The 288,358-nt window shown below is 42.0% G+C and overlaps 12 protein-coding genes across 22 annotated transcripts in view; 4 read left to right on the top strand and 8 right to left on the bottom strand.

The window, feature by feature from the left end:
* The window catches only part of pou2f2b (POU class 2 homeobox 2b), a 76,550-nt gene extending 35,169 nt beyond the window's left edge, over window positions 1-41,381 (bottom strand). The window contains exons 1-3 of one of the 2 annotated variants that reach the window (XM_085423340.1): window positions 41,279-41,381; window positions 35,353-35,480; window positions 35,090-35,139 (exon numbers count right to left, since the gene is read on the bottom strand). In XM_085423340.1, coding sequence (XP_085279466.1) covers window positions 35,090-35,139; window positions 35,353-35,480; window positions 41,279-41,338 — 238 coding nt within the window. In that variant the 5' untranslated portion in view covers window positions 41,339-41,381. Of the gene's footprint in view, window positions 1-14,321; window positions 15,887-35,089; window positions 35,140-35,352; window positions 35,481-41,278 lie in introns of those variants that run through there. The other variant, XM_085423341.1, reaches the window with a different exon arrangement.
* Window positions 41,382-43,845: 2,464 nt separating this feature from the next.
* Window positions 43,846-59,918, bottom strand: dedd2 (death effector domain containing 2). 4 transcript variants are annotated; one of them, XM_085423338.1, is made up of 6 exons: window positions 59,708-59,918; window positions 59,240-59,340; window positions 57,645-58,165; window positions 57,440-57,559; window positions 56,795-56,935; window positions 43,846-45,797 (listed from the first exon to the last, which is right to left on the bottom strand). In XM_085423338.1, exons 3-6 carry the CDS (start codon window positions 58,114-58,116, stop codon window positions 45,391-45,393), a joined length of 1,140 nt encoding a protein of 379 aa, XP_085279464.1. In that variant the 5' UTR covers window positions 58,117-58,165; window positions 59,240-59,340; window positions 59,708-59,918; the 3' UTR covers window positions 43,846-45,390. The 4 variants fall into 4 exon arrangements, with proteins under 4 accessions (XP_085279464.1, XP_085279463.1, XP_085279461.1 ...); XM_085423337.1 differs by having other exon boundaries at window positions 57,440-57,568; window positions 59,234-59,340; window positions 59,708-59,867; XM_085423335.1 differs by having other exon boundaries at window positions 57,440-57,568; window positions 59,708-59,866.
* Window positions 59,919-60,106: 188 nt separating this feature from the next.
* On the top strand, window positions 60,107-64,142 carry rabac1 (Rab acceptor 1 (prenylated)). Its single transcript, XM_085423339.1, has 6 exons — window positions 60,107-60,262; window positions 61,629-61,773; window positions 61,964-62,176; window positions 62,338-62,435; window positions 62,852-62,953; window positions 63,194-64,142. Exons 2-6 carry the CDS (start codon window positions 61,652-61,654, stop codon window positions 63,280-63,282), a joined length of 624 nt encoding a protein of 207 aa, XP_085279465.1. The 5' UTR covers window positions 60,107-60,262; window positions 61,629-61,651; the 3' UTR covers window positions 63,283-64,142.
* A 1,702-nt stretch (window positions 64,143-65,844) lies between these two features.
* atp1a3b (ATPase Na+/K+ transporting subunit alpha 3b) lies at window positions 65,845-88,970 on the bottom strand. 2 transcript variants are annotated; one of them, XM_085423332.1, is made up of 23 exons: window positions 88,833-88,970; window positions 88,598-88,690; window positions 76,577-76,693; window positions 75,739-75,798; window positions 75,411-75,614; window positions 75,084-75,197; window positions 74,568-74,702; window positions 74,336-74,453; window positions 73,441-73,709; window positions 73,013-73,211; window positions 72,642-72,886; window positions 72,351-72,543; window positions 70,513-70,688; window positions 70,287-70,423; window positions 70,041-70,191; window positions 69,330-69,498; window positions 68,900-69,054; window positions 68,685-68,808; window positions 68,270-68,415; window positions 68,056-68,186; window positions 67,803-67,904; window positions 67,626-67,717; window positions 65,845-67,368 (listed from the first exon to the last, which is right to left on the bottom strand). In XM_085423332.1, exons 2-23 carry the CDS (start codon window positions 88,601-88,603, stop codon window positions 67,340-67,342), a joined length of 3,072 nt encoding a protein of 1,023 aa, XP_085279458.1. In that variant the 5' UTR covers window positions 88,604-88,690; window positions 88,833-88,970; the 3' UTR covers window positions 65,845-67,339. The 2 variants fall into 2 exon arrangements, with proteins under 2 accessions (XP_085279458.1, XP_085279460.1); XM_085423334.1 differs by having other exon boundaries at window positions 76,577-76,654.
* A 24,284-nt stretch (window positions 88,971-113,254) lies between these two features.
* On the bottom strand, window positions 113,255-208,890 carry LOC146659336 (nectin-2). 3 transcript variants are annotated; one of them, XM_085423330.1, is made up of 10 exons: window positions 208,394-208,880; window positions 177,746-177,855; window positions 176,631-176,883; window positions 169,775-170,068; window positions 169,518-169,635; window positions 168,761-168,909; window positions 116,429-116,561; window positions 116,173-116,239; window positions 115,965-116,036; window positions 113,255-114,779 (listed from the first exon to the last, which is right to left on the bottom strand). In XM_085423330.1, the coding sequence occupies exons 1-10, from the start codon at window positions 208,479-208,481 to the stop codon at window positions 114,561-114,563; spliced, it is 1,503 nt and encodes a 500-aa protein (XP_085279456.1). In that variant the 5' UTR covers window positions 208,482-208,880; the 3' UTR covers window positions 113,255-114,560. The 3 variants fall into 3 exon arrangements, 2 of the variants coding, with proteins under 2 accessions (XP_085279456.1, XP_085279455.1); XM_085423329.1 differs by lacking the exons at window positions 113,255-114,779; window positions 115,965-116,036; window positions 116,173-116,239; window positions 116,429-116,561 and adding an exon at window positions 156,099-161,214 and having other exon boundaries at window positions 208,394-208,890; XR_014913793.1 differs by lacking the exons at window positions 113,255-114,779; window positions 115,965-116,036; window positions 116,173-116,239; ... (4 more) ...; window positions 177,746-177,855; window positions 208,394-208,880 and adding an exon at window positions 131,643-136,689.
* Window positions 208,891-211,402: 2,512 nt separating this feature from the next.
* Window positions 211,403-223,733, top strand: g6fl (g6f-like). The gene is made up of 11 exons (XM_085423331.1): window positions 211,403-211,668; window positions 212,542-212,874; window positions 214,274-214,540; window positions 214,848-214,883; window positions 215,184-215,516; window positions 217,847-218,122; window positions 221,918-222,040; window positions 222,248-222,321; window positions 222,561-222,587; window positions 222,975-223,021; window positions 223,313-223,733. Exons 1-11 carry the CDS (start codon window positions 211,596-211,598, stop codon window positions 223,332-223,334), a joined length of 1,611 nt encoding a protein of 536 aa, XP_085279457.1. The 5' UTR covers window positions 211,403-211,595; the 3' UTR covers window positions 223,335-223,733.
* A 94-nt stretch (window positions 223,734-223,827) lies between these two features.
* Window positions 223,828-238,204, top strand: abhd16a (abhydrolase domain containing 16A, phospholipase). The gene is made up of 20 exons (XM_085423328.1): window positions 223,828-223,951; window positions 226,395-226,451; window positions 226,556-226,622; window positions 228,371-228,457; window positions 228,730-228,815; window positions 228,915-228,988; window positions 229,163-229,270; window positions 229,736-229,850; window positions 229,933-230,034; window positions 230,144-230,207; window positions 230,321-230,370; window positions 230,699-230,822; window positions 231,293-231,397; window positions 231,484-231,547; window positions 231,719-231,775; window positions 234,550-234,612; window positions 234,714-234,790; window positions 236,669-236,767; window positions 236,863-236,909; window positions 237,543-238,204. The coding sequence occupies exons 1-20, from the start codon at window positions 223,850-223,852 to the stop codon at window positions 237,624-237,626; spliced, it is 1,632 nt and encodes a 543-aa protein (XP_085279454.1). The 5' UTR covers window positions 223,828-223,849; the 3' UTR covers window positions 237,627-238,204.
* A 104-nt stretch (window positions 238,205-238,308) lies between these two features.
* On the bottom strand, window positions 238,309-253,412 carry vars1 (valyl-tRNA synthetase 1). The gene is made up of 29 exons (XM_085423327.1): window positions 253,280-253,412; window positions 252,401-252,759; window positions 252,174-252,317; window positions 251,881-252,082; window positions 251,679-251,794; window positions 251,008-251,083; window positions 249,465-249,565; window positions 249,244-249,371; window positions 248,990-249,154; window positions 248,821-248,902; window positions 248,611-248,730; window positions 245,970-246,078; window positions 245,697-245,876; window positions 245,398-245,522; window positions 245,162-245,265; window positions 244,909-245,067; window positions 244,323-244,413; window positions 244,088-244,193; window positions 243,859-243,929; window positions 243,522-243,647; window positions 243,331-243,435; window positions 242,748-242,895; window positions 242,239-242,366; window positions 241,812-241,967; window positions 241,496-241,720; window positions 241,253-241,364; window positions 239,060-239,235; window positions 238,569-238,718; window positions 238,309-238,485 (listed from the first exon to the last, which is right to left on the bottom strand). The coding sequence occupies exons 1-29, from the start codon at window positions 253,410-253,412 to the stop codon at window positions 238,417-238,419; spliced, it is 3,966 nt and encodes a 1,321-aa protein (XP_085279453.1). The 3' UTR covers window positions 238,309-238,416.
* A 910-nt stretch (window positions 253,413-254,322) lies between these two features.
* LOC146659332 (uncharacterized) lies at window positions 254,323-259,819 on the bottom strand. The gene is made up of 3 exons (XM_085423323.1): window positions 258,252-259,819; window positions 256,098-256,892; window positions 254,323-255,265 (listed from the first exon to the last, which is right to left on the bottom strand). The coding sequence occupies exons 1-3, from the start codon at window positions 258,564-258,566 to the stop codon at window positions 254,744-254,746; spliced, it is 1,632 nt and encodes a 543-aa protein (XP_085279449.1). The 5' UTR covers window positions 258,567-259,819; the 3' UTR covers window positions 254,323-254,743.
* Window positions 259,820-259,950: 131 nt separating this feature from the next.
* On the bottom strand, window positions 259,951-265,457 carry ino80e (INO80 complex subunit E). Of its 3 annotated transcripts, none has more exons than XM_085423325.1 (8): window positions 265,403-265,457; window positions 265,016-265,098; window positions 264,847-264,917; window positions 264,708-264,760; window positions 264,533-264,614; window positions 262,726-262,843; window positions 262,325-262,423; window positions 259,951-260,810 (listed from the first exon to the last, which is right to left on the bottom strand). In XM_085423325.1, exons 2-8 carry the CDS (start codon window positions 265,094-265,096, stop codon window positions 260,604-260,606), a joined length of 711 nt encoding a protein of 236 aa, XP_085279451.1. In that variant the 5' UTR covers window positions 265,097-265,098; window positions 265,403-265,457; the 3' UTR covers window positions 259,951-260,603. The 3 variants fall into 3 exon arrangements, with proteins under 3 accessions (XP_085279451.1, XP_085279450.1, XP_085279452.1); XM_085423324.1 differs by having other exon boundaries at window positions 265,230-265,420; XM_085423326.1 differs by lacking the exon at window positions 262,325-262,423 and having other exon boundaries at window positions 265,230-265,420.
* Window positions 265,458-268,205: 2,748 nt separating this feature from the next.
* Window positions 268,206-271,335, top strand: LOC146659330 (zinc-binding protein A33). Of its 2 annotated transcripts, none has more exons than XM_085421855.1 (7): window positions 268,206-268,351; window positions 268,570-268,644; window positions 268,831-268,926; window positions 269,099-269,332; window positions 269,819-269,841; window positions 269,997-270,112; window positions 270,201-271,335. In XM_085421855.1, the coding sequence occupies exons 2-7, from the start codon at window positions 268,579-268,581 to the stop codon at window positions 270,752-270,754; spliced, it is 1,089 nt and encodes a 362-aa protein (XP_085277981.1). In that variant the 5' UTR covers window positions 268,206-268,351; window positions 268,570-268,578; the 3' UTR covers window positions 270,755-271,335. The 2 variants fall into 2 exon arrangements, with proteins under 2 accessions (XP_085277981.1, XP_085277980.1); XM_085421854.1 differs by having other exon boundaries at window positions 268,536-268,644.
* A 58-nt stretch (window positions 271,336-271,393) lies between these two features.
* Window positions 271,394-287,365, bottom strand: LOC146659329 (uncharacterized). Its single transcript, XM_085423322.1, has 11 exons — window positions 287,215-287,365; window positions 282,481-282,546; window positions 282,284-282,304; window positions 281,903-282,178; window positions 279,968-280,088; window positions 279,666-279,841; window positions 279,292-279,434; window positions 278,264-278,411; window positions 277,276-277,457; window positions 277,083-277,175; window positions 271,394-276,369 (listed from the first exon to the last, which is right to left on the bottom strand). Exons 1-11 carry the CDS (start codon window positions 287,243-287,245, stop codon window positions 275,686-275,688), a joined length of 1,941 nt encoding a protein of 646 aa, XP_085279448.1. The 5' UTR covers window positions 287,246-287,365; the 3' UTR covers window positions 271,394-275,685.
* Window positions 287,366-288,358: the final 993 nt, after the last annotated feature.

The raw sequence follows: 288,358 nt of genomic DNA, 5'->3' as shown, positions 1-288,358 counted from the left end.
GTTAAACTGTATAGTTTCATTTTAATTTACAGATTACAGTAGGAACTAGAGCAGGGCGATATGACCAAAAATATTTATCATGATATATATATATTTGAAAATTTGCGAAAACGATATAACTGACGATATAACTGACACTAGACAAAATACTTTACAACTCCACAACTTTATTAGTGCAAAAAAACAAAACATCAATGTATTTTCACTTAAACAAGCAGCTTTTTTAAGTGCATTAAAGTTATCTAAAACTTTAACAGTGCAAATGCAAATTCCTTGCTGACAGTTTAACCAAAAGGCATTTCCAGTGAAAATTGGCCAACATATCCTCAACATAACCATGTAGAATATCCACAAAATTTAAAAAGAGGTTATACACACACAGTACGGTAATATTATGTTGAAGCACAGTACATATCACTCCGCGAGGCGCCTGCCTAATATAGCCGTAATGTTTTACCCATATTCTATCGCGATATTTCATTTTCTTATTGTTGCCCAACATTATACTGGTATTACCGTGAACGGTATGATATGGCCCAGCCCTAATTCCACAGTGGTTCACAGTATCAGGTAGCAAATATCCTTTAAATAGAAAACAGTAAGAGGTTTTTAATTATTCGGGCTTTAAAACCTTTAAGAGTAGTGTGTACCAAAGTCCAAATCTCACTTGTCTGGTCTTGAAATGCATGCAAGCGATCAGAAAACCTGCACAAACCAATAACTAGACTTCCTAAAATCATTTTTGAGGATGACAAGTGGCTTTTGAGAATAAGCCGTCATCAGGGCAATCTGGAAAAAAAAAAGAGTAACAATTGTTAAAGTGAGAGAGCAAACCCCGACACAAACATCTGCGATATTTTATTGGAATTCCACCCTTCCACCCAGTTCAGTGCTGGTAAAAATATGCGGTCCATACTTTACTGTTTAACATAGAAATGTCCTAAAGTGTATATGAAAGTACACTTGTGTAGGGACAAAGAGCAGCTGAGGAGATGTAGAAAGGAAAGAAATAAGTGACAATGACAGAGAGGAAGGGAGAGCTGGACATCAATTACAGGTATACAGTTATGCATGGATGACATCACTGGACCCCTCCTCCAGCCCTTGGGAATGGGCGCCTTGGAAACAGTCGCTAAGGGAACAGAGTACTGAGAGGGCTGGGGGGACCAGGGAGAGAATGGGGGGTGGACAAGATAGTTGGGGGAAAAAAGAAATTCAAGGAGGTAGAAGACAGCCAAAATAACACTGAATCAAACCTGGGTCTACTGGAAAGCGAGGAGTTTGAGGACAAAGTCATGTGATCTGGAAAAAAGAAAAAAAAAAAGAAAGAGAAGGGGGGAAAAAAGCATTTCCAAAACAAATCAGCTGTTACCTTCTTCACGTCCCATTCAGCAAATGGGCCACCTCATCTCATAAAGGGTGAAAAAGGAAGCTCTAGCACAGCTAAAGCCCGCATTGTCCTCTTCCCCCGTATACCGAGACCAACCTCTCATTCACTCCAGTCATTTAGAGAGGAGAGATTTAGTGCGGCACTGATGCAGTGTGATGGTAAAAAAAAAAAACGACATGTGATAGAAAAGCAGAGATGGCCTCGGGCCAGTTTAATGCATACAGATATAATATTAATGGGGAAAAAAGGCATGTTGATAGACAAAGAGCAGCTGCTGTAGTGAAATGCTGTCTGTTAATGTATAAGGGTGACTCGAAGTAATTTTTAACCACAAAGCTGGAGGCTCTGTAAGTGGATGGAGGAATTGAAGTTTGCGGCGTTGCATTAAAACACGCCCACTGGAAATCACCACCGTGCCACTCTGACCTCGGTAAACTCCTCTCATCCCTGCAGACAGTGCAGTGTCCACACACACGGGTATGCACTCTGACTGCTACGTAAACACCTCGATCAGGGCCTCATCTACATTACTGCATCCAATTATCACATCAAAAACAACAAACATACAGTTTGCATCACTGAGGTGTCCCCAAGTTTATGTGCATAACAAACATCTACATTTTTATGCAGCATATTTGCAAAGCAGCATCATAAACAAACCAAAGGTGCAGGTTTAGTATGCAATATACATTTGGCATGTATGCATAAAATGTGATCAATATCTGTTGCTGAATAAAACATGCTGCTGGTTTTTGACAGGCCGATTTGAAATGGAGATGCTATGCTAATACAAAAGGCCTCGGTAAGACTGGCCCTGAACCCTCCACATACCAGCAGTTCACATTTAGACGCTCTCACCTTCACTCTCCATAATGCATGAGCTGCCTGAATATATATCACCCCCTGCACAGCTCACTCTCTCACACTCACAGTTCCATATGCACAGGAGCACTACTGTGTGCAGAATGACAGGGAGGCAGATACGCATAAGATAGCTGCGCCAGCACATAAGCGCACACTCACAAATCAAGCGATCCAGCACGGAAAACAACACAAAACAGCCTAAAGACCCAAGACTCCGTGGTGAGAGTTTGATATACCATGCATGTAAAACAGAAAAAAAAAACCATAAAGAAACAAAAAACAAAAAAATGCCTTTTTGTGTGCGAGGGAAAAAAAACTTTGCAGTAATTTGGAAGTAAAACTTGACAATCCTAAATGATCCGTTTTCTTTCGCGACTGAATTTTGCCAGCAGAACTTTTTTTTTTTAAAGCTTTGATTGCCATGAAAAATGTGGAGGATACAAGCAGTTATAACAGCTAAAAAACACACAGTTGTTCTTCTTTGATCAAGTGGTGTGAGACACACTGGCAGTGCTTAATCAAAACACTGGTAAGCCATCCTGAACTTCTAGGCTTTCAACAGCAGGAAACAGGGTCAGGGCTGCTGAACAACTCAGTGTGAACTGCTTTGCAGCTCGTATGTGTGTTGATGTGTAAGTTGGGGGGGGAGAGACCATGTCAGTGGTGTTTGTGGGCTGCCAATTAACACACACACAGTTCTTTGAAAGGTAGAGTGAGCTGAAGCGAGGAATGAGGAATGGAAAGGTGGACAAGTAAAGCCAGCCAAACATCTAATGTTGGTGCGGGGACTGTAAGGGTTTGCATTACATTACATTATTATGAAGGAGAACAATAAATATGCATTTTACAAGGCAGTATGTCTGTTTTAGAAGACAACTGAATTTACTTTGTGCTTCTCTCTTTTTCTGTCTCGCTGCCCCTGCTGGTCTTTAACCTTGGCCTCCGGTGCTTCTGCCTATCGCAATAAAGTCTCCCCTTCCACGTCTTTACCTCTCCCACCCTTACTCTGTTCTTCCTCCTCCTCCTCCTCTCTGTCTCTCTGTCCCCCCGGCACCACTGTTGTCCACTGTTCCACTCATTCATAGTAAACACTATTGATTTTCAGCAGGGAAAATAAAAAAAAAGGGACCATGAATTTTAATGCCCCTATCTGTCCCCTTCTCCATCTCTTCCTATTTCCCCTGCCTCTCCCTTTCCTTCACTCCCCCCCCTCCTTCCTCCAACACCACCACTACCTCCACTCCATCTTTCCTGAGGGGAGGATAAAGAGATGGGGATCGTGTGTGTCTGTATGTGTGTGCCATATGTGTGAGTGTAAGGTGGTGGTACGGAGAGGGAGAAGGAGGGTGGGAGGAGCATTTCTCATTTCCCAGCTGTGCCTCTCTCACACAACTGCCCCTCCACCCAAACCCCCACCCTCTACACTCCCTATACCTCTCCTTCTCCCCATCCATCCTTCTCTCCTCCTCAGTCCTCTGTTGTTCCCCTCTTCTCTTGACATCGGCTTTGACTCTGGGGAGTGGAAGCAAATGAAGCTCTCTCTGTCCAACACACACACACAGAGCTAGTCGCACACAGATAGGGGTTGCCCCATTCGGCAAGCGTACTCACACACACACTTAAAACACTTGCACACACACACCACAAGTGATATAATCAGGCGCTTGGTCAAGGCCTTGCACAGGCAAGACAAACATAAATACAAATGCCGTGTTTAAAACTCGGACAGTGAGCAATGGAAGAGTCGAGCATTTAATTTTTCTTCCATGTTTCTCTTCCTTTTTTCTTTCCACTGACTTCCTGCTTCATCCTGAGTCTCACTCTCGGTGCATTTATCTACCTTCAACCCCGCCACCCGCCACCTCGCAATCCCTCTCCTCTTTCCCCCATCATCTCTACCTCCCTCGCCCAGCCTCTCTCTTCTACTCTGTGTATTGATTTTGCTATAAGCAGTGTCCCGGTTGCGACAGGTTAGAGCAGACAGACAAAGGCAGACTTCATCAACCAGTGTTAAACACAGGAGCCACGTCCTCAATAATCACTCCATCACACAAAAGACGACGAGAGACAGAGAGAGAGGAGAAGAGGAGAGGAGAGGAGCGAGTATTGATGAATGGCGAGGAGTCGAAGAGAAAGGGGGAAAAACTGTGTTGGAGTATTTTCAAGGAAGCATTTTGTCCTTTCATTTGTAAGAAACACGGGGGAAATAGTTCACTGCCTGGATGCAATCGCACACACACACACACACACACACACACACACACACACACACACACACACACACACACACACACACACACACACACACTCCTGTGTCTTAAAATCTGTGATACCTTTTATCTCTTCTCTGTGGCATGTGTCCTTTCATCTGAAAAAGCAGTCACACACAAGGTTATTTTGTTAAAACCAAATTTCTCTCACTAAAATATCGGCACAAGCATTAGCAGATTTTGAAAAATTTGGGGTCTTTTTAAGAGGGGGGAGGGTTAGTGCCTGAGTAGGAATCTCCTATAACAAGCTCATTATTATAGCAGTGAGTACATATATATATATATATATATATATATATATACATATACATATATATATATATATACATATATATATATATATATATATATACATATATATATATATATACATATATATATATATATATACATATATATATATATATATATATATATATATATATACGTATACATATATATATATATATATACATATATATATATATATATATATACATATATATATATATATACATATATATATATATATATATATACATATATATATATACATATATATATATATACATACATACATACATATATATATATATATATATATACATATATACATATATATATATATATACATATATACATATATATATATATATACATATATATATATATATATATATATATATATATATATATATATATATATATATATATATATATATATATATATATATATATATATATATATGGGCTTTTCTGGTCTTTAAAAAAAACAGTCTGAATAGTGTGTGTCTGTATACGCCAACAGTTTTCATCTCCACTTAATCTCCTGGTCTTAATTCAGAGTGTACATTGAGCCGCCTAATAGGATGTGACTGGAGCGCCTGCTGCAGCACTAGCTAGCTAGCCGCTAATGAGATGGCCGCCACAGCCAGGGAATCAAAGCGCTTCATCAGCACTCCTAATTACTGTAAACCTTGTTAGCTGGCTGGAAAGCTAACATCTGCTCTCAGTAACAAATTATGTCCAAATATAACACGGACCTGGCCTGATGTGTCCAAGCGAAAATCAAAGAGCGTGCCGTTACCACACCCGGTGATTTTATTGCCCTATTCTGTATTGCGACTGTAATTAAAGCAATGGAGATACAAGAAAGATTCAAGTTCAAGCTCAACAGCATTTTCGTTGTTTGGTTAAGGAACTGCTTGTCTTGTGATTTTTTTCCCCTTTTTTAATAATCCATCGAGGTCTGAGGCTGCTAATGTTGCCCATCTATGAAGCAGCAGGTGTGTGGACAGCAGGTTTCCATGTAGCTCTGTCTGTTTGCCCACTCACCCCCTCTCTATCTCTGATCAAAGCGCGCCCTTTCAATCCCCTCCACCGCCACCTTCTGCTGTTCCTGTCTTCCTCCTACACCCCCCCATCATAATTTGACTGATGATTACACTTGTCACTCATGGCAGCATGTGGCCAATTAGGAAGTGGGGTGTTGAGGAGGGGAGGGACGTGCAGTTTGTGGTAAAAGGTGTGGGAAGGAGGGGGGCCAGTAAATTTGGGTTACCACTACAACTTGTCATCGCTTGTTCCACTCAGGTAGTCTTTTTGGTTCTTAGCTAAGAGAGAAACAAATATTCATTTCTGTTCAATTCTCTTTAAGAGAGTCAAGAAACACCCTCAAGCTGTGCTTTCTCTACCCCTTTCAGACGCTCCGTCCTTGTCTCGCACTCTCTTGGCCACTTCAGTATCTCTCCATGTTCCAGGGTAATCACAGACTCATTTAAAGTCACTTTTGTACACTACCTCTGACTGGTGGTTAAGAGTGTGACCGCAGACTAGGCTTTTATGGGCCTTAATGTGTCCTACAGACACTTTGGCAACCAGGCTGCTGTTGCTGAAGATGTGAGAACAGAGAGGGAGAGAGACAGAGAGGAGGGGAAGGGAGACAGACAGAGGGGGGTATAAAAAAGGAGAGAATAGGACATATGAAGCCAACAGCCATGGCGACTTAACCAGGCTGAAAAAAGGGGGAACGAAAGAGGATGAAAGAGGAGGGAGGGAGAGGGACGTGCACGACAAAATGGACAGAACATGGAAGCGTCAAAAGAAAGGGGAGCGAGAGGTCACTTAGTCACTCCTGTGCCCCCTGCTCTGCACCTCCTCCCTTGTCCCCTTTACAAGCAGACAAAGGGACAGAGGGGTGCAGCCCTTGTACAGATGAGGGAGGGGTTGCGCCCTCCCTCTGTCACTCCTACCTTCCTTTTTGCTTTCTAACATTTAACGACAGCCAGTTGATATTGTCGGTGGATGCAGGTAGAAATTAGTGACACACACTGGAGGTCGTTCAAAATGAAATTTCCTCATTTAGACAGGAAAATAATTCTCTTAAAGAACCTAAATCACAGAAATATTATTCATAAAGCGAGTTAAACTAGGGCTTCAAGGTGTGATTATTTTTTTAAATACACCTGTCCCTCCATTTGAATCAAAAACAGTTTGTAGATGTTAAAAGGTAGGTTTTTGATCAATTTTAATAGGCAGGCAGATAATAAAAAATGTGCTAAATGTGTTAATTGAATGGAGAATATTAATGTGTAGCGCAGTGCTATAAGTTATTAGCAAACATTTAAAGCATATTAATATAAATTCAACAGTTTTAAATATTCTCAGATCGAATTATATCAAATAAACTAGCTTAAACTAGCCTAATATTAAACTCAAACCACACTAGTTAGCGCAACCTAAACTCCACCTGATCTTAACTTTAACTGTTTGAAAATAAATACAACCAGAATTTACATGCTAAAGAATTAATACACACATTTTTTAATGATGATATTAGTTTGCAGTAACTATGGTCTTATTTACATCGCTCTAGTAATATAACCCAAACCATGCTAGCGTTCATGCTAGTTAGCTTTACTAAAATTTGAATTAGTTAACACTACAGTTGGCCAGCTTAACTAAAGTGTGCCTTTCCTTTTGATAAATAGCAATTAGTTGTTGGTCAAGCCCAATATTAATCAAAATTAGGTCTCTGTGTGGGTTTACGGCACATTTTTCTCCATACCTGTTGATTTCCCCTCCAAGCCTGCTAAAGCTCACAGAGAGAACAGGATGATGTGCAAGGTTATACCTTTGGTGTTTGACAGCCAATCACATGCTGAAGTATTTATTTTTGGTATAAGCTGGTCTATCAATCAGAGTGCGGTTGGTGTTTTGATGACGTTTTCTTCTGTGGTTCAGAATCACCTGCTAACCGGTTGTAGCGAAGATAGGTTTACATGATAAGGTCCTAACTGGAGAGCAGGAGAGATAGGGGAGAACGATATACTGTTTTTTTCTTTTCTCTTTGGCATATTTTAAATATATATATGTGCAGTGTATACATGTATTATAGGTAGCCATATTAATGGTGCATGTCAACAGGATACAAATTCATCTTTAAGCTTATATTTACTCATATTTTAGTTACCTACTTGTGTTTAGATGACCCCTTCCCTAACTGTGCAAGTGGTAGGTTCTCTGCAGGTTGAAACTGGCAATGAAGAAAAGAGAATGAGTAGTAGAAGAGAGAAGCAACCACTTCCTGTGAGGGTGCATTTAATGTGGTTTTATTTTATTTTACTTTCGTTCAGTTGGGTGTTCCAGAGAAACATCCCCCTTAAAACTTGTGTAGGGTTTCACCCTGACGAACTGCTATCAGTATGTGTAAGAAAGTATTTTCGTTTGTTGCTTTCCACAGAAAATAAAGTAACTGTCACAGATGACCAACACCCAGACGATGTTTAAGATCCCCCCCCCCCCCCCGTATATCTAATGTAAAATTTAAAATCATTAGTTACAATTGTTTGTAATTCTGGAGTATTTTCAGCAAACAATAAAAAAACATGACTGTGCAGTTCTAAAAGAGAGATGTTGCACAGGGGGCTAAAAGGGACAAGAGGTGTTGGGAGTACAACAGATTAATTTCAGAACAGAATCTCCTGCAGGGAAAAGGATGGAGAGCAGAATGGTGGGGAGGATAAAGAAAAGCAAAAATGCTCAGAAGTAATAAAGACAGAAAAGAGATTAAACATGCATTCAGCTCTCTTAAAGGGCTGAGGTGCTCTTGAAGAGTATGTGTATGCATGAGTGTGCGTGTGTGTGTGTGTGTGTGCATGCACACTCCAGAGGATGCTTTTGCAATGATGTGACATTGCTTATAGCAGATATGTTCGCAGCCTTATCCTGATCGGTAAGCACTCTCCATCCACCCTCAGTCTGAAGGACAGCAGTGGAACCCCAGAGGTTAATAGGAACCCTTCATTACCATAAATCTTATCAGCTAAATGAAATGGAGAGAAGGACCCCTGATTTAGTCGTCAGCTCTGCTGGGCTAAGGGGAGACACCCAATCAAACCTCTGGGTTTTATTGGTCTTTTTATTATCTAAATGTACTGGCACATGAGCAGGGTGGCAGAGGTGACAGCCGGCGGCAATGAACAACAAAAAAGACAGCGGCCAGTAAAAAACGCATTGTTGGTTTAGAAATGAGACCGATGTCATCTCAGCAAATAAAGTATCCAGACGGAACCCGCGCATCGCCACAAAGAAACAGCATACTCGTGTCCCAGCAAGCAGGGGAATGTAGAGAGATTTTACTCTGATGTCTGAATAAATCACTTTGAAAAATCTTGCCAGATCAGGTAATCAAGTGTATAGACAGCAGACGTTCAGAGGCGCGTTTTGACTGCCTAGTTTGATTGGCGGCTTGTGGCGATGACCACTCCGACGCTGATCACAGCCAGGCCACCACTGACTGAGCATCCACACATACTCAGAGGAGGATGTCCCCCATGTAGAGGTCAAGTATGGCTGAGTCCTCAGTATGTACATTGCCTGTGTGCTATTGGAGGAGTGATAAGGAGAGGCAACTAGAAAACAAAGAAGGAAGTGTAAATCAATATCTAGGATGCAATCAGCTGGTTTGTATTTATTCCCGCTGATGTGTTGATTAGCTGCTTTCTCTCTCACGCGCACACACACACACACACACACACACACACACACACACACACACACACACACACACACACACACACACACACACACACACACACACACACACACACTCCATCTATCCTTCTCTGTGTGTGTTCTCTCTGTTATTAAGGCCTCCAGGTCTGATTAAGTGGCGTGCTCACCCAGCCCCTGGTTAGGACTAATGCTAGGCTGTATTTCAGCGGACACGGTGACCAATTGCACAAAATCATTTGACTGAGTGTGAGTCCGTGTCTCTGTGAACACATTGGAGAATAATGGATGGCCTCTAAGTGCTGTTCAGATGAATATGTTTGCATGATTTTTGTGGTGTGTCCTCCTGTGTGCTGGAGTATGCATATTTAAAAGCAATGTCTTTAAAGGTCATTGTTTGGTGAATGTGGGTGTGTGTGTATATATATGTGTGCATGATAATGGTTATCAATACACTAATGGTTGTTAAGAATTTACAGCGGATGTGTGTATGTCCCGGTCGCTCCTGTTCCCTGGGAGAAACTCAATACCACTCCCTGCTGCTAATGAGCTGAGGGACCTCATCAGCATTAATACTACATTAGTCTCAAGTAATATAAACACATCAGTGCGCGCGCACACACACACACACACACACACACACACGCTTTGTATAAATACAACCTACTGGCGCATATGCACACCTGAGCAAATCCAATAAAAAGGTAAACAGTTAATAGGATTAAAAGGAATTATTAAACCCCACTGTAACATGAATAACACAGCAGCACCCTGCTAATAATCTTTATAGACTGGATTTGCTTGGATTAATCCAAAACCATGAAAAAGCCTTAATTCCCAGTGCTATATATTTTAAAGGTCACCCATAGCACACAGTTACAGAGTGTATGATTTTAAAAGTGTCCTACAATAACTCGTATGTTTGTCTCGTTACGTAAATGCATCAGTTAAACAGAAGACGTCACTGCTGCTCCTCCTTTGGGCCTCGTCACATTGTCAGATTTTGTTGTGGTCGTCTATGTGAGCTTAATATACGTAAATAGATGAGCCCAACAGCCCATTAGCTCCTGGAGCATTTTGCCATCAGCCTGCAGCATTCAGAACCCTGTGGCTGGCTCATATACTGCAATCTAATTCTACTACCAGGGGGAGAGGAGAGCAGAGGAGAGAGAATTGTATTGTGACAGAGAGCAGAGAGTGGGAGGTAAAGGGAAAAGAAGAGGAGAGAGAGGGCTACAGAGAAGGAGAGAGGTAGCTTAATGCAATAAAACATGTAGTATTGACATCTTTCTCGTGTCTATTGATTCCCCATTATGTTGCTAACAAACCCAGGTTGACATTTTGTCATTTGCAATCATGTTAACACTGCGACTTGCACGCTCCCCTCCACAAACCGATCTATATCTACACACACTAGTTTGCACGTGTGCTCATGCTCTTGCACACACACACTCGCTCTGTCACACACAGAGCAAATGGGTAAGCACATGCACGGTCTTACATCATGCAGTCGAGGACGTGCCAGCGCGACGTTGTACACATGTAGAAATGTCTTAAAAGTTGGCAGCGAGCGCAGACACAGAGCTGTGGACATGTTGATTAATGGATTAAGACTGAACATTTTATTGGAATACACTGAAGGAAATAATAACATCAGACCGGCCCTACAGTACACGGGCAGGAAATGTTATGAGGAAAACAAATATCAATAAGTGTATAGTTAAATGTTACTCAGTCTGAAATGCAGAGGCAGAACTAAAACAGCTCACGAGCTGCTAAAACCGGAGGAGCGTGTGTGATCGTACTGTAAGTGCACATGTGTGTGTTTGTGTGTGTGTGAAAGAGAGAGTTAGAGAGTATATGGTAGAAGATGGTGGCTAATGGTGTGTGACAGAAGGTGCATAGCTGAGATGAACTGAATCCAGGTGTGTGTGTGTGTGTGAGAGAGAGAGAAAGGCAGTCTCCAGTCTTCTTGATGTCCCATCATATCATATTATATCATATCATACCAAGCCCTGCACTGTGTGGGAAACCTGCGGTTTCTCCTCTATGTCCCATTAAACTTTCATATACCAGTTAATGCTGATGGCTTCACAAACCACTTTACTACACATACACACGTATACACACAAAGAGTTCACACAGCAGTGGCCATGACCTGTACCTCGACAGACACAATGCCATTAAAAATAGAACAAAACCTGGATCAGTTACAGCAGCTTGCTGTCCAGGTGCAAACAGCCTAACGTGCTTGTTTTATGGTAGTGTATATGATGGTCTGTCTGTTTCATGACAGTGAGTGTGTGTCTCTGTGTGTCTGTGTGTGCGTGTGTGAGCCCCCACAGGGGTTGTGCATGAGTGCTCGAGGCCTGTTGTAACATGAAAGAGAATCAAAACACAGGGGGCTAAAAAGGGTCAGGTGGGGCTGAGTCAAACACTCCCGCCGTGACCTTTGACCCCACAAAAGGCTCTAACGCAAAGGAGTCAAGGAGCTGCCACCAGTCAAAGAGACAAGTTAACTGAGAGCTTGAGTCAAGAGCCCTACAACTACCCAGAAAGCATTGTGTGCGTCTGTGTGTGTGTGTGTGTAACAGTATTAAAGGCTCTTTGTTGGCTAAGTGAAAGCACACTTCTGTGGGCGTGTCCACTCAATCCTAGCATCTTTAATATCCCAAAAAGTTGATTCTGTACATGTGGATGTGGCGTTTTCAGTGTGAGAGGCATTTCGTCACTCTCATCACTTGGATGAGTAAACAGAATCAACTTTTTGGGATTTCCTTACCTGGATGATTGAGCATGCATCAAGACATCTTTAATACTTTCAGATTAAATCATTCCTGTTGTTTGCTGATATACGGTGAAGAAGCAACTCCTGCTTTAGACCTCAGATGCTGAAGTGACCCAGCGCTCCCCTGGCAACAAACCCTCTGAGTTCAGAAAGGACAGCACCTCGCGCTATGTTATCAACCTGGAATAAAATCAGCAGAGGACTGTGAATCACGTTATCCTGCCATCTAAGGAATTCAGCAGCCTGTGTACACATCCCATCAGATTGCCTGCTTATTCAGATGCCGGCCCTGGCCTGGGACACTGCAACATAATGGCTCATCCTCGGTTTACTCTCACCTCTCGAGCTCAAACTGGGTTTTCCTCTCCCTCCTCGTTTTTCACTTTGTCATCTGTTCGTACTTTCACCCACTTCTCTCTCGCTCTCTTTCCACATTTTTTTTTTATCTCGTTGTGACATTCGCCATTTTTCAACGTGCGGAGACCGAAAAAACTCCTCCTCCCCAGTCCCTCTCTCCTTTACCACTTCCACCATCCAACCGCTCTCCCCTCTCTTCTCTATGTATCTCTCTAGAGATATGGCAGGTAACAGGTCCCTTTCATCCCTCTACGCTCTTTTTCTCTCCCCCTCTATCACCTATCCCTTCACTGTCACACACTGTGCACCGTTGACTGAGTATGTGGAGTAAAGGGTGAAGCCTGGCAAATCAAATGGGCTTGAACTGATCTGGAAATGAGGGGAGCGCAGGGGACTGGGCCTGTAAGAGCTCACCCACTGGCCAAGGTGCACATGAGACACATTTAACCCAGCTTTTCACACAAGTTTGTCTATGTGTATGCAATAGTTAATGACTAATGTTTCACCTAATTTTCCTCCTTTTGCATCACTTCCCAAAACAATACAATCCTCGCAGGACTGCAGGGCAAGCAAAGATGTTAAGCCAGTAAAGAGCTAAGTAGCTGTTGCATGTCTTAGAAACAGTGGATGCTAGACTGAGCAAGAGGTTTCTCACAGCAACACACTGAAGCCGGACTGGCTGCTCCCACCATGCATCCTTTTCTTCCACTTCAGCGCAGATGAAACGCAGACGGCGTCCCCCCCACCCCCACCCCCTTTCCCTGACTCCACACTCCCTCTGCTAGTCTGCTCTCAACCGTGGAGCAGCCCAAGCAATGGGACAGAGAGATGCAATCACTCCAAGTCCATTTCTAGTGGTGTTTACAAAGATGCGATCATTGCCAGCTAAGCTGGATGGAAGTCTGAGCAAAATCTGAGTCAGGAGAATCAGTAAGGTTCTTCGAGCTCAAAGTCGACCCACTAACAAGTTATTTAGTCTATATGAATAAACCACAAACACTAAACAGTTGGCTTTGGAATAAAAACGAGTGGAAAACAGCGTTTCCATTGCCTCCTCTCGTATGTTGTTACTCCTCCGTGCACCTACTCTCTCCTTCTATCTCCCCCTCTCTCTGCTTCCACCGGCCCAGGAATCGATCTCCGCAGGATCGATAAGTTGGCATGAATATTCCCTGCCTGCCGAGAGTCTAGTTGGGGAGAGTCGGAGGCTGAGGCTCAGGCGCAGGCAGTGGAGAAGAGGGGAAGGACGGTGACGGAGACGGGGAGAGAAAAAATAGCCTACTCGGAAATAGGAACACACGGGCGTCGTGGAAATTAAGCAACACACGGGTGGAGCAGTGGCGCATCGTTTCACAGAACGGAAAGCGAAAAGAAACTGGACATTTTACGCAATTCATTTTCAATCAGTCTGGACAAAGCAAAGCGCCCGGGACAGCTTCTCTGATTTTTAACAGCCGCCCCGCAAGTAAGGAGGACTGTGTTCAAGCCTTCAGAAGGAGCTCGAGGTGTGTGTGTGTGTGTGCGTGTGCAAGTGGGTGTGTGCGCCGCCAGCTCTGCCCGCTGCAAGTGCATCGGCACCGAGCGAGGCAGGCGGGGCGGGTCTCCGCGGCTTGGCCGACATGGAGGAGGTGTAGCAGGGAGAAGAGAAAAAATGTCTTACCGGAGTTGGAGCGGAGAGCCAGAGGGGATTTGAGACGCCAGGCGTTGAGGTCAGGGGTAGCTCTCTGAAACACGAACGGCACCGGCAAAGGAACAAACATGATCTTCCTCCGGCTTCTTGTTTTGATGCAAATAATCTGTCAGATGTACTGTAACAAGCTCTGTCGTCCTCTGAAGCTCCTGCACTTTCGTCCGTTTCTCTGGCAGACAGCTTTTGGACAATATTTGGTATGGAGAGCTCAGAACATTCGCCGTTAGGTGTGTACACATGTAGCCCCAGCTGCGCACTTTATTTACATCTGTAGACTGGTGCTCGGCTTTTGTTTTGGTGTAAATGTGCATAGAACATAGTATTTATATTTAGATATTTATATATATTTATGTAGGATGGTCCCTTGAGTGAAGCAGTTATCTTACAGTCCAGACCAACACACAGACGGACAGAACGGAGATCAGAGCTCACTTCTACAGGCTACAGGAAAAGTTGTGTTACAATTGCAGGCCTATTGTAAGTAAGCTTTGATAATAATAATAAAAACACACAAGTCTGCGTGTCACCTGTCTGTCGTCGATGCACCTGCGTCTCTCTGTTACCTTTGCTCCGCTATATCGTTTTCCTTGAGTAAACATAGAGGCCCGGGAGCTTATTTTATCCCCTCACACTCCTCTCTCGCTCCTCACCAGTTAACGTTTCCTGTAGGTGTGAGGAGGCATGAGAACAGTCGCTAGCCTATTCCTGTAGCATCACCGGCCGGGCTTGGCTTTGGTATTCGCTTTGCAGTTTAAAACAGCACAACAAGGACGCATAACAACGCGCTCGACAGTGAAAAAACAAGGCCAGCAGAGTTAGAAAGTCTTATTTGGATTTCTGCACTATTTGGTTTGGTCTATACTGTATTTGGTCTCTAGCTGCACGCGCTCCTTCTCTTCTTCCCTTTGCATGAAGGCTACATGTAAGACATTCATCCGCGTGGGCAAAAAGCGGCGGCTCGCGCGTTTTTTTCCTTCTTCTTTAAATTAAAACAGCTTCATTAAAGGCTTCCAAATAAACAAGTGGGACAAAAAAAGGCTGAACGGACACAAACACACACGCGCACACACACATATACACACAAACACAACGCGCGCGCGCGCTTGGCCCTGACGCTCCTCCTCCCTCGCTCTCTGTCACAAGGCAGTAATTAAAACGCAATCAATCGATAGATAAACAAATAAATAAATACAGCGGGTAAATAAATAACAAAAAAAATCAGACTAAAAACCGAAAAAAAACCCAAACGGAAATAAGAAAGCGTATCTACTGAAATCCGAATTATGGTGTCGCGTTTTATCGGAACACTTGCCTATCTCCGTCCATCCGTCTGTGTGTCTGTTTTTGTCTGTCTGTTTGTCCCCGATATTATTTGGGAACCCCAACAGCTCATTCGACCCGGCTCCCTCCAGGATTGTAGCGATCTGCCACTAGGCTGGCCGCAACATTGAGGCGAGAGAGGACCCGCTACTACTCACACATCACCACCACCCCACCCCCGCACCTCCCTCCATCCCTCAATCCCTCCCTCCTGCCTCCCACCCACCCACCCACCACCGCCACCCCCACCAACCACCCCATCTCCCTCGTTTTCACTACCGCTGCAAAAGGTATCCTGTATTGATTTCTGGATTTTTTCCCCCCTCTTAATAATACCGGCTATAATGATGCCAATGGTGATCAGTGCATTACTGCTGGCCTCCTTGGGTAGGGATGAAGAGAATCCATGGATGCCTATAGGTGCTTAGTGCTAATACCTGCCAGGATACCCAGCATGCACGCAATTAAGTCATCTCATCACTGCTGCGTTTAATAAGCCCTCCCGAGCGGAGTAGGGTCTATCATTATTCAGATAGACAGAAAGACAAGAGCGACCACTGCTGTTCCAGGCATGAGAAAATATCAAGCAGACTGAAAACACAGTGCAGGCTATAAACTCAGTGAGATAGGAGCAGCATGTGCATGCATAAGTGCTTGCATTTGAGTTTGCAGGCAGGATACAAATGACAACAACAAGAGCAACAATAAAAATAAAGAACAAGAGAGCCCAGGTGTCAGGGGACGAGCTCCTCCATTACAAAGGTGATCACCAGAAGCCCTTCTTCCACGCATGCCGGCCTCCCTTCTGCCCTCTCCCACTCCCGGGCTCCCGACATGTTACATGCTGTCAATTACAGGCCAACATCAGTCAACGCCGCACGCTTACACGCCAGATTATTGTCGATATGGATTTTTAAATAGAAAAATCTATACGTTAAACATTGCAGTCAATACGGGCAAATCGATAGGAATGAGCGAGCTCTTGCTCCTGTTGGGCCTGAGAGCCTCATCCCGCAGGACTGTTTATGCCTGCTCACTTAATGCTGTGGGCGATTAGGCCCGTTTTAATGGAAACTGCACGTGCAATAAATTACTTTCCCATCATCACCAGACTTGTCATTTACTCAGTCATCAGCAGACAGCCATATTGCCAAGAAATGTGAGCCGCACACTAAAACTGGCATATTCCTAATTATGAAAAATGTGTCATCCTCTGTAGTAGACAACCTGGTTTTATTGTCCTTCTCCCTCTGCTTCACATATGACAGATGACATCCGCAGATCCACTGAGGGAGAGGAGGAGAGGGAAGAGAGAGAAGAACGGGAGACACGGGGAGTAAGGAAAGGAGGAAGGGGAGAAGTAGAAAAGTGGAAAACTGAGAAAGAGGAGTAAGGTGGCAGGGTAATAAGAGGGAAGGAGGAGATGGGAGGTGAGGCAGCAAGAAGAGAGAGGAGGAAAGAAGGAGGGAAGGGCGAAGTGACTAGTTGTCCTTCAAAGACCCCCTTCTCTCCACAAAGGGAGCCATGCGCGCCCCCTTTCCCTCCTCCCCGCACTCCTTCCAGACAAAAGCAATTATTTCTTGTAGAATGTAGTGTGGTTGTGCGCGTCTGTGGAAGAGAGGGATGGAGGGAGGGTGTGTGAGATTGAAGGAGGGGAAAATAAGATGGTGTTGGAGGGGTGAGGTGGATGAGGGGGTGAGGAGGGAGGAGGAGGGGTGCTAACACATACAGCATCCATCCATTTGTCCTCCATGCGCTCTTCTTACCAAACTCTTCTTTTTCTTCCTCCTGACGCGGCCACAAAGACACAGAAAACTATCATTGAGGCAGTCACACATAAAAACACACCACCGTCAAAACACCTGCGTGGATTTCAGGTATTCAGATGAGCCGATCTCCTTATTCTGCAGCAGACGCTGAAACTTTAAAGGAAAGAAACAAACTCTCATGTCCTCTCACTGACCGTCTTTCACACAAATTCAGGCATGTGCAGAATTTCGATTTTTCCCTCTATTAAAGTTATTTTCCCTCATCATGTCTGCACAGGTGCAAACTGTTTGACAGGTAAAATAAGCACAGAATACAGAGGCTTCGCTACCTGGCCATGTGTCTGGGACTGACCACCTGAATTCTGCAAACCGCCCCCTCCGTGTGTTTCTTGCTTGGTGCCTATAGGGCCCCCGCAGCGAGGTGGGCTCTACAGTTTCAGTCCCCAAGGGATGTGGTGAGACCCACAACCCCAAAGAGAGAGAAACAGATAGGGAGAGCGAGCTCCCCTGAGGGGCTGCTCCAGCCAATAACCCCTGCTGGACCGCTTTCATTGAAGGCCCATGGTCCTGATTGTCCACCTCCCTCCCTATCAAGCCTCCCAATCCATACAGAGATATATAGCTGGTTCCATTGTTTTCTGGGCTGTATCTTTGCCCTGCTGTATTGAAAAATGCTCTTCCAAAATTGTCTCTCTCGCTCTCTCTTGCTTTGCTTCTATTTTTTTCAGGGACAAATAACAAATACTGTAATGGATGTAATACTGGAAAGCAGGAACTAAAAATAAAGTTTAGAGATTGAGATTTAACTGCCGAATGATTCTTTTTAATAACCAAAAAAAGTATAAATGTGTATCTTTTGTAATTTGTGTGCTTCACATCTTCCAGAAAGTTTTTCTTCCCTTTAAATTACAAAATAAATGAGACTTCTGCTTGCAGTGTCCTGCACTGGATTTGCAGGTTTTTCTGCATTACATAATGTCTGCGCTGTACTTTTAGAATTTATTACATTTGCTAAAAATCATATACATATATGAACTCGTTATGATGCCACAATATTGATATATGTCGTCAAATAAATTTATAAGCTACTGCTAATGGAGAAAACACACTGTTAATAGGTAAACACAATTCTCCGTTCATCACAGCTACTCCCCACAATTATTTAATGAGTGAAATATTTAAAAACAACTCCTGAATCACTCTTTTCAAAACTTATTACATATTATTGGATTCAGTTAGACAACATCTCCAATAAAAAGACAAAATATCAAACTAAGAGATCAAATGAAGAAAATAAAAAATATACTATTTGAAGTTCTTTTTGCTTTCAGCGTTTTTTCTTTAACACAAATCAGTTTGTTTGCAGCTGATACTCTGGCTTATGTAGTTTTCCCCACCTACAGTAGTCACAAGCAGATTTATTCATAGAAAGCAATTTGTTCAATTTCTCTCCACAAAATGTTTTCTGTGTCATGTGCTGTAGGTCAGGATGTGGCATGAAAAATGTGTCCAATCAGAAAAAGCCAAAGTATCCTTAGGCTACACATTAGTCACAACACGGACCATTCATTAGTCATATTGTTTATTGCACTCTTGGTAATTGCCTGTTCTTCATTTTGAATGATTGATTTGACTGGCTAGAAACAGAGTTTGAATATTGAACATGATTTTTTTTAGTTTTTATTATAAATGATGAAGCAGAAGAAAAGTTCTAACCACAAAAAAACCTCCAAACCCTTTTCCTCGGTGAAACGGTTCATACTGATCAGGCGGGATGTGTGTGTGTTTGTCCTCACGCGCCGCTCCGCGTGTGTGACCCCGGCTCATCTGAGGGTGTTTGCGGCCATGTCACGGTCGTAGTTAAATGGTGATGTCATGTTGACAAACGAGCTGGTCGAATTAAATTCTCACTCATCAATAACTGCGTCGGTTGGGAATCAATAGGAGGCCAACGGTGGCGTTACTGGCTCTGTCAGCGGCCTAACAAGGCCCTATTAGAATGGACAACGCTCTCTCTCTCTCTCACTGTCGCCTTGTCCCGGCTCATCCGGGCAGCGCGAGGCGTCAACACACTCCTCTCATATCCTCTCCGTGCACACACACATCAATAACAGATGGCAAAATGTAATATTCACATAATGCCATGCTCTGACATGATGTATAGATTTGTCAAGATAATATGGATATGATGCATGGGCTTTTATGAGGTTTGTTTTCTTGGTGTCTTTGTCAGTGCGTGTGTTGGCGAGTGGGTGGGCAGGTACTGTTTGTGGATCTTGGTAAGTGCCAGTGTGTGGGAAGGCAAGATGTGGTGCAGGCTTTGGATCCTAACTGTAGAGTTCACATCCAACCAAGATTCAATCAATCCAAGAAGATACACACATACAGGTGTGGAAGAAGAAGAAGTAGTGAGCTGTGTGTGTGCACAAGTCAAAGTCACACACACGAAAAAAATTCCCAAATGAGAATGGTAAAACTTCACACGCACGCTCACGTACACAGATACACGTATGTTGAAGCAGAAAATACATACAGCCTCACACAAACGATGACTGTACACCACAATCTCCAGCCCTCCGCCTTCCGTTCTCGCTTTCCTCGAGCGAACAAGCAGCTGATCCAGCTAAAGCCTGTGTTCTTTCTGTATTCCTTGTCTTTTTTATTAGTTTTTATTAACTTTGCCTCCCTCTCTCTGTCAGCACTCTCAATAATCAATGCTGATATATTGCCAATATCCAGCTCGGTCCCTCATGCCATCTTTCACAGAGGCTCAGTTATTGGTGGAGATTGGCCCAATAATAATGATATTTATAATAGATATTTATTATCTGGGTTTGTGGCAGGGCTGTGGAAGCCCCCTGCTGAAAACTTACATGCACACAGGCACATAAACGTATACACACACACACGCGTGCGCGCACACACACACACAGCCTCGCTGGGGCTCTTTAATTTACACTGGTAATATCAGCCGATTATGCCCCACACAGATAGTGTAGGGTTATCGGCAGAGTTAACACACAGTGGCTGCAATGTATTCACTCCACATTATAGAGTCCACTGCACCTGCATGTGTGTATGAGCGTGTGTGGAGAGCTGAAGGTCCATCTTTGGCAGCCTACCGGCACTGAGCGGTGTTTAGAAGCCAAGGGAGGGTTGATGGGATGGGTCAAGATTCAAGCAGTGCTTGGTCAGGGGAGGGGATACAGGAGAGAGGGGACTGGACAATCTGGCCTCTCGCCCGCTCCACCCCTCCTTCTTCTCCACACACAGACACACACACACACAATCCAACCCCCCAGGCCTCATCTACACCCCCTCCATCTCCCTGCATCCCTCCAGTAGCCAGGGCCCCAGACGGTAATCCACCCCAGTGCTCCTCATCCTTTCATGTATTGATTTCCTCTCCTGCGCCACGGTTACATGTCGCACCCACGTCATTGGGTCTCGGCTGCTTCTGCTCCCACCCCCTCCCCTATCTGCCTCACCCATTACCCCACCCTTACACTTACCCTCTCCACCCCCCACCATCTTCAACAACAACTAAAGGGCTGGGTTGCGGGATGGGGAGGTTAGAGAAGGGAGGAAAAAAGAAAAAAAAAAAGGAGGGAGAGTGGACTAAAGGGAGGAAAAAGAGGGCAGATAAAGCACTGCAGTATTTCAGTAAAGCAACCAGCATTTTACAGGGATAGAAACAAACAGGAGAGGATGGAGAGAGAAATAACAGGAAAAAAAATCTGCCCCTGGGGGCTGCAGAGGATATTGTGGAAATTATCAGAGTGCGACACACGCTCGAAGTCCACAGTGAGAGATTTATTTCGAATTTGTCTTTGACAGTGAAATTCATCACTGAGTAGGCCTGTATCTGCTCTAATTTTATAGACGCATTTGGATGAACACGAGGAGCCAGAGTCCCAATTTGTGAGAGATAAATCTGAAATTCATTAGCGGAGCTGCGACGACCGCTTGATCAATCAGTTAGTCAGTGGGCAGAAAATTAATTGGCACCAATTTAGATAATCGATTAATAATTTTATCAGTCTCCGAGAAAAAAAATGAAACAATCCCATCCTCAGTTTTATTTCCTTATGAGCTGAGTAGCTTTGAGTTTGAGACTTTCTGCCACGTTTCACTGTTTACCAAGAAGAAATATTTAAAGTCCTATCAATTCAAAAACTCCATCAGGTATAAAGTTGGAGCTGTTGTCTTTTCCCACAAACCTCTGGTATGAGTTTGCATTTTTCAGGCCCCGTGTGATTAGTGTGTGCAGAAAAGTCGTGTGTGTATGTGCGTGTGTGTCATCCCCCAGTGAACGGATGAAGTATGTATGAGACTGCAGGCTGGGAGTACGACGGGTCAAGGTTATGTTTTGAGTGTGTGTTGGACGAAGTGGTGTCGGTCCGTCTGGCTGATTGTGTGAGAGGTGTGTGTGCAAGGACAGCGTCAGCGCTTGTGTGTGCGTGTGTGAGTGCAACACCTTATGCGAGAATCTGCCCTGATCATATATGTGTATGTGTGCTGAGAGGGACACATTGTGTGTGTTTGATGTGGTTTTGTGTGCTGAGTCTGCAGGTTCCTACTTCTCATCTAAAAGAGAAGTCAGTAGCGGTGACCATCAGGCGCTTTGAGTCTTATTGTCCACGGGCGCCTCCGCGTGTGTTTATACATGCGTAATCTAAAACAAGGAAAGCCACATATTAATGTATCCGAATATTTTTAAAATAGCCTCTGTGTGTGTGTGTGTGTGTGTGTGTGTGTGTGTGTGTGTGTGTGTGTGTGTGTGTGTGTGTGAGAGAGAGAGAGAGAGAGAGAGAGAGAGAGAGAGAGAGAGAGAGAGAGAGAGAGAGAGAGAGGGAGAGACCATGTGTGCTGTCAGGCCATCCCTATCCCTATCATCAGGGCAAACATAGGCCCCATAATTACAAAGCAAACAGCGGTTCAGCCCAGGGTATGCATTTTAAACACTTTATCTCCCATTGTTTAGCCAGCACTCACTCCTCTCAACCCTGAAATCTGTTATTTTACATTTTCTGCAGATGCAAACTGCAGACAGAAAATGTAAACACAGAATGGTTAATCAAAACTGTCACTGCCGCCTTTACCATCATAACAACGCAGCTATTAAAGCGCACTCTTTAAAACATCCTGCGTTTAATGCCACTGCGGAGCGGCATTACATCATCTTGACAACAGTCGTGATATTGAAGTTTTTCTCCCACTGTTGCTGACAATAGTTTGCTTGCCTTTTGAAAGCACTTATCTTAAGTGGATCAACGCAGAGTAAATTGTAATTGCAACGCAGTAATGCTACATATGGTCCATATATTGTGTGCTGTGCAAGGCACTCAACTGCACGCTGAGACAGAAAAGCAGCAAATGACTTTAGAAAAGGTTAGCACAATTTGGTCAAGTACAGAGGCTATAAAAAGAAAATGCTATCAACTGAATGTCTGAATTTGAGCTTCAACACTTAAGCCAAGAAAAGGTCAAACACACACACGCGCGCGCAGACACACACAAATATACAAACACATACATGTTATCGAGCATGCGCCGGAAGAATTCATCGTTTACTTCACATCGAGCCCTCGCACACGCACACACATTCAAGCGTGCGTGTGAGCGCAGATACACGCACGCACACAGAGACTCGGATACAGCCAATTAGGTCCACCACCTTCAGAGAAACACCAGTGGGCATGTAAGATTCGGAGTCCAGCGGGCCTCTAAAACCTAACACAGTCATAAGCCAGAAATAACACACACACGTCTCCAGTAGGCTCTGCAGACCGTGTGAAATAGCAAGGCAAAGACAAAACACTCCATTCCATCTCTGACATTTCCAATATCTGTCTATCCCTCATAAACCTTTGTTCACCCATAAAGTGACTCATTCTTCACAGATGAACAAGTTCCATCCAGGCGGCTACCAGGCTGGCAGTCGTTACTGCCAGTCGTTCCTGACGCTTGTTATAATTACAGAATTATTGATTCCCTTTACATTTCATAGATTTTTGGCAGGAGGTGCTAAAGATAAATTGATTTAAAATCCCCATTACGCTGTGTAGAAATGCTTTAATGCTTTAAAAATAGTTTGATTGCAGAGCTATCCGTGTTTTCTTGCGCCTTTTGTTTCTACACTGCATGTATACACCCGTATTGTGTGTGTACGTGTGTGTTTTATTTAACTCGATTTCCCCTTAAAGCTCATAACTCTGGTTTCGCCTCCTCACCTCCTGCTCTTTGTCTCTCACTCTGTTAATTCACTACACTGTCACCGGTCAGTGTATTTACCTAACACCAGTCTCTCCCCCTTTCCCTCTTCCCTCTCTCCTCTACCTTCCTTCTTGTCTCAATCCTTTCCTCCATCTCTGCCCCTGCGAACGGTGAGACTGTGTGAGTAAGCGTGCAGGAGATTTAGAGCGGGGATCAATAAGAAATTTAAAAATCAATGCACTTAGCGCCAGGAAATCAATGGGCCTAATCGGGATGCCAATCGGCCCAGTCAAAACAATTAAGAGGGAAGAAAAATGTTTAACAACCTCCTCTTGCTTACATAGACACAGGGGGGGAGCAAGGGAGAGAGTGACAGAGGCCTAAAGAGGAATATCAGGGAGACACAGAGGGATGAGATGAAGTGATATATGGGAAGGAAAGGCTCAGGAGAGAGCGCTCAAAGCTTAGACTCAAGGAAAGAGGGATTGGAGGGAGAGGCGGAGAAAGACGGGGAGTGAGCGACACAAATGGTGATAAAGAACCAGTTGGGAGTCATGAAGGACAACAGAGGAGAAAAGGGAAAGTTGACGGATGTGGATGGCGGGGCAGAATTGGATTTTTTTTCTTTTAATCCACTCTTTTTTTGTTTAAATATTCCATAGAAAAGAGAGCTGAGGTTTACAAATAAGGTCACAGTTTGTGATCAGAAACACAAAAAGTAATACCCTCCCTCTGGAAGTGGTACTATTTGCTTCATCAAAGGCTCCAAAACCGAGCCGCTCCCTGTGATCAGACACAGAACAGCGCAGCACTCATCCTCACCAAGACAGCCAATCAAGCAACAGCTGGAGTCACGAACAGCCAACACTTCCAAATCAAGTGACATCAAAAGAGAGGACATTGCGCTCCCGGTCGAAGCGTCCAATCGCACTGAATGTTTGTCAGCGCGGGCGCCCAATGAGGGAGCTGCTGCTGAGTGCGGGAAACAGCAGAACAGCTTGGCGGTTTGTGGTAGGGGGGCTAATTTGGGGTCAATCAATAGATCTCCCCTCTCTCTATCTTCTGCCTACTCACCACGCTAAAATCAATGGGAAAGCCAACAGTTCCCCGCCCCAGTGTGGATTAGTGAACACACACAACTAATCAGCGAGTCACTGAAACTGACATCTCAGCTATTAACCTATTGATACAGGAGACACATGTTGAACGCGTACACACACACATACCACCACATATTCCAGCAGAAACATCTGTGCTGCTGTAATGATGAAGGATATGCCTCATGATGCTCACACCCAAAGAGCTTTTGAAAGTTTCTACAGAGGCGAAAATGTTTTATATGATATAAAACACAAATTAAAACATCAATATTCATAAAACTTCATGGCTTTTCTTTGCGTTTTTCAACATACGCCTGCCCCAGAGGCTCAGCAGCAGCAGCAGCAAGCAGAGGCGCTAACTATCGCTGAGCACCAACATCCTCAGATCCAGCCGCAACCAAGAGACATTTAAATGTTTTCAGGGCTCTCAGTCCACTAGTCCAACATCCCCTCGCATCAAATCACGCGCCTCTGTGGGATCCCTGGCTTTGAGGGTCAAAGTGGGAGCTCGAGAAGACTCTGTGCGGATGCCAGCTTCACTCTAATTCAGGTGTCAGCCAGCACCGGCCTCTATTAAGGACAGAGGAGCAGTGCGTGTTAGCGAGGGGAAGTGTGCATTTTTTGCCTGTAATGTGGGGGCACTCTGCCAGTTTGGACTGGTGCATACATTTGACGTATAAAAAAACTTTTTTTTAAATAATTGGTTGTCAAAATGCAAGCGCATCTGAAAATTGAGAATTTGATAGGTGATTAGAGAAACATTTCACGCCAAAGCCGATAAGCAATTTAAAACACACCTGTCGGGCATCCCATTAAAGACAATAAATTGTGCAACTTTAAAGAAAGCATCACTGAGGTTTTTTTTTTATTTGTGTGTGTGTGCGTGTGTGTTGAAACACCTCGCTGAGTCTCCTCAGGAAGATAAAATAATATGTACCTGGCTCTTAAGAGGAGCACTACACAAGGATCATTTTTCAAAAATAACAGCCTGACTAGCTTTCATCCCTTACTTTTGAAAGCCCTCTTGTTTTCTGAGATTGCCTCTCCTTCCTCTGTTACTCCTCCCCTCCCTCACCATCCCCTCCCCTCTCTGTCATGTTTTAGTTTTCATATGTTGGTTTTGTTCTTCCTCATTTTCCCCTTGTGTAAAAAATGAAAGGCTGAAAATAGGATGAGCGAGGACTGGGAAGGCGGGAGGGGGGGGGGGCAAGAGAGAATGAAAGGCAGGAGGCAAAAGCAACGACTGCACATCGGTGAAATCGCTGTCTGCAGTGCCGAGGCTGTTCTCTTCTCTGCACTGACAGTTACAATACAGTCCCAAGCCCCATCCATATACATCATACTCTGAAAACCAAATGTTCTCCATAGACAATGCAAAATGGTCCCTTCGCCCAGTGTTGAAAGGCTGTATACCAATGTGATGGACCCACAGCATGACAAGAGGAACAGCATTGATCAGCCACAGGCAGCTGCATAAAAACAGCCTTTAAATCGCATTCAGACGTACCAGTGATTTGAAAAGATAAATCCAGCTCATGCATGTTTTTTTGAATTAGTTATCAACCATGCACATTGTAGTGTGACCGGCGCGGGGAAAGCAAGGATAACTGTCTTTCTCCTCCTATCTATTTCTTCTTGCTTCTTGACATCCTTTCAGCAATCCGTTTTCACACGTTAAACGCACAAAGAGAATGGAAGTGAGAGGCGTATGAAGTGGACTGGATTTCCTTCTTGTTGTTGTTGTTTTTTTTTCCTCTCTTTCCCTCTTTCTTCTCTTCACAGACTTTATTTCCATGGTGGACCCATAGTGATCAGCAGGCAGTCATGGCTTAGCCGACATGATTGTGTGTTTAGGCCTAATCCAAACCTCTTCCTCCACGCCGGGGTGGTTGTGATGGAGATGGAGGGCGAGTAACTTATTGAGAGAGAGAGAGAGAGAGAGAGAGACATAGAGAGACGGAGAGGGAGAGAAGAAAAAAAGTGTGAAGTTGTATTGTCAAGATGTCCAGGCCAGTCCGGATGCATTGGTTCCGTATAACATTCCTATTCCAGCTCAACAGACGGATGCTGCCATTCTGCGAGAACGCAATCCTGATTTCTCGCTTGAGACCCAATATCTGCACCATACAAATAGGGTGAGGATATTGGGGGGTGGGGGGGGGGGGGGGGGGGGGGGTGGAAAGTGATACACACCAGGAATATGGCTCTTTCTTCTTATCCTGCTCAGCCATATTGATGTTTGTGAGCCTTTCATTGCTCAGCCAAAATGAAGTCTTTCAGGGGCCGGAGCCATTGACAGATTAAGAAAACACATCCTGTTTTGTAGAACATGACAGAAGCTTTCTTGTTATCTGAATAATATGAGCAGTGCTGAGGTGGCACGGAAAGACTGTTTGTGAAACATTGTGTGGTTAAACCCGGGTTTGAAATTACAGCCCGCTCTCACTACAAGAAAAAAAAGACTTTAACTGTGAAACTGAAAGTAGCTTCTCAGCTGAAGAAAGAAACACTCATTATGTTGTCATTTCATTATGTAATTGTTAATGGAAACATCTGTCCATGATAATTCTCCAACATGCACAAGTGAAAACTTCATATTCGTCATTTGGCCCTGAGAGAAAGGCTGGAAATGTCGAGCTATACATGGCAACACAGCCGAACCCTCACACAACAGAGATGAGCTGAAAATGACCAAATCACAGAAAATTGATCACATCCAACAAAATGACAGGGTGACTAAAATTGGTGTGAGCTTTCTTGGGGTTGAAAAAAAAAAATTTGGCAAATGCTTTCTGACAACCACATTGTAGTTCTCCCAACAAAGAAAAAACAGTTTAGAAATGAGCCCTAATTAATTTATTCTGACATTAACTGTGATGGAAACATCTGAGTCAGGCAGACCAGTGGATGGAGCAGCAACTCATTCAAAGACGAGGCCAGGAACGACGAAGAGGTGGTGATGTGGCGCAAAAGAGGATGCGTAGATGATGGCAAAGACAACAAACAGAGCAACAAAAACAAAGCAAAAAAATGCTGGAAAACAGATGGAGAAAAAAAATAAGGTGTGCTGCAGTCATCTGGAGTGTGTAAAAGGGTTATGCTGAGAGGTGGCATGTTCAGATGTGATAGACAGAAAGAAGAGGGAGGAGGTGAGTAACAGAGAGGTACAGGGAGAACAATTGATAAAGGGCTGGTAGAGAAGAAGAGCTTTAAGATTAAGGAATGAGTGTGGGGTAAAAGGAGGGGGATTAGGGGTTTGGGTGAGAGCAGGACAAAGTGAGAAAGGCAGGGAAGGAGGGAGGAGCTGAAACCAGGAGAATGAGAGGCGCGCAGAAAGAGGAAACTGTACAGGGCTTTTGACGGAGAGAGCAGGGATAAAAAGATGTATTTTTCCTGCTTCCTCTGTTGTCCTGCCTTTCCTCTGGGCAACTTCCCGCTGCTCTCCCCCTCTCTGCTGCCTTCCTCCTCTGTCTGACACAGTGGGAAGATAGGTAGGAAACCTAATCGAGCCAGACACGCCGCCTGCTCTCTGCTGACACTCACAGGCGGAGGGGGGGCACTACAAATCCTGCTGACCAGCCGAGCCGAGACCCCCACTCCCAACCTCCTCTCTCACCTACCGGCCAGAGCGGCCATCATCATTCAGCACAATAGGGTGGAGGAGATGGGGGTGAGAGGGGAAAGAGATGCCCAATGGGTAACATGACCCAGTAACACTGCCAAGACTTAGAAGTTTGATTCTTGCTGAGAGGAGAGAGTCTGAATGAAACTATCAAGGCACAGAAGCCACAGAAATCTTTTAATATTGGTAAAAAAAAAAAAAAAAGAAAAGAAAGAAAGAAAGAAAGAAAAAAGCATAAACTAATTTACAGTGTTAGGTCTCTCCTAAATTATGCCAATACTTTAATGCTGAAACACTCTGGATTTATTGATTAGATGATTTAAAAAAAACAGTTCTGGTAATGACAATATCTCTAATTAGGGAGGCAAGAGGACACGAGGTGCTGACTAATAACTGCAGCACACCAAGTTCAATTTATTTTCCTTCTCTTTCTCCTCATTTCTCTCCTGTCAGATCCCCCAAATTATAAAATTATACATTTAAATATTTTCAGTAATCTATCAAGAAAAACTATGAAATGTGTGCTGCTTTGAAAAAAAAAGGATTTTAGTATCGCTTCATTTCAGTTCCCCTCTCTTTTAAAAACAAACAACAAACAACAAATAACAAACCGAACCAAAGCATCATATTAGAGCCTCATCATTTTTTTAATCATATCGATAAGATTTTAGACTGGATTAGATTATTTTAATTTAAAAAAAAAATCTGAATTTAACCCTGAAATAAGCAAAATACAGAAAAAAAGCTCTACATTAAAATAGAGAAATATATGCCAGGGGCTGATGCAACAGAGCAGATTCTAAGATAAAACGATGGCGCTGTGGTAATGACTTTGCTGTTTAATTTAAAGTGAAGTGACTTTGCACACCCGTGTTGCTCTCTTGCTTTTCCTTTTGTCCTGTCACAGACCTCTTTAGAAGGTTTCATACAAAAAAACACATTCAGCACAGGCTGCTTACACTATACATGAATGTGTGGATCCACTGAAAATCACAAAGATTCGGTTTTTGTTTTGTCAGTGAATATTTTTCAGATTAAACTCGAAAGATATTTTTTTTCTGATAGACGAACTCAAATCCTTTGTCAAACTGTATGAACAAAAGCCGCTGATCATTGACGGGTGTGGTAGGATGCCAGGGTGGGAGCACGTCCTGTAGTGTGTGTGTGTGTGTGGGGAGGCTCTGCTGTGCAGGTAAAAATGAATGAGGGTCAGTGTGTGTGTGTGTCTCAGTGGGGGAGTCTGCCTCCCTGGTCATTGTGTGGGGAGAGACAGCCATTACGGACTGACCGTTATGGTGACAAGCAGTGACACACTGAGGCTCCTCTCGGGGGAATTAGCTGTGGACAGACGATGGGATGTGCAAAGGTTGTGTGACTTTGTACACTTGCTGCATTGTCCTTTTTTTTAAACTCTCTATACATTAAGTACGTACGTGTGTACATGTGTGATTGTGTTTTTGTGTTGCTGTATAAATACGTGCGTGTGAGTGTGTGTGTCCAAACCAGATAGCACATATTTGCTAATCTGGAGGGGGTAGCTGGAGGAAGGGGGTAGGGTCAGAAGCCGGGGTCAGGTGTTAATTCACTGCTTCAAAAGCAGAGCCAAACACAAAAACCAGGGGAGACCGCAACTGAACAGATCGACCAAAACCACAAGGATATATTCAAGGTCCACTGCGGTAACCATGTACCTCTGCTTCTCCCTCCCGCCGACATCCTCTTTAGATTCACCTTCGCTCTCGCTTTTCCTCCCTTCTGTCCTAAATTTCACCTCATTTTTTCCCCATCTCTACCCCTTTCCCCCCCATCCCCTCTCTCTCTAGCTGGTCCAGTATGTGCAGCCTCCTCCCCCAAAAAAGGTCAGTCAGTCTGCAGGGTCATCAGTCTGGGATGAAGCTGAACTTTAACCCTGAGCCCTTGATGTATTCCAACCACAAACCCCGCAGACACACTCATGTAATGGACATGTGCGGCCTCACAAGAGGCTTGTTTCATTGCGGCCATTTTTGATCAATTTATCACTTTTCTGTTGTCACTTATTGAAGTCCTGTCTGTGCTGGCGAAGCCTAGGTCTGCGTGGCACGGCAGGGTAAGAAAGACAATGACATCGACAAAGTGATCTATCTCGGATGATTAATCCCACCAACATTTATCAGCTAATCGATGCAGCGATGATCGGGAAGTGCCCACTGATTACATTCAACAACCACAACTGATACATGACTATGTTGAGGAGGGAGTGGGAGTAAACACTCTCAATCCCCCCCCCCCCCCCCCCACCCCCCCCCACACACACACACACACACACACATAGAGCAAAAATCAGCCGTACAGTTTTTGATTTTCCTCTATAGGAACTATAATGCACCACAGTGACAATGTGTTCTATAGCTTCTCACAGGTCTTCATGTTTTCTGTACCAAAGTGTAAAAGTATCCATTCAATTACATTCAAGTAAAACTAAGCTGTGCTGTAGGCACACCAAGTATCAACCACATCCTAAAAACAAAGAAATATTAAATATTTAAAATGCAGTTTTGTTCCCAAAACGATGTGAGGAAAAAACAAACTGAATTCTAACAGAAACTATTAAAACACGTGTTTTGCACTTTGGTGAACATTCAGAGGTGCGAAATTTACCTACTAGAAATCCTAATATTCTGTATACCGGCCTCTGGTCCCTTCGCTTCACAACAGCGATGCATCGTGCAACTGCAATCTTAACGCCTTAATTGAGGAACTGGCCAAACGACCTTTGACCCAGAGGTCATTAGCGCATTGTGAGCAGGGCCACGGAGAGCCGCCGCACCATTTGGGAGGAGAGTCGTGCGCAGAAAACGGATTATTTTGTATCGCCTCTGGTGCCTGATAGCGACTGAAGTGGCCCAGTGACCAAAAAAAAAAAAAAAAAGAAAAAACCGTACAGAAAAATGTACATCAAAGCCCACCGGCACGATCGCGCTGTTTACCATCAAACCTGAGCCAATAAACCGTTTATGAAATGAGCTTTGAAGCAGGCTGCATGCACGTTAACATAAACCATAAAATTGAACGTATCGGTTTTGTGGTCTGTTTGAAGTTGATAAGGTGCAGGACAGGGTGTCAGGGTGCCAGCTCAGTCCCATTAAATAATATATAAAGTATAAATAAAATCTCCCAGGAACACGCTCCTTTACAAATGCTAAATGAACAAAAATCTATATATTTAAAAGAGAGCGCAGGTTTTATTTTTAAATTTCTATGTGTGTGTAAGATTCCTTATATGTGATTCCTGGTTTTTATAAAAACTTCAGAAAAATGCTAAAACAAAAGCGTTTCCTTTTTTTTTTTAAAGAAGCACCTACATTTAAACATTTCTTTTTTGCCTCTTACCTATGTAATAAAAAAGAAATAAAACCATTTGGCTGCTCAGGTCTCATCCTAAATTACAAATCTCGTCAGAACTATATTCCCATAATTCGAGTGTCGACTGTGTGCCCTGCGCTGGGCTGATCTTACTGATAACACTTCCGTAATTAACAGTTTTTGAAGTGCGACACATCGAAATCAGCACATGAATTGATAACACATTCAAATGTATATTAAATACGAGGCCTCGTGTTTGAATAAGACAGCTACGGTTTCTAAATTTTACTGAACTTTGCAGCAAGTTAACTTTGAAATTTAAGTCGAAATAAATAAATGGCTGCCTCTAAACTGCAGGCGTCACATCAGCCTCTCAGTGACTCCCTCTCTACTGGTTTAAAATCAGCTGTGGATTCTAATTTGAATATCGTTCATACGACTTTAACAAGCTGAAGCAACAACTGTGAAAATGACGGTGAAATAAACTCGAATATTTAAATATTCACAGTTTATGCAAAAAAGCACAATAATATCTAAATATTCCCAGAAAGAAATATCAAAATAAAATGTGAAAATTAACTCATCCAGGAGGAAAAAGCGAGATGAAATCTGAAATATTCAACTGAACAAATATTGTCAGTGCTGCTGAAACGGTTCGGAGGCAGTTTATCTATTTAGCCTAAAACTTTATGCAAAGTTTTCATCAAATTAAAATTGATACTTTTTAAAAGTTTGGGTTTTTAATTCAACCATAGCTTCCCCAAATAATAAATTTAAGATATTCACTTTGAATGAAAAATGCAGATAATTGTAATAAGGAAAATCACACATTCTGATAGATGAACACTACGTGTTTGATTTTTAAGGGCTATTCTATTCTATTCTATTCTATTCTATTCTATTCTATTCTATTCTATTCTATTATGAGAAACGATAATGAGGAGGCTCCAATTCAAAGTATAATTCACTGAATATTAAATAATTTATTATTATGAGGCGCATAAGAGAATATCAAATAAAATATTTAAATAAATCTGGACGAATAATTATGAAAATAAGGCGTCTGCATAAATTTTATATGATAACCAAAAAACAGAGAAGGCAATGAAAATAAATAATAACAATAATAATAATAAACCTATATTAAGTTCAGGTGTGAATTAAGTTCTCTTGTCTTGAAAAAAAAAACAGCCCAACTTGTTCCTCGATGCCACGGCTGTGAATATGCAATAAGTCGGAGAGTTTTAATGAGACACAAGTTTCTAAATATGAGAATCAGAAAATGCAAACTGGGTGAAATAATAGAGTGAAACACGTGATTGGTAAATACGAAAAGAAAGTCGCCCCGTTTCTTTGTTTTCTCTTTCAGTGCAACGGTCTGTGAGGAGAACTGTCGGTTGACCATAACGTGTGTCTTAGTCTCATGGGGTTTAAAGTCATCTGTGCGCTGTGGTTAACACTTCTTCATACATGCTGGGCCTTTTTTAATATTACGACTTCAGACACAAACACTTCAAACACTACACACACACACACACACACACACACACACACACACACACACACACACACACACACACACACACACACACACACACACCGAATGTCACAAGTTGCAAATGACTCCAAAGAACTTGAACTCGGCCCTGTCCTAAAGCGCTGGTGCTGAGTCTGCAGCAGTAATTACGCAGCTCATTTCTATCCCCTAAAATAAATAAAGAGGCATCAATGGAATTGATCGAGGCTTGGGACAAAGTTTTCAGAAGAAACCTTTAGTCAAGATGCGACATGCAGGCCCTAAACAGGATCTGATCACGTTCATATTTTAAGAAGAGCAAAGGTCAAAAAGGAAAGAGGTGTGTGTGTGGAAAACACAGCTGAACGAACCCGCAGAAGACGCTGGGGTGTGGATCAGAGCAGGACTGTGCGTAAACAAAATCAACAGCTGGCCAAAGAATCGGGGGTATCTGATGATTTTGGGGGGATCGCCAAGAGTCATGCCGGTGGTGTGCTCTATGTGATACCACGCAGAGGCGTTTCCACACGGTGTAAGTCAAGGCTGCAGCACAGCGGTTTGCCAAATGATCGGCGGGGGCATCGCGCAGCGACCATGCACAGAGGTAAGCACCGGCTGCTCCCCTCCTCTCCTCTGCCGACTCGAGCCTCCTGCTCGGCCTTATAAAGCCCACAGATCCCCTCCTTTTAATTGATTTTCTCATAATTAACTCAGTCTGTCCATCGATTTCCCTTCGGCGGCGAATCAGACCCTCGCCACCCAGAGGTGTTTCTTTGCTATGTGCGGACATTGGGATACCGACGAGCAAATATCGACCACACTGATTAAAAAACCCACAGCGGGAGAGAATCTGCCTGTAAACTGCTGCCTTACATTATGCACGAATTAAGACACAGGTTGCCCATTAACCGCAGCTGGCCTGCAGTCGCGCTCACACCCGCGTGTGCGGAAAGAGCGCACAAACGAGCCGTGGCCTTTCTTTTTTTGTCACAATTATGAGCCAAACAACAAAGAGAATACACAGCGAAGACGAATCAGCGGAACAATGGAGACTGAGTAGAGAAAATTACTGGAGATGTCTCGATTTCAGCACTAATTCTCCTTCAAGCCCAGACCCAGACGGCGGCGTGACGTGCATGAATTCAAATGTGAGGGCTACATGTAAAAAAATAAAAAAAATAAAAAAAATAAAAATGCGATCAGCAACAATGGAAACAAACCACACACACCCCCATCTTTCTGTGTTTATGAGATTAACAACGTGCGTAATATTCGCACACCGTGAAAGCACTGCAGGTATGCAGCTGCAGCGTGGTTTCCGTATGGGCTATGCATAACACCGAGCACATTCTGAATCAAATATTCCCGCGATCATACAACATGCAGAGCAGGCAAGAAGACACAACGCTATTCGTCCACGGAGCAAAGGAGCAAGGGAGGGAGAGAGAGAGGGAGCGAGGGAGAGAGAGAGAGTCGGAACACGAGGGCTGCTCCTGTGAATTAATTTCGTTCTAATCAATAAAAAAAAGAAAGAAAAAGCCCAGCCCCGCACAAAAAATCATTAGGACCGATATTTCTCTACCCCTCTCTCTTCCCTGCACTGCCTTTCCCCAGGACCCTGCCATGAGGAAAAGTCGGGCTCCCCCGCAAGTGGACAGAAAAAACCCTCTTGAATTCACACAGAAAAGAAAGATTGTGATGTGAGAAGGTGAGAAGGAGGAAGTGTACAGCACAGCTGAAGACAGTAAAGGGTGAAAAGACACATGGAGGAAAATAGTTAAGTCCCTGCACTTCCGCCCCTTAGAATAATTTTCTTTTTTCTTTTTGTTTTTGTGGGTGTGAAAATTTACCAGTGCTTCCATCGGTGAACGTCTCCATCCCCGCCATGCGAGCAGCCTGTCTGGACAAGAGAGGGATGGAGAGCAAAATGATGGGGGAGAGGAGGATACGGGGGAGGCAGAGGTACGTGTAAGGGGGGCCACTGTGTGTTTGTGTGGAGGGGCAGTTGTTCTGGGTTAGGGGCTCAGCATTAAAGTGAGGGGCTGTGGGTGTGGGTTTGGGGGGGTTAGAGGTGAGGAGAGGGTGGGGTGTTGTCATATGGTAACACACTAACCTTTTCATGTCTCCCCCCTCTCTCTCTCTTTCTCTCTGTCCCTCGTTGTCCCTTTTTCTCTCTCCATCCCTCACCCTCGACGTATGTCTCTCAGCGGTTTCCATGGCGACCCGGTGGCTGTGGTGCTGCTGAGGAGAAAGAAGCGCGTGCGTGAGAGAGGGCGAGGAAGCGGTGAGCGAGGCGAGGCGAGACGGTCGTCTAATAGTGCAGGCAGGGGGGTCACGCCCCCCATCAGAGGTAAATGAGCAATCAGCAGCATTTCGGAGGCGTAATTACAAACAAACAAACGTCACGCTGTGACTGCTGTTTTGCCACTTTAATTTTACGGCAGCAGGTTTGTTTTGCGGCTGAGAGACGTTTAAAAGGCCCGGCGTGACCCTAGATCTGAGACGCCCTGCATAATAATCCGGTTAAAACGCGCATAAAAGAAGTTCCCGCAGTTAAACATCAGATTGAATCAACGCTGAAGGAGATTCCACTCCAACTTCTGTAACTTCTTGACGCGTGCGGTTCTGACATGATGCCGCTGAGCTGATTTTCACCAGCTCTGCTGTTTTGAATATGAGGCCTTCGCAAATTGGTCATGCATCTTTATGCTGCCACCTGCAGGTAGCAGAAGAAAGCGACACACACAGACAGACGGAGATCACTGCCTTCTGCTCAGCATGAGGTCTCAAACAGGGTGACTGAAATGAGGTTTTATGTCGTATTTCATTTACCAATTCAGTGTTGTGGCAAAAAATATTTCCGGTGTTTTTTTGTGTTTTTTTTAATGCGCAATCTCTTTGCTTATATTGGTAAAAGACTGCAGTTAACGTGATGTATTGAGGGATTATATATAAAATAATCCCTCAATACAAGAAATGACCTATTTTGCAAGTACCTATAGGGTTTGGTGTTACTGTATACACACTGTAACCAATCCAGTCTTTTTTGCCCACCTAAAACATCTCTGTAGAGTTGTTAAGTTATTTTTATTGCAATTTTTGCTGCTGTCTTGACCAGATCCCTCTTTTTAAAAGACATTTTTAATGCCAATGAGGCTTTTTAGCAGGGTAAATAAAGGGAATATAAAAGTCACTTTTCCAATAACTGATTGCAGCTTCTACCCTGTCACATGAATGTTGTCTATGGCTCAAAATAACTTAATATCTTTCATGAGAGAGATGTTTGATATATGTTTTGCAGATTACAGGCCAACAATTCATTTGCAGCAATTTAAATACAAAATTTTTTTTTGAAAGTACCGGAAATCACTTTTTGTAACAACACTTCCAACCTCAACCTCACATCCAGGCATCTTAAAAAAGAAAAAAAAAGTGCTCATATGTTGTATTTTAAAAGGCTTGCGTGGACTCTGCTGCGACTGACTACCAACCACGGAGAGGTAAACCAAGGAAGATGGCTTCGGAGAAGAATCACCTAATCTAATTTTTTCCCCCTCAATAAAAGCCACAGCATTTCCCCCATCAGAGGAATGTACGATGTGCTGCAGGGTATACGTACAATAACAGCATCCCCAGCGGGCCGACTGAAGGCTATAGTGTCTATCAGCTTTAGATGACACGTTTCGATAGGAGACTGATTTAGGCCTGAGCTACCATGAGATGACTTGAGTCTCCATCCAATCAAGGAGGTGAGAAGAACACCTGCGGACAGTGGAATTAAGTCTTCAGCGGGATGATGACCAGTCCCCTGCCACACAACCCAGTATTACATTAGCTTTTGCACCCCAATACAATTTGCACCATCGAACACAAAACCACCTCTGATGTCTCGATGAAGTGGTTTAGGCAATCAGCTGAACATTCACTTCACCAAATGTGCACGGAGCTGTGGTGTACAAAAAATGCCAGATTTATTTAGTTTTCTCCAAGTTATGTTGTAGGTAACAGAAAATGAAAACAGATGTTGAAAGTGGTCGATTGATAAAATAAAAAATTGACTCCATCACTGGTTCCCTTCTGCCTCAGCTTCTACTGGTCGGATAGTTTCCCTACCCTACCACGTGCTTTAAAATATCTACAAAAGCTTCTCTTGGATGTAGATTTGAGAGACATGAAGGGAGTTTTTTTGACCGAAAGCTCTGCTGAAGCCGCAAAGGAGGGGTGATTGTGGCGGCGGTGATGGGGCGTGGGCTCTCTGGGTCAGCAGTAGCCTAGGCTGGGAACATGGCAGACTTTGGGAGTTTGGTATGGCTGGCAATCAGATTCAAAGAGACCCTTTACCTGTAGTGCTACCTCGATCACCAGAAGGTGAAAGTGTTCTTCAAAGAAATAGTTTGACTTTTGAGTGATGCACTTATTCGCTTTCCTGCAGAGTTTGATGAATAATGTTCGCGCCTGTGTGTAAGATTAAAAAGCTGGAACCAGCAGCCAGTTAGCTGCTGATAGCCTGCCATAAAGACACTAGAAGGACACTGCGAGATCACAACCTCACACACACACCAGATTCACATCATTTAAAGAGTTCTTCCACTGTTTGTGCACCACCACCATCATGACCTCTGCCTTCCAATCCTGCAAAATGTTTTTAGCTGTGTGAATTTGCACACAAACATACAAGTGACACAAATGATCTCTTGGCAAGAGATCATGAAGCTGGGAGTAGATAGTTACCCCAAAGCCTCTCTGAAGCATGTCCTGTAAAAAGAGGCGCTTGTAAAACAAAATGCATTGTGTTAATAATTAGTGTGCATTAGAAGGAGCAGTAGGCAAAGCTAGCTGCTTGTTTTTCTTGATTCTTAACCACCAGACAATTAAGCACCATTTTAATCCTGACTGATCAGAAGACTTTCCAAGAAGATTTGATGGTTTCTTGGAAAGTTGGGAGAGATTTATCAGTGCTCGTACCAACTTCAACCTAATTCTCTTGCTCTTCACAGAAAAAACTATCAGAAGGTGATGGAGGAGCCTCATGAAGAGTTTTGCAGCAGATAGCTGCTGGACAGAAATAACGGCGGGACGTGTTGTCTCGTCCTTGGATATTTGTGAGCATTATGTTCCTGAGCGTTCCAGATATGCGTCCCAATTTCTCTGACAAACAAATCTCTCATAGTGGCAGGGGCCATCCAAGAGGGAGTCATTGTTCAGAGGAGGAACATGGCAGCATCCTTTGAGTTAGACCTCAGTAGTTTTGCAGACTTCTTAAGCAGAGTGTCTGGGGATCCCTGTGGGCATCACGTCGCTGGTTTTGCTTTGAGGCTGGGCGTGGTGAGAACCGGGCCTTCAAAAATCTCAGTTTTCCCCAAGGCAAGCCTGGGGCAGTTTAGCTGGCCATCAAACAAGGCACACTCTGAACAGAGTAGAAATGGCCCTATCAGGTTTTTCCCAGAGGGCTGGTGCCGCTTACTGTTCTCCATGATGGCAACTCAATAATAAAACTTCATTTGTACACTCAGCAGCTTTTTAGACGTGGGGTGTTGCCAGAGTGCTCTTAACCGATCCAGTAATGGTGGCGTCTTTAAAGACAGCGTTAAGCGTTGTGACATGGATGCAACAGTGTATTAAATATTTAAGAGTCTTATAGGTTTTATAGCTTTCTTATATAGCACTATTAGAGCAACCTAAATAAACATAACTGCTAAGATACAACATTTTATAAATTAATTATAAGAGTTGTTTGGGTGTTGTCTAACCTTCAGGATAATTAACTGGCTGAAAATGACATGCACTAATTAGAAAAAGTCAAAGCCTGTGAAGGGTCACTAAGTGAAATGAGGTGGCTCTTCAAAAAGTGCCCTTTTGCCGACATTTACATCATTTATTCATGTGACCAAGGAGCGTGTTGGGCTACATCAGAGGACTTCATTACCTCGAAGTAGGCCCAGGGAAAACTCAAAGACCTCACCGACCATCAGGAAATAACTCGCATCTATTCACCACAAATCAACATCTGTTATGTTACAAGAAAATCAGCTTTCTGGTTGTAATGCCCCTTATTTTCTTTTTTTCCCCCTCATCGAACGATTCTGTAGATTCTTTATAAAGTTAAAGATTTTATAAATCAAATTGTTCCCTCATACTTCCTTACATGATATACTGTCTAAAAGTGTGGAAAATATCTGTAAAAAAACACTGAGTTTGGTTTCTTTTGTTTTTTGTTTTACAGATGTTTCAGTGTGTTTCTTCAGGATCATAAATAAAAACACACATCTGTCCAAAAACAAACAGTTATATTTGTAACTTCTGTTCCCCGAAGGAGAGGAATGAGGTACAACACATAAGTATGGGATATCACGCCCAGTGTGTCCTGGCTGAAGTGATGACATGCGCATGGCCACGCCTGCACATGTACCCCCGTCATCACAGTCATCCCTCAGTTTGCTAGCTGTTCCCTTACCGAACCAAGCTGTGCAGCAGGTGGAACCTTGTGTTGTACCTCGTTCCTCTTCTTCAGGGAACAGAAGTTATAGATATAACTGTTCGTTCCCTTTCAGTCGATTCACTCTGTACAACACCTAAGTATGCGACAAATTTACACGCCTCGCTCTGCACGGTGTACTACCAGCACATTAGTGTGTTTGTGTGTGACCCAGCAGAAAGGATAGTATGAGCTACCGAAGGGGCTGTAATGTCCAAACGATAGCACCTGACAAAAGTGTGCAGTGATGGCCAACTAGGTGCAGCTACAGGTACCCGGAATGAGCTCTCACACCTGGGGCTCACCGTTAGTGCTGTACGTCAGTGAGATAGCTTCTATAATCCAGTGGGACAGCCTCTGTTTAGACAAAGCTCTACCTCTGGCTGGATTAACAAAGCAGACAACTCGTCACAAAAAAGAACATTCTCAATGTAGGTACGTAGCACACACACCGGACACAGAGAATGGATCCTCCTCTGCTTCTCAGATCCAAAAGGAGGGGACCAAAAGCTCAGAAGCTCAAATTCAATTGAGCTATAAACTGCAGGAATGAACTTGGGTAAATATGTGGCATTTGGGCGCGATACATCCCCGAGGCCATCAAGAGAGAACTGACCCTTAACTATCAAATTTGACCTTTCAGCAGGTAAGCATGAAGGTGCCAGAGATCCGGGTGTGGATGAATCACTTCCATCACCCTGCAGAGAGGAAGCTTGCCAAGGCCTTGCTGCTAATAGGGTGATTATCTCCACATACCACGACTTTGTTGGCCACCAACAGGCTCCTAGAATCAGAGTGAGGTGTACTCTCTCTAGAACTGGAGATATCGTTTCCACTGGGGGAAATGCATACAGAAGCACATTTGGCCATTGGTGGGCTAGTGCATTAAGTGTCCTGGGGTGCATCTTGTTCGCCTATGAAGAAGAACAAGGGGCAGTGTGTTCACCCTGGAGGCAAAAAGATCTACTTGCATGTCACCGAATAGATTCCATGTCTCTAGTTAGGCTGTAAGGACGGCATCAGATATTTATTACAAACACGTTAACCCTTACATACATATGGTCAAATTTGATCTGTTTTGACATTTGACAGCAGCAACAAAACCTAATTCACATTCTTTTAGTCTGAAATTTGATGACTTGTTCTAAATTGTAAAATATACACTTAAATGAAAATATTTTAAATTGCACAAAGATCTTGACTTGTATCTATAGTGATTGAATTTAGATCCACCAGTGTGAGTGAAATAAAATAAAATGGTGGTTAAACACAAGTTTGAAACTGAAAACTCTACATGGCTTGTCTCTGTGGATTTCTTTATGGGATTGTGGTGACAGAGTTCAAGGAGGACCTTGACACCATCATGAGAAGTCTGTTCCCACAGAGACAGGCACCTGCAGGTCTTTGAAGGATCATGTGGACAGTGTAATAGCAAAACACTGTAGAATCAATCATATAGGGTTCACATAAGGAACAGAAGTCATACAGAGCTCAGCCAATGTCTTGACATGGACACAAGCTCCAAAATAGGGCGGCTCAGCGCTGCAGTGGTTAACAACATCACCTCATAGTCAGGTCTGTTCGTCTGAATCCTGGTTGTGGCCTTTCTGTGTGGAGTGCACATTTGTCCTACTTTGACTTCCTCACACAGTCCACAGATGCTTCTCAGGTAGATGGTGCCTGAAGTGTATAGAATGAAGTGCTGTGTTAATATAAGGTTAAAGTGTGGCTTGTAGTCAAAAGCACTTTGTGGCGACTGGTCACTAAGACTAGAATAGGACCGTATGAATGCAAGAATGCTGTGTGCCTGCTAGTGCCTTACAATGTAAAAATAACCAAACATTAATCAAATAAAGGTGGGGCGATTGTGGCTCAAAAGTTGGGCGGTCGCCTTGTAATCGGAAGGTTGCCGGTTCGAGCCCCGGCTTGGACAGTCTCGGTTGTTGTGTCGGTGGGCAAGACACTTCACCCGTTGCCTACTGGTGGTGGTCAGAGGGCCCGGTGGCGCCAGTGTCCAGCAGCCTCGCCTCTGTCAGTGCGCCCCAGGGTGGCTTGCCATCACCAGTGTGTGAACGGGTGGGTGACTGGATATGTAAAGCGCTTTGGGGTCCTTAGGGACTAGTAAAGCGCTATACAATACAGGCCATTTATCAAATAATAATTATTTATTCTGAGCCGATATTAAAACAGACATAAAAAGAAAGACTGTGAGGGTCATAAGTACAGCTGGGTATCGTCACTGATTTCTAGAATCGATTCAATTCCGATTCACAAGGTCCCGAATCGATTCGATCCACGATTCGATTTAATTCGATTCGATTTGAATCTGGGAAATTTTGACAGTCAGAAATATTATAATTCAGATCAGTACATTTACATATTTTTGTATCTATGAAAAGGAAGCTGACACATGCAAGACTTTATCAAAGGTGTGAGCGTCACAGCAGAGGCCTTTGTGTCAAAGTAGCTGAAGATAAAACACAGAAAAACATGAAGGAGATTTTCCTGTTCTGGGATTTTATAAAAATATTCTGCAGTAGATCAAAAACGAAAGAAAACCATTAATCAACACATGATTGTAATCTGAAGTTACAGCGGTTTTATTAGAGACACGGCTGAGCATTTTGCATTTTGCATAATTTTAAAAAGTTTACATTTGTTCAGTATTGAACGGCAGAAATTAGGTTTTCTTTTCAGATGTAAAACAAACAAAAACAGCGGCTGACAGCCTGTAAACAACGGTAGACTTGTGCGTAACAAGCAAGCAAATAATGCAGAAAACAGACAGACAGAGAGAGACAGAGAGAGGGGGAGAGAGAGAGCTGTGCATCCTGGTGGAAGCAAAACAGCAAAAGTCTGAGTGAGTTCATGACGATGTTTATGTGAAGCGTAGTTTGGATCTTCTTTTGCTGCTGGTTCGGTCAATAATGTTTGGAGAGACATCAAACTAACAGCTTTAGAATCAGCGCAAAAAGGGCGTAAACACACCTGCCGACAGATCAGAATCAGCGAGCTGTCAGCTTTCAGCTGTGACATGTGAGAAAGTCACATGTCACTGATTCTGATCCGCGGTCAGAGCTTTGTGTTTACGTCTTTGTGCAGAAGCCGTGTTCCTGCTCTCATTCACTGGTTGTTGAAGTTTTGAGGTTTCACCTGAGATTCTGGCATTTCGGGCAAAATAAATTTATATAAAAAAATCGATTCAGGATTTTAATGAATCGATTTCACGTTATCCAAGCCAGAATCGATTTTAATCGATAAATCGATTATAAAAACCCACCCCTAGTCATAAGACTATGGAGGGACCTGAGCTGCCATTTCAGCAAGTGTATGTGTGTTCAAAACACACACACACAAGGTTTCTTACCACTGCTTTGAATCCACAGACTAGTTGGGTCAAGTTTTGTATTTATAAATTGTACTTATGACATTTTTATGACATAGAAGTGAGACCAGTGTTTAACTCTTCTGATGTTATTGTACAACCATGTAATGGTTATACGAGGTTATATAATAGATCCTAACAGTTCTACACACCATTTTCACTTTGAATATAATAATATTAAAATATAGACATGACATGAATTATCGCTGTTAGGCTTTCATGTCTTAGTAAAGTGTGAAGCAATAGCTTGTGATAACAAATGTTTGTTTTTTTGTGGAGGGACAGAACATGATCAATATGTGAGGGTTAAATGTTAAAGCTTTAAATAACCTTAAATAAACATGATACCGTTATTATTTACAGTTACACTTTAGGTGCCATCAATAGGAAATTATGTTAGAGATGGGAAAAAAATGGTTTCATGTCCAATTAATTTAGCACATAAATGGAAGAAGAAATTAAAGTGGCCAAACCAGAAACAGCAGTTGAATTACTAACATGTTAGAGGTACACGCTATTCTTGGGTTTCATCATGCCGATATCTTAAAGCAAGAACTAATTAAGGACATGATCCACGATGACCTGCATTCAATGGAGCATTTCAGACCATTTCAGGGCAGGGGGAGGGCACGTAATTTTCAAACAACTGCTCAAAATAACCTCAGAGTTGGGAGACAATTTCAGATTACAAGTGGTGATAGTTTCAGAGACGCAAACAGGTAATAAATGTAAACAGCTTTAGGCCATCAAAACTCTTTATTATTCACAGGAAATTATTTCTTATTTATAAAGATTTCCACAAAAAGAATTGACCTTCATAAAGTAAATTTCTTTAACAAAAATGTTCCCCTGATTGAATTAATCTTTCTTCGCATGAAAGAATACAAACACACATTAATTAATTCCTTTAACAAATACACACAAAAGTAAACATGGAAATCTGTCCATTGTCCTTTTCTGTGCCCGGTCCTGCAGAGACCTGCACTTCAGACAGTGTCTGCCTGCTTACGTCGTGCCTGTATGAAGGGACTTAAGAGTGAAGGGGCTTATTGATCGTCTTCTATGAGTGAAGTCCAGGCATTAGTTCCAGCAGGGTGAGTCGACAGCTGTCCATGAGCCACTCTACTGGGCCTACATAGCAGGGCTGAGTGGAGCTGGGATGTGCACTTTTGATTTTGATCTCCCCAACATCACTTCTATTGACCGATGCACTGTCCTGTGCCTTACTTGCTGAGAGAAGCACTTGCTGAGGCCTTGCTGGAAACCCGGACACAAGCCACTGTTGCATTATCCGGGCTGCCGTTGACAAGCTTGTGATGATGAATCTTCCATGGTCTGTTGAGACCCAGCCCTAATCACTGCTGTCATCTACTGGCAACTGCTGTATCCACTGACCACAGCAATCACAAGTTGGGTTATCATGGTACACAGGGCTGGAAATTCCAGTGTTTGTTATCTAGATATAGATGTGGACTCTATCCAAAGTTGGGTCAATCTGTTGTGAGAGCAGCCCACTTTTCCACATCTAATTTTTTCTTTGAAGACCAGAAACTTTTATTGGCAGGTTACTTTATACTTTTAACAGAATCCAATAAAAATAATTGTCAGTTAAAGCTATTATTATTTTCCAAACCCCCAAAGAAGTATCCAACAGTCAATCTTGACGTTCTGGTTAAATTGATCTTTTTGGATTTGGGAATTTTAAACTCATGCTGGAATCTGAAATGTCCATGGTTACACATTAAAAAAAAAAAAAAATTAGTTAAATAAGGAGGTAGGGACACCCATGTGCTTTATGTGTTTGCGTCAACCAAAACTTAGTATTTTACATCATTTGTGGTAGCCCAGTTGCCTTAACCCTATTTTGTAAGACAGATAAAGCTGTGAGGGGCTTACCACTTGATCTGGTGACACAGGCTTGCTTGTTCCAGTTCTCAGAGACTAAGAAAAAAATCTCGATATATCCTGTGTCATCCTGATGTAGCACCTGTGCATGAATCCAAAGAAAAAAAAAATACAGTGATACATTATTATTTATATTTCATTTACAAATAATACACTTCCAACTAAAATTTGACAGTTCTTAAAAAAAAAAGAAAAGGCAAAAAGAAAGGCTCCTTATGAACACAAAAGAACCAATGGTGAGTTCTGCCATCTAGTGGTCATTAAATGGAATGCAACAAATGGAGGCCTCAAATGCTTCCAAGCTTGCCTGTACCCATTATTAATTACATTCCTCCCTTTTCTCTTCTTTAAGTTTAATATAATACACCCCAGAGAGTCTGATCAGTTTATGAATCCCAGTGAGTCTCTGGGTGCCCATCATTACTGGATGACATCATTTTCTTAGCTCTCAGCAGCCTTCGGCCCTCCTCGTAGTCGTCTTGGTCCACACTGATCAGCAGGCGCACGCCTTCGGAGCCCGCTGCGTTCCTCAGAGAGTCCGTGATGAATACTCCCTTCAGGGCCTCCAGCAGAGCTCCGCTCAGGTAGTCACTCCAGAAAGCCTCGAGGTTGGCCAGCTCCGTGAACTTGATGTCGCAGACGATGGATCCCAGGTCTCTGGCACGCAGCAGCGAACTCGCTTGACTGAACAACTCAAACTGCCGCTCCAGTGGCTGCCGCTTGTCCGAGGCGACGCCGTTGCGTAATGCCGATTCGTGCTCCAGGTATTCCGCCCGGACACGCAGGCGGATATCTGATAATGGCAGAGGGAGGAGGAAGTAATGATGGACAAAAGGGTGAGTGGCAGTGAGGAGAGAGAGTAATGGTAGGAAGAGCAGAGGGGAAGTGAAAAAGGAAGGAGGAAAGTGAAGGTTACCCAGAAAAGGAAAAAAAAAAAAAAAAAAAAAAAAAGAGAGAAAAGAATGGATAGGCCCATGACAGAAAAGGAGGGGTGATGAAGTTGAAACAAAGATGGGGGAGAGAAAGAAACAAACATGAAAACAATGTTAAAAGATGGCTCATTCAACTTTGTGCAAGACATCAAGCAAAAAGAGATTGTAGGAGTACTAACTGGACTTAAATATTTGATTTTACCAAATCATGACAAAGTAAGTGAATACGGTGGTGGAACAGGGCAAATTATTTACGAAGGGCAATGGACTTAGACCAACCCATGTGAACTTTTGTGCTCAATACAGCTACAAGCCCCTCTCGTCTGTTTCAGTGAAAGATATTCAGAGCACTGAGAGAAATCGTCTTTAGCTCATCCGGCTGTGTAGATCCCTTTTCTTTTTTTGGATGGACAATTCCTTTTTAGGTACTTATGGTTTTTAGCAACATGACTGAATCAGAAGACGCTGGTGCATGAGAATTTTCTGTACGACAGCCAGCATGGTCCTCATAAATCACGGCTGTAGCGTTTGTATACTGAATATGATTAAATGAACTTGGCACCCTGAGCAAATATCGCAGCGGGGGTAACAAAAACAACTCAGCAGTGACAAGCCCGGGAGTGGCTTTTGTTCCTGACAGGTGTTTATAAAGGGCAGATTCATTCAGATCAAAATGGGTAAGGCTGAGAATAGATAGCGTCTGGAGTTCCGTAGTAACAGGATTGGTGGTCATGCAACAGCACAGCGAGAAAGATTAGAGGATACATACTGTACTGAGCAAGAGCAACGCTGAGATCATCTCCCATGTCATTAATCCAGAGCTCCAAGTGGGAAATCAGCTTCTGACGACTTTTGCTGCAACAAAAATCCATTTCTCCCATTCAAACCCCTTTAGCAGATGTAAACAGTATTTACCAGCAACATTTCTTCCAGAAACATTCGCATTAAGAGTCTCACTGAATTCATGTGCAGAAGCTGCTTTTTCATATTTGCATCTGAATGCATGATGACATTTTATGAAGCAAATAAGGAAGAAAAAAAAAAAAAAAAAAACTTACAAAGGAGCACTGTGACTAAAAATAAACAAAATGGCTCAAAGGAAAAAAAAAATCAAATCAGCTTTAAATGCTACAACATGAAATACTTAATTTTGAAGGAATAAGCAGCACATGGTCACATCACAAATGTTTGAATGAAATGGACCCAGAGGTACTTCTAATAAACTCACGCTTGCCTCTGACAAAAACCCAGAGTATAAGGTAAGCATGATTACGAGACTGTCTTGAACTCTTCTTCATGTATGTACCAGAGGATTAGTGTACACTTTAACACACGCTTTGACTTGAGAGTCACATCCACCCCTCTTGCAGCCATGTTTTGTTTGGGGCTATAGGGAATGGCGCGAGACTCAAGAGGGATAAAGTTTGGAAAATGCCAACATTAGAAATGCAAATGTTGAATTAAACCATTGATTTTGCATCTCTTAACATTTGTAGAAGAGCAATAAGCAAACAGTGGCTTTGCATTCATGCCCCACAAGTCTGTAATTAGATTACTATAAAAACAGACGACTTGTTAGAAGGGGACACTAAATCAACACATTTTAAGCCATGTTTAAAATGTGTAGTTTTTACATGAAAATCATTTGAATGAAGGAAGAATGTTTTCTTCAAAAGGGATTTATGGTACAAAAATATAAAATGTCAAGATTTTTTTAAAGAAACCTTCGATTATAGTTCAAGTTTTGTTTATTAAATCATGTCTGTGTTACAATGTTTCAATAAATTGTGTTAGACTAAAATAACTTTTGTGGTAAATTCATTGGCAATACAGAAGCCAGACACATAGAAAAACTGTTGCACCAAAGATCATCATCACAGAATGTAAAACATCTGTAAAAACTATTCATTCCCTTTATATGTTCATTTAATATTTAAAAAAAAAAAGTTGGGCTAGTACTATAAATGCATTACAAACACTTGAGTGATTTGTCACTCTAAAGTATTACTTAGAGAAAAGCTAAGTCACATGACTCATCAGTTTAATATCATGAAAAAATTTGCTCATCTCTATAGAGCACACTGTACTTGTGCAACATTTAGTGAAGAAGAGCACCAAGATGTCTACAGGAGGTCTACACAATCCTAAAGCTGACATGGAAACACTACCTATAAAACCAGCGGGCTACTATAGAGGAAGCTGGCATTACAAAAGTGGAGGATCCACGTGGAATTAGGCTTATTTTATGAATTCTGCCCACTGCTTTCACAAGTCAGTAACTCCTCACCACTACAAACACATTATCCCCACAAGTGTGATGGTGGCTGCGTCATGCTGTGTGGAGGCTTCGCTGCAGCAGCTTCTGAAGGTAGAGGGTAAATTGAATGCAGCAAAACTCCTGAGAAATCCTGAAGGAAACCCGCTGCAGTCCGAGTCACATACGTTTTCAACACAATAAGCTACAGTTTTTCACCCCAACAGATTTGTGTTGACTTCGAAACTCACACTTGTTGATCACTAGCAGGAGTCCATTGTGATTTAATGAAGTTATATAAAAAAAGATTACGTATCCATCGTTGTGGCAAGCACATGGATAAATTTGCAGTTTGAGCATTTTTGTGTTTTGAGGTGTGAACTATCATAGAAGATTAAACAGACTACACATAATCTAACTTTATACAATATTCAGTATGGACAGAGGAAAATATGAAGTTCGAGCACCATTAACAATTTGACCTTTTTGGATCATTATAGAGTGTGTGAGGGCTGAGGGTACAATAAACACCTGCCCTTCATGCAATTACTCTATTTATGGATGTCCTCCATTTTGCCTTCCCATTTCATACTGAGGAGGATGGAGGCAGAGATAGTGACAGTGAGGAGGCCATTTAAAAGCACAGGAACACAGTGATAGTCATTTTGTTAGGGTTACAGAGCACTTCACGCTTCATCACACATAGAGACATCCACTTAGACAGGACATTAGGAACCACAGCTTTCATTTTCTCACTTTAAACACCAAGTCCGTTTGGCTCCTCATCTCACCCCACCAAAAGGAGGGAGGGGGGAAAAGAGAAAAAGTTTAAGTACCCATTTACGAGGAGTCACTTGGCACGGAGAGCTTCAACTCTTTATCGATCCGTTTTTCTGTTGAACAACTGACCAAGAGAGTGGAGAGTTAGGGGGGTATTGAGAGACAGGCAAAATATCTGTGTCTGCCTGAAGAACTTTTTCCCTATAGTTTAAAAAAAACAAAAAAAAACATAAATCCTCTGTACCGTTTTGTGTAGTTTGAATATTTACTGTTCATTCTCTCCTTCTCTTTGTGTGTGAGGATATAGTTTTCCTGACACACAGGGTGCTCTGTTTAGAACTGCGAACACAGACAAAGGAGAGAAACAGACAAGCACAAGTGGGTTGCATAGTGGTTAAATGGACTGTTCCTCCCCCAACATCAAGCAGGCATGGCACAGCAGTCACTTCTTAGTTTTAATGAGGCTTCAGTAAGGCCAATAGTTTGCATTGGCAACTTAATCAGCTCAGAAATGCATTTACTGCTCTGAACTATAACAAGGTAAAATCTAAATGGGATACTTGGATTACCCTTACCTTGACCAAATCTCTTAACCTTATCTTCCGGCCCTTTATTTGTGCCGCACCGTTAATCAACAGTGCTCATTAAACCAAGGAAGGGCCTTCACAAGCACCCCATTTAGACACAAAAACACTACTGAGCTGAATGTGCAAACACCTTTAAGACATTTGTAACAGCAGTTGTCATTGTCAGAATGTAATTGAGATACTTCACTGAAAATGACCTAAGAGATGATGAATGGTGACAAGAAAGAGTATTTGAGGTCTGTTCAAATGCTATGGGCCAGCATTGGACTGAACTGCCCTATCTATCTCTGCTCCATCTTGACAAACGCACACCAGGGCTCTCACAGGGCACAGAGATAAGATACAGCATGAGCTTCCTTCAGCAGAGCACTGTTCGGTGATTTTCCCCAGAACGGCTTGAGTAAAGGTTACATGGACATTTTTTTCTTTTTTTTTAAAGAGCTGTCTGTTGGCAGCCATTTTAGATTTGGTGCAATTGAATACATGGCCTTACAGAACAGGACTCTATGCCCAATTAGGATTTTTTTTTTTTGTCTCTTGAGCATCCAGAACTGGCATCGTGATGTTTCAGTTTGCCAAAATAATATGAGTCAGTTCAATTCACAGGAGCCTTGCACGTCTCCAATGGGTTCATATGCAGTGCTGACTCGCATTTTCACAAACATGTCCAACACATTTCTGTTTCCACTTTGAGTTAAACTCTTCAGTGTACTTGTTCTAATTTTATTTTGTAAATCCTAATTTATCTCACCATGACCTCAGTCAAATATAACCTAAATCTCTGTTTGGGTTAGGCATCAGACATTACGTTTTTTTAATAAATGACCAGAACAGCTTTCACTTCTGCATTACTACTGAAACTTTCACCACAGCTAAAAACCTCCATGATTTCATCTGGTGTCATCCTCTTTAATAACATTTAGAAACTGTACTGTGTAATATGAGCAAAGGTCAGGGCTGGTGCACAGTGGCCATTTCAGAATATGAATCATTCAGACTGAACAATAGTAGGCTGGAGCAATTTGCTTTAAGTCTGGTGGCTTCCTTGACAGGCTACTGAATTTTATTAAAGTAGCAAAGTTAAGCAGACATTTTTCTGTACGCTTCCACAATAATCTTTCTGCATGTTGTCCAAGACAAAACTAGACTTGTGCAACTTCTCTCAGCTCTCTTTTTAGGCTTTAGCCCATGACTAGAGACTGACCAATTAGGTCTTTCCAGAGAGAGAACTGGCTGTTGTACAACGAAGGCATTCACCACCCTTCATACGATGAAAAGTTTAATTAACTGTGAAAAGTTCTGCAGGAAAATCTGAAATGGCAGCTCTAAAATGGAGGACAGACTGACTCTGACAGTACACATACTTGCTGTATTTTTCCTCGGCTACTACGCTGCCAACTTAATTTTCCTGTAAGATTGAACTGTGCTGCATTGGTTTCCCAGGTTGTGTACGTAAATTAAGGTTAGACAATGTGATGAGTGGCTATGTTGTCAGTGTGGCTAACAGTTTAGTTTTCTTTACAGCTAAAGGTTTTCAGCTATGCCTAATTCAATGTCCTATTCTTGCCCATATAAAGCATCTGGTCATCTGGTTGGAAGAAGTTAGTTTCATTCTTTTCCCAAGCCTTACTCACATTTACTGGAATTTCTGCTGGACATATTTGTGAAAATATGTTAAGTTCCCGTGATTTCAAATATTGGGGAATTTAAAATACTTTCGTTACACGCTTCCCCTTTCGGTATGCTTTGAGTAAAATCAAACTGACTCAAGGTTTTCCCAAGATCACTGTACAGTCTTTGGGTTTGAGACTTACTGCTGAGGACTCTGGTAGTTCTGTGAAACACTGACACCAATAACTCTTGTCATTAATAGGCAGGAAGCTAAAAATCTCAAATAGAAGCTTTTTTTCTTCCACAGTGCACAAGACTAGAGAACATTACAGGATGATTTTTTCTGTTAAAGCAGATTATGTTTTCTGAAGGAGACAGGGTAAGGAGCAGCTACATTATGATACACAAGCATCGTATACAGAGCAAAGTGGCAGCACCAACCCCTGCTGTAACAAGGGGGAGAGCCTCTTTTACCTTAGGCATCGGCCCAGACTTGTGAGAGAGCGCATGACTGAGTTGATCGCGCACACTGCAGTATGTGCAGACAGAGTGGAGTGACAGACTTTTTTGTTTTGTTCCTCAGTCTCCATGATCCATTGTGTCTTAGGTTACTCGATCTGAGTCACATTCTTGAGTCAACCTGGTGGAATCAAATGTGGAGTCAAGACAGCAACAGTTCATAGTCACAGGCACATCACTCATCCTGAGTAGCTAAGAAAGGCTGTCCTTAATGATTTCTTCTTCTTTTATTTTTTGAATGAAGTGAGAATCATCGGGCTTTTGTTGTAATGAATATTTCTGACCAACAGGCAAAGATGGACATTCAAAAGAAGTTTGGGAAAGTCTACATGAATGACTAAGCAAACTTCACACAAAAGGGAAACTGATGTTAGTGTTATCTGTCTTTTTGTACCAAGACAAACTACCATTGATTTCTTAAAGGCAGGTAGTAGTGGAAATATGGGCAAGGACGTTGACAATGGATTACATAGTGCAGCTTTTCAGTGGGGTTAAGACAGTTTCAAACAACTGCTAAAAAGTGATTTTTGGGGGATATGTAAGGTTTGACAGTTGTCAGAACCACTCTGGTTCAAGCTTAGCAATAAAGCAGAACAATGGCTCTATCTGGTAGTGATTGGACTGGACACTTATATTGAAAGAAAAGGGAATAAAACAAAAAACAAAAAAGGACAAGACACAGCCTACCAGTGAGCATTCTTATCAACAGCAGCAGCTGAACATAGTCCAAAAGGTTAGAGAAAAGAGAGGTGGAATGAAGGGAAAAGAATATAAAGGACTCCCACAGGGAGAAACTGATAAGGCAACAAAACTCTGATGTTGTATGTTTAAAAACGACAGTTAAAGGGTTATCATTAAGTCTCAACAAGATCATAGTGTACCAACAAAAACATAATGTGGAAATGCTTTAAAAAAAAAAAAATCAAAGGGAAGCGCATCACATTGAGTTCTCAGACTTAAAAGTAGCTCTAGGATTTTTAAGCACATTTGGTACTAACATAAAAAGTATGAGCGCTGTGGTCTGTACAGCACAGAGAGCTTTAGGCAATATTGCAGTCTGGATTTTTCACCAAATGTGACACTGGGTTGAAAAACAAAACAGAAGGAAAATAAAAGTTTCCTCAACCCTGGAACATGTTTGGACTCTGTGCAGCTCCAGGAAGAGGTAAAGTACAGTGGCCTTTGCAAGCACACCATCTTCCACATTTTTATAAGTAGGTGTGAATCTAGTGTACCGCTCTGTGCTATTTAGGGATGGGAATCGAGAACTGGTTCTTGTCAAGAACTGGTTCCCAGTAGTCTACTTCCTTCAAATCGTTAGTCTGCCTGCCTATCGACCCTGCTTATCCGTTCTTGCACTCTTGCTACATTCAGCTGATTTAGTTTATGTGTAATAGGAGGAAAACAGTAGTGCAGTTTATGACGTGAATATGGACATTTCTTTTATTTTTTATTGTATAAAAGGATGAGAGCGCAATGGTAAAGTGGAGACTGGGACAGAAACAACTGCCTTATACTGTTAACGCAACTTCAACATTCCGCAAGCACAGCATGCTAACGCTAAGCTAAGCGGTAGGGCTGCACGATTAATCGTTAGAAAATCGCGATCTCGATTCATACTTATGTGCGATCTCATTTCCCATTTCCAAATGACAACGATTTTAAAAAAAAAAAAAAAAAAAAAAAAAAAAAAAGACGACGACTGTACCGCATTTTGATCCGGGACGTACTCTGCATGAAAACAAGCGCTCACTCTTCCTGCTCAACAAATGACAAGGGCGGAGCCTTATACCACGTGATACAGAAGCTGTGCCGTGTGATGCTAAAATTAGCAGGGAAAAAAACAACAGAGAGCACGTCAGGGATGACGAGAAAGTGACAGGAGAAAATCCGTCCCGGTCAACCACCCAAACATCAATAACGGGAACCTTATACAGCGCTTCCCTATACCCGTCGAACTCCCGCAGGCACAAAGAAATTACGGAGGCTATCACTTATCACCTGACCAAAGATATGGCTCCCATCAACACTGTGCAAAACGAGGGATTTAGGAAAATGATCAACACCCTAGACAAACGCTACACAGTGCCGTCCCGCAACTATTTTTCTATTGTTGCACTACCTGCTCTATACACGCAGTGTCGAGCAACGGTGGAGACGGAATTTCAAGCAGTACGACATTTTGCGGCAACAACAAAACGTGAGACATTTGTTGTTTTTATGTTTACTTATTGTTTTTATGTTCAGTCTCAACTGTTACGAAGTTGATGTGCAGTTAATAAGTGCAATAAATATTTATACTGGAAAAGAGAATCGTGATCTCAATTCTAAGCCAAAAAATCGTGATTCTCATTTTATGCAAAATCATGCAGCCCTACTAAGAGGAACTCAGAGTGATGCTAAAGCTGAGTGAATGCTGACTTAAGCCCAGCACCATGATAAAGTGAGCCATTAGTTATAGTGAAGCAGCCACTGCTGAACTTCAACAGGTAACAAACTGATGAGCAGTCATACTGCAGTCTCCGTTTCTACAGTGGAATCACCAAGACGATTGCTTTAAAGTCTCTTGGTGATGGTTTTTTTATCTTCGACTTGCATTGTCGGCTTTGTGTTCATACCTAAATACTAAGAGAAAGATCACGTTTGTCCTTATTAGGATTTGTGATTATGAGACGGTCAGTTTCAGATCATTTTACAGAGTAACACTAAAGTAATGTAACAAGTAGTATAACAAATGTCTTTCTCCTGGAAGTAATTAAATAACGTACTGCATTACTTTTAAGAAAAGTGTTCTGTGAAATATGTGCAACAACTTTTTAAATTTATTTTTTTGAGTAGTGACCCCAACACTGATCACAACAAAGAGGGGAAATGCCTCCAACATGCACAAACATTTCACCACCTAGTTAATTACGTACGCAATTAATTTGCATGAATTTGATATGCTGCTTAGAAGTGCTGGCGACTCTCAAAGTGGAGGCAACAGAGGTGTGGACTCGAGTCACATGACTTGGACTCGAGTCAGACTCGAGTCATTAATTTTATGACTTTAGACTTGACTTGAAAAAATGTTCTAAGACTTGTGACTTGACTTGGACTTTTACACCAATGACTTGGGACTTGAATTGGACTTGAACCGGTTTACTTGAAAAGACTTGATATTTTACCCCAAATACAAAATTTAACATGCATATTATATAGAGATTGAAAATGTGACGTCATTCACGGGTAGAACCGCAAAGGATTCTGGGAACTCGTGGCAAGCGGTACTAGCGCACGCAGGCTTTCAATTAAAATCAGTTATACAGCGATAAAAAGAAACACAAGAAGCTGTTGTATTATTAACTGCAATAGCCGGTCGCATGACAGCCACGGGAAGCCGACGGGTAAAGAGATCGGTTGTTATCGGATTACCTCGTTGAAGAGAAATTGTTCGAGCCATGTTTCCGAAGTAACAAAGAGGCGACGGGTGGCCTGGATTGCAGCCATTCAAAGGTCAAATATAATGTCCCAGAACCCTCCAGCTCACAGGTTAGTCTGCTCCAAGCATTTACACAAAGGTCAGTGTTTTTTAGTAGTTAATACGTCACTTTCATAACATAACTGGTGATATAGGTTACAAGCAAGTCTGGCGCTGAACAGAAATTGTCGCCCTATGCTCCTTTGTTTATTGTGCATAAATAGTGAATTGTCCTGACACAATATTGCGTTTCGCCTCTGTTATTATGGTACATTGACAAAAACATATACTTTTATTCACAGGATAAAACAGGTTTTTTGTATCACTAATTGCCCAGTACGATTACAGCATACAGTATTATTGTCACTGCTACATTTCTGTGATGCTACCAGAAATTATTTCCACTACTAATTAATTACCGTTGAGCTCAAAGGTCCTATTAATAAACGGTTAACGAATGTGTATTTATGACGACGATTTGTGAGACTGGTAAACTTATGATACGTACGATGGTCTTTCGTTCTACACGGTGCATTTCAAGGTCCTGCACCCATCCGGCGGTAAACTGTACCTGGGCTTGTTGCAGTGACCGGAAGTTACTAAACTTCATGAGTGTATGCACTCACTCCAAGAACCGTATGATTATAAATATGCATATAAATATGCTAAGATGAGATAGCTGACTTCATCTAACTAGCAAATGTTGTCCAGGCTACGTTGGTGATACAGTTTTTTTAATGTGTATGATATTTTTGTCATGCGATTTTAAAGCCGGTCCTACAACCGCATCCAAGAATAACATGCAGCTTATCTCAGAACTGTCGGTGAAAATTATTCTTGGCGCTAGGTTTAATTGAGCTGCATTTTAAAGAGGTGCAATTTCACAATTTGTGTATATTTTCTAAGTTCACTATTTTGTCATGTGTTGAGAAAAACACAGATTTTAAAATTACATGGTCTAACATTTACATTTAGCATATAACTGCAACATTATTTTTTCGTTGTTTTTTTTTTTTTAAAGACTCGAAAGGACTTGAAATTCAAAGTTTCAGACTTGTGACTTGACTCGGACTTTTACACCAGTGACTTGAGACTCGACTCTGACTTGCCTGACATTACTTGAGACTTGACTTGAGACTTGAGGATAAAGACTTGAGACTTACTTGAGACTTGCAAAACAATGACTTGGTCCCACCTCTGGGAGGCAATGAGAAATCGATAAGGAACCGAATCAATAAGCAAAATCGATAAAGAAATCGGAATTACTAAATTCTTATCAATTACCATCCCTACTGCTATTTAATTTGTCCATTTCTCCCAAGTCTACAAATAACATGTTAAATTGTATGCTAACTTTTAAACACGAATCTTCTTAAGCATGAACTTGGCGCTTTTATGCATTTTTAAACATTTTGGCATTCAAGATTTAGCATAGATAAACAACATCAGAATTGAAGAAACTAAACAGGAAATATGATGATGCCAGGGAGGTGTTAATAGGCTGAAAATTATATTCTCGTCTGTTTAAAGAAGGAAAAATGAGCAGCAGGGGTAAATAGCAGGATGAAGGTACCACAGAAGACAAGAGAAAAAACAAAAAAATAAATAAAAAGAAAGACACTTTGAAAATGCATGAGTTGCACTTACCACAGGACACTTTTTGTGGCGCTGGTGGTGGAGGCAGAGGATGACTTTGCCTGCTTGTTTTCTTGGACTTACGGCTCCAGCCATTTCCCCTCTTCTTCCTCCGCCTACTTGCACATGGCCCAGCCACAGGAGTGTAAATACCTGACAGAAAACATATTGACTGAGTTCAGGGATGCAAGACAAAAATAACAGCAAAGGACTATTTTTAGCTTTTCATCGAAATTTTACTGCTGATATTTGATCACAACTTTCAACAAGAAAAATGCCTGTTAAGATCATGGTGCGTACACAGCGTTCTTCCCCACACAAGACACAGATCAAAAAAAAAGAAAAAAAAAAAGGTTTTAACCACCAAAAATTATTTTTTAAATATTATTATTTTAATTAGGATAATAATCACTGACATATATAATAGTCAGAAATACACAAAAGGCACCGATTTATGTGGGAAAAAAAGTAGCAGCTTCCATGCCTTAATTTATATTTTGCATATAAGCAGAGTCAATCAGGCTAAAGAAGGCCAATTCTGAACCACAAAAGAATCTGGTACACACACACACACGTTTTCAAATCATCATTAATCAGCTTGAAGACACTTAAGAACGTACTTCAGTTTGGCCAAATACTAAAGAGCAGTAAACTTACCAGTTTCTAATTGATGTGCGAAAGATGTAAGAGGAGTTTCGGTCTCCCTGCAGCTGCTACTTATTCCAGAAGTACACACCGACTCTGTGCTTTCTATCTCATACCTCTGTCCAATTCTCTCTGGAGAAACTGAAAAGCATAAAAAACACATAATGGCAAACTATTTGAGATCAACTACAGCAGGACATAATCTCAAGATCCTCACCTGTCCTCCTTTTCTTGTGGGACACTGAGGGTAGCAGGTCATGACGGGTAAGGACTCTTAGAAGTTGCAGTAGTGGTGCCAGGTTTCCATCACTAAAGTATCCTCTCCTCTCGAGCTGTAGCAACAGCTCAAGGCCACTCTTGGGTTTTGGGTCCAAAAAGGGCTGCTGTGACCCCGTAGGCTTTAATTGCTGCCATGCTTTTAGTAGCTGTGGACTTGGGGCCACACCTGGATCATCTGGATTGTCCTCATGGGGTTCAACTGTCCAGCCTGCGGGATCGAGAGGATGTGTCGCGGAGCAAGTTTCATTCAGAAGGAATGACAGGACTTCAATGTCAGTCTCGGTCAGCTGAGAACCAACTACTTCAAAGACTTCATGGAGAGACAACATCCCATAGTAGTTGAGGCACTCTGTTTCATCCCAGTACAGTGAATCCCTGAGTGGGTACCCTTGATGATGCACTGCAGCCATGGTCAGGATTTGGCTATGGACCTTTCCCACGTTTCAGCCAGTGATAAGACTACAAAAACAAATAGAAGAACAATTACTATTAAAGTTTTTTGATGTCTAACAAGATACATCTGAGTAACCATATAAACCAGATAAGTAGGGTTGGGTACTGAGCTGGTGCTGTTGAGGGAACCAACCAAAATATGTCAGTGCTACTGTTAATCAGCACCAAATTCTGGTGCCAGAAAAAAAAAAAAAAAACTGGGTTAGAGAAAGAAAGAAAACAAGATGTCAATAATGCTACATACTGAAGAGGAACAAATGACAGGGCAAAGGTAGCGGTAGAATGCTGAAAGCATTTTCAGGTGTGGTTACATGTTTTTTAAAAACTCTCTCTAACACTTGTAGTGCAAAGTCCAAAGCAACACATCTAATCTGCATTTACACCTGGTCAAACAAAAATAGAGCTAAAGCTGAAGAGTGTGCCATATTTTCTAGCCTGAAAGCCAAATTCACTAGAGGACCTGCAGCTTTAACTCTAGCGTAACTGTAGCCAAAGTACAACTAATCGAACCAATGGATGATGAAGCTTTTAGTGAGACATTGACATCTTCTTCAGGTAAAAACTAGGTAGCTGGACAATATGTCAGAGAAACGGGGCTGTTTTCACTGCATTTGTTGACATTTTTACTTTTCAGTACACATAATGCATTGTACTCAGCGTTCCTGTAAAGGCTGCAATTCTCATTTAACAGGCTTGACCTCGAGTTCCTTCCATGTTCTATACTCCTACTTTTAATTGCATTACATACACTAAACAATGTCATCTGTGTCGCTGTTTAAGCTATAAAACGCCGCTCCAACAAATCCCGTGTAGCTACATATAAACTGCATTAACCACTAAACTGTATTCATCTATAAAACATAGCAAGCCGTTTGTGCCATGTAACACAGTCAATGATCATGTTGGCGTAATACTGCAGCGTTACGCCCGTTCTCTAGTCTCTACCATTATATGGCTGCATCAGCTAGCTCAGCAGTCCTTGCCATTTTCACCCTCAGCTCGAAACAGTTTTTAAACGCGTAACGGAGAACCCCCTTATAACCACTTTATTTCCATTTACGCTCAGAAACGTACACTAACCAGTTGGAAGCCAAAGATATTAGCCGTTCTTCAGACGCCCAGTAACAACCGGTGGAGCAAAATTTTCCCCTTTGACAAGTTATGTAACCAGTCACGTTTATCTGTGGAAAAAAGCATAACAAACATCAAGAACTGCAATGCAAACAGCGGTTTAGCCAAATAACAAACCTGAAATTAACAGGTGTGCTACATTTCTATATACGCACTGAAACATATAACAGTAACTATAGGGTTAAAATATATGTATATATTTTTCCTCTATATGCATTACCGATAAATACAAAGAACAGAAATGGATATCGCTTGCTAGCTACTAACGTTAGCTTACTTCAGCTTTAAATTGGCTGTAGTATCGACAAGCATTGGGTCACATACATGAAAGCGTGAAAAAAGCACCAGTAGATTAATATTCAAAGCATTTTAACGGGATATTAATCAAGAAACCCAAAGTAACTGGGGGCGACTCACCTCCGGGTGGGTTGAATGATCTAGTAACTTCCACAGCAACGTGCAGTTCTGCACTACGTCAACGCTGAGGAATTGACCAATCACAGCCCCCTGACTTCCACGGCGACACCCAGTCACGTTTTTGCTCTCGCTGATCTTTTGAACTGATCTGAAGACAGTTTTTCATAAACAGTCACTTTATCGTATTGATCAAGTCAGTAAAGACAGCTGATTCAAGGGCGCCCCCCCCCCCCCCGTTTTTTTTTTCGTTTTACTTTTTTTGTCTTAGCTTCCACATGAAAAAAAAAAACAAACCAAAACAAAAACAAATCAGTACTTTAAGCGAGCTTTGCAGCGTAGTGTCCATAAGCATATAAGCACAAGAATATGTACTGCAGCAGGCTACACCCAAACGTAGCAGAGGGAAAACTGCTGGATGCTGTCAGTAGGTGGCGGTGTTTGGAACCAAGGCAGCTAGGAACAACAACAAGGAAGGCAAATAAGAGCCACATCATATCCGTAAACTAAAACAGCAACAAAAGGTCTGAGGCAGTCCCATTAAACTCATCTCCTGCTGTGAGTATATGTAATTAAACCATTATAAATTTGGCAGTTGATATTGTTCATTTTTATTTCGGTTCATTTTATTTAGGTGTGTAAAGTTGGGCTACGATAAAATCATAAATCCGCTTCGACTGGAGTGGTTATTAGCAGAGAAGCTAGCTGCGACAGAATTTGAACAACAAGAGTTATTAAGAACAACTAGGAGTTATGATGGACTACATACCGGGGTTTAAAAATGTCATTCAGTTAGGATTCTTGACAAATTAAAAATAAAATAAGTGAGTATTCCTTGGAAATGTTGTCGTATGTTTAATGATGTGGCATTGACCAAGCCCTTTTGCTGACGAACATTTTCCTCTGCCTACTGTTGCTAAGCTCGGTCTTTTGTGTTGAGTGTTGTTTCTTCAACCTCTGGGAACGACAGGACTGAAAAATGCAGGAATATAAAAACTGGTGTTGGTCACGAACTTCATTCTACACTGGCTGACCTGTTTATAAATACTTTAGTTAACCATTTATATGGATATAAACAAAGAGAGGGAATCAATTAAGTGGTGCCAGAATGGTGCCCTTCTTCTCCTTTTGACTGTTCTCTTTAGGGGTAACCACAGCAGATCAGATTTCCTCTATCTCGCTGATTATATCCTCCACATCCATGACCCTGAGCCTCCACTCCTTCCAGCTTCACTGTTACGTCTGCCTCACTTTCAGTCACATGTATTCTATCTTACTTCTACTGAGTTTCATGCCCAGATTTTGGTGTTATAATATGATGGTTTAAAACAACTTATGTTGCTAAATATAAACGTCTATTGGGAGTCAACATCATAAGTATGTGCAAAATTGCATAGCAGGATTTTTTTGTGTGTGTGTATATAAAAACAAATTGGCACCCCTGAAATAAATTTAATCTGGTTTGCTAATTGAGGTTTATTATAGTCAAGCTTAAAATACTTTTTTTAATGAGCTGCTCAGGAATAACAAAAAATAAAAGGCATTGGCAGCAAAAATATGAGTCAGAGAATCATAACTTTAAACCTATATGAGTCTTACTTCATCCACCAGTGTTGTTGTGTAGGGGAAGAAAGCTTTTTTTTTTTTTTTTCTTTCAACCTTATCTTGAGACCAAGTCAGTTTGATTGTAGTGTTTGTTTGTTTTTTATCTTTTGTCTTTTTGAATCTTGGAAGTTTTTACATTTTGATGAAAATTAAAATTTGATAATGAATCAAAATAACTGCCTAACTTCCTAGAATCAAAATAACTGTGGCATTTCAACATTTCTATCCATTGGTGAGATTTGCTTCTAGAGGGACTTGAGAATTAGTGATGGAAATGTTTTACAACTGGTATTTACATTCTGTGTTTTCTTCCTTGCAGTTGTCTGACAGCAGACTGTGTACATGCCATCTGGAGTGCCAAAGGGGGAGAACTGTCAAGTGGACATGGACAGCAAGGCAGGAGATCTGTTCACAGCTGAGGATGCTCATCCTACAGGCACAGGAGGCACAGGAATCCTGGCAAAGTATGAGTTTAAATGTGTTTGTCTATCTCAGATTTATCACACAATAGAGCTGACATGTGCTTCTGCATCTGTTATACCTGCTACTAATGTTTGTAAGCTTAATGAGCCACCAAGTGATAATATAAATTTTGCACATGTCATAACTCCTCTTAATGTTTCTGGTTCTTAATGTCTTCATCTTATTTCATAGGCTCTGGCTTCCCAAAGGCATCTCAGCTAGCATGGCTAAAGAGTGGTTCGACAAGCGCCGATTATCCATTCGACCTTGGGCCAGTTTTGTAGACCAGCGCAAGTTTTCAAAACCCCGCAACTTTGGAGACTTGTGCAAGAGGGTGGTGAAAAATGTGGAAATTTACAACAGCAACTACACCTTCATCTTCTTGGGGCTTATCCTCTACTGCATGTAAGCCCAAAACACGACTTTGTTCGGAGCTCATAAATCTGGTTAGGCCAATGAGAAACGGGGGAAAAGGGAAGCGGTAGTAAAAAAAGAAAGAAAGGAATGAAATTTTCAGCTGATACACTGTAATAAACGATTGGACTGTTGATGTTTCCTCTCTTCAGCATCAGCTCGCCCATGCTACTGATCGCCTTGGCTGTGTTTGCCGGTGCCTTTTACATCATTCACATCAAATCTTTGGAGTCTAAACTGGTTGTGCTCGGTGAGTAAAAGTGTCTCAAATAACTCGGACAATCACATAAATACCTGCTTGTTGAATCACCGGCAAGTAATATAAATGTTTTTTTGAGCAGCTACTTTAAGATAAAGCTAGCTCGAATAATTAAACATCAAACTTTAAGTTGTATATCTTTATTCATCTATTTGTTTATTTATTTATTTATTTATTTATTACCTCTAAATTGTTGTGTATAGAAATTAAATCAATGGGTTAATGAAGCAACCTATTTCTGCCCGCAAATTATTGTTCTCTACTATTACAGTTCTCAGTAAACCACAAAAGATGTCAGTTTAGTGAAGAATAAGCTAAATTTATGTAAGATTTTAGTTTGAGAAAATAAAACATCTTCATTTTTATGGAGTCTTTAATTGCTGTCATAATTTGTGTTCTCAAACCAGGCAAAGAGTTGACTACGCCTCACCAGATGAGCCTGGCTGGAGCCATTTCTCTGCCTGCGTTCTGGTTAGCCGGAGCTGGCGCTGCCGTGTTTTGGGTTCTTGGTAAACCAAACCACATTATACTTGTTCTGTGTTACTCTTTTGAATCTTTGTTTTAAAAAAAATGTTATTGTGTTTTTCTGATTTTGGAAATATAATTGAACATATTCCACTGCTGTCTGCAATGCTAACATTTCTCTAATAGTGGAACCTAAATCTTGTTCACGCATTTGTAAGAAAAACCTTCTTCTTTGTTACTTTCTCTTCACATCCATTTTATACTGCTATAATTCATCTTCCCAGGAGCAACGCTGTTTGTGATTGGCTCTCATGCTGCGTTTCGTGAGCTGGAGGGATCGGACATGGAAGAGCTCCTCATGGAGCCCGTATAAAGACCAGGCTAAACTATCAGCAGGCGCCGGTTGGCTATCAGTCATCATGTTGACCCTGCAAATATGTTTGCACACAGGAAGAGCTGTTCATATATATGTTTCTTAGCTTGTTAAATTCCCTGTGTTTTAACCCCTTACCATGGTATCAAGAATGTACCTTGTCATGTTACTGACAGCTTTTTGAAGCTCATTTAAGCACATAAATTGCCATAGAACACAAAAATGGATTTCTGAACGTAAGTCTAACCACACATTAATGCAGATTATATGCCTTCTATGTTCATTTTAAACCTTGGATGCCTCTGATTTGTGTAAAATAGTCTTTCATTCCTTGCAATATTTCTCAGCTTATATCTTAATGGGCTATCTGTGCTGTGCTCTCTGCTGTAGATATTTGGGCTAATACATTCTCTCTGATTTGAATAATATGTATCAATGTAATCTTTACACTTCTAAAGAGAATTTGTGATTGTTTCCAAAGGAAAGTGCAATTTAAAGCTTTAAAACTGTATCTAATGCTAATGCACAAACACACATTATCATTATTATTGTTATTATTATTATTATTATTATTATTATTATTATTAGACAAATGCAGGTTTGGTCATTCAGATAGGCTTCTTATATAGATGGCTTGATGATGACACATCTTTAAAGGTCAGTACTTAATCATGGTATTTTACATCGGGTTTATAATTTCCTTGTTAGCATGTATACATGTTTAGCTTGGAACTTGGAGGTGTAACGTCACATAAATGTAAAATACTTTATTGAAATTCATCGTTCGTTTACATTCTGATAAAAGTTGGGTGTTTTGTATCTATATTTTCTCAGTGCAATAAACTCTTAAGGCCAGCTTATCCAATTCTCGCTTTCTTTCTTTTTTATTCAGTATCAAATTAAGTCATATTTATTTCCTCTAAAGTTGCTATTACAGTTGACTTTTGTTTGTGCATGCATAGCAGGAGTTGTAGTGAACTCGGTGTCCCTCGGCAACACTTAGGTCTGTACATGTTCTCATTATTCTGCTCCAGTCTGAATACACAGTGGAATAGGGCACTTCCAGCCCTTGTGGCTCCTCTCCTCTGCCTCCAGTATACCAAGCACCGCAGCGCTCACCAACCCCCTCTTGTCCCCCTTTTCACGTGACCCCTGTGACCCTGTGCTCTGTGACAGCACAGCAAAAGGACCCCATGCTCAGGTTGCCATAGCGATGACCTTGGAGGGCCCCAGTCAGACACACACTCGTCCACAGGAGCACTCGCTTACACACTGCGGCAAAGGCAAGCGATCGATATTCTATTATACGTAGGGTGGCGAGGAGCGGGTTGGGGGGGGGGGGGAGTCGCACTGCAGTGAGCTCACTGCAGAGACACGGGGGAAATTAGAACGAGGGTGAGAGCGTGAGCGTGTTTGTCAGGGAGAGTGACAGAAAGTGGGTGCGCGTGTGTGTTTGTGTGCGTATGCATGCGTGCATTTGTCATTGGGTAGTGAAACGATTCCACAAAGTTTTTGTCTTTCTCCCTCAAAGGGACGTGTCCTAATTTTTTTCTTTTTTTTTTTAGTTTTTTGTGGCAAAGTGACCTCACACAAAACCTAATTCTCACATTATAGAGCATTACATTATGTATAATTTATTTGATTTGTGTACTTGGTAGGCAATAAGCAGTTCATTTAAAATATATGACCCCTGTGGCTCAGCGAGGCAGCACATTTGCAGCCCATTCCCTGAAGGTGACCTGCTTTATTTGCAGAAATGTAGCATATTAATCAAAAAAGTAGCTGTTCCTTCATATAAACACACTGCCTGCACTATTATTTTTCTATCAACTTAAAAGAGATGGCTTTTGGGAAATGGAGCAATAATCCTTTTGTATGTTGGTCCTGCTGGGAGCGAGCCTCATCTCTGAACTCATTTATGTTGGAGTCAGACAATGCTGACACGTATAGAGTGGTTTTGGTGCATTACCTTGGGCTGCCGCCAACTCGTCCCCCTATGGCACTTGAACATTATGCAGTCTTGTAGGTTGAAGTGCATATATTTGCAACACTAGATGGCATCTCATCCTAAAATTCTTATTCTGTCATATTCTGCTGAGCTATACTCTCATATGCATAAAGCTGTACTGCATGGGCAAGGGTTATGGTGTTTTGCATATATTTCATCATGAGGAAATTGCTTTATTACAAATTTGAATATATATTTGCTGAAATCAAATATAGGTGCAATATTCAGGGGTTGTAGTCTACTAAAATTGTTAGTGAATGCCAAATATAGACAGGAGGTAGAAGTAATATGATGTCAACTGGTCAGTATTCATGAATGCAGGCGACAAACTGCCAGTTCAAAGATGCAGTTCGGTGCTTCCGGTGGAATCTATTGAACACAAAGTAATTTTTCTTGCAGGATTTGTTATTGTGTGTGCACCCAACGCTGATGAGCAGCACTCATTTGAGCCAAAAATATAAAATAAGAGAAAATATGAGCAACTAAACAAAAGTAAAGTTTTCTGTGGTACAAAAAGTAAATCAGACAAAGACACGCAGACAGATCTAGGTTGTATTAAATGTCTAGATGTTTTATTGGTGTTGGTTTCATTTATTTGACACACATGTTCTACTAGTTGTGTATTTTTTTTTTTTTAATTCCCAACTTTCAACCCATTCAGCCACCTAAGACGGACCCAGCCCGAGGCCGCTGGCCCTTCACTGGTCTCTAACACATACATGCACACAGACCCGGGCACATGGGCTTATCATCTCCACTCACCACTCCACAGCACACTTCACCACATCATACCGGCACGCCTGCAGTGACAGGAACCACAAAGTCTTGGTTGGCGACTTCTATCTTTTGGTAAAAACACAACTTAATTACCATAAAGCCCTGCTTTGCTGTTACATGTTCGAATAGCCTCCTGAGAAACCAGCAAAAGTAACTGAAACCAAATCAAATACAAAAAGAGAGACAGATACAGTGTCTCTCACTTTTTTTTCCCTACCTCACCAATTTTGTTGATCGTCCTCATGAATGTCTTTCTGGAGCTGATGTTCAACATTTTTTTTCCTTTATTGTTTCATTTAAATTCAGTATAGAATTATATAGATTTCCTAGAACACACAGAAAGATTGAGTTGTATTTACCAACTTGGGGGGGAGGGAGGTGTACTGTAATAGCTATTAACGAGGACAATGGTTCACACAGTGCACACGAACGGAGACAAACGGGGCAGGAGGGAAGGGAGGGGAGGGGTGTGAGATACAGAGAGGGAGGGGCGGTGGACGGGACGCCGTGCGGTGTGCTTCAGTGCGCCTAAATGAGGATAAGTTGTTTTCACACACCTCCCCTCCCAACTTTGAAATAAAAAAAACAAAACAACTAAAATCATCAAAATTGCCCCCCTACCCCACATATTAAAAAACAAACAAACAACATTGGACATTAAGGAACAGAAGAGGAGGAAAATGGACGCGGTGAGAATGCCAGGAAAATGACCACTCCAATGGTCCTCCACAGACAGGAGGCGAAAGGTGGCAGTCGAAGTAGTGCCGGTGATGGGATCTCACTGTGTGACGTGTATATCTGTGTGTGATTGGAGGACAAGCAAAGGGTTGGCGAGGAGGTGAAAGAGGGGACAAAGGTGTACAGAAAGACGATGTTGGTGAAGAGGAGAAGAACAGGGAGGAGAAGGAGCTGGATGGCCCTTTTTTTTGCAGAGCATAGACACTCCCTTTGTATCATTAGCTCATTCAGATCTACATACACAATATGCAGCTGCCGTTTGGTAGATATATTGGTTTATGTACACAGCTGTGAGAGAACACATGCAAAGAGTATCATAGGAGGTGGGGAGAAAGAGGGCAGGTCGATGTAGAAAGTTGTAAAGGTGCTTTTGCTGTTTTTAATCTTTGGGGCAGTTGTGATGAAAATTGCTTCAAAGCGCTTTTTGTCTTTAAGGGGGCGGGACATCTGGAGATGTGTTTTGCCGAGGATGGAATGACCGGGGGAAGAAACAAGTGGAAGATGTGAGGGGCTTGAGCGAAAGTGCTCCAACGATCAATAGTACGTCTCCTTTTCCACCCAACCTGAAGCACAAATAGTAGAGAAAAAACACAGTAAATAAACAGTGCTTTTAGTAACTTGGGAAATTATTTTGATATTTAGACCCTACTGTCGCCAGTTAGCTTAGCGTTACTTAACTGCTGCTCAATAATTAATAAATTTCTGTTTTTGTTTATAATCTACAGAAAAAGTTAAACTACTCTCATCTTAGGCCTGATGAACCAAAGACCTTTAAAGAAACGCCCACTTAAATGAAAAAAAAAACAAAAACTTCGCTCACCTCCAGGGTTCCGGCGAAGGATGAGTTTTCGAGCTTCATCGTAAACAAAGATGAGAAAACTATAAGGAAATGCACAAAACCACCAGGTAGGCCTGTGGAGAGAACGAGAGAACTGCAATCAAGTAACCAGACAACTTGATCTTTCAATGTATTTATCTGTGTGTTGCTGAAACTCACTTTAGAGGATACATCCTGAGTGCCACATCCATGCCTGGGCAGTAGGACAGGAAGGCAGCCAGGGCTGTTTCTTCAAACAGGCCAAAGATCAAGATCTTGTTCCTGCGTTTAGAAAAGCCACATATTAAAGCCAAAAACATATCTACATAGATACATACATACATCTCGATTAGTATAATCTAGATTTTTTTTCTATGCTGATAAGATTGGCAGAAAAGACAACTATAATGCAGTGAATAGCTCTTTGACTTACTTCATGCCTTGCTGGAAGACAGAGTTGCGCCTGGTCTTGCAGATGATGAGATCAGCCCACTGCACTACCACAATACTGACAAAGAAGGCTGTGTGACATGTAAACTCCACGATCTTCCTCTGTTCATATGTCTGTGAAGGCAGGAAAGAACCATAATAGTAAGATGTAGTAGCAAAATGTGAAAACACAAAATTTGCACCTACTACACACTTACCCATTGCTGGCCATAGCTGTCTTCCAGGTCATTTAAACTGCGGTCGTCCCAGTTGAGTCGGATGCCTACTAGCTGAGAGGGCAGGAAACCATTTTCAGCCAAGATGACAAAGTAGGCGAAGAATCCTCCCAGAGCCTGGATCATACCTTAAGAAACATGTACACACATCGAGATTGAGTTACCAATTTTTAAGTTTTCTGATTTCCAAAATCGAGTTTCCCCCCTAAACACCGAGGACAGCTCCAAAGATAATCCAACTATTGTTTTTTGTGAACAAAAAAAAAAAAAAAAAAAAAGAGGGGGATAAAGTGATTTTTACAACAAAATGACTTCTAGGCAACTCAGATCTAACTTCAATCCACATCAAAGACAATTCACAGCCTGGATCAACAGTCACAATCTTCAGTTCACCCACCAATTTGTCCATAGGCAATGCTGATAAGCCTCTCATTCACCAGCTTGTCCCTGGCTGGGTTCCTAGGCTGGCGCTTCATGATGTCGCTCTCAGCTGCTTCATAAGCCAGAGAGATGGCTGGAACCTGAGAGTAGAAGAAGAAGACAGTATGAGCTGTATGTGAGCATAATGCTGCATTCATCATACTAAACAAAGAGTCTTTTTAAGCTCTTTACCATGTCAGTTCCCAGGTCAATACACAGGATTGTGATGGTTCCCAGTGGCAATGGGATGTTGACTATGATAAAAAATAGGAAGGGGGTGATCTCTGGGATGTTGCTGGTCAAGGTGTAGGCAATGGACTTCTTAAGATTATCAAAGATCAAACGACCTAGAGGGTAAAGAAAAGAAAAAAAAAGAAACAGTAGACAGTTCACGTCACATTCTGTCCAACTCTGACATCTCAAATGCAAGTGGATGATCGGGAACTCTGCTTTCATGCAAGACATTTTTTATTGGAAAAAAACAACAACCATTAGCATCTCTTTTCTTTCTAAAGCGTCATTTCTATCTTCCTCCTACGTCCTTTCTCAGATTCTCATTACAAAACTTTTTATTGATTTAAGCGTTCTTAGTCTTTCAGTGCTCTCCTTTGGGTCGTCTCACCTTCTTCCACTCCAGTGACAATAGAAGCAAAGTTGTCATCCAACAAGATCATGTCTGCAGCCTGCTTGGACACATCGGAGCCTGAGATTCCCATGGCAACACCAATGTCAGCCTTTTTCAGTGCAGGTGAGTCATTCACACCATCACCTGTCACAGCTACAATAGCACCCTAGGACAAATGAAAGAGAACGACATTAATTAAAGCGAATAAAAAAGCTGTTTTTGTTACATGTTTTCATTATTATTTAGCAAGGTTTTATTGAATTTAAGATAGTTTATTGAAACATATTAATTTCCAAGATTATTAAATAAATGTAATAAATTAAATATACATTAATACATAAAAATATAATATTGTATGTGCTTATATTTCGATTGTTACCACTTTATTTTACATTTCATTTTAAAGCTTCTTTTTAACATTATTTTTCTAGCTTTTGTACAGAAAAATGTTAAGTTTGGGAACTGTAAAAAAAACAATTAACAGGCTGGTGCATTTTTTGCATTAAAAATGAAAAAACATGGCCATTTTTAATACAATCTATCTCCCTGTGTAAAAGCAAGCTCTTCATCCAGTGGTCAAATAGTGCCATCTGCTGTTCCAAAAGTATATTGACACCTCAAAGTGCAGTCCCTGGAATTAAGCCAGTACATTTCCAAAAAGAAAACCTGTAGCTTCTTTTCAAGCTAGTATATTAAAAATGTTCCAACCAGTCGCTGGCATCCTTCTACAATGATCAGCTTCTGCTGTGGTGAGGTCCTGGCAAACACAATCTCCGTGTGATTCCTCAGGATGTCATCCATTTGATCCTGAGACAGATCCTTGAGGTCTGAGCCATGAATCACACAGGCCTTGGCGTCTCTAAACACAGACATTAAAATGTTAGAACAAATTTGCTTTCACTTTGTGAGACTTGCTGCTTGTTTGGTGTGTGTTTTTCTGTAAACGTTCCTTACCTGGGATTGACCTGGCTGACAGGTATGTTGAGACGAGCTGCGATGTCCTCCACTGTCTCGTTGCCCTCTGAGATGATGCCCACTCCCTTGGCAATGGCCTTGGCTGTGATCGGGTGATCACCAGTAACCATAATGACCTACAAGAACAACAAAAATGACTTCTTATTGGCAACAATAGACTAAACTTAAAGATCAAAGAAGTTTGTGTCGAATCTAAACAGCTTACCTTGATACCAGCGGATCGACATTTGCCAACAGCATCAGGCACGGCGGCACGGGGAGGGTCGATCATGGATATGAGGCCGACGAAGCAGAGATTATCTGTCTGGAAGTTAACATCATCTGTGTCAAAGGCAAAGCCCTTGGGATACTGATCCTCTGGCAGCAGCACGTGGCAGAAACCTGGAGCGAGGGGAAATGTGTGATTTAATGCTGTTTATTTAAGCATATTTTTTGTGGCTTTCTCTACTTTTTAAATAAATTCCACTACACTCCTTCCTACAGTTATAACCTTAAAGTGTTTTGTTTCAACAATTCAACAGATCATAATTTAAAAAAATTATGTTAAAGTCTTATAAATTAGTGAAAACCAAGAGAGCGGTATTATAATTCTAAAAAACAATTCTTGTATGCGATGCTGAATTAGCTATTTCAAGGTTTGTCACAGTTAATTTCCTTATTTCAAATAGGGCTTTTTGAGCTTCTAAAAGTATAAAACCTTCATTACATCACGCGTGATTTACATTTTCCTATTGAAAATGTGTAAGAGACAAAACTATTAGGTTTAACAGTATGTTAGAAATTAACTTACAACATTAATAACATTGTAAGTAGAATGGGTGGGGGTGGTTAGAAGAGGTTTAAAATGAATAAAACCAGAGGTTCTAAATGCAGTGGTTCTATCACAGCTGGATTATTGCAATTATTGTAAAAGAAATAAAAAAAACATTTCAACAAATCAAAAATAAATCTTCACGACGTGCATCATAATGCTCTTACAGAAATCATGTCAGTGATATGAATAGTAATCTAGGATGGGTAATTGCTAATTATATTGAAGACTGTTTTCACATTTAATGAACATACTTGTGAAAAATGATTTGCAACAGAAAATAACTTTACAATGCCAAAAGCTAAAACAAGTAATATACAGAAAACAGTAATTCACAGGCAAAGATTGGGTGGAAGTTCCTACCAGTTTATGTTAAATTAAGCTCCTAAAGAACGAGTCAAATATAAAACGGTGTGTATCAAAATTAGTAAGAATTGTAATTAAAATAGTTTGGATAATGAATACAGCGGATGTGTGCTGTTTAGTTCTAAAGTGTCGTTTCTTATAACCCTATTCTTGGAACTAAAGTAAAAGTATCTTGTAAGGAAGTGTCTACATGAAACTCAATGCTGTCTGCAAGAGGAGAGCCTTGTTTTGTGTTTACGTGTTGGATTGAGTGTGTTAAGGACCCTCAGGAAGAAACTCTCTGCGGCTGATGCTGATTAAACAAATAAACACAGTACAGATGTGTAGTAAAAATATATTAATGTCCAATTTGGATTTGATCAGTCTTTTAAAAACCAGTTTGACAATGAATTCAAAACCTGGAAAGTGGACGTTAACATGACCTTCAGAAGACAGCACAGGATGGATGCGTCCACAGATACAGGACTTGCTCGATTATAGTGAAAACCATAATCACAATTAAGCTGAGTACTAACATTAACATTTTCTTCTTTGAAACCAGTTAAATGGATGTAAAAAATAAATGAATAACAGTGGATGGATGGAACATCTGCAGCCTGGCATGAAGAAAGTTCGGACTTATCGTTTTATCTATGATCATGAATGGAAACCACATTTATAATAAAGTAAACACTCAATCCTTTGCCCAGAAGAACATACACTGCATCCGATAGGCTATTAAGCGATGACTAAAATAATACTTTTAGCTGAGCTACATTTTCAAATAAATTGTTATTAAATAAAATGTGTATTTTGGGATTTTGAACCTGATGGCCACACTGTCAAATCTTTCCCTCAGTATCCACCTTCACCTCTTTCGACCTTACCCAGTACTCTCTCTCCCAGTCCTCCCAGCTCCATGTAAGCATTCTGGAAAGCTTCCTTCATCTCCTCATCCATAGGCTGCTCCTTGCCCTGCAGCATGATGGTGGAACAACGATCCAGGATCCTCTCAGGGGCTCCCTTCATCACCAGCAAGTAGCGGTTGTCATTTGGATCTTCTGTTTCATGAACAGAAAGCTAGGGGAGGAGAACAGAGATAAGCATTAAAATGAGACCATCTGATGCATTACTCAGTGTATAACATATGTGTTCACCCATATTGACCCTTTACTCACTTGGTATTTGTTGGTGGAGTTAAAGGGAATCTCAGCCACCTTCTTGTTCTTATCCCTCATCATCCTGACTGAGCCGCATGACAGCTCGATACACTTCAGCAGAGCTGACTCTGAGGCATCACCAGCCACGTCACGCTTCAGGATGGACACTGAGTCTTGTCCAGCTTTGAACTGTGCGCGGTTACACAGAGCAGCAACACGAGAAAGAGACAGCCATGTCACAGAGCTCTTGTCAAATGCAGCACCTGCAGAAGGAATGTAAGAGTGAGAATTAATAAATGTTGTACTTTTTTAGTAATCATTTTTAATTCTTTTACACTATAAAAATATTTGAGCCATCAGTGTTGCCCGTATGCCATCCCTTCACTTACCCGACTGGTCCTCTGTGGTGTCAGCCTCATGGATCTGGTTGTCAAACCACATGTGGGCCACAGTCATCCTGTTCTGGGTCAGGGTGCCGGTCTTGTCAGAGCAGATGGTGGAGGTGGAGCCCAGAGTTTCAACAGCTTCCAAGTTTTTCACCAGGCAGTTCTTCTTAGCCATACGCTTGGCAGTCAGAGTCAGACATACCTGCACAGAGTTCAAATTGTCAACTGATCCGTTTCCTCGATTCTAAAAGAAGTAATCTAATTATACACTAGCACAATATTAAACACACTAAATGAGAAGGTTTGTGTTTATTTCTATAGAATCTCCAAAAAGACCAGTGAAAAGGCATGAAAAAGAATCAGGCAAAGGAAAGCACTGAAATATGTAACCAAAAAAAATACAAAAATAAAGCAAATGTTTGCCTGCTTACAGTTACAGTAGCCAGCAGCCCTTCAGGCACGTTAGCCACAATGATGCCAATGAGGAAGATGACGGCCTCCAGCCAGGTGTAACCCAAAATGATGGCCAAGATGAAAAAGGTGACGCCCAAGAAGACAGCCACTCCTGTGATAATGTGGATAAAGTGCTCGATCTCGCGGGCAATGGGTGTTTTGCCGGTTTCCAGGCCGGACGTCAGAGTAGCAATGCGGCCCATGACTGTGCGGTCTCCAGTGCAAATAACAATGCCACGCGCTGTGCCTGGTGTGGATCAAAAAACAAAATCAGAAATACAATCTTACAGGTGCAACAACTTTGTTGCATTAGAAGGTGATTTTTTTAAATTTTATTTAAAAACACATTTCTAAAATCACGACCTGACAACTGGGTTTAGAGATAAAAAAAACAACAAAAAGAGCGCAGTGACAATATTGTGTGTAAGGGGGCGCCAGTTTAGCTCAGTAGTTAAGCAGGCAACCATACAGGCATGCCACATGGACAGAGCGCTGGGTTGGAGTCAGACCCGTGGCCCTTTGCTGCATGTCGGATATTTCAAGCAGAAGAAAATTGTTCACAATGTTTATGGGTTTCTGGAGAGGTTTTTTTTAGTTAGTGTGTCATGATTTCTAGAAAAAAATCACTATGGCTGTGTTCTATTTGTTTGTTGCTTCATCTAGTTCTAGTACATTAGTATGTTCTAGTTTATACAGACTTAGTCTCCAAAGTTGATCAACTTGCCAAACGGCCTCAAAGCCCATAAAGTTTCTGGGGTGAACTGTCCCTTTAACTGTGAACTTTATCGCTTTGTTCAAACTGAGGGCTTTAAATTCAACCACAGTCCTGCAAGGTAACAATAGCATGCAGTGTTATTGCCATGGTGACAATACCTTCAACACAGTTTGTGGAGAAGAAAGCAACGTTTCGGGTCTCCAGGGGGTTGTCATGGGTACAGTCAGGTGACCTGCTCTGAGGCTCTGATTCTCCTGTAAGGGAAGAGTTATCTACCTGTTGGGCAAAAGAAAATGTTAAAGTTTTTTTTTTTATTACATATAAAAAGAAACAAAAATATAAATCTATGCATGTGACTGTGTGTGTGTGTGTGTGTGTGTGTGTCTTTACCTTGCAGCCGTGAGCTGAAGTCACCCTGATGTCAGCAGGGATCCTGTCTCCACCCTTCACTTCAATCAGATCTCCGGCCACCACTTCCTCAGCATTGATCTGCACCTTCTCACCCTCACGGATCACCAGTGCTTGCTGCAGGAGAGGAAATAATGTCATTCATGATGCCAGAATTACATTTAGAGAGCTCCATGTAGATATGTTTGACTTACATACTGTAAGTAACTAATTTATAATCAAAACACTGGCAAGCACCAGCTGTGAAACTTCTTTTTGTGTATACAGCTTTTATTCTAAATCAGAGTGGCAAGTAGAGAGGTACGGGAGAAGCAGTGGGGGGATAATTTCACACAGGCCTTGACTGACATGTTAAATGTTACTGTAGAATGGAGGCAGGAGGTTTCTTCAAGTAAAAGCTATATGAGTAGTGGCGACAAGGATGTCTTGTACGCCTTCTGCTGTCCTTACAGCATAGATTACTTCATACTGTGTGTACGGGATCAAGCACCTATTTACCTGAGGTACCATGTTTTTGAAAGACTCCATGATTTTAGAGCTCTTAGCCTCTTGAAAGTATGAGAAGCAACCGGTGATGACTACGACAGCTGTGAGCACAATACCAAGGTACAACTGAAAGGAGAGAAAATTAGAAATATGTTAGTGGGGGTGGTTTGAAGCCACCGAGTGCAGTATGTGTAAAATATTTACTGAGGTGTTATTTATGTTAATACCCAAGAGTCTTAGGTGTGACGGGTATGTTAATGAGGTGCAAATAGGCCACAGATGAATATGTTTGGGCTAAACCTGTGTGACTAATTGTGAATGTGTGTGTGGGTTGCTCACGTTGTCCCCTGCAGGCTCGTCCTCGGTAGCTGCCTGGATAGCGTAGGCCAGAAAGCAGAGGATGGCGCCGGTCCACAGCAGGATGGAGAATCCACCGAACAGCTGGCGACAGAACTTGACCCATTCTGGGGTGGTGGGAGGAGGGGTGAGAGCATTGGGACCATCCCTGAGCAGAAACTCTGCGGCCTTGGCATTGGTCAGTCCCTGCAGTGAACCGAGAGGAAGCGGAATGTGAAGTTCAAAAGCATTTCTTTGTCACAAACTCTAACCATGAAAAGTACATCACTGCCACCTGGTGGCAAACTGGGAAAATGCGTTGTCAGCTTACCTGGACAACGTCAGTCTGGAATTTCCTGCATACTTCCTCTACAGACATTTTGTGTTCCGTCTGTTATTAAACCCCCCCCCCCACCCCCAACAAACAGAAAAATAAAAACAATGTAGATTAGAATTTCTTGTAGTTCACAATTTTATTTGTATTTTTAGTTGCATGCAGAGATATTTTGTGGGGAAAACTCTCCAGCTTAAATTTATTCATGGAGGAAATTTTGATTAAAAAAAAAAATCTATCGTTTTATTTTACAGAAGGAAATTCAGAAATCAACGCCATGCATGCAGTTCACCTGAGGGGTAAGAGTATGTGGTAACGGCAGCCAGGTATGGCGACCATGGTGTCTGTTTCTTGGGCTGAAAAGTGGGACGAAAATGCCGACTTCCTCATAATAAGTCCCCCCATCTTACCAGCAAAAAATACAAAAACGTTTGCGTGTATGGGAAAATAATTTCTTCTCTGTCCGAAAAAATGCTGCCAGTTTCCTTCCATTAATTCCATTCTGAAAGAAGATTTTCTTCAAAAATACATCCTTGCATCATTTCAAGGATGTTAAAAAAATTTTTTCACAATATCATTTAAAAAAAATATTGAAATACTAAGAAAACTGCACACGAGCGATCAATCATCCTTTGACTGACAGGAACAAAAATGAACTGACCCAAAACTTTGCCCATGACCAGACCTTTGTATGGATCCACTCAACAGTGACAATTAAATCCAGCAAGATGGAAACAGAGTGCAGTAAAACTTTGTAACCTCTAACACACATCATAGCAAAACTCAGTTACTACTACACAACTATTCTTAGAAAAAAAAGGAAGCGTTTACTTACAATGGGTACTTCCTTCTTCAGGTCATCCATGTCCTTGGTTGCCCCCTTCTTCTTCTTGGGGGATCGGTCATCTTTGTCCTGTGTGGTGGCAACGCGGTAACTGTCTGACTTCCCATACTACAGACATACACACATGTTTTATACATGCCTGTGGACTACATAATGGAGAGAGCAGCCCTTGTCCTCTTGGTTTGTTATGTTCATTGCAGCCATTAAAAACTACACTGCTCTGTAAAATATTAAAACATTTGTAAACTGATGCGAGAGCAGCCTTCTTAAGAGTATTAATCAGCCACTGACTGCAGCTGAATTAAAGGCAGTGGGCACTGCTGAACTGGCCTTGATGAGATTTGTTTCATTACACAGCTAATAACGTTGTATCCTTGTGAAGTGGCCTTGAGAGGTAGTAGTAGTATAATAATGGAATGTATTTTTAGTTTCTGAGGATGATGTTAGCTAAAAAAAAACCATGACTAGAGCAGGGCGATATGGCCAAAAATATTTATCACGATATATATTTGAAAATTTGCAATAACGATATAACCGACGATATAATTGATGCGAGACAAAATACAACTCCACAACATTACTAGCGCAAAAAGACAACCTTCCATTTATTTTCACTTAAGAAGCTGGTTTTTATGTACATTAAAGCTTTATAAAAATGTAACAGTGCAAATGCAAATTCCTTGCTGAAAGTTTAACCAAAAGGCATTTCCAGTAGAAATGGGCTGACATATCCTGAGCATAACCATATATAATATCCACTGAAGTTAAAAAGAGGTGCTTTGCAACATTAAACTGCAGTGTGCAGTACGTATTTTTCGGACCATAAGGTGCACAGGATTATAAGGCACATTAAGCGAAACAAAGCAGTCAGATAAATCAAACTTTATTAAACTCATTCTTCTTGCTTCCTCCACTTCTGTACCATTGTTTCATTAATGTTGAATTCTCTGGCAGCTGCTCTATTCCCATGTTGTTGCAGTATATTAATGACTAACCTCGTATTGTGGATGGATTATCTCAGTTGTTCTCCTGACTGAAGTTTGGTCCGTTTACAGCATCCTGCCATGCGATTGCATTTGTCTCTAACCATGAAGAACCTTCACGTTAACTTTTATAAGTGGAAAAGTGTTAGTGTTCGTCCTCCAGCTTCACTGTTTATGTTATGCTAACATAGCTGTGTCGCTAGCGATCACGTAGCACATCATTATATACCAGCTAGCCCAACTTCAGTAACCCTACAAACGTCACTGCTGTTTAGTTTCCTGTCTTCATTTATGTTGGAAGTGATAGCAGAGCTGTACGTTTGATTTTTTTCAGAAATCTCTCAGTCAGAACATGCTATATCATGCTTAGGTAACTAGCGAAACTAGCGAGCTAACTTCCGCTAGCTTCCTGCTAACTTCTAACTCCGTTAAATGTAATAACTTTTGTTTTCATGGATGCCTGGAAGTTAAACTTTATAGTTACACCTGGTAAAGCAGCAATGCTGATCGTTTTATTAAAGATGAAAGAATTTAGACAGTTTTTAACTCTAAGTGATGCTGCAGTGTTGTTTGACCTGAAGCATACGGAGTTTAGGACCCAGATTACTCCCAGATTTAAGAGCATCTTAGTCCGACAAATACGACAATAACAACGGCCGCTTGCATGTTCTGCAAAAAATGTGCTTTGTTGTGTATCTGACGGACAAACACCAAACCAGTTCCACATCACTGAAGTTGCACCATTTTTACAAACCAATTCTGGTTCATCTGTTTCACTCAACAATCGGCCATGTGCGTATGAAAACAAAGGCACTGCGCATGCGCGTTTTACTCCCATTCTATCGCGATATTTCATTTTCCTATCGTTGCCTAACATTATACCGGTATTACCGTGAACGGTATAATATGGCCCAGCCCTACCCATGACTATAAAAACCTATTATTATAAGCATTGTTAAAGAATTGAAAACATATTACCCGGGTGGCTCGGTTTTGCTCAACCAAATATAAAACTGGGTTAGGAGTGAATTATCAACACATCAAAGCAAGTGCCTGCAGCCCGATCTACCCATTTGATCTCCATTGATCAAATAATGCTCCCTTCAATGACCACAAGATCCTGATGGACACATCAAAACGTAATCTAGTGCAAATGGTTTAACCTTGAGGTCTTAACAAATCACTTTTGCTCCTTTTCATTTACTTCTCCAGCAGTGAGCATTAACGACATAAGAAAGAGACAGCGAACAGGAAAATTGAGTTTGCAGACTCATCAAAGCGTTTCTTACCAGACTCTTGCATGCACTACAATACAAAACCATCAGAGCCACTTTGATGTCAAGAAAAATTAAACTGCGTGTATACGCAAACATGCAGACACAGACACATCAGCTGTCTTTACTCTCCTCTGCCTGCTTTACATCAAATCTATTATTCCAGTTACTGTAAATCTCCCCTTAGAAGATGGCTCACTTTGTTTAACTACACATAAGTGAGCTATTTATAACCTCATTTCCTCCATCATTGCATTTTCTGATCCTTAGTCTATAGCTGTAATTCTAGCCTGTTGTCTGGAAGGAGAGTAGTCTGACCTTTGATGAGCCTCATCCATACAAATCTGCTTCATCAAAGGTCAGAGGTGACATGGAGTGACAAGAACTCCTCCCAGGAGATGCAAGTGGGTTCGCTCACTGATCCAACCTGGTCATCGGGGGAGTTGAGCTTGGTGAAACATCATTTTAGTGAAATATACAGTATTGATTCCACACAGGGGATTGCAAAATTAAATCCCCACAAGTCAAACAGAAAAGTCAATACCTATCGACTAATAAATCAATAACAGCAGTCATTTTGTGTCAAACGATAAAAAAAAAACGAGGTTAAAGGTTAACCTGTAACTTAAATATGATGAAGTGCTGAATGTGTGCTGTTGTTCACAGGGAAAAATACACCCTCTAGTGGTATAGCCGGGTTGATCACTCCTGCTTGGTCACTTTATTTAAATCTGATATTGTAAATTAGATATGAACTGCTTATCTGACCTCGAACATAATTAGTCTAAAACAAGTTGGCCCTTTATCCAAATCAAACGGACACATTTACAAAAGCACCTGGGAGGGGGTATGAAACGAGATCCCGAGTCCTCCGCACATGTTGACATGGAAACTCCCACACCCAGACCGCACCAAAACATACACCCCTGCAGTTACACCAGTGTGCGTAATAAAGATCAGCCTGCCAGTGAATTTTCCACTTGAGCTGTAATTGTACTGCTCTTGTGCAAAAGTCTTGTGAAATCATGTCTCTGCGTATTTAGTCTGTATGCAATTGTTACTTAAGACCTGCCTTTCTGGTTGTGCTCATAACTGAAAAAAAAAGTATTCATGAAGCAACACATGCAAGACATCTTGGGAAAATTGCCGACCAATTGAGGGAGTGCTGCTCTCAACGACCACTGCTGAATTCAAAGCAAACAATAAAACCACTCGTTCAAGCATGTCAAGCAGAGAGTAGGCTGTCAGAGCGAGGTAGCTGTTTGACTGGACTACAAGCACACACACACACACACACACACACACACACACACACACACACACACACACACACACACACACACACACACACACACACACACACTTCTGCAACAAAAGAACAGGTGAGCAAATCTCTTGTTGCAGCAAGACTGGGCAGGCCTGGTGAGACAGAGGGTAAGGGAGCAGAGACTGATGCAGTGGAAAAGTACTGCTGCTCATCCCCTCTGAGACAGACCCTGGGCATGTGTGTGCTCGTGTGTCACGTCTCTGAAAATGACAAAGAGGAAGTGCTTGCTCATACATGTGTACACACACATGTGAACGTGCCTGTTCAGACTGAATAACAGTTAAATATCTCTGATCAGAGATCAGAGGTGTTGAATAACATGGAAAGTTACAGATTTGCCTTCTATTCAAGTGTAATTTAGCACCATTGTTCCAAAGACAACAGACTGATGGGTGCTTGTGAATCATCTGTCAGACTTTTTATTGCTGTTGTAGATAATTTTTTCCACAGAGAGTGACTGAACACAGCAAATACACATTTAGGGAGCATTGTTAGCTCAGCAGTGCACCTGCTCCCCTGTGAATTTGCATGATTAAACTGATGATATAAATATGGAGACAAAGTTCTTTCTCTTTATGTCGCACACACAGCAGACAGACAATAACAGTGGCTGGCAGGGGAGGGAGAGACGAGCCTCAAACAAAGAGAGAAATGTGGTGAAAAGTAAAGACAGAGACATGGATGACAGACAGGATTGGGCACACGGAAAAGGAGACAGCAGTGGGAGGTGATACAGCGAGGTGGAGAAAGGATCAGCGAGTGAGTGAAAGCACGAGAGGAGCTGCTGTCACCCTTCTCTCATGCTTCTAATTAGATATTGACCAGCAGTCTGTCTGCTGGCTCCATATCAGTGTTTGACCCTCAGTGACCCCACTCTAATAGATTGCGCAACTGCACTTATGCTATGCGTATCTTTTTGAATGTGTCCTCAAATGCTAATAGATTATATTCTCACTTTGGGTGTCTGAGTGTGCCCTTATGTGAACGTTCATTTGCAGGATATGAATGAGTTGTTAGCAGCATGAGTCACATAGGAAGTGATATCTTGGAAGCTTATCCTTTGTTTCGCCTTATTTACAGAATGTTAAGTGTTTTAGCTTTGTGTGCGCTTGGCACTCAATTATGACAAAGGGTTCAGCCTTTAAACACGTTGCAAGATGGCTTCACTGCACCTGATTTGCAATAGTTCTTCTTGAGTTATTTTGCAAAAACAAAACAAAAATTGATTTAAAAGGGACATCACTGTCAGCTGATATATATTTTTAGATCTTTATATCTCTCTTGACATTAGCTGTTAAATCAGGTGCTCGAAGAAGAAGAAAATATGCCATGCAGGAAGAACACGTGCTGCCTGTGTTTTTCTGTCCAGCTGTATCGCACAGCTCTGGGTAATTCAATGAGCCTCCACTGTCCTGAGGAAGGAAACGGAGACCCGTGGCTGGAATTACAGACACTCGCTCTTTCACAATATCACAAGCAAACAGAGTGATGGACAGACATATCTTTGGCATCATCAGGAAATGGAGAAATTCCATTCTCCTCTGTGGATAACGGAATGCAATCACTCAGATCTGGTGATATCCTGATTGATCAAAGTGTGTTTCAAATATCAGTAACTATCTTTTCCCCCTGCATCTGCATGCGCGTTTGAGTCTTGCACCGGCTGACCAAACTACACGATTTGCCCTCATGTGGACAACACTGATGAGCAAGCGTGTTTGGAGGGCAAGTAACCATGGAGACCGGCATGGCCATTGACATGGTGAATCTCAGCGGTGGCCTGGTACTCCTCGGATCCCCCGATGTAATCCAGGATGAGCAATAATTGATGCACCTGTAACTGGACACTGTAGTCACTGCTGTATAACGCTCACAGGCGATCGATTTAAGGAATAAGTATGTGTCTGTGTCTGTGTGAGCAGAGGTGAGTCATTGTATTGGCTACACTCCGTATGTGCAGCATCTACACGCATTGCGGCAGAGAGAGTGAGGGAGATGTAGAGTGAATAAAAGAGAGACCCAGTCACTGTACGGTAATGTGATAATACACAAAAGATAAGAAACTAAAAGTCAGCGAGGCCTGAGAATGAAAGAGAGTGTTGTGTCAGATAACGGCACACTTTCTACCTCGAATGACAGAAATGCAGGAAGTGTCATGTTGTGTTTAGGAGTGGCACCTGAGAGACGATTTATTATTATGCAAAGTCTGTTTAGCACGACAAGTTGAGGCATGAGAACTGATAGCGGGTTTCACTGGAGCTGGGAAGTAATTTTCCTTCCTCTTTCCCTGCCATAAGGCAGAACAGAAACCGGTGCTTATGAATGCACAAACACAAGAGTGTTGTTTCTTTTCACATGAGGAAGTGGTTTGTAGATGGAAGAAATACATCTACGCCCAACATTTTCTTCTTAAAGTTTTCTTTTTTTCCAATGACCACAAAATCTGTCATACATGTCATATGAGGCTAGCCTTCTTCTTTTTCCGCAGACCTGACTCATTCAGTGATAACGTCATGTCCTCTGCACCACATGATGGTGTTACTGAGTGCTTCTAACATGACTACTGAGTGGTAAACAGAAGAAAAGTTTAAAGTAAAGTCACTCGTGTATGACTGGATGCATACGTTTTGTTTAAAGGTTGCATTGAGTGGAGTCAGCAAAGCCTCTCAGCCGACTGTTTCACACACATAGACCAACGAGTAGAATTAAAAGTTGTGAGAGCTTAAAATTTGTCATGCTTACATTTTTAAAGCATGTATTTACTGTGAATGTCCATAAGCTGCTCTTCTAACCTAAAATGATCCAATGAAAGCATTTTAAAGTTAAAAACATTGAATTTTACTAGATAAAATGTAAAAACTAATAAAAGTGTTCACCACATAAAATCTTAACACTGTTTCAGTAAGTGTGTGTGTGTGTGTCCCTGTGACTCGTGTATACACCCTATGGTACTGAATGCATACGTGTGTGCTCGTGTGTGACACCTTGCAAGGTCATTGGGCCATCTGCTGTTTCTTGCAGTAGGATGGAAGGGCTCGGGCCCACAGTAGGGGGCTCAGGGTAGCGACCCATGGCTGTTGGGATTATTTAGTCTGATTACTACACTGGATTAACCCACCGTGTTTCTCCTTCTCTTTGTCTCTCTCACTCTCCTTTCTACACCATTCTCGGGCATAAATGAATTTTTGTCATTGTATCGCTGTAGCAATCGTTTGGTGAACGTCTTTATAACAGCACTGGGTAAGGAAATAATTAAATTGTCACTGTTAACTGACGATTAGTATTTGAAAAGGAGACCACCAAAGAGCTCTTGCCTCTCTGTATCAGCCCTGAGAGTGATATGGAGTTTTCTTGTCTTTCTGTTTAACAAAGTGAAGAGACATCAATAGGGAGAGACTGCAGATACCAGACTTGAAAAAGAAGAAAGGGAAAACCCTTCTGAAGGAAACAGACAGAGGCGGACCGGTCCCTACTGACATTCCTTTAATACTGGAGGAAATGAAATGTATGTATGATAATAATAATAATAATAATAATAATAATAATAATAATAATAATAATAATAATAATAAAAAGACTGTGGCTGAGTACTGAAACAAAATCTTAATCTCAGGAAACACAAACACACAAAGAGAGATTAACTCTGTACAGCTCTTAAATCATCCACTTTGGGGTGGCTCCGAAAACTAAAAATAAACAAAAGCAAGAAACATAATCACTGATAAGTCGAACTGACAATCTCAGCTTTATCTCAGCGTTATAACCCCCCCCCCCCCTCCCCTCCACTCTGCTGCCTTGTGTCCATCTGCCTGTCCCTCATTATCTGCATCCGTTCAACCCATAGAGACCGTTTGTGTGTAACTGTGTAACTATAGTTCTGTACGATGGACTGCATAATGCTGGGCACTGTTAAGGACTTTAATACTACTGTCTGTGTGTCTTGGTCTGAGAGTGAATGTTGCCTGATTTAGACTAGTATTAAAACCAGATTCTTTGATCCCCATAACAGAACAGAGAACACCCGACTCAGAGCGGTCAAAACATTTTATATTTAATTCTTTATTCAATCATCTTCCGGAAGAGAGAGAGAGCCCTGCACAGCCCAATGCCAGTTGCAGGATCTCTAACATTAGAATGACATAAGAATGTCTCACATATAGGTGTTATTTTGGTACTTTACACGTCACACATAGTTTCAACAACTCCTTATATGTTACAAGTTCCTCCTTTCTGGCTTCCTGTATTTATTAATATGCTTGTATAGCTCTACACTAACTTCCTGTTTTTCAGTCTGGCTGAGCACTTAGCTGAGCACCTTCATTACTAAAGTACATCAAACAATATAATCAGAAAATAAGCACTAAGAATACATTAATTACATGACACTAGTATTGTAAATCTTAATTTCTTGGCGCTGGTAGAAAACATGGCATCGTGCCACAGTGTGAGAGAGGGCACCTCAACTATCAGGCAAGAGGTCACACTGAGATATGCAGATGTTAATGATCTCACATCTACACGCACCAGCTGCTGACTGCAAAACTACCAAATACCTATTAACATATCCCATTAAAACATGCAGGGTCCCTCATGTAAAGTCTATCAGATGCAGGAACGAATGGAAAATGCACAATTTAACAGTCAAGATAAATTTACAGAAAAGAAAAAAATTAATTTCCTTGCAGAGTGCTGCAGCTTAAATCGTAACAAACAGAGAGCTAATGACCTCTTTTGGGTCTGTGATAAGCCTTTGTCCACTGTGGCTGCCCAGTGTTACATGTTCTCCTTTAGTGTATTCACAAAGGGACACACACATCTCCACGACAACACCCTGAATTAGTCATGTTGCCGTAGTCAGGCAACCTAACCCTCCTGACTCGGTCTCTTTATGGGAGACCATCAGCACGTTAATGTTGCAGAACTGTTGGCCACATCAATCACTCTGTCCGTCTACTGTAATTTTGTTCTACAAGTAATGTAGAAAGGAGACAGCACTGACCTTTACATTTTATTAGAATTACACGAGCTCGCAGCTCAAGTCTAGTCTTATTAGTTTTAAGCTAGCAGGGAGGCTAACTCTAGGGGTGTTGCTGAGGCACTACAGAAATCTATCCTCAAGCAGCACTCTCACTAAAAAAATTGCTTTGATTACAAAGGACGTCTATTGATCCAAGTGGCTTGACGCGAGCAGTGGAGGTCCATTTCAAAGAATCACCATACTGACCTTAACTGACCTCTGGGCCACAGGTCTATGATAAACTTGTGTTTCATTAGATCTTTTATGCTTTTTTATTGGCTCTTGCAACGTGCAGGACACATCAGCTGTGGTTCAGTGCAGCCTATCTGCATCAGGCAGCAGGTGCAATGGGGAGGGATGTGCAGCACTCTGCACCAAACTGAGGGCTGGGCTTCTGCAGCGGACACACATATCCGACTCCTGAATTACTTTCTGTTACACCTTCCAACTTCTTTTCTATAGCAGCGCACACTTCTCTGGTACCAGTTTGAAAGCCTTTATATCATAAGGTAATGAATGAATCCAGTCTTTGAGGGGACTTATCTTTATCAGGAGCTTCTCCTCAGCCACACTGCACTAACAGCAGCACAGACACACCCATCACCATCAGCCATTATGGCCTTTCTTAAAAATCCTTTCTGCTGCTAAATCACCTTAATTTCTTTTTTCCTTACTGGGGTTTAAAGACAATCCCTACATCCCTACCTCTTCACCTCAACACTAACTGTTCAATCATGAAAACAAAAATTATTAAGACCTATTATGCTTCGACCCAAGTACATCCTTCCTCTCCTCATCCCATTTCTCTCTGCTCTCCCGGTTAACCAATATGACCAGGCACAGAAAGAGGAAACATGAGCTGCGGTATTGTGAGCCTCAGGTGATTATCCTGTAACAGGATATACATCCAACCACCCCTCCCCTCAACATATGCCACCTCCTTCGTTCTAAATCCCTCTCTCTTTCTCTCACTACTCCTGCAAACCAACCACCACTAATCTGTCTTTCCTTTCTCTCTGTACCCGTTGTTCTCTCAGCAGTGGCACATTCCCTTCCTTTGTGTCATGAGTTTGAAGATAAACAGCTGCAGATGTTGCATGTGTGCAACCCTTCCTCGACATCTCACTTTACATTCCTCCCATGGACTCATCCTCAGTAACTGCATCAATGCAGAAAGGACAGTGAGAAAGATGAGAAGGTGACCTATGTGTGCGTTACATCATGCTCTTTCCTTAGAGATTGTCCTCCAAATTTAGAACGTATATCTCTGTGTCTGACAAAACGTGCCGGTTGGTTGCTCTATTCTCTCTTGTTAACCGGGTCCTTTCTGCGTGGCTGCTCGTGCCAGCCTATCACAGCCTTTTACAGGGAATTTCCACACCAGAGGCCCCGCCCCCGGTTTGAAGCAGAAGGAACGTCGCAAGCGGTGCCCCCTGCGGCCTTGGGAAAGGACAGCTGGCAATGCTATAGGACAGTGCGCTAGTGCGAAATCCTCAGACGGAAAGAGGGACAAGTCAGTGCTGTACATCAGCACAAGTGATGACACTTTTCCATACACAGCTCTATTCCATTATCCATCCATCTTTTCCATTTAGGGTAACCTCAGCGCCTTAAGCGCAAACACATTCGGCAGGCTTGCATATACTTTCTTTATGATTTAAGACATCAGAAGGGAAGCTCATATTCCTTATTGATCTGTTCTATAACAGCAGTCTCCGAGGAGACAGGACATCCTCTGAAATGACAGTCCATTTCCACTCAACGTCCCTCTCTCACTGCTTCAGTGAACTTCCACACAGCAGCAGCAGCAGCAGCATCAGCAGCACATGCGTAAGCACTTTTTTTTTTTTGCACTCCCATCCCTTTTGACGCAGTGCCCACTATAGCTTCCACATCTATAAGAAGACACTGACATGGACCGGAGGCTCTCTTCTACCTCCCCGGAATCCAACACACTGAACCTCTCTGTTGGCGCAGAAATGTCAGGCTTTGCAGGGCAACATTAGCTGGTCTCACTGTAATGAAACCGGCTTGCACTGCCTCCGCAGAGCTGGAAATGTCTCAGCTCCGCATGGTCTTCCTACTGCAGCGTCATGCCACCGCATCGCTCAGTCGGTGCACAGGGGTTAAATATTACTACTCTTTCATGGCGAGGCGATGGAGCCGAATTGCGCAATAACTCACACCACCAGCCGCATCTTGACTTTACCTTGTATTTTTCCACCAGACTCCATACTGGTCAATTTACACGAGTGATAAGTTTATCCATATACCCGGAAACAGCTCAAATGCGTTTAATAGCTTAATGGATGCGCGCAGTAGAAGAGAGCCCTCTAAAGTCACACTGACGAACCTTATTGTCATTATTGTCATTCTCCTCGTGTAGCCGGCTGGAGTCGTCGTTTCTTTAATCTGTGATGTGTGTAAATGTAGTCACTGCTGGCGATTATCGAGTCCCTGTTATGTCACAAATTAAAGGGGAAATAGCCTAAGCTGGTGAAGCGCTTATTCGTGGTAACCGCATTATGACGCACGGGTCAGCGAGGGTACCGAGGATGGACTCCTCAGCTGATAGCGTCCAGTGTAAGTACGCGGCGTGCTCATCATCCTCACCGGACAGTTGCTTCGCTTGCGCGCAAACAGATGACCGCAGAAGGGGGGGATGCCAGCGGGGTTTAACGCAGCAGAGGGCAGGAGGAAGGTGGAGGTGGGTGGGGGTGGGCAGCGAGGGCATGAAGGAGGTCATAATGCACTGCGGTCTTTAATCATAAAGAAAGTGCATGCAAGTCTGCCGAAAATGTGGCAAAACTCAGTATTATTTTTAAACTGCAGCTTAATGATGGGGAGGGGAATAACCTTAACACGTGCTCCTCCTCTAACACACAGGAGCATACAGGAAGAATAAACCGATTAGGCCTATCATGGCTGGCAAGGTTATGGTCAAAGTAAGGCCTATACGACTTAAAAGAGCCTACACATCTGACACACCGACAAGCTGGAAACATCACAGACCTACAGTACTTAGATATAAGACTTTGGCATTCGTTTCTAAACATTTCATCACGGGGGCAGCAATTAATGAGAATCCCAGTACAAATTAGCCCACACGAGCCAGAAATAATAACTGATCCAAGTCGAATGAAAGTGAACAGTCCAAAAGAAGCTCGTTTCCACTACTGCACTAGATAAGAGCTCGTGGCTACATCAATTTGTCGCAGTCTAGACCGGCGTAAAACACAGTTCCGCATTAGAGTCAATGTCACTCAGACAAACGGGATTTCCATTAAGAACAAAAATGACATCACGCCTCAGTTTGACAGCTTTTCTTTAGGCTTTAGGCTACCTCTCACTTTTCAGGCCACTTCAGGTGGGCTACAACGCAGTAAAAAAGTTGGAATCGCCGGTTCTTACCCCCATGTTGACGCAGTCACTCTTTTCCTCTCAGGTGATGCACGGCTTGAGAGGTGTCAGCCCCTCACGTTGAACTATATCAAAATGCCTTGCCTTGAAAAGCAAAAGAAGATATGCTCAGTTGTTTTGTGTTGCATAGTGGAAAAAAACACAGGTAAACGACGTCAGACAAGTTATCTATAGCCTAAGTCTGACAGAAGAATTGTCTTTGGTTTAAATAAACTGTCTCTCAAACCTTCGGCGAGGTTAGGCTGCAGTTTCCCCTTGTGGGACGTCTTTCAAATGAAATTCTGCAGTCTCAAGCGGAGCATCACGCGGGGAACCGCTTCCTCCCTTTGCTCTCTGATACTTGTGGCCACAAGTACCACCTCCCTCCCCATTTCTGCCGACATCACTCCGCCGGTGAAAGAAGCGAATCGGTGAATCGAGAACTGACAGAGCTGGCCAATGATAATTCTGAGCGCCTCCGACCAGTGGTATTTATCCTACTCCACAAGCCAGCCAATAGAACTATATAATTCTGCCCCTCCTGCTTTAATGCAGAATTCCGAGGCTTGCAGCCAGCAGCATCGCGAGTCTCTATCCTGAAATTTTGTATAAATGGACGCACAAGGTTAGACTCTAGTTGTCGTGATTGTGTTTGTTCATCGTGTAATGTATTGCTGTCCCATAAAATAGTGGGTTTTTTTGTGCAGTAGGTTATTGCATGTATAAAGCAAGCACCTGGATGTTGTGTTGGTCCTATCATGAGCATGTTGTGCACATCCATTCCTCAGTAGTGGGCCCGGGCACAGCAGCCAGAGAAAAGAGAGCAGGACATCCAAAGTGTGTGAAATTCAGATAGAAAGAATGAGGGTGAAGTCACGAGCCACAGTTCAGTCATTAGTCTGTCACTGCATATCGGGATGCATGGTCAGCTGCAGAAAGCAGCCTGCAACCTGACTGGCTCCATCAGCAGGTGTACAGTTCTGACAATGCAGAGTCAGCATCTCACCCAACGGGGAGACTTATTCTAAGCAAAAAACAAAACAAAATTTAAAAAAAGGAAAGTAAAAAAGGATGAAACTAGATGAATCTTAATGGAAGTAAAAAAGAAATACAACTTGGATTGTTTAAGCACTACAATAATTTTCGGAAGGCTCACTTTACTTGACATTTATGAGATTAGCTGTCAATCCTACACACAGGATTGACCGGTTCTGCAAGGATACACACTCAGATTAATGAGATAGTCTAACAAATTAGACTGCATTCATTAAACACTGGTCAGGCAGAAAGATGGACAGGCTGGGATGAGTTTTGCTTTCTGTAACGGTGCCAGAGAGTTCAAAGACAGAGAGTATGAAAGAGAGACAAACAGAGGACATGCAAAAATGACAGGCAGCTGGCACGTGTGTAGCAGTGAGTTATCATTGATGGTTTTGGTCGTACATTTTTCTTTTCCTCTTCGTGCTTTGGAATGAAGGCGTGATGCTGCAGTGGAAGCACACATGCAGAGTTGCTAAGTTACACACACACATATATACTATGCATGCATGCACAGCGATGCCTGATTTGCAAGGGAAAGCTGGGAGTCACGCGTGCTGTCCCTGCAGCAGATTGCTGTCATGCCTCACTGGGTTTCTTGCTGTGGGTCCAGACGATGACCACTCAGCCCCGTGAAGCCCCAGAGCATCAGAATGAGGTTAGCTCAGAGTTGGAGGTCAGTCAGCCGTGATGCTTTATTAAAACAAGATGTTATGGTGCACATTGCATTTTTATTTTTTATTATTTAATCTGATATGGGAAGTATGAATCAGTAAAGACGCAATGAGATGCAATTAGCAGTGAGTAATCATTTTGTTTGTGGATGCTTGGTGTTTTCATAACCTTCCCGAACAACCAGATGGACGGGGTAAAGCTTCAAATGCACATTCTGGTAAATCCCACTCATACAACACTAACAAGATGTTAAACGTTGACACTTTGTTTTTCCATCACTGCTTGTCTAAGATCTGATTTCAAAGAACATTTTGCCCCGTCTGTATTAATAACAGGCTTCTGTGTAAATCCAGATAAATGTTGGCTGTTGACCTTTTACCACCCACTCTTCTGCCTGTGGGATGCTCACCCTAAAGTCAGTGCCGGCACTATGAAAAGTAACATGAATATGCACACCTAACCTAACCTGCTTTTTCTGTCACTGTGGTGGAAAATTCTAAGATTTTGACCTTCTCTGTGTTCAGCTGGTTTGGTGGAAGAGAAGGCTCCAGAGCATCATGTTTTCTCTTTATCTAATCCTTTATTACAAGATATACTCAACTGTACAAGCTGTCTTTTGTTAGGAATGTTCTGTTTGTATTTTCCCCCCCAAACATTTCTATTGTGGTTTCATGAAGAATCGGGTTTTAATAGTATCCATCTAAAGATATGTCCGTAAAGCTTGAGCAGTTTAGCAATGTGATTTGATAATCTATACGAGATATATAAGAAATGCACAACACTAATGCAGTTTAGTATCCAGCCAGTAATAACATATGCTTATAAACCTCAGGGGTTTCATGGATGGGGAGCAGTCTTGATTAAATCTGACTGTCAGTTTTCACTCTGCAACCACATTGTACATGTAGATATTTTATGCAGAACATCTTTATTATTTTTACCCTTATCTCAACAGCTTCTGTTGCTTTCAGCTTTACAAAATCCTTGCATCAAATAAATAGATATGTAGCCCATATATGCAATGCACAGCTAGGCTTAATAATTTGATCCTGAAGCACTCAGTGCTGCCAGTGAGGGTGACATTGTCAGTGTGGTTGCTGCTAATAAGGTTCTTTTCATTTGAATTAAAATGGCTGCCAGCTGTACCCTTCCATAACCTCTGTCGTGCCTTGATGTTTCTCCCTCCTTTCAGCCTCTCTACCTCCCAACGTTTACCCGCCTTGCAGTACAAGAAAGAGGGGGGAGGGAAGAATCCCCCCAAATCGAGTGCTCCACAGCAACAGCAGTCAGATGACCTTGTATCTGTCTTGTTCTGCTGAGTCAGAAATTGAGGGTTGAGTGAGGGAGGATGGGGGATGCAGGGAGAAAAGAATAAGAGAGAGAAGGAAAGCGAGAGATGGCACAGAGAGAAAGCTGGCTCATATTTTTATTCTTACCGATTCTGTGGATTCTGCTCGCGTTGCTGCGTCTGACTTATTCACATGAAGTAATGAAGTAGAGTTGCATGGCTTCAAGTGCCATGTGCTTGTGTCACGAGTGCATAGTCAGTTATTTTGGACAATATGACGTCAGAGGCTTTGTAGGTGAATGGTGTATATCATGGGGTTTTGCAGTCATAGGTCGTGCGTGTGGAGGCCATGTGGGGAAAAACTGCATGGATCAGACGGAAATAGCATATGTATGTATGGATGCAGTATTTGTTAGTTTCAACATACCTAATGGCAAAATGCTTGCATTAAAACACTATGTCCACACAGAATAGAAAATAATTAAAAGGCATTATTGCTTCTACTGCATTTTTTACTCATCTTTTTCACAAGATTTTGAAACGTGGCTGCAGGAATTTGCTCCTGTTCAGCAACAGAGGGGCTTGTGAGGACAAGTAGTGTATCTGGGCAATAAGACTTGGCTAGCTGTCAGTATTCCAGGTCATCCCAGAGGTGTCGGACAGGGTTAGTGTCATTGCTCTGTGCAAGCACGTTATTGACCCTTCCTTTGTATTGGTAGGCATCCTCATTGGACCTGGAGGGAGATTTAGTTCAGATAACTGCAGAAAAGGACCAGAAGTGCAGCATACGTTGCTAGTAATTATGTAAACAGCTGTGTCCGCATACTTTTGGCATTGCAGTGTATCTATGGATAGCTAAAATTAGGGTTTGAGTGGGGGTGTACGAAGTCATCTGTTTTTGCGTGCGTGTGTGCATGTGTGAAGGTGATCCTAGCTAATCCGGTTTTATAAATGTCTGACATAATCTGTGTTCCACTCACAGTGTCCAGAACAGGGAGAAGGGAGGAAAAGAGGAGACGCAGAGAGAAGTGAGAGGGGGGAGAGAGAGAAAGACGGAGAGGAGCAGGAAGGAGATGGCAGGAGGATAAATGATAGAAAGGCTGATGGGCTTAAGGAGTATGACAGAAAGAAAGCGTGAGAAAGAATGCAGGGAAATAAGACATGGATGAAGGAGAACAGAGCCAGGTGGGTGGTGGAAAATTCCTCTGGGATTTAGCGTGGATGGATTGATACAGGACTGGCAGTGAAGCTGTGGTTATCATACAGCTGCACTGAGGGGAAGGACAGAAGACGTATCATAAATTGGATACAGAACACAAGAAAAGCAGATTAGAAAACAGAAATCTGTGAAAATGATGGAGAGTAGTTTTGTTTGACAGACAATAAACAGAAAGAGAGTGATTTATCTTTATTCACCCTCTCAATCTATGTACGACTGCTGCCTTTACATAAAAGCATTTATTTCAGAGTATAAATCTAACAACTTGCTTTGGCAAGCACAAAGGTTTTCAGGGTTTTATAAACCTAAGAGAATAAACATTTTACAATGATAAGGAAACCCCTGGTGATTATTGGTGGGGTTGTTGCAAAGCAAGCAATCCTACTATATGTTTTTCTCTATTGAAATAAAACCAAAGAAAAGAAACCTTTGCACCTAACTAGTCCTGCACTGCTCAAAAACCAAAATGATCGGCTCGGTGGTGTTCTGTAGTGTTTTGACATATGTTGTACCATTTTTAATTATTTTATGAATGGTTTACAAAAAACATCCATTAAGGGTCCAGGGGAGGTCGTCAGATGTCGTCTTTCATGTAAACACGAATTACGGTTTGACCTTTAAAAGCCATTTTGCGAGAGGAGTGCTGAGCCCATTTCAGAGAAATTTTGACAGGTTTTATTACCATGAAAACTTTAACTGCTTCTTAACTGACTTTTTAGCAGCATGCCACAGACCAGGTTTCGCAATCACAGCAGTCCAAAGTGGTTTTTCCTGAAACTGAATGGTCTAGTTTTCAGAGGTGTGGACTCGAGTCACATGACTTGGACTCGAGTCAGACTCGAGTCATTAATTTTATGACTTTAGACTTGACTTGAAAAAATGTTCTAAGACTTGTGACTTGACTTGGACTTTTACACCAATGACCTGGGACTTGAATTGGACTTGAACCGGTTTACTTGAAAAGACTTGATATTTCACCCCAAATATAAAATTTAACATGCATATTATATAGAGATTGAAAATGTGACGTCATTCAGGGGTAAAACCGCAAAGGATTCTGGGAACTCGTGGCAAGCGGTACTAGCGCGCGCAGGCTTTCAATTGAAATCAGTTATACAGCGATAAAAAGAAACACAAAAATGTCAAGAAGCTGTTGTATTATTGACTGCAATAGCCGGTCGCATGACAGCCACGGGAAGCCGACGGGTAAAGAGATCGGTTGTTATCGGATTACGTCGTTGAAGAGAAATTGTTCAAGCCATGTTTCCGAAGTAACAAAGAGGCGACGGATGGCCTGGATTGCAGCCATTCAAAGACCAAATATAACGTCCCAGAACACTCCAGCTCACAGGTTAATCTGCTCCAAGCATTTACACGAAGGTCAGTCTGCTGTTGTAGTTAACACGTCATTTTCATAACATAATTGGTGATATAGGTTACAAGCAAGTCTGGTGCTGAACAGAAATTGTCGCGCTATGCTCCTTTATTTATTGTGCATAAATAGTGAATTGTCCTGACACAATATTGCGTTTCGCTTCTGTTATTATGGTACATTGACAAAAACATATACTTTTATTCACAGGATAAAACAGTTTTTTTGTATCACTAATTGTCCAGTACGATTACAGCATACAGTCTTATTGTCACTGCTACATTTCTGTGATGCTACCAGAAATTATTTCCACTACTAATTAATTACCGTTGAGCTCAAAGGTTATATTAATAAACGGTTAACGAATGTGTATTTATGAAGACGATTTGTGAGACTGGTAAACTTACCTTTGTTCGTACGATGGTCTTTACTTTCTACACGGTGCATTTCAAGGTCCTGCACCCATCCGTCGGTAAACTGTACCTGGGCTTGTTGCAGTGACCTGAAGTTACTAAACTTCACGAGTGTATGCACTCACTCCAAGAACCGTATGATTATAAATATGCATATAAATATGCTACGATGAGATAGCTGACTTCATCTAACTAGCAAATGTTGGCCAGGCTACGTTGGTGATGCAGTTTTTTTTAATATGTATGATATTTTTGTCATGCGATTTTAAAGCCGGTCCTAAAACCGCATCCAAGAATAACATGCAGCTTATCTCAGAACTGTCGGTGAAAATTATTCTTGGAGCTAGGTTTAATTGAGCTGCATTTTAAAGAGGTACAATTTCACAATTTGTGTATATTTTCTAAGTTCACTATTTTGTCATGTGTTGAGAAAAACACAGATTTAAAAATTACATGGTCTAACATTTACATTTAGCATAACTGCAACATGCTTTTTTCGTGTTTTTTTTTTTAAAAGACTCGAAAGGACTTGAAATTCAAAATTTCAGACTTGTGACTTTACTCGGACTTTTACACCAGTGACTTGAGACTCGACTCTGACTTGCCTGACATTACTTGAGACTTGACTTGAGACTTGAGGATAAAGACTTGAGACTTACTTGAGACTTGCAAAACAATGACTTGGTCCCACCTCTGCTAGTTTTACATGTCACCCTCACTCATGTTAAAGGCCCTCTACCTGCTCACAGCTGTATTATATTTATCAGGGGCAGATCTCGAAACTTTAGAGTCCTGAATCAGTCTGTGTTAGGAATAATTAATACTTATGAATAAGTTTTCACTTTTGTGGTAGTGGGAGCTCAGCCCACTTGTTTTGGGGATGTTCAAAAGTAAGACTCCCACAAAAAGCTGAAAGGAACAAATACAAGCATTTTGTAAAACTTGGATTCCATTATTGTGAATATCATAACCTCTTACAGACACATCTGTTTGTGCAACTCGAGGAAACCCAAGCACCTTAACTCTGCCATTGTTTAGCAAACACTGGGATTTAAAACTGGCAGGCCAGTAATATCAAAATGTCTTGTTTGTTAGATTGCCACGTCAGTGACATCACAGGGTGTAGGTCATTGTTCCTTATTAGAGGCTTTCTTTTGTTAAACCTTCTGGCTCAATGACACCCAGATGACCCAAGCAGAGGACACAACTGCACACATACAGCTAGATTTTAAGTTATGTGGATCATATCATAATGTTTGCAGGGAACGTCAGTAACCTGGTTACTCATACGTGATTCCTACTCAGCAGCATGAGCAAATGAATCACGGGGTTGGAAAAAGCTTAAAAAAGTCAGGTTATGTGAGAGTCAGCCCCCTGCAGTGTGTCCTCCTACAGTCCTCTCAGTCTGCATGTTCTCCTGTCCTCTCAGTATCAGCGGTTTAGTACAGTGTAAGCAGTTTTTGTAACAATGCAGAAGGCACACTGGATATCAGCAGCAGACATATATTATCTATAATGCTTTTACTTAGATTCTGTCATATATATTGTTAGAAAGGTGGATGTTCATATTAAACAAGGTCAAAGTTTGAAATTATGAGCTCAGCATATATACAGGTAATAACTATCAGAGAAAAGCTCAAGCTTCAGACTGTTTAAATGCTCAGTTTTTTCTACAATTAGATTTGTATGATGTCAGCGAGCAGGTTATATGCCTAATCTTAGGTAAAGAGCTCTGGCTGTGAGCACAGAGGCCCCTCCTAGCTGCAAATCTTCCAGAAGCAGCCAATCAGAAGACATTTTACTTGAATGGGGAGAAGGGGGGTATTAAAGGAAAAGGAACTTGGTGGAGGGTCTGTGTCAAAGCCCTGTATAAAAGAAATAACAAATATTTTGAACTGTGAACTATATGATAGTCCAATAGTTGTAGAGTTGGAAATTAGAAATATTGGGAACTCGTTAAGAGTCAGTGAGGAGGATCATGTCTTACCTCTTTCTGCAGCTGGTGGTGCCTCAGGGAGCTATTTAATTGAGCTATGCTAACTGTCCCTGTTATTTACTATAAGTGATTTTACATATTTCACTGAATGATAAAAGACAGAGTCATAATTAAGCACAGTCTGTGCATGTCCACAAAGTGCTACAGGACGTCTAATTAAGGGAAGTAATAAACGCCCTGTTTGGAAGCCAGCCTTTTCTTTCGATACCTATCTCCATCACTATGCAATGCACCACCTTAATGCCCTCTTATACCATTTATGGTAGTGTGTTAAATAGTAAAGTTTGATTCAACTAAATCCACATACAGCTAGCTGGCTCAAACTCTGTCATTATTTCCCGACTGTTTACTCCGTACTCTGAATCTGTTTCAGCTTCGAACATTACACGTCAATTGTCCTGTTATGCTACAACTCACCTGGCTGAGCAGGTGACCCATATGCCAAGAAGTTACTACAGGGGCAGGATCCAGTCGCCCTCAGGGTGTTTCTTGTGTGCCAATCCAGCCCACTATCCTATTTACTCGCTATATTATTCTTTATACAATAAAGGCTAAAATGCCAAAATCCGATCCTGCTATTGGCTGCACAACTGAGCACAAATGCGTAGGAGGAACTTAAAGAGACAGAAGCTAAAAATGGCGTTGCATCAAAGCACAGTGTCCAATATTAAAAGATGCAAACCTTTTGTAATAGACTGAACCTGCAAACCTGCGACTTTGAATAGCAGGAAAAGCAAAGGTGTCAGTGATGACAGTAACTGCTCCAGGCATCTATGCCAGCAAAGCAGCATGTTCAGTGGCCAGACCTCAGACGCCCAGCTATTTATCAGGTTTTTAATTATGTCTGTGCCTATCCTGCTATGTGCTATTAGACTGTCTGCCAGTATCAGAATACAATTTAGAAAACAAAGACAGAGGAAGGATTTTTCAAGAAAGGAAAAAAACTGGTGCTTTCAGTAGACCCATATACTTTTACAGTATATTGAAGTTATTCACCAATTTATTTGATAATCAGCCAAATTTAAACACGACTTCATCTTCCTACTGTTCAAATTATATCAAGTAAATCTTTTTCAGTCACCTCCTCTCTCCTTCTGTCTGTACATCTGGTTCTAAAGCATTTCCTCTCCTCCTCTCCTCCCTCCTTCCTGACTCCTCCGCCTCGTCCGGTAGCTGTCCTTTCAGCACCACAGCCACTACATCAAAGCCTTTCTGCATCCTATTCACCACCATTTTTTTTGCTACTTTTGCCATAACTTAAAATACCTCTCACAAACCAGTCACAGTAATATCTGCAAAAAAGCCATTAATAATGTCATGCTCTTAGTGGTTTCAGTTCATCTGCAACTTAAATTCATTTTTATTAAATTGAACAGATTGTTGAAATCCATTTTTGTGGTTTTGGTTAATGCATTTTCGCACAAAGTTTATCAGCTGCTCATTTCTTTGTACTCAGCTCAGGGGTTTCTCTGTTATATTTTTTTTACAAACACAAATGAGTAAAAGAACTGTGAATGAAAGTAAAATGCACTTAATGTGCTTTCAAAGTCTCAGTGTGCAAGGCCATTAGACATTAAACATCCATCCACTTGTTTTCCGTTTTATGTAACGGCCTACTATTAGGTATTTATTCTCAGTGTGCACTTAAAGCACACTTAAAGTTCCATTAAGACCATAAATGCCCATTACCTCATTTCCCACTGTTAAAGCATTGCAGCAACGCTGCTCTTTCTCACTCAAAAAAGACGTCAAAATAGGCTTTTCACATCAATTAAAGTTGTATTTTCTTAAGCAACGCCTACAATGCACTTGATTACAGAGGTTCTCCCCCATCATTACTTCCAATGGTATATTATTAGGCATTGCACATATTGCATATAGACACTGATCTGGGCAGAGCTAGTCTGAGGTACAACGCGCTTTAAAATTGACTGCAAAACTATATGTGATTGTTTTGCAATGGTGTCTCAATATAGTTCTTTGTTTGGTCCTATTCTGACATGATGGTTGTGCAGTTGGTAGATTATGAATGTCTTGTTTTTAGTTCTGTCAATAGCAGTTTTTACAGTCTTCTGTTATCCAATTTTCATGAACTTGTGTGAATTGTAGCTTCTGTTTCCTGTTCTTAGCTGAGAGGAGCAGCACCCAGTGTAGTCTTCTGCTGCTGCAGGCCATCTGCTATAAGGATCGATACATGTTGTGCATTCAGAAATATCTTCTGCATACTTCGGTTGTACAGAGTGGTTATTTGAGTTACTGGTGCCTCCCTTTTAGCTCCTCCTGCAGCTAGCCATCAACAAGTCATCTTCACTCACTCACTCACTCACTCACATATTTTCTCTTTTTCAGGCCTTTCTCTGTAAACTGCAGAGATGGTTGTACTGAAATATCTCAATAGATCAGCGGTTTCTAAAATACTCAGGCCAGCCTGTCTGGCACTAACCACCATTCCCCATTCAAAGTCATTTAAATCACCTTTCTTCCACATTCAACAGCACATAGATGCTAAGTTTGAACTTCTGCACATCATCTTGATCATGTATATGTGGCTTATTGTACTGAGTTACTGCCATGCGATTGGCTACTTAGATATCTGCATCAACAAGCAGTTGAAAAAGTGCACCTAATAAACAGGCAGTGATTGTATAGTTGCTGTAATTTAACATGTTATGCCACATTTTCTGCCTTTGGGCCTGTACAGTCTCAAAGAGGGGTGATAGTGTCTTTATGTGTCAGGCAGACAACTCAAGGGTCGAGAAATCAGAAGAAAGTTGGCTTGAAGCCTGGGCTGCCTTGTGTTTTTTCTTTTCTTTATTTTGGCTCAAGTTAAAAAAGCTTGTTTCGGACTTTGATGAACTGAGGGAACACACTAAAGCAATGTATTGGAAAAACAAGGATTATTTTGAAGTGTGGGTTAAGCTCCTGCAATACAGACAAAAGAAAAAATATGCGGCTGGAAGTGAGTGCAAGGTTTCTTTAAATGACCTGCCTGGTTAAACAAAGGTTAAATACCAAAGGGAAGCTTTTTGGATTTATAATGACAGGCCACTAAACACTCCAGCTTAACTGAGGACTTAGATTTTTACTCCTTTTCTATAAACCTTATTTGACTTAAAAGACGCATTCATGTGTATGACTGATGGTTCTTTGTGTTATCTTGTTTGATTTCGATTGAATGTGGCGACTGTTTCTGACTTGGTGTCGATCTCCCGCGTCTGTCCAGGTTTAAGACTCCTCCTATTGGTGGAGCTTCACTGGTGGAATATTCCACTCTCGTCATAGAAGGGAAGCTAACAATTTATGGCAGATAACTAGAAAATATCCAGTGTTTTCAGGGATAGGCCTTTCAGTTTTATCTGAAGAGAGAGTGCCTTGGAGTTCTTTCATGTTTTAGCCAAAAGTTAAATAGACGTTACTGGCATTTTGGAAGATAATTTTAGAAATAAATAAAGTCCATGGTGTTTGTTTTCACTGGATATCCTCAACCAAAGAATACACATTCAAAAAATTCTCAAGGTTAGTCAGTAAAGTTTTTTTTTTTTAATGAATTGTTACTTTGTTTCCTTTTAAAACTCATGTCTCACAGTAAAATCCTGATTTTATTTTTTAAAAGCAAGTGATTTTACTATGATTGCCATGATTTTACTAAACTCTTCTGCATACCATAATGAAACTTAAGAATGTGATAAAGCGATCAACAAAATTAATAGCAGACTGAGTAATATGTTGACAGTGTGCAGCCTGCGCACATTCATAATTAATTCAATCCCAAGCAGCAGTAGTTAAGAAACATAATGTGAAACTTGTGCTGATGATGGTATCAATTATGTGACAGCCACCATGCTGGTGCAGTGGTTATCACTGTTGTCTGTTGTCTGTCTCCGGCTGGCAACCTTCACAGGGTTTACCAATGTACATCTCAGCCTGGATAAGATCCAGACGCCCTAAACTGTATGAGTGGTAAAGAGAAAGGCCTGATGGAGTTAAAACATCCTCATAGATGTGTAAAACACATTTGTGGATTTGCAGTTTTGAGAAAAACTATTTACTGTTGAGTTGATTGAAAAGGCTGATACAACGCTGGCTTTCTAAGGTAAATATTAAGTTACAAAAGGGAGCCCCTCACCTTATCTTAATCAGAATTAACTTAAAACATGAAACCTCGAAAGAGGAAACTGGTCCAAAGTAATTGTCCCTCCTGTTAAATCATGGATTAATTGTTATTAACCACATTTTTTTTGAAAAGCTGAGTTCATATCAAGCCTGGGTTTGGCTAATGAAACTAAACTCACTAGCCACACCCAGGCATGTTTACTCCCAGACATGTTGAATCAAGAAATCCCTTAGATAGAAGCTGTCTGACAAAATGAAGTAAGCTAACAGATCTCAAAAAGCAATACATACTGCTTTGATGTAGTGTCACTGATATCTATCTGTCTTGAGAAGGTTACAAAGTCATTTCTAAAGGGAATCTCGTGAACTATAATCCACAAATGGAGAAAACTTGGGACAGTAGTGAACCTTCCCAGGAGTCACTCCAAGAGCGCACTGATGACTCACCCAGGAAGTCACAAAGAACCCAGAACAACATCTAAAGACCTCCAGGCCTCACTTGCCTTAGTTAAGGTGAGAGTTCATGTTTCAACAACAAGAAAGAAACTAGACAAAAACTGTTTGACATTTGCCAGAAAACTTCTCAATAATCTCCAAGACTTTTGGGAAAATATTCTCTTGACTGATGAGACAAAACGCGCACACTGTGAAGTGTTTTCATTGACTATGTGACACAATAGAATGAAATAAAAAACTGGTGTAATTTCAAAGAAGAAGTCCAAACAGGCTAAAAATCTAAATTGGATTTAGGGAGTCATTCCCTATATTCCCAGCATCTGTCACACATAATAATGATCCTGCCCCAAACAAATGTGGGAACTCTGGAGACTGCCAATAGTTTGGCATTGAAATTTACCATCAGTGCTGTTTATCCTCTACTCTCCAGGAGACTGCTTTGACTTGCCAAGCTTTCTATGGTCGGCCAGGTTCTGATATCAATTTTTGTTTTTTGAATGAGATATAACAAAGCACAGGACTTCTGTATTTAATGCCACAAAGTGTCAATTTGGCTCATAAATGAGGTCACCGCTTTTAAAAATGGCTTTTAAAAACTATGATTATTCAGCAGATTAGCAGATGAGTGGTGCAGTCATTTTTTAGGAATCCTTCACAGCTCAACTGTAATAATTTAGATTTTTTATCCTCTTTCTATTCCAGACAGCACATTAGACCGAATTTGTCGTCCATGGAGGCCAAATTGCTGACTGTCTCACCGCTCAAGCTGCTTTAAAGCTGTTCGCTTTGTATTTTTCAGGTCTGCTGAGCTTGTATTGTGTCACACTAGGTTATAGTAAAGGAAAAGGTTTGCTTAGTTCAGACAGTGCTGGCTATCTGTCAGCATGGGTCAAGTACTTTTCTTTCATTGCCTGTGTGCATCGGTGTATTTGCAGGCATGCATCCTTTGTCACTCTGATAAGTGGCCTGTCGTGTGGAGTAGCAAGCAGCCCCCACCTGATTTAAGAATCCGGCTAGCGTATGAATGCGAGCATAATATACTGTCAGCATCTTGTGTTAGCTGTGCCTTTGGATTCACTGATGCGTGTGAGCTGGCACGTGTGTGTATGTGCAAGAAGGAAGTACAGTAAACAGCCTCGGGAGTGATGGGAATGATGACAGCGTTATAGCAGAGCTGTAGTTGAGCCATGTGCTCCACCAGGGGAAGCGGTCCTTTAATACCTATCGGCCTATCAGGCAGGGGATGCTGGGAGCAGGCCGTCCTTGGGAACGACCTTGCAGGGGGCCCAAGAGATGGAGAGGGTAAAGAGGGAAGAGCACATAGAGGAGCCGGATAAAGGAGGGAGGAAAGAGGGGCTGAGTCACGGATGAGGCAGGAAGCGAGCAAAAGAGAGCAAGAAAGAAAATGAAATGTATTCATCTCAACCTCAGAGGTAATTTAGCGCTACATGAAATAGGCAGATGGATACAATAAGTAGAAGAGTGGTTAGTTGCAGACAGACAGAAGACAGATGAATGAGAGATAGATAGTTGAGGACACTAAGAGGATTAAAAGTTCAGCTGCGTAGTTCTGCCTAACTCCACCTCTCTGTCTTTCTCTCCCTCTGAGGCAGACATGCAGACGTCACCCCATCCAGATTAAATTGACAGCACGCCACACTCTTATTGCACAAGAGTTTCTCTGAAAGGGATGAAAGAGGAGAATAAGAATAAGGCTCACATTTAGAGGTAGTAATAATACGGGCACAAAAATGTGATTAAGGTTGAATAAACGGTCTCCCAGAACTGTTTGCCAAGAAAATGGAAATCTGTGCTGTATGCTTACTGACAGTATGAGAACAATAGATGATGAGATCGATACCACTCAGTCTTATAGTAATTATGATGACGAAGCCAGGAGAGTACTGGCTTGGCTAAAGATGAAGACTGGAAACAGAGCAGCTGACACTGACATGTTAAAAAACAAAACAAATAAGTTTAATGCATAAAAAATATAACTATAAGGAGGGCCAGATGGGATATTTTGCACCGTACTTTTTCTTGGCCAGGTGCAGTTCCTATAAGTAGTTCAGAATATAATCCCGATCTGTAGGCGGGCAGATTTTGTTAACTAGGTATAAAGCTGAGTGAGATGTTCCCACCTGCCTACAGTGTACACTAAGCTGACTTCTCATTGGTTTAACTTCATATTTACCATACAAACAAGGAGCGCTTTTAATGGTGTCGTGTAACTTTTGGCATGAAAGCCAATAAGTGTTTTTTGAAACATTCGAGTGTTCCTTAAAAATACAGTTTATGGAAACAAAAATAGCCTGAAGCTGGATAAAGAGGTGAATATGGTTTTAACAACAGTTGACGGCGATCTAACGGCTGTTTGCTTGCAGAGCGCTCAGCAAGGCATCCAGACCTTGCGTGTGTGGTACGTCAGCAGCAGGAACTGCAGTGCTGTGGTCTAACCAGATGTGTTGCTTTGTGTGGCTGTGTGTGTCCTCATTCTGTTCCGGGTGAGAAAAGGAGTGTTTGCACGTGTGCATGTGTGTCTCCGTGCGTGCATGTAGAAGACAGATGGCATAAAAGGCACCAAGAGCAGAGAGTATGAAGTGACGTGTGGGACTGTATATGTCAGCATATTTCTGCATGGATCATGAGCATGTGTGTGTGTGCTGCTGTTCCCAATGAGTCAGTGTGATGGAGTGCTATGCCAGTTAGGCAACCTCAGCAGTGTTTTCATTATTGCTGCTCCCGGTCGCGTCAGACAGTGGCCTACCGGACCAATCGAGTGATGAACACACTCGTACGCACATACACATGTACACACGAATATAATAAAAAGGTAAAGATACTGTAGAAAAAGAAACACATCTCCACTCTGCTTGCTAATTTTGGAAGTTCATTTGTCTTGTGAGTGTGTGTCAGATGTGTGCATATCTATGTGTGTGCTCTTCTGTGTCTTCTGTCCCTTAGGCTTGTCCACTGGATGTGTATCTGTGCCCTTATCCCGAGCATGGTTTTGACAGAAAGAGGCTGCCGTGTACTCATTATGGACTCTCTCAGATATTGTTCTCTCAGTAGGGTTGTGTGTTTGTGTCTGCATCCACACAAGATGTGTAGGCTAAATGGGCATATATAATATATACAAGAAAGAGCTTGTGTGATATAGAAATGTAACAGGCATGCCAGACCTTAAATTAGACTAACCATGATGTCACCAACTGGAAAAGAGGGAATACAAGAGCAACAATATGTTCAAACCTTCTCCTCAAGAACGTTGCCTTTGAGCAAAGCTCTTAACCCTAAATGGTCCAGGAGTGCAGTGTTGTGGCTGACTGTGTGCTCTGACCCCGGCTTCCTGATGTTTTATTTATGGTACTGCGGTTTTGTCTGTTTGTGCATGCATTTGCCCACAGAGAGAGGCTTTTAAGCAGCACAAACATGCTCCCATGTAGTCCTCAAAATCTCAATATGGATGACACCGTGTGCCGGGTGAATGCCGATTTGTTGACTGTGGCTGGAACGGGGAAGAGAGTGACAGCGGCGGAGTTCATCGGCAATGGGAGACGCGTGAAAAACATGTCAAAGATAAAAAAATACAGCATGAATCCCCCCACCACCACACACACACCTCCACCCACAAAAACAGACATGACGTGTGCAGTTCCATGAAGGAACTATTGCCTCCTGCGAAACTACACGGCTCACAGAGGTCACCCTCATGACAGGAAAATGTAAACTTTAATGACATCCCCCTGAGCTGAACAGTAACGTTTCTTTTGTGATTGTGGTTCGATTGTTAAAAAAAATTGTTCTAACTTCACAGTATTTTTGAATTTATTTGATAAGGTTATGATCTCTGAATAGGGATGCTGCTGCTGGGTCTTTTGGCCCTTTTGGCGCTACAAGACAACTTTAATTCCATTATATTCACGACACACCAAAACGATCAGGACAGATAAAGAGCACTACAGCCCAGAAGAAAAACGTCTATATTTAACTTTGGGGTGAGCTGTGCCTTTAAGCTTAGCTGTCTTCCAACCACTGAGACTTTTCGATGCCTATAAATAGCACTCGTTTTGAAACAGGTTTTGGGACAATTTGTTTAGGTTATGTTAATTTACCCTGAATTATTAAATCACACACTTACAGGCAGGAGGAGTGTTCAGTTGGGCAGAAACACAGATGCTAATGCTGCAAAAGAGCTTAAGTTTGCACTTTTCCCCTTAAATGTCACCTGTCTTGTCCTCCACAGACTCCTTCTTTTTTCTTTATCCTCAACTCTGTTTCACGTTGCTCTTTCTTTCTTCCTCCCTTGCTGCTGTGCTCTTGGTGAGTCTAATTTAAGCTGTAACACGTCAGTTACACTCGACTTTAATTGCCCTAGTTATACTGTATGTGTCTTCGGCACGCATTTACACATCAAACACTCTGCGTGGATGTGCGTATGAACCGATGACTAATGTGATGGGGAGAGAGGAGATGAAAAGGGTGGTGTAGGGGGTGGGAGGCAGCGAGTCTCTAGAGTCATTTGACTGGGGTGACCCTAACGGCTGATTGGATAATTCCCCGTCCATCCCATGATGCTTAGAGGAAGGATAGTTCCCAAGGTTATGCATGACAGTGCGCAGGAGAACATGCAGTTGGCAACTTAACTGCACACATGCGCACAAACACACACAAGCATAAACAAGTGAAGCGGAACGTTATCCCGCAGGCAAAGCTGAAGGGATTGTCAGATTTCCATTTAAACTTCCACAGATATTTTACAGTGGCAAATCTGAGGTCATCATCATCCACTGACGACCAAGGTGAGACACAGAGGGCAGTGTGGCCCTTGGAGGCAAACTTGTGGAAGAAAGTATTTTTTGGTTTTATACAGTACTGTGCAAAAGTTCAGACTTTCTTGAAATTTTGTAAAATTTATATTGAGTAATAGATCTCCAGGCTTTTTTGAATCATAAACATAACTCAGCCTGATAGAAATAAAATAATATTTTCACTAAACAGCTCCCAATGTCATGGTACTGGGTCTGCGACCCAGTGTTGTGTGCCGCAGACCCAGTACCTAAAAAATATCTACAGTAGATGAACAGTAAGGAAAATAAAATTAAAAAACACTGCAAAGATGTGACACAGGACTTGAGAAGTGCAGTTTACTGAAGCCTCATCAGAAATGGTCTCAATGGAAAGGTGACCAAATTACAACATACAATACTATCTGGAAATTATCTGATTGGCAACAGCTACATTTTTCAACATAAAAACAACAACATAATGATCCCAAACACACTGCCAATGCACTAAAAGCATAACTGGATAGGAAAACAATTAGTCATAAATTGGCTTCTGCAGAGCCAGGACGCCAACATTATGGAAGCAGTGTGGGATCATCTTGAAAAAGAATGGAACAAAAGGCAGCTGAGATCCAAAGAACAGCTTTGAATGACCTTCAAGAAGGCTTGAGAGCTATTCCTGAAGATAATAAGAAACCCAAATGTTTAAACAAAACACTTATTTTCTATTTTCTTAGCAAGATACAGAGAAATGACGGGGGCAAGGCTCAAGACTTTTTCACAATACTGTCCAAGGAACCAGCGATTTTAAAATTCTAGTACTTTTGTACTTTTGTTTGTGTGGATCTATTAATCTCAATCTCATCTTCTTAATATTATGTGTTAAAGGGGAAAAATGCATCATAAAGTTGGATTTTCATTGTGTCAAACATGCTTTCAGCAGCAGATAATGGCATACAGCCCACATTGAAATTCCAGTAACAATCTCTGCAGCAAGATAAGATCGAGATCAATATATGAATATAATGGGATAGATGTCTTTGTGTTCTTTGGAGCTAACTGTGCTTGAGGATTATATTGATAAATTCAAGCCCTGGTAATCTGTTTCCATGAGGATTATGGAGTACTTCGGGCATGGCTGCGGGCTTGATCAAATTGACACGAACATCTGGACACACCCTGGCAGGCTAATAGGGACACACACATACACACACAAATGCACACCTCATCAACGTAAGTAGCTCTAACCCTCAAATAAATCATGATTCATTAGATTATGTCATGTCAGCTCGCACATGCTAACATGTTGTGCTGCTAAATCAAGGCTTGTTTCCTCTGACTGAATGAGCGGTTTAGCCATTCATGTGTCATTATTCAAGTATTTCCCTGGCAGCCATTTGAATGTATTAGTGTGTCTGTGTGTATGTGTATGGGAAGACAAGGTTGCGCGACTGCCCAGAAATGTGATTTTGGATTGAATGAAATTAGGGATGATAAAGGGGAGGGAGTCTGGATGAGAACCCAAGAGGCACTCAGTTGTTCAAATGTTGTGCCATCACGGGGGAATAAAACATCTGGCACTGCGCTGTGTTGACTTCACTGGCTGGTTTTACTCGTTCACTCTGTCAAACATAGAGTGAAGCAAAGTGTAACCCAGGCTGATTAGGGAGCCAGTGTGTCTCAGTGCAGGAGTAGCTCTATTGTAAATAATACTCATAACTGAAAGGCCAAACTATTGTGGGTTCATTTTATTTAAACAGCCAACTCTTATTTATGTCTAAGTACAAGCTTTGTTTTTGTGTGCTTCAAGGAGCTTTTGTCTTGATGATTTAAAAAGATAATAAATTGAAAGATGTCTTAATAAACTACAGACACATTAAAAATTTAGATGGAGACAATGAGAGCTCATGAATGGTTTAATGAGTATGTTTAATCAAGCCTCAGATAATCTAGACTATGCAAAGAATCACTCAAGTGCTGTGATAGCCCAATTCACTGCAACTTACCATAATGACAAGCTGTTGTTTGTATCCAAGAAGCACAAGGACCTTAAGCTCTGAACATCTGCCAATCATCTGCCCATCATTGCTTACCTGTCTGAGCTATGGGCAGATTCTTGGTTAGTTTAGTGGAGTTTATTAACTCAGCTGAACATGAACAGATCGAGAGGGATATTTTGGCATGCAGACTAAAACACCCAGGGATCGTCCAACCAGCCGCTGAATTGGTAGATGGCATCCTGCTCCTGCGCTAAAGCACTCCACTGGGCAGTTTTGTTAAACCTCATGCTAAATCGAAACATTTTCAGAAACTTTATAAAGCCACCTCTAAAACAAATTCAGCAAACAGAGTTAACCAAAACCTAACCGTACCTTTAAGCCAAGTTGAGGTTACCAGTGACCTGGCGGGTGTCAAGCAGGTGGCTTGAAAGTAAAAAATTGGGGGCTAAAGATGTCAGTAAAAAACTACAATACCATTATGAAGGTTAGGTAGAGCACAGGAAAGGATCAAATTCAACTTTACACTTAAAGTTGTCACTGCAAACAATTTACAAGTGTCATTTTTCTGATAAGAACCCTCCATAAAGTATTTCATGACAGTATATTCATGTATACTGATGATTCACATTTTCTCTGATAACAACAACATTTGAGTCGCGCACTTCAAAACCTTTAATTGCTTTATGACACAAGCGCTAGTTTTTCAAATAAGCTTGAGCTTTGCTGCAGAGCCTTTTTTAGAATTTCTTACTGGAGATTTATTTCTAGCATTTGTTACTGAAGACTTGATGACATTTTAGAAAAATATTACACAGCAGAGGGAGTTATATAACACAGAATAAAGGGCACTTCCCAGAGTCTGCATACATTTATGTGGTAAATGGAAACCCCATAATTAATGTCATTAATAAACATTGTATTAGCAAATAAAACTTTGGAAAATCTAAAGACTGACAAACCTCAACACGTCAGTTACACAAAGGCTGTGACAAACACTGTTCCTGTAGAAGATGCTTTGTTGTAGATATTAATTCTTGATGTAAGGAAAGAACCTCAATCCTTAAAGAGGAGCGCATTATCTAGTAAGCATTATTAAAGCTATTAGTTACTACTTACGAAGCCTTTACAGAGAGCATCTGGATACAAGTGATCCATTGTTTAATTTATGCAGCAACTTATAAAATTTTTTCCACATCTAACTTGTCATTCATGGAGAATCATCTGATTAACCATAAATCATTAAATGTCAGCAGTGTTCGTGGCATCATCACTTGTGATTGACACTTTTAGTTGTAGTTTTAACCTAAAGGCTGAAGGCCTTTCTCATCTCATCCTGCTGAGTGAAGCTTATCGTAACATATTCAGATATGCCAAAGGACTTCCTTCTATATCGAATAAAGCCAATAAAACGTGACTTTTCTCTCTCTCTGCTCTGTCTCTCGCCCTCATCTTATCCAGGTGGAGCACCTGCTTTAGATAAAGAGAACATGCACGTCCGTGCACACCCACCGTCCCGCCTGCAGCTGCAGTGCAGGCCGAACGGCTGCGATTGGAGAGAGGAAACCCGCCCCTGTTTGATTGGACCAGAGCTGGGACTCAACATAATATCACCTGCATAAGAGGAGGACTCTTGTGTTGCTAGGCTTGTTGAAAATGAATATTTCTTCAGTTTACACAAGGAAAAAATAAATAGATACATAGATAAAGGCTCAATAAAAAGACAAAATATGAAAGGAGGGGAAAGACGTGTCATGAGGACAGAGCTACAGATCAGCAGTGAGGCTCATATGAATGTGTAGTGTAACAGCCACTTCTCAATGCATCACTCTCACATACTAAATATTTTAGCAGAGGCTGGATAACATCCTGTCAACAGCTCATTGCTGATAATAACTGAGTAAGTACTTATGACATGATAACATCATTCATGGAAAAGCATAAGAGAAGCAGGGAGACTTGAGCTCACTCGGGGAGATATTTAAAGGGCATGTTGGACATCCCACCTATTTAAATGAAAAAATGTGGTGACAGTTAAAGGGAGACATTCAGTAAGTACAGAGTGAAGGGAACCACTGTTTAACCGTTAGAGATCAGGACTTCCCCAGGAAACACAGTTGCACATATCGCACACAGAGAGTCTATTCACCCAATGTACAATGGGCAATATTGAGGTTACTGCTACTATTTTTCTCTGTACGAGATACACCCCTCCACTCACACATATTCATACAGTGTTTTATTGTTTCTTTCAAGTGTTGCTGACATGTTACTGCCTCGGTGAGCACAGTAAGCTTTTCTAAATACAGATACTTTCATTTGGAAGAACATTGTTTGGTTTTTCTAGGTCTCTAAGCCCGAAGCATGAAATAATTTCCATAATTTTCTATTTTTTTTATTTGTTTTGAAAAATGAAGTGTTTATTGAACCTCCTGGCAGATAAAATAAATAAAAAAGATTAAATATGAATTTGCATATATGGGTTTTAATTTGTATCATATTTACTACATCCAGCATTATTTTTATTATATTATTATACATCCAGCTTTCCTGTTTTCTCCTATCACAATAAAAGCTGAACAGTCCACAAATGAGTTGTGATTCATGTCACTATGTAGACTGGTCCAGGACCAGTGTTACTATATGATATTTATAAATGATGGTAATACACACGTGCATATTGTCTTAATGCACATATCATATATTATTGTAAATATCTGACTAGTTGTTCTTTTTCATGCTTTTTGGACAGCCATGCATGCAGACAGCTCATTTGCCTGTAAAGACAATACAGATGTTGTGATAACATTGTTGCCATTAATTAATTTGTCCACAATAATTGGTTCAAATCTGTGACAATCTTTTGTAGCCTTACAGGAAGATTAAAGCAAAAATAACAGCCTCCAGTTGTTACAATCAGAAGGCTTTTGTTTTTCCTGATACAAAGCATGTGTGGAACAGCAACAACCAGCCAATCAGATAATCTGGTCACTCGACACTGCAGCACCTACAATCTTTGGGGAATTATTTATAGTCTCACTTGACCCTGCATTAAATGTCTTTTAAGGTTAATACATTTTCTTCAAGATCAATCTGTCACTGGTCATTTTTTTTCTTGAACGTTCACAGATTCACATACGTTTTTTTAATAGTAAAGCATGTAACTAAACCATTTCAATAACCCTGTCTGTGGGTTCAAAGGAAGTCCATCTGCGAAACAAAGTTAAAATTTGAACCAATCTGATGTGATCCAGGCCTCCCCCAGCTGCTGTCTGCTGGCCTCGTCTGCCCTCCAAATTCAGCTCCCCCGTTAATCCTCCAAAGCTCCTCTTTCTCTTTCACGGCCTGTGCCCCTTATCTACATCACCCTCTCTATCAGTTTCTCCCTCTTTCCACTCCCCTCTTGACTCACATGCCTTCCCTTTTGCGCAGGCGTCTCGACAGTGTCACTCACCACGGGGCCGGTGTTGAATCCTCCCTCGCCCTCTTGCTCTCTCCTCAGACATCGTGTTCTTCTGGCCTGGTGTTTACAGAATTGAGAAGTGAAGGCGTTTAGAATGGGGAAAAATATAAGAGTGAAAGCTGGAGAGAGAAATGGGAACAGATGAGGAATTTTTTTTGGGGGGGGGGTTGTAGGCTTCTCAAGATAATTCCTGGAAGTTTTCTTTTGAAAAGACAGGACTTTTCAGGTATAATGTACTTGAAAAACTTGCTCACATGGCCTTTAGTTTTTACTGTTGATAACATATGAGCACAGATCCTGTGCACATGGAGATGGGGAGCTCGTTTCATTTCATTCTCCTGTAGCTGCTTTAAGGTTCAGTTCTAAGTAGCAGGACTAAATCAAATCTCTTTCCTCTTTTATGATCTTTTCCTTTCAGTCTGCTGCTTAAATGCTACTGCTAGCTTTAATCTGCACTCCTAAAATAGATACTCAAGATCCTTCAAGATGTTCTGTGAGTAATCCCTGTCAGGCCTGTACTTATAAATGTGTCTTTACTCACCAACCAAGCTATCAGCATGCAACCAAACATGCTCATCATTGTCATGCACATGATGAGCCCAGGCAGTGTTTGTCCATCGGATGAGGCAGCTGGTGGCTTGCAAAGAGCACTCAGGATCACTGTAGCTGCATGAAGTGAGTTTCTTTCTGAGCCTTTAACATCTTGCCACACATTTGCTTTACTTCGCAGCCAAGGTCACCCGGTAATTCCCTGCTTACCTACTTTACTGGGAGTCAAATTAGTAGTCTCCTCCCCCCCCCCCCAATCTTCTCTGTCCACCCCGATTCTTTCAATCCCTCTCTTCTGCCTCTATTTTTAACCAGCTTAGCAGCACTGAAGGCATGGAAGGTTTATTCTCTGCCTTCTTCACTCATTACCTAAATGCCAGTTCACGAAGTCTAGTTATGAGAACCCTGCTAGCACACAATAAAATCCCAGGTACCACTTGAGCTTTCACTGCTTCTGCAGAGTGAGCTGACCTTGACGTTAAGTTTTGAATGGCCCTCCGAAAAAGAATATATTATGTCGGGAGTAATCCCATTACACACAGAGTACTTCCTAGAATCACCATGTACCTGTGTGATCAGAATTTCAGGCAGGGAACAGATTGCAGAGTCATGGTGAGTGCTAGTCAGGCCTCACCTTCATCTGCAGCACCTCAGGCTAATCTGCAGCAGACCCGCTCAGTCAGGACACTGCTGCACACCGTGCCAATTAATACAGATAAGCTGCAAGACACAAGTAGTTTATACATATGAGTCAGTGGTGCACGAAAGTGATGCATGTAATCCTTATAGTCAGTTGGAACACATATTTGGCCCCTTTTGGTGTAGTCACAGTGCTGCAAGTGAACCATGCGGATCCAAAAACGATGCTCTTAGGTAACAGTGCACGTAGAGTTTAAATACAGGATTGGAGGGAATACAGCTGGAGATAGAAAGAGATGAGTCAGACAAGAGGGGGGGGGGGGGAAGCACAGAGTGTGCCTACCACCGTATCAGGTGAGCTAGAGCTTGCTGCAGTCCTTAAATGGAAATCTGCTGGTATTGCAGCTTCAGTTTGCCCCACACTCCACCCATCATTCACTCGTAAATGCTACAAAGTGACAGTATTCAATCAAAGCTGAAGCACTCCCCAGTACAATATCTGTATTATTTGGATTACACATTAGCAGGTGGGAATCAAGACTCCCTCTGCTGTGCTAAACACTCAGGGATTTTCAGTCCACACTGCTCCCATCTGGTGAAATGGAGGAATAACAACTGAGGGCAATAGAATGAATTGTTTGCAATGAAGACCAACACCACAAAGTCAAATTTATGTTTTTTAATAAGATCAGAGTTTACCGTTTACTTTATTAAATGGAAAAACAGTCAGAATGACTGAGATAATACAATGCAAAAAGGAGTAAAACAGATTTAAGCCAACTTTATTTCAGAAAGTACTTCAATTTTAACAAAAGTCGGTTAAATAAAATAAACCCCTGGTTGGCACCAACACAAAGAGACATATTCTGACTAAGCACAATTGACCTTTTTAACCCTTGAGCCTGATAATGGACGGCGATATGAGAATACAAACAGGCTCTTTGCAAACCTCTGTTTCAACTTCATAATTTAATCCTCCATTATAGAGATAAACAATGTAGACTTCATAGACATAATCCAGATTTGCCCTCAACCAAATTCAGCATGCTAGTTTATATTATGATGCTACGACTAATAAAAATAGGTACAAAATGCATTTTTGGTTCTTCATTTTTTAGTAAGAAATATCCCTCATATTGCACTGCCAGTGCTGAGAAAAGCTATGGTTTAAATATTGAGGGATGGATCCACTTTAAAAAAAAAAGAAAGAAAAGAAAGGATCACTCTCAGTTTGATTCCAAAGGAGATGAATGACATTACATTTGCAAAAGAAAGGCAAAATCCAGATGCACAAAAAATAAGAAAGAAAAAAGTCGGTAAAAAGAAAATATTTAAATCAAAACATAAAGTGCTGCAGCAGCAGTAAACCCCCACTGACTGCAGTTTAAAACCTAATGTCGTCACGGTCTGCTGGTGTCTTCTAAGCACCACCTGATTAACTGCTGCTAATTGCTTCTCCGCGGGGCGCCTGTTTTATTGAGACTGAAACCAACAACGTGAGACATAAGACTAAACAGAGGTATCGCGTAAAAACCCACATACTGTGCTTCTTTTAACCATGCCGCCTCAGTAAAATATGTATGACAGCAATGCAAACAGATTCAGTATCAACATCTGCTCCTTTCAACAGTGTTCATGAGCTGAATATGAAAAAACAACAACAGCGTTTGCTTTATGTACAGTTTAAGAATAAAAATCTCATTACATTCCTGCAGCTGTGCTCTACAGCTGTGTGCACTGGCGACAGTTTGTGTCTTGCTGGCTCAAGTTGATGGACGTTTGCAACCAGCAACACAAGGCTGGACGTGATTGCGTCACAATAAAGACTACCTGTAACCTGAAAATTCACAATTAAAGCATCAAATGTTCACATTCCCACGTACCTACAGAAATATGAATTCATTCATTCAATCATTCGCATACGCTCATATTTACACACATTAGCAACTTTCTGTGGCTTTTGACAGCCCTCACACAAACATGGCAGACGACACGAAGCTTTCACCACGGCTGATGTTGGGGACGGGGTGGTAGTCCTGGCGGTCAACGTCTACGTGCAGATAAGGAGGAAGGACCTCATTATTCCCTGGATCATCCCAGCCAGAGGGGGCACCAGACACGTAATGCATTCTGTTGTTTAAACCACCGTTGTCATAATCGTCATCCTCATCTTGATAGGCATCCAGGTCCTGCCAACAATAAGGAAAGATAAGCATATCATACAACTACGAATTACGAGAGTTTACCGAGTATGTATTTGTATTAGTGAAATAGGAGGTGGTTTCTATCATCACCTTCTAAAAAAGATGAAACATTAAGTTAGACTCAGATAGCATCATCAATGAGATTTCTTTCAGTTCTTTCAGATAATAAATACTTTCCAGAAAACCAGACTATCACCAGCAACGATAAAAATAACAGGTTTTTATGGCATTGATCAAAACCAGCATAGCAAGTGTTTCACCTCTAGTCTTCTAGTTAATAATAACTGGGGACCAAAAGCTTATCACAAGTATCAGAGGAATATACAGGATTTTAGGGTGGCACAGGAGGAAGCAAAAACAAAGCAGGGGTAGGAAGGGTGGGGTGGGGAGCCCAGGAAGTCAGAATATTTAAACAGAAATAAAATCAGTGAATTAAACAGGCTGCTCATGTGCAGCCCTGTGAACTATTACAGATTAATTATCGGAGCTGCACAACAATCTAAATCTAATCTTGTGCCAGATAACTGTTTTACAAAGGGGAAAATAACCAAAATATATTGGAAATATTGAAAATAAACATACTAATTTTGTGAAAAAACATTTTTCAGAATCATAAAAATGATCATTTTAAAATATCATTATTGATTTATTAATATTTATATCATTTTTGTTATCTGTTGATGATTTTAACCACTTAGCTATAATAATGCAGTTAATCTGCACAATAACATCACTAAGGGGTTTGTACCTTACACTATTTATTTGAAAGTGCAATAATTGCAATAAGTTTTACAAAGAAAAAATACAATTGCTGTTTGATTGTTGTAAAGTACAATGTGCATGCAATGACTGAGTACACTAAATACATTGAACATATTTTTCTTGGGACATCTCAGGCTGTTTATCATCTGCTTTTCAAATGCAGTGGTTTTACTGCAACCGTGTTAAAAAATGTATGCATTCGTTTTACTGCTCCTGAGATCAAACTGGGATTTATGTAGCCAATTATCTAAAATGGTCCTGAACATTTGTTTTGGTTTGTTTTTTTTACCAAACCAAAAACAGATGCTGAAAAAAGAGAGTACTCTGAGGAGATTCTGTTTTGATAGGATCTCGAAAAATATGCATTTAAGTGTCATTTTCACATATGTACTCAGCATGCATCCTTACCGTGACTGGCTCTTGACTCTGGGTGGAGTGGAAGTCGTTTTGGACCACTGGGGCATTGCTTGAGTTCAGCAGCTGTCGACACACAATTAAACAATCATTATACAGCACGAGAACAAAACTGTTAGTTGTGATATGTGCCGAGTGACCTGACAGATGTCAGGATAGTGATACTTTTGTCCTTCCAAGGACTTTTCAATTAGCGACTCACCATGTTAGCAGAGTTGGTGGAATTAAATGTCTTATTTGGGGGAGGGGGCTTGTACTTTGGTGGACGACTGCACAAAAACACACAATTCACACATTTAATGACTCACAAAAGCATGAGTCACGCTGCATGGCATTTCATCTAATGGAATCATTTGCAAATAACAAAAAAAAAAAAAAAAAAAAAAAAAGAGCAAACACTCATTGAAATCAGCAACAGTGAACTGAAGTGAAACTCAGTCACTCACAGAGATACTTACTCTCCAAGTACTTTGGCTTTGCGTTTGCGGTACAGGGCAATGACAGTTCCAATGATGGCTATGAGTATAATGACCCCTATGATGGCTCCAATGATGATCCCTGTAGTAGGCCCCCTCTCTGGAAGACGGGTCTCTGGAAAAATATTATTAATATGTCAAATACGATTAGACCAGACTACAGATGGCATGAACGCCCTCTTTCTCTCAATAATGCCGCCTTCTAACAGTTGCACCAGAGATTGAGATTGTTCACCCCCAAATCAAATTTGCACATTTTCCCAGTAGACTATATTCCTATTTATCCATCTAGCATCTTTTTGTTTTTGCTAATTGCCCACTTGTGTGTGCAAAAAAACCCCCCAAAAACATTTCTATTCTTAAAGAAATAAAATAAAATAAAATAAAACCACTTTGTTATGGGGTCCACAAATTGCTCCTAGTGAAATTCAGCAGCAGTGTCTCTTTCCAGAAATCAGCAGCATTTACTTAAAGAATCTTTTTGTGGTCTTTTTTATGCACAAACTATTTTCTACCTCTAGTCTACATCCAGTAATCAAAAGAAGTGTGCAGCTAACTAGCATTACAGCCCAGTTGAAGGGGGGCAGACAGCATCAGTGTTTACATCTTGTCACGGTGTGTTGAACACGAACCTCTCCTAATGACTAGATGAGTGCTTTATTCTGCACAGTGATGAGGTTAAGGGGGTTTGATACAATAAAAATAGTTCCTGCGTGAAACTGCAGGTCATGAGTTGTATAGAGAGACACGGCAGCTGAGTTTTTCCAAATTTGAGTACTGCAAGGTGAGTGCTATTTATTTCCATTATATTTAAGAGAAGGCAGACATTTTTATCGCTGATATTTTCCAGACTGTCCAAAATTATATAGATGGGTTTGATATTTGGGCTCACTGCCCCTTTAAATAGCTTGTAAAGAGAACAAAACAGGTAAAGAATTTTACAAGAGAAAAACGAGGAGTAAATCTCTGGCTTTGTGTTAGATTAGCACTCCATGATTTTTGAATGACTATTAAGTCAATGAAAGCAACTTGATAGCTTAACATAGCACAAACACACACACACAAATACACCCCACCACCTCACAAAAAAGTATTGGAATAGTAAAGCCAGTCAAGTTGATCATTCTGGAGCTGAGAAAACCAGTAATTCAAGGAAAAACAACAAGTAATGGCAGAAAAACACTCCACTCAGTCCATAACATTGTTAACGACCTGCAGCGAGCAGGGATGGAAATATCACAATCTGCTGTGTGAAGGAGACTCTGAGAACAGCAGTGCAAAACACTCATCAAGATTAAAGAAAGTGGAAACTGGAATTTGTAAAGAAGGTACAGAGATGAGTTACAATAATTCTGCAACAAAGCTTCTATGGACCGATGAGACGGAGATTAACCTCTACCAAAGCGATGGAAAGGTCAAAGGGATCTGCTCATACATACAAGCTCATCTGAGAAGCATGGTGGAAGTTGAACCATGGCTTGGGCTCGCTTCGATTATGGCCGTTCACCCACCATGTTGAGCTTTACCATTTCTTTATTTGTTTTCCGTTTAGAAGTGGTTAATGTTCCTAGATTATTTTAATCGTACTTTGTGCTGTTCTTACAGTTAATACCGAGTTTATGTTCCTCTATGCTTCCTCACTGCGACCCGTATATTTATATATAGTCCCTATTTACTTATTTCCCCATTTTATTTTGGTAGCCTTGTAGTTGTATTTTCCCCAGTAAATTTCCGCTGTATGTGATGTGATGGTTACTTTACCTCGTGTGTGTTTATAACCTATTCCTCTCTGTAGCCTTTTGTCTCGTCACCTGTTTCTTTTGCCTTTTTTTCTGTGGTCCTTGGTTCCCAATAGTTCCCTGTAGCCTAGCATTATGATTTCTGTAGTTTCCTTAGTTTCCAGTGTTTCCTGTTGATTCAGATTGCCTTCAATAAAGAGTTGGTTTCATAAAATCCCTGCATACCCACGAGTCTCCATCTGGGATCTTTTTCCACCACCATTCCACCACCATTAAAGGCTCAATCATTTGTATTGATGATGGTAGCAGCAGAATAAATGTAAAAGTTTACATTTGTCATTTTGTCTGTCAGTTTACAGAGAAATGCATCCAAATGAATCAGGAGAAACTTTATTTTGCAGCAAGACAGTGATCCAAAACATGCTGCCGCCTCAACTCAAAACTTCATTAGGGTTAACAAATTAAAGGTTTAAGACAAGACCAGTCAATCACCAGATCTTAAAACCAACCGAATACATATTTCACCCCCTGAAGGGAACTACTGCACTACTGAAAGATCCCCTTGAAAGGCATAATCAGTGTCTGTGGGTCGTAGGCTTGATGGACAGATTAATTGGTCTTGCTCTTGTCATACTTTTGGAGGGTGCTATGGCTACACTCTCATAGAAAACAAACAAACAAACAAATCAACCAACCAATCAGCACCTGTGGCTCTCATATTTTATTTTGAGATTGCTATTACTACAACTACAACAACAACAACAACAAAAATTATGACCCACAGTTAATTTTCAATTTTCAAAATGTTGTGAAATATCAAAACAATTGTCTCAGCACAACATGCGTTTATGCTAAAGTAACAAAGCACATGAGCAGCCATAGAAATCATGATAGGAGAAAGATCTAAACCTACCCAAACCTCAGCCACCATAAAACTATTATTTAAGCTTCTAGACTAGAAGCTGCCTACTGCAGGAGCATGCATACAAATATGGAAAAATGGAGGTTAAGGGGTGTTTTAGATTAAAATGAAAGAGAACAAGTTGTTCAAACTGAAAAAAGAAAAAACAACAATTGTCATTATACTTGTGTTGTTCTGTTTCTGGGATGGTAACCTCCTGGTGTTCTCACTTGCTGTCTGGCAGCTGCTCAGAGCCAATAAATAGATGTGAGAAGAAGGCATTGGCTACGAAGCAGCTAAGAGCGGCGGGAATAGTAAAGTCAGTGACCCTGTAATTTATTCAAGGCTGAAAACAAGCATCAAAGACTCAACATTGATTAGATGAAGCGTTTTTAAAACCTCTATAGCAGCTTGATTGTTATAATATGCATGTACACTGATGGGTTAGTCTGGGTGTTGGATATATGTGTGAGTGTTGTATGATGTGTGTTTGTGGGATGGGAGTAGGGCCAGGGGGTTGTTGAGCTGCGTGCGGATGCTTCATCATATCACGCTAATTTGTATCTAGTACCTTGGACATGATTTGTATTTCAGATTTAGCATCGTGTCTACCTGCCTGGAGACTTGGAGACTTGCAGATGGAAATTAGCTGGTAGCTAAATCCGGCACAATGTATCCCTTCTCCTCTGAGATTAATGTTTTTGTTCATGGTCCCTGACAAATAAATAAACTTTTTTTTAAAAAGGCCAGAAATATTTTTGTGCAACAATCTGTGCGCTCCCCCCACTCTAATATTTCTCCTCCTATTTGTTTTCAACGAGTCCCACCTCTCAGTTTGGGAACAACTGACTTAACAACATTACCATTAATTAGAACTCGTGTACTGCAAGGCTGTAAGTAAGATAAATGAAGTTGTTTCACATTGTCAACCCGATCACTAAGAGTGGCTTTATAATTAAAAAAAAAAAAGAAAAAAAGAGACGGAGAGACTAATCAGTGAAGAGGAGTTTAGAGATGCGTGTGTGTCTGTGTCTAGATGTAACACTAAAGTACAGACGGGGTCTTGATTAGAGTGTCGAGTCACATGGCTGATTAAGTCGAACCAGCGGAGTCGTGCAGAGGTTCCTCTAATGAACCATGACCACGCTGAGCATGAACCACGAAGTGCGCACACGCAGCGCGTGTTTACTGAAGGTGCAGCCCAGCTCATTATCCCTCGCATTCCCAGGGGATTATGCTAATGAGGAGGTGGTAAAGGGCAAAGAGGATCTGAAGCTCATTTGATGAGAACAAACTCTAGTCTTAATAATTGGAAGGGTCATGATTGAACGTTGTTAGCCCTCTAATTACGATTCACTTCTAACAATAGTCTACTTTGAATACCTCGTCAAATAATTCCTCATTCTTTCACGCGTACAAATGTGACCTGATAATCATGTCTCGTCCTGTTATTCATTACACATCATCTGAAAAATCACTGACCCCACACGTTCTTTGGGTTTCCTCCCTCTTAATACTCTTTAATTGTGGTGAACATTTAATAGGCTGTCATTTATTAAAAGAAATAAATCAGCGCGCCATCGACACAGTTTGCAGTCCTGCTTTTGGCGCGTCTTTCTCTTTTAAACGGATAGCATACTTTACAGTGTCAAATTAAATATGAGCGCTGGACCTGCAGTATCCAAAGCACAGCAATCAGTAAGTGCAGTAAGCCCTTTAAAGATGAAACAAACGGGTTCTAACGAAATAATAAATACAATCAGTTAATTATGTTGTTTGGATTTATTCTGCTGGGTACAAAGTTTTCTATTGTTTGTAATTACTTCTGGAGCAAAGACTCCTACTCCTCACATCTTGGGAGCAAAACGAACATGTGGTGGCCTCAATGCATCTAAAGTAGTTGTTCTCCTTCTGGAGGGGACAAAATTCCACGGTGCTCACACATGAAGAGGGAAACGTGTTTCATTCCCTACAAGCATTAAGAAGTCTATTCATCCCTGTACCTTAAAATGCACTGAAAAGAAATATTTCAATTTTTGTATTTATTACTCAAATTCACACACACACAAAAAAAGGGTTCTTCTGTAATACAGAGAAAAGAACAATGAGCTACTATGCTGGAGAGACAATTTAGGACAGGCTGCGGGAAATTAAACCTAATTATTCATGCAATACTCGGAATCTTAAAAGTGTCCCAAGCTTGTAAAACATACTTTTGCTTTAGCTCAGCCATATAACAGATTTTATACCAGTAAAATTAACAATGCTAAATAATTACTTCAATTTTTTTTTCATTTTATGAGGGCTGAACAAAGGAGAAAGGGAACATTGTACTGTGACACTTTCAAAGTCAGTGGGAATATTTCTCATTTAATGGGAAAGGAGAAATGATTTGCGCAGAACAATAAAAAGACGAGGGAGCCTTGATGAAATCTCAGACAACACAGATGGGGACTGGATGTGAAATACTGGCAGGCATTCAGGTCTTACCGGGGTTCAGCTGCTGCAGCTGACATCTTTGCAGGAAACATCTCAGCTAATTGCATAAAAATCACCTCGACGCAGTGCATTCAGACTGCCACATGGTGGTGCTGTGTCTCTGTAACACCAAAGCACAGACTCATCTAATCATTTAAAACCTGAAACCTGCCTCGTCTTCCCAGTATTTTGTGTTAGTCCTTCCTCATTCCACTGCCGTGTCTGGTTTTCTTTGTCACACCTCCCTCCACATTTTTGGTTGCTGGGATATTTTTTTCCTCCGCTCCTTCAAACCTCTATAGAACCGCCTCTTTCTGCTTTGCCTTGCATTATCTCACAGGCGTCATTATCCCACCAATGCCATTTTTACTCAGCAGGTTTCAGGTAGGAGCCTGTTCCTTCCTTTCAGATAACCTTAGATGGAGGCGAAAAAGCTGCAGGAAAAGGCCAATTGTAAGGATTGAGGTGCAGTGTTTGTGTGTGAATGAGTTGACTTGAGAGCGTGCCCTCTGTGTTGGCCCTGGACACCATCCATGTCTTGCGCTAATGAAATATTGCAGACAGAGACAGCGAGAACGCCAGAGAGAGTGGCCAGAGAGAGTGTGTGTGTGCACATATACACCGTACTTCTGCTGGCCCTGTTTAAATCTGTGCAGTTCTTCGCCAAGGACATCCAACCAGACAAGCTATTACCCACACAAATAGGGCGCACGCCCATGCACACAAAACTGTACCGACACAAGGCATTGTTTTAAGAAACAGTTGACATCCTGTGTTGCATTCTTGTCACTCAGGATGATGTATTTACACTGAGACGCTGGTCTGCCATTTGCCCTTTGGCCCCCCTCGCTTTTCTTTCCAAACAAACATCACACACGTACACAGAAACACATCAACATACATATTTTAAAATAAAATTAGACACAAAAACCCAGCGCGCACAAAATATGATCAAATTAATTTGAGTGGAGAGGAGCCCCGAGGTAGAGAAGAGCTCATCCAACAAACCATGTGGTGTTTTTTTGTTGTTTGTTTTGTTGAGCGAGATGCAAACTCAGTTAAAGGTCAGCTCCATTCCTGTGAGCGGATCAATTCAGGGACCATCCAGTCGTATAGACATCTATCCCTTTCCTATATGTGAGCCCTCCATTGCTCACAGATGCCTGCCTGGCCAGCCACTCAACCATAGACCACCACTCTCCCACTGGGCACACGGGAGGAGGGGGAGGAGTAGGAGTGACGGAAGAGGAGATGTGGCTGGATGGTTCGCTGGAGCTGCCTGAAATTACTGCAGACCTACTTCAGCAAGTTGAAAATACCACCAGAATCTCTTGAGCTTTAGGATGCATGGATGAGTCCCAGCTGCAGCTCTGCAGCTAGTGGCTAGATTTGATTTTTTTTCCAGCTCCACCTTTGTTCTTTTCTCATTTCCATTTTAAAATGCTTTGGAGTGTGTGCGACAAAAAATTCGGGAGGCAGATGAGCTCTCCTTAAAAACTTTGGAAAGCTGAAATGTGGAGCGAGTCGTCAGCAAAAGAGGATTCAGTGAGAGATGAGTCAAGGAGAGATGGCGGAGTCCAAAAAGTGGAGTATGGGAGAATGACAGTGAGAAGGTGAGGAGAGGGGAATAAAAAGGAAAAGAGAAAGAGGGAGCAGGAAGAGCCAAGTGAGATGAGGGCTGTGATTAAGAGGCTGGCTTCAGATAAGTACAGAGGGATTTCCCGACTGCTGCCTGCAACTGGCTGATCACACACAGAGGGGATAAAGGGGAGAGCAGGAAGACAAAGATCTCACATCCCTCTCTTTTCCACTCAATCCCTTGTTCTCTTCCTGTGTGTTTACGCCTCTCCCTGAAGGGATTAAGGTTAACATGCTGGCCTATCCTCCACTTCCCCACACAGGCTGGGCTTTTGTTGCATTTATCTGTGCCTCCTCTCCTTCCATCCATCCTTCACTCCCATCATCCCCCCTTTCCTGTCATCCTGCTCCATTGGCGGCGCAATTTGGGATTCGCTCGTCTGGCCCTGTATTACGACAGCACAAATCTGCAGCGTCTCCCTCTGCATCTCTTATCTCCTGTGCCTAACGAGTAGAGATAAGCCTGTTTTTATTACCCTCCCTGACCTGTTCAGAGAATCGGTGCAACACAGGCACACCAAACACACACCTACACAAGTTTTACTTCACTGAGTGCCTGCTAACCAACCTTGAAATCCTTCATATCCACTGAAGAAAAGATTTAGATAAAAATACAGTTGGTTTTGGCTTAACAGATTTGTCACTAGAAAAACAATCCTAGTGTAGCTAATGATCAGATTCATTCCTAATGGGTTGGCTTGCCTTTAAAAAGAAAACAAGAAACAAAAAAGAGACAGTTGACCAAAATATCCAAAGCCCGAGGCTGCTTGTTGGCTCAGCTTGACGTAGCCTTGGCCATGTGGCAGTAATGCTGCGGGATTGTCCCGCTTGTGAATTTTCACTGTGCATCATCTTCCCCCCGCTTTTACCCTCTCCAATATTTCAAGTCAAACAGCAGCATGCTTTTTTAGCAAAGTGAAAAATGTCTATTTAATTATATAAATTCTCAGCGTTTGATCACCGCGCCACCATTAATGCCTTTGAAGGAGAAAACATTTGATTTAGAATTCTCTTTTCTGCAAGTTCGCCTTTGTTGTTTTTAAGATGTCAGTGGAAACTTACGTTTCAGAAAAAGCTTGCCCTTAATGCAAAGTTTCAGCGTAATGAGACAAACGGGTATCGGCTGAAATTCGACCCTTTTGAACTCAGATGAGACACAGGGCTATAGTCCCAGCAGGCACAGAAAAACACAAGGCTACCACGGTCAGAGCAGAGAGCCTGGAGATGAGATTAGGATGGAATGAATGGATGGCCTCTGAAAGAGATTAAGATAAAGAACAGTGCATGTAATCTCATTGCTCACTAAGAGAAAAGTGAAATCCTACCCTTTAGATTCTGGGGCAGGGGTGCCCAATCCCGGTCCTCGAGAGCTACTATCCTGCAGCTTTTAGATGCATCCCTACTCCAACACAGCTGAATCAAATGGTTTGATCTCTTCAGCATGCCATCATGTTTGGCAAATGCCTGATAACAAGCCATTCATTTGATTCAGGTGTGTGGGAACAAGGATGCATCTAAAAGCTGCAGGACGGTAGCTCTCGAGGACCGGGATTGGGCACCCCTGTTCTGGGGTAACTTGGTAAAACACACGTCCTATCCATCTATCGGGCGTTCATTCAGCCTGATCTGTGTATACACTTGGTAATACAGTAACCTAACGATCAGGTGCACAGATAACTGCAGAATTGAGGGAGATGAAGACAAGAAGAGGAGGAGGAGGGGCAGGAGCAGAATGAGGCAAAGAGGTGAAACAACAAAGGTGGAGAATAAAGTACAGCTAGTGGCTATGCTAAAAGGGCACATGCATGAGCTGCAGGCCTGAACACACACACACAAACGCGCACACCCACTTAGACCTGCACACACGCACTTAAATTATTCACAATCAATGCAAGTGCTACAGTGTTGAGTGTTGCAGCTACCTCTGACATGAATTTTCCAGCAGTTGAAGACCTACTACACCCACCACCACAATCACCATCACTGTCATTTGCTATTCACTGCACTCATGATGCCATTACAACTCATTTCAACACAAAACAAATCACATCAAATTGATTGTGCTTGTTCGGACAACACAACCAGCCGAATGGCTCAGGGAGGACAGACCTTACTGATTTGACTGAAGGAAACGCTGACTGAATTTTATGTGTGTGTGTGTGTGTGTGTGCGTGCACGTCTGCAATGCTGTTGCCAGGGGTTTTTGGATTGGGCAAATCAGTAATGCTGGTCATTTCTAATCTCCCGTGATTCCCAGAGCTCAACCTTGCGCATTTAGACTGTCCGAGGATTAAATTCACGTCACTGACGTACATTAAGTGTACACATTGTGTTTGTGTGTATGTGTAAGCGTCTTCTAAGTGTGCCTGTGCATTTTGACATTTTAAAAAGCTGTGTCGTGGTTAATGTGATAACTCTGCATGGTGTGTGTGTTTTGTGTGTGTGTGAGAGAGATGCTCTCCCTCTCTGGGGACACAGTGTGTTCCCTGCCACAGTGCATCAAAGCACACTCGGTTGCCTTGGGAGAAGGCATCTCCATCTCTTCTTTCTGTCGCTCCCTCTCTCTCCACCCCGCTCGCTTTCTTCCCGCGCCTCAATCATTCCCTCTGCCTCTCCTTCCTTGCTTCTCTTCCTGACAAGGTCGCCGCTCTACTCTTGCCATCTCCCCGTCAATATTTACAGTCCACTTTGCGCTGGCACCGAGGTGGTCGACTCCAGCCAGCAGAGAAAGCAGGGCTGCATTAGCCAAATGTTGCTGTCCACTCAGAACATGAATGATATGTTGTACTACAAACACACCGTTTCTCCCGCACACACACACGCGCTCTCTCTCTCTCGCTCATACACATATACACACAGAAAAGGTGGGAGGTAAAAGGTAGAGCTGGAAACAGCAAGCAGATACTTAACAGAAGAGTAACAAGTGCTCTAAAAGCACAGGTCAGTTTGCCATTACGTCGATTGGAGCACATAACTTTGTAGATTTTAGCACTCAAAAATCCAACACATTAAAGCAATTATGATACATTACACTGCTGTCTCAAAAACAAAGTGGCCCTATTAAAATTCTACATGTTGGATATTTAACATACCATTAGTTTTAGCGCTTGCACTTTCATTAGAAGTTTTGTAGCGCAATTATAATGATATCATGATATCTGCTGTAACTCAGATTACATCTCAGCATTTACATTCTGCATCACTTCAGAAGAGGAAAAAAAGATACATTTATACAACAAAAAGGAACACAAGTGACCACAATCACTAAACTGGCCTTCTGATATTCACTTTAAAGGAACGGTTTAATCAGTTTTTGCTTTCTGGCTGATGTTAAGATGAGTAGATCAATACCACTGTCATGTCTGCGTGTTACTTGTAGAGCTGGGTAGCGATTAGCATAAAGACCGGAGGAAGCATGAAATCATCTCCGTCTGAAGGTTAAAAAAAGAATCTGATTACACCTCTGAAGACTTACTAATTACTATGAACAGCGCTAGGTGACACAAAAGAAAAATGGTACAAAAGTACTTTTAGAAACAGTCAGGGGCTTTTCTGTTTTTTTGATAGTAAACCATAGTGATACCTGACACTTTAATGAGCGATCAGGAGCATCGGATGCAGAGGGGAAAGCAGCTACTCATATACATCCACATACATATCTGCCTATGAGACCACAACAATGGTGAGTTTATGTGAACTGAGGCCAATCTTTATCCTTGTCCAGTGGCAACACTGTGACAACACTTTTGAGCAATAAAGGGGTGGTGTACACACACCTGTATGCCCACTTTAAAAAGATAACTAAGAAAACAAATACCATTAAAACAAGACATCCAATTTTAATTTAAAAACCGGGGACAACAGATGCAAATTAGTCTGGAAGGCTGCGCCTAATTTATATTTATTCTTCGTTAACAAATAAACACAGTCGCCTACACATACTGACCGACACTTCTGTTCAATACCCGATGATGAGACTTTGAGAAATGCTTCAGCGTTGCATGAAAAATCAAAACAAACTAACATTTGTAGCGACTGGCACAGCTTGAGCATGTTATATGTCCTACCGGTTTTGCTAGTAGGAGGACTGTTCAGGTTATTTCTCCCCTTTCTACGCTAAGCACATCACATCCTGTCCCTGCAGCTCCAGGCTTGGCACAGATTCTTGAAATCTGTTTGATCCTGATGTTTAATTTGCAGCAAGGAAGCAAATAAACATATTTGACCAAAAAAAAAAAAAAAAAAGTCCAAATATTCCTGAAAGTGAGACAATCTAAATAAACAGCTGCAGGTTTCCTGCATTTTTATTAAATGTGACACACAAAAATGTGCGTTTCCTGAATGTGAACGCAACCAGGATATTAACTACCTCTTACATTACATAATATTATATATTACAAAGAGAAGCGGACATAAGCATCAGCTGTGATAGAAACAGACGCCTGGAAGGGAACCCATCAAGCCTGAGAATATACTGTAACTTACAGTAAATGTTGCAATCTGAGAATATCCAGCCACCTAGTTTGCCTCACGATGCCTTTAGGCTTCCCATCCATCTTCCTGGCCTGCTTTTTCTGCTCTCCACCCTCCAAACCCCACTCTCACTTCCTCCGCCAGTGTCACCGTGGCCTTGAGGCCAGGCAGTCAGAAGCAGCTGGTATGTTTACCTGCCCTCGTAACCACTGCTAACCTCTGGCTAGAAGGGACTCTCACCTCATTACCCACCCCACTCAGCCACACATAAAACCTCAAACTATCCTCTTAGATTTCTCCCCTGCAGCCAGGATGCTTCACTGTAATAGCCTCTGTGTACTGCAATCCATTCAGCAGCCCGCTGTGCAAAAGTGGAACATATAACAAGGGGGAATGTAACGTCGAGGACTTGGCTACTGCTCCTTTCCCTCCATCTCTCTCTAAAGTATTGGGAGAGTCAGTTCGTTCAATTCTCTCAACTCTCGCTGACTCACAAGCGAGTGCGCTTCATGTCGCCCTCCTACCAAGTTCCTCACACAGACTCCCAGAAAGGAAACAATGCTCAGAGAAGAAGAGACAGAGATGGAGAAGGAGGGAGGAGAGTGTAGAACATATAGGAAAAAACACAGAGCTCTGAGAGAATAGAAGATTCAATCTGGAGGGTGGAGAAGCAGTTGCTGAGAACGTGTAGGAGGAAAAAGAAAATATGCGTGGAACAAGAAAAGTTCCAAACGTTCTCCTCTTTTCAGCTTGATAACATAGAAAAGTAATGATCCCTTTGCAGAATTTGTTGTATTTTTTTTTTTCTTTTGGGCTGGAATAATGATTTCCTTTCGAGTGTTGTTTACAGTGTTTGTACCTGGTGTATTGTTGACCGCAAAATAGGCAGGCTAAAAGAGCCTCGTGCACAGTCCTGAGAGTGCCATAGCAGTAATAGGCTCCATCTCTCCCTCAAACGGCCTCTCATCAGCTCCTGATTAATGACACACAGAGCCATAATGGTTCTGCGTGCTCTCCACATTCATTCACTTTCCTCTTCATCCAGCGCCCCTGGAGAGAAACCACAACAATGCGAGGTGTCGAGACACACAAAAACAGCGCTCTCGACGAACCCGAATTCAAATGCTCATTAAGAAAGACGTTTCCCCACTTTGCCATTCAGTTATGCATTGCCACTGGGAGCCAGTGGACACAGAAACAATAGAACACAGAAGAGATGGAAGGTGGAGAAGAAAACATTCACAGTTCAATTTGGCAATAAAGAATGGTTTCATTAGTGTTTAAATGTGGTTGATTGGCTGTTTGGCATAGAGTGCTACTGATTCATGCATGGTAAAAAGGACGCAACAAATATTCTGGCACAAAGCCTACGTGCGCACACATGCTCACTCGGTGCATCCATGCACTTCCAAGAAAGTCTAAGCTTCTGTGTAAATCTGTGAAAATAAACTGTGACTGGAAACCAGAAATGTGTACCTCCTTTGATTTCTGCCACTGCAGGGAGAATCCTCAAAGGTCATCATCGCTGTGTCTAGTGTTTAGAGCTCAGTCAATAGTAAGTCGCACAGCAGCACAGCTGTAATTCACTGTCCTGCATCTTTTAACATGCAAATACAAATAAACGTAGGCAAGCATGCTGGGAGGCACACGTGTCAAAGCTCTGTATGAGGGGGGGAAAAAAAAGACAAACAAGTGCCAACAGCCAACATCTAAATTGATGCACTCTCTAATGCATGAGCAGAGATCAAAACATTTACATTACAGACACGCTTTAACCCTCACATGTCATGGATGAAAGATACAAACGGCTCTACATACATCAAACAACATTACACCAAGTAGCCACTATTAAAAAACATAAAAAACAAAAACAAAAAAACCCTCGCAGCATCGGTAATGAATAAATCATTCTCATCTGCCACGCACTGAACACACAGAAGACTATGATGCTGAGCTCATCGTTCCAAATCCAGAATGGTTGCAGGCACAGGTTAGTTACTGGAAATGCTCTTTTGTCTGAATATTCATACGCGTGTAAAACTCCCCCATCGCAGAATGTCGCCTGTTAAGATGCTCCTGCTCCCCCCCCCCCCCCCTCCCCTGTGGGGGTGTCTGTTGATCCGCGTGTTTGTGTGTTTCACATCAGCAGAATTTATGTTCGCTGTTTGAGCACGCGTGGGGGTAATCAATAGTGTTTCAGTGAAGGACACTTAGGAGCAGATTGGAGCCCAAATTCAAGCTAGCATGAAAGACAACATGACAGAAACACTTGCTGCTCGACCTGAAGAGGCTCAGTGTGACATCAGCTCTGGCTGTCAAGACACACACACACAGATTTTACACACACATTTAGACATGCTTGTAAACTCTTAAGAGTGTCTTCAAATACAGTTAAAACATTTACACAGGGCCACATCAAAGAAGCCAAACTAATGAGTTATTGACCGCTGAGCCTGCGCACACACATACTACTGCATGCACTCTGCAAATGCACCTACTCCATGCAGAACAGACGTGACCAGCGTCCTTTTCAATACTAGGAAGGGTGTGCTATAATGGGAGCACGTGCGAGCCTGCCGGTGTGTGCGTGGTTGCGTGTGCAGGGCTGACTGTGTGTACACAAGTCATTATTAGAGGTTTAGTGTGTGCTCACCAGTCAGTCAGGCTCCAGTCAGAGGAGTCAGCTTAAGGGCTCATAGCAGCTCCCTGAGGAGACACTAAATACCATCAGCCGTTTAAATCCATCCATGACCATTTTAAATATGCAGCACACACTCGCTCCATTTTTAATAAGGGCTCGGAGCAAGAAAGGAGGAGGAAAAAAAAAAAAAAAAAAAGAAAGGCGAGAGCAAAGACAAAGACGGACAGAGACGGAGAGAAAGAGGGGGGCAGACTCGGGGAGCAGCAAGAGGGAGGAAGATGAGGGAAGAGGAGGAGAGTGGAGTCTGTTGCATTGATTTCTTGGCAGTTTGGCACCGGCCCTTATTCGCCTGGAAAAGCCACAGATGTGTCAGAGCCAGTTAGGCACGCAACAAGAGAGGGGGGACGCGTACACACCCAACACAGTCACATGCGTGTACGCACACAGCACATGTGCAAACGACGAACACACAAACACTCACAAATGAAATGCTCGTAAATAGAGAGAAGAGACAGTGTGTTCTCCGAGTGTCTGTGAGTGTGCGTGGATTACAAAAGCACCTGTGTGAAATGAGGGAGTGAGAGCCAGGGATGATGCAAGGGGTTTTGATGCTTTTCTGAGGAAAACCAGGCATTTCTCTCTGAAGGCAGAGTCAAAAATAGATATCTTTACACACACCTAGATGGGCAGTAAATTTCTCCTTAATCCCTGGCTTAACTTAGCTCAAAAATGTGTCTGCCCTGCTTAGCTTTCAAAGCACACCTGACTGTGTGCGGGTGTATGCACACCGCAGCGGAACAGCAGGGGAAAGTCGGATGTACATTTTGATCTGAAGGCGGATGAGACATTAGGATCAAAGTCTGGGACTGGGGAGAATCAACTGATCTTAGCTGTGAATCCACGAGCAATCTCCAGACAGACTACCTGATTAGCTAGGAATTTGAGGCCCATATCTAGCAAGAAAAGTGGAGGGAATACCAATAACAAACTCCCAAGTCTGGTCTGTGTGTACAGTCGCAAGGAAAAGTTTGGGAGCTTTTCGAATTACCAGAGTTTCTGCATTCACTAGTGGGAAAATGTGGTCATCTATATAACTATTTTAGACAAACACAGCTTGACTAAACCATGAGATGTATGTAACAGGTATTACAATTAAACAACATGAGATATGCATTAAATTATTGTCTCGACGACTTTGGACCAGTATCAGAAAGTTCTAGGTAAGACTATGGAGCCTTGAAAGGATCAGCAGAGAAGGAACCACACAATGATAGAATAGATGTGATTTGAGTAGAAACTGTATTGAAAGTTGTAAAGTTTACAAACCCTGCCTGTCTAAAGCCGGCTTCCTACAGTGCACAAACGCACATTAAAGGGCCCAAAAATAAAATCAAAACAACATCCTCTTTAAGGAAATTCTCCAAAGAGTTTCAATTAAAGAGCTTCCGCTCCCGTTGCTCAGTCCACTTCTCTTTAGAAAGAGAAATTAGAGTTCCTTGTGTGTGTGTGTGTGTGTGTGTGTGTGTTTCTGTCCATTGGTTCGAACACTACCCGGGTAGATTTTTAAAGTGTTAGTCTTATCTGTATCAAGGAAGGTAGTAATAGTCCTGAGGTTCGCTGAAGATGGATCCCACGGCTGGCCACACCGCACTCGGGTCCGTCGACAGTCACTCTCTCGGGATTGGCTCGCCACTGAACCCACAGGGTTCAGATCTCAAATGATCCAGTCCTGGTCAAAAACCAATCGGAGCTCGTGGTGAGATAGCTCGTCCAGCTGACGCAGCTTCCCACGGCCGTATTTCACAGATCTCAGATCCAGGATCTTTCAGCTAATTTGGCGGTTGCCTCGTGAGTAGCGGTTGCCTCGTGAGTAATGGCTTCCACAACAGGAAATGTTGACTAACAGAAAGTCATCTCAAGGCATACTCGCCTCCTAGCGGCGGGGAGGGAAAATTACACCTCCAACCTTATGCAGCAGCACAACCCACAAATCTGATGTGGGTTACACTCTCCCCTCCTGAACTCTTGCACGTTCCTGTGCATGACAAGGTTCACACAAATGTTTCTTGGGGGGAAAGGCAAGGGAAGAAGCAGGTGCTTCACCTTCATTTACCATGTCATTCCACACATCGGTCAACCCTTGGAAGAAAGACTTCACCACGGTGACAATTGGTTTCCCCAATTCAGTGTAGTCGAGCCTCATTGGTGGTTGACGATCCCGCTCAGACCTCCTGACATGGATATCAGCATTAGCTCGTTCCTCTACTTCACCACTCTCCTCTTGTCCTTCAGTTCCAGGATCATTCATCACATCCTCCAACCTGTCCGGGAGGACTGGGATCTCTTTAGGTTGGTCCTCACTCAAATCCTTGACCTCGTTAAACAACTCATCTTCTCCTGAACTGCTATCCAGCAGCATCCTTTGTCCCTCAGATTCAGTGGATGCACTATCATCCATCTTTGCTTCTCCCACAGATTCATGGAGTTCAGGTGCTGGTACGTCCGCAGCAGGAGGTGAGGTCTGACCATCATCTGGAGTCTGCTCATCGCCACATTGATCTGTTTCATGGTAAATTGATGTGGCATCAGGCATAACATTGGCACCTTCTGGAACATCCGTTGACTCAGCGGAGATTGATGTCAGGTTATTCTTGGCGTGACTGGAACCTAGGTCTCTTGGGACATTTTGCCTTGCAGCACCCCCAGTCGTCTCAGAGACTGGCTGTGTTTCGAACCAGGCAATGGGAACAATGTCCTCCTCGTCTGAAGACTGGTCAAGCTCCGTTGTGCTGTTGGGAGTATTCTGACGTGTCCTAGGCTTTCTAGCTCGTTTGGGCTGAGCACGCTCCTCCGTTGGTGCGGCAAGAAATCCGCATGGGAGTAAGAGGTCACGATGCAGCGTGCGCTTGGGACCCTCGCCGTTCTCTGGTCTAACTGTATAGACTGGGAGGTCTCCAGCTTTCTTTACTACCACATGGACTGTGGACTCCCACTTATCAGCGAGCTTGTGCTTTCCTCGGATACGCACGTTTCTGACGAGTACTCTGTCGCCGACGCCTAAAGCAGAAGGACTCACTCGCTTATCAAACCGAATCTTATTCCTCTCAGCTACCTTGGCAGCAGTTCTTGTGGCAACTTTGTAGCTCTGCTCAAGGCGAGATTTAAGGTCTTGTACGTATTGGGAATGTGACTTGTGTCGCTGTTCTTTCACTGGTAACCCAAATGCGAGGTCGACAGGCAACCTTGGCTGGCGTCCAAACATTAGTTCATATGGTGTGAACCCAGTCACCTCACTTCTGGTACAGTTGTACGCGTGGACCAACGGCTTTACAAAGTCCTTCCAGTGAGATTTTTCTTGACTTCCCAGAGTGCCAAGCATGTCTAATAGAGTGCGGTTGAAGCGTTCCACTGGGTTGCCCCTCGGGTGGTATGGTGTTGTTCGCGTTTTGCGGATGCCCGCAATCTGACAGAGTTCCTTGATCAACCGCGACTCAAAATCAGGACCTTGGTCACTGTGCAGCTTCTCTGGGAATCCATAATGGATGATGAAATTGTCCCACAACCACTTTGCAACTGTTCGAGCCTTTTGATTTTGTGTCGGTCCAGCTACAGCATACTTGGTGAAGTGATCAGTGATCACGAGGATGTCCTTTGTGTTGCTTCTGTCTGGTTCAACAGACAAAAAGTCCATACATACTAATTCGAGTGGTCGCGTCGTTGTTATATTCACCAGAGGTGCAGCTCTCTCGGGTAGAGCTTTCCTGCACACACACCTGGTACACGTCCTTATTTTCTTCTCAATGTCCAAAGCCATTCTTGGCCAGTAGAATCTAGCTCTGACTAGATCCACTGTGCGTTCCTTTCCCGTGTGACCCATGTCGTCGTGCAGACTGGTCAATACCACGTCCCGAAGTTCCTCAGGCAAGACTAACTGATGTTGGGGGTGTCCCTCTTCTAGGCGTGTTCTATAGAGGATGCCATTTCGGAGCTCAAACTTGTTCAATTCTCTCAACAAGAGAGGCAGATCTGGAAGCTCGGTTCTTAGACTAGATGGTGGTTTCACTCCGTGCTCAATCTGGGAAATGACATGCTTAATGCACTGATCAGCTCGTTGCTTGTCTCTGAGGTCCTCTTCTGAAAGGTTTGGGATGATGGGTAGTCCTCCAAGCCCGTCCTCATGACCAAAACTGTCAGGCACCGCATCTGCAGAAATGGCCAGGCTTTCAACCAGGGAGATACTACCATCACAGTCCATTGCATTGTCGGCGCAATAGACAAGTTGTCTCTCACAAATGGCTTGAACGACCTCTGGATTAACCATTTCAATGTCTCCTGGGTCAGATAGGTGATGTTGAGTGAAACGACGTATCCTGTCCCACTCTTTCTGAGATGGTAGGTCATCACGCAGATTGCCGTGAGGGCGTCTCGACAATGCGTCAGCATCTCCATTTTGTTTCCCAGGGCGGTACTGGAGCTTAAAAGAGAAGGTGGAGAGTGCAGCCAGCCACCTATAGCTGGTTGCATCGAGCTTGGCAGAAGTAAGTATATAAGTGAGAGGATTGCTGTCAGTGACCACCGTAAACTGATTGCCATACAGATAGTCACTGAACTTCTCTGTCACAGACCACTTTAATGCCAGGAACTCAAGCTTGTGAGCCGGGTAGCGGGATTCACTACGTGATAACCCTCTGCTAGCGTAGGCAACAACATGCAGCTGCCCCTCCTGCTCCTGATACAAGGCCGCTCCGAGGCCGGTGGAGCTTGCATCCGTGTGTAGGATGTAGGGCAACGTGGGATCTGCAAAGGCTAGAACTGGGGATGTTGTCAGTTTGTCTATAATCATTTCAAAGGCCTGCTGGCAAGCGGGTGTCCAACGGTCCAGAAATGGTTCTTTTGGGTGGTAGTACTGCCCACTCTTGTCTTTTGACTTGGGATGCTTCTGAACAGGTGGGTACCCCGATGTCAGGTCATTCAGAGGCTTTACTATGCTTGAATAGCCTTTGATGAACTTCCTATAGTACCCGCAGAATCCCAAGAAGGCTCTCAGCTCTTTTAGGCGGTGAGGAACTGGCCAGGTCCTTAATGCTGCTATCTTCTCTGGGTCTGTTTCCACTCCCCGCTCCGACACCACATGTCCCAGATAACGAACCGAAGACTGGAAGAACTTGCATTTTTCTGGAGACAGCTTCAGCCCGTACTCCTTCAACCGGTTGAGAACCTTGATGAGTCTGGCTTCGTGTTCTTCTAAAGTCTTTGAAAAGACTATCAGGTCATCCAGAAAAACTACAACCTCCTTCAGGTTCATGTCGCCCATGCACTTTTCCATCAGCCTCTGGAAGGTACTTGGGGCGTTCGTCACTCCTTGAGGCATGCGATTAAACTCCCAAAAACCAAGCGGGCAGACAAAGGCAGTCTTGGGCTTATCAGCTTCATCAACCTCAATCTGGTAATAACCAGACTTGAGGTCGAGAACACTGAACCACCTGGAACCAGAGAGTGCTGTGAAAGTGTTGTCCATCCTTGGGAGTGCGTACGCATCCTTCACTGTCTGCAGGTTCAACTTCCTGTAATCAATACAGAGGCGAACTTGACCATTTTTCTTCCTGACCACAACAATGGGAGATGAAAATGGAGACTCGCTCTCACGAATCACTCCAGCATCAAGAAGTTCTTGAAGATGTTTTCTGACGGCTTCCACATCGTTTGGGTGGATTGGCCGGGCCCTGTGCTTGAATGGTGTTTGGTCAGACAACTTGATGTGATGCTTTACTTTATCTGTCCTCCCAAAGTCAATATCATTCATGGCAAAGACTTCAGGCATGCCATTTAGCTTTTCCACAATTCTGTCTCTCCACTCTGGAGAAATGTGAGATTCCCCAAAGTCAAAGACCAGCTTAGGTTGATCAGGGGACTTGGATCCAGGTAGCTTGGTTGGCTCCTGACCCTCCGTCGCACTCTGTTTGTGCGGTAGAATAGCCTGGATTGCATTGAGCTCAGCAATCACGCTCTTGGCCGGAATAGTGATGTCGTGCTCAGACGCATTAGAAATCACAACTGGTAGCCTGCATGGGGATCTGGTCGGTATGTTAAGGAGGCAGGTCTTTACTAGAAGTCCTCCAGGCAGAGATGATGTAGGGTACTCCACAATGGCACACTTCTCCGACTGGAGTCCCTTGACTGCTACAGTTCCCTCTAAAACAACAGTTTCTCCAGCCGGAACAACCTTCTTGTCTTTCCCATGCATCCTCACCACTCCAATGTTACTGTCATGACATTGTTCATGTCGCAGTTGTAATACTTTCAGCACAGTCTTGTAGCCATCTGCTGAAGTGTGGTGGATCACTGGACCTTTCTCTTTGTGCATGTTATATGCCACATCAAGGGTGTTAGTATCAATCAGTACATGAAAGCCAGATGTTCCACTGTCTGGGACCACTAAGGCCAAGGTTGGGACATCACACTCCTTCCCCAGGAATTATTCTGGGAAGGTGATGGTGATTTTAATGTAGCCCAAATAAGGCACGGGTAACCCATTGGCACCTTCAACTTCCAATAGATCATACAGTGGCTCTATCTGTGTTTTGAACAGATGTTGATCAAAGAAGGACTTGGTAACCGTAGTCACTTGTGAACCTGTGTCCATCAGACAGTTAAACTGTTTATCTTGGATCATCACTTGGCATGTACTCTTTGTACCTATCAGTTTTGGGGAAACCTTCGAAAGGTGTTTCCTGACATTACACTGGTTCAAAGCAGCACTTAATTTAGGTGTAGCGTCTTTATTAACAGGGTGCTGGTGAGCTGCTACAGCCTCAGTTTGCCCTACAACTGAGGCTACATCTAAAAATTTTCATTGGGAGTTAGATGGTCGGTTGCATCCCAAAGACGCTGCTTTTCTCTTAGCTGACTTCTTTTTTCATCAACGAGAGTGGGGTTTGGTTCGTTAGTGCAAGTTGAGGAAATGTGGCCATCCTGACCACACTTGAAACAATACCAAGCCTTTGGCCTTGCATTCTGTTTTGGGTTGGAGGGCTTCCAGCTTGGTGCTCTAGGGTTAAGTTTAGGTGGTAGTGGTTGGCTGGATGTGTGCTCAGCGCTCCCCTTGGGTTTCGAGGTCTTTTGGGGTTTCTTTGACATCAATGCGGTAAGCTGGCTCTGAAGAGATGCGACCTGCTGTTTGAGTTCCGCCAACGTGTTGGACTCGGGTGGGATCACTACTTGCTGGCTGCACGCACATGTGCTTTGCGAGCTAGTAATGGCCCGCTGTCGATTTGAGCCGAGGTGCTTCTTCATGCGTGTGACTTTGGCTGCATGTCTATCCTCTTCAGTACGGATCTGTAACAGGAGCTCTGCAAACGCTGGAGGGTGACTTTTCTTTTCTTCTAGGTTGAGGTCAGAGAGCAAGATGTTGTCCCAACAACCGCGGCAGAATTGTTTGAGAATATATTTGTCTGCTTCTTCAGCAGCAATTCCTCCCCTCTTAACAGCAAGGTTTAGAACAGCCTGGAGGCGGCAGAGGTAAGACGAAGCCTTTTCACCAGGATCCTGAAGAGTGTTCATAAACTGGGCGAAAAGTTCTTCGCCATCTTCAACAGTTCCAAAGGCTGCATCCAGCAGTTGAAGGTAAGTTTCAGGGGTAGCTTCAGGACTTAGCCTTTTAACAATATCTGCTGCAGGGGAGAGCAAGCTTTCAACCATTTTCCGAGACTTCCGAAGATTGGACAGAGTGGGATCTTTCCTGAGAAGCTCAGCATGTGATCGCCATGTGTCGTAGTCGGTCTCATTACTGGGTCTTGGGGTTTTTCCTGAAAATGGGTGGAGCTTGATGGGAAAATGTGGATATGTGTTACAGTCACTTTTCCTTACAATGTGTTCAACAATGACCCTTTGAACTTCAGGTGGATGCAGGTCACTCTCCCTGATGGGTAGATTTTGCCTCAGGATGGTAGGTGGCTTTGGTTTGGGGCAATCCTGACCGGAATCTGTTAAGGAGGGACTTCTGAACATCCGGTGCTCTGAGGTTTCAACTGTTTCAAGAGATGTGTCGAACGGTTTGGCTACAGATGCCTCATCAATGCTGTCTGTTCCAATTGCCTCACTGATCTCTGACATCATGTCTCTCAGCACTTCTTCGTAGTCTTTCCCACTTAATTTTGCCAATTTCTTTATCTCATTGAGGTAGGTTTTGGTAACATTGCAGCCAACCTTCGTAGTGTAAATGCTAGCCAAAGCTTGAACGAGATACCTGACACTTGGGTTCTCTTTGAGTTCATGTGTGTAAGGCAAAAGAGAAGATAAGGCTTCAATGGCGGCACCATCTTGATATTCAATAATCAGGTTTTTATAAAACTCTGATTCAGCATCAGTTACTGAAACAAGCCTAAAAGAACCAAATTTCTTCAGAAAGTCTATAATCTCCTCATCTTCTGGCGATTCAAGCAACCCACTCACAATCACTGCATTAGGGACTTTGATACCTGAGTTAGCTATGAACTCCATCTTTGGCAATGACAAACAACTTTTAAACAACTTTTTTTTCATACAATTCCCCAAACTTGAGATATGTTTCACTGCTGACACTTAACTAGGCTCCTGGCTGGCTCGCCACTTTTGTAACAGGTATTACAATTAAACAACATGAGATATGCATTAAATTATTGTCTCGACGACTTTGGACCAGTATCAGAAAGTTCTAGGTAAGACTATGGAGCCTTGAAAGGATCAGCAGAGAAGGAACCACACAATGATAGAATAGATGTGATTTGAGTAGAAACTGTATTGAAAGTTGTAAAGTTTACAAACCCTGCCTGTCTAAAGCCGGCTTCCTACAGTGCACAAACGCACATTAAAGGGCCCAAAAATAAAATCAAAACAACATCCTCTTTAAGGAAATTCTCCAAAGAGTTTCAATTAAAGAGCTTCCGCTCCCGTTGCTCAGTCCACTTCTCTTTAGAAAGAGAAATTAGAGTTCCTTGTGTGTGTGTGTGTGTTTCTGTCCATTGGTTCGAACACTACCCGGGTAGATTTTTAAAGTGTTAGTCTTATCTGTATCAAGGAAGGTAGTAATAGTCCTGAGGTTCGCTGAAGATGGATCCCACGGCTGGCCACACCGCACTCGGGTCCGTCGACAGTCACTCTCTCGGGATTGGCTCGCCACTGAACCCACAGGGTTCAGATCTCAAATGATCCAGTCCTGGTCAAAAACCAATCGGAGCTCGTGGTGAGATAGCTCGTCCAGCTGACGCAGCTTCCCACGGCCGTATTTCACAGATCTCAGATCCAGGATCTTTCAGCTAATTTGGCGGTTGCCTCGTGAGTAGCGGTTGCCTCGTGAGTAATGGCTTCCACAACAGGAAATGTTGACTAACAGAAAGTCATCTCAAGGCATACTCGCCTCCTAGCGGCAGGGAGGGAAAATTACACCTCCAACCTTATGCAGCAGCACAACCCACAAATCTGATGTGGGTTACATGTACTTTTCATGACTATATATATATATAACACAGTGAGAAATGATTTACTGTGCAAGCTGAAAAACTGAGCCTCTTTTGCAGAACGTCTGCAAAAAGCGACTTTGAGTTAGGAATTATAATTAAGGAGATTGAAAGTGTGGGTTACAGAGGTGCTATAAATAATGGCACACAAAGACAAAGTCTGCCCTTCTGAACAAAGATTCGTTGTTTGTTACCTTTGTTCCACTCATACCTTTTAGAGGGCCTCAGAAAAACAGCCTATATAGATGTTTGTCCTTTTGTAGATTAAGGACTGTTGCTATTGAACAAGAAAGGTAAGAAGAAGCCACCACTTACAGCAGAATCTACAGAAATCCTTACATTTTCCTCAAATCTGTGTTCATGTTTCCTTTATGAAACTTCCGTGTGGTCCTCAACATTTCAGGAAAGATGTACTGTCGACAAAACTTCAGCTTTTTTTGGGGAAAAAATGCACCCTGTGCCATGTGTGAAGCAGAAAAGGCACTACAGACTTGAATCTTAGTGATGCATGGTGGAGGGAGCATTGTGGTTCAGTGCTGCCTCAGGGCAGCCCTGAAACTGCAGAAAGTGTCCCAAAGCACACAAGTAAATCCACAAACAATAGCAAAAAAAGTTTGGGATGCTCAAGTCAACAAAACTGCCCTTAACACATCTGTGAAGCAGTGCATGACCTGCAGAGGGCAGGTCACTCAAGACAGCCTATAATATTGATGTACATTTCTTGTAGCTGCTTACAAGATGGAGGCTGTTGCCGTTTAAAAAAAGAAGAAGAAAAAAGGTCTGCAAAAGATGAGTCTCCAAGTTACAAAATTATTCAAGGGATTGTTGCTTTTTCCAGCAAGTTCTGTTCTTTAAGTGTGACTTGGCTCTCATTCAGACTGAATTTCATCACTAACGAGTGCAAAAATCCAGATTATTTCAAAAGGCTCAAAGATTTCTTCTGGCAACTTTAAAATCACATTAATCAATGTCAAGTTTAGAGAATTGATTATTATTGCAATCATCTTTTACAACTGAACTCAGACGACACTGAAACACAGACGTTAGCTCTATTAACCCTTTCTAGCCCAAAGCCTTTTAATTTTTCTCATCTCCATTTTCGTTGTACTAGAGTAATTAAAGAGGGATAAAACAATGCGTCCACTGCCCTGATATTACTAAAGCTGTTATTCCTGAACATTATACCTAAATGGCCAGTGTGGTTATCTAAGGTATATACTCTCCCTGGTCACTTCACAAGTAGACCTTGTGAGTATTAAGGTTTCATCAACCTTCGTCTTCAGAGCTGTTTTAATTCTTCGTGGCACAGATTCAACAAGGTGTTGCAAACATTCCTCAGGGATTTTGATCCAAACTGACATGGCAGCATCATACGGTTGCTGCGGATTTCTCAGCGGCACATCCATGATCAGATCATTCCACCACATTCCAGACGTGCTCTACTGGACTGAGATCTAGAAACTGTGGAGGTCATTTGAGTACTTGATACAACTTCACCGATATGCTTAAGAAACCAATTAAGATGATTTGAATTTTGTGATATAGTGAGTTTTCCTGCTGGAGGCAGCCATTAGAAGATGAGTACACTGGTCATATACAGGGATGGACATAATCAGAGACAATACTCAGGTAAGCTGTGGTCTTTAAATGATGCTCAGTTGGTGCATCGGGGCCCAGAGAGTGCCAAGAAAATATGCTCTGCACCATTACACCGCCAGCAGCAGCCTGAACTGCTGATACAAGTTAGACTGAATCTATGCTTTCATGTTTACGATCCTGGAAGTCCAGTTCTGATGAATCTATGCGAGCTGTAGCCACAGTTTCCTCTTCTTAGCCGACACTGTAGGCCGGGGTAGTCTTCCACTGCAGTAGCCCATCTGCTTCAAGCTTCAGCATGTTGTGCATTGAGAGACTTGCAACAAGTGGTTATTTGAGCTACTGTTTTTCTTCGCATCAGCTTGAAGCAGTCTGGCTGTTCTCCTCTGACCTTTGGCATCAATAAGGCGTTTTTGCCGAGAGAACGGCTACACACAGAATATTTTCTATTTTTTGGACTACTCCCTGTAAAGTCAAGAGATGGTTGTGTGGGAAAAGTTTCAAAAATGCTCAGACCCGGTCGTTTGGCACCAGCCATGCTAAATTCAGAATCGCCTTTGTTCCCCATTCTGACGCTCAATTTGAAGTTCAGCAGGTTGACTTGAATGCATCTTCATGCCTGAATGCTTTGAGTTGTTGACGTGTGATTGGCTGTAATGAACAATAGTTGAGTGTACCAGTGAAAAACAGGTATGTCATCGATGAACACAGGAAGTGTTCATCAGTGAATCCTAACTATGAACAGGTAACTAGTTTGTTAAAGTTTAAAATAGTAATTTGAATATTTGGTCCTAATGGACTAATAAGGAACCCTCTGAGCTTAGACTAAACTTTAATGTTTTTAACCCTTAAACACCTACTATGTCATATTTGATACAAGTTTTTGAGACCTCTACATAATCAGTGTTTTTCTTTCCGACAAATCAAAAAAAAAAAAATTTGTTAAATACATTTTTAAGCAATAAACAAAAAATAACATTAAAAACTCAGATGTGCCAAATATGATGCATATATGCAAATTCAGAATGCAAATTAATATTCAATGAATTTTAAAAAAAACTGTCAGAAGGCTCAATAACCACTCCATTTTAAAAAAAAAAAAAATCTAAATTTTCTGGCAATTATGTCACGTTTCAGGCTTTAAAGGGTCAGCCAGTTTCAAAACCAAACCAAACAAAAACTATTAATTCACTCTATTTTGTTAGTTTATGTGAGATAATATATATATATTTTTTTATGTATTTCTGCTATTAGAACCACTATTGTCCTGATTAATGCCTGGCACCGTAAAATGTAATTAAATACTGATGATGCAAATTAAGTTGACCAAACATCTATAGTTTCTGATGATAAATATATGACTTGACTGAGTAATCGCTGTTGTGTCATTTTAAAGCGATATCACGGATAACAGTGCAAGCGAAGCAGGGGTCATGGATATATTTTGACTGAGTGTTTAAGAGGTTGATGGAGTCACTTATGAACGCTGCTGTAGGTTTTTCTCTGCCTCCCGAACCAATAATGAAAAACAACACTTGCAAGCCGAACCTTTCTGCAAGGCACTTCACAACACTTCAGTGATGCCTACATGTCAACAGCTTTCACTCAGCGGGAATAATGTCAGTTCTAATGGAACAGTGGCTTGCCGAACCCCGTTTCCTGTTTTGGTTAAACGCACCTATAGGTCGGGCTCCTCTCGCTCCGGGTGACAGGTGTGTCACAGCGGCGTGGCGGGAACCCGGTGATCCCAAATGACAGAATGAATGACCGGTTAGTCAGCTCGCCGTCTGACTCACCGGGCGAGAGAATGAGAGCTCACTCACCGTCACGCTGACTGCATCTTATAAATGTGGCTCTGTTCTCAAAAGATGAAAAGGGTGGATGTGTCACTCTCAGTTTACACAGAGATACACACGGAGATGCTCAGACTTACAGAGACACCCCGGCACCCGAGATGTAGATTAGACATGGTATGTTTATTACCCTGTGAGCCACAGAAGAAACCAGCGCCGAGACCTCCCTTCATTCGTCTGTCAGTAAAGGCACAATAGGACAGTCACACTTTCTTTGATGCAGCACTCTGGAATGTTAATCACCACAGAAACCCATTATCTTCACATCCTCTCGGTCCCTCCCTCCATTTGTCTTCTTCTTCTTTTTAAAACCTGACAAACTCCATGCTCGTTACTAGAAAGTACCATTGTTTCATTGAGCGCACATGTAGAGGGAGACAGAGACATGAGGCAGAGGAGATAAGAGGAGAGGCAGCAGAGAGGGAAGGCCTGCCTGCCTGACTGCTGACATAAATTGGGGATCGTAAAAAGTGTCGTCCCGGAATTAATCTGCGAAGAATGAATAAAGTGAAGTACCTCAGGGAGAGGTGTGCGTGTACGTGTGTATGTGCATAGGAGCAGGGAGTTATTCTTGAATCCATAATGGAGACAACAATGGAGAGAAGGAAACACGAAAAACACGACTCCTAAAATCATTCATAAAGCTTGATGATCTAGATTCACGAGGATGTTATTCGTCCATTCGCACATATGCAAACGCACAACAGAGATCTATTCTCAACACGTGGGATTGTTGTGCCTCAGCTGTGACATACTCCTCGCCCGTCTTTCTGCTGCAATGCCTACAGGAAGTGCCACATACATCATGAATTTTATGCATAAGGCTGAATGTCAACACTGATGCATAATTTTTGCAGTAAAATGCTAAATGTCACCAAACACCAGGCTCTGTTTCGACTGATGGCGGGGCTCGTTTTACCAGCGGACGTGCTCGCAGCCACCAGTCGCCACGCCAGCCGTCACACCAGGACTGAAAGGCTACAACTGTACTTTGCGCAGTTGTGGCAGCAGCGGAAGAGCAGGCGACAAGGGAGATTGGGGGACAAGGAGGGTAATGAAAGCAGATTCGAAGGAAAAGGAAGATAGACAAGAGGATTTTTTTTTCCTCCACATTTTTACTACTTCTTTTTTTTAAACAAGCAAATGAAGTGGAAAATGAGGAACAATATCAAACTCTTACACATGATTAAATTTCTTAAAGCATAATTTTACCCTTAAGCAACTTGAAGGCTTTAAAACTTCCTGCCTGACATTTCGTTTATCTTGTCCCTCCTCTGAATTCCAGGCACGTGAGGAATATCGAACTTGGCATGTCTGGAGACTTCTGAATCTCCACTCACATTTGAAATAAACTTCGAAGAGTCAGAACAATGTTTGGCTGCACAACATGAGTTTCGAATGACTGACCCACTGGTGGGCAACAAAGTTCAGCGCATTAAGTATTAAAGGCTCCAGGAGTTGCAGTGCTTTCTAACCAGCGAGATAGTTTTGGGTTTATCTGGCCACATTCTGCAATAACCCTCTTGGGTTTCTTTGGCCATCAACATCTACACCAGATATTAACATTAGAGTTTCTATATAATTACATGCAGTTCATTACATTTGTTTTAATGCTTTGTATTTATAAGCAGTTTCGCTTTGCCCATGCAGCCCACATGCACACCATCAATCTCAGTATGCAAATTATGAAACTGTTTGGTGTACTTGCTGACAAACTTGGCAAGTCCCAGGTCGAGGGAAGCATAATTATTTCCTCAATAAACTCTTGTCAGGAAAGATGTTATAGCTAGAGCTGAAATGTGTTTAAAGCAGGGCTAGACGACATGAGTTTGGCATCACTGGACAAAAAACGGAAAAGAAAAAAAAAATCCATAATAGCATTTGAGTATATTGTAATTAGTCTGAGAGATAACTTTACTCCTACATGTCTAAAAATCTAGGGCTTGATTGGAGACTTTGGCCAGTTAGTTCTTTTGAGATCTAAACAGGTGGATCTTGTTATGAAAAGGGGAGGGAAGGAAAAAATTTTGTCATACGCACCAAAGTGGGTTCCTTTGATAGGACAAAACAGAGAGGAGAGAGCTGAACGAGGTGTCTGTACAATTCAAATGAAATCTGTAAACTCTTTGCCTGCAGGACTAAATTACTGGGAGGAGGTGGACTTTGGACACAGCTTGCCTTTCACACCCAGCTGATTCTGATCATCATCTCCAGATGGGGTCTGATATTTTTTCTTCTTTTTTTGGAAAATAAATAAATAAATAAAATAAAATAAAAAAAAATCACATGGCGGTCTCCATGCATTTCCTTCTTGCGCTGACAGATGCTGAGATATCCAGTTTGTTCATTTTAGGTGTGAATTGTACATGAAAATTGCATTCAGATACTCAGCTATCTTTGAAGATTCATCGCCCTGGTGCTCTGGGAAATACACAGCTATAAACAGTTTTTATAGGTACTGCATATTTAACAGGTTACACTTAAAAACATGCTCGAATAAAAAGCTATCTGCATGGCTGGATATCAGAAAGGGTAAGCAAAAAATGAAAAGACACTTGAAAATGATCAGTTGACCCCTCAACAATTTCTAATACATCATTCATCATTCTTACCTACTTTATACTCATTACAGCCAAAGGCAAAGGAAAATAAACACACACAGAGAGAATTTGAGGACAGAAGGAAGGAGAGGACACTGTGAGAATAAGTAGCCAGTGAAGCAGTTATACAGCTTAAAGTCTTCCTTCAAGGCAGGAGACCACCAGCTGAGCTCCTCAAATGAAAAACTAGACTATTAATATGTATGCAGTGAGCTGGCATTGAGTATTTAAAAAAAACAAACAAACAAACAACCACATTCACCGGGACAGACGGGAAAAAGGAGGAATGTCACATATGCATAGTCATAGTTACAGAGAAATGTGATATTCTTTACTTTTAAAGCGCAAAGTCTTTGCTTTTGACCTTTAAGGTTGAAGGGCTGAGTAATAAGAAGAGGGGCAACTCGGCCGGGCCTGCCAGAGAGGCTGCTGAATGAAAGATAAAGACAAAGGGATGGGTGAGAGCCGCAGAGACGGGGAAAGTAAGAAAGCAGGAATGTGAAGGCACCGTCATCTCATGTCACTCTCCCCGCTCAGCTAGCCCCAGCTGCTGTTCCCCCTCCTTTTCTTGACCATTGTCACTCATGCTTCCAATCACCCCGAACCACTTGTGCTGCCATCCAATCCCTTCGCTTGCTCTCTCCTTCCTTTTCTTTCCCTCCTTTTCTTCATCCACACAAATGAGTCAGTGAAACAGGTCAAGTGTTACAAAATTTCCCCTGCAGCTCAACCTGCCTAATACAAGGCCTGGCTCATTGCACCAAAACAAGTAATACGCTGCCTACTCACTGAGAGGGGGGGCTCACACATACACAGAGGGATACCACCAACACACAGCGAATATAGGCTCATGCATATGCAACTATTATCCACATGTACGCCAACTCGCACCACTAAACATCAAATTCATCTTCTATAGCAATATTTACCATTTTCACACTACTGTTTGAGTCAAATTTCCGCTGCTTATGATCAACAAAGACTTTCGGAGTCTGCACGGAAAGGAAAGCAACACATGAGACACCAAAAGATGTTTCTTCGAAATAAGAAATCATTACGTATCATACGGAGCGCTCAGATGACTGCATTTGCAAAAGTATTTTCTTGGCCCAGCTTCGAAGTTTAGTTTTTGTTTTATTTTAAGTTCTTTCTTTTTGCACTGCTTGTTGCTAAACGAAGCAAAATGACAATAATGTCTTGGTGTTTTGCAAAACGCAAATTTCTTACACCTCACAGACCAGCAAGAAACAATCTACAGATAAAACAGAAAAGATAAAAAAAAAAGTGGTTGTGGTTATATGAATAAGACCGCAAATACTGCAGTAAATATGCCACAGAAAACCTTCTAGAAGCCATATTTGTGCTGCTGCAGCCTTACTACCTTTGCCACCCATCAACCCTAATGAATAGCAATTGGGAGAAGAAAACCCTGAAGCACTTGAGTAAAAGTAGTATTAACAGAGAGACAGCAAAGTACGGGGCCTTAAAATAGGACAAATCACTAGAAGAAGAAAAAAACTTAAGTTAACACACAGACACACACCTACACTTACCCTTTAACTGTGCCAGACACACACCATGACAAACCAGGTGCTTGACAGCGTACGCAACTGTGTTTGCTCTGCAGGCAGGAGTGTGTCATGATACTATAATGCAACAGCTCCATATATCAGGGGACCTATGGAGGATAAACGACCTGCGAGCAGTACCTGGAGAGTGTGTGTGTAATATACAGATAAATAACTGGGAAATGGAAACTATAGGATGATACACAGTCTCCAGAAAAGAGTGTAAACCCAAGTGCTAACACAAGACGATAAGCAGACCAGAAGCACGGAGATTGGACCACAGCAAGCACTTGTTTATAAGAGTTTGCCTGAATCCACTGGGAATGGTTGTCATTTGGGAGGGTAATGACTTAGGAAAACTGAAATGTACTGGAACATAAATTAATCAAAAATGTGAGCCTTGCATTCTTGCACCCTCTGAGTGCTCTGTGCCGTCTTTTTTTTGCCATTTATACCCTGTTGTTACCTCACAACAAAAGGAGTTCCAGCTCTTAGACACAGTGAACAGACCATAATTCTCAGCGGTTGTTTCCATTTGCCGCTTGGGTTAAATCAGAGGTGTGAGGCTGCGATGAACCTGTTATTACTGTCAAGGTGGCAAAGATCATATCCATGTTTATGTGAGCGATAATCGACTTGTGTTTATAAACATTTCACGTACAGCCCCCGAGATGCCAAACGCCAAATTTGAATAACATTTAATTTCCTTCGGAGATAAGACCCTTTGTCCATTCAGGACCATTTTATTCCATCACTGCCCTAAGCTGACAGTTAAACGGACAACGGAGGGCGCAGCGGCGCTGTGCTTCGCATGGCAATGCTGAGCTATTTTCCAAACTCCGATGCTTTCTCCCTCTCGCTTGCTCGCATTAGACATTAAAGTGTACTTTAGCAGTGAGTCAGAGCTGTTACCCATGATGCCTTGGCTGTGGGGTTGAGTGACAAGCCATGTAGTTGAAATCACTGAGGACTCTAGAGTAGAGGACAAGTTAACAAGGGGCCAAAGATATACAGGAGAACCCCTAGCAGGTGCTGTAGTGTGGTCAGAGATCGTCATACTGGCTCACACACACACCCACATCCCCACACTCACAAGTGAAAAGGCCTTTTCTTTTTATAATGCCAACTCTCAGCTCAACCGCAAGTGATGGGAGATGTGTTGGAAATGAGAAAAGGGGAAGTGGAGTTTTACACCCCAGTACGAGTTGGACGGCGTTGTGAGAGAGCTCGAGAGCGCGTACACACACACACACACACACACACACACACACACACACACACACACACACACACACACACACACACACCCCCCCCCGTCTGGTGTGGACTAAAAGCGAGGTACGTTTAGTCCACAGCAGACGATGAGGAGATAGGAGTGCAGGAGAAGAGGATGAGGCAGAAGAAGTGATTACAGGAAAAGGAGATGTCTCGATAAGATGACAGACACATGAATGAGGTGTCAATCTGTAGTTATAAAAGAGGAGCCGACACATGCACATGAGCACACACGAGCACACGCTTAGTTTTGTTAAGGTCTGACAGCGCTGTCTTTGGTATGTATTTCACAAAGAAAGCAGAAAAGACTTGAACCCTACAGGGGAACTAGCCAGCGCAGATAACATCACTCTGGACTGCTGATGAAGGCTCACAGTCTAGTCCACTCTATCACTTCACAATACTGTATGTATGAACAGACCTGTATATACACAGCATACAACCCACAAAGCCAACGGAAAAAAAAAAGCATAGTAGGGATTTTCACAACAACCATTTCTCCCAAAAAACACTCAATGGCGATTATTCTGACTATGAAACACTTCAAGGGGACACAGCATGAACATTCATCGCCTGTCAGCCCTGAAAAAAACATTTACAGTACACACCCACGCTGAAAAAAAACCCTACATATATTTGCATGCATGTTCTTCACCACCAGGCAGACCCACATCTGCACAGCAGTTACACATATAAGTGAACAAGAAAGCAAACACACGGCATTTACTGTGGACTTGGTTGTCCCAGAAGAATATCTCATGTCCCCAAGACCAAATATTTACAGACTTACTTCATTTTTTATCTCCATTCTCATCTTGCATTCTGTATGTTTGTATTAGAGTGTGCAAAGACGTGCATGTGCCAGTGCGTGCATGTACTTTGTAGGAGCTGCCTGTTGAGACGGTGAATTAAACAGAAAGTGCATTTGATCTGCAAAACACTCCAGGGCAAGCAAGCAAGCAAACACACACACACACACACACACACACACACACACACACACACACACACACACACACACACACACACACACACACACACACACACACAGCATCAAAATCATTTCCGTCACAGAATCTATTCTTAGGAGCAGCAACAAACCATTCTTTCCCTGATATAAATCGCTCTTATTCATCCCCGCATAGTCATGCACACACACACCGACACGTGCACACTCACTTCGCTCAAAGCTACACTCCCTGGTGGTCATACCGCATTCACATAATGTTCTTTGTTTTTATTTTCTAGAACAGGATTTGTTCCAGGTAAGTCACAGCATGAAGACCTTTTGGGGCTTATTTAACTCGTGAACATGCATGCACAACACACGCCGGAGCTTTTGTCTGTGGTGGTGGCTGTTTGTGCAGGTGTTTTGAGGTCAGCGGCGCTCTCTGAACGTCTAAGCTTCGTATTCCATGTCTCTCTCCCTCTCTTCATTGCGTCCTCAGATAGATGCATCCACACCCCAGCACACACAATCTGAACAGTGAGAAGTTAAATCAACACAGCTGCAACAACTTAGCCCTGATCAGCCTCCACCCTTCACTTGGCCATCTCCACTACATCTTTAATCAAGCTACTCCTCCCTCTCTGTTCTGCCTTTTGCCCTCTTGCTCTCTCGATCCTCTGACTCCATCCTCCTTTCTTCTCTTCTCCCGCTTTACTCAATCTTGCATTAGTCACTGTTAAATTTATATACCTGCTAGCTCTTTGGAGCTTCTGGCAGTGCACAGGGCTTCAGATCTCACTCCTCCACCTCCTATTTGCTCTCCTCACAACATCATGCTCGTTTTGCTCTCTATCCATACTGCCACATCTCACTCCCCCTCTCCTTGCCCTTCTCTGCCCTCCCAGCGTTTGCGCGTGCATGCTCCACCCTTAGGGAGAATCGTGTGCCCAGCAATGCAGCGCAACTGCCCAGTTACCTCCAGCTGCGTCAGCACGGGACAGAAAGCGTAAACGCCAGGGGCCTACGAGGGAAACAGGAGCATTCATCTCCCCCCGTCTGTCTGCCTGGATTTTTATAAGTGTGTGTCTGTACGTATGCATACAGTAGACACACATGTGAACACAACTGCATGACCAGGAGCCAGAAGATCGGATGTTATCATTTACCGCTTGTGGAAGAGGAACGATATGATTTCCAATTTCCTGTTATTTACAAACGTGGCTCCCTGTGCGCTCTGCTTTCACCTTGCGTGACATGATAATATTCTTTTAGAGGAAATACTACATTTGCCATTCAGGTGCTTTTAAAGCACCCCTTCTGGCTTGAAACATTCATTACTACAGCAATGAAGGTTATACCTTGAGACATTTTTATTTAAGTTGATGGAAAACGCATTTTTACTTCAAACTGCAATTTTCTTGACTTTTTAAGTATCAAATAAACAGCTGTTTCTGGTGTGAATAGTGAATAAGTGCTCACTGCCTGATCCAAAACAAACTCAACTAAAGTAAGATGCCAACGAGATTAGATTCCAATCCTTCCCACATAGCAAACATTCCTACCAAAGACACCAGAACCTGTACCACTGAAAAGTACCTAAAGCCAGTTTAGCGTTCACAAACTACAGGTCGGGCAAACAAATTAGTCTCTCCACATAGCGACTCCTAAATTATGAACAAGCCCCGAATTTGTCACAAATGGACTCACACAGTGTGAAATTAAGAACTCCACTTGAGAGATTGTTTTAAAAAATATTGATTCAAATTTCATTGTGATAAAACAAGGGAGCGTGAGAGCAGCCAGTATCAGTAATCTGTGGGTGTGTGTGAAATACTGGAATTCAACAAGTATTACCACGATAGACTGTATATGACTCAGACTTTGTACACTCACTCTAAGAGTTTAAGCACTGAATCAATAATTTCACATCATATCTGGAGATTGTGATGTCAGGACTGAAATATCTCAAAGATTAGTTTGACTGCCTTGACATTTTGCAGATATTCATGGTCCCCAAAGGAGAAAAAAGAAGATCCCGCTGACTTTGGTGAACCTTCTGACTTTTCTGTGCCAGCATGAGGTTCACATTTGGTTTTGAATTACATGTCCTACCAGCGACTGAAAAGGTTCTCATTAAATTTGGAAATAGAAATGGACTGGCATTTGAGACTACAAGCCACATTTGACCACACTTTATTCTCATGCTGTAAGCACTTTATCTACCTCACGTCCAGGGATGATTTAGACTCACCAGTTAACCTAATGTGCATGTTTTTGTTCTGTGGGAGGAAGCCAGATCAGCCACATGAAAGGCAGAGGAAACACATGCAAACTCAACACAGAACGGCCTGAGCCAGGGGCTCGAACCAGGACCCTTCTTTCTGTGAGGTAACAGTCGTAACCACTATGGTGGCTGTTGGGTGATAGACAGGAAATGCAAATTTCCAATCAAACTTGACTGCACTTTGCACTAATTAAAAAGAATTATATTATTCTATAGTCACTAGCTAAACCAATCTAGTGCAAATGATTAAATAAATACTAAAGAATGCTAAATAATGGTAATATCATCATCAGCAGCAGCAGCAGCAGCTTCTTATCAAGGCTCCTGCCAGTGATTATTTCCATCCATCTTCTTAACCGCTTCTCCCGTTCAGGGTTGTGGGCTTAGCTGGAATCGATCCCAGATGTTATGGAGGTGATAGAGTGAAACTTGGACAATTTGCCAGGTTATCACAGAGCTAAAACCTACTGATTTTACCATTTTCAATCACTACTTGTAGTATGCAGGACTGTAGGAGGAAGCTGGAGTACCTGGAGAAGGCCCCTGCCAGCTGGAGGGATTCGAACCTAGAACCTTCTTGCTATGAGGCGACAGTGCTAACCACTGTGTTGGCTGTTAGAAGATATAATGGATGAATGACTTGTACCAAATCTATAAAATAGTGGGAACTGAGAAGCAGAGAATCAGCCACCATTGGTTTCCACATCTCCAGTGAAGCTGGATTTAACACGCATGTTGGTCTTGACTTGCTTTTCTCACATCTATTAAAGATTTTATTCAGCAGGTGGGCACTGAAGATTAGCATTATGAATTCAGTACCTGGTCAAATGAGACCACAGCCTCTGCTTCTCTTCCTTAGTTATGCCGCTGAATAATGGCGAGAAAAACATGGAAGCTGACCTTTGGAGACAAAATATCATCACTTCATCCTATTAAATTCTTTGAAAACTTGTCACAATTAGCATGCAAATATCTTCATTTAGAAAATTTGTTTTGTAAGGCCATGCTGACCTTTGACCACTAAACTTTCATCAGTTCATTTTTGCATCCGAGTAAATGTTTGTGGCAAATTTGTAAAAGAACAAAATTCCCCTGAGCTGTTTGAGAGATATCATGTTTACAACAATAGATGGATGTACAGACAGAGAGACGACCTGAAAGCATAATCCATCCTGTCACAGCTATTACTGGTGTGGAAGCATAAGAAGCCAATCACAATATAGCCTGAGGTGAAGTCTTTGACTTTCGCGTTTTGTCAGAAACCCAAAACATATTAAACGTGCTTTTACATCAGACAAAGATAAGCAGCAAATCCCCACAAAGCTGCAGTGTTTGCTTGATAAATAATTGATAATTCTCTGTCAATCAAAAAATCATTAGAGCTCTACTGTACTCATTAACTTTAAGCTCAAAGCGCTGCTTTGCAGAGAACACATAACTGTAGACTCTGTGCTCTTATTGTTCAGTAGGAACACACAGGGAAAGAAAGCATGTGGACAAATTAACAAACTTCAGAAAAAGTAATCCAAACCCAGAGACATTATCGCACTTGTCATCTCTGCCAGAGTTGTACTGCTGCCATCTTCATGTCTTGCTTTCCTCAGGGGGTTTCCCTCCAACAATCTGGTCTTCAGCAAAGAAACGCATGCTTTGGAAATAGATGCTTTGGGTTCAGATGACTGACTTGGCCACTGAAGTACATTCCACGATTTCAACATACAAACTCATTAATTAGATTCATATTTTGGATAATTGTCCTAAAACTGGAGGGTCAGTGAGGAGTAACAGATAGGAGTCAAAACCAGAATGCAGAACCCAAATATTTAGAAAAATCACTCTCAGCTACGAAATAAGCCAGTTAAAGATCTAGTGTTTGCTAGAAACCCTCGACTAACTATAAACACACACACACACACACACACACACACACACCTGGAGGTCTACTGATTCACCACAGGCAACAAAGATAAAAAACAGTCACTTTAAAGCTCATAGAAACACAGACCTACTTTCATAATTGAGGTTAGAGGCAGACTTGCTTTAATTCCTGTGAAGGCCCAGGTCACCACATCCATCACTCATACATCGATGCAGCAGGCTTGGCCATTCATCACTCACTCTGGGATTTATTAGTCAAGTCTGGAGCTTGAGGGTGAGAGGCTAAGTGATGAGCATTGTATTAGCCGTTATCAGCACAGAGAGAGAGACCAAAGTTGGTCTGTTTGCTTATACACACACACACACACACACACACACACACACACACACACACACGCGATCGGAGTGTTTAATCAGAGCTGTGGCTGCCAGAGCTGGAAGTTAAATATACAGCCATGCACAAACATTCATGTGTCAAACAGTACACACCAAAAAAAGAAGAAGAAAAAAAAATCTGATAACACTTAAACACTTTCACACACACAAACATCCTGTGGAAACCCAATCTGTCTGAAACCAGCATAGCACTCAGTGGGCGCCTAACCACCAGAACAGACTTGTTTAGCACGCTGGATGACCAAAGAACACACTTTTTAATACGCACACCCACAATCAACTTGTTGGGAACAGTGCCACTACCAGCCAGCCGAGTTGCCCGGGGGGCACCGCACCATGTCTCATCGTTGAAAGCTAAGGTTGAACGCAGTGGTAGTGCCTGGCGTAGAGCTGTCACTTTGACTCCTGATCCAGGTTATTTGCTCTGAGCGCTAATAGGCCAGGTTCTGCGTTACGGGGTCACTTCAGTCACATGATGGGCATACTTTTTTTTTTTCCTTCATGTGTAACAGCGAGACAAAAACGCATGCACCACACAGGCTTTTATTACTAGCTGTGCCTTAAAAGCCTTGCTGCTGCGTAGTGTTTTACATTCAGCTAGAAAACCAAAGGAGTCAAAGTGTGTAAGTGTGTGTAAGTGTGTATGTGTGTGTGCGTGAGAGAGATAGTGAGCGAGTCTGTCTGTGTAAGTGCTCTCTATCTTGCCAGCCTCAAATCCAAAGCAATTAGAGAGGCCAGATGGTGGGCTGGACTCACAGTAAATAGCTGTGCATTGACAGAAGAAGCCTGCAACAAAAATGAACTGTGACAAGGAGCCAGGATGACACACAGATACATGACGGCATCAAAGCACCAGGCAAACACCGAGAACTCGCTGCCATCACTGCCATATACCAACTGTCACCATCACAGGCACGTTAAAGAGCAGAATTTGCTTGTGTCAGTTTTTGTTTTGTGGGGAAACAGCAGCGCTTTTTAATGTCCAAACTAAATGAGGCAGGTGCATATGCATGCATCAACACACGCACACAGCATATTTAAGCATAAACCTACACACAGTTAAACTTCTGCATGCCCTCTTGTTGAAATTTGACCAAACCTGTTTGGTTTAGGCAGAGCTCAAACAATGCAGCCTTTGAGAGGCGCTCCATTCACCCAGTTTCAGCTTGGCCTGCACATTCCCCAACTGAAAACACAAGCTGCCTCCCTCCAGGAAAACCACTGAAGCTACATGCCCACATTCCTGCTCTCTACCCTTTTCTCTACGCTTGTACAGCTTTTACATGAGAACTGTTGAAACTCTGCTGAATATAATAGTATTCCTGCACTCTGAAATAGGAATGCATCAGTGCTTTCATTATCTCCAGGCACCGGTGAAACACCTAATAGAAAAATGTGCCCTTTAAACAACTACAGCATCTGCTACCTAGCCATTACTAAGGCAGCAAGTTTACTTCTGCCAGCCAAGTCACATATACAAAACAGAACGGGAGGAGGTGGAGCTCAGGACAATTATAAACCACGAAATGGCATCTCCTGTTCCTGCGCTCATTTTCCCATAAGCCTGTTATCACACTTCTGTTGACACACACTCACAGATTTATCAAAAGTGAAATGAGACAAGCAGCCAGACCAGGAAATGAGAGTGTGGGGAAGGGGAGAAAAAGCAGGGGTGTGTCTGAGATCTGAAGGATGGGTGACAAGAGACCGAGAAGCTACTTCATATCCTGATCAATTAATCTATAAATTTAATCAGTGTGAATCAATGACTGGCGTTTCTATTCAATCTGGGTGCTCAGTCATCCAGCTAACCTCAAGTGTCAAAGAGACATGAAGGTAAGAAAGAGGAGACACATACCACACACAGCAACACCGGAACATTTCAAAAATCAAGAAATCTTTAATAGTAACTGAATACGGAAAAATAATCTAGAAAGACATGACAAAAATGGCAATACCAACTCTAATCTGTATTTTTACTTCTTTTTAAGACCAAAATAAAACTCAAATAAAAATAAAAAATACAAAAAAGAAAAGAAAAAAGAACAACTTTACACAAAGCAGTCAATAATAAAAAGCACATTTTGGGTAAGACTGTTTTGTTGTGTGTTTGTATACAGTTTCACTTGTATAGAAGAAGCACATTTGCCAGTTTTGGCAGCAATCACAGCGCAGCAGTCAAGAATAAAGCACTCATAAAACATAAATTATAAAGCACTGCAAAAATAACAGAAGAGAGGAGAAGCGGTAAACAGGAGAAAATAAATCCTTCATGCGTGCTGTCACTGAGTAATACACAAACGTGACACCATAAATTAGTAATTCTTTTTTCTGCTACATATTTATATATTTATACTATGTACACCGGAAGCTTCTCTTTTTTTTCTTCATTTTTTACTTAATGCATGTGAGATGGGAGATGTTAAGGCTTTGATTACTCATCAGATGTTTGGAGCCAAAGAAACGATAAGAGCACGTTGCTCTCAGGAAAAAGAAAAAAAAAGGAAAAAGAAAATATTGGATATTCTGACTATCTAACCTTGTGCAAGACCTGGACCAGGTTTGCAGATTTCTCTTAAAAGCATTTTGTCTGACAAGCCTTACTTGGGCACCGAGGTGGGTGGCAATGGGATGTGCTCGTGTGTGTGTCTGTGGAGGCGGTCGCAGTAGCAGAGGTGGCTGAAGTAAAAGACAACATTTTGGAGTCGTTAAAAAAAAAATAAAAAAATGCGACTCTTCTAAAAGCATTCAAAGGGCTCTGGGAGGGGGAGGAGGTCAGCGCGGTGGCATTTTTATGAAAGCGATATTTCCCTCTGCAGAACAAGACCAGAACGGACAATCGCTTTCCTAAAAAGCCTGTGTCTGTGATACTGGGTGAAAGGTGTGCGTCTCCCCCGAATGTGTAGTTGTTTATGTTCTACACAGTCACTGATTCGGGAACAGGCTGGACACTTTGGGGGGCAGAAAGCACTGGAGCAGGGGGACACATCACGGTACAGCTCTTTCCACACTAACAGAACTCTGTATGTGTCCTGACAGAGCCGCTGTGGAAGAGGCAGAGTAAGACGAAGTGTGTTCGTGTGTGTGTGTGCAGCTACGCGAACACATTTGTGTGGGCTTGTGTCAGGAGATGGCAGAGTTGTCAGGTAGAAGGTGTCTTCTGCACAGTTTGGCTGTGGGAGTGAGCATAATGAGACTGACTGAGGGGTGTTTGTGTGTGGGCGAATGCATCTCAGCACTCTGCGAATGTATACGTACAGTATGTGTGTGTGCGCCGAGTGAGTGAGTCTTCTCGAAATGCACAATAATATCTTCGGTTTGCCAGTTTTCCATGGTGACAAAGGGTGGCTACTCAAGTTACAGTCCAATGGCAGCGAGAGATGTCCTAAAGCCGCCGAACACACTGGCACACAGATTTGCACGCACACACACCGAGCGCTGACTCAACAGACCGTTGCTTGCGTCGTTACGGTCTATCTGATGAATTGAGTATTGTGTGTAAGTTTTTGCATTGTGCAGAGTTTCTGTCAAGGAGAAGGTGAAGCCAATTGTCTTCCAAGAAATGTGTGCTTATAAATGCAGATAAAGTTACCTCGGATAAAAAAAACAAAAAAAACAAAAAAAACAAAAAACAAATTCAAGCATATGCATCCCCCCCCCCCAAATCAAATTGGCCCTTGGATAAATTAAACTCAGTCAGTTCAGTATGTTATAAACACCCAAACTACTGAGGTATGCGTTAGGTTAAAAATTACATTCTGAATGCCTTCTGAGGTTTAGCCGACCCACAAACGCTTTCCTCTTTACTTCCATAACATCGGAAACACTGGCTCCATCGATCTGATATTTACATTTTCATAAATATCCACATTTTCACAAGAAAAATAAAGATGCTTACGTATATAGTACACAGATAGCTCACACCAAAATGTACATACAACAGTTTTGTCCCTTTGTCAGTATTCTTTTTTTGACCCCCCCCCCCCCCCCTTCCAAAAAAAAAACAAAAACTAAGTGTTGCACTCATATTTCTTTGTATTGGTGACACATACAAGTGTAAAAATAATACATTTTCATATTGAGTGTGAGAAATCAGCTGCGTTCGGCAAATTTACTGTACCCCAGGTTGGCAGGAGTTGCATTTAAGTATAAGCTAAGGCCATTAGACGATAATCCTATTGAACACACTGGCTTACAATATGCTAGACAGCGCTCAAACACGAAGCGCCGTCTCTATTTTTGTCATCTGTCTCTCTCTCTCGCCACCTCTCTGAAGGTTAACAGCCATCACAAAGGCAAACAAGGTCTGCCTCGCCCTGTGCAGATACTGGGTGAGTGTTTATCTCTCACATCTGTAGTTCAAGGTTAAAAAAAAAAAAAAAAAAACAGCTACGATAAGAAACGCAAGCACAGTCATCTTTGCCCTTAGGAATGGGTCACCCTGCATTTGCCCTTATGACCTGCAGCAGAAGCCAACCCATTTCTTAGAAGGTCCTTTACAGGAGGTCAGGTACAGTCATCAAGACCCCTTTCATTGGATTCCCAGTGGGTCCAAGGACAGCTGATTAGGAAGGGCAGGGAACGCAATGATTAGAGGAGCTTCGGTTCTCTCTACGATTGTCCATCACAGTCGCCCAGTGGCTATGCAGATATGGTGACGCATGCAAATGTACACACACCGAGCCTCAAAGACAGCGGTGTACAATAGCCATGGAGTAATATTTGCCCGAGCGGGCCTCCGGTGGCTCGTTAAAAGGATAAATTAACAGTCAGGAGACAATCGGCCCTGAACCTGCATCATAAAAAGGGCCATTTCGCCACATGTTGCCTGTTAGTCAATATGACTCCCATAGCTTTGCTGCGGATGCAACCTTTTATGTCTCCCGATCAATTCACTACATTTAACAACACTGGCTAATGGAAAGAAATATATGATCTCATTGAAAATCTGTCTAACCTAATGCCATTGCACTCTGGAGGTGGGGCTCTTGTTACATCTCACCATTTACTAAAGCGGGAGAGGCAGCTGGGGTGTCTGTGCAGTGGAGTGAACATGGCCACTCCAGGTGGATTAGTCACTCCTGGCATGTCAGGGCACACCGGGCTGGAGTAGAGTAAGTGGGGTGTCTGACACATCAGGAGCGGTAAAATACTACTTTGCTCTCGGTAGCCCTGACCTCAACACCGCCCTGGATAAATCATAAACTCCCCATAAACACTGGAGAGAAAGGGAGAGAAGGATGCGGAGAGAGAGGAGGAGAGACGGAAGCATGATGGAGAGATGGAGGTGGGAGGGAGAGAGGAATCGCCACGTCATAAACGATAAGTGGTGGCAATCTGTTGGTCCCGGCTAAGCGAGCGACTTCACGGCTCATTACCAATCAAGCTCCTCCTGTCAGGAGCGCTCTGAATAGACGAGGATGAGGAGGAAGAGAAAAGAAGAGACGTGCTCCTTTCTAGTCCTCCTGCCTCCTGAATCCCTCTCCCCATCCTTTGACCCTGTCAGATCAGCTACACCTCATTCCCTCATCTCTTGTTTACCGTCTCTTACCTCCAGGCACAGTGCAAAAGTTTGCTCGTGAACACCTTGTTAGGAACTTGGTTCAAACTCTCAGCAAACTTACTTTGTTAAAACCTAACTGCTTTTCTATTTGCTCGCCACACAAAGACCTCATGTTCTTTAAATTTTTTGCTAAGTTCAAATTGAGAGTGTCTACTGCCTGTGATAGTTGGCAGAGTTGTTTTGAGAAGAAGGCAGAGAGAGCAGAGCGAAGTCACCAGCAGACATAAGCAAATACATTTTTACTGTCTCGAAATTACCTGATGGTTACTGTCTATACTTTCAAACTGACTCATACCGCTGTCCTCCACTTCCCACCAGGTGTCACAGCTCAACACGTTGGCAAAACAAAAAGTTTCCCACAGAAGTAAAGAGATTTGCAGGCATCAGGTAACTGCTTGACAACTTATTCCACGGCTACTGTTTTAGTGAAGATAACAGCGAATATGCAAGTGAGATGCCTCCTCTAAGCTTGTAATCACTTTTCCATGAACCTACTCCCACATTACATTGTTTCTCTTTAGCCTGTCTGTCAGTCAATCGGCAAGGTCCCAGTGATAGCGAGAGCACGAGCAGAAGCGGTGGGAGGCATGTTGTTCTTTTCTCCGTTTGATTTTTAGTTCTTAGGGACCACATAACAACAACAACAATCCTTTTACAACATCCCACCACACCCTCTTTTTCATTCTGTCCACTGTGATTAATGATAGACTATAGTTAAAATGGATTTTTTTTGTTTTTCAAAAATAAAAGTGGTATGATTTTCTTTTCACCATCAAACAGGGACAAGACCCCACCGCCACAAAATCCTCAGGAGGAATTCTCCAGCTCGCCTTTTTGCCTCCTCCTCCTCCCCTTCCTCCAATTCCTCCTCCTCTATACGTAAACTGCAGTCCGTGAGATGACCGAGCCATCACGCTGGGACTCCATGTCATCATCGTATTCTCCAATCATCTCCTGATCGCGAATTGAGCGAGGCAAATGGATGGGGCCACCAGGATTGTAGTGATCATAGTTCTCTGCTTCGTCAAGCTCGTCAAACTTCCTCTTCTCCGCGTCGTCCAACTCGTTGCTTAGCAGGATGTCTTGGGCAGTGGGTGTGGTGCTAACCACTTCAGGGTGGCCTCCCATGGTAATCAGCTGGTGGTTGTTTTTCTCTCCAAGGGCCTGAATGGGGGAGCTCTCGCTGTAAACGTAGATGGGGCCGTTGTTGTTGCCGCCGCCGTTTCCCGCACCTCCATTTGTGCCGTTCTTGCTCGATTTCTTGCCGCCCCCGAATATGCGCGTCTTCATGTCACTGCCGCCATTGGCGCGGTAACCCTGCTGCTGCCTGCGCCTACGGGTGACGAGCACGGCGATGAGAGCGGCAACCAAAAGGAGGGCCAGCAGGGAGCCAATCACAGCTCCCGCCACCACGCCAGCATTGGATGGGTTCTTTGGGGGCTCTGTAGGAGGGAGGCAGGGAGGGAGAAAAACAGGGAAGAAAAAGGATATGGTTGAGAAAGGGTAGAAAGAAAAAAAAAGAAAGAAAAGAAAAAGGTTCGACCAGTGGAGAGGAAGACAAAAAAATTAAGACAGCCAAAAAAAAGTTTTGGTTTTTTTTGTTTGTTTTTTTTAACCCTTGTATGGTGTTCGGGTCTGTGAGACCCGTGTTCAGTTTTTTTCAAAAGAAAAATTAAACAATTAATTATTTTTTCACGTGTAAATGTGTTGTGTCTTTCCACTCACTCCACTTGATTATAACTGATTTATTTATAACATTTTATATAAAAGAAAAACGAGAAGCACATTAATTCATAAATGTGATCTAACAAAGGTAAAGGGAAAAAATTAACCATGTTTGCTGTTCATATGTCTTGTAATTGGGATGAAGTAAACATCTGTTGAGTAATTTAACATAAAATTGTTTGATAGTGTTAATTTGGAAAGCCAAAACTCTAGCGGGTCCACCAGACCCATGAACACTGGCTGAGTAACAAAAATACGAACACCACACAAGGGTTAAAAAAAGAGCAAGATGGCAAGAAAAAGGTTGGATGATGTCAGTGGTGCTGGTCTGAAATGTATGCAGTCAAGTGTGTAAGAGTGCTGAGGTGTCAGTACAGTCAAGTGTGTGTGTGCGCGCATGTGTGCACGACGAGCATCCTTCTACTTTGACATTTCCTCCTCTCCCTCAAAGCTGCTGCTGTCCCCATTCCCACAGCTACGTCACAACAACGTCTCAACCACCCTCCCCCCTGTGTTGCCCTTCGATAGCCAGGGTCTGTCCACAGACCACCATCAAAAGGCAAGGCAGGGGGTTAAAAAAAAAAAAAAGTGCAACACACACACGCACACACACTTTTATTAAAGAGCATGGATCAGTGTGTGCAGAGCAGAACAGGTGGAGGCCGTGCAGAGGAGGATAATGATGAATGAGGAGGAAGGAAGGGTGGAAATTAGATGAGGAGGAGGAGAAGGTGGTGGAGGAGGAGAAGGTGGTGCTGGAGGAGGAGGCGGCGGATTGAGTGAGTGACAAAGCGACACAGCGGAATGACAAGTCTTCCTGGAAGCAGTGTATGAGCGCGGGCACAGACTGCTGCCCCTCTCCACTTCTGTACGGCACAGGCACTGGTTGAGTGCGCATCAGTCTTATATGTGGGTCCATTTTTCCTCTGGCATTACACATACACAAGAAAAATAAGTCACTTTAGTTCATTTTAATATTGACAAAGGCTTTGTTAGAGTGCAAACTAGCTCAGGAGGCTATGACTGAAACTAGGGCTCTGCAATCAAACACACAGCATCCCTGTTTGTGCGTCTTTGTACAAAAAACTCCAGGGATAAGCAGTGCTGTCTAAATCAGGGTTGTAAAGAGGTCCCATGTGACTTGTCAGTACTCTTTTTCTGAACTTGTACTTTCTCCTCCCCTGATATTCCCCTTCAGTAATACTAGTGCTGTATTTTAAAGCAGGTATTTCAACGGCAACAAATTCAATTGCTTCTGCATGAAAGTCAGCTAACAGTTCAGACTGGGGCTGTGTATTAAATGAAATGCTTCCATTTGTCGTGTCAATAAAAATGCACGAGTCAGTGCCGATATCAAAGCTATTCTAATGTTCCAGTTCAGACTTCAGACAGTTATAAAGGAACGTGACTAAATGAAAACATTAAATTCAGGAAGTTCTAAAATCTTTTAGCTGATTGTGTCACGGGCACAGACTAGCCTAGACTAGTAACACTATTAACACAAGCAGGATGTTGCTGCTTTGTACGGGCTTCGGGGGTCATGAGTTCAGGGCTCTAAGTGCTTTCAGGGACTCTGACAACTCCCCACAAACACAACCTGTGACCGTTTTCCCATGTGCTGCAGTGTCATCTCTGACTCAGTGGGCAGCGAGAATAAAACCAGAATAATGTTTGCATTCGCTGTACGCCAAAGCTTTGGATAGAAGTGTTCTACAAACGTTAAAGGGAATATGCCGACGACATAACGAGTGGTATAACTCAGACAGGAATAACAAATTAGAAAGACAGCTTAGACTTTATTCCGTAAGCTGTTCCTGCAGCATGCCTTCTTGGAAGATATAAAAGTAAGCCTGCTTGAAGTAGGAACGGAAAATGATGTCTCAATATACATTATTCCTACTTTTACAGGGTTCAAAGCATTCACGTCTCCGATTTCTTATTTATTGTACTCATTACTTCGTGATGCCTCAGAATGAAATTAAAGGCTTTCATGTTGCTCTTTCTGCAACAATGCGCTTTGTTGAAACATGATGTAATGGAATATAGGCTGTTTGTTATCTGTCACTCCAAAGTGCTACCGCTCCACTCAGGTTTGAGCGCATTAACTACAGAATAAAACCAAATAAATTGTGGTGAGAAAATGTATTTTTTAATTTCAGACTCTGGCAGAAAGTGATCAAGAGCCCTCGGTTAAGCCGAACATCCTCTCTTACCGCTCTTGCTTTCCTTTCCACACTCTGCACTTTCACCAGCCGCGGCAGAGGATTAACCGGTAGACGCTGCCGTTGAAATCCCTGCCTAAATTCGAAAGTAGCAAATCAGCTCGATTCTTATTGTCGGTTCCATTTGAAATCCAACAGAAGCCGGCCTCTCTTGTTAACTGTACAGAGAGCTGACAGTATTACTCGTGTAACACTGATTCGTGTCAAAAGAGAGAATGGTAGTCTACTGCTGTCTACACCTGTGCTTCACTCTTTTCTTCCTCTCCTCAGTTCTGCTACCATTTTCTCCATCTCTGCCTCCACTTCACTAGCTGTCTCCTGCACACGCTCCTTCAGCCCTCCAAATCCATTTTCCCTGTCCAATTTGCGTTTGTATTTCTGTCATGTGTTACTTCTCTGTGCTCTCCTCCTCTGTGTTTCACTTTCAACACATGCCTAGGGAAAGAATTAATAATGCGGGTACATTTTTCTTTCCTTTCGTACATCTTCTCACACTACTTTCCCCTTGCACACAGATCCCCCCCCCCCCCCAAGCTGTGCTAAACATTCCCCTTCACACACACATGAGAGTGAGAGCTAGCCCTCGGTGTCCACTTGTAACAGGAACACAAGAAATGCATTATCACCTCCGACTCTGTGGAGCTCCACCACATGCTACGTGGTGAAAATCTCAGTGCCAAGTTTGGGCCCGATGCTGCCACACACTGCTGTCACATCAAAGGGAATTACGCTGAAAATCAAATGCAAATTCTCTCTGAATTCTACTCATCTAATTATATTTAATGCGTAACTCAAGTCAGTTCTTAAGAGTATTTTTTTTTCAAAGTCTGCGCTGGTAAATCCTTTTGTGGATAATACATCATGTTTTATTCTACCCTTCTGGAGACAACATTTAAAAGATTCACAAAAAGAGATGTAAAGGAGCCATCACAGACTCCAAGTGCAGACTCAGTCACAACCTAACAAAGCACCAGTGGAATTTGAGTGAGTGACGAGAGGACACCTCAAAGACATGCTGACGAATGAACCAGATGAAAAACTGCAATATGCATGCTGTGTAGATAATGTGGGGAGAAAACCAAACATGCAGTATGACCCCCCCCCCCCCCAAAAAAAAACAAAAAACCCCCCAAAAAAACAAAAAAAACAACAACATAAAACTCACACACACAGAGACACACAACATACTGTGGAAGCCAAAAAAACAGCATGGTCCTTATGAAGTCATGTCCAACACAACTGTACGCTCCAAGTGACCGCGAGTAATGAGAGAGATGGAGCAGAAGTAACGTTTGCTGCAGCCGTCCAAAAAACATGCATGGTCTCATTCACATACATACACACGTGCTCCATGGTCATCACTGCTCGGATGTTGTGCTGGGCTGCACCTAGAGCATCCCTTAGTAGTATTCTCTGTCAGTATGTTAAGTTATTGAACACAGCTGAGTGTGTCTGTGCGAGTGTGTGTCTCCAGAAATGTGTGTTTGTGTGTGCTAATTAGGGGTGGGAAGGGGGCCAGTTGCAGGCTGGAGGGAGACTTGGCTCCATCAGACCTGTTCTCTGGCTGTTTTCGCATGGCCGGAGACACACAACGACAGACGCAGACAGATACAGGCGTACACACACAGACACACTCACACACTCTACCCCACGGAGGAAAATAGCCAAGCCCCTTGCCCTTGAACTGTCTCCTTGGATGAGTCTGAAAATGGGAAAAATGCACCGAATTGGGAGGAAATCTCTTTTCCGTTTAACTGAAGAGCCCTTCAGACCATGTGGGGGATTCAATCTAGAGCATTTAACTTTTTTGAGGTTCAGCTGAGCCACCCCTTTAAGGAATGATGAGGGAAAAAACCAAGAAAAAAAATGGATGGAATCTGGGTTAGCCACACAAGAACCCCCCCTGAGAGGAGCCCAGAACGGAGGGATGGAGGGAGGGATGGAGACTACTAAGCTGTGATTAAGGAAGAGCTACTGGTATTTAAGAGTTAAGCTTAGAGAGAGAAAGATAGCACAAGCATGAGATGGAGAGAAGGAAAATGCTGGGGGCAGGAGTCTCTTTTCTGAGCAAGAAGATCAGCGGCAGACTTGCGGAGGCTGAAAGACAACCTGAGAGAGATAAGGAGGATGAGGAGAGAGCATATGCTAACTGAGTGGATGAGAGATGCAATGAAAGAGCAAACTGCAGTGAAATAGATGGCATCGGAGAGATAAATCGAAAGAAATGCAAGAAGAGAGAAGGCTAGGATGTGTTTGCGTGCCTGTGTGACTAAGCAGCAGGATCGAAGATGAGAGGAGGAGAGGCAAGGAGAAGAGAGGACATCCATCCCTCTTGCTGCCTCCATGTGCACAGGACAAGACCGAGGGCAGAAGGCGCGAGTAAGCACACAGACACTAGTGTGTAAATTTGTGTGTGTCATGCAGCTGTGGGGTAAAGGGGAGTGGGGGGACCTGCTATGTAGCAGGTGCTGGCCATTTCACGCCTGTCGGCCCCTCTTAGTCCCGTTTGTCTACACACGTTCACATTAGCATCCACAGGTCTGAACTGCAATCCCATCTGAAGGCATTACACATCTTTCTTAGACTCCTTAATTTCTCTTTAATAGTACCGACCGTCTTTCTTTATGTGCACTTCTCTCCCTTTTTGCTATCTAGAAACTTCTTTTCCTTTGACACTCGCTTGTTGGTTTAGTCACCTATTAAGTGTTGGCAATTTTAGCTCGCGTCTTATCCTCCTTCTGTGCCAATGAGTAAGAGAAGAGTAGGATGGAAGGAGGAGGTGGTCGGTAGCAAGAGAATAAGACCAACTGTGGGAAGTTCAACGCGGGTAAGGAACAAGCAGACCCGAAAGAAAATGAAAGAAGAGAAAGAGGGAAGTGGGATGAAGAATGGGGGAGGAGTGAAAATGTAGGATAAAAGACAGAGCAGGAGAGGAACGGATGGTGGAATTGAGAAGAGAAGCAGCCAGGAGCTGAAGCAGCAAAGGGTGACTGATCCGCTCTGAGAGGCTTGGAGACGGACAGAAACACACGCTACGCTGAGAGATAGCGGAGGCCAATAGTGGTAGAGATAGGATGCAGCAGCACATGATTCCCATGAGTTTTAAATGCTGTCAGCATCGCTTTCTCTCTCTCCATTCCTCGTGCCCTTACTCTCTGCTTCTTTGACTGAGGATTGCATGCTGGCACTGATTTATCTTGGTGTGGCATGTTCCCCATCTTTGCAGTCTAAAAGCAGCAGCCTCTTTCTCCCTCTGCTCGCTAGATCTTTGTATCTCACTTGCTTGTGTCTTGTAATACACAGCAGGAGTTGGTGACATCCTTTTGTGCTACAGAAGCCATTTACACTACCTACTGTATGCAGCAGTACAGAATGGCCCCAGAGGAGTGGTGGTGACGCATGCTGTGGCACCATAAGGAGCCAAGGGACTTGACGAAAGGGGGGAGTGAGAGAGAAACAAAAATGAAATCGGGAGAGACTGAGCAAGAGGACTAGAAGAAGCAAAAAAAAAAAAAAAAAAAAAAATGTTGAAATGAGGCCATGGAGGAGCTGGGTGGCTCTTAAGATGTAGTCACTCTCTGCCCATCATGGAAAAGGTTTACCCCGATGTCAGCAGAAAATCACTTCCGGCTAAGTGCAGGCTGAAGAGTGAAGGAGGATGTATTTTGTATGAGGTGAAATACAGACGTGAACACTGTTGAAAGGGGTGGCTAAAACTCTCAAACAGCAGCAATTGGACTGTATGACCTGCTCTGGAAGGTTCTCTCCAAGTGCTTACACCTGAATACATGCATGCATTTCACAACCTGCAAACATGTACCCACACACACCCAAAGTATTTTAGTTCATGCATCACTGCAGCCATACTGCAGACTATTCTAAAATCCACTATATTACAAAGTGAACCATATCATTTTGAGCCAAATGTGTCACTTTATGTGTTGCTTGCTTTGCGTTAGTGTTTCCTGTTGTTACTGATGGCACAGAGTATGGCTGAGAAGCAAAAAAGAAAGAATAAGAAAAAGTAGAAGTGAAAATATCTATGGGAACCGTCTAGTTCGTGTGCAGCTCTCACAATATTGAACTACCATGAAAAACCTTCAGGGGAAAAAAAAATAAAATAAAAAAATGCAAATGCCAAAAGATGTACTAAGCAGCTGACAGACCTTGGGTATTGATAAAGCATGGAAACTTTGATAATAGAGTTTATTAAGCGCATGCAAAGATACACAAAAAACTAACACGCACTCTTAAAAGCAGAGAGGGGAAGGGTTTTATGACGTTGAAGAACAACAACAAGAAAGAAAAAAGAAAAAAAAAAACACATAAAAGGAATGCACATGCAAGCTCTGATCGCTCAGATTCCCTCCCACACACACACGCGCACTCACTCACACAGACACACACCATGGACTGAGCAGCTGGACCCCTTAGCCCTACACTAAACACCCAAGTTAGCCCTCAGCACAGAAAATGTGTCCGTTTGTGTGTGTGAATATGTGACATGTGAGGTGCATGTAAGGTGCATCCAAGGTGCATCCCTAGGGAAGACATGAGAGCAGAGGACACCAGGAAATGTGTAGCCTGTGTGATAAAAGTGCACTTTGTTCCAGTTCGCGGTTCAGATATAAATGTTTTTATGTACAAGCTAAGGGAAACGTTTACATGATGAATGAGACCCAAGTGAGTCCCAAGAGTGGGCTTTCTCACTTTACTTATGAAATGTTCACTGCTTTATTGATGCCTTTACTGTGTACAATTTATCAGCGTGCTGGGGCATTTGCAAGTTGCGCAAATTACCCTTCGCATTGGTTTTAATCCATTTAGAGCCACAGAAGGGTTGACTTGCAGTGACAGGAACAATCATAATGTTAATTCATTATGTCACAGGGAAGTGCACAAATGAGATTGTTTCCACTGAGAAACATCACACGATGCTGAAATATGATATTTAAAATGTTATCTAACTGAAATTGTAAAGGCCACTTAAGCAGGTGCCTAATTTTAGCATGCTGCGCTGATCTGTGACACTTAAACTCACCTCTGACCAGGATCCCAAACTGTTCTTTGGTCGTCCCGATTTGGTTGTTGACCTCACAGAAAAAAGTGGTGTTGACAGACTCATCCACATTCTGTACCTTGAGCACATTTTCACTGACCTGCACTGCAGGTGGAAACTCTCCTGTCGTCCTAGAGGGACAAAAGTGCATATCGGTATGAGAAAGAAGAGAACAGGAAAAGAAAAATAGGACATTTGACACTGGGGACAGAGAGTCGGACATTTACAGAAACGTGCTGCGTTGTACTGTTTCGTCATATTAAGCTAATCTTGATCAGCAGCACAAAACCAATCAGTTTGCCACCCTTCCCTAAAAGGCAATCCATTATAACACACTGCTGGAGATACAATGGGGACAGCAGGAAAATCAGTGTTGCTGGATCCAATCCCAAAATCTCATTTCTTCTATTTTAAACTTCCAGACTTTTTTTTTCCCCAGATTTTGTCACAGTTATGTTAATAGCTGATAATACAGAAAATGGAGACAGACGCACACTGTGTTTCTCATTATGCAAGGGTTAAATCTCAAGTCACAGAGTCCATTATGACAAATTATTCAACTATCTCCATAATCAGAGCACAGTTCTGTAGTTGCAATAATAAAAGCGCTAATTATAGCTCTGTGAGGACTGTGAAGCTGGTGATGAAGGGTAAGAAAGGGAAAATGTGACTAAAGAAAAATGGGAGAGACGGACAAAGAGATAAGACAATATAGATTTAAGGATGTGCCAATACTCACGACTTCCACTGGATAGTGGTTGGAGGGGGGTTTGCATTAGCCTTGCAGGTGAGCGCCACATTTGTGCGGCCGATGTACCAGTTGTTGTCATAACCTTCTATGGTTACCTGGGGAGCAACTGGGGGAAGAAAGAATGAATGGGAGGAGGAAATTTAATTTATTAATTTAAAAATAAAGAAAAACCCAATACAATGAGCTCAATTAATCGGGTTAGAATAATTGCTGATGGATGTATGTGCACTTGTGAGAGGTCTTACACTGAACTGCTAAATTCATCTTGAAGCTCTCTGGTTTGACCAGGGTCCTGTGTGATACGACACAGGTAATTTCTTTCCCGTTGTCGTTTGGCGTTGGGACCATGATGTACTCGCTGATCACCGTCAACGTGTTGTCAGTCCCCGGCTGCTGCTTCGTTGTGTAATTGCCATTGGCTGTAGTCACCCAGGAGATCTCGGCAGCGGGTTGGCCATTTGCTGACTTACAGCTTGCCACAGTGATTGGCTTAGTGCCAGCAACCACTGTTACAGGGGAGGCCGAGTTCTCGGGTTTAGCTGATGGATGGATGAACGACATGACGCAAGGGTGGAGAGTGGAGACAGGGGGAGACACAGAGTGGCAGAGAGAAGATTAAAGGATGTAGAGATAGATAAAATGGAAATAACACAGCTGAGGGAAAAGATATTGTGCACATTTATAAACAATCTGAGACACCAGCCGGGCAAAAGCAAATCTAAAACCCGATCTGAATGAGTCCTCTGTTGCCCTGCTCAGCCTCTCTCAGCACAGTAAACATTGAAGTAGGATCAAATATCTATTATGTTTATTTTATGACAGGATATATATTCTTACCACGGAGGAGTTGTCAGTGCACTTTGCTTTTTTCAAGCTTTTTGGAAATTAGTTTCTAAATGTATAACTTGTTTGAGAAATTTTACCAGCTCTGAGTAACTCAATACATGAAATTAGAGCTACGAGAATGTCATTTTCAACTCTTCACACATTTAAAATCAACGTGACCACATGGAATTGCCTGTTGTTGCCAATTCTCTACCACAGAATCATGTATACCTGCAGACAAACACAATAAATAACTATGTTGCTTATTTATCATTTGTTTTGTCCATAATACAGGTATGGGCAGAACTCCTTTGTTTTGTGAACATGTGTAAAGTGGCACTAAGGGGTCAAACGGACTGCAGCTTAAGAAAACACCAGAAATGATGCAAAAGTAAACAAAATTATAAAAAAAAAAAAAAATTTAAAAAAATTTAAAAATCTCACAAAACATAAAGCAAGTGTTTCGGGGGGAGGGGGGTTCATGACGGACCAACTGCGGGAGTGACATAAATCAAAACATGCAAAGGATTTTTCTGAGACACCCTGAAAAGAAGCGAAGTATTCATCGGTGATGTGACGGACAAAAGGATGGAAGGTAACGTGTTTTAATTATACTGAGTCATTTAATACTGTACATATGTTTGCTATTAGCGGTTTACTGTTAGCATGTTACTTCTGCAGCTATTCCATCACGTTCCATGTTTTTATTCAAATTCCATTGTGTTTTGTAGCTTGTGCATGTTTCCATTTGCGTTTTTTTTAAGTTGCATGTGGCCCATCATGCATGTGGGCATATAAGGAAGTTAGATTTGTAGTAGCGCTTATGGCTATTTTCTAAAATGCAAACGTTCTGGCGACCAGCCCATGCCATACCTTGCCCTACTACATCTGGAAAATGCTCCAGACCACCCCCCATTACCCTGAAGTACACTGAAAATGGATGGATGGATGTTCTATCATACTTTACTGTTTTATGGTTTTTCCATTATGCTTACAGATAAGTTTCTCCTTTGCTTTCTTAATCTCCAAGCTTTTATAACAAAGCTGTGACACCATGAGTGCAATGGGTTCCCACACTGATTACAAGTCATGTTAACATATAGCCACATTAAAAGCAATTCTCTCGTCATTGTTAAAAACAAAAGCTATCTCATGATATACATCAAGATTGATTCACTGCTCAGGACCGTACTGAGATCAATTCCTTTCATCAAGGAAGCCAATCTCATTTCTAATAGTACTACTACTACTACTACTACTACTACTACTACATTAATCTAAGTCAGGTTTACTTCTTTTAAACAATTTATCCCACTTTTCTGTATAAATGTCTTGCTGTATAGCCTTTTGTTAAGTCTCACAGGGGAAAAATAGAAAGCATCACCAGCACCGATCCTCCAAGCATCAGTGATAACAGTGAGGTGAGGTATCTGTGTCGAGCCCAAAGGATACTAAATGAGAACACGTACCCCAGCCACAGCCTGTTCACCCTGCTTTCCATCTGGCAAGCGATACAGACACATTTGTTTCCTGTTTCTTTCCTTAGGCTGCAAGACTAAATTCTGAATTCATCCTCTGCACTTCAAGTCAAATAATAGACTTTATTTTTATGACTTACGGTCATAAGAACATTGAATTTTGCTCTAGTAGTCGTGCAATAAGAATGAATTCTAAATTTAAGCACAAATTCCTCCCTACTGAGAAGACATTAAGATCTTTTATTTGTATTAAGATAAATGTGTTTACTTTTAGTCTGCTCACACTAGTTTTGAGAAAAGTTTTTTTTAAGACTAGAAATGTGGCTTTTCTAAAAGCTTGATTTAGAAATTGTCGAATTGAAACTCTTCTGCTGACAGATCATTTCGTTTACTTTAAGTAATCTTTTCCCCATTTTATTCCTTTTTTTGGTTATTGATAGCTTGAGTTTTTTGGAGTGTGTACACTCAATCTTTTGCTCCCAAGAGTTAACATTGATAAACAATTACCAGCACCAGTGCAAACACATCCAAACCCTAAATCTACTGTCACTCTCCCTCCAAACCTTAAATCCATCTGTCCCCTCTCTATTCCTATCACACACCACTGATGCACAATTTCCCTGACTGGCCAAATGCATTTCCATATACAATTTCTACATCACTACATGATCCGAGTTATCCTCACCTCCATCTTCTCTACCCTCTTCTTAATTGCCCTCTCTGATACTAGTGTGGGATCAGAGGAAAGCAGGCAGGACAAGAGCTGACAGCAGGCATGACAAGTAGCTAGATCAATATACTGCCTAGGGGGAAGCATGGGGGCATGATGCTTTGGAGAGAGGGGAGCAGGGCAGAGGCACTGGTGCTGGGCCAAAGTTAGACCAATGGTTCCATTGCATTAACAAAACACAATTGATCTGACAATACCACTTATAATAGCAATTAAGCCCAGCTGCATATGCTTTTAACCTATATACTACCTTTGGGGGAAGGTTTGAGCTGGAGGAAAGCAGACAGAGTAAGAGGGAAGATCCTTTGCATTCATACAGTTTGCAAGTTACATATGCATGTAGGGCTGTGCGATATGACCAAAATCTCATATCCCGATATAAGAATTCTATCGTCCAATAACGATATAAATCACAAAAATGTAACATTTTCTGTAAATTCTGTGAATCTCGACTTGCGGGAAGTATTTCCAGCTGTGCGTCATGTAGCTGGAGTCCAGTGTTTTAACCGATCTATGAAACGATACATTTTTAGACATAAGTTGTAAAGGCCGCCGTTTTCTTTGTGAGTATTTATTACACAGCGTGCTGCGGGGAACAGCCTACGGAGCCCCCCAGGGGACATGGGAGAAAAAAAAAAATTACGGAGGAAAAAAAAAAAAAATTAGGGAGGAAAAAAAAAAAATTAGGGAGGAAAAAAAAAATTAAGACGGACTTTTGCGAGCGCTCGCAAAAGTATTGCGAGATCTCGCAATAAGTATTGCAAGCGCTCGCAAAAGTATTGCAAGATCTCGCAAAAGTTTTAGCCGCATTCTTCGGAGGCCGCCAGCTCGAAGCCGACCGGGAGGTCGAGGCACGATGTGCCGGGAAAGCGGTGTTCCTCCCGGCTGTAGTAGGTCTCGACTTCCCGTTAGCTTCGAGCTAGTGGCCGCCAGCTCAAAGCCGACCGGGAGGTCGAGGCACGATGTGCCGGGAAAGCGGTGTTCCTCCCGGCTGTAGTAGGTCTCGACCGCCCGTTAGCTTCGAGCTAGTGGCCGCCAGCTCGAAGCCGACCGGGAGGTCGAGGCACGATGTGCCGGGAAAGCCGTGTTCCTCCCGGCTGTAGTAGGTCTCGACCTCCCGTTAGCTTCGAGCTAGTGGGTGTCAGATCTCCAAAAACGTCGGAGCTCTTTTGCAAATATGTGATGTCTTGTAAACCGAGCAGGTATCTGACGTTTACACAACTACATTCACGCCTCAAAATATCTTAAAAGTGTATTTTGTGACCCAGAAAGAGTAATATTACAACTAAGTAGCTGCCGCCATTGTTGGAGTTTTGCGAGATCTCGCAATACTTATTCTCGCAATACTATTGCGAGATCTCGCAAAAGTCCGTCTTAATTTTTTTTTTCTCCCTAATTTTTTTTTTCCTACCTAATTTTTTTTTTTCCTCCCTAATTTTTTTTCTCCCATGTCCCCTGGGGGGCTCCGTAACAGCCTGTTCTAACGTTTGAGTCTAAGGTTTATTTTTTAGCACCTGGCGGCTCTTTTTTACTTCTCATCCGTAAATTATCTGCTCTGTCACGTGATTCAGTTTATTTTGAAAAGTCTCAACAGGATCTTGAGTTGTATTGTGAAAGGTTTATGTGGAACATAAACAAGCGGATGGTTTTACCGTCGTTGTTGCTAACCACAACGCATAAAAACAGGCGCTTGTCCGTCTGTAGTGTGGTTATATAAAATATAAGAGAAAGAGAGAACTTTAAGAAAATAATATAGCCACTACAGTGACCATCAAAACGATGAAAAAAATATTGCCGTAAAGAGTTTATTTTGCGACAGCACGAAACAAACGATAGCGTAAAATGAAACGATAGACGTTTTTATATCGTCATCTGATATATATCGTTATATCGAACAGCCATATATACATGGGTTCCCTACAAACAGATGAGCGACAAATTTAAGGGAAAGAACAACACACTGGCTTTAATTTGCCTTGCAAAGACACAATGAGTCTCTTGAAACTTTGGCAAAACATGAAAGTAGGTTTTTGGTTGGAAAAGCCAATTTAACTGACAGTGAAACACAGTCGGGCAATTCCACTTTTTATAAATGGCTTGACTACTCAATTAATTCATGTTGTGAAAGTCTGTGAAAAAACCTCAAGCTTCAAATCTTTCAGAGGAAATTGTGCTGGGTTCCTGTGCACCTGACTAAAAGCCGCTGGGGGAAGGTTTGAAAAATGCTTGTTGTTGAGTGGTATCCTCGTGTAATACATTTAACAGGAAACATTCAAGTCCTTGGGAGACAAAAAGCTGCAATGGCTTTGAACCCAGGAGTGCATGTTGGCAAACAGCAACAAATGCAACAAGCTGGGAAGTTACCCCTTGACAAATAGAGCTGTAAAAGCCACGACTCAGTGTGATGCACAACACACAGGGTTCAGGATCTCTTAAAAATGAGTTTGTAGGGTTTCAGGAAGTCAATCCCAGAGTAGGGTAGCGCTGGTGTTGCAGATGTTTAACACTCGTGTTCACGCTAGAAGCTTTTTAGGTTCAGTAGTGCAAGAAATGTAACTAAAGATTAAAAAAAAAAAAAAAAAAAAAAAAAAAATCTTGGATAAAGAAATCATTTTTGTAGTTTTGCCTCCGTGCACCACAGAGAGGTTTTAAAAATCAAACAATCAAGATGTGATTGAAGTGCAGACTTTCAGCTTTAATTCAAGGCGTTTCACAAAAGTATTGCAATAACTGTTTATGAACTAAAGACACTGTTATGCCCAGCCCCCATTTTCAGAGGATGAAAAAATAAATAATAGGACATTTTAAACATGGGGATTGCTTCATAATATGATGAAAATCTTTCGTAGTCAATGACTGCCCCAGGTCTAGCGCTCATTAGAGTTTTATACTTAACTAAAAAGCTGCTCTGTTGGGTGAGCTCAGGTGACTGACTTAGCTATTGAAGAAAATCCCATTTCCTTGCCTTGAGAAACTCTTAGGTTGCTTTTACAGTACGCTTTGGGGCATTATCCATTTGGATTGTGAAGCGCTGTCTGATCAGTTTTGCAGCGTTTGGATGAATATGAGCAGAGAGTATAGCCCCGTACTCTTCACAGTTTCTGCCATAATATTGTCTCCACTATGTTGAACAGATAATATGGTATCAGATCACAAGTTGTTTCTCTCCTCCTCTGCACTTTTCTCTTCCTATCATTTTAGCACAACTTCATCTTGGTTTTATTCTCACAAATAATCTTTTCAGGTCTGTGTTGGCTCTTTTTCTGACCAAGTCTAATCTGTTCTTCTTGTCTAAAGTGTAACCAGTGGTTTGCCCATTTCTGTAAACTCAGTATTTTCATTTATAAAGAGATTTTTGCGCTTCACAGCATGCACACACAAAAAGACAATGATATACCAACCTGCTTTAGAATGTTCTTGGTGAAATGTCGTGTTGTGTTTAAGGTCTTTGGGCCCTTTTCATTTTCAGAGCTGGCCAGTGAACCCATTCTTGTTAAGAATGTACCAGAGATGTGATTTGACCACTTCTAAAGTTTTAAAAATGTCTGTTACTCTTACTAGTTTTATTAGAGGTGGTTGGGGGTGAAAGTCTGCACTTTAACAACATGTTGGTTATTCGATTAAAATACTGTGGTGGTGTACACAGGCAAAACTACAGTACAAGAAAATTAGAGACCAAACTGTACCTGGACACTTGGCTAGGTAAAATTATAATTGCAATAACAATAATCATCTTCTGGCACATCAAATACCATTCTTTTTTTTTAATATAATTTTAAATAAAATTGGCATTCTTCAAGAAATTACCTGAAATTCCAACTGGATGTTATTCATGAAGTCTTAAGAGTAAAGATGAAAGCATGAGATGGGAAAAATCCCTCTTTCTTATTAAATTCTAACAAATCTGTTTGCTTCACAAACCACATGTCCAATTTTTTAAGTGGTTCAGAGGTTCAGCTTCTTGGAGATAAAGCATTCATGCCTCTGTGCCATTAAGCACCGAGGCTTTTTCCTTGATTCATCACATCTTTTCTTAAGCTTAGTGCGTAGAGTACATTAGTGACCTACCTAGCATGACCAGCTGGGTGGTGCCACGGACATTTCCGCCAGGGTAGGTAGCAAATTCGCAGGCATACTTCCCCTCATCAGTCATCCTAACATCAGTAATCTGGATAGAAGGGCTGTCCACCTTTGGAGGACTGGGCACGAAGCTGACTCTGCCTTTCACAGGTGAGTTAGGATAGCTGGGCTCATTCCCGGGGAGAAACACAGCTATGTTGACTGGGTCTTGGGTTGGCTCTGGCACGTACATCCATGTGACCTATGATGGCACACACCGAGAGGGTCAGTGGACGGGAAGCATAGAGAGACAATGAAAAACAGCAGACCTCATTCATCATGGCATTGATAAGCGACACCGCGACAGCGTTTTAAGATATCCACATTTTAATGTAAACTCCACAGGGTTGCGTACACGGCATCACAATTAAGTGGGGAGCAGGTATGAATATGGATGCGAGTTTTTCAGGAGAAGTACTCTCTCGACTGTTCTTAGCAGAACCATGCAGAGCTGTGCACTTCCAGCTTCATTGAAATGCAGCTAAGAAATGCACCCATTACCATATTCAATCCCCTAAAGCAAAATGTAGCTTAGCATTGTTTGTTTGGAGTAATAAAACATTAAGCCTAAATGTGACAAAAACCTATTGCTGGCCTCTAGATTATTTCTGTGAGCCATGATTTGTTAGATTAAGGTACAATGTGGCAAATAAACAAGGCACATAGAGCAATATTCTGATTTTTCTTGGTTAATTTTATTGAAGAGAATTGCTTTTTCCACCTCAGACACAGTTTTACGGACCCGCAGAATCAAATCAGTGAGTAAATGACTACTTTATCTACAGGAAAATTGTCATAATTTGAGTTAAATATCAAATCCACTTCAAGTCGGATACCTGCTGGCTTCAAGTGTAAAAGCAAATTGTAACTGCAGTCCCAATTTCACTGAATTGTATTGTGTCAAGTCAGCACAATGAGCTCCAGTTTTGGGATGACACAGACATTTTTATTTGAATTTCACACAACAAATCTAGTTTGCAGTTGAGAGAGTATAGTGGTGCAAAGAGGTAATCAAATACTAACCAAGGGGAAACACAGATGCATCATGGGATTGTATATCTTACCATTGAAAGCTGTACCCCAGTGGGATCAGCGAAGGCACAGCGCAGGTTGACTGTCTGGCCAGGATACGATGTCACCTCTTGGTCTACTTTTACACGCTGACCTGAAGCTCCTGAACAAAACAAAGACAGAGACAAAAAAAAAAAAAAAAAAAAAAAAAAAAAAAAAAAAAAGCATTACTCTCAATGTTTCCCTTTAAACACAAACTACAGGAGAAAGCAAAGAAAAGGAACAGTCTTGGTACAAAGCAAAGATAAATGAGGACACTATGGAAGTGTGTGTGATACACAGGACAGCATTACTGAACTCAGGCAAGTAGGCCAAGAGTCTGGTACCTCTCCATGACAGTGCGTGCGTGGACAGATTGGTGGTGGGGGGAAGCGAAGTTGTGTGTTGGGGGAGAGAGAAAAAAAAGAAAAGGAGGAGGAGGAAAGCCAGTTCTTTTTTACCCATAGGTCATAAATCATGTGGATGGGTTATGCTTTTCTATAGCCTGCCATTTTCTGTGCCGACACATTCCTGTGTAACAGCAAAGAGTCAAAATAAATATGCTTTTCTTAGTGCGTTTTGTCAGTGGGTGTGTGAGAAACAGAACGAGCGAAGGAGCTTTAGAACGACAATCTGTGCAAGTGTGTGTGTGTCCGTCTCTGTGTGTGTAATCCAGGTTTCTGTGAAAAATGTAATTACTTGTATGAGTAAGCGCGCATTAGTGTATGTCAGCAAGATGGCACCTGTTTTAAGTAAGAGTGGATTACCGGCGGATACACAACTTCAAATGTCTGCAGCCAGGCCTACATTTCCATACGAGTGTGTGCGCTCGCAGTGTGTTTACCGGGAAGCTACAGACACAGACACACATAGAATGAGCAAAACACAATTTCCCCTAAAGACAAACAATTACTTGAAAAACTAGTTCCACTAGTTTGTGCTGAGCTCAAGCTGTTGTGTTGAAACTAATATGATCTGCTGCACTGGCAGAACACACACACACACACACACACACACACACACACGCACACATATATAAAGGCACCCACACACAAACGAAACCCGTACGCAAGAGATAAGAGGAAAGGGCAACGCTGTCTTTCTCGTTTGACGAGCAATAAACACCACACCTTCTCTTCTCAAGGGAGACCTGAGGTATCAATACAGAGAAAGAGAAGAGGCAGGAATGAGTGAAGAACCGAGTGGGAAAGTGGAAGAAAGCAAGCCTTTCCTAGAATAACACCAGCTCTCCCAGGACCAGCCCAATTTACAACCACAAAACAACCCCCTTGTAGCCACAGAGGAACCTCTGGACAACCACTAAACAGCCCGTGGGATCAGCAGCGAGCCTTATTGGGCTGAAAAGATGAACAAGTTGGGTTTTTTTTTTTAATTTCATTTTGCTTGAAGACTCATGCACGAGCATAGCTATGCAAGTCGACACACGGCGAGCATACACACACACACACACACACGGGGGCATCAAATTACTGCTTTATTGTCAAGCACCTGGCCTGTAATGTTTCAAATGTCTAGAGCATTATGTAAAGATCACGCTACACTCCTTTGTCAGCCTACTTAAACAAGTCAGACTAATACAGATTAGGTTTGGGAGTGGGAGCCAGACTGTGGTTATAAAAATAATGTAGCAGAGGAGGAGAAAAGAGGATAAAAGGTTATTGAATACCTTGATTACTAGTCTTGATTGTAGTATAAGGACCAAGCGGCATGTCATAGGTCATTACAGCGTGGGATTGACAATAACTTACTCCTCATTTCGTTTATGTGCAAATTCATACACACACATATCTATTACGTCCACACAAAAATGTGGGGGCAAACTGAGCCGGGCCTGTTGCCTGTCATTTGGAGGCAATAAGAGGAGAGCCACCACGGGTCAACTCCTGCCAGAGCTCAGATGAGAGACAGGGCCAGCCTTATGAGACTTCCTACAGCCACGGGGAAATGAATATTACACACAAGACATACAGAGACTTGCACAACCTCATTCTTAGTGAGTCCCCAAAGCCCAGCCCAAAGGCTCAGACTCCGTGTCATTAGAACAGCAGACGGGGAGAAAGTAAAGTCAGTGTGTGCATGTTCATCTACACAAACAGACTTTTGGAAATGATGAGACAAGGCAGCATTAAAGAAAAAAAAAAAAAGTAATCGAGACACATTTCGAGTGCATCAGTCACATTAAAACACAAGACAGAGAGATCGGAGGCGGAGGGGGACAAGAACTAAGGGAATTAGTGAATAGAAGACAGTTCAAGGGTAAGAGTGAGAAGAATAGGGGAGAGAAAGAGGGTTGGAGGGGAGGAGAGTAAGAACAGAAGCCTTATGTCACTGCTGCTCTACTTTACAGTAGCTCTGCTGCCTGCAGGTGACATACAAGCATCATCAAATGCACATGAACAAACGAAACACATGCACACACAAACTGCCCTCCTCAACATCCTTAAGTAGTCAGATGTCGGCATCCTAAGTACTGTCACCTATCATTATGTCTTTTAACACCCACATGATGTGCACGCACAGACACACACATTATTGCTGATGGCACTGTGACAGCCCTGCCATATTAACACAGTCCTCTCTGATCCTCTGCCTGGTCACGCTGACATTTCCCACCGTCCATCAGTGAAGAGGGAAATGAATCAGAGAGGAAGAAGGAGAGGAAGTATGCTGGGAGGACGGAAGGATGAAAGGAGGAGACGAGAGACAGGCTGGGAATGCCAAAGTGATGGAGGATGAGAGCGGAGGAGGGGAGGCGAAGTGCAAGAAAAGTGGGGATGAAAGGGTGTGAAGAGAACACGATGCCAGGAATAGAGAATGAAAGAGGGAGCGAAGAGAGTGTGGCGAGAGAAGAGGAGAGGAGGAGGAGGAGGAGGAGGAGGATCTTAAAGGGGAGACAGTGTGAGCTATGAACAAGGTTAATAGGAGACAGCTGAGGGACAAAAAAAAAAAAAAAAAAAAGCAGACGAAATAAGAAGAGAGAGGGGGTTAGCAGAGGGAAAGAGGCCATGGGAAATGCAGTGGGACCAACTAAAAATGGAGAGGTGGGGGCACAGGTAACGAGAAACAGAGCGAGAAGAGGCAGACGAGGGGAGAAGAACGGGAGGCGTGGACCTGTGAGATGCCAGGTACACTCCACACCTGACCTTGTGAGAAGCACTGTGGATGTGAACAGAGAGCGAAAACTACAGTGAAACAGTATGAATAAACGAGCGGAAGAGGGGGGGGGGGAAGAGCGAGAACGAGCGAATAAAAGCCAAATCCTAATTTTCTCTGCAGCCCATTTGAGCCAGTCGTGGCTTATAAAACGAACATACGCTTATCAGCCTGTGTCCGCCTGCCTCGCTGCCTGGCTGGCTGACGCCTAATGGCATTCATGTCCTCCATGTCTGATCCTCACTATAGTGGAGAAAAGCAGAGCGTCAGAGGGGACGGGAGTGCAGGCCATCAACTAAAATATCCAATAGCCTTCAGAGCTCAGTGACGCTGTCATTTCATCAAACTAGGAGCTATGCCCTGTCAGGTGGGCTACAATGAAGCTTCCCCATTGTCCATGTTCCTGAAGATTGCTTCCCACTGGTCCACTGTGCATGTTTGTGCGTTTTTGTGGGAGAAAGAGAATGTGGGTGGCTTTTCCTTTGGCCTTTCTAACACATTCCTGTCTCAGTAACCACTCTGGGATTTCATATTTCGTCAAGGCCTTTATGAATTTCTCCATTTCCATTATTCTCCCGTGGTTGTTATTGTTTTGCCCAGGCTTTCCACTCCTTCAGCATAATAGCTTTGATATGGGAAACAGGGAGCGTCATCACTTTTCTGTCCTGACAGAATCTGTCGCCGCATGCGCCTTCTCTGATTTGATTTTCCTTTTAAATACTTTCTCCCACTCCCCGTCGCAGGTAAACTGAAGATAGATCCACAGCCCTTTTCACAAATCAAGTTTGGGACATTTGCCACAGTTACCCTTTCTTACACTTCACTTCAAATATGTTTGCACCACTGAAAAGGGAGGGAGAGGTGACGGAGATGCCTGAAAAGAGTGTTTGGGAGCTAACGCACATCGCACCACATGATAAAGGTTTTATTCTAATTCTATATTAGGCAAGAACAACCAGTTTTAAAAGTCTAAAATTAACAGACTGTAATCCTCACTCTGGGGAAGAGACTGGGAATCACCTTTTTTTTTTTTTTTTTTATATAAATCTATCTTGAATGTTACTTTCCTTACTTAAAAAACAAAAAAGTATATGCTAATGTATACGATTTATTAAAAGGAGACAAATCTCTTGCAAAAATATACAAGCCGAAACTAGCTTTAGTGAAATAATAAATGTCAATGTTATTCTTTCAATGTATTTGGATTAGTGTCACTGCAGCTCAATTTGAGCCTTAAGACTACTACACACTGCTGTCCTTTTCCTTCTCTTAGTCTAAGTGCACCTCCTGAGTGCATTCAAGCAAGTGTTACACCAAACATAAGAGGGAGAAAGCAAGAGAGACGCTTTGATGAGTTCTTCTCATTGGTCATCTCAAGCGATCGGAGTTTTCAGTTGCGTCAAAGACGTGCCGAGAAAAGCTGCTGTTGTAACTGGATGAAAAGCCTCCAGACTGACCCTACAGGCCATATTTGCTCACCTGGTGGCAAATTATCACCCTATCTGATCCAGCTTCTTAAGTCAGGATCAGACCAGTATCATATCCAATAAAGCAGCGGTCCCCAACCTTTTCCGGTTTATGCCCGACAATATTTTCACGGACCGGGCTTTAAGGTGTCGCGGATAAATACAACAAAATAAAACTAGCACCGGTACCGAAAAAAAGAAGATTTATTTATAACACATGTGAAAAGACCCAGGAAAACCGAGTTAACGATAAAAACGATAACGAAATAACGCTGAAAAACGATAAAAACCATACATTTCACACCTGAGCTTCAACTCTCGCGGACCGGTACCAAACGACTCACGGACCGGTACCGGTCTGAGGCCCGGGGGTTGGGGACCGCTGCAATAAAGCAACCAGTGGATCCCTACAATAGACTGGACGTGTGTAAAAATGACTCACACTGCCACATTGTTTGACCACATTACTAAACAATATCCAGAAGAGGTTTGGGGCATTCAAACTTCCTGAAAAACAAGAAACTTAGCGGTTTACAAAATAGTTACGCACCATCCATCAGATCGTTTTGCCTCTTCATTGTTCAGAGATCTGGGTTATATTTCTCAATGCAACAGCGTCTTCCAGTTTTTGCGCTGGCCTTGGCTTCTGAATGGGCGCGCTGCCAAATAGCAGCTTTCTGAAGTTGCTGATGTGTAATTTTGCTTTTTGAGACACTGGCACAGAAACACAGATTCAATTCTACATTTATTACTGAGGCTGTTTTGTACAGTGAAGTTTATAACATCAGGGCAGTGAGATTTGAGAGTGAGAAACTGTTACAATTAAGCTAATGACCAGATTCAAAGTGGCTTTCATGCATTTCATGCATGTGAGGTCGTGTACTATTTACCTTTGTTTTATACAGTAACACGGTTTTGATATGGGTTGATGTACATGTGTACACTATGAGCTTGAGCCTGGGGATGCAACGTGATAACAAACCATTTCATTTCTATTCCTCACCAGGAGCTCTCTCTCTCTTGGCTAAGATTCAGCCTCACAAAATCTTCCCTTTATTGTTTGAGATGAAAGACTGTAATATTTCAGTTTTTGTCACTGGGAACCAACTGTTCATCTTCTTCAAACTCTGTTTGAGTGGCAAAAACTCATAAGCAGAGACAGTCGAATGTGTATTAAAGCGGAGAGGTGCCATCTGACGTTTTAGCTAAAATGACCTGCCAGTGTAGCTGCCCTTAAAACTGATTTCTGTGTGGTGCTCCCATTGTTGTGTCCATAACAAAATGGCAACACTGCAGTGGATGTGTGTCTTGTCCTAACTGCTTCTGGTCTGTTTTAATAGCTGTTATCAGCTGGAGCCTGGAACAGCACCAACCCAAACCTGCTGTCTGCCACTGCTGTCAGACATCACTGCCTTCTCTGCCTTATGGTCGAATAGTTAAATGAACGCGGCCACACATACAGCCACGCAAATCTACAATGAACGTCCACACGTTGCACACGCACACACGCACGCACGCGCGCGCACACACACACACACACACACACACACACACGGGCACTTTGGTATGCAGGGAGCATTGTCTGGACGGCTTAGCTTTGACAGGCGAGGCAGTTTGACAAGCCAAGAATAAAACTAGGAAATGAAGACTTGAGATGTGTCTCGTCTTCTCATTGACCTTTCCACTGGGCTTACTATAAGGAGCCAATCGATAGCACATGAGAAAGCTACATTTAGAAGTAGCCACTGTGCATTATGGACATCTCCAATGACATACTAATATTCTATTCATGCTGCTTTTCCAGTGGGAAGTCCCGAGTCAAAGACGCCAGTGTTAAAAGAAAAGAAAAAGGAGGCACACTTCACAGACTTTAAGGTTATCAGAAGAGATCGACATTTAAAAAAACTCAACGAACTTGTAAATTTAACACAGAAAAACATTTGGTGTTACAGCAAGGTTGCATGCCGGAGACAGGAGGTAAAACCAACCTCTGTGATGCAACAGGAGTAGGAAGAAAAAAAAAAATAGGTGCAAGAAGAAGAGAGTACTAGATTTCACTTTGTTCACAGTGACATGATGAAATATTTGATAACTGACTCTGAACATTGACTGTGGAAAGAAAAAGGGGAATCAGACACACAGGCAGAAAGAGGAAGGAAAGCAGAAACACATGAAATGTAACAGAAGAGGAGAGAAGGAAAAAATAAATAAAATGGGGGTTTGGAGGGAGGGACAGAGAGACACGAATAGGCTTCAAAGTGCCAAGGAGAAATGAACAGCTGGAGGAGAAATCTGCACCGGGAAGTGTGTATGTGTGTGTGTGTTTAGTAAGCGAGTGCATACACACATGCATTTGTATACTGATGCATATTCCTATTTAGTTGCCTGTTTATAACAAACATGCCCTAGGACTTGAGCGAATATCATTTGCAAAAATAAGCATTTGCCAATTCAATTAAGTGTATCGTCTTAATGAAAGAGACCCAGCAGGGAAGTATAAAAACCAAAAAATAAATATATATATTTATACAATTTATACACTTTTAAAACTGCGTGCATTTTAGTTCAGAAACCCCAAACCTCCACATACACAGCTGGACCGTGACCTTAGTCTTGCCTTGAGACTGGTTTATGCACTATGCATGAGTTCAGGAGTAAGAGGAACTAGCAGCGTAGAAGTATTCACGGTGGGATCTCCAAACCATTAAACTGCACGGGCTTTAAAATGAAATTACATACACAATAGCTCATGCATGTATGTCTCTATGGACCCTTCTCTCCCTCTTTATCTCTCCCTTTCTCACACTCCTTCATCCTCCTTTCTCAGTTATATACATAAAGAATGTTTCGGGTCAAGCGAGCTACGCCAGGAGAACCGGTTTGAAATACGAATCATGTGTGTCGGGATGAAATTGGAAAAACAGGAGTTAGTCATTAGAAATGATAGTGGAGGTATTTTTCGCTTTACTGCACCGTATCACACCTTGCAACAGGAGGATGAACCTTACACAACACATTGAAGCACTTAGCATCTGCCAAAGCGCCACATACAGGAAGCAGAAAAAAAGAAAGAGCTGTGTGGTTGTGGTGAGGAAAAGTCCCCCCAAAAAAACATTTCCATACACACAACTACTATGTAAAGCAAAACCATATTTAGACAGGCAGAAACAAAAACGCACATGAATGTGTGTACGCATACACGCAGGGTGGACAGGCACTCTTCCACAGGGTGAATAATTCATCCACGGTTAAGAACGAAAGCAGTGTGCTCTCCTCCGCCTCTCTTCATTATTGATAAATAAGAACATCTACACTGTACCTGACGCGGAGGGGGTGGGGGGTGATCCAGAGCGAGAGAAAAAGAGAGTGAGTGAGAGAGGTGGTCAAAGAGAGAATGACTCCGGGACACAAAGAAATAAAACGGCTGTATAAAGCAGAGGTGTATAAGGCATAAAACACAAAAAGGAAAATGGCAAAAGCCATAAGGCACAAGCTCGGTTTTATGGTACCACATGTTTTCATTTGGCGCTGGGCCTGTTTAGGGTCAGTAAAGTCTGGCTTGTAACAGGCAGTTTACTGTGGACAGAAAGGACAGTCCTCCTGAGCCAAACAAGCTGCTTCTATACTCCCTTGCGAGCGCCATTGCTTCAACTGAATAAGTGACTGAATAACTTACTGGCTGGATGGCTGACAGACACCCAGCTCCCCGCGGCTCCTGGCTCGGCTTTATCTGTTCAGGCTGTGCACATCATTCTACCTCCACCACTCTTGCCTTCACTCTGCATTGCATCGCTCACTTTGTTTTTTTTCCTCCCCATCCTTTTCTCAGTGCTATAGCACTGTCCTGTCTTTTCACTTTGGAATAAATCCTTTTCATCCCTCTGGCTCATTCTGCTCTTCCTCGCCTACTTTTTTTTCCCTATTCCGCCAGTTCTTTCTCTGTCTGACTTCTTCATCCCAACCCTGTGTGCCATCACTTCTCATGGTAATTGTAGTGGGCATGTTTTTTTTTTTTATCCTGGCATGCAATACTGGGTCTTTGTGCTGGGTGACCACAGTGACAGATCTGCAGTCAGAGCCTGAGCATAAAATGTAAATCAGAGGAGTTGGGGAGGGGAGAATCACTTTTCAGACAGGTCTAGTATCAGTATCTAGGAAATATCTAGATCTAATCCCCATTATGTATGTTGCCGAAAAGTGAATGACTTTGGAAGCGTAAATCCAGACAGAGTATGGCAGCATCGCTTCAGAAACAGCCTCTAATTCATGGGTAAGACAGAAGTGCACAGCTAAAACAAAGTGCTAGGTACTTCTTCAAATGTCCAAGGCAGGCTGTGCGTGTGTCACCTCATCCATCACCGTGTAGATGCCTGTATACATCGGTCCATGGGCATGTCAGCTGCAAACATAATGTGATTATGCCTCCTATTTTCACCTCCCTAACAACACTTGGAGGTGAGAGTCTTCCAAGGAGTCAGGAGAGGATATTTCAAGCTGGGTGTGATCCAGTCCCTGAATTATAAACAAAGCTACACGTTAAAGCGCGAGGAAAACCATGACAACCCCGCCCACGCACCGAAACACAGCTGTGTTTCCAGGTTTTTAGTTGCCAGCGTTCACCTTTACCTCCCCTTGGGTAGGATGGGGTGGGGGGTTCATTTCCCAGCTTCGCTTCCCACTTCCACTTAGCCTGCTACTGATGAGCCCATTGGTCAACAAAGCTGTCAGCCAACAGCTTATTCATAGTCGAGGGGGTGAGAGACCAACCTAATTTATGCCACACATTAAAGGATTAAAATGCAGTACTGTGATATGAGGGACTGCCATTAGCACAGTCAATCTGTCAGGAGGATCACTCGGCGTGTTACCAAATCAATGCCAGCCATATGGAAGACAGAAGGTCAAGCACCAGACGCAAACAAACAAGGGGGAGTGTACCAATATTATGATAATCTGATGACTGTGTCCATCATAACGCACAGCAAAAACCAGCTGGATTGAATTACTGATGGGAGTTTTGTGTAGGAGCACAGGAAAAAACAGTCTGCAGGGAAAGATTTGAGAGGACAGGCAAGTCAGGCTCCCAAATTTCTACACCCCCATATGCTTTTAAGTGTGTCTCCTCTTGCAAAAGTTTTGCTAAAAATCAGAGCAAAAGTTATATTTAATAAGCTTTGGACTCGCTTTACTACAAGACTGCAATGTGCCGCTCAAAGGTATGGATAACTGATTAGACCACTAGCACTTTTTCAAAGTGAAACGAGGACCCATTAAAAGCAGATTTTTTTCCCCCTATAAAGATTAATCAGAGCTACAGTGTGGTGGGAACACTGCGACAATTAGTAAACATCGAGCACGAAAGATGTCGCAAAGCAGAACAAAACGATACGAGGAGAAGACAAAGATAACCAAAGCAATTAAAAGTACAACGAAGCCATTCTTTGTATGTTACTACTGCTGCATTGTATGGATCAGAGTTGCCGTCTTTCAGGGCTGTGGTGAGCCATCGGGGCAGAGGTGAACAGCCTATTGTCTTCAAGGCTCAATAGGAGGCAGGTAAGATGAAACGCTGCACACAAATACATTCCTGCTACCAGTTTTCCCATAAACGAGGGTGAGGGAGGTGTTACTGATGAGGAAAGGAATGAGACTGTAGCAGAAAGGAAAAGAGAAAGACGTTTTGCTCTGTAAGATCTATAAAAAGGCACTCTGGAGCAAGAGAGTGATAAACAGGTGGGGATTTTTGATGAGGTTATATTCAGGGTTGTTTTCTGGCACTCCCTCCATCTCTTTCCTTTGTACTGAACGTTGAGATCAACTTTGCTTATTCTCCAGTCACTATGACAACTTGCCTTGGGTACACGGTGTATTGTTTTGACACTGATAGATGAATGAATGAAGAGCTAATAGACAGAAAGACATAGAGCTCAAGGAGACGGATCAAACGGGAGGGAGGGGAGACATAACCTGATATTTCTCCTCGAGTCAGTCTGTTAAATAAAATTAAACAAAATCCACTGAGAAGCTGTGGCTGGCTGGAAGCGAGCAAACACACGAGGTTAAAAAATATATATAAAAAGTGGGTACTTTGAGTAAAGTCGGGAACTATAAAATTCAGCAAAAATAAATGAATAAAACTAGGACCTTCCACTAAAAAGACAAAACATGCATGCGATTCAAATAGCACACACATGACGCAGTTAAAGCTTTGAAATAAATAAAGTAGCAACATCCTGATTCCTCTTGACCCTTTTTTGTCACAAAGTAATCTAATAAAGCAATAAACAAATAAAAAAGGTCCAAAGGCTACATGAAAAGTAGCTTAAAGTGACCAACTACCAGCACTTAGTAACAAGTGTGTTATAACACCCATCCTTAATTGCTTTTTCAGCAATTACTTGACTAATGAATTTAACGGGTCTTAACCTATTACATTTATTCCATGTAAAATGATTTGCTTTGGAAAACTTAGTTTCATTCTTACTAGGCCCCAACAATGAACCAATACCTTTAAAATGGGAGTATTTGCTGCACGTCCCAGTTTTATGAGAACATCACTTGGGTATTTTGGTATTTTAGACTCACCAAAAATACATTGCCCTTAGGAAATTTTGCTGAGTTTTTCCCCCGAAATGCAAATATACATTCTAAAAAAAGATCAGATTGTTACCAATAACAAAAATAGCCATCGTTTCCACCCTTAAAACACATTATTACCATTACGACATAATTCTTCAATGAACCGTGAACAAGTTCATATCTATTCCCCAGTGTAAGCTAAGGCAACAGCACAGTAACTCAGAAACTCACAAGATTACAGCTCCAGCACCTGTGAGGTCACTGCCACTCAAAACAAAACCTCCGCTGCCTGTCAGTCAAACAATTTCAAAGAACGCAACGAGGAAGCGATGAGTTAATTAATTACCATCTATTTTAAAAAAAATAAATAAATACAGCTCTATTGTCATGGCCTGGGTCTAGGGACCCAGGGCTCAGGCATTTTCAGTGTATGTTTATGTTTATGTTTTCCGTGTGTTGTATTGGTTTGCTCTCCATCTCTCCATGTGTCTCTGTGTGAGCTTCCGGAGGTGTGGGTTCGCTGAGGAGACTGCGAACCCGGAAGTGGTCTACTCGAGAGACGGCCGCACCTGCCGCTCGTCGTCCTCTGCCAGCTGCAGCAGATTACGCTCGTCTAGGAACGGCATTTAGGACTGCAGCTGAGCTGAGGCCGACGCTGGATCCTTGAGTCAGAACTCGTCAGTACTGCCGTGAGCTTTTACGTAACCTCCGCGGAAACAGATCCCCTGCTAACCCTCTGCCTTTTGTGTTACCAGGAATCGGGAGCGGAGTACGCCTCTAAAGTCACGGTGTGGGAATTGGAGTTTTTTGGAGTCGCCACCTTTCACTTCTCACGGACATCTGCACTGTGTGGGATTCAGGGAGAATCACCACGGGACCACAGTGCTGGGATTTTGTATATAGTTGTGTGTTTTTCACCTCCTGTAAATAAATCCACTGTCCTTCACTTAGAGTCTCGCGTTTGGGCCCTGCTTTCACTGTCACTCCACGGTCTGCCATCGCAGCCCGTGACATCTATATTGAGAGCAGAACTCAGCAGCCGAGCTAGATTTTAGTAGTGAGGATAAACACCTTTTACCCGTCTGAGAGGTGAACACCAGAGGATCAAGTTTCCCCTCAATAACAGTGTGAACCCTGGTTTTAGCCTGTAATGGCTCAGCAGTCACAATGATGCTAAAATTGATCTGACTCTCAGAAGATTGAAGCCACTTCTCAGAGACCGTAAAGAGGAGCACAATAACAAACACACACACAGACACACTGGTGCAGGCACAGCAGCCAACACACGAGCTGCCGGAGCAGTCTCCTGTCAGGTCGTCATTACATTGGATGTGAGCTGCCTTTGTTTACCATCTACCCCCTTAAGGCAGAGTGACAGATAGAGGATTGGGATGTGAGGAGTAGATAGATGGGGGTATGAACAGTCAGAGATGTCCCTGCCATGCTTCAAGGACAAGACGGGCCCTTCAATATCACAGCCACTGTGTAATTAGACAGTGCTCTGTCATGCACCGAAGAGTTTCTTTTATTTGTGTCATATTAAGCGCAGCATGGGTATCCCTTACTGTGCTTTGCCATTGAGACCTAACGTAAAAAAGGGCAGCAAAGGGGGATTTGTACAAATTTAATTACATTCATAATTCGCCCATCTTTAGCTGTAATCACTCGGGGTTAAGTTAAGTAAATCCCCTTCTCAGCTAGCCACCCACACCCTCTGTTGCCTTAATAAGCGGCGTACTGCCTGGCTTTTCAGGGGAATTTTACTGGCAGCCTGAAACTCGCTAAGAGAAAGTAAACAAAGTTCTTGGTATGCAGTAGTGAAATATTAACAGATATACTCTTTCGACTGAAGTGTTGTGAGCTTTGGTTTGGAGTACTGCGGCTCACATGTTTGTGCGTATGTGGCTGTCTGCCAGTGTATGATACTGTGTCTCAGAGGCCACCTGCAGTGTCTCCGAAAGGCAGGGAAAGGAGAGGGGGGGGGGAGAAAAGCGGCGCTGTGTACATCTTTGTGTGTCTGTTTTTGAGTGTTTGTTTGGCGCACCTCGCAGCCAAATCGCGGCGCAGGCAGGCAGGCAGCCCTTCGACAGGGAGGGAGAGGAGTGAAGCAGATCAAACACAAGCCAACTAATCACAGACGCTGGCTAATTAGCGCAGTCCTCAAAGGGGAACCAGGAATGAGTGATGATTCCCCCTTATGAATTTCCCAATGACGCTGTGCCGTATGCCACCATGAATACTCACGGTCACAGAGAAGGCAGAGCAGAGAGGCTAAAGTGCAAACAGAAACACCTCTGGCCTTGTTGTAATCTTATCATCTGAGAGCGAGGGGGAAAAGTGGCGCTCAATATCTTTTATCAGAGTTTCAGTCGAGCACACAACACACACACATACCTCCTTACTGTCACAAGCTTTCTCTCTCTCACACACACACAGCAACATTTTATCTCAACATCCTCAAATTAGGCTTCATGTAACGTTTCCCATTAAGGGATTTCTGGAGCGATTAAATCCCAAGCGTGGTGACATTCCAGCCTCTGGAGTAAAGCACAGGTTGACGTTCCTGTGCGCAAGCTCTGAGCGTTGATTAGCTGGTGGATCTGCCACACTGAGCCCAGATTTCCACAAGATCAGAGGCAGCCAATTACAGATGTGACACGCACGTATTTGCACACACTCCCGAACGCGCCCTGCCACACCGATGCAACCACACGCCCATCCAGAAACAGATTTCTCCAGGCTTAAGTCATCACAGTGGCAAGAACTCCCCTCTTGCTTCTTCTCTAATATTGGATGAGAGGGTCCCTGTCAGAGGATGCTCAGTTCACCAGCCAACCCCTTACTGAGGCAGAGGCAAAGAGACAGAGATAACAGATGAACACAGAGAGAGCTAATAAAGATTCTAATAAGTCTATCCAAAGAAGCACAGGCCACTGAGGGGACTCAGCCTAAATAAAACCCACTCCATCACTCTTCAAGTGTCCAAGTCCCATTTTTATCTCTATACATCTTAAGCTAAACATAGAATTCTAATTCCAGCGCTGAGCCTGACTTTGAATAGCACAATGTCGCTGGCGAAATGAAAAACAGAAACAAACCTTCGCCATTCACATTTCTCTCGTTTCCACAGATTTATAGAGGAAACAATACTCTCCCCTCTACCCTCTGCAGAGCTGCCATCAATGGCCAACATTTGTTTCACATGATTACAGTGCGACAGTTGGCATTCATGTGGCAGACAAATACGCAGATTCCAGACTTATTGTTATGACATTAAATCCTTACGTGCTTTGAACATTAACAGCCGCATCAAGGAAGGCTGGAAAGTGAAGCAAATTGGAAAGGCTGGTCAGAGAAGACGAGGGGAGGAAAAAACAAAAAAAGACATCTGAAAGCAAAATTAAACTCGCCAATTTACGCTTGAGCAACGCCGGAACAAAAAGACACGTAGATAAATAGGAACATAAGAGACACTGGAGGGGGAGACAGAGAGATGTGAGTGTGGGGAGATAAGAGGGAGGAGCGGAGGTGTGTGGGGTAGGGAGGGTACTGCAGAGCAAAGAAACAGCTGCTGAGCATCACATCTGCTCCAAGTGGAGTCATCAGCAAACAGACAGACTGGAACCAACCCACTGAGGTAAGCCCCAGGGGGGAGGCGAGGGATGGACACAGGAAGAGTGCGGGGGGAGCGGGTGGGTGTTGATATGGCCAAGCAACAAGAGGATGAGAAGGATGCGAAGGATACAATTAAAGAGAGGGAGGGTGGAAGAAGATGAAACTAGGATGACTGTGCACAGAAGCTGAGCACGCTTTACTCTTTTCCCCAGACAGAAGAAGGTGGGGCAGGTCGGTAGATGGCTTTGCATGGAACAGGAAACTCAAATCACTTGCTGTCTTTTTCCTTCTCCTTCTTCACCCACCCTTCTCACTCCTTCCCTGACATCCTTCCTCTGTCTCCCTCCCTCTCTCCCCCTCGCCTTCTTTCTCTTCAGCAAGACTGACAGAACAAGCGATGCCTGTGAGAGTAAAGATGAAAGGCCTGTGAGGGAGGTGTATGTGTGTGCGTGCGCACGAGGTGAATGAATGACCCCTCTATCCCTCATCCCCACTTTAGAGCCATCCTGCCCTTACACTAAAGAAAAAAAAAAGAAAAGAAATACATATAACGCCACAGGGGCCATGTGGAGGTCACACCACACCATGTTTGCAGTGTGTGTGTTTGCGTGCGCTTCACTTCTCTATTTGTACTCACACCATGTTCCAACGTTAGAAAATGAGACACATCAAACATCGCTCTAACAAGGCTGCCACAGCAGGAATACCATCTTATGCCTAGCTTCGTGTCCTGTAGTGTACACCTACGGCCTGTGGAGAAGCACCCTGAGGAGAGGTAGGGACCCTGAGAAGTGCACATTGTTCATTCATGATAGCAGCCACTGGCAGCGAGGGCAACCCCGTAGCAGAGTAAGCGATGTCATTTGGCAGCAAATGAAGGGGAAAGAGCAAAGCCGTTTCTGCATCTCTCTGAGGTCTCACAGCTAGCTCTAACATTAAGTTAGCCTGGGCGCGGGACAAAGCCCAGTTTGTGTTCACGTCTCCGCATGGCGAAATAAACATAGCTGCTGCTTCACAGTTTCCTTTAGCTCGCCTTCTCCTTTCCTCTTATCTTGCCCTGTTTTGTTGTCACCCCCGCTGCCTAAAAGAACAATCTACCCACACAGCATGCCCTTCCAAAATATTTACTCACTCAGTACTGGCTGAATACAAAGGCCATTCTCTTACCCCCTCTTAGGTCTACCATTCAAACAAACTATGCATCCACATGAAATTGCAGACTGCACCTGCTCTTATTCTCACTTCGCCTCTCTCTAGATCGTGCACGCCCGCACACATTTGTTTACTGCAGAACATCCTCCTTTGCTTTCCTTTCCATGTCTAACTGGTTTGTGCCTTAGACTGATCTTTAAGTTGCAAAAGAAAACCAAGCACAGAAGCAACAGTAGCCATCCCACCTTGCCTGGAGCAGGGAGTGCGTTTCTGCCGCTCGCATCCTCACAAGCACCCCTCTGATTCAATACCCCTGACACTTTCTTAACACCTTTTCCTTTGCAGCTTGTGCCCTTCTTTCCCCGTCCACCACTCCTCTCTTATCTCAATCTGTCACCTTACATTCTCACCGCAGCCCCCATTTCTCATTGCATCCTCTCTGCAAACCAATTTTCAAAGCAGCTTTTCCAGCTAATCCAACGTTTTCTGTTTTTAGCATGCAAACCCAAATATAAGTTCATTAACAATCAAGTGCTGAAATCAGTTGCAGTGTTGCAAAGCTCTGGCTTTTCCTGGCTTCCCATTCATTAGCATATGTTTGAAAACCCAAGTCTAAATGAAATGATCAGATTCGATGAACTACAAACAAAGACCCAGAATTAATTCTATGTGGCGGCTGCATGTCATGCTTGTTTTTAATTTCTTGCACTTATAATTTTTTAACTAGGCGCTTAAAAATAGATGCAAATGAACGGAGAGTCAGAAGAAGCCTGGGCGCCCTGAGTAACGACACGTCCCCGGGGTGTCTACTGTTTTCGGGCGATTGTTCGCATACTCCTGTGGGGGATGCGCATGCTAATAAGTAATAATGTTCCATCAAAGTGAAATGCTGCATTGAGTCTTCCGTCTTGCAGCTCTACAGTATCCTTGACTTACACGCAGCCTTCCCATCCTCCTCGCTGTTAAGGGATATGGTTCCATGCGCTGCACCTGTGTCTCATTACCGCCACTGATGGTTCAGTAACAGGCTCCTCTCTTTCGCTCACCATTGTGCTCTCACTCTTTCCCTCCCTTTAGCTACTGCCAACATACATTTACCTCCAACAGCATGGCCTGCACTCATCTCTTCCCCTTGCTCATCCGAGTGCGTGCTTTCGCATGATCTCTGCAGCCCCATTTGTCCTGTCGCTTCTACCATTACAGTCTTGGCACGGATGGGGTTTTTTGCCAACTGTTAAGCAATCTACTGATTTTTTTTTTTTTGCTACACTGATCAATTCCTTCAATTTTTCCTCTAAGCACCCTTTTACTCGAAGAGGACATTTACAGTTTTCAGCATGCAAGCTCCTGTCAGCATTATTGTGATTTAACTTTGCAGTGGTCATATTTTCACTGTAAGAACAATTCCAATGCTGCAACTAATAATTACCATTTCATCTACAGATTAAGCTCCGTTAACAATCAGGACACACTAATCAAAGAATGAAATATCAGCAAATCTCCACCATTCTTATGTTGAAAATAGAAAATGTTTTGCATTTGTCCTCCAAATCATTTTATCAGGACATTCCAGATAAACACATACTCTGTCTTTATTTGTTGAAAATAAACAGAAAAATCTAAACACTAATCCTGCTGTATGAAAAGGTTTTGTGATTGTGCCCCTAAGGCTTAGTTTTAACTTTACCTGTCAACTGCAATTGTTCCCAAACTGAATCTGGCTTTTCCAGATGTTGCTTTGCAAAGTTTGGATGGTGACTTTTGGGATGAGGTTGCAGGTAAGGTTTCCTTATAATGACTCTTCACGTAGAACCTGTTTGTGCTGCTCAGTGTAACTGTGCACCCGCCACTGCTGCGTCAGCCAAGTCGTCCTACAGCTCCTTTGAAGTCATTCGGAGGATTTTCCTCTGCCTTTTAGCCCAGCCGGAGCGCAATTTTATCTGAAATTGTTCTTAGCCATTCACCATTCCCTTTTACTGCCATTTAATAATGACATTTCAGAAGGTGGAAAGCTAGAAGTGTTTTGATATCTTTTTATAGCCTTCCCCTGCTTTGAAAGCATCAATCAGCTTCATTTTCAGATCAGTCAGCTCAGAGGAGGCCATGGTCGTTGAGTGTTAACAAACGGTTTGAAGAGTCAAGAAAATTTATCATGCTCTGGAATTATCATTAGCTCCTCCCTAATGAGTCACTTAAAGGCTAATGCTTTGGCTACATGAACCCACAGGATGTGTGGACTGTTTGTGTCAGGGTGTGCCACAGTAGGTTTTGTTTTATTCTTATTTTTTGTACTCACTACACCTGCAGTGCTTGTTCAGCGTAAGGCTGTGTGACTCATAGGTTAAAAATTTTTTTTAAAAATTAAAAAACTTTCAGATCGTGTTGCATTTTCAGGATTTTGGATCCAAAATCTTTGCAGAAAATCTTTTTAACAGACTACAGGAGATGATATAGGGGATAACGTTCCTAAGAAAGTGCCAGCTGGTACTGGCAAAACAAACGCAGACGCTAAAGTCGCTTAATGTATAGCGACAATTTCATTTAGCAAAGAAATAAAGAAATCAGTGCTTTATGACCCATTTCTGTGTAAAAGGACTGGACACACACACACACACACACACACACACACACACAGGAAGATTGGGTGCTCTGAGAACATAAAAGTAGACCAGAGTAGCCCGTTTTATTGATTATAGCGGGAGCATAGTGTTGCAGCATCTGCTCTGCAAACGATCCGCATATGTTACGTGTTGTGTAGCCACAGGCTAATGAGCTAATTAAGTTCACAGACTTTAAGTAGAACTTTAAGTAGAACGGTGCCTGAAGTTGTGCACTTGCACTCATACAGTTCAAAAAAAAAAAAAAAATGTTTTTAAGCTCATCAAATTAGAAGAAAGAAAAATTTTACAGCCTGCCATCTGTTCATGGTGTGTCTTTTTACTAGAAATAGAAAAAAAGAAAGAAAAAAAAAAAACAATACCTTAAGTTAAAGTTCACTTTGACTGTTTATCACCTTTATATCACGGATGTAATATTTCAGGCTACAAGTCTTACTGTGCTAACCTGTTATAAACTGTGAAACAACAGGCAGCCACACAGCTGGATTTCAACTCCAGTCTCTCCATTGTAACTGCAACCTCATGTACAGTAACGGTGCAGAAAACAATGAAATAAAAGCTTTGTGTTCATAGCGGTTTATGAAGAGCGTCTTCATTTTTCCCCCAATAAAAATCCTCAGAAATGATGAAAAAAATCCATAATTAAAGAGATAATATATAACATAGTGAGCAATACTAACAAAAAAAACAAAAAAACAAACACTTGTATGTAATCCAACCATTATATGACATTAAAATCAATCCCTGTCCCACAGAAATCAAGTCTAACATTCAATACAATCAGTCTGGCACGACTATCATATCACAGTCAATAAGGTATTATTTTAAGACCAATTAACCCCAGAGTCAGAATTTAAAACTACAGTGCATTTATTATTCGTGACATATTAATGTAATACTGTGTTATGAGTCCACTATGAGTCTTAAAACCAGATACTGGGCCAAAAAGATGGCTCCTGAGATAACTGCCTCTACACTGATGGTTTCAAGATGAGTAGAGGGGACTGAGTGGCTGTGAGCATTAGAAGACCGTGGACAGACTCCCTCCTACGCTGCACATATTAATTCTTCTAATGGCTCAGCTTGTCACACGTTGACACTGCATAATTATGTCATCTACAAGGGACGAGCTTTTTAAAAGGGCAGACGCACAGTGCAGCTGAGAGCCTTTGTCAGTGGAGATGTTCAAAACTGCTAATATGAGTCTTAAAAAATGGTTTACTTTTAGCTGGTGAGGCCCTTAAGTCCACAATATTGTAATCATGTTAGATCTACTGATACTGAACGGATACCAGGATGAGCAGCCCAGGTTGTCTTAATATAGATGCCAAGTCTTCCATGGAAGGACTTTTACAATAACGAACCAACCAATTCTGTAAGTATTATCCTGAGTGACAAGAGCGTTCTTCAAACCCAGAGGATCCTCTCACCCATGGCCTCTCGTCATCCATCAATCCATCCTGCCAGCCCTACCTCCATCTATGTAAATAAACAACAGAGAGGGAGGAGGAGCTGGGGGAAGAGCTGAGGAAATCAAAGTAGGACAGTCAAAGTAGAGGCAAGCAGGCCAAGTTAGGTTTAGAGAATGTAAAGGAAAGGAGACATGCGGGAGGGGGGGTTAGATAGCGAACAGCTGTAAAATGAAGAGGAGTGAGGAAACTGTAAGGAGGCAGGAAGCAAACACAATTGACTGAGGTGATGAGGAAGGGAGAGAGGACAAAGTCATCAGGAAGGAATGAGGAGGAGAGATAAACTGGAAGGAGGAGGGGGGGGACTGACTGACACAGGGACGACAGCCAAATCAGCGGACACACAAGATGGAGTCACGGAAAAGAATGCGAAGACGGGCGAGAGCGGAGGGAGGCACAGAGGAAAAACATCAATGGAGGACATTAATAATCCATCCCAGATAAAGCAATTCTGTGTAAAAAGAAAGGAATTCACTGGAGAAGGAGACTGTGGAGGAAAAGGAGACAAACAAAAGAACAAGAGAAAGTTAGTAGGAGGAGCCTGAGGGTCTCCTATTAAAAAACAAGAACAATTGCGAACACTTGTGTTAGTTTACACAAGCAGAGGAACCTTTCCTCACCTCGCCCCCCCATCTTCCCGAGGCTGTGTCTATTTAAATGTGTGCTTAAATGGCGAGTGCTACTGCTCTAATCGCGGCTGGCATCACAGCACAATCCTTCTCTACCTTTCCCCCCCAGCATTCAGTCTTCTTCTGTCGCTCAGACCCAGCACACCCTCCTCACACGCACACGCGCACACACACGTACACCGCATGACTCTGCTGTGCCAGAGGAAAGAAAAAAAAAAATTCATGAATCACTGGTGCACAAATCAGCCGCAAGCTTGTTGCAAGAAGAGCAAACTGGGAAGAAGCGAGAAGGGGAAAAAAAGGACAGAAATAAACGGAGAAAGTGTTTCCTTTAAAAGCTTCTAAAAAGGAAGACGATTCAGGAGATGGCTTCCAGCATCCTGAGGGAGCAAGCACACACCCAGAGGACCACGGTGACAAGAAGAGAAGATACCGCCTCCCCACCCCTATCCAGCTCTTCCTAAAGAGGCCAAGACAGAAAGCCAAAGCAGCAAGTGGCCAAGTAACAAGCAAGTGCATGATACATGGATGGCACAAACATGTGTTTGCACATAGCAAACATCCGACTTTCTGTATGAAAAGCGCACCAACACCTTACGTACAAAGAAAACTTGTTAAAAGGCACCACAGTGCTCCATCCACACAACAAAAAAGCCCCTCCGTCAGCTTCCATTTCAAGAGAAACTATGCAATCATCTCTTGTTACAGAGCCACTTTCCCTCTAGGGCCACTACTGAAAAGCAGCTCTGTCCATTGATACAGGTGTGGTGTGGAGGGAGAAAGCGAAGAGAAGGGGAAGGGGGACAATGGATGGCCTTTTCAATGATCTCCCTCAGTTCACCTGGATTAGAAGGAATGGAGGCTGAAAGGAAGGAGGAGGAGGGTCTCTAAGCTTGGCTAAGAACAATGCTGTCTCTGTTTGCAGTAACACCGAGTGCATCACTTTGTCTAGCATCAGCCAGCCGACTGCCTGGACTAAAAACCATCATCCCGGGGTTCAATGTTGAACTGTTTTTGTGCAAACGCACGCTTAAGAAGCACTTAAAATGTTGTCAAACAAGACTCCTGACCCAAGATGTTTCCATTATTTGAAAGCAGGAAACACGCATGTGAATATACTGCTCCGACAACACTGAGTTCTTCACTATATTTATCTATTGTTAATTACAGACACAGATTTTTGTCCAGTGATCATTTTCCTAGATTTTTTAAAATGTCCAAACATAATGGGAAAAATAATATGGTGACATCTTCATAACCTGTTTTGCCTCATCAACAGTCCAAAACCCAACAATATTTCGTTTAGGAAAATGACAACAAAATTACTAACGAGAGACCAATAAAACATCGGTCTTGAAAAGCACCTCATTCACAATTTAAAGTAGCTGCGTGAAAAGTGTGTGAAAAAAATCAAACGTATTTTTATCACAGGCATGAAACTGACGAGATCCTATGAAATAAACTGTGGTGCATTTTCACTTTACCTGAAAAATCTTTAAACATTACAACTTTCACCACACCAGCATTAACCCCCACAGCTGCACACAGTATCGTGTCATTACTTGCACACATTATGAAGCCCTTTCTTTCTATATTTGCACAAATGCGTCACGTAGCAACACCAAAAGCTTTTTTAAAATAGATAAACAGGTATCCAAAATTGTGTTTTGCCACAATCTTGACTTGCATATCTAGTAGGTAGTAGCTTAGCTAAAGTGGTGAAGAAATCCCATTGCTCTGCCATTGCTGGCAGTTAATCCTCCTACTATGTCTGTGTTTACATTTATGCAGAGATCTGCTGCTCTTTTATGGCATCTGCTCTCTTTAACGCCCTATCACGCATCTAGAAGTAATTAATAAGAGCTTAACAGCGGTAATGGTAGCAGGAGTGGCAACAGTGGAAGCGGGGGTAGGGGGTGCTGTCATGACAAAGAAAAGTTCAAGACCAACGACGTCACACGCCACGGTCACTGTGTGGATCCTTTTATGCTACATTTCCATTTCAATGCCGCGAAGGTTCAGCACATCTTAGTCCTTTTTAGTAAAAAGTTTTAAATGTGTGAATAAAATGAAAGCGTTCACGGTAAATAAGCAGCAAGATGTACTGGGGAAAACAAATGAACCGGATTGTTTTTTATTTTAAAATATTCAGAGTGTTTCGCTTCTCCCACACACACAAAAATAAAAAATTAAAAAATCGCACAAAGTTTCAGAAGAAGAAGAAAAAAAAGCAAATTTTCTGCTGAAGTTTCGGACAGTATTACTTTTTTTTTTTCCTCTGGGAATTAACTCTTGAGACGTAATCCCATTTCAGCCTCAGTGTGAGATTCTTGTTAGATGAGTCAAGCTATATTACCAGCCTAGTCACCGCCTGCGGGGGAGACGAGTGTGTGACAGCATCTAGCAGCAGGGGAGTGGACACCGTCATCCTGATCCTAGCATTGCACGACAGGTTAGTTCTGCTGAAATGAAATAAAATCCTGCATCTGTTTCCATTTCGCCGTCTCACCAACTCGCTTCATTCTCAGCTCTCGCTCCGTTGACTTTGTTGTGTCAGTTCTCCTTTTCTGTCCTCTGTACAGTAATCAAGTGATTCAACCATCAAATCAGCCCAACATCCCTCAGCACTCGTGTGTGTACGAAGCACGCACTGTTTTCGTGCTCTGCGTGTGTGTTTGTGGTCGCGCGAGGACGTGGTGCTGATTGTCGTTCTGCAGGCTGGGCAAGGGAAAGAAGGGTGAGATAATAAGAGGAAGGGTGAGGTGAGGTGGGGCAGCGCACTGTAAAAAGTGTCACAGCAACTTAACCTTCAAAAAAAATGCCCACTAGGGTTGAGGAGGTGGTGTTGTCGCCATTAGAGGAGAAAGGAGGAGAGGAGTGCATGAGAGAGAACGGATGATTGATGTGTGCAAGAAGGAAAAAAGAAAGAACGAGAGAGAGAGGAGAAGCACTCGTTAGGAGGGGAAGGAAGGTACAGATGCCTGCAATACAAATGTCTGTAGGGAGGGTTGGGGTTGTTAAGGAAGTATGAGAAGAAAGTAGAGCGAGAGACACGAGGAGCAAATGAGAGTAAGAAGGAGGAAAGTAGCAAAGGCAGTTTGGATAGGCTTAAGCAGAAACTCCAGGCCTGACATAGGTGGAAGAGACAACTGGGGAATTGGACGGTGGGACAGAGACGGCATGAGAGCTACAGAAGAGAAAGATAGAAAGCCTAAGAGGATAGAGGAAAGTAACAGACATTCCAATTACAGAAGGAAAAGGGGGGATTAATGACTAAGAAACAAAGTGGAGGAGAACAAAAAACAGGATGAGAGAAGAGGAAAAAAAAGAGATACAGTAAGGCACAGCAGTTTGCTGAGCAGATGGATCAATTATGCGGGCCAAATTACAGAAAGGAGGAAGTTGGTGCATTAGGAGAGGATGTGAACAAAGAAGGCAGAAAGAGCAGGGGAAGAATGAGTCAAGATGGAGGAGTGGAAGTAAAGGCACAAATGTGACAGGAGGGGGGGCAAGTGGCCGATTAGAGAGCAGGCAATCAGTTTAGCAGATGAATGAGACAAATCACTTCAATGAAGGAAGACCTGCTCTCCCTAAGGAGCGACAAACAAGCAAACCCTGGCACACCCTGTTGACAAAACACTGGGTTGATAACTGAATAAACCTGCTGCCTCCATTTGACCTTAATGTGATGTTTGCTTCAGGGGAGGATTTAAAAGCTGCCGTTTCAAGGCTCTGGGGACTAATGACGAGACTGCTGCTCGTTTATCAGCGTAGCGTGGCTGTACATTTTTAAACCAATAAGTGAAACAGTAGATATCAGCGACGAGATCGAACCGCAGGACTGTGGAAACGACCGCTCGCCTTGCGAAACACAAGAGCACGCTTCACACGCTTTCAGTGAAATAAATAAATAAGTAAAATAAAACCTGTTTGTGCATCGTCTCTGCAATAGCGAAATCAGTTTTCTTATCTCATACTTCCGAGATCCAATCTGTGCGAGAATACTACATTTTCACATTATGCCGTGTAATTTTTACTGTGTTGCTCTGATAAGACTAGCAGGATCACGAGGGAAAGCTGACTGAATTGAAAGCAGTCGGTGTGCACACACGGTTTTTGAGGAGCACGACTCTGTGCCCGGCTACCAGAGCCTTGACAAGACCCTGTCGCAACAAATTCAATTTCCTTCTGTGAATTGGACATGACCTTGTCAAAGTCAGATGCGATGAGGACGCAACACGTCTGCGTTTGTGTGTATTAAAAGCGGTGTGCAGACAGGTAACAAAAGGAACTAAATGCAGCACGCTTGTAACGCGTGCTGCTGGAGCTGGGGAAATCTGTGAAGGGGGACACGCGGGCAGTACTGCCAACAAAACCGGCTCGACATTTCGCAAACTGGGGGCAGAGAGGACACGCGGAGGGATTAGCTGAGGAACAAAGGGAGAGATGTTTCAAGGTACGGCCGTGTCGACAGTGCAAGCCCTAAATGTTTTCAATATCACATAAGGGCACTGCATCATCAACCATTCAATACCAGATCGATAACGCAAACCACCTTCCACCTCACAAACTCCATTTAGACACATTAAGGTGACTGCTAATGAGCAGGAGAGTGTGTGTGCGTGCGCACAAGTATATAGGGACACTGTGAGGAGGACGCAGTCAAGGGCCTCGGTGCTTAGCTGCACAGAGATCTGCTGAGTGCACTATGGGGATGGTTTCAGAAATAAAAAGGATGTGACAAAGACAGAAGAAAGAGGAGAAGGATGACAGAGGGAGGTTACAGGCCAGGAAACAATAATAAAAAGAGAAAGGTTAGTGGAGGTAGTCCTTTACTGTCTGCAATGAAGGCTCTTTAGTTATTAAATATGTGCCTAATGCTTTGAGAGCGTGAGAGAGAAGAAGAGGGGAGGGAGGTGCGACTAAATTACAAATGAGCTGATAATTCCTGGCCTCCCTGGTTCACTCCCTCACACAGTTTTCTGCAATCCTCCTCCAGCACCTCTGCCAAGACGCTGCAGTGTGGAATTTGAAAATGTCAACAACCTCAACCCCCCCACTCACCGCTCTGCCTCCGCTGCTCATCCTCTGTGATTTTTTTCTACAGCAGGGTCACAGAGACACCCATCTCCCAAGCCTAGTTAATTAAGAGGATTTCATTTTAAAGAGTTTGGCTGCCTTTCAATGGATCTTCAATTGGAATTACTGCTCATTCTCTACGTCGGCTGAGCTGGAATGGGTTTGACCTGCATCTCCCTAAATTCCATCTGGGGTTTGTCAGGAAAACGCAGATAGGAAAATGCAGATTTGGCAGAAGGTATCTTGACTAATGGTGTGGAAATCTGTGTGTGACTGGAAAAAAAACAAAAAAAAAAAAAAAAATCCCACTGTATACAAGATAAGCTCCTGGCATGCAACTTCAGCAAATGCTACAGTCTTAAAAGTCTCCATTATGTAGAAGCATGTGGGTGGGTAGGGTACATTATGGAACGGTATCTTGCGTCGAACCTTAATCGGTGCGTGTGCACATGCACGCAGATTTGATGTAGATAGGAGTTAAACCCAACACCTGCGCCAAGAATATCATCGACCCCAGCACAGTTGTGTTTTTAGAAACCCCTTAGCTGCACCATGCATATTAATAATGTTTGGCATTCCTTCCAAAAGAAGGATTTCTGCTCATTTTCCTTTGGATCAGATGGGACTGACTTCAGCCGTCTGGCAACTCTCAGAGCCAAACACAAACATGCTGGCTGGGGGCTCCCAGTGTGACCTCCATCCACCCAGCATGTACAAGTCAACGGAAGAGAGCAGGGAGGGACTTCAGACGCAGAGCTGCTGGCTTTGGCTCTCTTGTCACAGGAAACCCACTATCATTATTACAAGTTGCAGGATAAGCCTCGTTTAAGGCAGTCAATTAAATGAGCATGGAGTTGGGGAAAAAAAGGAACTCCTCACATCTGATGTCTGTAGAAGATAACAGGGTTGCTGATGAGGATAACACTTGCCTTCCTGAAACAAACAGTAATACACACATGCAGTGTCATTCTGTGATGTGTCGCCTCCGCCCTATTATTGGAATGTCATCTGACTTACAGTGCAGCCTCAGGTTACATCGCCCATGCATCACCAGCTAAATGTGCACACGTATCTGTGCCTGCCTCTGTGGTATACTATGTGGCCTAAAACGCAACAAGATGCAGCGGCTGGCGCGCATCGACCCCCTCTGCTCCGCTCCATCCATCCAGTCTAATAATATTTGCCAAGTCAACAATAAACTTGATGGATCTTTTGTGTCTGTGGTCACTGGTAATGAAAACTCTATGGAGCAAAGTAATCTCACTAAAACCTGATTTATCAAAATAGCTGTATACCTAAAATCCGGTAAAATGTCAAGGATCAACAATTTAATCAATTTAGCTACCATATTGGTTTTAAAATGAAAAGTGCCTTGTGCTAAAATGTTTTCAATACGTCAGTTAAAAAGCTTCACATTTGTCACAATTTTATAGTGGGATAAGTGGTGCTTCATTTCTGAGCGACCATTAAATATTACCAAGTCCTGCACCTGGAAAAAAAAAACAAAAAAAAAAAAAACAAGTAGTATTAAAAAGCTGTCTAAATCATTAGGCTCATCTGGTGAAATGCCAAAGCTTCAATCATTTCACAATTTTGTTATTCGAAATTAATTGGGACACATTTGCCAAACACTGCCCACGTATAAAGGGAAATACAATGAATTGGCATCACTCTCATGTCTCCATTAAGCCATAAATTCAAGAACACTTTTATGTCTGAATCAACAAACCTTTAATGGCGACCATAAGCGAGAGGAAGACGTTATTGATGTGTCATTTAAACAGGAACCCTCAGCGAGTATGTGTGTGCGTGCAAGTGTGTGTGTTTTTACCAGCACATATCATAGTCGGGACGAGATTTTCTTTCACACGTACAGAAGCACACACCTGACCTTTTCAAAATCCTTCTGACATTTACGGTGCTGGTGCAAAAGGGTGAGGACAGCTCATTTACATAATGATAGGACCAAACCTCAACAGCCATTAACACAAAAAACTAAAGCCAGACTGAAAACTCCTCGCTCCACTGAGACTAATGAGATACTAAGGACTTACTTTTTTCTTCCCCTTTATTAGCATAGAAAAGAAAAGAAAAAAAACCTCCTCTCATGATCCATCAATTACATTCCTCTTAATAGACAGAGTCTAGTGCTCTTCCTCTGTTGTGATGATGAATTGTTCCAGACTTGGCAGGAATACACTGTTTCACACCATGTGGAGGGGAACTGTTAGACCTAATAGTCTGAACTATTGCACACCGAGGACTGCCAAAAGAAAGATCAGTACATTCGAGTCAATCAGTATCCACGCTAAGTACATCTGTGTGTGTGTGTCTGTGTGTGACTGAACAGGGTGGGCAGTTAATGATTGTGAAAATGCTGTGGTTTTTTCAGTACTTTGATATTCTACAGCATAATCATATTAGCTGGTGTGATTGTAGCTGTAAAAAGAATACAGCTCTGAAATCCTACAGTCATGACAGGCTATGGTAAGGTCATGTGGTTTATTGTCCTGTCTGGCTGCATGTTGTTCCTGTCATAAACAGCACGGCCTTGAGTTCGAAGAGAGGTGGGGGGAGCGAGGGAGGCCATCTGAATAACCCAATCACTACTATCACCCACACAAAAGCTCTGGACAGGAAAGAATAAAAGACAGCAGAAAAAAAACAGACGGAGACAAGAACAAGGCCTCTGTATGTAGTGGACAGCAGCGGTGGGGGAGGGAGCGCATGCTTGGTGGGAGGGAGGGAGGGGGAGAGATTTCAAATGACGGTGGGAAAGAGGGTAGCCAGGGCGTCGCCTGTCTTAATCAGTTGCTGCCTGTTGCGTTTTCCAGCCAATCCAGAAACTCAGCCACATCAATCCAACGCACAAAAGCAGCGGGCCGCTGAAAAGCCACCTGTTTTTGCTTGAATCTGAGGAGAGTCGTCAAGAATGGCTTTGCATACTTTTCTGAATGCTTTCAGGTATACAAAAGATTAAAAACACAACAACAATGGCTTATTTGTGAGCGGAGAAGGACAGAGTCTCTTCCCCCAGCCCTGACCCTGCATGCCCACCGGGTTCTCGGGCGCCCAGCCAGCCGCCCCCTGCAAACACGCAGCTTACTCAGCCATAAAGACAATACTCCCACAGCCTCATACTCCCCCACTTAAAAAAAAAAAAAAAAAAAAAAAAAAAAAAAACACTCCCCCTCACGTAAGCCCACCGTTCTTCCAATAAAAACATCTCCTTGGTAATGGGCCAAAGCCTTTCTGACCCACATCCATGGTTCGTGGTGATCTTGGGGGTCGGGGTTGGTATTATAGTTCAATTTCAGAGCTTAAACTGGCAGGCCACTTGTCTGCTGAACTCAGAAATATTACAGAAGCCAACATAATTAAAAACCTATCCAATTCAATATTGAATTGGATAGGTTTTTACATTAAAGCTGGGCCATGTTAAATTGAAAACTTTGCAGAAAATTAATGAACTTCTTTCGCTCCCAGATTGAAGCTGGAGAAGTGGAGGTAAGTGGTTGCTGTCAAACCTCTAGAGGGAAAAGTGAAGGTAAAAAAATGCAAAAGGAGACCAGTAAAAAGTTTCAGTTCCCCATAGCATATTAACCAAAAGGAAATCAGACAGAAGTCCCTTTTGAAAAAAAAAAAAAAGCGAAAAAAAAAATACTAAAAATGAAAAGAAAAAGCCACGTTGGTGCCTGCACAGGGAATGCCTTGCTTTTGTCCTCACTCATAAATATGTAAAGCCTTTTGTTTTGTTTTCTCCACTTTTCTCCCTCCACTAAGAGCACTTCATGTTCTGTAAAATGAAATCGGACAAAAAAGGTCCACTGCATGAATAACTCAAATACTGCAATTAAAAAACACCACAACCCGCTCACTATTGAAAATGTATACTGTAGCTGTGCCAGGACTTTAGATCTAGTCCTACATTCCTGCCCCAATTACAGGAAAAAAAGAACAACAAAATACCCGGTCTAGTGAGGAAAGGCAGCGAGAATGTTGAACTGGTTTCCTGCAACATATTCATATGCTAATAGGTTAAGTGCATACCAGGAATATTTTTGGGGAGCCCTACGGTCGCGGTACCTGTACGCTACCTGAGCTCAAGCAGACTGGAAAACAGCTGAATTATTAACGCGAGCAGGCGTGGCCAGTCACTTTGCTTAAAGTAATAGACGCCAGATTACATTTTTAAAAAATCCAAGCGGTACACTGAAAGAAAATCATGCGCAAGTTCCATCTAGATATTAGCCAGAGCGGGCCATCCAGTTCTTGCCCCCTCTGTCAGTTTCAGTGTACATTAAGAGCTGTTACCAGACCAGTTTTCGTCAATGCGTGGATACAGGAATGAAAAGGAGCAGGGAGGGGGCTGTGGGGATGAAAGGTGGGAAAAGGAGTACGAAGGATAGACTGAAACAGCGCCTAGGTTTAAAGAGGGGAAGTCACCAATGAAGCGCAGAAGGCACCTCGCCTCAACACCTTGCTCCACAGAGCCACACCTTAGGGAAACTAAACATGGCGTTGAGTCACCGACCGAAACTCGGGTCAAAGACCGATGGGCCTGGTTTACGATCAAAACCTCTGAGAGAAATAATTAAAATAAAGAGTTATCTCTCTGACCACCGCACTTGGCGTTAGTATAGTCAAAACTCAGAGAAAATCCGACGAGTTAAAGCGAAGAGTTAAAGCGTCGCCTGTACAGAAAGCAAGGAAATCACCTGCTGGATTTTCTTCGCCCGTCACCGCCCTGACAGGTGGTAGTCAGGTTTAAATTGGTCTTCTCCTAAATTATTCAAGCTCGGAGAAGAAGAAGACGGAAAACAAGCCGGTGTCGGCAATGAGCTGGACACCACTGACTTGTTATAAGTGATCTTTTCTTACCGTGCTGTAGAAGTATCGACGAAACCAAGCAGAGCAGTCCTATCATTTTTGTGCATTCAGGCCAGATTCGGGAGTCATGTCTCGCCATGGTTGATTACGGTCCGCTAAAACCCCAGGAACGAAGGATCGCCGAAATAAATAGGGCTTTGAGAAGAAAAAAAACTTCAAATAAAGGTCAACTTCGGAGTAAAATCTCACTCAAAGAATCAGAACTTGTTTGGTTACAGGACAGGTCAAGAGTCCGACAGAGATTCTTGTTTGAAGTGTCCCTCGTTCGTCTTTAAAGCAAAATGGGCTAAAAATGAATGGAAATCCTTGTGAATTCGTCCTGGCAGCGCACAGGTGAATAGTTCCTCTCCGCCGGTGTTCAGGATGTGAAGAACTGCTGCTTTCTTTCTCTTTCTCTCTCTCTCTCTCTCTCTCTCTGCTCCAACAACTATTTCCTGCGTGTGAGCGCGCGGCTCTCGAACTGCGTGTGTGACTGAGGTGATGTCATCAGGCGTCACAGTCCTTATCCTTTCCACCCCCCTCCGAAAAAAACAATTAAGATTAGCAATGGCAGGCGGGGGGGCTCAGAGAACAACTTGTTGAAATTGCTGAAAGAATTTTTCCCTGGAATACAACCTGCACCTAGATACCATCCAAACTACGCAGCAGGTTTTAAGTCAAGGCGAATTTATTTGTACAGCCCAATATCACAGATTTGCCTCATGGAGCTTTCCAATCTGTTCACCACACAGCACCCGCTGTTCACAGACCCCCGATGATGAACTGTACCAAAGAAGAAAATGGGAGGAAAGACACCAGAGGAGTGATCTCTCTTCTTTGACGGGCAGATGCGCAGTGGAGCTGGTGCGTAAAGAACAGAGTCACAAAATTTATGTGCTTCACTTTGAGGGGGAGATTTATTCCTTCAAAAGCATCAGGATGATACGGTTTTCACGACCCACTTCCAATTTTAGGGCGCTGCCAAGTAAAATAATCTCACCAGCAATTTGTGTAGACTAATAATTGTTGCAACAGAAAAGTGACTTACAACCTAAAACTATATTTTAAAAAAAACACGCCAGAAAACAAAACAACAACAACATAAAGTTAGCTTACACAATTCCTCCGAGTCATGATGAAATAAAGCAGATGATGCTTACGCCCTCTGCTGTCTGCTTCCGCGCACAGACGTGACATTAGCTCATATAAACCCCAGAACAGCAGATGCCAAAATCAATAAGCATTCATTAATGAACGACAAAATACGAAACCAGTGGCAGCCACAAAAATCAAATCACAAGGAAACAGCTTCTCATGTATCTATTTGCAGACTCCAGCACACTCATTGTTGATGAGATTTTTTTCTTCTACGGAATAACTTCCAATTCATTTTGCCCTATTTTCCTCTGAAGCAGGGTGCACACTAGCATAGCAATGGCATTATCTGGTTTAGGTCTAATCCCTATACCCAAGTGTTTTACAGCCAATGTAATTACATCTCCGTAAGTCCCACAGTTTAAACCATGTTGCCTTCTTCCTGCCGTTCTCTTCCTTTTCTCAGTTCCCCTCAAGCTTCTTATTTCCAGACTATTACTGAGATGCAAATTCTGAAGACGCTGATAGTGATCAGAGGTCAAGCAATGGTGTGCACACCTGAAAAAACAGCTGTAAAGTATATCTTTCTTTTAGACTTCTTTTCCTAAAAAGGAATTAATTCTGCCTCCTGGCTCTGTAGCACAGTGTTAGAAGACCAGCACAGTCATGGGAAGTGAGCGAAGACCACCCATACCTGCACTGCTGCTGCTAAATCTTATGCATTCATGGGAGAATAGGAGCTTTAAAGAAAGTCGCCACCAAATGGAGGGTTTCATTCCTTTTCCCTCCCACACTCATCCATTTTTCATACCCGTACCAAATCGACCTTCACACCTTCCACTTAACAGCCACTACCCACTTTCTTTACACAGTACCTCAACTCCTTTTTTCTCACCATCTCATACCCTTACACCTTCCCTTCATTTAAACTTCACTTTCCTCCCCTTCCTAATTTCTCCTTCCTTCCTTCCTTCCTTCCTTCCTTCCTTCCTTCCTTCCTTCCTTCCTTCCTTCCTTCCCTTCCTCTCTCCCTCTTCCCATGTCATTCAGTTTTCTTTGTCCACTCGTCCTTCACTCCTCTCTGCTATTCATCCCGTCCTCCATCCTCATGCTCTCCAGGGGTCTGTGGCAGTGATAATGAAGCCCATAGTTAACAGATATTAGCTCATTGGCAGTGGCTTCATTAGACAGAGCCAAGGCTTATGGTGATTATTTACCCATAGAGGAGGGGCCACAGGATCAGCACCACGTTCTTTGTCAGCAGCCACAGGCTTCTTTGAAGTCACACTGTCTCTGTTCCCTTGCAACACTCTCTCACACTTCTTCTCTCCCCGGGTTTTTTTATTCTGTCTGAGCACCTCTCCTTCCACATTTCTCCCCCTCGTGCTGCTCTTAATTTTTTTTCTCTCTTTCCCCGTCATTAGACACCCACAATACATATCTACTTTCTCTCCCTCTCTCTCTCTCTTTCACTATCTCTCTTCACCGCCCCCATTCACCCAATGGTAATTATGGAAAAATCTGTAATAGTGCTCAGAGGAGCTGATAATACCTTTAGCTTAATTAAAGACATTTATGGGATGTAAAGACATGTAGCCTAGGGGTTGCAGTGCACCCACACCAACCCAAGCTCTTTATTTCTCGCTTTTTCATCTCCCTCAATCCCTCACTTTCTGTTATTCTTATCGTTTTCTCAGTTTCACACACACATTGTGATACGCACATGAGTACATGCTCGTTCCTTTTGTCAAACTCGGCGTTGGGGTCAGAAGTTCTGTTACTAATTGCCCTGAAGTTCAGCTCGGAAGTGTTGTAAAACATCATACACCAACATTATGGTAATGCCCGTGTATGTATTTTATCAGCTCCATGCACACATACATGACTGGAATAATAACAGTCTTTTCCTGCTGATTATGTCCATTCTGGTTGCTCCATATCCTGTTCGGCTCAAAGATGTGCAGCAAAGTTGTTAAGATGCCACTCAGGCAAACCAATAATATTGGAGGATGCAGAAAAATACTTCTTGCTGTTCCGAAGAAGAGTAAGAAAGGTCACAGTGTCAAAGACAGAGACAACTGGTGCAGTGAGAGTGGTTTTTCTTTTCTTTAAATCTGTGATGGAGGCTGGTTTTCTCACCTTTATTCTTGCTTCCTTCTCTGTGGTATATTCTTGTCGCATCGGCATCACAGGTACGAACCAATTTCTGTGATTTTTGGAAGCACATTTTTTAACTGTACTTGAAACTATTCATGCTGAAAACACTGCCTTCATTTCCCAGCAATTACAGCTTTTGTAGTGCAAACTTTAATGAATTCACAGCTCTGAATGTAAATTACGATGATGAGTCACACCTAGCGAGGCTTGTTTTGTTGTCCCAGAGGGTCAATTTAAAAAAAAAAAAACTATACCTACTGTATCTTTTACCAAGTTAAGAAGAAGGAAAAAAGCTTTCTTCTCTCCTTTTGCTGTTTGCCGTTTTTGCCACCTGGTCCAGTTTACCTTGCTATTTAATCCTATGCAGCACTGATATGCCCACAGTTATCATAAGATGGAAAAATCCACAGTATTTGTTTTTCTGAAATGCATTTTAAATTCATTTGAAGTAAATGTGAAGCTTTAGTTGTCTGTTTTACATAAATCGAGTTGTTATCTCCCGTAGTCTTTTTAGTGCAAAGTTCTTTTTGTTACTATCCATCCACAGCAGCACTACAAGGAAATACTGTACCGTCTGGGGAAACAAAGAGAGGAATTCTGTGCTAAAAAGACTTTGAAAGATAACCATTATGTATGACTGACTCTAACAACAGAAGCCTCATAATAGCCTCAGCTAAACTCATCTAAATCATTTTTACTCATAAATAGGGATGAGGATTAACTGTAATAGTTGCTTTTACTCTACATATGGCCATGTGTAGAGTCATTTCTTGAGTTGAAAAACATAATCCTGTCCTTTGCACACAAGATTAAAAAAACTCGAGCAGTAAAGCAAGACTATATTTTCAATGCATTTCAGCTTCAGGAATTAATCTTTTATAATGGCAAACGTGTCTATTCTCCTTCAGATTGGAACGATGTTGTGGTGGTCAGAGAAGGAATGCTTACCACTTTGATCTGCAATGACACAAGTGTGAGAGGGCCTGTGACCATTAACTGGAAGGTGAAGCTATTTTGTACAAATGAGTGGAAATTGATCATGTTAGCCAGTACAAATGAAAGGATCTCTGGAAGTGCCTTGAAGCCATCCATGCAACTGACTGACTCTAACTTTAAAGACAGTGGGGTTTTCTCACTGTCTTTAAAGCCTGAAGCAGCAGACATTGGTTTCTACTCATGCTTGATACGACAACAAGAGAAGATACTTAAGGAGGAGATTATCCTTTTAGTCATCCTTACAGGTAGGAATAACAAGACGTTATTGTGCATTTGAAAGATACTCCTACTAACATGTCATCAAAGATTTTCAGATATATAAAGTATGCATATGTGTTTATACAGATCTATAAATGATTAAAGTTCCCCACCAGGTAATTTGTGAGATCTAAACACACTCATCATTAAATAATAATTTTTGTAATGCGGTTTTCAAGAATTCTCAGCATGGCTGCATGGCAGTGCAATGGTTAGCACAGCAAGAAAGCTGTAGGTTGAAACCTCCTGCTTGATTACATGAAGTTTGGATGGGGTTTTCTCAGGTACTCCATCTTCGTGGTGCTTCTAAATCAACTGTAGGTGTGGATGTGAGGGTTCTCCTTGTGTTTACCTTCCCCCCCTCCAAATTCAGTTCAGTTCTGTTTATATAGCACCATTTCTCCAAGTCACCACAAGGAAATTTACATTGTAGGTAAAGACCCTACAATAACACAATCAGATGACCCTCATGAGCAAACAGTTAGTGAGTGACAGTGGGAAGGAAAAATGTGGTCTGTCAGACCATGACGAGGGCTCGAGCCCACCACACCTAGCAGATAAGCAGTTAAGAAAACAGATAGATGAATTTCCAAATGTTACTACAGGACACAAGCTGCCACTGAAAAAGTCTGTTCTCAGTGTTTGTGAGTCCGGGCTTCAACAGTGTATTTTACCTATTGGACCACTGACTTTCAAAGTAGTTGTGATGTCTGTCCCAGATCAGTCTTCTGGGTACTCATCTTTAAGAATACATTTTAGGTACACTCAGAGAAACTTTCCACTTGAAGAGCTTTCATGTGTCTCTGAACATCCATCATTCTGTAGAGTCCCACAACCAGGAGAAGAAATACCAACTAAATCTTTTAGTGTAGGGAGACTTTAACTTAGTTGTTTTTGATTTTTCTGCGTTTCGGCTCCTCCATGCTGTCCTTTCCTTTTCTTTTAAATCTCTCTATGTCTTTTTTATACACAGTTCTTCTTCACAATGCTGCATAACTAAAAGAATATTATTTGCTTGATTTATAAATGACAGCAAACAGTATATGTAGGAAATGATCTTTTCTGCAACCACACTTTTATTTCGTAACATCTGGCACATCTTCTTAAGTCAAGTAGTGCACCTATATATGCAGCTCGCTTTACACTGTTTTATTTGAACCTTTAATCCACTGCATTCCAGAGGGAAACACTGGACTTTAAAACCCACTAGATTTATGTTGATAGTTACACAGCAGATAAATAATTTACTTGCAATCGAAATGAGCCTCACATCATCCAGATACAGCAATAAAAGGCTGTTTTTGCCTGCCACAATGAATGTTTGTTTAAATGGCTGGAGAATTAAGTGCATTTGCACAAATTAACTCTTTCCTGTCTCATCTCCAGTCAGCGTAGTCCCCGATGTACCCATTCCTCAGTACAGCACCCTGCGGCTGATTGCCAGCGTCACTCCTGACTTTGCCTTCACAAAGGTCACCTGGGCAGGACCTGGTGATATTACACTGAAGAGCGAAAAAAAGTCAAAGACCAACACTGTGGCCAAACTACCACAAGTTCTGAACAACGATGATGGTGCTTATGTCTGTATGGTTTACCCCCGGGGTAACAGCAGCAGCCGTCTCTTTGCTTTCAATGTGGATGTAACAGTTTCTGGTAAGGCTGACTGGAAGAAGAGAAGCCGTGCAGAAGCATTACGAGCTAGAATGCATTTGTTGTTGCTTTTATTGATGGTGCAAGTGGGCATCAATGCCAGAAACTCCAGCAACAGCATTATTTATTTAGAAGTCTTGTAGCTACAGTTCTTCAAAGTATTTACTTTTATAGACCAGTTTCAAGACTCAAAAGCAGAGTGTAGATCTGCACTAAAATCCAGCTAGTCCTCCTGTGAATATTATAGTTGCTACATTTATGTATTATTCATTATTTGCTTTTTGCCCCCCACCCAACCCCATCCCCACAGCTGACAAAGTGGCCTCATTCACCAATATAACACATGGTAAGTAACTCTGTAACACAAGCAGTCTGAAAGTCCTGTGTCAGCAGCTTGGTAATCAGGCAGAGCAGAATGCAAGAGCAGAGCTGAAGAAGTGACTCTCAGCATATAAGAATGTAATCCCTATTGTTGAAGGAATTTTTTCCCCTACTGTATCTCCATTTTCCCACTTTCTTGCTATTCTGTTTATAGTTTCTCTACCCCACTCTTCATGCATCCACTTTTTAAGTCTGAATTCCCCATCCACGTGTCTTCTTGGACAGTAATGTCTCCATATCTGTCCTCCTCCACCCTTTCCTGCAGGTCCTCTGATCTCCACTGCCATTCAGGCTCACACATCCTTCCTCTTAACCTGTCCTGGTGTTGTGGGGGACTATGTGCAGGTGAACTGGGTTCCTCCAGACACCAGAAATCAAAATAATATGAAGAAGGTGTTCGATTACGACCGTTGGAGGGGTATTCTAATGACTAATCAAAACGAGAAACTACAGATGGCTGGTCTACCCTACAACCCAGAGGCTGGGAGCTTTTCCTTTCTGCTTACTCCTGACTTGAAAGATGGTGGCCTCTACGTCTGTGAAGTCTTGCTCAATGACAACGTTTTCAGCCAGAGGACGTCGCTCAGCGTGCTGAAAGGTACAGATCGGGGTCAGAGGGAGGAGGCAGTAGAAAGAGGTGGACTGGAAGGAATAAAACAATAGGAGCAGCTCCAGTGGGTCACTGGAGATTAGGACTGTTGGTTTTAGTGTAACATGTGTTAGAATGACATAAAGGATGCTGTTATGCAAGCATCTGTGATAAAAGAGATACATGGAAAGACAAATTGTCTTTATTCTCCTTGACACAGATTCTAGAGAGATTTTAGACTTTTAAATTTGCTGGACGAATTTAAGCGCTGCCTTCAAAATATATTACTACAAGCTTTGTAAACAGTTGATGTATGTATGTGTGTGTATATATATGTAGGTATGCATGGGTGGATGGATGGGTTTTATTTGGTCTTTTCATCATAAAGTATGCCATATGTTTTTGTGTTGAGCTGAAATCCTGCAAAGGCCATATGACTCACTCATCATTTTCATACTCATCAATTCATTCAGTGACCTTTCATGTAATCGCTGGTGGCATCTCCATTTGTTATATTTCTCCACCTACTTATTCTGTTTTTATTATTATATTTTTTCATTTTCTGTACACTTTTAAAGCAGTACTTTGACATTAAATGAAACATGCTTATTCACTTTTGTGCTCGGGGTGACGTCATAGATCAAAATAACTTGCTTTGTTTGGCTTAGTATCTAACTGATGATTAACACAAATCTTTTTTCGGCTTGAAAATTTCACATTTACCAGGATATTGTTACAGAAAAATTCAAAATATAGCAATACACAAAAAGTAGCTACAGTTTTTCCAGACAATCAACCTCCTTCTTTTTTACGCCACAATTTTAGCTGCCATTTTTTTAGTTAATGTCATTGTTTTTTATCTTTGTCGTAGTTCTAAGTTACCCTGGATGTGGGAGGAAAACTTTTTAGGGTCAAAATAAGTTGGTCCTCTTTTTTTGAGAACTGTCTAGTTTGCATTAGACTGTGAGGTTAAGCCCATTCTAACAACGTAGATCAGTCTAAAATATGTTAATAAAATCAGCCTCATTGCAGCGTCTTTGCTTGCTGCACAATAAGTCCGAGTATGTTTAAGGCTGTTTGGCAAACCTTAGATATTTTTTCACTGGAAAAAACAAACAAACTTTGCTTAAAGTCTTTATACTAAACTAATATAAATGCCTCTTTTGTTCCTCTGCTAATACATTTCACAATGACACTGGACAATGGTGTTAAACTTACCATAGAATAAAAACCATATAAATTGTGAAACTAAACTATGTGCAGCTTAGTTGCAAAGTCAGTGCAGGCTCAAAGAGTGCTGTAGTGAAAAGAGACTTCCTTCCAGGAGGCCTGTGTCAAGGTGTCATTTCTCCTGCTGAATTGTCCTTGAGCAAGACACCGACTTTTTCTCTAACCCAGTTCAGTGTTCCTACAGACGATGCACTCTGACTGCAGAATAAAGGAAGAGAAAATTTCCTGCAGCCACTGATAAATTACATTATTAAAGGAATACACTGACTTTACACACATGAAAAAGAACATTTGCTCAATTCATAAATTTAAAGGAGGAAAAAAAATCAAGCAGAGTGCTTGTTGATTTTTATGAGTGTGCCTTGAGGAGTTTTCACACTTTGCAGAAGCACACATTATCACCCACATTCACCAAAGCTAATATGCACGCATACACCATGCCCTGTCATGGTGGCCTTGGAGGGTTTTACTAATCACAGTCCCCTTGGCATCCATCACAGTTGTCCAGACATGACCGGGCGATCAGTCACTGTCGCTGTCACCCTGCTTTACACATCTGCATCCCATACACACACACATCCAACCATGCACCACCAATGCACTAATCATGTGATGCACATATTTTTACCCCACCTCATTATAAGTATCATTATGCATGATTATACCTGCTGCCCTCCCACCAAGGCTGTAGGTGGCCCACACTGATCACGCTAATCAAGAGTGAAATGTGTGTGTTTTTTATGTGTGTGTGGATGGGGTCTGTGGAGCTTGATTACACCCATATGGATTCTCATTCCACTTTGATGAGACACTAAACATCAGTCACAGTCAAGCGATGCATTAGCAGCAAATCAAGTTAATGAATATATATTATTTTGACCCTTCTCTGAATTGTTCTTTGTTTTTCATATCCCTTTACCTCATTACTCTCTATCTGTCCTTGCCCTTTTCTATATTCACACACTACCCTTTAACACACCTTGTTCCCCCCCGCAACTGCCTTTTCTGTAACTCATCATTCCTACTGGCTTCCCTTTATTTCTTTGGTCTCGTTCTCTTCCCGTGCTGCCCTCCACTCATCCGCTTATCACTCTGCATCACCTCCACAGTTAAAATCAAGAAATATTCCTCAAAGATGGAGTTGATCTGCCTCTACTCGGAGCGGTCCCAGGTCCGAAAAGTCGAGTGGAAGCATCACAACGCGAGTCGAAAGCTAAAGATGTCAAGCAGCAGCCTTGGCAGCATCACCACCAGTCTGCCCTTGCCCATCACCTCTGACATAGCAGGAAACTACACCTGCGTTCTCCACCTGAAAAATGGGCAGGCCATTCAGGCAACACAAGCTATCACAGTGTCTCCAAAGGTTGTGCAGAATTTGTCCAAAGGTTGGTGTGTTTTCTGATTTTCTTTAGGATCACTATTATATAACACACAACAGTCCTGGCAGACTTCCTGTCTGCTTGGGAATAATTAACCATGAATGTGGATGCTTCCCGGATATCTGCTGCACGAAGCGTTCTATGGCGTATTCAAGCCAACCCCAGGTCAGCTCGTCTGCCAGAGAGCCTTGGGTTTACAGAGACGAAAGCTCATGACAGATACCATATGTTATGCTTTCTTAATGTAGCTAAAGAGGTCACAGGTCAAAGCTTCCGTACAAAAAGTCTTTGTGATAATATCCAGCTGAATAACTTAATGCATTGGATAATATTCTACTCTGCATTTTATTCTAGAAAATATAAAGCCATATAGGCTATTTTTTTTTTCTCATCAAACTCACCCAGCTATCTGAGTATAAGAAGACAAGACCTTAGGACATCTCTTCCCACAAAAACTAAATAATTCAAGCTTATTGTATTGGTGGCTGTGGAGGAACACAGGAGGATGTGACAGTTGAATGAATCCCTTAGCAGAGATGAGTTCACTCCCCATAACCCAATACATCACTTGGGTTGAAGGCCCCCAGAGCTCATCGTGATGCATGGTGATGGTAAAGCTATAAGAATAATGCACAGGAAAGAACGAGCGTTGGAGGGTGAATGGCGAGTAGGAGAAGAGATGAGGCAGCAAGATTTTGTCTGATTGGAGTGGTCAGGTTGAGATACATATACAGTTGTAAGAGAAAGTTTTTGGACTTTTTGGATATTCTGATGATAAGCTAAGTCATGCTTATAGTCAAACACAATCTGACTCAATATGTAGCTAGAAGTTGCACTTTTTATGCACAGATTGAGCACACGGAGTAAATATTTAAAGTCTAGGCTGAGAGAAGTTAGGGTGCTTCTGTGCTCAGGTTAGACTGGAAGTGTGGGCTGGAGATGTGCCTCTTCTTACTAAATACATGCACACAAAGTCAGGTTACTGGCAAAGTCTGCTCTTCTCAAGAGAGACTGGCTTGAAGCAACTCTCACATGATGATGGCATCATAGAAGTGCATATTGCTAGAAAGGGCTCCAAAAGCATTTCTCTCAAGACATGGGTGTTCATGAGTTTACAAGAAAAACTGTCTGCAAGTGGAGGAAAATCAGGACTGTAGCTGCTCTCCCTCGGAGTGGGCGTCCTGCAAACATCACACCAATTCTGAGTTCTGACCTCGACCCAACTGAGATGTTGTGGTTTGACCCGAAGGGGGCTGTTCAATCAAGATGTCCCTGAAATACTGATGAACTGAAACAAGAGCGTCTCAAAGATGCGCAAGTCTCAGAAGCAGCCACAGGAAAAAAATCCACTGGAGATTGTTGTTGTTAAAGGGGGTTCAGCAAGTTAATAAATTCAAGAGTGTAACAACTTTCAGCCTGCACTCTAGCTGGTAGCTCTGTGTTTGTTATTATTTTTAATCAGATTTGTCTATAATTGTGACTTAGATAAAGATAAGACCACATTTTATGAGTAATCGCCTCATAAATTCTGGGAATTCAAACTATTTCTTGCAACTGTGTGTAGAATAAATATGACAAGCGTTGCATTTTTCCAGCATGTCACAGGGAATTTAGACTGAACAGAGTGAAAATTCAAATAATGAGTGTTGGATGACCTACATTTTTTTTCTGTTGAAAAGTGGCAGACTGCACAAACACAGCAATAATGCAAGATAGCACAAAAAATCAAATCATGGTTAATAATGGATAATGTGACAATAAGTAGTGACAGTTCAAGGTTTCTGAACTGTTTTTTTTTTCTCTGGAAGACATCTCGGGTAGCATAATTTTTGTGCTTTGAGCAGGAAGTAAGTGAAGCAAGTTTTTAGTGCACCAAACAACCCATATTTATATTTATAATTTTAGGATATTAACTGAAATGTAAGCCAAGCAGAGTGCATGGTGTAGGAGGTAAAATAACAATGCACTGTCAAAATTCTTTCACCGGTGGCAGAGTTCAAAGAATGCAGAATTGAACCAATTATTGTGCTGAGGAGCACACAACATACTTCAAATGTCAGGGATTTTCTGCAGTCATTTTCTATCTTCAGTTTGTCCATCGTTTGCAAAGCATTCAAGCAGTTCTTCAGGCACTCCTCCCTACAATTGCAATAATATAAATCACTCCCTACCTCATTTGAGATTAAATAGATGAGGTAAAGAAGTGGCAATGGGGGAAAGAAATAGTAAAGATATAGAGGAAGGTGAAAGAAAGAAAGAAAGAAAGAAAGAAAGAAAGAAAGAAAGAAAGAAAGAAAGAAAGAAAGAAAGAAAGAAAGAAAGAAAGAAAGAAAGAAAGAAAGAAAGAAAGAAGAGGACAAGTGGTCACGAGAATCTAGGGGCAGTTACGCCTCACTTCACTGTGCTCAATTACCATAATTCATGCGTTAAAGCTGGCATGGAGAACAGAGCAGGTCAGTCTTGGGGTCAGCTCTCACTACAATATTCCATTAGCAACCTCTACACTCACTCACCAATCAATTACACCTCACACAGCACATAATGATTGATTATTTTGAAGCTGGCTAAAAGCTGAGACACCGGGGCTAAGGTGAAGCCCAAGGGCCAATCCCCTTTCAAACAAAATTTGTGAAAAGTTGGTGAAAGTGAACTTTACTTTTCACCTTTTTTCTGTCCTTTGGAGAATCTTAAATGAAGGAGTTAATCATAAATTCTGCTAATTATGTAATTACATAATCAGTCTTTGCAGTGATTGAGAGTGAATGAGGCTTCTCTTGTGTAACCCAAAGACGTTTGTTAGATCTTACCGTTTTGTGCTCTGTCTACAGTTGAGCAGACAGACAACGGTGCGCTTGTTCAGGTGCACTAATTTACACAATCTCTGTGGAAACAGGCGCCACCCTGCTGCTTCCCATGTTGCCCGGTGGCTGTGTTTTGCAAGACTGATGTCACCGTCATTATGCAAACAATCCTTACAAGTTTGATTGCACGCATGTGCTCTTCCCACAAAATTTGACTTGTACAACAGTGAGCTAATGTTGTGCTTATGTAATGTTTGTGATAATCATGCCTACGCTTTTAAACCACCTGTTTTTAAATACTGCATCGGCCAGGATTGGCTGAAGGACTGCAATCCCCCATTGTTTGTCAGTTTGCCTAGAAGCTTTTTGTCGCTGGGATCAGATGTCAACGGAGTGCAAAGAAAAGCATCTCCAGACTTTACCTACATCATATTTAGAAAATGAGAAATGGAATAATTAGGGTTTTGTTTTTGCATAAACAGCTTTGTGTGGAAGTGGCATTTTGCTGAGTTTTTGTTGTTTGTTGTAATGATCAGAGAGTATCTGGTCTCCTTGATACTGCTGCTTTCCGTCTTCTCATCCACGCTTCAAATTGACAGCCTTTACTGTCCAGACGGAAGGTCTGTCAGATCGATGTCTTCGAAGCTGCTCTACAGACTATTCATTCTGTCTGTTAGAGTCTCGATTTCCTCGCCTTATTTCACTGCACCCTTTGTCCTTGACTGACAGCAGTATGATGCAAATCCATGTAACATGTTCAGGAAATTGGAAGTGCAAAATGTCCTAAAATATAGCTCCAAGTGTTAAGAAAAAAAGGTTCCCCCCCCCCCCTGCTCGACTAGAACAAACTGGAGAGCAAACAGCAATAAGTTCCTGGACAGCCTTAATGTCATTCAACCGCACACCATCACCGCTCTCTGAGTTTTATATTAGCACCGTTCTTGGAAAAAATCATGCTTCTCTCTCTCTTTTCTCTTTCTCTCACTTTTTCCTTTTGTAGAGAGTGTCGATGACACCACCTCCTCCCCGCGCCCTTCTCTCACTGCTTTATTACTCCTGGTGCCCCTGGTTGCCGCAGCTGTCGGTGTGTTGCTATGGAGACAGAGACACATTTCTGATCGCGGTGAGTCTTCTGCCGTTTTCTTTTTTGACAGCTTTCCGTGTTCCGTCCATCTTTGGCCCCTGTTGGCTTCCACTGAGTGATCTGGGCCGTGACATCCTCTGGGGTTGTTGTAATGAATCTGCCCCCCACCCCACTCCCAGCTCCTCCATCCCTGTGCAGCCGAGTGTTTGCGTGTGTGTACACTAGTAACTGTCTTTTTGTACTCAGGTATCGAGCAGTCTCTGTCTGTCCACTCGGGTGAAGCAGAGAACATCTATGAGAATCCTGAAGATATTAGACAGGTGATGAATTCAACTAAATACCTCCTGATGATTTTTGCCCTCATCTTCCCCGCTTCTCCATCGCCCCTCTGGTATTTGCTTTCCTCCCCCTCCCCTCCCCTCCCCTCCCCCCCTTTACCGTCTTCTTTCTATAGTGCACTTTTTCTTCCCTCGTCTGCTTCTGTTTTCCTCCGACTTCAAGTGTCCCTCCCTCTCTGTCACTTGATGTTCATTAAACCAGTTTTTTCCCCTCCCAACAGGCCCCTCCCCAGGGTCCAGTCTACATGGTGAGTTATTATGCACTCACACACATGCAGGCAAAGTGCATGCATGTCTCTGTGCAAGTAACTGTGACACACATCTTCACTAGTGCATACAAAGTCTCATTCTCTCTATTGCACCCTCCCTAAGCTGTCAGCAGATACGTCTTCCTTCTCACTTCCAGTCTTCTCCTCTAATCTATCAGCCTTCACTCAGATAAAAACATTGCCTATCAACTGTCACCCTTACATTAGTGGTATTAACAAATCAATCTCATTACACACCAGAGGGACATAAATCTGGCCTGAGTACATCTCTTTATCCTTGACCTCTCTGTCCCACTCCTTCTCACTCTCACTCTCACTCACTCTCTCTCTCTCTCTTTCCCGTTTCCCCTTTCTTCTTTATGTCAGGATTTGAAGCCAAGAGGAGAGGATGATGTCTATAAAGAACTGGAGCGGTAAGCAAACACAGTTGCATCACCTGTGTGTGCTTTTGTATGTTGTGTGTTTGCACTGCCACTCATGTGCCCTTCACATTCTTCTCACACTCACCAATCACCCCAGCCTGAAAATCACTCTGACACTGTGGCATAATATCACGCCACGCGTTGACAGGCAGCACTCCTTCACCCGTGTGCTGTTGTTGCGTGGGCTGTCTGTGTTTGTGTTTAAGGAAGAATAAAAGAGACTGGGGCACTGGAGATTTGTGTGTGTGTGTTTGTGAGTGTGTCTTTGCATTCTGTTTTCAGATACGAGCAGTGTCAAAGCTGATCACCTACCCACATCTCCCCCGTATCCAGCTGTCACATCCGCTCAGCTCCCAGCTGCTGCAGAAGGCCTTTTTAAACACAAGTAACAGCCAAATGTCAGAGTTTGGATTTAAAGAAAAACTTCAGTGCTTTAGGGACATGCTACACAATTGTTTAAATGTTTTTACTCTATTCTAAGCTATTGTCAAGTAGTAAAGTTAAAGGATTCTTTACTTAAAATGCTTCAAAACCTGTCACCCATGTATAGCAGTTGATACAGTACCCTACTTCTGTATGTCAAATGATCTTTTCATGAGTTTCCTTGCTGTCAGTCATATTTGCTGTTTTCCAATTTTATAATCTTCTGCAAATAATATATGTACCAATAATTTTATTCTAATTTATATGTATACTAAACTTTTAAATAAAGACTTTGGGTGTAATTCTTGCTTTAATTTCTAAACAAGATATTCTTAAGAGCGTTTCGCGTTTGAGGTTTTGGTGGGTACGGGCTTCCGTAGTTCTCGTAGTGGAAGAATGGCCGTCTGGATGTGGCTTCGCTGTGTTTTAGGGCCTCATCTTCAACGAATTCATCGTTCCCCGGACCAGTCTCGACCTGACGGGAGATCGGGAAGGAGGGTACGGATGTGTACAGTATTTTGCATGATTTTTAAAGCAGCTGAGTGCGAAAGATTGAGCAATAATTAATCCTTTCGCTTCCATTTAGCTGCAGCTGCGGCCCGGAAGTGTCAGGTGTTTGTTATTGAAACCCTGCATTGCAATGACATTTTAGAAATGAATGAAAAGACAAGAACGCAACGACACGCTTTCCTTGGTCTCGTTGTGTTTTGTTTCGTCGTCTAAGGAGCGGTCATTTAAATTCAATCTATCTTCGATGATGTCAAACCGCTTCTGCTAACGCTAGCCAGGAGCCGAGGAGAACCCAGGAGGAACGAAACAGAAACAAATAAATTGAATAAAAATATTAAACTCAAACAGGGACAATTTAAAGGCATAAAAACTGTAAAAAGCATTTGGGAAGACAGAATTGTAGAATACATTCTGTCTTCAAATTATAATGCTAACAGCTAAGCTAACGTTTGCTAACTTGCATGAAATTAACGATAGATCGAATAAGTGATGCGAAGGAAATGACACCGCAACCACAAAAGAATTAATTAAAAGTATCCCTAGAAATTAAATGAGAGCTGGAGATCTAAAGAATTCGACGCTCAGCATCGAATACATACACTTCTACATAGACTTACACACTTTATTAGGTACACCTTGCTAGTATCGGGTTGGGCCCTGTTTCGCTTTAGTTCTTCGTGGTACAGATTCCACAAGGTGCTGGAAACATTCCTCAAGGATTTTGGTTCGTACTGTTATGACAGCTTCACGCAGTTGCTGCAAGTTTGTCAGCCTTACATGCATTATGTGAATCCCATTTCACCACATCTCAAAGGTTTTGGTTGAGCGGGTGGTAGGTCGTTTGAGTGCAGTGAGCTCATTGCCATATTTAAGAAACCAAACTGATAAGGTCTGAGTTCTGTGATATGGTGACTGCTGGAAGCAGCTATCGGAAGAAGGGTACACAGTGGCCATAAAGGGATTGACATGGTCAGCATCAATATTGGGGTAGGCTGTGGTTTTTAAATAAAGCTTAGTTAGTCGCCCAAAGTATACCAAGAAAATATCCCGCACACTCGAGCCGGTGCAATTTCTAGCCTCCTTTTCTATTCTTAGCTGATAAGAGTGGCACGTGGTGTGGTCTAAAGCAGCTGTAGGCCATGTGTGTCAAGATTCAAGATGTGAACAAGATTCAAATTCAGCAGATGGTCTTCACTTTGTTTACATGCCTAAATAGTTCTACCTGCAGTTGCACCTAATAAAGTGGCCATGTTACTATATGTGGTGATGATTGAAAGGGAGAGGGAAAAGATCAATAGGAACAGATGTGCAAAAACAAAGCAGTGAATAATATATCCAGTATGAATATGTACAGATGTTTACGTTCATGAGTACAACTTTGTGTTCACCTGTCACACAAGTGTGCAGTTCTATAGAGCTAATGCTTCCTGTCAGCAGAGGCGAATGAGTGTGTTGGAAATGTGAATGCAGATTGATACTAATGCTATTATCAATTTTGCCTTTAAGTCAGACTAAAGCAGTTGATTAGCTTTTTGATTCCAGATCAATTTTATCTTTGAGTCTATGATCTGTAAATTGAGTAAAACGAGAGATGTGCAGATTAAGATGTGCAGAAGGTCCACAGTGACATAAATGTGATGTCACTGTTTTCCAACTGTCAGAAAAACATGTTGTTATTGATACGATTCCTGAGGGCTGGACAATTTGGAACCAGCACTCGGTTTCCATACTCTGTGTGTAATGAATAATAGACAGAATAGGATGTTTTGTCTTTTATGGGGAGAAATCTGTTCATTGACCACCTTCATCTCACTGTCTGAAATGTGTTCAGCTTTTTCCTAATGATTGTTGCAGCCTTGTGAATGACTTTATTGATCCTGTTGGCATCTCTTCACCAGTAGACCACAGACTGCTTGAAGATCTCTAGTTGCATACATTGACTGAGCTGAGCTTCCACAGATGATCCTGGTTCCATATATTTCTGCCTACATTTAGCCTTTGCATTCAAACTTTAAAAAGCAATCAGCAGCTTTGCAAACAGCTATAATAAGAAAGGTAGATGAATAACAAAGATGCTGCCTGCAGTTTCTGTGTGCTGTGAAGAAGGTCATTAAGTGCTCAGCAGGTATTTGTGCGTAATGTTAATGTTCAAATTTGACCATTACCTTCTCAGTCTTGTTTACATTTAGTAGCAGTTGCTTCCTGCTACACCACTTCATAAAGTTATCCACCAGTTCCCCAACCACCACCACCAAGTCATCAGAAAGCCTCTGCAGGCAGCATGATTCAGAGCTGTAATAGAAATTTTAGGTGTACAGAGTGAACACGCATAACTCAGAACCTTTCTCTTTCTATTAATAACTTGATTTTACGTAACATCAGGGAAACTATTGATGCATGATATGATCAGTATTTCCTTCTCTTTTGCCAGGGATGGAACTACCAACCTAGGGGTCTGGAAAGACACACTGACAGCATTCTTGGCTGGGTCAGTATTATATCGTAATGAACTGTATAGAAAGAAGTAGGTGGAGTTAAACAGAAGTAGATTAAATTAATGATTAGTGATTTGTTTATGATTTCTTCCTCCAGGCTTCAGCACTATGGTCTCTGTCCTACTACAGCTCTCCTCTTCTTCTTTGCTATCTTTACAGGAAAGGTAGGCTGATTCATGAATTGTGTGACTACAGCTGAAATTATTAGAAATGTTAGTCAGTGTGTTGATTATCTGGTTAACTGGAATTTAGTCAGCAGCCATTTTTTATAAGTGATTAATGGAGGAAGTGTCCAGTGGGAAGGTTATTTTTGTAAATTTGAAATTATTTCAGGCATTTGAAGCCACTGCCTCGGGGTGTGGGAATGTTTAATAGACATTTTCACTATTGTTTGATGTTTAAAAGACCTGAGTTAATCTATAGATTGGAGTAAATAATTGCTAAATGAATTGATAATAATTGTTATTTGTGCCAGATATGTTGATGCTCCAACAAGTTGCAGTTAAAAATGAGTCTCACGATGCCAGATGATAATTTAGTGAATATATTATAATACATTGTGATGATGATGATGATGATGATAATAATAATAATAATAATAATAATAATAATAATAATAATGATGTTATTTTGCTGGCTCTGAAAAAAAGTGAAGCAAGTAGTTTTTGTTTGATGCACAGTAAAAATAGCTTTGAGCATCACTTTGATTATTTAATGTGGGAATTTTTCATTGTTCTGGTTTTTTCTACATTACGTGTGTGTGTGTGTGTGTTTTTTTTTTTTAAAATAGATTCATATAATTATACCAGTCTCTTTGTCCAGTTCTGTTCCTTTGTACTCTCAGTGAAAAATGGCAAATTAAAAAAGAAGCACTGAAGCCATTTTCTCATTCTTTGTACTTCTAAAATGTGAGCTTCATGGGTTTAGTGAATGTCGTTTTCAAAAGCTTTAGGACCATTTTGGGGTTATTTATAATTTGAAACTGTGACTGAAGGTAGAATACATGGTAATTAATCTAATGTAAAGACATTATAGATATTATGAAAAGTAGTTATGAGTACAAAATGTGAACATTCTAATTATTCTCTTAAAGAAATGCGAGGCTTCAAAACAGGTGCATAACCTGAGAGAGTCATATTAAAAAAATAAACTGGAGCACTGAGAGTGCACGGAGAAATAAAATAAATATTAACTAAAGTTAATATATTGATTTTACCCTTCTGTCCTCAAATCATAAGATTAATGATTTTTCTAAAGCTTTCCCTGATTAGATGCAATAACAGTGTTTACCATCTATGATATCCGACCCTGCAAAATGAAGAAATGTGGTCACAAAAAATTAACAAAAAGGCGTTAATTTCAGATTTTTAGGGTTTTTTCAGATGCATTTATGGGTTCATGTGTATCTCAAAGAATATTCAAGTTTTTACTTGTAATTTAAGATTTGTTTTTTTTATTCACTTGATATTTTCTTTTAGGTTTTACTACAGAATATTACCTCCTTCTCACTGCTATTTTTTCATTAATTTGCTTAGAATGGTTTCAAATAATCATCATCATAATTTCCACTTAGACACATGTGGCCATATTTCTCTTTCTGCTGAGAAAGGGGGGAAAACTACCATTAGGAGATGTACTTAGGAACTGCTGTTCACATGCATGTGGGAATAATATAAAGCTAATCAACTGAAACACCCAGTAAGACTGTGCATCAAGAAAGTAATTGCTTGAGGTTGTGTGTTACTCCTTAGTGTAAAGTGCTTATGGTATTGATTTATGCACATGGTTGTAGGGTAGCTGTCAGCTTGTGAATCTTTTTATCAGTGCTTGTTAATGAGCCTCGAGTCTGGCAGACAGATGAAGGGGTACACTATGATGGTGTTTGCATCACTGTTACTTTGTCTGTCTTTAGGCTTCATCTGTAGCAGTAAACTGGTTCCTGTGAGTCAGTATGTGGGAACTGTTCTTGTGTGTCTTCTTGGAGTGGCCTGTCTTAGAGGTGAGGCTGCTGATTTGAACTCGCTGGGAGACGATGAGTAATTCAGTTCATTCATCTTTCGAGATCAAAACCAATGCTGTGTATGCTGCATGCCAATAAGATTTTATTACCATTGAGACAGTTGAACAAGGTCTACACCCACGAGGCATACTAAACGTACCCTTGAGGATTTGCAGTGAAATGTGTTTTGTGTCTCACATGGACTTTGCTATAACTCCATCTGTCTTTGCTTTCCCCCTGCCTCCCTTTGCTCTTTTCATTTATCGCCAAAGGGTGGGGGAGATTTAGGAACACTGATTATGTTCAGTTTATCACAATTCTTGAGGAAACCAAGAAGAATCACACCCCAGCAAGCAAGGTGAGATCATAGCAGCTGAACTCAGAAGCTCAACATTAATACTGTTTTGAGAATTAAGAGAGATAAATGACTAAGACATATTTTCTGCTTTCCTTCCAGAAAAAACTGAGATGCTATGACTTTGACTTCTCACATTGGCCTTTGGATTTCAGCTGGACTGAAGTCAGCAGTCCGTAAGTTTGTTTAATCTGTAGTGAACCTGAGGTTGCTGCTTTTCTCTTCTCTGCTTATTTTAAATATATGAATTCAAAGCACTGGGTAGTACACTGGATGAATACAGCCACTGAATGTCAAATGCTTTGTGGCTCACTTGATTCATTGTAAGCCTTTGACTACCTGTCTGACAGAAAGCTGTCCAAGGCTGGCGTTTCTCTGCTGAGGCCAGAGCCCAGATTAAGAGGAGCAGCAGACAGTGTCCTCCACTCTGTCCGCACTTTACCATGCCACATCATCAGGTAAATGCAGAGTTTGTGTTACATCTCTTTTCCACCTACATGGTGTCTGTGCTGGTACTGATGCAGGCTTGCCTGTTGAGATCCATTTCTGCATGTTTAAGAATGGATTGTTAATATCACAGCAAGTGGAAATTTGGGTAATTTCCATGGGCACATCGGGTGCAGCCTCTGGCAGTAATTGATGAATTTTGTGTGGAAGACTCTTCCATAAAAAATAATATCTTTTGTGGTGAAAATGCCTGGACCCAACACCACATCTGTGGAAAAGGGGTAACACTGATCAATGATTTGTTAATTGCAACGCACCAATGGAGCACCAATGGAGCACAAACTCTTAACCTTAGGCATCCTATTCCATCCCCTTCAACCCTTTTTTTTTTTTTTTTTTTTTTTTTTTTTTTCTGAAAATATTTTTTAGCCTGTTAGCAGTTATGCCACAGTGTCATTATCTGTCTTTGTCTGCAGTTTTGTCATTGCCCACACGTTTGGGAGGAGGATGCTGTACCCCGGTTCTGTGGGTTTACTGCAGAAAGCCATGAGACCAATGCTGCAGCAGGGTCAGGCTAAATTAATAGAAGAGGTGGGAAAGAAGCATATTTGGTTTCTCATATAGAGTATAATAAATGCACACACTCAATCATTTTTGTCCCACTTTGTCACAGTTTGACGGCCAAAGAAACAAGCTGGTGGCCTGTGACGGTAATGAGATTGACACAATGTTTGTGGATCGAAGGAGAGATGGGGGACAGAATGGCCAGACTCTGGTAAATGTCTGCAGTGATTTGTTATTTTATGCCTTGGGCTTGTTCCAGGGTCCGACATCATTTCTGTCGCGTTGGTCACGTTACAGCTGGTTCTCTAATTCTGCCACAGGTCATCTGCTGTGAGGGGAACGCAGGCTTTTATGAGGTGGGCTGCATGAATACGCCGCTGGAGGGTAAGGAATGCTTTACTTTCCAAGAGCTGAAATATTTTGTAGTGACATTTAAATTTCGTGCAGTGGGAAATTGTCGCAGTTATAGTTCAGTATTGTGCTGATGTACACTGTAGGTGGCTACTCTGTACTGGGCTGGAATCACCCTGGCTTTGGAGGCAGCACGGTAAGCAGTGTTGGTAGATTTTTATTTTTTTTATTTTTTTTATTTTTTTATCATCATAAAATAGGTCTACAATGTATGTGCTGCATACTGTACTGCTGTGTGCTTGAGTTAGAACAAATAAACAGCTCAGTGGAAAATACCAGTATGTGGAAATTCTAGTTTTAGCCAGGGAGTATTGTTCAAGAGGAACGTGTACACTCCCATTAAAGATAAAATCATTTGGGAGGTTACTTAAAGTGTCATTGTTTATGTGTAGGTTGAGCCTGTTAATTTAGTCATGCATGATGGGCGGGTTTTTTTTTTTTTTAAACCTGTATTTTCCTTTCAGGGAGTGCCGTTTCCCCAGAATGAGGCCAACGCCATGGATGTGGTGATCCAGTTTGCAGTACACAAACTGGGATTCAGCCTCAGCGACATTGTTATATATGCCTGGTCTATTGGAGGATTCACAGGTTCTCAAAGACAAGAACAACACATGCTAATTTTTTAATTTTTTTTCCAGTTTTTTGTGCTAAAAATTTTTTTTAATTCTAACCTTGAATACCCAGAGGTAAAAATGTAGCACCCACACAGAGCTTCAGGATACTGTAGAGTAATCTTAATTTCACCTGTTTATTCTGACCATGTCAACAAACATGCTAATGTTTCAGCCTCATGGCCCTCGTCAGAGCATGGCTGGAATAAATCGCTAAAATTAAGATTAGTCAACCTTATCCTGAGGCTTTGTGTGTGCGCGGCACTCTCTTTAGCTTTTGGGTATTCAGCTGAAGTACAGTACATGATCAGCACTTTAATGTTAAGTGTGAATTATGGTATGTAGTCCTTCCTCGGGCTTATGTTTATCCCTTATCTGTGTTTTCTTCTCTCTTTTTTTTTTTTTTTTTTTTTTTTTGTTCCTCTGTCTCTTTATTTCTCTTTTTAGCCAGCTGGGCAGTGATGTCATATCCAGAGATCCAATCATTAGTGTTGGATGCCTCCTTTGATGACCTCCTGCCTCTGGCCCTCAAGGTCATGCCTGACAGCTGGAGTGAGTCCTAGATGTTAAAGATCTCAAACTCTATGTAGCAACTTTTTGTAGAAGTCAGTAACTTGAGTGTATTTGGTCTCTTTCAGGGCCGTTAGTACAACACACAGTTAGGCAATACATGAACCTCAACAACGCTGCGCAGGTTCTTAAGTGAGTGGGACAGTCTGATTGCAGTGACACTAATCGTGAAAAGTCAAACTCTGAATCACTGAATGTTATGTAATACAGCCGCTAACAATAGCAAAACTACATTTTTTTTAGTGGATTGCTCACAGTTGTGTGGTTGATGATTAACACAAGCGCATGCAACTCTTTGTGCAGATACCAGGGACCAGTCCTGCTGATCAGGAGAACCAGAGATGAGATCATCACCACAACGTAAGTCCACACATGTCATGGAACTTATAAAGTCCTTCAAATGGCTCAGCATGGCAGGTTTGCTTTTTACTGCCCAGCCCACTGCAGAAATGTCCACACATGATGCAGTCAGACCACAGAAAGTTCAGTGATTGCTGGTGACATGAAGTGGGCAGGTTTTCTCACCACTGGGGTGAGCAATTAAAGCAACTATCAATGAGAATGAAGGGTATTGTTGGTTGACATGAGATACGGTTACCTAGGTAACCAGAGCTTGGAATATCTGGTAATTGCATCAACCACCAATGCGTGACAAATAAAACATTTCCGGTGTGGACTTTCCTAAGCGGGGACTTTTTTAGGGGAAGCTGGATTTAGAGAAGGAGAAAGAAAGCGCTAAATGACATCTCAAATTAAAAATGCTCAAAGATGAAGGAGATGGGGCATGTCTAGTTACCCCATATCAGTTTCCCAAAACCTGGGAAGATAGTTGGTGACCTGGACACACTGACACACACAAGTATCTATAATATATAATTATTAAGTACACTGAATTATCACCCATAGTATACCCTTACTTCATCCATAGAATTTGCTACAGAGGTGTGCATTAACATAGTGAACATAAATATTCATCCCAGAGTCATCCTGGGCATGCTCTATGCTCAGGGACACTACAAGAAACCTACAGAGATACTACAGCTCGGACTTGTAACATTTAACTTGCTGAAGCCTGCAAAGTTGAGTACAATTAGAAGAAGATTGAACAAGTGTGGCTTGTTTGGAAAGGTTTGCCGGGAGAAAACCTCCCAGATGCCTGCAAAGTTGCATCTGAACAAACAACAAGACTTCTGGAACAATGTCCTTTAGACAGATGAGACCAAAGTGGAGATTGGTGTAAACCAAACATGGCATATTAGCACAAACACCTCATACTAACTGCCAAGCACAGGGGTGAAGGGGCTGCTTTGGTCTTGTTTTGCAGACACAGAACCATTTTGCCTTGCAGTCATTGAGTTGTAACTCCTCTGTTTTCCAAAGTATTCAAGAGTCAAATGTGAGGCCATCTGTTCTTCAGCTAAACATGGCTGAAATTGGGTTTGATCTGAAGCACAGCAGCAAATCTACAGAAGGATGGTTGAAAAAGAAAATAATCAAGGTGCTGCAATTGTCCAAAGTCCAGATCTCAATCTGATTGAAACGCTGTGGCAAAAACGTTAAAAGAGCTGTGGACAAACAAACACCCACAAACTTCAATGAACTGAAGCAAAGCTGTAAAGAAGAGTGGGCCAAAATTCCTCCTCAACGATTTGAGAGGTTGATAAAGTCATGCAGAAAATAATTAAAAGAAACAAATAAAAAGCTCAGGCTCCAGACTGCTTTAAATACAGCTTCAGGGTTTTTTTCTACTCTTAGGTCTGTATAATAGCAGTGACAGTGGATTCTGGTAACGTGGCTGACTCTCAGGCACACAGCTCTGGCTGTGAGTACAAGATCCCACATTAAACCCTCCTATTTAAGCTTCACGGTTGTGAGGGACAGTCATTCAGAAGAAAGTTGATTAATATGGATTAGATTGTAAGTAATATAAAAAAAGATTTTAACAATTGTGTACCAAGCAAACAGTTGTTTATTTCCACAGCACTTCCATAATGTAGTTGACGAAAGCAAACTCTCACAATACAGAGAGAAGTAGAAAGTTCACCCTCAGTCACAAATTGACATATTTCTTGGATAAGCAGTAACCGGAACTTCTTACTTCCTTTGGTTCGGTTCATTACAGTTATGAGATAGCTGTATTGTAGATTTCTCCAGGGAACATGAATGCCAAGGTGAGCTTTTGACTCAAACTGCAGAAAATATTCAGTGCAGCGATATTTGATTTGAAGCCCTTGCACCGGGTGTTTCAGTTCAGTTTGCCTTGTAACCACTACAGGGAACGTGAAAGGAAAGTCAGTGTTTGTTACTTACAGCATTAAAAATCTGATTAAAAATCAGTATTTATCTGATGATGATAACTGTCTGGATTTTTCACAAGTTCCTGTGCTTTTAGTCCAAACTATTTCCAGTAATAACATCCTGTAGTCATGATTTCAGTGAAGGTTATGAAAGTTTTGTGTCTGTGAATGGATTTGCTTGCTTCTATTTATTTTATTGTGAAGAAATATTATTTAAATGTGAAAATTTGTAATGTGATGAAATGTGTTTGATTAAATATATGAATAATACAGCAGTCTGAGTGAAGACAGATTCAGATGGATTTAAAACACAAATTCTTACAAAGTTGCTACAAGATGTTAGTTTAACTACAAAATCTTAAAGGCACTCGGCAGTCTTACTTTATATAGGAGTACAAGCAGAACACCACCAGTTGGCAACTAGTTGAGTGGAGTCTCCTGTTGCAAAGAGACCCATCGAAGGGTTGCGTTTAACAGCGCAACCCTTTCCATATTGATTGCAATCTGTTGGCGCTCTGTCTGCAGATAAATTAGACAGCAGTTATTTGCAAACCTTTAGAATCTGTCTGAGTGTGATTGCAGTCAGTCTGAGTTGGATCATCGTTGTTTGGAGATAGGTTGCCTCCTGCAGGGTGACCTGTGCAGTTTCCTTGTGATTGTCCTGCAGTCAGTAGCACCAGCCACGCCTATGTTTCCTCGCTGTGAGGAGAGGCTGTCGTCACATTTTTACTCTATTCATATTTTGTTGTTTCACATGTAGTTTTAAAATAACCTTTTTATTGTTGGATTTTTTTTTTTTTTAAGTAATTAACCTTTGAGTTTTATTTTGCATTTCAGGGGTCCTGAGGACATCATGTCTAACAGAGGCAATGACCTCCTGCTCAAGCTGCTACAGTTCAGGTTGGTCTCTTAGTCTTCAATGTTCTCATTGTTCTCGCTGTTCAGTCAATTTGCACTTGAGTAATACACTTTTTAACTGGCGATATCATTTTTCTGGACAGGTATCCCAAAATAATGACAGATGAAGGGATCAGAGTAGTCAGACAATGGCTCGGAGCCTCCAGTCCATTAGAAGAAGGTATGTGGCACAGTAAAAGGTGTTATTGTAAAAGTCTGACTCCTCCTTTTAAACATCTAAAAACTATAATTCACATTTCCTCTTCGTGATGGTTTCCTTGGACAGATCTTGTGTTCTGATTACTCAACAAATGATTCAGATTGTGTTGCTCCGGCTGAAAATCTTCACAGCACAGATCGTTTGCCTCAGGATATTACAGTAGACCTTGTTGAAAATTTTACCCCGAGGTACAGAGTTACAGCGCACAACCTCGTGTTTGTAAAAACGATGATCATGCACCTGTTTACACCTTCAGAATTTGTACAATGCAGAAAACCTTTGTTTTGACTCGGAGGTCATTTAAATTAAATAGGTTTTTATGGGTAAAACTTTTGATAACTTTATGGATTTGTCACATTATGGCCAACCCTGCATGAAATTTTTACTGGAGGTGCGATCCGCCCAAAAACTAAAGTGATTAAGTTTTGAAAATTGATAACCTGATCTGGGTCCAGGAGAGATGCATTAATGTTGTGAAATGGGAGAAAATTGGGCAGATTCTGCAATATAATCATAAATACGTTAAGAACGAGTGAATTTATTGTAGAGGGAATTTCCAGCCTTGTGGTGGTTGGACTCGGACATCTACAGTTATGCCCTTAGGTATTTAAACAGTTTGCACACTTGACAGGAGATTTTGAATCAAACAATCAAAAAAGCACGCTTACCAAAAGTACTGTATCACCTGTTTTCAGATGCTTAGAAGTAATTGGACCAGTGGTTTACAGTTTCATGGCCTGGTGAGGCCTGTGCCCTTCTTATTAAGTGACCATTAAACCAATAGGAGCTGAAGTTATATTTGGTAGCGTTTTACTCTCAATGAGAAGACCAGAGAGATGTTTATAGACCATCATTAGACAAAAACACAGACTCATCAGAGGGAATGTAAACTCTAGAAGTGGTCAAATAAACAATCTGATTCTTTCTTAAAAAGAAGGAATGCACTCACCAGAGGTAGGCAGATCATTGTGAAGATCTATAACCAAGAGGGGCCTTTGTGAATGTAAATACAGAGGGTTTACAATAAGGTGCAAACCACTGGTTACACACAAGAACTAGTAAGGACATGTGCACAGTCCTGAAATAAAAAGTCTGAATGATGGGAGGAAGAGTAAACCTATGGAGAAACAGAAGCATACCATGTTTTCTATAAAACATGGTGGAGGGAATGTTATGACAGTGTAACTAGGTCACTGATGTTTGATGTTTTTGTGACTGCTGACTGCTAGAAATGGCAACATGAACTGGGACGTATACAGAGCTGCAGATTCAGCCAGATGCTGTTAAACCGATCAGGTAGCACTTCGCAGTGCAAAGGGATAATGACCAGAGTGGTTAAATCTAAAGAAATTGGATGGCAGTCATTTGATCTCAACACAAATAGAGCATCATTTTCAATTTTTACATGCAACTCACTGCAGCAAAGAGCCATAAATAAGCAGTAACTAAAGGTGGCTGCAATTATAGGCTTGGCAGAGCAAGGTAGGAAATACGGCATTTAGTGATGCCTATGGTATCTGGACGGGTACTAACTGAATGTAAAGGATTTCATTAAAGTATTATACTTTGTCATTTTACTTTTGAGCGTTGGGAAATGAGGACAGCGTTTTAAAGTGGCTGTTATTCCTTAGCAGTAAATGCAATGTATTTTAAAAACAGCTTGAATTCAAGCTAAGTCTGCCCTTCACTCCCAATCCAAGCTACAAAATTGGTGTAATTGTCCAAAAACATGTGGTCCTAAATGTATTCAAAGTGTAAATTTTGGCTATATTTAGGACACCAACTTGCTCGTAAATTTGTATTATTAACTGTATAATAACACCAGCTCTTTGTCTGCAGCGTCTGTGTACAGTGGCTATGAAGTGGATGACGACTGGTGCGTGTCTGTGCTGCAGTCCTATCAGGCAGACAGAGATGTTTCGTTTCCATGGAGTGTTGGTAAGCCCTGGGCTGCTTTCACATTTAAAAGGCTAATAAACTCCCCACAAACAAAGTGTTTTTAATACGGTCTGATGCACTGTTAATGTTACCAGGTGAAGATATGACTCTAGAGGGAAGGCGGCAGCTGGCTCTATTCTTGGTAAGGAAGTCATCCGCTGTTATCAGTGTGCTACATCTCCGTGAGAACAGTTATTCCCCTGTGTGGCTTAAAGGGCAGCCACTTGTTGTCTTTATCTGATCTGTCCAAGTTTGATTTTAATACATTCAAGTTCCTCCTTTTACGCTCAGCGTCTCATTTCCTTTTCTCGGTAAGCCCCATCTTCTCGTTTTAGGTTGGTTTACCTTCCCCCCCTTCTATTGCATCCCCATTTTAAAAAAAAAAAAAAAAAAAAAAAATCACAGCTATTCAGACAGCATTACCACTAAGGAACACTTTCCTGGTCGCCATAGTAACCAGCTCACCTGTGCTCTCAGGTTGACTGGTGTAATATATTTCACTGCGCTCAGCTTATTGAAGTCATTTAACATCAAACAAGAGGAGTGCCATCAATTACAGCTAATGCTATGCTTTTCCTCCCCTGGTAATGCCTTCTAAATTAGGCTCTATTCACCTCCTGTGTAAACCCTTAAGAGATGGGAGAGATTTGTAAGGCACTGAGCCAGATAGACCAAACCTAATATAATCAAGTTCTGCACTTTTTGTTCATTGCCCTCCCACACCTCTCATTCCACATTCCTCCTCCATCCCTGCTGTCTTTTTCTTTCTCTCAAGGCACGAAAGTACATGCGAAACTTCGAAGCAACACACTGCACTCCTCTCCCCGCCATCGAGTTCCACCCGCCTTGGAGACTGTAAAAAAAAAAAAAAAAAGGGGGGGGAAAGCCCACTGATGGATGGACGAGGGCAAAGACAGAGGACTCGTATGGCCGGTGGTCAGAGTTTGTTCCTGGCACAGCGTGAATGTACTGCTGTGATTTTGTTCTAGGATTTTTCTAAGACGAGTTGTCGCGTATAGTTTTGCCGTGATGGCATCTAGAAGTATCTGGTCTACTATTTATGCCCCCTCAGACAAATCCCTGTAAATTATAACATGTTTTATTTTAGTTTTTGTAATGAATTCTACTTTTCAGTGTTTCTCCTTTTAAAAAGAAAAGAAAGATGCATTTTAAATAAATGCACAAGCCATTACTCACTCCTTCCAGTCTCCCCCTCTTTGGCTGTATTTCTAAAGCAGCTGTAAGTAGAAATATGTTGTAAGTGGATTTAAAAAATTCCTAATATTGTCAGGCCAGAAGAACTTAAGTCTTTAAAAATGCAGCCGAAGCCATTCAGGTTCATTTCCATTCTGTGGGCACCGTCTTTCTGAACAAAGCTGTATCCTAAAATGATGCTCTTAAATGTTCTATTAAATATGCCGAATGAAAATTTGACAAGGGATTTGATTCTTTTGTTCATTATTTGATACAACTGCTCAACACTTTACAGATTTACAAGCGAGTTAGATTAATAGATTGCTTCACATCCCTGAAGACCGCTGTCTGGTACAAGAGTTTTATTGAGTATTGTCCATTATTCACTTGGGGGGAAAAAAAGAAAATTAACATGACATGAAAAAAAGCAGATTTTACATAAAGCTAAATAGGAATTAAATCATTTTCCTGAAGTTGTCCATGGCTTCTTTCACCTTCTCAAGCTCAATCTGGCTCTGTCGTAGCTGTGGAGAGAAAGAGGAAGTTTCTTATTTACAAGGAATTCTTACAACCTGAGAATCCTGTCGAGTCAATTTCCTTTTCCCACCTTCTCAGCATCCTGCTCCTGCACCTTCACCGGCACCTTCTCCTTGTAGTCATTCTTCCCCATCTTCTCTCTCAGTTTCTCCATCTGTTTCTCCAAATCCCCTTTCTTCGTCATCAGCTTAGCCACTTCCTTCTCCACATCAATGAGACCCTGTGGGGGGGAAAAGAAGTGAAAATGGGAATCGCAGCTAAAACTTGATCCTGTTATTTTTGCTCTGCAATGGAGAAACTTAAAAAAAAAAAAAAACACTGAACTGCCATTCAGGTGGAGCAAATTTAAAAATGGCATCCCTGATAGTATAAATGCATATCTACTCATATCTATCAGGCTATTCACAGGGGAATTCACCTAATTCAAAACTTGAAAAAAAGAAAACCTACATGTAAAACACTAGTGCATTCATAGTACAGGGGGTCTAAGATACACACACCTGATATAACAGACAGATGGAAGGATACAAACAGAACAGGGCAGATTATACTGGCCCTCACCTTGAGCATAAGGTTGACAGTACATCTGTCAGAAGCGATAGCCACAGCACAGCCTTCTGGGACAGGCTGGTTGGCTGTCAGAGGGATGACGGCCTGAGAATAAGACAAGGTCTGGATCTGCAGACTGTATTTCTGCACCAGGGACACAGTTGCAGAGTCTATGCACTGGAGGTAGCCTAAGAGAGGAAAATACAGATGGTAAAGGTTTCGAGCATCAGAACAGTGCATTCTTGATGAGCTATAACTCTGATTCAGTGCATACACATCCTCTACATACTGGTGTGCAGTTTAATTCATTTTAATGAAGCATATTTTATAATAACAACATATGGTATGTAAATGCTTTAACATATTTTCCAATATCTGTATGCCGAAGTTGAACTATAAAGTAGGAGAGGTTGGAAAATATTATGTAAAGTAGCTGAAAACTGCTTGTTAGACTCTAATCCTTTCTTTTAATAGCAAGTTTACTTCTTTAGAGAATCAGAAACTTTTCTTGGAGACTTCTAAAGTCTTCGTGTGTTTCAGGCCAAACTCTTGTTGCTATAGTCCACTCGATCTGTCACTACAGTTGCTCCCCTCTTTAGATCTTTAAATCATTGCTTGTCATAAAATGCAGCATTACTGCCATCAAATTCAAAACTATAGTGGAATAAAAATAGACTGCTCAAAAAAATAAAATAAGGGAACACTCGATCATCCCAGTATAACATAATATCCCTAAAATTTAAGTGGTATCAATCTGTCCAGTCAGAAATTACAAACCATACAGAATCATGTTCACCTGCTTTGGTGCAAATGAAAGTTGCTGAAGAAGCAACAACAAGACAACCTCTGGAAAGGAAATGGTTTTCACAGGTGACGGCCACAGACCATTGCTCTCGCTCTATCCCTCCTGATTTTACTTGCTGCTGGTTGCATGAGTCACTGTCTACATCCCACTCAGGTTACTCAGTGAGTCCAGCTCCAGGATGGCCACATCCATACAAGAAGATTTACAGTGTCTCTCAGACAGACACCAGGGGACACGAGGAGAGCTGGGCAACTTGGCAGCAGGACCGGTATCTGGTCCATTGTGCAGCGGAGACAGAATGACCTCCAGCAGGTTATTCAAGCGCATGTTTCTAACCAAACAGTCAGAATCAGACTCTACGAGGGTGACAAGTGGGATCTGTGCTCACAGCCAAGCACCATGCAGCTCAACTGGCATCCTCCTAGGAAAACCAGAACTGGCAGGCTCGCCACTGGCATCCCGTTCTCTTCACAGATGATGTTGCAGGCAGAATAACATTTGCCACAGCATCTCCAGACTATTTCATGCTTGTCACGTGCTTAGTATGAACCTGCTTTCATCTGTGAAGAGAGCAGGGCGCCAGTAGTGGACCTGCCAGTTCTGGTGCTCTCTGGCAAACTCCAATCAAGCTGCACGGAGCTGATTCGTGAGCACAAATCAGATCGCCAGATCAGGTGAATGTCGCCAGGTCCTCACATATTTTGTTTCTAACAGTTTGATCTGAAACGAGGATGTAAGTAGCCTGCTGGAGGTCATTCTGTAAGGGCTCTGGCAGTGCTCCTTGTCCCACAGAGAAGAACAGATAGCATAAGAGCCAGCTCTGCTAGTATCCCCAGGTATCACCTCCACACTGTTGAGACTGTGGTGGGGAAAGACAGCAAATCTTGTGATAACATGTATGAATGTACCGACCCGGATGAACAGGACTCAACGGGCTTCAGATACCGACTCGAGCTACCAGCAGTGACAAGGATACTAACAAAAAGCCGAACTACAGGAAACTCAACCAGGAGGGCAAAATTTTCTGTGGTCACCACCCCTCCTCCCAACTTTCTCTGTCTTTGTTGCCTCTCCAGTCCACCTGTTGTCACTTTCATCTGCACCAAACCATTGTGAAGTGAATTCTAAATGGTTTGTGCTTCCTAACTGGACAGATTAATATCCCAGAAGCTTAACTGGGACTGTAAGGTCAAGTGTTCCCTTAATTTTTCTGAGCAGTGTGCAAAAAGATTTCCATGTGAAGCTGGCAGGCTTGTGTGAACATGCTGAATTGAGCTAATTTCCAACTGTAAGTACAGCATTGAACAGACATGCTGGTTAATTTCCACATGAAAATAGATGAAATATGAACTAAAAATTATTTTTAGCATCACTTTTAAAATTTATTTTGTGTGTCTTACAGTCAGCTCTGGTCTTGGTTAGATTGTAGTCAGCCCTAAGCGATCGGATCGTCTTGACAATGGTCATTATGAACTCCATGTCGCGGTCCACCTCCTCACTGTTCCAGCAGAACTACAACAAATCACAGGGAAAAAATGTAATTGCAAAAAACACAAAACAGCACTCTCCACAAAAAAACTTTTTAAGGCTATTTGAGCATCAGTAAGATTCAGCACAAGCTGCCCCCCCCTTCTTTTTCTCACCTCTTCGGTGGTGGGATATGATGTGACGCAGATGCTGGGAGGATCGCTCTGAGGTTTTCTTCGTGGTAACCTCTGATAGAGCTCCTCAGTGACGAAGGGCATCAAGGGAGACAGCAGGCGTAGACCAACCTCTAGACAGGTGTAAAGGGTCTGTCTGCACACCAGGGCTTGTCTCTGGCTCGTGCTGTCTTCCTCTGCTTTACTGAATACTGGTTTCACACTTTCCTGGAAAACAAGAAGAGAAAAAGGAAAAGATAAGGAGGAAGTGGAACTTTCATGAGACTCTGGGCTGCTCAGTCGCCTACAAGATCCTTACCAGGTAGATGTCACAGAGCTCGTACAGCCAGAAGTTGTAGATGGCGGTGGTGATGGTTGGGAAGTCGTAGGCCTTGAAGCCGGCGTCACAGAGTGTAACAGCGGCGCTCAGCCTGGACAGAATCCACCTGTCAGATACGCTCTCCTCTCCAGATAACTGAGAGGATCGACAGAAGTGTAAAAAAGAAAAAAAAAGAGAGATCTTTAGATTCAGGCAACACAACCCCGCACCAGGTATGTCCCAAATGTCAATGTGTGCCAATCTACGAATACAAATCATGGCAAACTAAGCCTCCAAACAAACACTGTTTTGTTTTGAAACAGAGATTTGGTCAAAATGTGTTACGCATCTAACTCGAGGAATATCAATAAGCATGGAACAGACTTTGTTTATGTTCTGTATCCTTCATCTGTTCCCTTGGTCTCACCTGGACTTTCTCTGATGGTACAAAGTTGTCTCCTAGAGTCTTCATGGCAAACTTCACAGCATTCCACAGTTTGTTGCAGAAGTGACGGTAGCCCAGGATGCGGTTGACATCCAGGTTGATATCCCTACCTGCGAGATTCAGAAATGAAGATTTCAGTAAATACCAAAGAACGACTCCAGTGGAAATCAAGCTGTATACTTGTTATACTTGTTAAAATGTGGTTTTCTATCTGCTAGAAGAATTATCATGAGTGAAAATGGCATTAGTGGCCATAGCTGTGGGTACTATAGCATTGGTCTGATGAAAGAAAAGGTGCAGATCTACACCAAAGTCATTTTCAGGCATAAAGGGATTCATTTACCTGAAACACTCATGAATGTCTACTTCTGATTGACAGAGATAAGCTTTATGGTTTGTAATTAATGTATATTAGTGAATTTCAAACACTGGTCATTAAAAGGAATCTAAGAAGGAAAACAGGACAAACAAGGAAGACGTAAAAAGTTCACCTTGGCTGGTGTAAGCACACAGAGCAAACCGGAGAGCATCTGTGCCACACTCTGGGATGCCATTTGGGTAGTCTGACTTCTGGCCCTGCTGCGCTCTCTCCACCTCCACAGGATCCAAGTTGCTGTCCATCAGCTGGGCATGAAGACCCTAGAGGATGGAGAGTAAGAGGACGAGGGAGGTTTTCAACAATTTTCTCTTTTCATCTTCAGAATACGAGACCTCCTTCGACTGCCTGATGTTTAAACTGGCCAGGGAGGAAAGGACCTTCAGAGGGAAAACATTCAGGGTTAAGCTTAGTTTACAAGTCCTTCAGTGCCCTCTAGAGGACAGGTCCGTTTCATCTGACTGAACAATTTCCCCGCAGCTGGTGAAGAGATTGATGGACTCAATAAAAGCTTGTTGGAAGCAGAAAGAGGTGCTTAATAAAGTTTATATAAGAGTAAGGGCCTCAAGGGACCCATAAGAGCATGGTGACTATGTAAAAGACAACCCAAACAGATGGGAGAAAAGAGTATGTATATTTATGTTTGCCTAAGTGTTTGTGTGTATCTGAGCGTGGATTAAAGGCTGATTAGGCTTTACCTCCAGGGAGATCCCTGTAATGACGTCTAGAGGGTCGATAACGTTGCCCAGAGACTTGCTCATCTTCCTTCCGTGAGCATCACGTACCACTGCATGCAGATAAACCTGAAAAATGAAACGAAAACATCAGTGAGTCATGTACTACAAATATCACATCCTGCTGTGTCAGTGTCGTGGGTGATTGGTCTCACCTCTTTGAAGGGCAGCTTGCCTGTCAGTTTGAGACCCATCATCACCATGCGGGCAACCCAGAAGAACAGGATGTCATGGCCCGTCTCCAACAAGGTGCCGGGGTAAAACACCTGCAGGTCCTCATTCTAGAACCAACGACAACAAACACATTGGGAAAAACACCGAATGATTAATATTTTAGGAGGGTTTTTTCTTTTATACTATGAAACCAGAAATCAGGTATTAAACATTTCCATGTTTCTCTTTTCTATTCTGCTTAAGGTATTCTTTCAGTCAACTGAAACAATGTGCCGTCTGTGTCAGCAGAAAGAAAGTCATTTAACCTCAGTGTTTTACCTCATTAGGCCAGCCGAAGATAGAAAAGGGGAAAATGCCAGACGAGAACCAAGTGTCCAGAACGTCCTCGTCTGAAACGCAGGAGCAAAAGTTATCTAATCTGCATGAATATGGAGTAGAATTAATTAAATTAGGCAAATGTGTGTGTTGGCGCATTATGAAGTTATTAGATAACTTTACAATAATTGTGCTACGGAAAAGTGCCAAATTAAAAACAGCTAAATCTCACCCTGTCTGAGGGTAATTTTGTCTGCAGACACATTAAAGCGTTTCGCCGCCTTCTCCCTGGCCTCTTCCTCTGATCTCCCACTCACCCAGTAATGACCGTCCATGTCCTGCAGGCAAAAGAACAGAAGAAGAAATAAATCAGAGAAACAGACAATGACATGCACGATACGGATGCAGCTTTTATCTGTCATCTGAAGTCCTCCAGACCTTGACAACAAAAAGAGAAGTCATCTTACCTCTCCTGGTTTCACAGACGGATCGTTGACAGTGATGAAGTAAGCAGGAATACGGTGACCCCACCACAGCTGCCGAGAGATACACCAATCCCTGAAAAAGAAGACAGAGAGACGGATGTGAAAATGAACTCTGTGCACACTTTCTGATAATCATCTCCTTTCTAGACCTGAACCAATTTGTTCACTAATAGGTGAGGTGATGGCAGAAAATTAACTGGCATCAATTTTAATAATTGATAATGTAATATATTCTTTTTTTAATTAAACTTTCTCCGGTTCTGGCTCATCACTTTCTATTAACTGATTTCCTTTTTTCCTGTGTGATGAGAAATCAAATATCTTTGAGCTTAAACAAGCTTGTTTCTGAGAAAATTTCATCTGTTTTAAATAATATATTAATCAAATAGCCAAGGAAATATTCTGCCAATTAACTGATAACAAAAAGGTGTCAATTTCCTACACTGAAATTGACACCTTTTCTCAAGATTTCTGTTTAAATGCCTAAAACTGCAGAAACCAAAAGTGTCAAAATGCTTAAACTAAAAGCTTAAAACTAAAAAATAAACAATCAGGAAGCAGTATTTACTTAATGTTGTCCAGCCAGTTGAACCATGTTTTGAGATGGTGGTCAGGGATGATTTTGAGCCTGCCTTCTCTGACAGCATCAGCAGCCTCCTTGCCCATATCTCTGCAGTCCACATACCACTGGGGTTTCAGCAGCGGCTCCACAATGTCCTTGGAACGGCTGATAGGGAACACGCACAATGGGGCTTAAAGGAATACAGATAAAGGAAGCTCAAACAAAAACAACCCATGTCCAGCTTGTGCACAAATTTTACCTGCAAACTGGGACAACCATAGGGTTGTCTTTGATCTCTTTAAACTGGCCTCTGTCTTTGAGAGCCTGAAGCACTGCTTTCCTGGCCTCAAAACGCTTCATGCCCTGGGGAGGGAAGGACGAGTTAAAAATAAAAAATTCTGAAAAATAAGATAGCCTCATGAAGCAAACTATGAGAAAGCGTGACTTTAGTGTCACACACTGCAGGGGGGGAAGGACGATAATGAGACACTATACCAAGAAGGGAGGAGGCACGTTAATGAGCAGGCCATTTTCATCCAAGATGTTGATGAAGGCCAGATTGTGTCTCTCTCCAACCTCGTAGTCATTATGGTCATGAGCCGGGGTGATTTTGACAGCGCCTGAACAGAAAATGGTGCAGAGAGACAGGCCAAGCAGAGAACAAGGGAAAAAAGAAAAAAAAGAACAATTGTAATGAGGCAAGTGGCTGGGCTTAACGACTTGTTATGATTACTTATTCTCGGCACACTGTAGACCTGCAGCTATGACATCTTTTTTCTGTACCCCAGGCCTACCTGTTCCAAAGCTCATGTCCACAAAGTCATCAAAGACTATGGGCATCTTGCGGTCACAGAAAGGATGAAGAACCATTTTTCCTTTCAGATGCTGATATCTGGCGTCGGCAGGGTGAACGGCTACTGCGGTGTCTCCAAGCATAGTCTCAATACGAGTCGTGGCCACGATCACCTCCTCATCTGAAGGACAAAGAAAGAACAAGGAGACCTGTATCGTAACAGCAGCACAAAGTGTCTTTGTTAACATTTTTTGCTTTCCATAAATTTACATACCAGATCCATCCACCTTGTAGGCAAAAGACACCAAGACCCCAAACTCGATTTTCTCCTTGTAACCAGGCACAGGCAAAAGAGTCCTGCCAGCGAGCTCCTTTTTATCCACCTGAAAGCCGAAAAATACATTTAATCAAGAGGGCACACAATGCCTGGCACTGCCAAAATGGCTCTGTTACCATTACAGCCTAATAACAGGGTTATCAGTGGAGCCTTTTTCAGGGTATTTATTCTGTTCATGCAGTCACACATTTATACAAAAAAGCCTAATAAAATAAGCAAGAGCCCTTAAATGCAAAAGTGTTTCATTTTGTATTCACACGAGCAGGAACTTGCATGAATTACCACATTACACAAAGTAAAGATACAATATCTCATATCTATAAGTAGTACAAAGAATCGAAGAGTCTTTTTTCAATACTTCATATTTCAGACATAATTCTGTAGGTAATCTAAAGGTTTGTGCTGATATCCAGTCCTAGTAATCAGTGGGTGATATTACCTAATGTAACATTGCTTCATCAGTCTGTTAAAAGAATGCAACTCTATCATCGAGATGTGATTCGGTTTTATGCTAATGTTCCTCACGGCTTCATTAAGACATTCTCACATCATTATGAGAGCGAGCTGCAGTGCTCACGCCACATTTACCATATTTGGAAAGCACATCTAATGCCATGAAATGCACGAGCTCAGGGATATCATACCATAACACTTGTACTGTATTATGATGGTTAATTTGATCATTAAGAGACGCCACATCCAATATCTGGCTATGGAATAAACATCCATACACTCAAACTAATATTAAACTGTAGCTTAGAAATGGAGCAACAGTAACAAACTTCATCTCCTGTTAATACTGTTCATTGACTTTACTAATCAGGACTTCAGATGGATGAACTTTTATCTCTTTCCCCCATGACGACAACATTTGACAACCTTCCTAGTACCCTTAACAATTAGTCTGACACCTCATATATCAATAAAGATGTAGTTTGGCAACCGAGTAGCTGCATAGGTGGAGACCATCCTCACTATCTTCTGATGCAGAGCCAGTCATTTTGTTCTATAAGCAGGCGTGAAATATCACAGAACCTGCTCAGCTCAGGAAAGAGCTTCAAAGGTTACAAGGTAGTAGTAGCAGCCAATAAATGTGAAATGAGTGAGGGCGGGTCTGTGTACACCTGCATGTAAAGGCATGCTGATGGTGTCTTTGGGCTCTGTGTGATGTATCTGGACCTTGACATATATCATATAGTTTCATAAAGGAGCAGCTTTGAAGTTTCCTCTTTGTCACAGCCACAGATCGCCGGACTCACTCTTATGTGCGGTTACTAATTTGTTCTGACAAGTCAGTGCAGACCCCTGTTACTGTTCACCAGCCTGTATTCTTCTGCTTCATCCACAACAGAGTAATTCACGACAGCCATTTCAAAAACTGGGCAGTCTGCTTTGTGCCTCCTCCTTGTTTGTTAGGGTTGCGTGTTGCCTGGTGTGAAAGATTAACTGCACCTAGAAGGGCTTTCATGTTCCTGACTGTTATTTTTTTGTTCTGTAACCTTTTTTTGTCTGAGTCCAAGTTGAAAAACGTCCAGGAGAGCATCTTGCTTGCAGGCCTATTTTATTTTTTTGCAAAACAGTAAAACCTTTAACCCATACTCGATAACTTTGTTAACTCTCACTAAACCTCTTTCCGCCTGGTTAGTTATTATTGATCACCCTATTAAGTTGGGGTGGTATCATTTGTTTGGCATAAGTTTGATTTGAGCAGAGTGCACTAGACTTGGTACATTTTTTTCCTCAGGGTAACTGTTCATGGGGGAGTTCACAATATAATCATGTTTCAATGAGCTTAGCAAATCCACAAGATGCATGTGAGACAGCTCCATTTATATTCTTTATATACTTGTCTGTGAATGTCCATCCTAGTATGAGTACCACTGCAGATAGAGGTGGGACACGCCAGACACCCCCCAATGCAACATCACAATACTTAACTCACAATAGGATATTAGTGTGACTTCCAACATTTATCGATATGTTGAAGGTTAAAGTAATATATATTGCAATTTATGACCCTTTTTTCAACTGTAAATTGCAGTCAGTCCAAGTCAGACTGCAACTGTTTACACAAAGCTCGCCTCCTATCAGACACCTGTGCAATTAGCTTGCGATCAAATATGGTTGTGCAACACCCTCAACCTCTTGGCAACCATTTAGTCATCACAAGTTGAAATCTGCCAGAATGTGAAATAATTCAATTTAACCTCCAGGTAGCCACCAATTTATTTGTAGATGTGTCACGTTTTTATTTGTGTGACTGAGCTTTTAGCTTGTCTTGAATTAGGAGGTAGTTTTGTCAGTTTACGGATGGTTTTTTTTTTTGGTTCAGCCGATTTAATCTAAGTTTTCTCGGCTAACATTACCTCAGGGTGTGGTGCACCCTGAGCACTGCTGTTCTTATCATTCCAAAAGTATTTTAAATATTTCATTAAACATCAATATTTGTTGTCCCTGTATTGATCCAATGTTGCCATGGAAAATATCTCAGTGTATCAATATCCCCCCACTTTCAGTTGTCTTGTGGTGAAAAAAGGTCCCGAAAATGAGACATACTGCTTAACGCAGAGTGACTTGCCTCTATGTCAGAGATGGCAGAGTTCAGTGTACAGGACCAGTTGACCAGCCTCTTGCTCCTGTAGATCACTCCCTCATCGTGCATGCGGATAAAGGCCTCTTGGACTGCATAGGAAAGTTTCTAGAGGAGCCCAGGTAAACAGAAAAATTTTATTTTTAACTATTATTGAACACAAAATTTCCCACACATCAAAGATTTTAGAAACCTTACAGGATCCATAGTGAAGCAAGCTCTGTCCCAGTCCAGGGAAGAGCCCAGTTTCTTCAGCTGATGGTAGATCCGGTCTCCCTTCCTACAAGGGATAAAAAGAAATATTGTGGTGTTTTTCCAATTTAAGATTGTTTAAATCTTCGCTTTTCCTGCTACTTCTTTTACTTACTCATTCTTCCATTTCCAGACTTCCCGGATAAAGTTTTCCCTGCCCAAGTCATGACGGCTCATGCCCTTCTCTCTCATCAGCTTTTTCTCCACCACCACCTGGGTCGCAATGCCAGCGTGGTCACAGCCCGGGTTCCACAGGGTGGTCTCACCTCGCATCCTGTGCCTGCACAGACCGGATGGGAGATTAGCTCAAACATATTAGCAGAGAGAAATTTCATCAGTTAACAAAAGAATTATAGTTTATTAAATTACCATCTGGTCAGACAGTCTTGGATGGCGTTGGTGAGGGCGTGACCCAGGTGAAGTGATCCTGTCACATTAGGTGGAGGGATGCACATCATGAAGATGCCCTTAGCATTTTCCTCACTAATACTCTTCCTCTACAGAATATAGTGACAGACAGGTTATTTGAAGCTAAAATTATCAATTAAAAATCTAATTCAGGACCATTTTTATAATATCTGAGGACTTACCCCATACTCGGGCTTGAAGAAACCCTGCTTCTCCCACCACGGATACCAGGCAGCCTCCACATACTGAGGACTGTAGGAGTCAGGAAGTGGACTAACAACATCTGGCAGCAAAGGTGAGGAAAAAGTTCAGTAAAGCATCTAAAGCTCACTCAAGTGAAATGCTGAAAAAACTACTAATATCACAGCCTGAAAAGAAGGTGCACTTTTTTAAAACACGTCATCACTCAGTGAAATAATAAACCTCTAATGAATAAAAAAACCCTGCAAAACCCAGAAGGACTAAACGTAAAGGTCAACAAAGCACAATAATACACACATAATATACGATGAGAAGTATGAAGACACTTGGATGTTAAGCTTTCTAGCATACATACGAATATCAAATCCTGAAGCCTAGAATCTGTTCCCCTAAATCTAAAGAATACTGTGGTTGTCTAACCTATGTGTCTTTTATTTTACACAGCACCTAGTTGGTGAAATGTCCACATTTATCTAAAAACTAAAAACTGTGGCGTGACCACAGGCCTGAGCTACAAAGCAGGATTTGGTGCTTACTGAGGCAACTTTATTGTTAAACCTGGATTTTCTGGGTAATGACAGTGGTTAACTTGTGATGGGATGGCGCATCACCATGGTAACTTCTGCTGCAGATCCATCTTGTTATAAAGGAAGTTAAGTTCAATAGAGGGGGTCAACTGGTACAAAACTACCACCCACTGATCAATCAATTCTCCGGAATATAGTGGTACCATTAACGTGGACCTCGTGCCCAGACAGCAGGAGGGTCTATTTTATCCAGCTTTACTTCCTGCCTTTAAAAAGCCTTTACTGACATAGTGCAGACACACACACACACACACACACACCTCTATAAACTAACTTGATTGACAGTGGGGAGTTTTAAATACTAGGCCACAGCTTAAATCATTTAATGTGCTTTTGGTATCAGACACGTCACACTTGTAATGCTTTTAGCCCACACTGTTTGAACTTTGCATATTTTTCAGATATTACAGTCTTTGTTGTTTTGCTGCCAACAGACCTGTCAGTGTTGTTTCCCCTTTCCTGCCCTACTCTCCTACTTTGCTCGTCAATTCCCTCTTTATCAGGTCCAGTCATTAATGACTGTTCTGCCTCTAACTAAAGGGCCTTGTTCTACCAGACCAAGCAGCTCTCCAGCATCTTCAGATCTCCACTTCCTTCTTTCTTTTTCTTTTAAGATGGAAGTACTGGTAGACTGTCTTTTGCAGTTTTATTTGTTGGTTTACTTTTTTACCTCATTAGTTTAGGGAGAGAAGCTCTTGGTCCTACAGCCCACTGACCCTAATTTGTTCCACTTTTTTTTGCCCGGCCATTTCCTCTGTTTTATTTTCTGTTTAAATTAAACAGCTTGAAACTTAGGTGTGGCATCCGCTTTACAGGTTGTGGTCACTAAGATAAGGTAACTTCAAAGTGCAAGCTTCAGGGAAGCTTGCCTGGAACACTAAGTTACGTGGAATGTGCTTACAGTACACAAATCAACTCAAGCATAGTGAACACTCACCTTTTTTTTCTCCAGCAGGGGTGGTGATGTTATATGTAATCACTCCCAATTCCTTCTTCTCAGGTTTGGCCTTTTTCTGAGAAAAAAAAAGCAGAAGAAAAAAAAAACCATGAGAGACTTTGAAATAGTAATGTCTTCAGTGACTGAGTTACTATCAACTACAAATCAGATGGCTAGCTCAGAGTCACCCTTTCGAATTTTCATTTTCAAATTTTTGTGTTCTGTACATTCTGTTTTTCTTACAGGTGAGGCAGTTAGCGATAAATTGTACTCTGTCCTTTTATGACGTCTTCCCCTATCACCCTCCTCCCCCTTTTCCCCCATATCCTGCCTTAGACATTGTCATACTGTACACCACATACAATGTAATAACTGAAATGGCATGAACAGAAATGAAGAAATAAACAGATAAGCTCTGAACAAGAGCAGTCTATGGAGAATTTATACAGCTGATCACAGTGCATTGAGATCATAATTTTGACAGAACACAGCAGGACTAAAAATAGAAAAACAAGAAAGTGCTTGTATGAATTTAATATGTTATATAAATCACTTTCACTTTCAAGTAGAGTAGAAAAGCACTACATAAGAACAGATGATTTACCATGGATATTTGCGATTTTCAAAACTTCACAAATGAATTTCTCTTTGTACATGTTGCGTATTTATACCTCAGATGGCGGCTGTGTCTTTTTCTTTGCTTCCATTTCTTTCTTCTGTTGGAATTTTTCAAGCTTTTCTCTCTTCTTTGCTTCTTTCTTCAGCTGGGCCTCCGTCTTCGGTGGGCCTGAGAGAGGAAACATCACAATGGCATGAGATACTGTACATTACATTCTGCTAATACTTATCAAGTGATTCGTTGAAGTTCCTAACCGTTTGCTGGAGCGCCGGGAGAGTCAGCAGCAGGACTGCCATTAACAGCATTTGTAGCAGCATTTGTTTTTGGTGTGACTGGGACCATCTTTTCACAAAGAACGATCTCCCCCAGTACCTTCAGGAACTGTGGCTGATTAATGCAGGTCGTGAACCATCTGGTAACATTCGTTACAGCCTTCCTGTCTGATGGCTCCAATGCCTGAGTATTCATAAAAGCATAATAAAGCTCGTCTGTTCAGAAGCTATGCAGAAAAACCTGTTAGACAGAAAGTGTAGCGCAGCACACATACATATTTGAAGGGGAGTAAAACCGCTGTAGCTACAGCCATATCAGCCAGGGTAATGCTCTCTCCCACCAGGTAGGTTCTTGGTGCCAAAGCCTGATCGAGAACCTTAAGAACACGCATCAGCTCTGCACGGGAAGTCTGCTGGAGCTGAGAATGCACAAAGAGTAGGAGAATACATTTTTACATGAACAAATCAGACACACGTTCAGGTCCAAGAAAGCTTTAAATACCTTCTTATCCACTGCTGTCACCCCCATCAGAGGGAAGACCACAGCACACGACACTGGGGTGAGCTCATTGTCTGCAAAGCTGAGCCACTGCCACACCTGGCTCTGCTGCTTAGCATCCAGACCAGCCCTCTTTCCCTGAAAGGCTAAGTACCATGACACAGCAGTGGCCCCGCTCACTAGAGAGTCACCATCCCCAGCAGCGGCCAGCACCAGGGCTGGTCTGGAGCGGGCGTTCAGAGATGCAGGAGGGTCCTCTGTGATGATCTGCGGCCGGGAGGACGGTCCATATTCTGCAGCTAAGAGAGCCAGAAGGCTCCTGAAGTCATCAGGGTGAGGAGACACGTAGAGAGTGGTCATCTCTGGTGAAGACACATTCAGGTTGCATGAAGTAAGAGAGAAACATTCATTTTGTTGCTGTAATTGAGCATTTCCTTATCAGACTGGATGGGTGTGTTTGCTGGCAGAAACACTGCTATGCCAAACTTTATGCCACTCAAGGGGCATGTCCAGAAGGTGGGTTAAGTTTTTTTTTTTTTTAAAGCAAACTGTTTTAAACATATTTAATAAAATCAGCTTTAAGCATGTCACAGTGGGTATCAGATTAGCTTTAAAAAGGATAGGTATGCTAGCCCGTTAGCTCTTTGTTTCACTTTCTGCAGCTCTGAGCCGTGGCACCTGTCAGACTGATGAAAACTCATGCAAGCAGGCTAGTTAGCTTAAGCCAACGAGTCAAACTGAAAGAAGTTTTTCTTCAGCAGCTCCAGCGTGAACTTTAATAAACCTTTATTCAAGCTGCCACAACTTTAAATTCACCAGAAAGTAAGCGTCTAAGAAACCTGAGGCTTGCTATTAAAATGTTTTAAAGCGAGTCCTGCGTACCTTTGAATGAAACAGACAGAGACGTCAGCTCAGTTAGCACACACACACAGCCACATGAATGCCCGTCTGATGCAATGAAACTGCAACGAGTTCCGGGTTTCAGCCGTCGCTTCCGGCACAAAACGGAAGCCATGTTATCTACAACCCATTGACGAGAACAGATCAGCAACAACTACCACTGAGGGTATTTTAATCAGCGATCGGTGATTAGATTAGATTGCATTAGATTAGCAACGCCACTGTGTAAAGCTATTAAATTAAAAATTATAGAACCTGCATTTAAAAAGTCTTGTTAAAGCTGTTAAAACTGCTAATAAAAGCAATTTAAAAGCAGTTTAATAAAAAGTTAAAGTATGATGACGATGATAGTGATTATTATTATTAGTAGTAGTTGTAGTACATAACTATTACATCAAATCAGCTAATAGTAAGAAAATGATAATTAGCAAGTATTTATTAAAAAAAAAGAAATTACAATCAGTTGACTGAATTTAATTACACACACACATATATTCAAATTTAAATACAATGACACACATAATGACTCTTACACTTTACCTTCCACCTTTAGCCCCTGGTACTCTATTGTTTCGCGCTCCTTCCTCCAGATGTTGCTATTTGGACTGTTATACTCAATCACTACAATGTCTGTTGATATATATATTACACCAAAACAATATATTTGCATTCAAATAGGCATAACAAATGTTTTATATCTCATGTGCCCTCGATAATAAAAATTTGTCTGTGGTAGAGAGTCATCTTGCAGGTTAGGTTATATATTAGCTTTGCTTTCATCGTCATTTAGTATAAATAACGCAGTATAATAAATATAGTATAATAGTATAATAAAGCAGCAGTTTACTGAACTGGTAAAAACGTATTACCAACATCATCATGGTTTAATCTGTAAAATTCTGTTAATTTTTACTGTCTAAAAATACAGTTTGCAGTAGAAGTATAATATGACTGGGTAACTGGGTAAATATACATATATGTGTCAAACTGTACTACTGGAAGAAGGAAACAAGAATATTCAATTAAGGGAATTCAAGGAAATGGTGCATGTCATGTTGGTAACCCAGCATACTCTTTTATTCAGATTTACAGATGTGACAGTTATCACACAAGTTGTCTTGAGTAATTACATCCAAAAGCAGAGTGTGCACAGTGTTATTCAAATCACAGTTGGTTAAGCTCTCAAGTACAGCAGACTATTTGGGCAGCTAGTTTTCCACAGTGAATTGTAAGATCTACAGTGTAAGAAATGCAGTGAAATTTACTCCACCACTATGTTATTTCAAAAATAAATCCAGCAAACCATCTGTAACAACTAAGGCATATCAAATTACATCATCTTTAATTAGTTTTTCACACATTCATATCTGGAAGAAATTTACAAACCAAAACTGAAACTTTATTAAAGTTTATTAAAGGTGTCATCTTGAGTTTTATTTTTTTCTTTCATTCTTCATTCGACTCCTGCCCAAAGGCCTCTCTTACACCCCCAAAGACTACATCAACCATTCCAAATATAACCCCTCCACCCAGCCTGCACACATTGATCACTCCCTTCCCACTTCTCCATACCAGTCTCCCAAAACCTCCTCCTACAGCTTGTGCTTGACCTCCCATCTCTGACATCACTGTTCCCACATAACCCTCACTGTGCTCCCACAGCCGCCCTCCAAAGAACTTGGTCACCGACCAAGCATTATCCAAAGCTTCACCAAATACCCCCACCGTGTCTCCAGCTAGGGTGCCCAGACCAGTGACCCCAGTGTGGCAGCTGCTCAGCAGTTCCCCCATCATAGAGGAGATGCAGTAATAAACACTACAGAAGCAGGTCTCCCCAATACCTAGCAGCATTTCTCCTGCTGTGCCCATCCAGGAGAGGAGGTCAGAGGTCAGTAGATGGAACAGGGTGAAGGTCTCTCCAGGCAGGGTAGAGAGAACTCCGAGGTCTTCCTGGAGAACATAGGTGACCTGAACGCAGATAAGAATAGTGAGTCGATTTCACAGTGTGACTGCAGGAAGTATAAACAACAAAAAGACAGAAAGCCTTGAGGCAATGTACTACACCTAGAATTAACTCCACCTGTACACCACACCTCATTCCAGTCTACGGGCGGAGCAGACTGGAATGAGATGATTTATTATTTAACTCTGAACCTGAATATGTTAATACATAACAGGTTAATACATAACACAAACTCTTGAGACAGTTTTATTAACCCGAGGCTCAAATGTAGAAAGAAAAATTGTCTATTTCTAATGATTTGTAATGGTTTTATTTTCCTATTGAAAACATTAATCAGAACCACAGGTCATTATACTGTTTAATGAATATAAAGTCATAATATCTTTTAATTCTCAAGGATTGCTTGTAACTAGTGAAATTAGAGAGTCTCAGGGAGCATTAGCCAGTCTGTGAAAACAATTGTCACACATGTGTTACACACGTGTCTGGAATGTGGATCTGAGAGGTCTGACAAAATCATGATGTTAACAATGATGTTTTTACAAACTAGGGTGTGGCGAGGTAATCCATGAAGTCTCAGTAATGCTTTATGGGAAAGTGGACCCAGTATTGCACCTTTCCCTTAATATAGACTCGACTCTATGGAAGTGTATGATATACTCCCAGAAAACATCTTTGAGTCTGAACCTCTTAATATCTGCACATCCTTTACAGAGAAAATAACTGTTAGTATGGTGAGAGGGGCAACTCAGTTTAAATTATGTTTATATTTATATTTTGTGTAGTATATTTTTGGATGTTTACACATTAGAGCTATTAGAGAGCTATTAGAGCTACCTGTCCAGGTAGTTGTGTGATTGTAGAAAATACAGGACGCAGAGGAAATTTGAAGATGGAGAAGGTGGTGGAGAGGATGGAGACCAGAGTGCTGTTGGAGTTTGTGTCCATCTCTTCAGCAGTTTCATGTTCAGCTGAGGAGTCGGAGTCTGACCTGACAGCTCCTGAACGTGTCACATCACCCTGTTCATTACTGCTGCTCTCAGAAGTTGCTGCATCTGCTGAAGTCTCCTGCATGGCGTCAGCACCATCAGCTTTCCCTGACTGAGAATTAGCTGCCTGTTCTTTAGTTATCGACTTCTCTCGGCTTTCCAGAATGTCTGTCTGCACATCTGTATTTCCAGGAAGTCCCTCACTGTGGAGACCAACTCCGACTTCAACACTTTTCCCATCTCCTCCTCCGCAGCCTTCAGAGAACATTTCTGCCAATCCAAGCATGTCTTCCAGCTCCTTCACGCTCACTTGCCTCACCCCTTCCTGCGTCTCTCTGATTAACCCAACGCTGAAGCCACCCTTCCCCTGCGGGACAGCACAGCACGCCGCAGACCACAGCGGCTTCGTCTGACACTCCTCGTCTCCATCCTCAGCAGCCCCGAGTCCTCCCGCTCCAGTAAGGATGTAGAGATCACCCCCTACAGTGCTGCACTGGGGAGACACGCTTGACTGGACCAGTGTTGTGACTGTTGAATCCCAGTGGTGAAAAGGGGAGTCTGTGGGCGAGAAAGAATGAGATGGATCCACACCTCCTCTGAGAAGAGCTGGTGCTGCCACTTTAATGTCTTCTTCCTGCTCTGTCTGGCAGAAAAAGAACCAAAACCAGCAGTTTAAGAAAGAGTCCATCAAACTCTTCAATCTATGCACTCTGATTTTTAAATGTTCCCATATAAGGACACAACAATAACAGAAACATCTCTAATTCCTGTTTCTCTGTGCTCAGCTGTTCAGTGTTGATAATTATGAGTGTGATAAAGATCCAATCCATCTTTTAAATTTATATTGTTTGCATTTTCTTTAAGCTCCATTTTCAAATGATTTTTAATGTGGAAAAAATAATCAGACTCCTTTCCTAATTTAAAAAAACTTTTTGTTTGGCCTGAGAGCTGAATGTTTGAAAAATAAAAGTTTCAAAGGTGTTTTATTTTATATTGAATACACTTGTATTATTCAAAGGCTCTGCATTAAAACTCTTTAGTTATCCCCAGACTTATTCTTATACTACTACTTCTTATTTATTATTATCCCAGATTATTTCTATTGTCTGGGATAAAGTATTCCAAGTAGAGTGCTTAACAAAGTTATTAGATCACCAACCAATATAAGGTTTATGCCACAGATGCCCTAAATTAACAGCATTGTAATTACGAAAATAATTTCTTATGTTTCCTAATGGTCAATCCAATGTTAAAATATCATTATTGTTGTCATTCATAAATTCTCTAATTTACTATTTTGCAAAAAAGCAGAAAAAAGATAGAAACATGTTATTATTTTTGATGCCAAATTGCAGTTATTTACTTGCCTTCCTGAAATGAAAAATGTATTTTAGTGGTTGAATGTTATGTTTGATTAATTCCAGTGTGTCAGCTCAAATTTAGATATAAAAACTAACATTTAGTTTGACTATTAAATAACAATATGTAAGACATATGTAATATGTAAGAATGCATTCTGTACATAAATGTTCCTATGAATCATGTTTTCTATACCAATGATGATTTTTTGTGTGAAATATTAATTAATTAATTAATTCAGCACTGAGCTGGTATTCAGATGTAAACACCTGAAAGTTTTTTAGAGATGAAATTTGTCTAAACTTCAACTGCAAAGAGTTAATAGTCATTACAGGCCCCTCTTAAGGGGTGGCCATCAAATCCAGCCTTGCGTTTTCTTCTGCTTATCCAATTCAGGGTCACGGTTAGGCTAGAGCGTATCCCAGCTGTCACAGGGCAGGTGGCTGGGCACACCTTGGACACGCCACCAATCTTTTGCAGGGCTCAATTTTCTGCGTTTTTTACTTAATTTTCTTTATTAGAAAATTGAGTGGTTACCACTCACAATGTACTTAGTTACTCTCCACCACATTTCTTTACTTATAACTTAATCTTTTAAAACTAAGCACTTCTACTTTAAGAAATGTGATAGATGAACTCTTACCACAGGTTCTCTCCCCTCCTCTCCCTCCCTCTCAGTCCATCCCTGGCGGAGATGGAAGGCAGAGTAGACAGCTGTGTCACAGGTCGGTCTGGACAGAGTGGCAAACGCCTGCCCTCCCGGCAGCCTGTGGCAGCGTGGGCGCAGCAGCGGCCCTGCAGAGGATCCCCGAGGAGGCGTCTGTCTGTAGAAGCAGTTGCTGCAGAGGGTGAAGTCTGCCTCCGAGTTGTCCTCAGCTGGGAGAGACAGACCTAGGCCCAGCACTGCCAGCAGGCAGACAGCCGCAGCAGCTGCACTGACAGCAGCAGGACACAGCATGATGGTGGTGAGCTTAGCAGATCCCCCCCTCCTCTCACTCACACACACACACACACACACACACACAGAGTGAGAGGCTTATAAATTACCCAGTGATTTCCGTATATAGATGAGAAAGATAATGTGGCCAAGGTTGGCTGCTGATGGCTTGTTGTTTTCCTCACTCGCTCCTTGTTTCCTCCTCCAGTTTCTCTGCAACCATGTCTGTCCGCTGGTAATGTTAGCTGCACTCTGTGAGAGTGAGTCTGTGTTTGCAGGCACAATCTTGCTTACTCCTTCATTTCCCTTTTCCTGACAGCCTCGCCCCCCTCTGTCAGTTCCACCCTCTGTGACTCTCCCTCTGCCTGTACCTCCACTTCACCCCTCCCTCTCATACTCTCTATGGTTACACCTTTAACTCCCATTTCTGTTAAGTACACAAGGAAAGCCCACACCTATTCAGGACTGTCAATTACCTGTATGTCTGCATGCCTAAACAATGGTCTCTGTGCAAGGTTATTTGATTGACAAACTCTTGTTGTTAGGTAAAGCGCTTACCTTAAAGTGCTGACTCTCTATCAGATCAAATATTTGCTTTGAACTGCTTCCAAATCAAGAAGAATTTCACACCTAAAAGTCCAGATAAATGAGAGAAAGTGAACTCTAAATATAGCAGGGTCTGTTCATGAACTCCTTATTAGAGCTAAATCTGGATAGCGACAGTTTCACGGGTCATTGTCTCTCCCAGAGTGCAGCGATTCTTGAAATCTGAACACACTCCCTTTCATGGCTTGCACATTTGCCCTCCTAAATATCAGAACCGTGCCTGTTGAGGCATGACGCTGGCACTGAGTGCTTTTTGCAAAATCATTATGTCGCAAAAACAGAAATCTGCATGCAATACCACAGCTCTAGAGTCAAAGGAAAAAAATATCTTGCACTCCCTTTTAGTCATGAAGAGCTGGAGTCGCGCCACGCTCCCTTCACATTGCTTAAAAGTTATGGCCAACATGAGCCAAATGTACCCTTGGGCTTCAGTCAACAACGGTATCAGGATTCCTTTGCAAAGAGGTCAAGCAAGCAAAGACAGTCATACACAGTAAGTGACATGGACATGAAGTTTACGCAGTATTTTAGTGTTGTAAATATTTAAAAAAGCTAAATGCAACACAGTACAAAGAGGACTGCCTACTTCAGTGTCTGTGTGGAGCTGTGGAATGGGAGTTTCAGGGTGTGAGTTCAGGGTGGGGTAATAAACCACAACATAAGAGCAATTTAACACTTTCACTTTACAAAATATGTTACAAATGCATTTTGGTAAACACATAAACACTTTCTGTTTAAGTAAAGCTGCATCGGTGGAATCTGTGAATAACACACACACACACACACACACACACACAAGTGAAGTTTAAATAAAAACTTTTAGTCTGCTGAAATTATTTTAATCTGACACACAGTTGGATGGGTACAAAAACTATACACACCCATTCATGAGAAACACTTTAATTTTTGACCGATTTGATGAAATAAACTGTGAGTACAAATGAGAAATGTCAAAACTGTAACAAGTAAACAAAACTTAAAGCTGCACACACATTTATGTCACAGTTGAACAGTTTTAAAAGGACTGCAGCACTTCTACAATACAAAGTCAGAGACAGCTGTTAAGCAATAAAAAAAACAAAGGACACACCTAGTATTCAGTTTGTGTGGATGTTTTGACAAAAATAATCAGCAGGTAGTTTGAAACCGCTGTACAAAGTAAAGTATCCATCCAGCTCAGTGATTCCAGACCTTTCTTAATCCTTTGCAGACTGCACTTTTGTCACAGACCAATAACCCGACATAATTTTACACAAACGCACTACTGATGATATTGTTTGGACAGCGCTGCTGCAGTTAAGCTTAAGTCCACAAGGGGGAGCTTGACCCTCCTTTCAAAAGTGTGGACTTGTTTGTTCAATGCAGAAATACATTGAACCCTGTTCTATTTTTCAACCTTACATCCACATACATTTCCCTCACTTATAAATAAATCTAATCGCACACTCAGGCTCACTCATTAGGGATGTCAATGACGAGTTCAGCCTCGTCTCCCTCTCCTCTGTCTTCGTCTCCTCTGTCACTGTCTCCGTCGCTCTCGCCCTCCTCCTCAGCTGCATCTCCGCTAAACATCTGTCTAGGAACCCAGCTGAAGTGGCCACTGGCTGTTGGAGGAGCTGCAGGGCCTGATGGGTAATTAGCTGCCATTGAAGTAACGACCTAAGAAGATCAGAAAGAAGAAGTTGTTGTTTGGAACGACAAAGCGAGGGATGGACGGAGTGTAAAAGAATGATGAGTGGGGATTGATGGTAATGTCACAGATGACCGGAGTAAATCAGGACAAAGCATGAACAGTCATGGTAAAAAGACAGTACACTCTACTTAAAATCTAAGCTTTTATGTATCCGGATAGAATAAAAAATAAATAAATTCACCTGGTTCTTAGTGGGTCTTAAAATTAGGTAAATACAACCGTAACAATTGCATATTACAGTGTGTCATTAGGAGTGTAGGTAGCAGCCAGATGCTGCTAATCAAATGCACTTGGTTAATTGATAATCAGCAAATGTGAGCACCTTTATGAAAGCAGACGATTTGGCAGTTTTCTGGTCTGGAGCATTCAGATGTGTGTTAACACAAGCCATCAGCAATGATCAGCAATCTTAGAGAAGCAACTGTTGCTGCCCAAGGGCATTTCCAAACAATCTGCCCCATCATTCTCCAGTGAGAAGGATTATTCGCAAGGGGCAAACATTCAAGACAGCTGCCAATCCTCACAGGAGTGGGTCTTAACACACAATGCTCAGAGAAATGGCAAAAAATACAAAACAACCAAACACAGCCTGTCAGCACAAACACCTTATATCAAGTGTCAGGTGCAGTGGTGCAGGGACGATGACTTGGCTTGCTTTGCAGCCGCTGGATTCAGGCACCTTGCAGTCATAGAGTGGAGCATAAGCTCCTGTGTACACCAAAGCATTCTACAGTCAAATGTGACATCATCTGTTGGCTAACTCTGCAACAGGACAAAGATCCCACGCACAGCAGCAACTCTAAAACAGAATTACTGAAAAAGCAAAGAATCAAGGTGTGATGGCTCAAAGTCCAGACCTCAACCTGACTGGAATGCTTAAGAGAGCTGTGCATAAATGAATGCCAACAAACGTCAATGAACTGAAGAAGACTGATAAAGTCACACAGAAAAAAATTACTTCCAATTATTGGTGCTAAAGGTGGGTCTACAAGCTACTGAGTCACTGGGCGCACTTTGTTTTTCCACAAACTGCTTCTGCAGTTTATGTTTTTGGTAAAGACCATGTGTTGTTTATCTCAGGTTGTATTTAGCTCAATTTAAAACCTCCTAACACCAGATCATTTTTTAAATATTATATCCTGATATGTAAAACCTTACAATTGACAGAGGGTGCACTTTCTTTTTTATCACAACTGTATATGCACTCATATATTTTTTCATTTTGGGGCTCAACAAAAGGGTCTTGAAATGCCATTGTTAGAGCAATAAAAATGAAAAACTGTACTATGAAATATACATATTTTAGATGCTTTTTATTTTGTTATAAATATGCATCTAAACTGAAAATACTGGAAACAGCCTGCCGGGCCATCAAATATAAATAGCTGGTTTGTGTACAGTTTGTGAGAATAAAGCGTGAAGTGTTTGATCATAATTATTTTTATCTCTGAACATCTTGTTTCCCCTCTTCCTCTCTCACCTTCCCCGTAGTCTCTTTCTTGTTTTTTGCCGTCTTTGTTTTTCTCTCTTTCTTCATTCGTTCAGCTGGGGGAGCCAAATACTCTGGTGGGAAGGGCATCTGCCCAACACACACGCAGGCCCCAAATCATTGTCAAATGACCACACAAACATGCATGCACACAGTCAAAGGGCAGTTTATAAGACAGACACACAGAAAAACAAACAAAACAGACACAGAAGAATGAACAATAAAAAGACAGTGGAGCAATTATAAATCTAAAAACAAAAAGCAAGGAACAGACTTGTGAATAAAATAATGCAAAATTAAAAAAACAGATTATGCTCTTTGATGAGAAGATGAATATGACGGCAATGTTATTGTTGTTGGTTGCAATAAGATAAGAGGGGAAAGAAACTCACAGCGTTGAGGTAGGCCCCAGAGCCGGATGACTGCAGGGAGTTCACACCAGGACGGGAAAGCAGGGAGAGATGAGGAGATGATGATGAAGGGAGGCACGCACCGGGACTACTTTTTCGCCTGAAAAGAAGGTCATGGATTAAATAAAAAGAAATATGAATGTGTTTTGTTTAACAATTAGAAAGCACAAATGTTTCACTCAACTGTCCTAACAGGCTTACTTGGCTTGGACATGTAAAGTAAGCCCAAATAAACCTAGCTTTAAAATGCCCCCTACTGCCTTCATTGCATATCCATCCATCCATTTTCTGCTGATTATTCGGGGCCGGAACGTTGGGGCAGCAGAGAAGCCAAACCTCCTTCTCCCCAGCCACCTCCTCCAGCTCACTCGGTGGAACAGGGTGTCCTGGGATTACCCCGGGGCCTACTCCCAGTAGAACATGCATGGAACATTTCACTGCTACTACTCCTAGTACGTCCCAAATGACTGAACTTCTCACCCTGTCACTAAGTGGGAGGGCAAGCCACCTTCTCCCTCAGAGACAGGGTGACAGAAAGATTATGCTGAATTTTTTTTTTCTCATACAGAATTGTGAAAACACCGTTCTTGTGCTAGCTAGTCACAGTTAAGAAAACGGAGAAAAACAACATTCAGCCACTGTAAAACAGTAAAAATACTCACTTTGTGATTTATTAGTGTTGGCTAGAGACTCACACTAAACAAAGGGAAATCACTACTCTAACCTGTACCTTAATATCATTTAATGCTTGAATATAAACTGACTGGCCAAATCCAGTCACCACCTGGATTTAACACCTCGAATAGGAAAGAGCCTTCCACCAACAATTACTGTGGTAATTCACACGCTTCATTTATGGAGCTACATTTCAAAAGGGACAAATTAATGGCCTGCATGCATTCCGGATGATCTCTGAAACTACAAAAATTGGGCTAAGAACTGTTCAATACATCATTAAACCTGGAAGTGGTGATGATTGAATGACTCTAGATCAAATCATACAATATGGCTGTGTTTAATACTGAAAGACAGGGTATTTCCACACATAGCCTTAAGAAAACTACTTGGTGTTTAATTGGGGGAAAAGGCTTCAGTTTAGGGAGCATAAAGATTAGAATCTTGGGCAGTGGAAAAAGATCATGTGGTCATATAATCCCAGATTTATCAGATTTCAGATGGGAACCTGTTGGTCAGTGTTATGATCTGTAGTTGCTTCAGATTGTCTAGGGTTGGTTTGGTAGTGTTATTTGTCTGAAAATGAGATCAGCTAACTACCGGAATATACTGAATGCCCAGGATTTTTCCATCACTGAATTTTTTCTTCCCTGAATACACTGGCTTATTCCAGGATTATGTGATGGTTTCAATTACTTCTATCGTTGTAAGTATTCTTCCCTTATGACTTGGATGTAAATTAAAATACTATTTCAGTATCTAAGGCAGATAACCTAAGTATGAAGAATGCTTACATGATGTACATATTGTGAATGCCTGCTTTTGAAACCTTAATAAAAATATGAATTAAAAAAAAGAATACACTGGCTTATTCCAAGATGACAACACCAGAATTCATTGGGCTCAAACTATAAAATGAGTGATTCATGGAGCATGCAACTACTATGAATACTTATAACACACAGTGTTGTGCAATGCAAAGTAAACAGGTAACTTCGCATTGCACAAGACGTCTGTGGAGGGTGGAAATAAAAGGTTAAATATGAACCTACTCAAAAGTGAATGATTCTGGTTGATCTACCTGGTAATTAATTTACTTAAATAGCCGACTTACTTCTTTGCTCCCTCTCGTTCCCTTTCCCTCTCTCTGGGTCCTTCCCCTTCACTGTTTTCCGAGGAAACAGTTGCTTCTGAATCTGATGATGAAAACAAAGACAAAATTGATCCACAGGACTTCAGAAGCAACAGCTTTTGTTTTTACTCATAAAGGTTTTATGTTCCTAGTCTACCTGATGAGTCTTCATCTACTCGCTCATACTGCAGCAATCTGTCCAGAAGAAAGCTGGAAAACATGTATAGAAAATTATTTTTTGCATTTCCATTAGGATGCACAAAGCATACCTATATGAAGACACAATCCTCACAAACCTCTTGTCCCTGGAAACTTTCAGAAGTTTCCTCTGTGCTCTCCTCAGCTCCTCCTGAAAACACTCCTGCTCCTGGAAAAGGAAACCAGCGAAACGAAATCAGCGCAAAGACAGACACGCAACTATAGCACGGCGGAGGAAACGGGACGGTTTAAAATGAAAACACTCACATAAACAAGAAACTTTAATTTCCGTTTGAGATTTTTGTATTTCCGCTTGTAGTCGACTTCGACGTCCGCTTGGCCGTTCATGTCTAAAATGCAAATAATTAAACCATGAAATCTGCAGTTTGTTAGCAGCAGTGGATACTAACTGTAATTGTTTTATAGCAGGTAGTGTCTGTAAAAGCACATTCTTCGTTTCCAGCGGAACCAGCCTCCGTACCTTCAGCTAGCTCCGATATCTAGCCTGCTACCTATAGCTAGAGCGCCACGAACAGTTCAAATGTTTACGAAGGCTTATTACAAAATATGCTAGCACGACTCAGGTGAATTTAAAGCTAATTTATCTCATGACACCTCTCTCTTGAGTCTGCCGTGGGACGTGCTATTGTTTACCTATCTGACGTCGTATTCGTGCGTCTTTCTTCTTCTGCTGTTACAGTTGTTTGACATTCACAATTTCGGTGCTTTCCCGCCACCTCCTGGGCAGGAGTGGAAGTACCAACTTTAAAAATCCCAACAATATTTTATATTTAAATCCCCTTCTTCTTTTTCATCGTCATCCAGCTGTTCTCTTTATGGGTCACTACTTCGGATCACTTGTCTCCATCTGACCCTGTTCCCTGCATCCTCTGTCACACCAGCCCTCTGCATGTCCTCCTTTACTACACACATGCATCTACTCTAAAGTCTTCCTTTTACCTTGTTTTAGCTCATTTTCAGTCCAGTCCTTGTAGCTGACTATTCTCAAAGGAATGTGTTTTTGTTTGTTAAAATGGACTGGTACATAAATGGTGCTTCTCTATGAATTTGAGCACTCAAAGCACTTTTTTTTAGCATAATCCTCATCTGGACCTTCAGCTGATCCATTCACTATTCATTGAAGCCTTATCAGTGGAAGGGCAGCTGTCAAGAAGACATTTTAATGAAGGTAAACAGGGCAACAGGTCTTATAGAGTGATGAATCCAAACTGAAACTTTTGGTTCTAATTGAGAGAGGTATGACTGTAGACACTCTAAACAGTATCTACAGCCATCTGTAAAACACAGTGGAGGCTGTGTCATGTTTCAGGACTGCATTTCAACTACTGGTGTTTGGGATCTGGGAAATTACGAATCCAGAAAAGTATAGCCATTCAATATCATCTAGAAAACATCTCAATTGACACTACTTTAATTTTTAGTATGACAGTGATTTCAAACATACTGCCAGCGCATTGAAAGCATAAGCAAAAAAACAAACAAACAAAAAAACGCACACAATGGAACACTATCAGTCAGAGATTGGCCTCCCCAGAGACCAGGCCTCAACATTATTGAAGCAGTGTGGGATCATCTTGACAAAGAGTAGAATAAAAGGCAGGCAACATCCAAAGAAGAGATCTGAATGAACTTAAAGAAGAGGGAAACTAATCCAAAAAGGCTTCTCAATTACAGGGAGTTCTGGCTGTGCTGAAGAATAAAGGTGGTCATACCTTTTTACATGCATATTAATTATCAAGCTTATTAGAATTCTTGTTTCCAAATTTTCATTTATGTCTGCATGTTTTTACACAAAACATAGAGAAGTTAGGGATGGCTCACAACGTTTGCACAGTGCTCTAAAACTATTCTCTCCCTGACCATTAAAATCAAGTTACATAGGTCCTTCAAACATTTGTGCCCATGACAAAATATTTTCCATCTGCAGGAGTGGAAACTTCAGCCCCATTGGGGAACTAAGTTGAGCCTCTTAAGTGCATATTTTTAAAGACCTGTTATGCAGACTTGGATCAACTTTCTGGTTGCAACTTATAAAAGCAGGAGTAGTCACTGAAAGGAACAGTGTAGGGCAGAAAACCAAAATATGGGCTTACCTTGGCCCAGTCTTCCGTAGCCTGAACCTTTCTCTCTGGCCTACGAGGAGTAATCCAAATGTGAATTCTTGCAAATCAAATTTCCTCATATTGTTCCTCCTCATCTCTCTCTCTTTTTGCACTGGGGTTCTGCTGAACTCCCTTAGATATGTCTCCCTGCAATTTTCTGTGCCCGATGTTCCAAACTTGGGTTTGACATAGTATGCTCTCTTGTGTGTTTATTCCCTTGTTTTCTGCATGGTGGGAACTTCTCAAATTTTTCTAAATGTATAAATAAACACGAAGAGGAGACGCAAATCCCTGGGAGGATTGTGTTAGGGAGGTCATCCAGAGTAAAACCCATACCAAATCAAATATGTGCAGATTTCAAGCTTTTATAAATACACATTTAGAGAAAGAAAAGTTCCACATGAACAAATGCAAGCATCAGATGTCTTTTATTTCTTTTAGTATAAAGTATTAGACATATATTACTAGTAGTAGTTTTTTTCTATGTATTAAGCATTATCTGTATTAGTATTGTAACACAATAGTTTGTGAAACTAGACCTGATTTATTAGGAATCGATCACAAAGCTCATGAAACATCCTTTTATATTCTAAATATCTAAATTTGCTAGCCAGCAATGCTTTACAGCTACTTTTATCCTCAGTCAAGAGTTACGTAGCATGCATGCGCGTCAAGACTCTGCATTTTATTAAATCTCCCTGTCCCCTCCACCTGCCGCATGCTGCGGTGCACTGAATTTTCTGCTCAACCTTAGTTCAGCACAGTCACTGGCCAGCACCCAGCACCATGAATTATAGATGAAGAACATTTTGCAGAGATGCTGCTTCAGTGCACATAGCCCACAGCCAGACCCTTGAGTGTGTGTGGGGGAGTTGATGGGGTGTGGGTGAGACAGAGATATATATATATAAAAAAAAGTTTGGATAAGTGGACAGGCTGGAGGGAGGTTTATTTATTTATTTATTTTTTTAAGACAGAAAGTGAGAAGAAGCAGTGGGCGCAGATAGTGTTTCTCCAAGGGCAGGGAAACGCTGACTGCACATTTCAAGATGCCACCCCTTGCAGTCGATATAGAACCCGGCAGGGCACCGATAGCGAGACAGCATCTTTTAATGCACCTTCCAGATCAGGCAGATATCAGAGAGCCACCTTGCAAAAATAAACACACACTGTCTCCCTTCCAGGCAAAACAACTGCCAATATGAAACACAATATCTCACTGACTTGCCGCCCCTCTCGTTGTTTCCAAAGACACTGGCAGACAGAAATAGACTCCTCTGTGTCTGCTGCCATAAATCGCTGCTGCCAACCACCCAGCCAGCCAGCCAGCAAGCCCTCCTGGCAGCTCCAGTCATCTGCCTCTCTCCCACCCCTCCATTTCTTCCCTTACTTTTAATGGAGCCATATTTTCTCGAGTCAGGCTGTGGCTGCTGATCTGTGCTTGTCAATACGTTTCCTCTTGTTAATTTTCTGCTTGGATGTACGTCCTCGTTGCTCTAATAGTCTGACTGTATCTCACTGTTGTTCTCGTTGTACTGGCATGTGTGTTTTCCCTCTCTCGCTCCTTTGCTCTCCCTCCCCATATTGATGTGTTTGTGCTGTATGTCATTAATTTTGTTTCTCTCCTTCTAACGCAGTCTTTCGCTCTTATTTCAATTTCACAGAGGTCTTTTTGTTCCTGCTCTGTCCTATACACAGAAAACTGGAATGTACCAAAACCACGCTAAAGACACCAACAACAACTGCCAAAAAAGCCTTCTCTGTGGTCAAAAGGTAAGCTTCGAGTTCTATGGTTTCCACCTGCTGCTGTGTTTGGAACAGTTGAGAGCAGATACATTACCTCTTGAACGTTCTTTATTTTTAGCTTCCTGTTTTTTTAAACTGTTTGCAGTAGGATTCCTGTTCTCTTTGTATTTTATCTGCAAGGTTATGTCTCCTTTGTGTGTGTGTGTGTTACAGGAAAAGCTCATCCAGGCTATTAAAAGAATCAAGCATGAGGTAGATGAGTGCAGAGAAGCAGAAAGAGAGACATACATAGAATCAGTGGAAGTAGAGGTACCATCCCCGCCTTATTCATTATCTTTTATCTCTTTTTACACACAATTATTTCAGTTTATTGCAGACTAATTGAGTGTGCTGAAGCCAGCATTGGTTAAACACAGAAACCCTTCAGTTTGACCTACATACTAAATTTCTTTCTTTCCATTTTCCCTGATTTATCTTTCAGAACAGGTTTGATGACCTAGAAAGGGAAATCAGAGCAGAGTTTCAGAACCTCCACCGCTTCCTGGATGAGGAGGAGTGGAGGGACCTGGAGCGACTGAGGAGGGAGAGACAGAAGCAACTGAAACAGCTGAAGGAGAGAGAGAAGAAGATAGCGGGGCAAGGGCGAGACCTGGAAAAAGCCATCGCAGTGCTCAACAACAAGCTGACTGAGGAGGACAGTCCTAAGCTGATCAAAGTGAGGAAGAGTGTCACTGAATAAGAAGACACGACATGTGATTGTTAATTAAACTTGGGCTTTTATGAACTTGACTCTAATTATACTCTGCAAAGCTGTGGTGTGTTGATAGGCAGGGTTTATGTGTGTGGTGAGGAGCAGCAGCAATACAGTGCTTTATCTAGAGCCACTGTTTTCCACCCTGCTCCTTTGACACACTCGCCTTAGAGTAAAAATAACTTTCTATAATTGTTCATCCTCTTTAAACACTTTCACAGTTAGAGCATGCATGTTTACAAAGGGCCACCCTTACACAACACCACTTTACTGGCACTTATTTGATCAATAAGTATTACATTAGATTCGATTGATTTGATTAAAAAGCAGTTTCTCATTTAGAAAACAAAAGCCCAAACAGCAGACCCGTGTCCAAATACAAAGCTTTCTATGAGAAAAGTGCTCTGTTATGTTGTTTTAACTAATCAAGGCTGAATTCTTTTCTTGTAGGAAATTCAAGATCTCATTAAAAGGTACGTTTTCTCAGTAGCGTGACTTTAGTAAATAATCTGAATCTTGACATTGCCTCTTAACTCATTTATCCTGTGTGTATGGACGTTTAGCATCTGTGAGACTGTCTTACAGATGGACCTCCTACCATTTAGTCCTTCCCTCTGTGTCCTAACAGATCTCAGGTCAGCTTTGTTCTCCCAGCGGAGGTGGACACAGAGGTTCGCTCTGGCCAGTTTGTCGGTCCCATCCAGTACAGAATATGGAAACACATGAAAAGCTGCCTCTACCCAAGTATTTCCATACAGCATCATTCATTCGATGCAATACACATGTGAATAAGCAGCATCAGTCACTGTCCTCAATCTGTTTCTGTTTCTAGATATTACATCAGTGACCTTTGACCCTGAAACAGCACACCCGAATCTGACTCTCTCCCAGTCCTGCACTTCAGTTTGGTTCGATGAGGATAAAGACACAAAAGACTTCCAGGCCAACCCGCGGCAGTTTCACTATTACTACTGCTTGCTGGGCCGTGAGGGCTTCACCACAGGGCGACACTACTGGGAGGTCGAGGTTGGGAGCAAGACGGCGTGGAGGCTGGGTGTGGCAAGAGAAGACGTCCCAAGAGGGGAGATGTCTGCCACAGGCACCTCCAACGGCCTGTGGACCTTGGCACTGAAGAGCGGCTCTATCCTAGCCTGCACTGACCCAGACCCGATAAAGATCAAGGTGTCGCTCTGCCTCGTCCGCATTGGCGTGTTCTTGGACTGTGAAAAGGAGGAGGTGACTTTTTATAATGCCCTTACCATGGCACCAATCTACACCTTCTCCATAGGCACTGTGGAGGTTCCTCTGTTTCCCTTCTACAACCCATGTGACACAGATTATGGAAAGAATATGGCACCACTGAACATCTTTATCCCTTCCCTATAAGAAGCTGTTCAGCTGGAACCGAACATTAAGACATTTGCAGAATTAATTGCCAATGATTTCATCATGATTTTTCATTTTTGAAGCACCTCTCCAACTGGATTACTTAACATCTTACTCAAAAGTATAATAGCTAGATGAGTCAAAAATAAAATTAATAGTTGCTACAGTGATTCTATTGTGTCTCTCATTTTAAGAAGAAGAGAGTCCCTCTCATTGATTATGCACTTATTTCCTGGTAAAAGAGGGTATAAATGGAAAAACTCAGTTTATGAAATAAACACAGGTCACTGCTTCTGTAACTTTCCTTCACTCTTTAAGGTTGTCATTTGCAGCCAATCTGGAGCTTCAGGATCCACAGCAGGTGTAAACAGAGCTGTGATGTTCTTACCTTTGGCCTACATATAAATAGCTCTGTGTCCTGTGTCCTGGGGCAGCTATGGAAGCTCAAAACGCACCAGAGGGGATTAATGTGGTCAGAAAGTGACATGTGTTCCCCACAACAAATCACGGCTGGCATTGTGTGAGATCTCCGCTTGGTGGGATAGCCCTGAGACGGCACTGTCCTTCTGAAAGGTTGTTAATTGCAGAGAAAGAAAAACTAAGACAGCAAGGCAGCAGATGTCATAATCTTTTGTTTATTCTTAGTATTCCTTTAGACATGAAATAAAGATATTGTCTTTACAAAACATCTGTGTGAAGTGTTGTGCAAAAAGGGAGTACAGAGAGAGAGAGAGAGACCATGTGAGACATCACACCACAACCAGGCCAGGAGCAGGAATTAGAGAGGATCAGAGCAGAGACAACTCACATAGTGCAAGGAGTACCAGTGGTCTTAAAAGTGGTGGGGGTTTTCTCTAATCAGAGGTGGGTATGAAACCACAATCCCTCTGGCACCAATTAGCTGTAATAACTCTTCCTTCCACTCACCGTCTGCCTCTCTCACACTCATACTCACTCTAAGTGGCTTTCTATTGCAATCACTGACAGCACACAGTAGTGGCGTTGTGTGGAAATGTAGTTTTAGCCACCTCTCATTAACCACTCACAACAACATAACCCAAACCCACACAAAGCTTTGTCATTCATCTGCTGCTATCATGAACTCACTCACAAACTCCAAACTAACCCATAGACACTGTTAATGGAAACATGCTTTGCTTGTATGCTGCCTACAATTAAATCAGACTCTTTTCATCTCTTTTAGAGCCCAACCAACAAAAGAGTTTAAAGACCGGAAGCAATACTTGGTAATTTAAAAATGCTTTTTTCTTTCAGACACATCAATCATAAAGCAGGAACTTCAGTAACACTTGAGGGAAGATGAACAACTTTAATAATTGACCAACGCGTTTCGGCTTGTGGCCTTCATCAGGGTCATAGTAAATCATTGTAAAAAATTGCTTAAATACAAGACAGGAAACAGAAAAAAAAATCAAATTAACCAGTCAAAACTTCATAGATAGGTCAGCTGACATATAATAGGTATTGGTTAATTGGCTAAGTTACGCCCAAGTAAATACCAGACTAGATCATTTACTTGGGCGTAACTTAGCCAATTAACCAATACCTATTATATGTCAGCTGACCTATCTATGAAGTTTTGACTGGTTAATTTGATTTTTTTTTCTGTTTCCTGTCTTGTATTTAAGCAACAGCTTTCTGGGTTGACCTCTGTAAACACTTTCCTGCTGATTTTATGACTCAGTCACAGATTTTGAGTAATACTGAAGAAAAATCTTTCTGGTGATATGTCGGTCAGGCTCTAATCACTTTGATCACACACATTTCTTTCACATTAACACATCGTAGGTTAGCCGGCAATTTTTGCTTTGTTCATTCAGGTGTGCAAACTGCATATTCTGGATCAGTGAACATCCTCCTCACTAAAAAGGTGCCATTAGAATGCGGCTAACGACAGAGCACAGGCCAACTATCCAATATACATTTTAGGCACTAAAACAAAGACAAAGAGTCACTTGAATATCTCAGAGTTACAATACGTTTTTACAATATTCTTGTGGCTTCCATCACATTCACACTCATGATTTAAAACACTGCACTTTTTGTTTTTTTCTCTTCACACTACAAGACGACTGAAGCAGGCACATGGATACTTTGCTCACAACAAATGGAGAAGCACACATAAGAGTTTCATTTCTGTACAAACTCCCTGTGCATAGATTCAGCACACACTCGCTCATATATCACACGCACACTTATAGATACGTGCATCATAGGCATACGGACTTTAAAACGCACACAACGATGGCGACATTAAAAACACCACTCCTGTATTCGCGCACACTGACACAACGTCTGGACGATAGAAGCGGAACGTGCCGTGGGCATGCTGCAGTCAATGCTGTAAATGACACTGGTTAAACATTATTAATATGTAAATAGTGTGAGAGATACGGTGTGCTGACAGCAGCGGATAATAACTGGTCTAAAATAGGCTAATACAGTCTCGATGGGAATTTACAATATTTGGAAGTTGATTTAGTTCAATACATTAGTGAATATTAGTATATATAGTGTGTGTGTATATTTATATAATTATATATATATATTTATATATTAGATTGAAGTTTGTAGAGAAATTTAAATGATTTTCTTTTTTAATATTAAGTATGACACATTAAAAACATTCAGCCTCATGGTGGGGAGGGGTTACACTTGCATACACATGCAGTATTTACAAGGCTGGAGTCCATGTTTGTGTTTTACATGTGTGTGTCTGTATCTGTGTGTATTTATATGAAGAGCTTTGTTAGTACTGCCAAATAGCGTTGTGGTTCCCACACAGATGCAGGCTGGAGAGCAGGCGTATACGTCTTTGTACACATATTACATTAAAAGACCTTTGTCCATGTGTAATACATCTGACTTATTGACGCTGTTAACCCATCTAATGCTGAGGCACCTTGAGTTTATTTTTGTATTTTTGTATTTTGTATTTTTTGTAATTTTAGTTTATTTATTCTGTTGCTCTTGGTATCAAATCTGACATCTAAATCGAGCTCATTTTATGGCTTTTTCAGATGCTGACAAAACACCTCTTATTCATTTACTCATAAGAAAACTCTTTTAGTAAGGAAAGCTATAAAGAAAGGCCAGCTGACTGTATACGGATCTACTTTTAGTTTCCCTACATTCCTCTGACCATTTGATCCAACATGCTTTTTTTGATGTACACACTGTCAGTGTGTACATCAAACACTGACAGTCACTGGTTTGCCACTGGTCAGTTAAAACATGAAGTAGGGACGTGCACATTAAAACGAACCTGCACACCTCCTCTTTACCATAAGTACCAAAAGAGTTTCAGCTGAAATTGCATTGACTGGACATCCTGAATACCAGGTCAGCTCAACACAGACAGTGTCATGGATTTGGTGAAGGCTCCATACTGCTGGTTTTTGAAGCCAGTGAGGCATAAATATTTAGTTTCTGCCAAGTTTTACAGCATTTATGTAAGCGAGCAAAAACGAAAGCAAGCAAATGAAAGCAGAATGAGGGAGAAGAAGAAAGGGGCGTGAGGATAAAGAAAGGAAGGAGAAGTGAAAGACCTCCACTGAGGCTAAAATCCCCTCTACATAATGCATGATTATCTCCGAATTAGTCTCGCAGTTTTCATTTGTGACGATATGGGGTGAAATACAAAAAATGCTGAGGAATTTGTTTTTTCAAAAGTCCCTGGATCCAGATTTGGATGACATTCAATAACTGATCACTTCTAAGACGGACCAAGCCCAGCTCTTTTAAAACTGTCACATGAATCCACTAATACCTTTTGTAAATTAATCAATCAACCAAATCAGTCATATAGCCTCCTTGGTGGTCGTAGTAACAAAAAAAGAAGAATGAACAGGGGCAAAGAAAAAAGAAGGTGGTGATGACGGCAGAAAAAGAGCAAAAGAATCATGTTCTAACTATGTGAACTTACCACACACTTTGATTTTATATTTCATACTGCAGGCACGGGGGGGTCCCTTTAAGCTGCTGGAAGTTTTAGCTGTTGTGAGTTTCCCATTAAATTGTAAGAGTGCTGGGATTTTTATGGAGCTATGGGGAAATCCAGATCAAAGACAATAAAGTGGATGATCCGGACTTGGGGGATCAGCCCGCAAAACACAATTTAATCGTCTGAAATTTCCACTGGGAGTGTGAATCTCAATCTCAAAGACTAGAAATAATGTGGTTAGTATTTTTAGTATAAGTGTGTGTGGGTGTGTGGTTAATGTGATAATGCACTGCGGATGTTTCTAGAGGACTGGCTCAAGTGAATGAAATCCAAAATTGAGCTATGTATAAAACTTCACCAGCAGTGTGATCTGATGGGGTTTTTAGTTCATTTAGATGATATCGGTGCCATCACATATTTTAGGAGGCTTAAGATGACACCAGCTGAAAGATTTTATCGGCTTCATCCATGTGCTGTTCATGTGCTGCTAGAGGAACAAGCGTCGAAATGGGAAATGATGGTTAGTTAGGGTCAAATAAGCTGTTGTAGTGAGCTGTTTCAATGAAATGTCGTAAACCTTTCAGGATACTTTAGAAAAAGACCTCATGTGGAGTAAACATTTTAGTTGTAAACTCTGCAAAGGATTGAACTTGCAGTTTGGCAGTTTAACTTTAAAAATGAACAGAAAAACAAGGCTGCGAGGCGTGTACAACTAAAATGTTTAACAATCAAAAGCCATGTTATGTGAAGTGTTTCTGAGCCAGAAAGTCTCAAAGGTTTAAGTGTTAGTTACAGATAAGTGAGATTATCAAGGTAATACTGTGTTCAGGCATTAGACATGTTAAATCGAGGTCCTCGCCCCAGCTGCAGTGGTTTCCTCATCATTTGGTAAGGGGTGTTCGATTGTCTACAGTAGTGGTGAGCGGTGGACAAGATCTGTGGGGCTTCCTTTGTGTTTTTGCACTTCTCAGGTGGTAGTAGTTGAGTCCTCAGCTACCGTGCCATCTTTGCCCGCCTCCAATATGGCACCACTAGCTTTCAGCTCCACTTCAGGGGTTTTAGGAGCGACTGCTTTTGGAGCTGAGCCTTTGATAATATCGGCGTGATCCGGGCTCAGTTTGGAATCCGGTCCAGGTTCGGGTGTGCCGTTGGTAATTGGTTCTGGTGTGGTTGGCTTGGGGTGCTCAGGGGTGGGAGTAAGGGCACTCTTACTATCAGGTGTTGGAGTGGTGGCTTTGGGAACAGCTGGTTTAGGCTCTGGGCTTGGGCTGGGCGCAGGTTTTTTATCGGCCTTGGGTTCTGGGCTAGGGGCTGGACTAGGTTTAACAGCTGCTCCTTTGGGCACATCCAACTTTTCCTCCACAGGTTTATCAGGAGTTTTCTTGGTCTCCGGGGCTGGGGTCACTTTAGTTTCAGGTACAGGACTGGGCTTAATTTCCACAGCTGGTGGAGCACTTGGCTTGGATTCGGCAGCAGGCGGAGGACTTGGTTTGGTTTCAGGAGCAATAGAAATGCTTACAGCCTCAGAGTCAGGGATTTGATCAGGGGCCTCAGTGTCAGTGTCCAGGGGGAGAGCAGTGTTAAAGCCAACGCCGGAGTCACTGGTCTCTAGATTACCAACTCCAACTTCTTTAGAGGAAACCTCGAGACCCTGAGGGTAGGAAGACAAGGTCAAGCAAGTTTGTTTGTGTCTATTAACAACAAATTGATTCAAAGTTGCATTCGATATAAAAAGGGGACATAAAAAGGCACATATACAAAAGATTTAAAACCACAAAGTAAACTGGAAGATAATAATAAGCTAAAATCGAATAAAATAGGAGAGTACATGTCACAGCGAAGCTACAGTGCAATGCGAGGTTTTAACAAATGTAACTTAAGGTAAGGTGTAAAATGCAGTGGCAAAGAAATGTTTTCAGCCTTGATTTAAAAGAACAGAGTTTGGGCAGACCTCAGGTTTTCTGGGAGATAGTTCGAGAGATGTGGCGCATAAAAACAGCAAAGCTCAAAGATGCTTTGACATGTTTGGCTGTTTGTTTGCTTGACCTATCCCAAAAGACCTGAGGAGTCAGAACAACTCATGACACAGCAGCACATCAGAAAAGTATTTTGGCCCTGAATCATTCAAGCCTTTGAAAATCATAGTGATAGAGTAAAATCCATTCTTCGTCAGATAGGAAGCCACTGCAAAAATCGGAGACCTGGACTGACGTGATCCGCTTTCTCGATCTTAGTGGGGACTCTAGCAGTAGCGTTCTGAATAAGCTGCGACTCTCTGTAAACGCTTAGAACAGCATAAGAGTTGAGACATCATTAGAAACCTCAGTGACTCAGTTTTAAGTGGGAAATAACACATTTCCTTACTTTAATATCCACCTCAGTGCTCTGTGACTTCTCCGTGTTGTCAGCCTGGGAATGCTTGGATTCCTCGCTCATTTTGGTGATGTTCTTGACCACCTTTGAAGACGTACACAGAGCAGAACTTGTCATTATATCCGAGCACACTCTATCCTTATGCTCTTCATCACATCGTCAGTAGTGTATTTTTTTCTCCAACCTGTCTGAAGGCCTCTCCTTCCTCCTCTTTTCCAGCGTTCTGGGCAATCTTCTCCAGGGCGGCAGCCCTCTTGGCCCTTTTCTTCACTTTGATCAGACAGGACAGCAGGCAGACCAGCAGAAGGAAAGCCAGCAGGCCCAGCAGGGCTATGATGGCCACATACAGTGTCTCCAGCTTATAGGCTACAAGGACACACGGCAGAAAAGAGATATTAATATTTCAACCGACTTCTCATTGATGTGTTGAAATTCTATTGCATACAGAAAACAAATTCCAGAAGTTTTCAGCCCTCATTACTTCACAGGTACAGGAGACGGCCACATGACATTTTAAGGGCTGAATTGCACATTTAATTTTAAAAAGCTTAAATGGCTTAAATTCACAATCTAAGCAAAAATGAGCAAAAATGTATTGCCTATGGTGTAGAGTAGACTTATTGTTCTCCGATAATTCACTGGAGAAAAGTTTTAAAAGATTATATTTTGGGTAAACTTTAAAGGGTCATATCATCACGTGGAAGAGGTGGCTGGTCAAAACAGGGTAAGGCATATGAAATGTCTAATTTCTACATATTTTTAAGCATTTTTACTTTTATTAAACACTTGTAAAATTAAGATCACATCCACGGTTAACCATTTATGCTCCCTTTCACACCTATGGTCGACCTAGAATTACTAACTAACATAACAGTCATCCAAAGACAGTCTTCACAGTCTTCTAATTTAAAGTCATGTTAGAAATGTTATCATTGAGGGCTTAAAAATTCAGGAAAATAAGGCGAATCAAAAAACACCAAATTTGAATTTACACATTTTGAACTTGAATTTTGAAGCTAACATTTTGCATGACTTTAAACAAATCAGCTCCCTTTGTAGGGTTCAGCTAGGGGGATTTTTCAGATCCAGTGCATTTTAGATGGAATGACTTTTTACCAGCATAAACAGCAATACAACCCAGTCTATTAGTGTTTTCCCCACTCCTTGCTTACGTTTCATTTCAAAGAAGACAGTAGACACAGTGAAATTCTGTAGGTCCTTAATCGTGAACAGGCCTTCATCTTTATCATTGACGTCATCCAGAATGACCAGTGAGCCCTCCAGAGACAGACGGTTCTCGAAACCCAGCTCTGTTTGGGCCTACCGTGAAAAAACAAACATTTTCATACTTGGCATCAAATACAGAAATCCTGATTAGAGCAATAAACATTAAACATGAATGACTGATGAGAAATGGAATACAAACCTATTCATACTGACTGATACAAGGATTTAGCTCTTAAGTAACATAAGCAACACACACAGTCTGTTAGAAGCATTTATCAGCTATAAAACAGCCTGAACTTCAGCACAGGCACTTAGAAAAGCTGCAATTACTCAGCAGGTTGCAAATAATGAGAAGAAGAATATGGGCAAATGTCATAAACAACAAGGCACACATAATTACAATAGCAGTTATAAAATTTGCTTTTACAATATGTTTGAAAAATGAATGCTTTTTTATGCTTTTGTGCAAAATAATATGTATATATTTTTATATTATACACCACAATATAGGGTATTTGTAAATGGCAGCTAGTGTGTAGATACAATACCTGTGGATAAAAAATAATCAGCCGCAGCTTTTAATCTTTGAATTCAGGTGTATAAAATCAAGGACCGACTCGCGCAGTCTGCCTTTACATATAGAGTGAATATAAATCCCATTAATCATGTTGTATTAATACCTATGTATTAGCTCAGTTTTAATTATTAAAGTTAAAGCCAACCTGTTAACATTATTAAATTAAAGTGGATGTTTATGCTCATTTCATGCTCTGCTCCATATTTTTTGGTATGAATCTTACTTCAAAATAATCCTTATTTATCTGATACTCAAAGGGCAGCCACTTAGACTTAGACACTTAAAATCAGCATCCACATTTGTAACAGTATATGGCAGAAAACAAGGAACAGAAATGACGTACAAAAATGAAAGAGTCATAGCTGGACTATAGTGGGGGAAAAAGGCTCTAATTACAGGTGTAAATTCTCCTTTGTCCAGCAGCAGGCGCAGTGTGGAGTCACTCTTGGGGCTGTAGTAGAGGTACACCAAGGAGCTGTTGAGTATCAGGTTGATCTTCAGTTTGTTACCGCGTTGCAGTTTCACAAACTCTTTGTGCTCTGAGACACAAAGAGGCAGAAAAGAAGGAGGGACATTTGATAAATAAATCACAAGTCTGTTTACAGCTCCATGGATCATCTGAAATGCATCAGCCCGCAGGAGCCCATTAATGTTTCCGTCTTTAAAAAGCCATTATGGCAGCAGGGGAAGGGGGGGTTAGAAGCTCATTTAAAGCAAGCCAAGTGTAGGAGAAGAACATAGGCATGAGGTGTCTTCATATGTGCTCTCACCTTTGACATTGAGACAGACTTTCCGTTCAATACCACCTTTGTTATCTCTGACAGTGTAGCTACCCTCATCTGCATCTGTAACACCACTGAGGGTGACATAAGGACCACCGGTGCTGACGCGACCCTGATAGCGCTCCGGTGATGTCCCTGCAGCAGTCAGCACCACCAAACCTGGTCTGCAGGAGGGAAAGTCAAAGAGGAGGAGCTTTTTCTCAACCTTTCCTGTTACCTCTGTCTCACTGAATGTACATCAATGTTGCAAAATGTCATTACATATTCTCTTGGGTTAAAATATCACCTACCTAAATGTCTCCCTGGCCTCTGTAGCTCTGGGTCTGTATTCAAGGGTGATGGGAGGATTCACCCCCGACAAATGAATACTGAATTTGTCTCCATATTTGACCATCTGCTCAACGGTGCAATCTAGAAGATAAAAGCGGAGAAAAAAACACTTGATTAAGTGGACAGAAAACTGTCTGAAATTTTCACAGAGATGAGCACCGACAGAGTGACAGTTTATTTGAGAAGGGAGTAAAAAAGAACAGGAAGGATGATGTGACAGATGCTGCAAAAAGAGGACAAAGGATCCAAAAATATCAGAGTTACAGGAATGAAGGGGAAGTAATACAAACCAAATAAAGTGAAAGACAGTAAAGACGAGATAACGACAGGACACCAGCAGGCAGGGAAGGAGAGCGGAGTGGGTTGGTGGTAAAAGAGCTGCATAATTACTGCAGGGCAGCTTCACTCTCTACACACAAACACACACATACCTCTTCATCACTTGATTTCACATTTACTCTCAACATATGGTACACAGCTCTGCGCTACGGTCGCTTTTATCAATATTGGGTTTGAGCCCACCACTCCTGCTCCCAGCCCAAAATGCCTTCTTCACATTTGTGTGCAAGTCTAATCTCTACAGTCAACATTGCTGCAACTTGTAATTCTCACAGGACAAACAGGATGTGCTAACAGTAGGTTTATTAAGCTGCTGAAATTATTATTGAAAGCACAAGTAGTAGCAACAGCGAGATATACCTAGTATCAAAAATCTGTATTAAAGGTATTTAGTGGGGATAAGGAGGCGTGTCTGTCTGTGTTTTGGAAATATTAACAAATTGTATGTGACTAATCGTCTTTGACGATGTTCAGATGCTGTTTTAGAGCACTAGTAAAAACATGCAGTAATTGTTTTCTGCGTGACTTTATCGGTCTCTCACATCATCGTGGAGGAATTTGGCCCACTATTCTTTACAGTGTTGCTTCAGAGCATTGAGGTTTGTTGGCATTCATTTATGCACCGCAGTACTTTAATAACATTGAGGTCAGGACATTGACCGGGCCATTGCAACAGCTTGATTCTTTTCTTTTTCAGCCATTCTGTTGCAGATTTGCAGCTGTGCTTGGGATCATCGACCTGTTGCTTGACCAAAGCTTCACCTAAGCTTTAGCTATCAAACAGATTGACTTTAGGGAACTTTGGTATACAGAGGAGTTCATGGTCAGCTCAATGACTGCAAGGTGCCCAGGTCCTCTACCAGCAACATAAACCCATATCATCATCCCTCCACCACCGTGCTTGAAAGTTGGCACGAGGTGTGCTTTGATTAGATGCCACTGCAAACCAAAGCCATGCTGCCGTGTTCTTTGTAGAGATAAAAGGCTTTCCCCTGGCAACCCTTCCAAACAAGCCATAATTGTTCAGTCTTTTTTAATTGTACTTCATGAAGTTTAACATTTAACATGCTAACTAACCGAGGCCTGTACAATCTGAGATGTAGCTCTTGGGTTTTTTGGAGTGTCTCCGACCTCGGAGTGAACTTGTTGAAGCTTGCTCTCTTGAGAAAATTGGCAACTGTCTTGACTTTTTTCCACTTGTGAATAATCTTTCTCACTAATAAACCTCAGAATGCTTGTCTGATGTCGTTCCTCCATGGCAGGGTGTTAATCACCTGGATGCTGCAGACCTGCAAACTTCTGCCTTCGTAGAAGCGTTCACACTTACCGATGATCAGTTAATCAAGTGCATGTGATTAGTAGCAGCTTGGTGTTACTCGCCGTCTTAATTCCTAATCAAGTATCAATTATGTTATTATATCAATTATGACAATCAATTATGTGATTATTACTGTATTTGTAAAAATACAGTAAAAACAGTATTTAATTTAGGTGTGATTTTGTGGGTTTTTAGGAATTCTGTCACCATGTTTAATGTGTGTCTTGTTACTCTGTACCTCGGACTGTAAGCGACATGCGTTTGACATCGTCTGGCTTCTCCAGATTCTTCACGGTGTACACGCCCTCATCTCCCTCACCCACAGCCTCTATAAGGAGATGGGTGTTGCTGCGGTCGAGTTTAGGCCGACTGTGTACCACTTTGCCTTCCCTCATCAGGTGCACATCCTTTGACCGAGGAGCAGACTTGTTATGAAACGTGACCTCCACATTTTGGGAGGGTAGTAGGATGTGGAAATCCTCTCCGTGGAATAACGTGTAAGATTCCTCATCAGCTGGTTTTTATGGTGGATAAAGCAAAGAAACAAACAAACATTAGAGTAAAAGCTCACAATATATATGAGACAAATCAAAAAGTATCTCTCAGACACACGTTTTACCTTTTAAGGGGGCAGAAAGAGCTGCAAACAAAGACAAAAGAGCATTAGAGTTAAACTGATATGAGTAATATTTTACAACCTTTTCATCAGTTAAACTTAAATAAAAATTTCTAATTCCTCTTATAGCATAAAATGTACTAATATAACATCTAATTGCATGTCTTGTCAAAAACAAACCATGCTGACAATGGCCTTACCCGTGGTGACCAGAAGGCTAAGCACGATCACTCTGAATGTCCCCATGATAGTCGATTCTTTAGCGTCTGGAAAGAAAAGGGAAGATTAATTATCTTCAGATTAAATCACAATAAAAGCCAAAGGTACTTATTTTCCTTCATACTTGAACATAGTTTATATTTAAGTAGGAAAATTACTTGGATATCATGAAAACCCATTAAGTTCAGTGCCTCAAACAGGAAACATCTAAAAACAGAAAATCAACAAGACAATGATGATTTTTACGAGACCCTGTGGAGGTTTACAGCACTGCTCAGTTGATATTGATGGTTTGAATGGCTGGCTTTCATGCCGACACATCAGAAGCAACGCAACAGGGGGCTGCAGCAAAAATAACCATCCTATGGTGTTTGAAAGCCCAGGAGGACCAGGAGGAAACACCTGCAGTGACCACAGCTTGACAGTGCAGCGTTTAGTAGCACACTAGTTATATACTTTAAAAAGATCATGATAAATTGAAATGTGTACATCTTTGACCTCATAATATATGTATGACCTTGTTTAATTATTTATGTAAAAGAACGTCTTTTGAACCTCTACGCAATACCTCTAAGGCTGAAAGTGCCTTTCCTCTCTTTTATCTTATTCTGTACAGGTAAAGACTTAAATTAGAAAAGATCTAACCGTCCAAAAAACTGTCTGCGAAGAAGAGACTGAATGCAGGGGCTTTTGGAGTCCCTTCATTTTCTTGGTTCTAATTACAGGTTTTACACAAAATTGGTGCTTGAAATGCAACTTTTGTTGACAAAATAGGATATAATAGCACACAGTTCTGTATAAAAAAGTCTTGAGCCACCCTTTTTTTCAGATCTCAAGTTTTTTCAATGGTTTTAGTTAGGCTACTTAACACGTATCCTATGACTCAACCCAAGGATAAAAAAGGCCTAACTCAAGGGATTAGCCAGTGTTGTGTCTCAACATTACAATGTAATAAAGATAATAATAAATGATAGCTATAATAAATAATTTGTTCCCATTTCTTTAATTTTAATCCATAAAACAGCTTATTGCAGCATGACAATGATCCCTAACTCACTGCCAATGCACTAAAAGTATACCTGGGTAGATATCAGTCATTGATTGGCCTCCCCAGAGCCTGGATCTCAATCTCACTGAAGCAATGTGAGGTCGCTGTGACAGAAAACAGCACAGAAGGCAGCCAACATCCAAAGAAAAGCTTTTAATGTCCTTCAATAATCTAGAGAACCCTTCCACAAGACTACTTAAAGAAATTATAAGAAAGCTTGTCTAAGAGAGTTCAGGCTGTATTATACACTGAATTTCACTTTCAAGCCTTTTACAATTCTACTGAAGTACTAAATTACAATTTATGTTTCAATAAATTATTGCCCTTTTTTGTATTTTTGAAGCAAACCATAGAGCACTGAGGGGTTGTTCGAGATTTCTGCTCAGTACTGTACATAAGCTTTAAATCGGGGTTTTAGGTTTATGTTTTAAAGCTTTTCTTAAAGGTCTAACCTGAAGAGAGGCTCTTTCTTGTTAGGAATATGTAAATATTTATGAGGCCCAGATGTCTTTGGGTCAGTTTCAAGAGCTGCTCATTAATAACATGCCCGAATGTCTGAATGTGACCACAGTATAAAGGTGATCTGGGTAACAGTTCGACTGGTTTTCCCATAGGAATTTAAAAAAAAAAAGGTCTCTGTTGTGGAAGAATTCAGCTGAAACACTGAAGGGATTATTGTGATGTGAAGTGCCTTCTGCTACACAGAGGCAGCACATCAAGACAGTTTGTGCAAAAGAGATTTTTGCTGCAGTTTCATTTACAAAGCCCAGGAGGGGCCTGGGAGGGAACACCTGCAGTGCTCACAGTCACACTTAGCAGCAGATAATAAACATGCAGTAAGGATTAAAGTGTCGCTTTGTAACACTGCAGACATCACAAGACATCCCGTTCCTGCTGGAAGTGATGAAGCACGCAGCCATCTTCACAGTCTATTAGGCTGATCGTGTATTTCCGGTATGCCGGCCATCTAACTGGCTTTGGAGAATATATTTCTTCAAAGCCAAATACTAAAAAGGCTCTTGTTGTTCCTTATTATTTAATTACAGTAATTAGCATTTCACAGTGTATTAATCTGACAACCAGAACTGCTGTTACCCAGAAGGCCTCATGCAACCCTCTGCAGTGTGTCTGCCACATTCTCACACAGCACTCTGGGCAGAAAGCCTAAAAGCCCACTGATTTTATTGTATCTGAAATAAAATATGGAACAGAGCTGCGTCACACAGAACACTGTCTCATGGCAAATGAATAAGTGGTGTCCATTCATCACTAAAACTCAAATTACACTGTAATTGTATAACAACAGTCCCCATCTTTGTTTTTCTTCTGCTTGAACCCTTTGTTTGAAGCTGCTGCATCATGCACTGACTGTGACATCTAACTAAAAGAAACCAGACTGACCCTTGAAGAAGTCAGTATTTAATTAATCCAGCAATCCGAGACGTAGGATTGGTTGGCTGTGAAGAGAACGAAAGGGGAACCGTTCGTCCATCTGTTTGCCTCAGCAGTTAGTCTCAGGGAGTCGCAACGGACAATCAGGATATGTGAACCAAAAAAATAAAAAATCTTGTTGTTTTTTTTTAGCGTTTGATGCGAAACATGAGAAGACGAGGCCTGCTTCACTGAGCATGAACATGCATGCACATGACAACACGGGCATTAAGCTATAATATAATCTTATTTATACACTGCCCTGTGGGATGCCAACATAGGCACAGACTAGCATGCCATCTGCCACCCTTGCCTGACTTTCTCTCTCCTTTCCCCAAGCTTCATTCAGTCTTCGTTCCACCTCACTGGCCTCTCCGCTCAGCCTCCTTCTGTTTTTTCTTCTGTTTTCTCACTTCTGTCATAATTTTCGCATCTACAGATATTACCTTCTACCACCGTGACCTTGTTCAACTCACCCTGTCCTCTTCAGCTGCCTTCTTTAACTTTCTGTGCTTCTGTTTGACAGCTTGGTGTCATTTCTCAGTGTCTCTCCGTTACATTTTGTGTTCTCACTATGACTTTTCTCAACCCGAATCCCATGCCTCCTGTCTCAGGGCAGCTGTTTAATTTGCCACTTTCTCTGAATTTTCTCTGGCTCTCTCTCACTCTCTCTCTTATCGTGTCTCTTTTATCCTCTCCTCCTCCTTATCTTATATAATCCAAGCCAATGCATCCCACTCTGAAATCAAAGCCCGTGCCTGTTCCTTCAAACGCCAAACTCCCCGCTTACGGAGACACAGTCAGATCTTTGTCCATGGCCTTTAAAGAGGCGGAAATGCCTTCAGTGACTGCAAATGTGGGGCAACTACAAAGCAAACTCTGTCTTTAACCTCCATCATTTCTCCTTCATTTTCACTTAACTCATTTTCGTTGCACGGGGAACACGGGGTCACGTCCCCCTCGTGCTGAGTAGGCAAGCTAGCTTAAGCTCAAGTGAGCTCAAGCAGGTTTACACAGAAGTACGTACTGCACCATGCCTTCACAGAGCTTGGCATTTATAAATCATGAGGCATCAAAGAAAGAAAGAAAGAAAGAAAGAAAGAAAGAAAGAAAGAAAGAAAGAAAGAGAAAGAAAGAAAGAAAGAAAGAAAGAAAGAAAGAAAGAAAGAAAGAAAGAAAGAAAGAAAGAAGTATTGTTGCATCAAGAGACACGTGTGGGAGTGAATGAAAATGGTGCATTTGATTGCATCATACGTCAAAAACGAGCTTGGAGGTTTCCCCTTCACCAAGACAAAGAATGGTGAAACATCACTGCAGATCTCCTCTTGTTGAAAAAGAAAACAAAACAAATTCAAAGATCTCGTCCAAGTGAAATCAGAGAGTATCATTTTTGTACCATTTAGTAGAGGAAGCCTGTAGCAGCTGACAACCAATTTTCTTACAAAGCCTGCTGCAGTGAACTAAAGGATGAGACAGGTTTCCACCATATTGCTTGCACCTGTCAGATTCATTAAAATCAATGGACATGAGGGAGGAGCGGGGAGGTGGAGGAGGAGGGAGCTGGTGGAGCTATGTGCAGCATTGACAAACATGGTAGGAGAGGTGATGAAAGAAAAGATGTGAGATATATTCATGCTTAAGATGAAATAATTGTGCAGTGATAGAAAACAATGACTGGTTGGATTTGTTGGGTGTTGATGCTGTGCAGCAATGGCCACAGTTTATGAGCAGGACTGCAGGCAGAGCAAGGCAGAGACAGCCTGTAGGCCAAGGCTTCCTCTGAGAAATGAAGCTATAAACCAAGCTTTTAAGTCTTAACAGAACATTTACCCAATAGACCACACAACTAGTACCACGAGACACTAAAATAAATATATCTATATAATTTCCATATAATGATTATATTGCCAGCAATAATGAAATCAATCAAGTATGTCTTTGTATTAAACCTGCTTAGATGAGCCTGCATGTTGTTAAAAATGAACATTTCCCCATCCACAATTTACATACGCCGGGACCGTTTAACAGGTAACATATTTTCACACCTCTCCTCGTCCCCAGTAAAGCGTGCAGTTGGTGATAAACCCCGCAGCTCGGAGTCTTATCAGCCACCTCAGAGCCGGGACAGCGCATCAGGCAAAAAACTGCAGAATTTAACCCGTCACGTACCGGCCACGTTTAAGGCACACATCCGTACATGTATGTGAAGAAAAACGGCGCTCTGCAGCGCACTTACCTTTGAGTGGCCGGCTGGAGCTGCGGTGCATTCACGGAGCAGACTGCCGGGATGCTTTCAGAGGTGAAAATCTGTGCGGACGTCGCCTGATTTCTCCCTCGTCGTCTCCCTCCCTTGCAACCTCGCCCCCCTCAAGAGCAGCACTTCACGACTCGGGCTCAACATTTGGAAGATGTTCAGAATATGTCGGGCTCTGCTCCCTCTCGGAGCCACTCGACTCGTGTCGGGAAACACCGGACACCCTTCATCCGCGAGATACCTATGGTCATCTGACAGCTAGGGGGGGTATTTAACGAGGTACCAGCCAGGTGATACACGAGGATACCGATAGAGCACAAAGCTGTTTATTGCACAGCATTGTCCACTACACATTCCTGTACATATACTGATCCACTTTAATGTCATTAATGTTTTTACTGCATTTAGTAAGCTTTTTTTAAAACAAAAAACAATTATGGTTTTACTTCGTTATACTTTATTTATTTATTTAGGACAGTGCATGTTAATGAACATAAATGTAAAAAAAAAAAAAAAATTACATGAATGTAAACATGCCAGATTATAGCCAAGGGCTCATTTCCATCTGTTGTCCTTAAACATAAAAAAATAGACATAATAATTCATAAAAATTCATCATTCATTCATAATAAAAACTCCATCACCAAACTTACACATACACACCATTCTGTTCCCAAATAAAACATTAAAACTATACAACGCATACATGATCACACACTTGATTTGTCCATAACCAGTTTTTAACCTTTGCCTTAAACAAATTGAATGTCGAGCATTCTCTAATGGGTTGAGGAAGACTGTTCCACAGATGGCCACCCTGGACAGAAGGACGTTCTGCCCAAATGCTGTCCGTCTGTAGGGTATAAATCGTTGATATGTTTATATGTACTTAATTTTTTAATAGGCTATATTATCTTTAATTTGAGACATGCTTTTACCTTATTAAAGTATTTGTTGTTTACCTCCTTTATCTACCTATTTTTACCACATATTTTTTATATAAACACAAAAAATTGTCCATCATTTCCTCAAGCTATTGCTTTGTTTGCTTTTTTGCCAAGAAGATGCCAGAAAAGGGAGAGCCACTTATGCCATTTGGGGTCACCACAGTAGATCATCCATCGCT

This window comes from Rhamphochromis longiceps, linkage group LG11 (genome assembly GCF_057381845.1).
Source record: "Rhamphochromis longiceps isolate RC_006_pf linkage group LG11, R_longiceps_female_GT1.1, whole genome shotgun sequence".
NCBI lineage: Eukaryota > Metazoa > Chordata > Actinopteri > Cichliformes > Cichlidae > Rhamphochromis > Rhamphochromis longiceps.
This window is presented reverse-complemented; position numbering and strand designations above follow the sequence as displayed.

Excerpts from the sequence above, each read along its gene's own strand:
- dedd2 (XM_085423337.1), bottom strand. The coding sequence starts at position 58,116 with ATGGCTGCAGTGCATCATCAAGGGTACCCACTCAGGGATTCACTGTAC. Across the intron at positions 57,569-57,644 it reads CCACAAGAAAAGGAGGACAG|TTTCTCCAGAGAGAATTGGA; the intron begins GTGAGGATCTTG and ends TATGCTTTTCAG. Across the intron at positions 45,798-56,794 it reads GCCACAAAAAGTGTCCTGTG|ATATCCGCCTGCGTGTCCGG; the intron begins GTAAGTGCAACT and ends TGCCATTATCAG.
- rabac1 (XM_085423339.1), top strand. The coding sequence starts at position 61,652 with ATGCCATCTGGAGTGCCAAAGGGGGAGAACTGTCAAGTGGACATGGAC. Across the intron at positions 62,177-62,337 it reads GGGCTTATCCTCTACTGCAT|CATCAGCTCGCCCATGCTAC; the intron begins GTAAGCCCAAAA and ends TCCTCTCTTCAG. Across the intron at positions 62,436-62,851 it reads GTCTAAACTGGTTGTGCTCG|GCAAAGAGTTGACTACGCCT; the intron begins GTGAGTAAAAGT and ends TTCTCAAACCAG.
- atp1a3b (XM_085423332.1), bottom strand. Across the intron at positions 72,887-73,012 it reads CACCACAGAGGACCAGTCGG|GTGCTGCATTTGACAAGAGC; the intron begins GTAAGTGAAGGG and ends TTCCTTCTGCAG. Across the intron at positions 68,809-68,899 it reads TTGACCTGGGAACTGACATG|GTTCCAGCCATCTCTCTGGC; the intron begins GTAAAGAGCTTA and ends TTCTACTCTCAG.
- LOC146659336 (XM_085423329.1), bottom strand. The coding sequence starts at position 208,481 with ATGGCGAGACATGACTCCCGAATCTGGCCTGAATGCACAAAAATGATA. Across the intron at positions 168,910-169,517 it reads ACCACTATCCAGTGGAAGTC|GACGACAGGAGAGTTTCCAC; the intron begins GTGAGTATTGGC and ends TTGTCCCTCTAG. Across the intron at positions 161,215-168,760 it reads GTTTGGGATCCTGGTCAGAG|AGCCCCCAAAGAACCCATCC; the intron begins GTGAGTTTAAGT and ends TCCCTCCTACAG.
- g6fl (XM_085423331.1), top strand. The coding sequence starts at position 211,596 with ATGGAGGCTGGTTTTCTCACCTTTATTCTTGCTTCCTTCTCTGTGGTA. Across the intron at positions 214,884-215,183 it reads ATTCACCAATATAACACATG|GTCCTCTGATCTCCACTGCC; the intron begins GTAAGTAACTCT and ends CCTTTCCTGCAG. Across the intron at positions 215,517-217,846 it reads GTCGCTCAGCGTGCTGAAAG|TTAAAATCAAGAAATATTCC; the intron begins GTACAGATCGGG and ends TCACCTCCACAG.
- abhd16a (XM_085423328.1), top strand. The coding sequence starts at position 223,850 with ATGGCCGTCTGGATGTGGCTTCGCTGTGTTTTAGGGCCTCATCTTCAA. Across the intron at positions 228,816-228,914 it reads ATCACACCCCAGCAAGCAAG|AAAAAACTGAGATGCTATGA; the intron begins GTGAGATCATAG and ends CTTTCCTTCCAG. Across the intron at positions 228,989-229,162 it reads TGGACTGAAGTCAGCAGTCC|AAAGCTGTCCAAGGCTGGCG; the intron begins GTAAGTTTGTTT and ends CCTGTCTGACAG.
- vars1 (XM_085423327.1), bottom strand. The coding sequence starts at position 253,412 with ATGGCTTCCGTTTTGTGCCGGAAGCGACGGCTGAAACCCGGAACTCGT. Across the intron at positions 249,372-249,464 it reads TCTTCAAGCCCGAGTATGGG|AGGAAGAGTATTAGTGAGGA; the intron begins GTAAGTCCTCAG and ends TATATTCTGTAG. Across the intron at positions 239,236-241,252 it reads AACCAAGACCAGAGCTGACT|GCTACCTCCAGTGCATAGAC; the intron begins GTAAGACACACA and ends TTCCTCTCTTAG.
- LOC146659332 (XM_085423323.1), bottom strand. The coding sequence starts at position 258,566 with ATGCTGTGTCCTGCTGCTGTCAGTGCAGCTGCTGCGGCTGTCTGCCTG. Across the intron at positions 256,893-258,251 it reads AGGAGGGGAGAGAACCTGTG|ACAGAGCAGGAAGAAGACAT; the intron begins GTAAGAGTTCAT and ends TTTTTCTGCCAG. Across the intron at positions 255,266-256,097 it reads TCACACAACTACCTGGACAG|GTCACCTATGTTCTCCAGGA; the intron begins GTAGCTCTAATA and ends ATCTGCGTTCAG.
- ino80e (XM_085423325.1), bottom strand. The coding sequence starts at position 265,096 with ATGAACGGCCAAGCGGACGTCGAAGTCGACTACAAGCGGAAATACAAA. Across the intron at positions 264,615-264,707 it reads AGTAGATGAAGACTCATCAG|ATTCAGAAGCAACTGTTTCC; the intron begins GTAGACTAGGAA and ends TTTCATCATCAG. Across the intron at positions 262,844-264,532 it reads GAACGAGAGGGAGCAAAGAA|GCGAAAAAGTAGTCCCGGTG; the intron begins GTAAGTCGGCTA and ends CCTTCTTTTCAG.
- LOC146659330 (XM_085421855.1), top strand. The coding sequence starts at position 268,579 with ATGTACCAAAACCACGCTAAAGACACCAACAACAACTGCCAAAAAAGC. Across the intron at positions 268,645-268,830 it reads GCCTTCTCTGTGGTCAAAAG|GAAAAGCTCATCCAGGCTAT; the intron begins GTAAGCTTCGAG and ends TGTGTGTTACAG. Across the intron at positions 268,927-269,098 it reads TAGAATCAGTGGAAGTAGAG|AACAGGTTTGATGACCTAGA; the intron begins GTACCATCCCCG and ends TTTATCTTTCAG.
- LOC146659329 (XM_085423322.1), bottom strand. The coding sequence starts at position 287,245 with ATGCACCGCAGCTCCAGCCGGCCACTCAAAG. Across the intron at positions 278,412-279,291 it reads ACAAAGGAGAATTTACACCT|GCCCAAACAGAGCTGGGTTT; the intron begins GTAATTAGAGCC and ends TTTTCACGGTAG. Across the intron at positions 277,458-278,263 it reads TGTCTTCTTTGAAATGAAAC|CCTATAAGCTGGAGACACTG; the intron begins GTAAGCAAGGAG and ends GTGTCCTTGTAG.